General features: G+C 39.9%; 8 protein-coding genes and 1 long non-coding RNA gene across 11 annotated transcripts; 7 read left to right on the top strand and 2 right to left on the bottom strand.

Moving 5' to 3' along the window:
- Positions 1-27,051: 27,051 nt before the first annotated feature.
- On the bottom strand, positions 27,052-115,637 carry LOC136714377 (heparan sulfate 2-O-sulfotransferase 1). Of its 3 annotated transcripts, none has more exons than XM_066691849.1 (8): positions 115,203-115,637; positions 52,874-52,912; positions 36,727-36,962; positions 34,466-34,551; positions 33,551-33,689; positions 32,857-32,954; positions 30,369-30,526; positions 27,052-30,265 (listed from the first exon to the last, which is right to left on the bottom strand). In XM_066691849.1, exons 1-8 carry the CDS (start codon positions 115,324-115,326, stop codon positions 30,039-30,041), a joined length of 1,107 nt encoding a protein of 368 aa, XP_066547946.1. In that variant the 5' UTR covers positions 115,327-115,637; the 3' UTR covers positions 27,052-30,038. The 3 variants fall into 3 exon arrangements, with proteins under 3 accessions (XP_066547946.1, XP_066547948.1, XP_066547947.1); XM_066691851.1 differs by lacking the exon at positions 52,874-52,912 and adding an exon at positions 42,859-42,910 and having other exon boundaries at positions 115,203-115,316; XM_066691850.1 differs by lacking the exon at positions 52,874-52,912.
- A 507-nt stretch (positions 115,638-116,144) lies between these two features.
- selenof (selenoprotein F) lies at positions 116,145-139,106 on the top strand. Its single transcript, XM_066691937.1, has 5 exons — positions 116,145-116,252; positions 120,636-120,803; positions 132,324-132,387; positions 136,475-136,524; positions 138,295-139,106. The coding sequence occupies exons 1-5, from the start codon at positions 116,205-116,207 to the stop codon at positions 138,424-138,426; spliced, it is 462 nt and encodes a 153-aa protein (XP_066548034.1). The 5' UTR covers positions 116,145-116,204; the 3' UTR covers positions 138,427-139,106.
- A 9,012-nt stretch (positions 139,107-148,118) lies between these two features.
- On the bottom strand, positions 148,119-160,197 carry LOC136714382 (endophilin-B1). Its single transcript, XM_066691862.1, has 9 exons — positions 159,940-160,197; positions 158,958-159,099; positions 157,100-157,228; positions 156,399-156,532; positions 155,302-155,394; positions 151,249-151,338; positions 150,592-150,692; positions 149,322-149,547; positions 148,119-148,556 (listed from the first exon to the last, which is right to left on the bottom strand). Exons 1-9 carry the CDS (start codon positions 160,000-160,002, stop codon positions 148,449-148,451), a joined length of 1,086 nt encoding a protein of 361 aa, XP_066547959.1. The 5' UTR covers positions 160,003-160,197; the 3' UTR covers positions 148,119-148,448.
- Positions 160,198-172,967: 12,770 nt separating this feature from the next.
- On the top strand, positions 172,968-177,546 carry LOC136715018 (serine/threonine-protein kinase N2-like). Its single transcript, XM_066692682.1, has 11 exons — positions 172,968-173,192; positions 173,899-174,026; positions 174,358-174,433; positions 174,725-174,816; positions 175,056-175,232; positions 175,674-175,736; positions 176,051-176,127; positions 176,238-176,380; positions 176,575-176,682; positions 176,935-177,015; positions 177,113-177,546. Exons 1-11 carry the CDS (start codon positions 172,968-172,970, stop codon positions 177,317-177,319), a joined length of 1,377 nt encoding a protein of 458 aa, XP_066548779.1. The 3' UTR covers positions 177,320-177,546.
- A 12,204-nt stretch (positions 177,547-189,750) lies between these two features.
- Positions 189,751-194,340, top strand: LOC136714875 (uncharacterized). The gene is made up of 4 exons (XM_066692499.1): positions 189,751-190,000; positions 191,640-191,830; positions 192,699-192,737; positions 193,172-194,340. The coding sequence occupies exons 1-4, from the start codon at positions 189,998-190,000 to the stop codon at positions 193,746-193,748; spliced, it is 810 nt and encodes a 269-aa protein (XP_066548596.1). The 5' UTR covers positions 189,751-189,997; the 3' UTR covers positions 193,749-194,340.
- Positions 194,341-208,646: 14,306 nt separating this feature from the next.
- Positions 208,647-211,916, top strand: LOC136714897 (serine/threonine-protein kinase N2-like). Its single transcript, XM_066692524.1, has 9 exons — positions 208,647-208,925; positions 209,214-209,305; positions 209,519-209,695; positions 210,058-210,120; positions 210,387-210,463; positions 210,563-210,705; positions 211,144-211,251; positions 211,543-211,623; positions 211,719-211,916. Exons 1-9 carry the CDS (start codon positions 208,653-208,655, stop codon positions 211,914-211,916), a joined length of 1,212 nt encoding a protein of 403 aa, XP_066548621.1. The 5' UTR covers positions 208,647-208,652.
- A 13,978-nt stretch (positions 211,917-225,894) lies between these two features.
- On the top strand, positions 225,895-237,691 carry LOC136714832 (uncharacterized). Its single transcript, XR_010805055.1, has 4 exons — positions 225,895-226,009; positions 228,655-228,810; positions 234,658-234,806; positions 235,992-237,691. It is a non-coding gene; the product is annotated as an uncharacterized LOC136714832 (long non-coding RNA).
- Positions 237,692-242,482: 4,791 nt separating this feature from the next.
- On the top strand, positions 242,483-246,885 carry LOC136715017 (serine/threonine-protein kinase N2-like). The gene is made up of 11 exons (XM_066692681.1): positions 242,483-242,707; positions 243,412-243,539; positions 243,871-243,946; positions 244,238-244,329; positions 244,561-244,737; positions 245,171-245,233; positions 245,541-245,617; positions 245,727-245,869; positions 246,064-246,171; positions 246,425-246,505; positions 246,603-246,885. Exons 1-11 carry the CDS (start codon positions 242,483-242,485, stop codon positions 246,807-246,809), a joined length of 1,377 nt encoding a protein of 458 aa, XP_066548778.1. The 3' UTR covers positions 246,810-246,885.
- A 7,787-nt stretch (positions 246,886-254,672) lies between these two features.
- On the top strand, positions 254,673-259,267 carry LOC136714874 (uncharacterized). The gene is made up of 4 exons (XM_066692498.1): positions 254,673-254,927; positions 256,567-256,757; positions 257,626-257,664; positions 258,099-259,267. Exons 1-4 carry the CDS (start codon positions 254,925-254,927, stop codon positions 258,673-258,675), a joined length of 810 nt encoding a protein of 269 aa, XP_066548595.1. The 5' UTR covers positions 254,673-254,924; the 3' UTR covers positions 258,676-259,267.
- Positions 259,268-268,961: the final 9,694 nt, after the last annotated feature.

The raw sequence follows: 268,961 nt of genomic DNA, 5'->3' as shown, positions 1-268,961 counted from the left end.
AGAAGGTGACAACAGTTGGTGCGATTATTCGCAAATGGAAGAAACACAAAATAACTGTCAGTCTCCCTCGGTCTGGGGCTCCATGCAAGATCTCACCTCGTGGAGTTTCAATGATCATGAGAACGGTGAGGAATCAGCCCAGAACTACACGGGAGGATCTTGTTAATGATCTCAAGGCAGTTGGGACCATAGTCACCAAGAAAACAATTGGTAACACACTACACCGTGAAGGACTGAAATCCTGCAGCGCCCGCAGGTCCCCCTGCTCAAGAAAGCACATGTACAGGCCTGTCTGAAGTTTGCCAATGAACATCTGAATGATTCAGAGGAGAACTGGGTGAAAGTGTTGTGGTCAGATGAGACCAAAATCAAGCTCTTTGGCATCAACTCAACTCACCGTGTTTGGAGGAGGAGGAATGACCCCAAGAACACCATCCCCACCGTCAAACATGGAGGTGGAAACATTATGCTTTGGGGGTGTTTTTCTGCTAAGGGGACAGGACAACTGCACCGTATCAAAGGGACGATGGACGGGGCCATGTACCGACAAATCTTGGGTGAGAACCTCCTTCCCTCAGCCAGGGCATTGAAAATGGGACGTGGATGGATATTCCAGCATGACAATGACCCAAAACACACAGCCAAGGCAACAAAGGAGTGGCTCAAGAAGAAGCACATTAAGGTCCTGGAGTGGCCTAGCCAGTCTCCAGACCTTAATCCCTTAGAAAATCTGTGGAGGGAGCTGAAGGTTCGAGTTGCAAACGTCAGCCTCGAAACCTTAATGATTTGGAGAGGATCTGCAAAGAGGAGTGGGACAAAATCCCTCCTGAGATGAGTGCAAACCTGGTGGCCAACTACAAGAAACGTCTGACCTCTGTGATTGCCAACACGGGTTTTGCCACCAAGTACTAAGTTGAAGGGGTCAAATACTTATTTCCCTCATTAACATGCAAATCAATTTATAACTTTTTTGAAATGCGTTTTTCCGGATTTTTTGTTGTTATTCTGTCTCTCACTGTTAAAATACACCTACCATTAAAATTATAGACTGATCATTTCTTTGTCAGTGGGCAAACGAACAAAATCAGCAGGGGATCAAATACTTTTTTCTCTCACTGTATATCATTATGAATGTAATTTCACCTCGGACTTGTGAAACTGGACAACAACAACAACAACAACAGCAGAAGCAGCAGTGAGAACATGCTTTAGTTGTGTTTTTCATGGTGCCATTCTGAATTTGAGTGATTATCCTCTGAAGTCATGTACCATAGTTGGTTCCATCGCCTCCTTTCATTTCTATCAGCAAACAATAAAAGGAGACAATATGAGGCTGATAAAGAGAACACAAAAGGAAGGGGCCTTCCCTCAGACTTCGGGGAATTCAGTGAAATTGTAAGCAGGACCTGCTCAAACACGGGAGGCCAGGAGGCTGCCAGTTACTCATCTGAGCTTTACATGGCCTCAGAACTGTCTCCCGGTGTCAGGGATGGATTGTCAATTACAGCAGTTTACAATAGAGTGGGATCCAATATCCAGTGCACACAGGAGAGCTGGCACCGAGTAATCTTCTTTAATAATTGTATAGTTATGTAAATAAATATTAAACAGTTTGTATTGTTTTGTGGACATGACTTAAAAAAAGAAGAAGGTGTTGTGTGAGTGTGTGTGTGTGTGTGTGTGTGTGTGTGTGTGTGTAATGAGAAACGAAGGAAAAATATGAAGCGACTCTGATATATCAATACATCTGTACAAATACGTACTTAAAACTCTGAATGTATAAAATAAATGCACTATTCTTCAACTAAAGTGTCTTGCCTGCAGTGGCCAGCAAACAAAATTGGCAGGCGTCAGTTGTTTTGAGGATCTGTTTTCACTGGACATATTTGTCTGAGACTGTCTGTCCTCACCCTTAATATCTCAAGTTTCTGTTTTGGATCAAATGAAAGCAACCAATCAGTGTGATGTGTGTGTGTTTAATATCCTGCCTGCTCAGTGTGGATGGTCAGTAATGTAGAGTAGAAATTGGCAATTAGCAATTCCAAAATGGGGGCAGAATGGGCTGTTCACTGCCTTGAAGATCATTGCCAAGTTGGCGAGTGGCAGCAGTTAAAATACTTCACAGGGTTAGGCTAATCTCTATAAATTGTGCATATGGTCTTAGATCTGAAATTAATATTAGCAAGGAGAGTTAAGACAGCTTTTGGACTCTACAGTCGAAAACAACAACAACACAATAATCGAGGTGTTCTTCCTTAAAACACTTTTGTGGGTTCAGTAAAGGATATACAGGAGATACCGGGTACTACATTCTGAATAAAACACAAACATTCAGAGATGATCGATCAATGGGGCCTTTATAAAATCCCAATCACCTTGAGGGACTAGAGGCATATTCTAAGATAACTGAAGACAACCCGCAATTAGACCTATTAATTAAACTCTTGTTAAAACAGAGAGCCTTCTATCATAGCATTTAGAGATTAACCGTGACAATCCTTTGGGTGGGGTAGGTGTACCTGATCTTAACCCCTCACCTTGATCTGTAACTCCAATTTAGTTAAGGTTATCATACCATCTTTCATTTTCTTTTAAGTGGAGGTCACTTCAGTGAAGTAAGGGATAATTTCTAAGGGGAAAATCTGTTCCCCAGCGACCCAGACACTGAACCTTTTCCCAGGACTTTTCCAAAAATGTGTATCGCTGTAAGGTGGCCACAAAAAAGCCATCAGTACAGTGAGTGTGCGAACCGCTGCAACCATGCTATGCTATCATGACAATCACGGCAAGCACCCTAATCTGCACAACTCAGTGCATCCTTCAATCAGCCTCCTTATTTACCACCGTGCAGCTTCACTAGGTTCTCCGTTATCCACAGATGGTGTGTTGTAATAGATGAAAAGCAAAATATTTAGCGTTGTTATAATCATTCAGCCCCCATATGTGACTGAATGCTTTTGTGATAACACAAGTCATTTGAAAACTAATTGTTTGAAAAGCGATACTTCATCGTTGCTCATAATTAAGCAGCTTTGTTATTCTTTCAAACCGGTATATTTCATCACACCTTAATTACCCAGTAGTCATTACCACTAAATTAAAAAAGCGAAAAAAAAGCAAAGACAAATTGATTTATGCAGCTTCCACTTGCAAACCTACACTACATTTTTACAAGATTTTGGCTGTTGCTGAAGGGATATAGTTATTAAAAGGAACAAAAATATACTTAAAAAATAAAGAATGTAAAAAAAGGGTTACATATTGAGGGAGCTTAACTGCATTTACAAACATGCCAGTGGTGTCCATGATACAACGTCTCTGCCCACTTTGGAAACTCATACAGCATGAAACTTTGGTGGGGCGGTGTCTGTCAGTAGAAGTTAATTGTTACAGTTCCAGTTGGTCCCAAACTTAAGATAATAAAAAGCAACAGTAATTGGTGTTCTCAAGAATCAAGTCAGCACATGTCATGCTTATTAACACTGTTGCTGGACCAGGTTTCTGACAAACAAGGCTACATTTTTTTTTTCTCCCCCTCAGCTTGAAAAACAAAACACATTTGCTGGGCTCCGATGCCAAAAAGCTCTTTATTTCTCGTTTTCACTTGATGTGACATTTCGGCTTGATTACACGGAGACTGTTCGCTCTCCCCATCGTTAGCAGCACTCGTTTAATTGAGACTGGGGTTTTAATTTTATATATATATATATATAAACCGCTCTCAAACCTTTATTGGTCCTTCTAGAAAATGACTCCGCTATTGTAAATATTACTTACTAATCCCTATGTAATTGTTAATTTTACCATTTAATTTACTGTGTCCACAGTACTCTCATGCAATTTATAGTCTGTAGGACATTGAGGTCAGTATGTAGTGAAGTTACCCAGCTGGCCTCTTCAAGTTCCAAGCCTAATTACTGCTTTTAACATATCTAAAAACGATGCTGTGATGGCTCAGCGGATTATTGTTAGTCGCCTTCATACTCAGGCCTTTTCCATTAGTATTGTGTGACCAGGGTCAAATGTATACTAGTCTATCATTACATTCAACATTGTGTCACCCCTAGGATCACCTTTATGTGCGTCTCTGTGGCAGGGACTTTAAAAGGTATAACTGGCACTGCAAATAAAGAGTCATGTTCTTAGCGATCCGAAGAATACGTATTGATAATTATTGATCTCATTCATGCCTCCATAGACACAGACCATTCTGAATGACAGAGTGCAAAAGCAAAGACCAAGTCATGCTCTGGAAAAAATCTTCAGGGACATCGATTGTTTTGTTTTTTCCCCATATTGGAAATAAAAAACTACTCGTGAGGATGAATATCTTGTTCCTCATAAGTAATGCTGAAGTCTGAAGAAAGTTGTGTCACCATTTAAGTGATACTGGTAGCTAATTTAAATACTGGTACCTAATGAATCTGCATACATGCTCCCTAGGTGGCATAAAACTTGATACAAGATACAGAGGAGGTTGTATTTATAATGGATGGACAGTATGGCCTACACCTTGTCTATAAGCCAGAACAGTAGATAATATTCAATATCCTTTTTTCCATCCATTGCTATAATACTGAGTTTCAATAAGCATCCGTGTTATTTGTTTCTCTAACCGTCCTGTTAAAAAAAAAAAAAAAAACAGCTGATTGTACTCTTGACAATCAGCATCCAAGCTAGGATTTTGCTGGCCAAATCACATTTTATATGACGCTGTAAAAACATGGTTTGTAATAACAGAGGTGAAGGATTGTTGAAATCACTGTGGCTTTCGATGAGGCGGTGATATCATATAGATATCAGCGAGATCAGTCTCCAGTTTTCATCAGGGAGGAAACAATGAGAACATAATACTCAAATAACAGACCTCAGCCACCGAGTCATCGCCAGCAAGCTGAGAAGAAGGACATGAGAGGAAAAAACGAGAAAACAATCATTAAAATAATTACAATTTCGATTTAAGCAATATTCAGTGGAAACTCGTCGGCATGGGAAATAAAAGCAACATAGAAACCCTGTAACATTCTCTCTGGAGAACGTCTCGATGAATGCTTTTTTGTTACACATTTTTACTTTATTCTCTCCTTTAGAGCATGTAATTAGATCACCAAAAACAGTGCTGCTGTTTTAATTGTTTCTAATATTTCAGAACAGGAACATAAAATTATCTTACTATAATTGTTTTATGTATATATATATATATATATATATATATATATATAGACTCTCCTTTTTATGAGGTTTCACTCATCTTTACATGGTGTGATCTTTGGATGCTGTGTTAAACCACTCCTGGTGTCTCTCTTTTCTGCCCAGCACATTTGGATGCTGGTATATGTTCTCAAAGACTGTACTGTATAATACATGGACAAAAAGCCACATTGTGAACACTGCCCAGGTAAAAAGTCTCAGTCTAATTGGTCTCCATTTTGGGCTGTAATGTATGAACACAAGTGTTGTCTGGCAACGGTTGCACCATCATCAATATATCTCTGAGTGGATCAGCAGATTTCTTATTTAATTATTATTATTATTTTTTTTTTTAGAAAGTCCAGTTTGGTCACTTTCCTCAATGCAACATTATGCAGCTGTTTCAGTTTTGTCGATTTCATGTATGAAGTAGCTTGCTAATATCATGCCTGACTGACTTGATCAAATGAAATCAGTAATGCTGATTAGGGGATTTTTTTAATTTAAAAATCCCATTTATCCTTTTTTATTTAAGCGAATAAGAAAGGTTGCTTTGGGAAGAGGTTGCACACTAAAAAATGGCAAGAAATTAACCGAGTTTTAGAAAAAAATAACACTCATTGTATGAATGAGAGACTTTTGATTAAAAACATGTTTTGAAAATGTAGAATGAATAATATTATTCCTGGAAAAAAAATATTAACTTAATTGAGATGTAATTGCTTTTAAAGCCTGGCTTCTTTTATTCTTCTACTAGTGTCTATCTCCAGCACAGAGCTAGTGTAAAACGACTGCACATTTTCACATGTATGTTCACAAGGCGCCAACGAAGTCGGTGGTCATTGGCTTGACATGCCAAACCAGGTGGGCCATATATAATGTCAACTGTTTCAAAGATGGCTACAGTCAGAGGTGGATTTAATAGGCCTGGAAGGCTGGGGGGTAGTTTCACTGCTTTTCTCAAAAAAAAAAAATGTAAATTTCAGCGTGTAAATGAAACCATGGATCTGTTCTTAGCGCAGAACGAAGACCAATAGAGTGACGTATGAAAACCAGACAATTGACTATAGATGCTTTGAATGAGGGTCAATTGTTTGTTCGTCTGGGCTGGGGATTTGAGATTGGAGGAACACTGTCTTGATTTCATACAAGCCTTACTAAAAGCAGTGTGTCATAGTGTGACGAAGATCTGTTGGTCAAACCACCAGCCATAGACTTGAAACACATTGTAGACAACAATTTTACACTCTTAAGACAAGCAAACAACATCCCATAGATTTAAATGTAACCTATCCAATCAGCATTAGAGGTTACTCTGTTTTAGACTGAAAATACTGTAAGAGTGGTGTTATATTTCCATTAGATTTACCAGAGAAAACCTATAATTTGATTGATAAATTGATTGATTGTTTCTTTTCAAACTTACTCTTTAATCACATACCGTGGAATTTCATTGATATTTCATTAACATCTTTAATTTGTAAGTAGATGAGGCCATGACTATTTAATATGCAGCTCATTAGTGGCTGATGAAGAATGATAGTCAAACAGATGAAATGGACACCCTTTCCTCCATTGTACTGTACAATTGCCTCCTCTCTGATGAACTCTTAGTCTTGGCAGAATGGCACCTGCTACCCATAACACCTCACATCATGAACTATAGTGAACCCATTTGTTTGAGCACCTTCTTAATTAAAAAAAAAAAAAAATTAAAATAATAATAAAATAGTCTTACAAGATGCATATAATTCCATATCTCAAAATGTGTAGTACTAGGCAGTTATTCAACTGCTTGTTTTCGTAAATGTTAAGTGAATTTATACAATATTATGCTTTTTAAATATCTTATGAACACAAGCATTATATAATATATAAATAAATACATTTTTTGGGCTGGATTATTTCCTCTTAATAAAGTATTTCACTTTCCAAGATTATCACCGATAAATACGACTCACTTTTCACTCCAAATGCACAAGAAGCATGTTTAAAAAGCTAAGTATCGAGAAAGATTGGTTTCCCTGGCTATACAAATCGGAGCATTATTAGACGCTTTCCAGATTTGACCTAATGTCTTGTTTGTGCTAGGCCTTCCAAGATGGTACTTGCAGGACAAAAAGAGATACAATATGTGTGCTTTGCGTTTGAGAGAAATTGTAATACAATACACACACACACATATACACTTTAAAATGGAAACGATCCCAGGTCACGCTGACTCACAAATCGCAGATCCTATGCGCAATTAAGAACAAATGCGAGGGTTCTTTTGAGAACACAGGTACGCGGTGTGCCACACTAAGATTTAATGCTCAGCAAAACCCCATCCGCCTGTCCTTTTCAAATTCCTCACCAAGCTCCATTTTCCTGGATAGAATTGACTAATGGGAGCATTAATAGAACCTTTATGTCTAATAGAACCAGGGATATAAAATCAGACTTCTAATATGAATGCGTTTTTTTTTAATGGCCTATGTAAAAAACAGCTTTTATTGCAGTAAATGGAGCTCTTATCTTTGTCATAAGCACCAGCCTAGCAAAAAGCCGGCTGGGCTGGGGGACATAATCTGGATTATTACACAATAGTGCCCATGGCCCCACTCTGATACGCAGGGGATAAATCATTGCATATGTGGTTTATTTTATTTATAACCAATCTTTTTTTTTTTTTTTAAAGCACTGGCGATTAGCTCATTTTTGCAAGCACCATAGGACAGGGGGCCAATAGGAATAAACGTACACTACAGTTCACACTAGATATCTCAGAAAGTCACATACTGTATGAAGAGGCGCTGAATGGCAATGATGGTTGAAGGGTTAAGGTCCGGATCTCAGCTGCACATTTCAGGTGTGAGGCTGTTTGAGGTCCAGCAAACAATTAATCCCCCCCCCCAACACACACACACACACACACACACACACACAAACTGCTTCCTTTATCAACATGGGCCACCCACCACTTTCCGTCTTTTATTTGGGCAGCTTAAGCTTATTATTACGAGAAACCTCATCCCCACCAAATGTACAGGGTTTATTAGTCTTGCAATAGCTCTTAACAGTTTTATTACTTACGCTCCGAAAATAATGAAAAAAAAGGGGGGCATATGAGTCTACCTTTGCTGGCTTAGAAGCAGATTTATTCCTCTTTCAATTAAAAACACATTGCCGGGCTCCATGGTGTAATAAAGCCTCCACGTAAAACTCTAATAACTACAGGTGTTACTTAATTGCGGAACAACTAGATCTAATTTTCCTTAAACACAAACGTCATTTTACTGTTGGACAAATTTAGAATAGTAAGAGAACTGAAAAAACATTTGATCATGAGTTAAAAACTTTCATCTCTGTCTTATTGTGTGTGGGTTTTTCTTGCAGGTTGGGGTAATGCAACAGAGATTTTTTTTAATTAGATTTTTTTTTCTTTTTGACCAAAAATGCTGGATTAAGAGTTTCCCCTGACAGAGTTTCCGTTGGTGTAATCTGCAGGGGATTCGCTGTTTAACATCTGTGTGCCTGCGGCTCCTCTCACAGTTATTGCATTCAATTGTGAAAAGCCTCCCTTGTTTGGCTGTTTAAGGTTTTTTTTTCCCCCCTCATACTTTTCCTTTTTATAGAAATATGTTCAGCACCCAGTGGCAAATAGCAAAGTAATGGAGCAAGATTGGTCTGAATGCTGTTTGACTGTATTCAACACTGCCGAAAACCATACATAGAAAACTGTACAGATTACTGTGGCTGAAACATCACATGTTCTCCTCCGTTTCCCTCTAGGGCACTTTTCATCTTAGTGTCGTTTCTCTTTCACGTTGATGCACGCTGTGCCAACACTTATCATTTTGAAGACAAGGAGGTTTTTGTTTTTATTTATTTGGATTCTCTCGCTCTCTCTGGTCCACTTAAAAGTTTGGCAGCTCTCCAGTATCATTTCAAATTATTTTTACAGTTTTTGTTTCGATAACAGCCTTTAGCTCCAGATTATGTACTGCAAATAAAACAATATTATCGTTCGAAATGCTTTAGCCATGTAATTCTATTCCCGCAGTGCCTGCAGTTCCTATGTCGCCCCTCAAAGTGAACACAAATAACCTCCTCTAGAGAACTGAAAACACCGGCCTAGACACCCCTTTCCTGACTTCACATGTTTCCATTCATGTGAAAGAAACCTCTGGGATTATAGACAGCAAAACAACATATTAGAAGCTGAATACTTCTATAGATGTACGTTGTCTGATTCCTGCCTAGTATCCTGAAGGGAAGGAAGGCTTTTGTTGCAGCAGGAGTCACAGGAAGTGATTCTGCTGGACCAGTAGGGGGCACTCTCTGCTCCAGACGAGACTAATTAATCCAGCACTACAGCACGGCACAAGCATGGGGGGGAACTGATGTAAGAAAGTCTCTGTCTGACACCTAATCTGGTGACTAGGATCGGCAGGCAACGAGGAGAGGAGTGCGAATCCCAGACTCATCCACATCCAAGAGTACAAAAAAAAGAGGGGCACACACAGAACATCAGATATTCTTTATAGAGTCTAGTCTCGCTGGACAGCCGCCGTCAGCTAATGTTCAGGATTGACTTCGGAAGTTACTTGCGTGTTTAACAAGAATCCTGTCATTAAGATCGGCTGGAATACATTGGTAGCTGTCTTATATTGCCCGAGTTGGAGTTCCCTTGCTTGTTTTAACCATCACTTTGATTAATGGACTCTGTGATCCTCATTTAGGCAGGGCCTGAAGGGAGAGTAGTGGGCAAAATCTGAATGGAGAGGCTAAATTGATGTCCCTGTCAAGCTCTGACTGTTTCCAAAACGGAGGAATACCAGAATGAAACTGCTCGGCTCTGAAATCCAAGACGCTCGCGAACGCAACAAGGACACTGGTGTTTTATTGGGGAAAGATTAATTCAGAAATGCTGAGCCATATGAGAAATATTATATCGAAGCAGCATCCAGCTTTATATTGAATGTAACTCAAACCTCAAAGACTACAGCCCGCCGGTGTTTATAATGCAATTGTGGAACAAACTATTCACTGTACTCTATTTACAAATGTAGCCCAGCTGCCTATTAGTTGCAGATGTTGCAATGAAACAGTCTTGACCTAATTCATACCAAACTAATAAAGGATTTGTTAGTGTAAGATTTTTTTTTTCTTTAATAGTTTGGGCTAATTTTTATTGAAGGAGTGGCAGCTCAGAGAGGATATTGCACACTACATGAAGCACATGTGCAGGAATGTGGTCCGCCGGGTTCCTTTGGCTGCATGTGGCTCTCCAAATCAAATTACCAAAAGCCTTCCACATCTCATTAACTGCAATGAGGACATTGATTTTCTTTTTAGAACAAATCATAACGTGTCCATGCAAGCGCAGTGATTGATGTCTTATTTCACTTCTGCCCAAGGTGTGACAGCCAGAGAGTAAACATATGGACATGAAAAACAATCATACCCCTAAAAATGTTTGCACAAAACTATTCTGTTTATCTGTGTCTATGGCTTCTGTGAATGCTCCTTGTCTGTGGGCCGAATTGATTTTTCCTGCTAATTGCATTATGTATATTTGAACAATAAACAGGAAAAAAAAAAAAACAGACCAATGCATAATGATTCTCCAGTGATAACATGTTAATCCAGTCTAAAAATAAAAAATGCCTCACAACCATTCATCAGAGAATTAACTTAAAAAAAATAGTTTCTAGCTAACATCTGGATGAAAGAGGAGTTTTGTTTGGCTTTGGGCTAACAATATAAAAGGTTGCTTTGGAAAGTTTAGAAAATTCAAGGATGCATAAATTTGCTGCTTTTTGTGCTTCAAGGACTTCAAATATGGGATACAGTGACAGACAACAGCACTATCTGTTTTCAAAAAAGTCCAGCAGACTTTCTTGTGTTGCGTCTCCCATCGCTTCAGGTTGTTGTCTGCCTTTGTCTTATTGGAGCCAAAAGGGAAGGGAAGGAGAAAATAAAAAAGACAGATTTTTACGAGAAGTTCTTGTATTGAATCAGGGCCTGTGATCCGATAGATTTGCATCAGTGTTCAATACGGCAGGCCTTGTAGTTACGGAGGAAAATTTCATTTCCTTGTGAAGCTTGAATATTATAGATTATAGCATTCATTCTTGTTGTACAGCTGCAGACAGCCGTTCTACAATTAATATCAGTCCACAAAAACCACAGGACAAGACCCTGCTTGAATACCGCCTACAGACTGTGTTTCACTGGGCATGCTTTCACTTTACTAATTACCCGTTAATTAACGTGTTTTCGGATTTTACTACCCTGTAAATAAACACACTACTGTGCAATATGAGTTGTAAGTAAAGTGCAGACCGGTGTACAGGTGCTGGCCACACTAAATGAAACAGCCCTGTTATGTATCAACTAGGGGTGAATTGAAATGTCCCCCATAATGCATCGGTCCAGCACAAACTCCTGCAATGAGACAAGCAAGATAAACTTCGCTCCCTTCGCATATGCGTTTCATTTTTCTTAAACCTTTAGTCAACAAATAAACAATACAAAAACAACAACAAAAAGTGTCTTGAACCAGGACCCAAAAGTGATTTGGGTGAAGTAAGTGGTTAAATCTCAAGACAAAGGAGGAAAGCAGTGGGTGGAGATTTCACATATTCTGCAGAAATCAAAAGGAGAAATTTCCTAGATCATTAGAATAATAACCATCTTTAAATGAGTTTCCATTTCAACAAGTTCCTTCTAGTTCAAAAGCGAGTCTATACACTGTGGTAAGCATTTTGGGAAATTATATGAATGACCACAGCTCTTATTTATAGACAGCTTTAGAAAAGAAAAGAAACTTGCACCAGTACGTCCACACCGCAAACAATTTGGATAATTACCGCACACGATCACAAGGTATGCTCAAGGAATAAATCTAAATGTGAGATATAATTTCTGGTTATTCTCCAGAGTTCAGATTTATATACCTTTTAGATTTATGGAAACCACCCAGACAAATGCATTCAGGGCAATTGAGGGCTGTATGTTTGAGGGCAAGGGGAGGTTTAGGTTTTATAAAAAAATTCAAATGTGTGGCTAGTTTGGTAAGTCTTCAAATATTATTGTTCCAAAACAAACAACAAAAAATAAAACATTGTCCTAGAGGATAGAAAAAAAGGCTTTGTGAGAAAGAATTGGGTTTTTAAAACCTGTTCACTTCAAGTCACTACCCAAGCTCCCCATCAAAGAGACAACCAGATTGCTTTGCCTGTCTAATGGATCGAGACAGTGTTTCTCACATAAAAGGACCTCACTTTGACACAGATGCAGGCCTTGCTGTTCAGACCCATTGTCATGCACTCTAGTAGTGCATTAGCATCTTGCGCGCACTTACTTTACAAAGGGAAAGTACAGTGGACAGGTTTAAGTTAAAATAGGAAAGACAGGATGTCATTCTCATGCTCTCTCTTTGCTTTGTCATTACAATAAGGCAACAAAACAAGCTTGTAAAGAACTTCAAAAGCATTGCCCTTTTTAGTGAACTTTCTGGCCTCTCAAATGCAAATCTACAAGCATTTTAGCTGAATATTGAAGTATCCCACAAGACCTAGCAAACAGCTTCATAGAAAACTTAAGATATAATTCATTATGAATGTTGACGGAGTATTTCCTGTGACAAGGAAAACAAAGTAATATGTGATATACATCAACTTTTTTTTTTCCTCCCACTGACACAATATGACAGCATCCAGTCTGCTTCACAGAATAACATCAAATATATCTGTTCTTTAGCGATATATTATCATTATTGTAGGTGGCGTTCTTAATATACTCTGGTCACAGACACCTATTGGCAACACAGAGTCAACAAGCCAACGCAATAAAAATGATCTTCATTTGCCAAGAGAAATTAGCCAGAGGGGAAGCCAACATTTTCATATCCAGACTTGATTTTTTTTTTTTTAACTCCTAGATTAAATAAAGATTTATTGAAATATAGAATCAGTATATGACAATATATCATATTCCTGAGCCACGTTGTGTGTTCAGAATCTGTGTTGATACTTTGAACAAAGCTTGTTCTTGTGTTTGTCCGAGATGCTAGTTGTCCCATCTTAGGTTACACAATGTATTTTAAGGTGAAAGTCTAAGAAATCACAATTGAATTGGGAAGGCATTTTTAAGTGTTTGTGTTGTGAAACAGTCTCACTGAAGCACTGGCAAGCAAACGTTTGCACGTAAACAATCTCCCTGTGCAATACAGCAAACTGTACTCCTTGTGTTGGGTGTTAACTGAAGGAAGCAAAATATTGAAACGCCAATATGTCACTAGTCAAAATCAACTGTTGTTACAGAAAATCAGTCCGACAAGTATGCTTTCGATGTGGAGTTAAAATAAAGTGTGCAGGCATTTCAGATACTAACAGGATTTGAGTTTGATAAATGAGGAGTAAAAGAGCTGACAAGTCCTCACACATAGCCATGCACAGAGGCTGCTTTTGGAGAACCAGCAACAGATTAGTTTTCTGTGAACTCCAAGAGCAAGACAACTGGCTTTAGAGAGAGGAAGCCCAAGGGCTGCTGAGGGTCATGGACACAACTAACAATTATTTTAAACAGGCACATAATTAAGGAATATTTCCTGTTTCATTTGCTAACAATTTCCCATTTTAATACAAAGCAGAAACCGAAAAACAAAAAACCTTTAAGAATTGCCTTTTCAGGGGAAAAAAAAGACAAAACTAAAACAAATTAATATATCTATATATACAGTGGCTATAGAAAGTCTGCATTCTCTTATGTGTCAGTGCCTCTGAGTTGCATGTAATTAAATGAGGATTCCCCCCCCCTCCACTTTTCAGCGCACCATACTCCACACTGATAAGTGGAAAAAATATTTTTTTTAAATCTGAAAAGTTATATATTAAAAATCCAATTATGATATTTCAGTTTTGTATACGTCTCTACCAGAATCCACTAGATTTGGCAATATTTCACTACTCTGTCAAGGACAGCAATCTTCAAGTCAGGCCACAAAAATGTTTGATTGGTTTAAGATCGGGGCTCTGACTGGATCACTCAAGGACATTTACCTTTTATGTTCCTTAGCCACTCCAGTGTTGTTTTGGCTGTGTGCTTTGGGTTATTGTCATGCTGAAAAGTGAACATCGGTCCCACTTCCAACTTTCTTGCAGAGAGCAGCAGGTTTTCTTCAAGGACTTGTCTGTGCTTTGCTCTAGTAATTTCGCCTTCTATCCTGACCACTGATGCTGCCACCAACATGGTTCACAGTATGGATGATGTTCTTTGGGCGATGTGCTGTGTTGGGTTTGCGCCAAACATAATGCTTTGCATTTTGGCCAAAAATATCAAATTTTGTTTTTGCAACATGGCTGAAGTGTTTCTTTGCATACTTCAAATTGGATTCAAGGTGAGCTTTCTTGAGTACCACACATGTCAGGTTTGTTGAATTCTTGGGAAATTGTTGTCATATGCACATTTTGAATGGTCTTGGCTATAAACACCTGTAGCTCTTGCAAAGTTGCCATTGGGCTATTGGTAGCCTCTCTGATCAGTCGCCTTCTTTCTTGATCATCCAGTTTGGAGGGATGGCCTGATCTAGGCAGGGTCTTGGTGGTGCCATACACCTTCCACTTCATAATTATTGTCTTGGCGATGCTCCAAGGCCTTTGATATATTTTTTACCCCTCCCCTGAACTGCATCTTTCAATAACTTTGCTCCTTGTTGCTCATGGTTGATTCTTTGCCTTGAAATGCACTACCCAGCAGAGGGAACGGACAGGACTGAATTTATCCTGAAATCATGTGAATCACTACATATTAACACAGGTGGAGGCCACTTAACTGGGTGTGAGATTTTGAAGAAGATTGCTTACACCTGAGTTAATTTAGGATTGCTATTACAAGGGGGGTGGGCACTTATCCAACAAAGCTAATTTCAGTTATTTTTAAAAATGTTCTACACATTTCTAGAATATTTTAGCAAAAATGCGACACACATTAGAAGTGAACACACAGGACAGCAAGTCCACAAACAAAAGTCCCCTGAATAACTATTTACAGGCGATGCTAACCGCTGCCCTGGCCATTCCAATCCCAAGGGCCAGTCCCATAAGCCCTTATACTCCCCTGATGCTGGGCTACAGCCCTTACTGCTGGAACACACCAGCAGAGGGCAAATATAAACAGTAAGTACACTTAAAATGAACTTAAATTGCCTGCCAAAACTGCAGGGAAATAAGACTTCAGTGTAAAATGAGATCTCAAAACCATCTTTGTTTTCTTGCCATACTGCCTTAGGAATATGTATCATTCATACACCATGCAGAGACTCTGATCTTTCCTGAAGATCACCCCACACTACATTCACACTGTGACACCAAATAAAAAGAGAATAAGGTTTAATGAGGGCGTTCACTGTGACAATATCAAACATTCACTTTACACATCCACTTACTGGAAATGTAATAAACCCCCTGCTTGGACTGAGAGCAAGGACAGCTTCATATAAGGAGGTCAACCTAACCTCTTCTATAACATGTCTGTGATTTAAGGACTAGGGCTATACAGGCCCTTAGCACACTGGATTGTGGATTCATTGATTGGTTCAACATTATTTATGTTCCTGGTTCCAAATATTTTATTGAACATCATCTATTATCATATTTGGGAAGATTGTGGGAGCAGAATGTTATCCAGTTATGACATCTCTGATCTACCCAGTAATATGACACTAAAATATAGCGGTTTACTAATATGCCTGGGGGAAGAGGAAGGAGAATTTGAAGCACTGAATAGGGGCAAAATAAGAAAGCATTATATATCTGAATAGTTTGGGTGTTTGCCTGCATTGGGCTAAAGCATCATAGTTCTTCGAAGTGCAAATGTCTTACTGTTCCATCTGGAAATCTTAAACAGTGCGCCTCAATATATTTCTGAGCCATGACTGTCAGGAAAAATATGATTTCTAGGTCTTTACAGTTTTTGGAATAGTTCAAGGGGATTTCACATTCTCTTCCCCACCTCTGCAAATTATTTCTAATGAGAATCTCAGATAAGGGACTTTCCATCAAGCCTGAGGGACACTGTAAAGCAAGGAGAATGGGCGCAATATACATTTTGATTTAATTAAAAGTTCATCGATGACAATTCAATCCAAACAAATCTAAATGGAAAAGATAACTGACTTGGCCCCAAAGTCACTTGCATAAAGGTACATGCTGTGTAAGTGATTAATAAACAGTCTTATCTTTGAAAACGATTCATAATGGGTCATAATAGCAGCTGCGTTGGCTTTCCCAGGCGACATTTTCAGCTTTTGTAACATTTATAGAAACATTATTTCTGGAAAAGTTAATAAATGCGTGGTAGAAATACACACCATAATTTGTCAGAAAGCACTGCCTACTTTTATCTGAAAGGTTTATGAATCCAAAAGTCAGGGTTTTGATGGATCAGTGGAAAGATGGACAGATAGATAAAGCCAATAAAGGTGATACATCTATGAAAACAAGTGTGTTGGATTATATTCTGCCCTCTACTCCTACAGGTAATATCAGATGACCTCTATGGAGAGTTCATTCCAGTCTGGAATACTTCAGCTATTGGTTACATCACGTTATCCAATGGACACACTGGACAAGTTACACACCTACAGTGTCAAACTCTGCCCACAAGTAAACATTGCAGCTCCACTTTGGTGTATCATTGCTTTCAGAAGTTCAACTTATTTCCCCCTGCCTCTCACTGCTTTTTTTTTTTTTCCTCTCTCTCTCTCTCGAAACAATGCTTCTAATCTAAGAAAGGGGGTTTGGAGGTCAGTTTTCTAGAGGAACAGCCATAGAACATTTAGAAAAAAACAAGGATTCCTTCAAAGGTTGCAGAAAAAAAAAAAGAGGAGGAAAACAGCCGGGCTGAATCACAGCTCCCTGTAAAAGCCTGAAATGTAGCCCATGACTTTCATCCAGCGTTCCTGGGTTCATTTTAACTTGCACTTTTGAAGCCGAGAAAGAACTACTCTGTATTTTCTCGACATGTGCACATCATATCCTCTCACACTAAGGAATTTGGGGAGAAAAAAAAAAGGAGTGCTCTTGGGCGTTATAATTAGGAGCACCTGTTTCCTTTAACAGGATTCTGGTTCCTCTACAAACGCATGCAGATTTACCATCAAAGCAGCGCAGGCCGAGGCTATTGAAAGGGCCTTTTGTTGCCGGTCGTTGGAGGCAGCCTCCGAAGTGTACGATATCGACAGCTTGAGAGTAATGGAACTTTAATACCAACTTCCGGAAATGACACCAGCGCAAGGCCTCGCCGTCGTGTCCACATGCTGAAGGACACTGCGTAGAAAGCAAGGCCAAATTTCTTGTCCCAAAAAAAATAAAATAAAGTGTTTAGTAGAGATTTTATGATTTTGACATCATGGATTATGAATGTCATTAAAAGACATTCAATTGGCAAGTCATTAGCATATGCTACTCGATGATTAATTATTCGGCGTCTTTGTGAAAAGCAGACAGTCGGTACATTCCCCCGATTGAAAGGATTTTATGGTTTCATCACTTAAAATGAAGTTAATACGGGCATTAGTATTGCATCCAATTGAATTATTTTACTTTATTCCTACTTCTAAAAGTGGAGTAACTGTTGATGAGTCTAATATGACTCATTAGGGCTGATGCAATACCTCTTTGAAAGTCTTTACTGCTGTCAGCACTGGCAACAATGTTTTCAGTTTCCGCTTACATGCATGAGAACAGAAAGAGCCCCTTTGTTACCTGGCACTTAGGCTGCACAACAGCTAATATTGAGTAATTATAATATTCGACCGCGTTGGCATTGGTATTCAGTATTCATATTCTGTGCCATTAGTATAGGTAGCTTTGAAACACAATACCATTTGGTGTGTATTATTGCTGTTACAAGCACAAGAAATACTTTGTGCGAGAACCCGACGTGTCTCTCACTATTTTTTTCCCTCCCTAACAAAAGGCAACACAAAAATCAACTTTACAAGTCAGTCTGAAGAAAGGAAGCAGCATGACCTAGTGGCTATAAAGGAGAAATGTGAATGAGGGAGTAAAAGAGGTAGATGAACTGGGAAATATTTAATCCTCCAAAACTGCAGAGTCCTTTGGTTCCCTGTTAATGTTTTTTCTTCTCTCACCTGGGTTAATGAAGAAACTTTGCTATGGGGGGGTGTGGTGGTGTTATCATAGCATTTTGAAGATGTTCTGAACATCTCCTGTCAAGGGAGACCTTCAGGCAAAACGAACACATGAGAATTTGGGGTGAATTAAACCAAAACAAAATAAATGTGACCAGAAACTCTTGCTACGAACGGAAACGAGAAGCATGTCATGAGACGGGTCTTGGACAAGGAGGTGCACAAATATGAAACTGTAGATCATAGTCACCGTGGTCAATTAGCTGAATAAAGAGTGTTTATTACATATCTCTTGCACTCTGTAAATTGTTCAAGTGAGTCAGCTTGGAAAACACAGCCAAATAGTAAGAATAATGCTTTACAATAGGTCATTCATGTTGAAATATTTTGTGGTCCATTATGAGAATGAAGGCCGAGTTTCACCATTGCATCAGCAGCGGTTTACAATCCCCCTTCCCTTCTTTCCCATGATAACTTCGACCCCACTATCACACAATCACTCCAAATATCTGAATCCCAGATGGCTAGACTCTTAGGACGGGTTGATTGGCGTTAATGTAAACATGCTAATATGGAAAGTTTTAGACTCTCATCACAGCTGGCTCTGCTCACCCTTTCGCAGAACACGAGGCAGTGTTTCGAAAAAGCCGTCTCTCGTGATTATACTGACCAAAGTGCAATCCGGCCTCTTTAGTGTAATGAGGCCAGCAGTGTGATTGCATTGTTCGATGATGAATAGAAAGGTGTGCCCCCCAATAAAAGGCCTCAAGATAAATAACGGAAGCATGCAGCTGTCACTTTGGCTAGAGAGACTGGGAGGGCAGACAGATTTTGGGGCAAAGAAACGTCACGCGAGATTGTGAGCGTGCGACTTCCTTAGGGATGGCCAGGGATAGGTCGAACTCAGATGGATTTTTATGACTATTATAATTACTGATTGAAACCAGACTTGTGAGAGTATCTGCTATACGAGAGAGTTAAGACTTGGATGTTCTAGAGTTATTTAAAAAGAGCTATATTGAGAGCCGAGATGAACACAATTAAAGTAATGATGTAACCTGAGATCTCCCTCCTTTATAAATCATCTGTGTCCATTACACCTCCATTTTAAGCTCATATTATCTTCCATTTAATTGCGTTTTACTGAATAAACAGCCTTTTCCCCAAGCAGAAGGTGTTTTGTGGAGCATTCAGAGCAAATAAATTGGTTCTTGCTCACTTACACTTAGAAGTAAACACACCGGTAAATGAAATCTCATAATTACCATAAGCCCAAAGTAAAATCAATGTTACTGTAATATTCGCAGGGTTTCTTGAGGGAATATTTATGCAGAGGAGTACAAATTACAGATGATCTCCTTGTGGTCTCAGGGAAGTCATACTGTTCTCTCTCTTCTCAATAATCGCCGTCATTATGTTAAAGGTGAAAGACTTTGGGGGTCTTAAAGGAGGAATGCAATGCACATGAAGTGTTCATTTGCTTGAGAGCAACAAAGGTAGTTATTCTGGGAAAGGGAAAATGTGAATTTGCAGTTGGGAGCTCCTTGATTATCAAAGTCTTTACATCAAACTCCTTGTGCTATTAATAGCGTTGACACTAGCAACTTTACAGAATAACACTTGAAGTCAAGAGTCTTTTTTTCCACATTTAAAAATAAATAAATGATATCTGTGGGAACTTAATTTCTGCTTCGTGAAGGTCGATGGCTTGGGTAGGAATGTACACATCCAGTAAAGGCCCGCGATCAAATCCTGTCGAATGAAACCACAGAGAAAGAATAAATTGAGTGGTTTCTGTCAATCTCAGATCTATATGGAAGAAAAACTGATCAAATTCTAGCCTCTGTGAAACAAGATTGTGAAAATAGATATTGGGACCATACTTTCAATCTTATATGTTAGGCATTGGTAATAGTTCAGGCTGGATTTGTGTTTTGGTACCAGGATACATTATGTGCCTATAGTTTTTTGGCTTAATGGTGCGCTAATGTTTTGTGTGAAGAATGTACAGTCAACACCACTTCTGTGAAAGCAGTGAGGCTAGGCTGGAAACTCAGAGTAAAACCCCCTTGAAGATTTCTCTCGAAGTTTAATAAAATATAAATGGATTCTTTACAAAGTAATGATCCAAAACCTATTGACTGTAGCCATTTACAAACCCGCTCTCCCTCCTCACACTCATTACAGCCAGCATTAATAGGTGTGCTTAAAAGTTTAAGAAAGGAAATCGAATGGTACACGAGGGAGGTGTCCATCAAGGTGAGGAGCACATTCTTCGCTCAGCTTGTCTTCAATGTCATTGTACTAGAAGAGAACGAGATAATTACTGCAAACCCCACCCCCACCCCCAAAAAAAAAGCATTAATCTTGCAGTCCTGTGTGGTGCACTCTGCCGTCCCCCTCCCTTAATAAATACAGGGCAACACTTACATGAACTAAAGCCCTTGGATGGTATAAATACACTTTCCCCACTTTCTGTGGTTATCATCAATTTACGGCTATAGACCTTGACAAACATAATTTGTTCATTAAAAGTGAAAAGGAAACAATCGCCCGTACAGATAAAAGCCTCTGCGAAAGAAACATCATCGGCAGCGGCGGTCGCAGCGCCATCGTTTAGCGGACTTTGAAGAAGTGCCAGGTGCTCACCTCTCGGTATGTGCCGCACAAAGCGTGTCTGAAAGGGAGGGGGAGGGATCTGGATGATGCTTTATTCAGGCGCTAATTAGAAAAATTAGATCTATGAAAGGCACCAAATGATGCTGGCCTTGAACCGCGACTGTGTACCGCAGAAAGGGAGACGACAATGGGGCCGAGGAAATAAATAAATTACTGTATTATCTGGTCTCGTAACTCATCAGGGCGCCCCACAATGCCACGATTGAATCGGCAATTGCAATTCTCATCGGGATAAATGCCCACGCTCAACTCAGAGCACTTATCCCAGGCCATATTGTGCTAATGACGAGTACGCACCATCGTTTTTTTCTTGTATTTGCATGTGTATGTGTGTGTGTGCATGTTCTCCTTTCAGCTGGGGTCAACCTAGTAGACACGGATCTCAATGAGGGCTGGCTCTGACCCCTCCAGCCTGGGGCAAATTAAATGCCCACAGTCTATTAACTGCCTCTTTCCCACAAGCCACCTCTTCCCTGCACTCTGCAGTCTAAATGTCTCGCATACCATCGGCCTTCACCACTGGGCCTGCCTGACTCAGAGTTAGCGCCTTCCTCTTCTGTGTTCAGGACTACACTATCAGCGACACACAAAGGTACCTTAAACTAAGCTTGCAGAAATAATCCTGCTGTGTGGCCTGTTATTGTGGTTCAATTATATCCGTTTGGCTCCCAGTGTTTATGAAGAGAATCACTTTGGAAAGGAGTGATGAAAACACATGTTCAATAGTTCAACCCCTTGTAATATTGGCAAAAACAGAGTTGTTTATGAAAGAAAGTGTTTTGGAGATGCTGACAGTTTCAGCTGGGAAAGGTATGCGGCTCTTCACAAAATGCAGAAGCTAAATTTCATCATTCATATAGCTCCCTCAAGTGGCCACTTTATATAAAGTACAGCTCTTAGAAATCAAACACCAATAGATGTTAATAAAGCAAGTGGCAAAAGCAAAACTAATTTCTTCATTTGAAAGAAAATGGACTGCTGGATATCAGATTTATAATGCTCTTTGATCTAAGGGCTACAATGAAAATATTCAGTGTCAGGTTAGACAAACCACCCGCAATCTGAAAAATGCTTTGTAAAGTCAACACACCAGGTTTCCTTTCATGTAAAATATGTTGATAATCCTTCAATAATATGGTTTATCTGGCATTAATAACACAAATAAATTGACAATGCTTGAATTTCTTAATAAATAAACTAATATTATTACAAGCAGGCCTTTGGGAGACCGGGCCGGAAGCTGAAAAATTGTCTGTAATATTTTATAACCTCCCCCAGGCCTCATAAGCAGCTTTATCCCTAGACTACATATGAACAAATTAAAAATGTTCATAGTTTTGTAATACTCTGCTGAGAAACACTCTTTGTTAAAAAGAAAGGCTCTTTTTAAATTAATTTCTAATTGCAATATGCTTTTGGTTCCTGACATGAAGAAAAAAAAAAAAAAATCTTGAAATATATACTTAGAAAAGATTGTCTTTTTTTTGGCTGGTTGGTAATTTCTTAAAATGAGCTTGAAAACTAGTCTGTGTAACGTCTTGGTTTCATCTTTGTTAATATGCTATTTATACATGTATTTAAAAGAAGCAGCAGCAAACTACTCATAGGAATGACTCTCTGAGACCTACACGATAATCTTTATTTTCCCACTTTGGAAAAAATGAAAGAAGAAGAAAAGAAAAAAAGAATAGTGGAAATACAGCCTCTGGAGAACTGAGCTGTCAATGTGTGACAGCTGTTTTACCTCCAGGTTTTTCACATCTCTAATGCACTGAGAACTACATACACAATCAGGAGAAGACATACCTAAAAAGATGGTTATATATACATTTAAAAAAACCTGTGCTTTAGGTATTATCTGAAAAACACCTTTCCAGAGATTGGTGCTCACTCATGTCAATACGAAAATGTGAGACTGTGATTATATCAGATCACTCGAGGGACACAGTTCTTCATTCCAGCGGAAATCACAGTTGTTTAACTGCATCTAATATTACCTTAATTGGCAGAAATTATAATTGTTTCCAGGTCTTCAGCATTCAACAACTGAAATATACAATCCCCATCATCCATGCAGAGACTATGGCTCTCTAAGAGCAAAGGGAAATAGACAATTTGCCTTGTAGTAAACATAGACTCTTATGCTCCTTTTACAATGTCTATAGGTATGGTGTTCAGCGTTACTATTATGACTAGAGCTTGAGCACACCTAGCAAGGAGACACCAAATTAAATCTTCTGTTTTTTCTTTAACTTTAAATGTCTTAATGTTCTTATTCAACAGAAAAATTGTTCAAAAGTCAAGTAAAGGCATAATGCAACGTTAACAAAACCTCAAAATATCTCTCGCTAATGAGAAGTATGAAATTACTTCACATGCCAACAGCTCATCTGCAAAAAGGAAAAAGACGGGAGGGGTTTCCGTTGCCTTAAAACGTCTATGGTTACCTTTCAGTAGACAAATTGGTAACAATCACATCTTAAAATAAAGCTCCAGCATCAAACAAAAACACTCCTATTACTGAACATTTAACTCGGCACGAATAAACCTCTTGGTGGAGAATTCTTCTGGTCCCACTGGTTGATGTGATCATAACGTCAGGACATGTACGCGCCCCGTTCTGCAAACAGTTTCAACCAGCAAAGACCATCAGTAATCCAACACTGAGGCTAAAGATTGGCTGTCTGCATTTTTTCCACCCTGTCCCGCAAAGAGGACAGCGTTCTTAAGACTGAAGTTTTTCTTCTAAATTGACCAATGGGCAAAGGCTTATGAATTCCTAGGATGCCCACTGGCGCCATCTCCATTCCTGTGTCACGCAGAGATTATAGACGATTTGACAGACACAACTGTGGAAAAGAGGAAAAAAGAAATGAAAAGACCCCAGCAAAGAAAAAGTAAACAGACTGTAGCTATAGAGATGGCTACAACACACATACACACGGGGGAATATGATAAACCAACACTTCAGAACAAAAAGGGAACTAGGGTTGCCAAACTTTCTCCTCTTCACAATTAACTGTCAACTCCATCAATCAGGATCGATTTCTAGTGGATGGGTTTTTAATGAAACAAGATAATTATTACACTGCATTCAGCTTGTTAATGAAAGAACGCTGTTATACCCCTCAGGCTGTAAAGTTAATTGAGTTTCAAGAGAGGGACAAGCAGATTGTGTGTGTGTGTGTGTGTGTGTGTGTGTGTGTGTGTGTGTGTGTGTGTGTGTGTGTGTGGTCGCAACAATTGGACAATGAATCTGCTTTTGATCGTGGAAGTCTGCAGCCGTAGCTTTCACCAGCCTCCCATATTTCAGCACAGACATCTCAGAGGGCGAGAAGATGCTTGTGTCGCCCTTTCAAACACCCATTTCACACAGATTGTAACGTGAAGCCTTTTAGAAAGAACAAGAGGAAGGATCAAGCCACCCCCACTCTGTGCTCCTAAACAGTTGTACCACCTTCCAGATTAATACCTCAAATCTCTTGCTCGCTAGGACATGGTTTTGCAATCTTTTATTTACAGTCACCACCAGAGAAGAGAAGATTTGCCACCTTGGTGGATTTATAGGTCCCTGTTGCTCAAAAGAGGAGGGGAAAAAAAAAAGTATGACCCTGTTCTACTGAAGAGGCTTCTGTCATCTTTAAAGAAGCACAGACAATGGCCGAACTTAAATCGTTCAGGCCCAGCGCTCATTTGCCCTGCTGTAAATAGAGCTGCTGCCCTCATAAAGATTTATGGTGGGATACCTTTATAACTTAAGTAGCAGTCCTACCGGGGATATGGCCAGAATTAAAACAACACCTCTGAGAACCGGAGAAAACGGTACATAACGTTCAGGTCCTGCCGAGACACTAATAGTCTTGTCCTTTGCAGGCACAGATCTAAAATGCAGAATTTTGTAGAGTCCCACACAGCCAGGAGACACAAACTTGATCATGTTGCCTCTCCTCTCTCTGGCCATTAAAGCTCTCCTAGTTCCATACCAACAGCAGGGTTGTCAAAATGAATCCAGGCTGTAATTTTGCCAATTACCACGTTAAGCAGTCAGCTAGTATTGGCCAGCATGGGTTTGCAGAGGCCCAACATGCCACTGGAAGCCACTGGAAAATTGGCGACCAGCATTTATTTTAATGCTTGGGTATTTGTTGTGGCATTAGGCTGTGCTCACTACAGATCATAGAACCGGTTTTTATAGTAAATAAACAAATAAAAACTATTTGTAACATGTAACTGCTTCCCCCCCCCATTGAAAAGTGTCAGGGAAAGAAATCTAGAAATAAGAAAAACCTCCTTGTGGTGGTGACATGAAACTGATACATCAGGAGAGGTGAAGTCCTGAGAGATTAGAGCAAAGGTTTGTGGGTTAGAAATAAAATGATGCATGAGTGCAATCTCCTCACAATGAACTACAAAGTGTACAACAATATACATTGCTAGGCAAATGTAAGTCCCTTTGTATGGGTAAGGGGCATCTATTAAAGCTGTCAGTCTGCACTTTAACCCTGGCTATAGTCATTGTATAATTTCAAATCTCGTTATGTTTGTCAGTGAGTGTCCTGTTGAAAAATGGGACGATTTACTCCAATAATAACACTGTCTTCAGTGCAGCGAGTTCATACACATTGTGACAGATTAGTTTTTGAAAGGAAAGCAAATAAAACTGGGAGTACAGAACAAAAAGCTCCCTTATGGCGTTTTATTTTGGGTTTTCAGCAAATAACGCAATAACAGAGAAATAAAACAAAATATCCTCCTAAACTAAAACTAAAATACCGTGAGTCGCGGCACTTCCTGGTTACATCCTACATAGGTCTAGTATAACATGGGAAAAACAAACAAAACGCCAGTCAACCGATAATTTCCTATAGAAAAAAATCTGTGCTTTAATAAATAAAGTGCTTTACGAAAAACAAGTGTTTCCAGTGCTATAATTTAAATATTTATATAATTAAAAACGAACTTACTCTCACTCTCAAACTTTGTCTTTGTAAGTGGTGAAACACTAAATAAAATGGTAATGGTTAGGCATGTAAATAATAGTTATTTAACTGTAATAAACATGTATTTTGTGTATTTTTTCCCCCAGTGTTCAATATTTCTTATTTAATAAACGATGTTGTTACCAACTCAATTCGATATTTAAAAACTTATTTCCCCGTTTCCCTCAAGGATGAACAGAGATGCCGTCGCTGCAGGAATCCGATTTTAACGCGTTCAAACACAGGCCCCGAGTCACGGCAGAGCCCTTTAAACGTGCTGCTAAAAGGTTTAACATTTGAAAAAGATAACGTTAGCTAAAACTGAACAGCAATCAAAGCATCAAACACGTAACTGTAGAGTATATTATACAAGATACTTTGTTTATCTTGTTGTGTGTAGGGGGGGGGGGGGGTGTTTGTTACCGAAATTCAAAGCCGCCATGTCAGACTCAGAGCCGCTGCTTTGACCAAGACAAACTGGCCAATCAGAGCGCAGAGATCCGGCGCCTGCAGTGACTGGACAGGGCGTGTGCATTTCATTGGTGGACAACAGGGGGAATAACATTTATTACACTCATTCCAAGGGCACAACGGTCGCATTAAATTCATTTTGGAGGGGGGCATTAAGGCCACACAAAGGGAATTTCGATCCCTGCACTGAACCAATCAGAATGTTTACAAATCAGCTTTGGGTGACTATTTCTCAGGAAATCATTAAATTGATCAAAAGTACATATTAATAATGTCATATCTGACTGACCTCTTTATTTAAGGTTTAATTTTTGTTTTGTTCATAAAGTCTGTTTTTCACTGCATAAGCACCTACATCCTTGGGAATCATGGTATAGTGGTATAGTGGAATATATTAAACTTGACAGAACGACTTTTGAAACCATTTGAACTCCATTTTGACCCTTTACAAACTCACTGCACTCAAACATGCAGGAAAAACCTCTCGCAGCGGATAACTAGAAAACCACCCGTTTCAGACCATGCCATACAGCTGGGTGCATTTTAATCTGAAAAGAAAACAAGGACAAAAGCAGCTGACCACAGAAGTTTATGTCTGGAATTTATTTGAATCGTTTGATCAATTTAAAACAACAAAATCCAAAATAAACTAAACAAAACAACCAAAACAAAAAACAAACAAAAAAAACCCTACAAAACAAAGCTGGCAGTTTAGCAGATAAAACCACAATGAAAAAAGGAAAAAAAAATGAACCTGACATAGGAGGATAGCTAATGCATTGCATCAATATCAATACAGATGATGTGGTTCATGTTTCTCACCAATGATTGTGATGAAGGCACTATCGAGTTGCTCATGTTTTCTTTGAATCTCACAAAGCAAACCATCCCCGGATCACATTCAGAACGTAACGCCTCGTTTGGCCAGTCAGTACAGGAACTACGCAGATGAGGGACAACCCTGACTCGGGGGCTTTGATTTGTACACGTGTGCTTCTCTGGAGAAGGTTACTCCTCAGATTATTGCAGTTAAGCGACCTCATCATACGTCAGCTATCACAATGTTCAGTTTTCTTTTGTTTATTGGCTGGGAAAGATAACGGATAATTGATTCATCAAAGCTGGAGTAATTTCTCCCCTTCCGACTTGGGAGCTTCACACACAATTAAAAAAACTAAAGTCCAAAGCATTTTCACCTCTGGAGGACTATATTGTAAGGTTGAAAGACAGCAGATGTTTAAAAACTTCTCTGCCCTTCACCAAGGACAACTCAACTCTCTGACCCTAACCTCGGCATGAACTCTTAAAATTGTATCACTCTTGACTTCAATGTCCCTAAAATGCTTCGAATCCACACTGAACCCTATCCTGCGATCAACAGGTTCCTGAAACAGTGCTGTCCAAACAAGGACTGTCACAGATATCACAACTGACAGGAACACGGACTCATGTACCTCAACCACAGCCAAGCGGTTTCGCCTTGCTAAACAATATCAAGTAATCTTTCAACAAAGATCACAATGGCTCACACATTTCTGAGCCTTTATTTATTACAGAAAATCATTCGTTTTTATTTTGTTTAGGGGGTTTAATGCTTGTCTTCCCTCTTTTAATCATACTAGGCTCCTTAGATGATACTGTCAAGAGTCACACATAATTGAACGATTGAAGACTGGAGCAAGTCGTTTCACACACCGACTCCGCGAGTTCAAAAGCTACTGGTTAGAGAAACAGCCACAAATTGCCTTTCTGCTCCGAGAGGAAGCTCCTTTGAGTTGCACATTATTTGACCACAACCAGCTCAATAGTACCAGCCCTCCATTACCCTGACAAACTCTCAAAATCCTTTAGAAGAAGAGAAAAAATAAACAAGTACTCAATGACTGACTACGGAGAAAAATATAACAAAACACAAAAATAAAACACCTAACAGTTCCAAAAGCAAAACTGAAAATATTTCAAATAAGGCAGACCCAGTGTCTACACCAACCCTGTACTGTACATGAAGGAAAGGCTCACAAATCCATATACAATACCTTCCCATTCGAGTGTAATCCGTTTTAAACTCACAAATATCAAAACAAGATAAAAAAAACAAAAAAACTCAAGAGGTGTTTTCAGACAAACACACACAAGTAAAAAATAATAATAATGTCTTCTATTGCTAGCATGGTGTGTGTTGGTGTTAAAGTACCGATCAATAGTACACAAAAGACAAAGATTAATCAGAAATCAACAATAATAAAAACAAAGTTAAAGGACGTTTGATATCGTGATATGTTACACATTACAGGATGTGATGTTTCAATTTACACACCTCACAGAACCAAATGGGTGTCATGGAGATTTGAAAATGTGTCCTCCTTTTTCTTTTTTTTTTTTTTCTTTTTTTTTTATAACCTTTTGGTCCAAATACATAAAATAGGCAATATGTACAGCAACAGTTTGTCTTTTAATTACAACGCCTGTAAACACTTTACAAAGCACCCTAGCAAAAATACTTCTACAGGAAAAAGTAAACAAGATGCAGAAAACAAAAAATCCTATAAATGTACAATACCACAAGTGTTAGCAAAACGAAGGAAGTCCAATTCACACAATATACGCCTTGTGTAAACAGCTTTGCCCTGTCGACCGGGTAATACTTCCAAAATAGCCACAAAAACCCATTGACCAAGAAACACTACTAGTCAACGTTCCTGATTTGGCTGCGGTCTTCTTATGTTTGTTTTAGTATCATTACGGGAAAAATAACAAGACCTTGAAAATGCTGACATTTTTCCAGCACTCTGATATGGTGGTTAGTCAGGTCTAACCTGAGAGTTCACGTTAGTGTCTTTCTGACTGGGTTAGGCGTTCCTTAGGGTCCATCTGAAACAGGGGTGATAAAACTGCCCAATGACTCTGAGATTTGTGAAAATCAACAAATCAACCAACAAATTAAAAAAACAATAACACCTCCACCGAAAAACAAAATATATAATTATATCATTATAGTATAAGTATATAATTATATAAACATCTGATAATATAATGACCATGTGACCGTATGAGATTTAAAACTGGAAATCTACAGAAATGTATTTTGCAAGCTGTAGGATGTCAGTGACTTTACCGGCGTGGTCTCTGTGCCCCTCACACGGGTTGCGAGACAAAACACGTCTCTTCCGTGACCTGTCACTACAACACACGGAGGTGAAGAACAGAGGAGAGCAGGTCACAGTGGAAGTCCAGGATGAACAAACCCGATGGCATGTACTGCATTTCTGTCCACAAAGGCTTCATGGGCCTCTTCATTGTGTGAGCTGCTACAGAAATGAGTAAGAGTCAATGGTACAGGCAATGTTTGGCAAGGGCTCAAGGACTCTCTGGATATGGATTCACATCATGTCTTACACGCACAATCCTGACATCCTTCACAGTCTGCCCTAGTTCTGTGTCTTTTTCTTTTGAATGTTGATATCTTCTTCTTCTTCTTCTTCTTCTTTCCCAGTGCAAGTGACAATAGTATGAGGCCAAAGCTACTAGTCTCTTTCTTTCTGTGTTGGGTTCCCCTACATGACTGGCCAATACTCTTAGTTCATTTTAGGGTAGATCTTCTCATAGAAGAAGCTCTGGGCCAAGAGATAGAGCTCACCATCCTTTTCCCGCACGGCGTGTGCCCGGACGAACTGGAACTGCTCCAAGGCGAACTCGTAGAACTCGTTCTCCATCTTCCAGATTTCGGACTGCTGCAGTTTGGCGATAGACTCCTTGGTTGGTGGTTTCTTCTCGCTGGTCTTTCTCAGGTGAGATTTCTTTCCTAAAATGGGACCGGACAGGCTGGTTAGAAGGAAGCATGGTCCAAAGTGAAACAGGTAAATCAGAGCTTTTGTGTGCGTTTGTGTGTGCGTGTGTGCGAGTACCTGTGCGGTACAGCTCAGTGGCACCCCTGAAGAACCGAGGCAGAGCTGCTTCCAACATCATAATGAAGTCCTCCAGCTCCTCAGTCACGCCAACAAGCAGATATTCATTAACCAGGTTGTACTTGGCCTGCTCCAGAGCCCATCTGCTGCCCACATTCCTGGAACGAGACACCGCCATTCGACACCATTAAGTACAAATCAGGACATGATCATGACTGTAATTTAGATGTAGTCTCTGCCCAACTGCACTCTCCATCAACACAAATGAAATAAAATGCAGCATGGTAGCTCAGGGATTAATCACAGTGGGTTTTACCCCAGGTCGGGCTGGTGTTGAAATGAGTTTCCTCTTGAATCAGTTGATGAGTGTGTTTATAAATACTTCTCCTCCATAAAACTGTTAAACTGCAGAAATGTTCCTCACTGCCTTCCCCACCCCACAACAAAAATAATTAGTTAATCTCAACAGACGTGATGCCACTTCGTTAGAAAAGATAGAAATGTGAAAAACTCATGAAAGTTTATAAAAAATAAAATGCATGAAAAAACAATTAAAATATGAAGGGAGAAGACCAAGCAGAATAAATTACATACATATATATATACATACATACACACACACACACACACACACACACACACACACACACACATATATATATATATATATATATATATATATATATATATATATATATACACAGTGAGGGAAAAAAGTATTTGATCCCCTGCTGATTTTGTACGTTTGCCCACTGACAAAGAAATGATCAGTCTATAATTTTAATGGTAGGTGTATTTTAACAGTGAGAGACAGAATAACAACAAAAAAATACAGAAAAACGCATTTCAAAAAAGTTATAAATTGATTTTTTATGTTAATGAGTGAAATAAGTATTTGACCCCTTCGACTTAGTACTTGGTGGCAAGACCCTTGTTGGCAATCACAGAGGTCAGACGTTTCTTGTAGTTGGCCACCAGGTTTGCACACATCTCAGGTGGGATTTTGTCCCACTCCTCTTTGCAAATCCTCTCCAAGTCATTAAGGTTTCGAGGCTGACGTTTGGCAACTCGAACCTTCAGCTCCCTCCACAGATTTTCTATGGGATTAAGGTCTGGAGACTGGCTAGGCCACTCCAGGACCTTAATGTGCTTCTTCTTGAGCCACTCCTTTGTTGCCTTGGCTGTGTGTTTTGGGTCATTGTCATGCTGGAATACCCATCCACGACACATTTTCAATGCCTGGCTGAGGGAAGGAGGTTCTCACCCAAGATTTGACGGTACATGGCCCCGTCCATCGTCCCTTTGATGCGGTGCAGTTGTCCTGTCCCCTTAGCAGAAAAACACCCCCAAAGCATAATGTTTCCACCTCCATGTTTGACGGTGGGGATGGTGTTCTTGGGGTCATTCCTCCTCCTCCAAACACGGTGAGTTGAGTTGATGCCAAAGAGCTTGATTTTGGTCTCATCTGACCACAACACTTTCACCCAGTTCTCCTCTGAATCATTCAGATGTTCATTGGCAAACTTCAGACGGGCCTGTACATGTGCTTTCTTGAGCAGGGGGACCTGCGGGCGCTGCAGGATTTCAGTCCTTCACGGCGTAGTCTGTTACCAATTGTTTTCTTGGTGACTATGGTCCCAACTGCCTTGAGATCATTAACAAGATCCTCCCGTGTAGTTCTGGGCTGATTCCTCACCATTCTCATGATCATTGAAACTCCATGAGGTGAGATCTTGCATGGAGCCCCAGAACGAGGGAGACTGACAGTTATTTTGTGTTTCTTCCTTTTGCGAATAATCGCACCCACTGTTCACCAAGCTGCTGGCGATGGTCTTGTAGCCCATTCCAGCCTTGTGTAGGTCTACAATCTTGTCCCTGACATCCTTGGACAGCTCTTTGGTCTTGGCCATGGTGGAGAGTTTGGAATCTGATTGATTGATTGCTTCTGTGGACAGGTGTCTTTTATACAGGTAACGAGCTGAGATTAGGAGCACTCCCTTTAAGAGAGTGCTCCTAATTTCAGCTCGTTACCTGTATAAAAGATCCCCTTGATTTGATAGGGGATCGAATACTTATTTCCCTCATTAACATGCAAATCAATTTATAACTTTTTGAAATGAGTTTTCTGGATTTTTTTGTTGTTATTCTGTCTCTCACTGTTAAAATACACCTACCATTAAAATTATAGACTGATCATTTCTTTGTCAGTGGGCAAACGTACAAAATCAGCAGGGGATCAAATACTTTTTTCCCCTCACTGTATATACGTATATATATATATATATATATATATGTATGTATATATATATACACACACATGTATATATACACATATATATACACACACACACACACACACACATACATATATATATATATATATATATATATATATATATATATATATATATATATATATATATATATACACATATATACATATATATTTACATGTATATATAGAGAGAAAATTTGGCACTGTACTCACCAGCACTCTGAGTAGTGACCGCAGAAGAAGGGAATCTGGAGCCAAAGCTTCTCGGCAGCACAGTCCGAGCCGCCGGAAGACACGCACTCGTCAAAGGTCTTAAATGCAACACAACACAACACAACACCAACTTGGGCGTCAACATGTTGGCACACACAGGTGGAAGGGAGACATTTTTATTGGTGTTTTCCGATTATCTTGGTCATACAATTTCCTTTAAAATAACTTGCTTCACATTAGCATCTGGCTTTACACCTCAATATGGATGGAAACCACTGCGCTCTTTCACTCTACAATGTCATAAGCAACATTTTGAAGAATCAATAGGAATTCCGGAATTAAAATTCCTTTTGTAATACTATGTTGTACAGTTGCGTTAAAGCATTCAAGTTTTGCATTGTAATTTCCCCAAAATGGGACACCATAGAAAGGGTCTAAATACTCTATTTTACATCAAAGAATTGTACACAGTCTGGTACAGAGAGCGCCATAGGAAAATTATTCAAAAACTGAGAATAAATAAATACAATATGACACAAGACCCTTACGAAAACGTAGGCCAGCCAGTTTGATGGAGATTCACCTGATTTTGGTTGAAACCTTCAACAGTGACATGGTCCTAATTTGTTTTACACACACGCACGCTACACAGTCTATGGACAGGTCTGCTCTCGGAGTTGAGGGACAGGATTACCTTCTTATCTCCTTGCTTCCTCCTGCGCAGTCCTGGTCTGTAGTCATCACCGAAGCGCAGGAAGTAATAGTAGGACACCAGGCGCTCAATGGGATCCCGCACAACGTTAATGTAAATTGGCTTTTTCTTCACTCCAAACCTACAGCAGGGGAGATTAATAAGGCATGGTCAAAATAAATTAATAAATTAATACTTCGAGCAATTGACTTTGGTGGATGAAAAGTGTGTGTGTGTGTGTGTACTGCAAGATTTAAAAAATGTTTTTTGTATTGCTTTTTTTAGGTTTTATTCTAATGCCTAATAAAAAAATGATGATGATGAAAGAAACTCAGGGAAATCAGGCTTAATAGAGAGTTATACAAATGAGAAGAGCTATTTGCCCTGTGCGCCCATGCAAGGACAAAAATGGATGTTTGGATTCATTATAGGGGAATAGGCCAGACATTACAGCTATTTAGTAATCATTTGTAAGGCCAGTTAAATGCACAGGTCATTTTGATCTTTAAAATGCTTTGAATGATTTCTCATCTAAATCCAAATTGCACCTATGCCAGCTTAAAATAAGTGCATATATATATAAAAAAAAAAAAAATACAAAAATGGATCTTACCACTTTCCTTAATTGATTGTGGCAGTCTTACAAATTACCACATGGTGGCAGCAGCTACTTATTTATTCCAAAAACTCTCTACAAGAGTGCAAGCCCAGCTGATTTTTATAAAAGCAACCAAAGTGGCACCCAAACAACTGCATTAGAGTAACATATCGGTAAAAGATTTCAGTGATATGAAAGTATTTAATTCAATTTGAAAAGGGACCTACTCAGCAATAGATATCAATGCACAATAGATTTCACGGAGGATATCCATACTGGCCCAATAATAGACAGAAAGAGCATACATTTGCAGCACTCACTTTGTGAAATCGAGGAAGGCCACGTGTCCATGGTAGAAACCGGGCTTCATCTCCCTCCAAGATGTCACATTCTTCACAAACCGCACCTGTAAGAGCACAACTGGATGAGTAAACCGTAATCGTCACACCACAGGTTCACATACTGCTCAGTACACTGCACACAGAGAGAGGGGTTTTGGTGCAGTACGTGCATGAATCGCAAATCCTGTGACTTTTTACGTATTTTTATAAAATTTGTTTTTCCATTTAAACATACAGCTCTGGAAAAAATTAAGAGACCACTCCAAGTGGTCTTTTCCAGAGCTGTACATATATTCCAGTACAGTGGCACCAGGATTTGGGCTTGTGCTATTGTACAGACCTTGTTGGAACAAATGTATATCACTGAAACGACAGGGCTGAGAATCCGAAAGAGACATACGAGTGGAACCTGTGCAGGCACAGAGATAGCGGAAAAGAAAGACGACTTCCTGTAGCCTCGGGGCATACATTCCCTGAATTGTAGTGATTTGAATACAAATCAGGAAAGGCTTTCATTATAGGAGTTCACACCACAGAGATAGCTTAAGTGCAGGAGTGCCTATACTTATTTCAACAGCCCCAATGTTTTAGTCAGGAATAGCAGCTGATTGAGTCTCACAGCTGTGGAAAGCAGAAGTGAGTTCCCTGCCTCCGTGGTTCTGCCCCTCACTGTAGAGAAGGCACCTTTAGAAATAAACCAAGCAGGAAATTCAGATCTAAACTAGTTTCCAGTCTTGAGTTATCCTCTATATCCTTCTCGCCCTCAGAGAAACTAATCCCCCCCACCCCCCCATTGCAGTCGCTCTTATTATTTTAGCCTCGCTGCTTAATCAGGGGGTGCTGTGAAGTGGCACTAAGGAAGATTTAGACATGCAAAACCAAAGTGAAGCAAAAAAAAGGGAGGTGCGGTCTTTTTCAATGCGACTCTGCACACTGAAGCAGAGAGATCGCTCTGACGCTCACACAGAAATATAGAGGGGAGGTGACCACTTTGCGGTTTGTCACTCGGGTCATGTGTGTGTAAACCTTCAAAACGGAGCTCAGCATGTGTCCAGTGTGCCCGCTGCCACCTGCAACCCGCTGGGCAGGGGTCTAATTGTACGTGATTTAATTGTAGAAGAGTCTCCCTTTCTTGCCCATGCCCAACCTGAACCAAAATGAGTTTGAGTGTAAACCCCTGCTGTCCACACACACACACACACACACACACACACACACACACACACACACACACACACACAAAGCATGCATTCATTTGCCAAGCTGCAGGACCTACATATTCATGATTGTTGGTGCAATAATGCACACTGTAGAGTATAAATTCAGATATGCCAAATGTATATATACTAAAAATAATAATATAAAAATAAAACAATGAGCGGTGTACTCTCTATTGCTTTTGGTTCAGTTTTTAAAGCATTTGATTAAAACAGAGCCATAGAAACACTCACAGTAAAGTGTTTTAATAATCCAACAGGGAGAGTGCAAGTACATTAAGCTGATTCAGCAGCCACACACAAACACACACACACACGAATGCAAACACACAGTCTCTTTATTAAACATCCCTCTGCTCATAAAGGCAAACACTGACAAGTCACCCAAGAAAAATTGAATTAATTAAAGCAAACTGGACTGCATTATCAGTGTTCACTTGTGAAAGGTCACTAACATACTACTGGTAGAGAAAACTGAGTTCCTATATGTGAAACTTTCTTCCCAAGCCTTCTCGAATCGCCGAGTCCCAAAAGCAGCCTGCTCAGCCAGCCATCAGATATTTTTTCACTCATACTATCCCTTCTGCCACAATCACCTAGACTCCAGCAATGATGACCAAATATAAATTATGTATGACGCGCTAGAGAAAATTGCCAGGCAATCTCTGCGTGATTCGGGAAGACGTCTCAATAGGGAAGCAATTTTAGAGGCACAGGCACAGCGCTCACAGGCAGTGTTTACTTCTGTCCGAGGCGCAGAAGCGAGGGAAGAGACTTGATGCAGTGCTTTCTGTATTTAAGAGACAGTGGGTGATTTGCCTTAGCTATGAGCTTTTCACTTAGATTTTCACAGACCTTTTATAAACGGGCGCTATTATCAAGACCTGCTGGTGACTGCTTCACACCAGCATTTCAGGGCCTTTATTCTCAAAACTGAAGTCACTGTTTTACTATGAATAATCAACACATCTGTCCCTATAAAAAAAATAAACAACAAGAGGTGACCAGGGAGGGGAGTCTCACCTGATCTTGCAAAGACATGACGGGGTTGTTCTTGGTGGTGTTGATGTGCAGGACGTGGTACTTGTTCTTGCCACACAGGTCATATGCGATGTTGGTGAAGGAGGTGCTGGCAGTCTTGGGGACACGGTTGTAGATGATGACCACGTCGTCGGTCTCGTCCAAGGGCAGTTCTTTGATGCCGTCCATCGTGTGGCGCTGCTCGATCTCTCGGACCTCGTGCCTCGCGATCGCTCTCTCTGTGGAGGGGGCAGACGGAGAAGAAAACTTAATTCGGTTTAAATTTCTGTTAAGGAAACAGCAAGGAAACCAGCTCTGCCCCAAAGACCTGCTGGCACCTCAGTCACGGGAAGCTCTACTTCAGCACAGCGTGAATTTTTATTCTGCGGCAAAGCCTGTAACTGTGGAACAATGTGGAGTGTCAAAATATTTAAAATGCCCCGAGGGGAAGGAAGCTTGATAATGTAATGAAATCAGATTTTAATCCGTGTCCCAAAGCCCACACAATAAACTGGTTACCGGCTGGCAGCGCAGTCTAGCTGTCATGTGGTGTCAAACGCTTCTTACACATGTTCTGTGGAAATGATTTTCAGACATGTTTCCGACAACAGATTTTTGAAAACAATCCAGTAAACAGCTCAGAAATTAAAGAAATTATCGTCTATTACGGAAGGAGGGGGAGGAGGCAAAAAACTGAATCTGCAAATAGTGTTAGGGTCTGGAGACCCTTTTAACAAACGCTTCCTAGACCAGTCCCAAAAGCAAATGGTGTCAGCTAGGTACAGCAGCTATCTATGGCACTGACATTATTTACACTGGAATTGCACAAACACACACACACTCTCTCTACCCTCTAGAGTAAGTACTCAACCAATGGAATGCTGTCACAGGAATTGTTTTTTTACACTTGAATAGTCACACCTGATGGTTCCACATTGCTGGTGTTGGAAATAAAAGACTGATAGAAGTCAATCCCAGATGGACGCCAGGGTTATTAACACCAGCACAATGCTACAGAAGCAAGAAATAAGTACAATTTTAATAATGTAAAAACCGGGCTCACATTAAGCAAGGGAATTTATGAAATAATGAAAATGCATCCAGTAGCTAGAATACGCTTCGGTGTCAGTGTGTGTTAGAATATGAGATATGAAAGCAGCATGGCTAGGGGCCAGTTTGCTGGAAACATTGCCATTTGCTGCCTCGAGTAAGAGCTGACGCCACTTTCAAGGAATGCAATTTAAATGTTTGTTATGGAAAACAATAACAAGTCTTGCATATATATGTTTTTAAGGCATGTATAAGCCCATATGAGCAGGATTCAAATCAACACCCTTTGGCACTGTGAAGGTCAGAAGGTCATCTGCATAGCATCAGTGGTGGGAGAGTTAAAGCTTTAGAATAAGGAGGGAAAAAAGTAAAAAATATCTATGACATCACTGAAATCAGGAGCGCATATGTTGGCATTTTCCAGGTCCACTCCTCTAATGTATTTGTACTGCAGATATTTATTAGATTGCTATTGTATTTCAGTTTAACAGCCTACTAGATTAAAATAAGTAATATATAACCTAGTAACAGAACTGTGTAAGAGATAGATTGCTATTGCATTGTGTAGTGAAGATATTTCAGATAATTACAATTTAAGTTGATAGTAGAAGGAAACCAATTTTCTTTTAAAACTGTCATACTAGAGTGACTACAGTTTAAAAAGATATTTATTTTCTTGTAATTTGAAATTAAAATGTGAGCATTTGTGTTCCTTTACATTTTTTCCAACAATAAATACATGTAGACGTAGGAATGAGCTACAGCCTATCAAAATCAAAATAAATCAGAATGTAATGAAACCGCATCCAACTTAATTTAAGCCTTGCGCTATGGCTGGCATTGACAAAGCCGTTCTGCATTACAACAGCAACACACCGATCTGGAGAACACAATTAGAAAGCAGTAAACACAGAACTGGATATCCACTAGACAAAAGATAATTCAACTTGTCCCTTAGTCAAAAGCCCTCTCAGTCTAAATCAAAAATAATTACGTTCTTAAACGTAATTATTTTCAATATAAAGGAACGAACAAAAGGTTCCTCTTCACTCATCGCTTCTCATAGTAAAGAGCGCAGAAGTAACACACTTTGTTTAAACATACTAACCAACTGAAATGTTTTGATCATCTTCTTTAATAAAACTGGTGCAAAAACCAGGCGTTCTGTAGCATTAAAGAAGATGGTTCACGGCCAGATTTAAACTGACACAAGAAGGCCATGGTTATTCTTGCTGTTGTTCTTGATCTGCAGATTAAATCTCTTTCGGCAAAAACATACAGCAGATAATCACACTTCTATACTCTTTACACGCACACAACAGTATGGTGTTGTCTATCAGATACAGAGTGCATTTTTCCAAGGGTGTGTCAGTTTGCTAAGGAAGACACATTGCTGTTACAGACATTTGTGTAAGAAGTTAAACTATGAGCAACCTGGAGAACAAACCATGAGTGGATTTCCTTGTACCATTGTTAAAGTTGAATGGTTCCCTTTAAAAGTACTAGGAACTTCACCTTTTTTACCTTATCCAAAGGTCACAGAAAACGACATTTTGATGACATTTGAACAGCTTCCTGGCTGTTCACTGGCATTCAATGTCTTTTTACTCTTAATTCTTATGTCCTCAGTTATGTTGTTTGCATGTTATCTTATACCAGCCAGAGAGAGCTGCCAAAGGGCATGGCATAGCTGTCTCTTCTCCACCTCGATGTTCATTCTTACTATAGTAATCACCAAAGATAGGTCAATAAATAATGAATGGAGTTATGTGTGTAAACAAACGTGTGCAGTGACAGTACTCTGCAGAACGGCCTACACACGAAATCAGGGCCAAGTTATGGCGTGAACCTGATCAATACAAATTGATGTATTAGTCGACATCCTTAGCTAATACACTGGCAGTGCTGAACTCCTGCCACTTTTCTTTGTGCATACTGAAAAGACAAGCTAACCGAATAGTTGTTTTCTTCCCCACGGATAAAGTTATCAGGAATGTCTCCGGGGACGAATGAGGCCGTTCTCCTTCACAGCCTGATCTCTTGAAATGAGGAGGAAAACTGAGATCAATACTGCCAGTCCCCAAACTAGGTTTGAGCTCCTGTTTGGATGCCTCTTTGGAGATCTGATGACTTGCGAATATCTGCCTGAACGATTTGCTTGTTGAGGAATGGATGGGGGGATCAGACATCTCCCCGGCATGCTGTATGGCGGGACAGTACTGGTAGTTTACGGTTGTAATGTCATACAAAAATAATGAACAGGCATAGTAATGCACGTCTCAGACAACACCGTGTTTGAGGCTATCCAGGGAGAGTACAAGAGCTATAAAGGGAATGCTTGCTGCAATACATGGGTTTTAAAGTGAATACTAGCTGCAATTTACCTTTTTATTTTGCATACATGTACTACTGTTCATAGATGCATGAGAAGAATTGTTCTGCATGGGAAAAGAGCATTTAACAAATCAGGGTTACTCTAGCTTTCACTGCACACTTTCTCTCTGTGTATCAGGCAGTGCTGCTGGCGATGTCCACTTCCTCTATACATTTGCTTCACAATCTTCCATAGACTTCTTATTAATGCGTCTTAAGTATTTGTGTTTTACAACGTTTGCCGCAAGCTGTTGTTGAAAAAATGTTCACAGAAACATTCAATTGTGCGTTAAAAATATATATATATTTGGTTGCCTGGAGCAAATCGAACCCCCTCGAGCTACAGCTAGACATGTGGCTCCAGCAGAGTCCAAACACAGAGCGATTTCCCCAAGATTTTATGCAGAAGTTCAATGTGTGCACTACCACTGCTAAAGAGTAATGCCAATTGTCTTTTTGGAAACAGACTGGGATGCATAGTCCAGCTACTCACAGTACGCCGATTTAAAAATGGCTCGAGGTCTTTCAGATGCAAATCTTTTACAGATCACACATTAACTGAGTCTAGGTGATACGAGGTGAGGAATGTGTGTTCTGGTTGAGGTTGGTTAATTTAAACTTGTTTTGTAACTCATACGCAGTGAAGTGAAGTCCACTGAAGATATTGACACACAGAGTAACACGATGGCGAAGGAAAGCTGGAATGTATAAGAGCAAACTGTTTGAAAATAAAGTGATTCAAGGTGATGCCTTATGTATATAGCCTGGGGCCAACATTCAAATGAATTTCTAAGCTACAAATTATTCACAAAATGGCAGATTATACTATTCAACATCCCAATGCAGTGCCTCAATATACAATTCTGTCAAGTACCACAAGTTGTTGAAGTATGACAGTAAACGAAGGAGACCATACAAGGAAGTTAAGCTGTATTCAGCCATAATATTAGCCATTTCAGGAGATGTTTGTTGGGGGTATTAAGTTATTTAGTGGCATCTAGTGAAAGACAAACAGTTAATCATTTTTGTTTTTGTTTTTTAAAAAAGTTTCACGAGAGAAAATCTCATTGGAGTTGAGTTGCGTTAGAAATGAAGATGGATTTCATCCTTCTAGGCATGACAAAAATAAACTACTTCACCTTGCTGACAATAATCACATCTGAGAAAAAAGAAAGACAAAAAGTTGAGCAAAGTTTTCGCACATTTAATTGTGAAGACACAGGAATATATCCCTTCAAGAAACATGCTTCCCCAATTCTGCTTGCGTGAAAAAATACAGTAAATTTTGTACAAAAAGAAGGGAATGAGGAAAAATCCTTGACACCGATTCCATCTATCTATGGCGGTTCTCACAGTGTGCTGTAGAAATAAGTATTAAATCAAATAAACTAAATAAATAACTCAAACCTGTGAAATAGAAATTCTGGATGTATTGTGACTTTCTTTTAATATATATTTTGTTTGCAACATTTCTTTTCACCCTTCTGTAATGGAAAAGCAATATTTATTTTCTTTCTTTCCCTTTTTTGACCAACTGACACATAGCTGTTAGTTTCTTTAAGCTTAAATTCTAAAAACATGACAGTTCAGAAAGGAATAAAGAGCGATTATTTGAAGAAGAAGAAAAAAAAGCAATTCGCCATTCTTTTGTATTTGTCTGCTAACCTTTTAGTTTGGCAATTACTTGCTTTTTACAGATCAATACATTTTAAGCCCATTTCAGGGATGGGGATAAAAACGGTCAGGAATAAAGGCTGTGTTTCAAGGCTGAGAGCTGCAAACACATGACAGGATGGCTCCTCGGAAGACATCCAAACAGTCAGTTAATTGGTAACCATGGAGGAGAGGGAGTGAGACTGAGAGGGAAGGAGTCGAGGGAGAGAAAGACAGACAGAGAAAGAGAGACAGAAAGAGCATGTGTTGATGTGTTTACACTGCTCCGATCATGGCTGGCTTCCTCACACACTAATACTGTAATTACACAAAAGATCAGCCCTTTAATTGACCCATTCGTCTTCTATAGCTGATGCCCACTGGTGCATAAAATAACCATCTTTAAATATTGATCATAGCTTAATAAGCTGTTGTATATCAGTTTCTCACATCTGAGTATCGGCTCCCTTCCACTTTGTCCCACAGAGGTATTTATATCACTGTCTAGTACTACTTCCTTACTGAGCTGGTCTATTTATTTCTACAGATCTTTAGCAGAACTTGTAATACAAGTCTCCCTGTGCCTTTTATAGTATATACCCAAAAGCACAGGCTATTCTAGTGGCCCACAAGTCACATTGTGAAATAAACTGAGCAACCTCAAGGAAACCAACCCCCCCCCCCCCAAAAAAGTTTCACTTAGAAAGACTGATTCGGTCATAAGTTTGTGGCAAAAAAAATTGCACTGTTTATGAACAGACACTGGGACGGGACTTGCTGTAATTTCAGGCACGTTGCACAATTGCAGACATTTCTAGTCCCTTCCTAACGAATTTGACAGGCACCTGTAAAGATCTAACAAGTGGTGATCCCACAGATATTTGCACTGCAGCAGTGTAACTATACAGAAAAATGAATGAAGGGTAGTTAACAACCACCACAATTGTTTACGAAGAATAAAAATCCAAACATCCTCGAAAACAGAGCCAGTTTTACGCAACATTTTTCAGATTCATTTATTCACAATAAGTAAATACAAAATGTGTACTCTCTACTCACATTTAACGGCAGTGTTGACTGCGTAAGAACTGCGTCGCAGCTCTCGGCAAATCTGGAAAAGTGTACAGACAGCAGTTCAGACGTGTTCGTTCTCCTTTACTTATCTGCATATTCATTTTGACTTCCTCTCTGCCTGAGTTCCGACGAGCCTCGAAAAATTAAAGTGTTCTCCTCCAGAGTGAATCATAACCTTTTGTGGATGCATCCACAGGAATTAGCATAGTTTAATTAGCAAAACAACCTGCTACTTCACAATGCATAAACAAATTTCCAGGTGATTAAACCTTCAATGATGATATTGAGCTACAGAGCCATAATCACAAGTGACATTTCTGCTGGAGCCTGATGGGAGCTAATCATAGTCTCTAAGCACTGTAGGAGCCCAATGGGGCGCCTTCATCCATTTCTTATGAGAGCGCCGCAGTGACCAAATGACTCAGCCGTACAATCATTAAGTAACAGAACAATGGGACTCTCTCTTCGGTGCTTAATTCAAGTGTTGGCGAATGTAAAATCAAGTGGTTCAAATGCATCTAATGAATACTAACAACCCCCTCCCCCCCCAAAAACAAGTTTTTCCCTGCCTATAAGAATATATAAGTGGCAAGTTTGGTAGCACTCAGTGAAAGCCCACAGGCTAGCAAGAAGTCCTAATTCACTGACAAGCGAAGAAACAGATTCTCTGTGGGCGAGAATCAAGCAGGGCCTCTGGGAGATCTGGTTGAGATCTTCATAATCCTGTGAGGTATCAGCAACACAAGCCTTCACACAAGTGGAGATATCTCCAAAAACAGTAGTGCAAAGGGTGAGAGGAGAAGACTAACTAGCCACTGGTGTAGCAGTTGATTACGCGCTGTAAATGGATGCTTTTCTCATATCAGAATGGCGCCAGCTGGAGGGCGTTCATCGACGGGCAGGTCTCATTCATAACTTCACACAGGAATCCAATCTTGGCTTCCCGTCAATGGCCAACCGCACAACCCTGATTATTCAAGTGTCTACAGCCCAGAAATTGAAGTGTGCTTGAGAGAACAAAACTTAATAGTTGAAGGAAGGGATTTCGGAGCACACACCAAATCCAACTCAAACTGCTTCAGAGGAGCCAGGACTTTGACACCACTTGAGGAAAGCAGTGATTTATTTGCAGGTATTTTAGATCAGAATCTTTCCAGTACAAATTTACTTTACAATTTCCATACTGACATTGCCAATATTACCGTGCCAACTTTGTCAAACTCACTGACAACTTTCCCACCCCCCGCATCACCGGCCGACCTACTGTATCCAACAAGAGTAGATTAGGGTTATCGATCTTTCGCTAAACCTTTATTCCAAAAGGTGAAATTGCATAGTTCAGTAAGGTAGGACACTGGGGACGTTATTTAATCAATACCATCCCATTACGGAAGATTTAACAAAGATAGAGGGAAACTGGATGTTTAATAGAAAGAAAGTGCATCCCTTACAGTCTGTGATATTTACAATTCCAGTTTTCAAATTGATACCCCATTATCATCATTCAATACCGCATTAAGGGTTCGCCACCCATTGGATAGTTCAAGACATTTGTTATCTGTAAAGTGTACAGCCAGCATCTGAGGACAATGTCTGTGTCGGCTTTCAGCACCCCAGTCTGAAATTGGCTTCAAAAGCATTAACGCTGCATTTTTCATACTGAATATTAAATATTGTGAACATAAAATCTGTGAAAAGTAGAGCATTTTTGATACTTTTGTGTGTTTTAAGCCCCAGCAAATGGCAAATACAACTGAGTAGCTATTTCAAAATGCAAAGGAAACAAGGTCACTCGTGCCTTCACTCTCATTTCGCTGGGAAGTCATGAGCTGGCGAAGGGGGAGGGAAACCTACAGAAATCTCAGATAACTCCACTTTGCTTTTGAAACTCTATAGTGTTTATGCAAAAGAAAACTAAATATTACACTCGCGCGGTTTTCCCCGGATGCCTCCTTCGCTTCAGTCTCTTTCGCAACTTTGTTCCTTGAAACAGAATCCTAATGAGATTTTATGCTCTAAGCACTCACTTTAGCTACGAACAGAATGCAGCTGGAAAAGCGCTTAGTGCTCCTTGTGTATCAGCAGCCTCATTGTAGGTGGAAGTGTTAGATCGCTGTTCTTTGGAAACCTTTCCCTCCCCATTAGGACACATCAAATGGGTCTCTCGTTACACTAGTGAGGAAGGACGGCTCGGGAACGCACACTGCTGTGATGGGGAGACTGAGGAAGGAGAGTGGCACTCAGGAGTGGAATCGAGAGAGAGCTGGGTCTCCTTTCAGGTCGTGAACTTATCGGAGAGCAATGGAAGTGTTGAGAGTGGAAAACAAAAAGGGTACAATGGTATTGTATTTCTGTGGTGTTCAAACATTAACAGCCAAGGTTTGGGATACAGTCAGCTTAAAGGAGAATGTTTTTTCACACACTCTCGCTCACACACTCTCGCTCACACACTCTCGCTCACACACTCTCGCTCACAGGTTTATATCTTTATATCTAGGGTTCATCTTGAGGCACATGTAAGCAAAACAACACGTCTCTCTCAAATCAAGTTGCACAAAATCTAAAACTGACAAACAACTGCAGGAGCAACCATTACACCTCACAAAAGGTACAGCTGGGAGGTGTCATGAACTCTTCATATATAAGGAAAGTTATGGTTGATTATTTCAAACCCGGCAAGTTCGTCTTTCCGATTTCAACCTTGGCTGCCTATCAAGCGCTCTTGTTATTTTTCCACTTGCAAAAAATTCAACATGCTCCTCTACACTGACAACGAAATTGCAATTAACTAGCAGTTGGACTCAGATGATCATGTAACTCTCAACCACAGACTCTGAACTCCCCAGACTATTGTCTCCTACCTTTGTGCTCCTTATTCACTTATTCAATCGTAATTTACAATTTGTACCAAGATATGCAGGTTGCAACACTGCTTGTCCCATTATAGATCCAATGGTACTAATGAGATTCTGTCTCAGACATTTAATAACTTCATCTACACAGGAGGAGACTGGGATAACTAACAAGACATTCATTAAGATGGACATCAAGTGCACCATTATACGTTTTATGAAACTAATTAAATATTAGTTTTCTTTTGGCTTTTTAACAGATTTTAAGTTGGTGCAGGTTATTAATTTAACTAAAAAGAAAGCGATTAATTTGTGTAGTCAAGTTCAATTGCCTTCGACCTACAAAATGAATGAGATTATTACAGATGATAATGATATACTGAAAATCCAGTTCAGATATTAATTAGATAATTGGGTGCCTTCCACACAGAGCAGGAGCAATTCCCCCATCTTCCATGTCTACTTTTTTCAGTAGTTTAACACATTGGAATCTCTAAAATGTCCACAATGTTATTGAACATGGGTGTTCTCTATGAGGTAAAACTATATCACTACATCTTTTTGTTGGCAGTAGACAAAGAAAGCGGATTGAGGATTGTTGCATACAGTACCGATCAGATACATCAGCAAGAAATGAGCACATGAAATATGAAATACAAATGAAATACTGCAAGGTCTACAGTCTGATCGGCCACAATAACATTCTTTCCGCTCTCCGAAATACACCTCAAAATAAATTGATTCATTCCGTGTGGAGTACATGTATCATTCTTTTCTAAAGCCCCTAAAACATGGTATAATGTATAAGCTTTAATTAAGCCTTAATAGGGATGCCACAAAATGGCCTTTATTGATCTACCCTTCAGTGTCTTGAGAAGATGTAATTAGAGTCGTGACACTGAAGCATTCACAACTCCTCTCCACACTCGCATAATGATGTTTTTCATTACGTGGAAGGAACGCAATCTGGTCATTTTCAGACAACCTGTACACCTTCTTCAAAATCCATACTAATTAGGTAGGAACAGGACAAAAAGTATGTTCTAATATTTCAAAAATCTCTAAATAACCAGATTTCTTTCTCATGAGTATATTTTTGGCTGCTTTCCAACTGAACGTCCAACAAGGATATGTAAACAGCGAGATTATCGAGATATGAAACTTGTGATTGATTGGCTGCGCCCTGGTAACACAGTTCTCCTCCATCTTCGAATGCGTACCGTGGGGAGAGAGGACCGTGGATTGATTGGGTCTAATAACGTTTGTTTATTTAATTGGATACATGCAGATTTATCACCTATCAATAAGACCTCAGATGGGGCTGTGGGTGATGGATAGGAGGACACTGTTATCTCATAATACCTGGCAGCGTGGGCCTCCGAAGGCCTAAAAGACCATTATCACAGAAGAGCTGGGTTCGTTCCTTCCTGCTGATTAAAAGGAAAATAAATTGCAAACCAGGGCCCAAGCTGCCCCCCCATAATGAAATATTCATGGACAATTAGTTGGGTTTTATTTAACTGGCTTCAGAAACCTTTAGAGCACGCTCTGCTGAGTGAAAGCTCCAGGTTACAAACTTAACTTTGCACTCAGCCCTACATGGCACAGCACTTCACAATACTTCAAGTGTTCTTCGACACCCCCTTCACACTCAGTTTGATAAAATATGCCACCGTGCAGCTGTGGCAAACACAGAGGGTGGCTTTTCAACCTAGATAGTTTTGTCCCCAAAAATAAAGTAAAATAACATGAAATTAGACTTGTTTACTGCTCAACCTACTGCAAACTCCCGAAACAGGGATCTAATTTCTTCTCACCGTAGCGTCATATTCAAAGAGTTCTCAAAGATAACTTAATTTATGTAATCCGTTAAAATGCATCCAAATAGGAAAACAATCACAGGTTAATGCATTAATTGAAACCCCCTTGTAGTGAACATCTTAACTTAAAATATATTCCTTCTATTATTATTATTATTACTGCAGATTTCTCTGAATTACCACTGCAAAAGGAATACATGAGACAGGAGTGCATGAAGGTCGAATCCTAGCCTGCATGCACGATTTAATAATCTCCTGACCCCGCTGCTCTCCGTCTCATTATCAAGACAGCGCTGCCACAGTGCAAACACAGATAAGGGGCGCGCAGCTCTCCACAGCCCCGACTGAAGCCTTTCACGGCAAACAAGGAATAAAAGCCCGCTCTCCAAGGGGGAAAAAAGGCAGACGGAATAAATTAAGCTAATGCTGGCAATCTGAGTGACTCACTAACTTATAAATACTTTACCTCAGATGGCAAGTGTTTTATAGGGGGATGTAATCCTGCAGTGCAAAAGGATTTTTTTCTTTTTTAATTTCATTTCATTGTGCTTCAGAGAAAAAACGAAAACCTGATAACTTTGTTAATTCCAATGATGCATCCACCAGAAGTCCAGGTACCAAGATGACAAATAAGAGTGCAAGAGGAGTTACAAATACAAATTCACCTGCCTGTCATCGCATCACTGTCCAAGGACGGAGACATGGGAGGGGAAGTTGCTAATTCTGGTGGGAGCCCATAGAGAACCCTGTCCTGGCTATGCACAGTTAGTGCTGATTATCTTTACTGGCTCTCCATTGTCCTAGATTTAGCATTTTGACAGCATCTGCTTTTAAGTGAAAAGCTGGTAATGTGGTGAATTAGAGGGCACTACTCTGTCAGAAGGCCTCCATGTTCAGAGATGCTCTGGATTAAACGGGGAAAACCAATAACAACGAGGGCATGTGTGGTATATTAATCAAATAACACACAAAAAAGAATTTCTGATCACCACTGAAATGCTTATCAGTACAGGCAAGGCTGTATATCAGTTGAAAACTACAAAGAGAAGAGATTACAAATTAAAACTATTTTAGATAAACAACAACTATTATAAAATACAATGTTTCACCTCTGTTGGAGGGCTGTAACATTTACCTATGGTTAATGTACAGAATTGTAATGAATACAAAGAAACAGTGCAGCTAAAATACATAAAACCTAAACATGACTGTTTTCAAGTGTGCAGTGGATTGGATGGGATATTTTGATATGATATTGTTGTTGCTGGAAAGAAAACAAAAACATATTGAGTGTTTGTCAAGTGTAACACTATTACACCACTAAAGTGTATTTCAGTATGGGATTCAATACAGGCCATTCTGTGTAAGAAGCTTAAAATCCAGTGTAATTCCATGCCAAAGATAGCACATCTCCTATTGACAATTTCAATTTGCAAATCTTTAAACTGTAACCCATATTTTCTGTCAGAGAAAAAAAAAAAAAGCAGTTTGTTGTTTTAGGGAAGATCAAGGTTTCGAAACATTTTCTACAAAACAAATTATTTAAGTAGGAGTGCACAGGAACAAAAATCTCATATGTGAAAGTCACTACTCAGTAATGTTAAGCTCTCAAATGATCTATCACAACATACTTTTCTAAGAAACTGTATGCTACACATTGCACTTTAGTCTCTTAAAGCAAGCCTTGAATAAACAAGGATACAATAAATCGCCAATCTTTTAACAGAGCTAAACAGAGACCTTTAATGGACCACACACACAAAAAAAAGTATCTTATTATGTATGCATATGGGTGAAGACCTGTATACTTCATAAAATCAAAGCATGCTGCTGGTATTTGACTTCATTTCTTAAATCATAAATTATGTAATGAAGTGCATCTTTTGTGACACATTCCACTACACTAGAGACCACTTCATTAACACATGGCACGTCTCAGCTATATAAAAGACTGAGGAAAAATCCTGACCTGTACTGATTGAATAAATACTTAAAATAATTGCTGAACAAAGCCACCATGAGGTCTGCCAACACTGCCACCCAATACAGAGGTTAATCTTTTGAGGTGATGGTTAAGTGAAGAGTTTAAGGAGATATCTTAGCACAGGCTTTGAAATAAGGGTCTTCCCTTGCTTTTTATTAGAGACATTTGTGGAGAGTTCACACACGTCAATACCACTGCTTTTAAATTGGAAAAGCACTACGGAGAAATTATGTTTTATTTGAAATGACGTGCTTGCATTGCAAAATACACATGAAGCTGACTCTGGGACACCTTGGGAACAAAAGACTACCTTGCAAGCAACGGTTATCCTGGTGTATTCAATTTTAAATAAAAGGAGAACTTTTTTATTTTTTAATAATCCTACAAGGTCTCCTTTGGAGTGATATCAGTAAAGTCAATTCCTCCAGTGGCAGCTTGAAGGGTAGTCAGCTGTAGCAGTCATTATTGGCCCACAGAAACGGCACAGGCTTTAGCGGTGGGGATAACCTGTCCAGTTCAGGATATTGCTTTTCGAGATTTTGAAAGCCAAAAGACACAAAGCCAGGGCGGTGCATCTTTTACTTGGTTCCAACCAGCGGTCTTAATGAAAGGGGGACTTCAAGGAAATTGCTTAGAAAAGGAAATTGCTCATGTCTAAATACAAGGTAATGTGTTATAACAGTGTTGTTACATAAATATTACACACAAACAGACACACACACACACACACACACACACACACACACACACACACAGTGAAAGCCACTTAAAGTTACCAGGAATATTTAGTTTAGTGTTCAGTGTGGGGAATGTTATGAATTACACAAGAAAACTAGGATGTAAAAGCACATATACAAAATGTCAACGTCTTGTGAAAAAGCACACCTCTCCTCTACTCTTTTGGGGAGCATCAAAACCCTCGCCGCCCACGAGTGCACACCAACAGCCCAGGTGTCGAAATGATGTGGAGGAGCAGACAACGCACAGTGCCAAAGTGTTCACACTCCACACAACAGCGACGAAGAGAGAATCCATCACGGTGTCAGAATGAATATACAAATAAGAGGCTCCTCATCTTCATTATTGGTTAGAAATAAAACCGTTCTTTCAGTGTTGTAGTCATTTTGCAGACTAGAGCCAGTTAAAAGGGATAAATATATATATATATACATACACACACAATTAAACAAAGCCCGAGTTAATGATTGCACTAAAAAGAGATACTGCATCATGCTTGTTATCCTAGGTTGCCGTGACAAGCAGGATATGCCACCTTTCAGACAATGATGAAGATGAATCGAGAAGCATTGCTCGAGAAGCATTGCAAATTGCTCCCTCCAAAACTCTGGACCCTGCCTTTTAATTCTCCATCCACAAATCAAATCTGCGGGTCTGGATGTTAAATAAATAACTATTGACTGATTCCTGTATATTAGGGGAAGATTTATTAGATTGACTCACTTACCACGGAGAGTGTCTTGAAATTATAAGATCTTCTTAAAGTACTACTTAACTCATGAGTGAGTTGAAGATGTTGGCGTATTACTGTACAGAGATGCAGTAATGTATGCAATTTGATCTTAAATCGAGTATAATGTCCTTGAAGCATGACAGCTGGCATCACCACAGAGGTGGCTGGGAAAGATGGCGACTCACAGATCCTTGGGGTTCTTGCAAATGGTCGGAAAGGTTGCCCCAATATATCAATATATATACGTTTTCACATGGAGAAGTGGCTTTTGAGAGATGTGTAATGTGTTTTTCAGTTTTAAAGGTTACAACTTGAAATAAGGGAATAAAAGTATTGTATTGTAATTCACTACATTACTTGAATTGTGACGGATGTAAGGTTGTCTGCTAAGAAAACAATACTAAATAAGCAGCAGGGTTTTAAAGTCAAACCCTACTGCTTATTTTATGCTGTTACAAACTACACATATATGTTAATGTCTACATTCCTTTCAAACCTGGCATAAAAACATGACTGCTTATTACAAACGCTGTCAGTCAATATTATGACCATGAACCACCAAAGACTGAAAAAAATATTAAACGACACCATCCGAGTGAATGCACCCTCAAAAACTGAAGCATTCATATATATATATATTTTTTTTTTATACGCACAATTAATACGTCTGCAGGAATCAATTGCCAGTTCCACATGCGGGAACTTGCCAACTAAAGCCTCAGTACAGATGTCTCTTACGAGTCTACCATCTCTTGCCAAGAACAATAAAAGTGCCCAGCTTGGCTTTGAGGTTTCTTGATGTGAAAACTGAAGAGAACACTGTCGTATTAAAACCGCAACATCATCTGCAACCATCTACCAAACACATAAAGCTAAAATGTGGAAAATATTAAAATGGCTTTCTTACTATACCTGTCCATGCAATTTTTATGCTCCAAATAAATCCGTAACATGTGATTTGATTTAGGATTTTCACCTCATCAGTCTGTCCCACCTGGGATGAATATAATCCACCACAGACTCCATCTGCATTTCATCCTCTGGGGCTAAACTACCTAATGTCATAACTTGAAGACCAAAAAATAGGCTTCACAGCCCTCAGGTATGGACTCGATTCCTTTAGTATCCCCTATACACTGCGCAAATTTGAAGCTTTGGGATAGAACCATCACAATAATGGCTGGCTCCAGGCGCACGCGGATGACCCAAATTAAACAATCTTCTACTCCTTTTTACAACTTCCTTGCTTTCCTGTGTGCTAATAGTCTCCATTAACCTAGTAAGTGCCACCTTCCCCATGCAGCGCACAGCAAAAAGCACAAGAGGCAATTACAGCACTCGTGCCACTCAATTGTTTTCAGTGGGACTGCCGTCTCATTTTTGCTCTCCTGGAAAAGGTCAGCATACAGTGGGCATGTATAATGGAAGCAATCGCGGCAGCGAGTTTAGAAAAAGAAACAAACGCTTGAGCATATTAATAAATACACCAGATGCCCTTTCGTCTCCAGCACTCTTCTCTCTTCATCTCTCTCCAAATCCTCCCAGCGCTCTTGATCCAGCAGGCAGTCGGCACCTTGGCAACAAGTCAAGTGTGCTTCCAATGCAGGGGAATGAAATCGAATAAATGACTGCACATTAAAACCATGTTAAATGCAACTAATATGTGCATTCAAGAGCATCGTCATCATCATATTGAGGGTTCAGAGCAAAGGCACTAACGACTTTCTTACAAATGCTTTTTATTTTAATGTCTTGCATTATTAAACATATATTGAGAAACAGTAACAGAAAAATTAAGATCTGGATCTTATCCTCTTATAGGAAAATATGAGGTCAGTGCATCAAAACAAACAGCAGTGAGAGATGCCATTACCTGGTTCTGGCCTTTGCCCCTGGGAGGTCAACATGTTTCCTGCAATGAAACAGGAAGTTGTTGTTTTTTCCCTCTAAACGTTCAAGATCATTTTTATAAAATCCTGTTGCACAGGAACAGAAAGAAAAATACATTTTTTTAAGTAGACAGATAAAATAACCTTAGCAGTGCACAGAATATTTATAATTTTCTCTTTAAAAAGGAAAGAATGAGGCCATAATGGACGACTTCTTACAGCACAAAGCACTAGGGAGAAAGTGCTTTTTTTTTGGTTCTTCTTTTGGTTGTTTTTGTTAGTGAAAATCTCTTTAAAATAAATTATAATAATACCACCAAAATGGAAGTGTGAATCTTGCACATTTGTGAGAAGACTTCATTCTTTCAACTGGAACCAAAAGGATTTCTGGAGCAGAAAAGACAAGCCACTAAATCTTGCAGACATTTTTACAAAGGTCACTGTGGAGATGTACATGAATGGATTCGCGAAAAGTCATCTCATTTGATGCCTGGCTGGTATTGTAACAGATGTTGGAAAGTCTTTTCAAATGAGATGCATTAAAAATAGTACCTTACAATACAATTTAATTTAAATATTTATAAAGCCAAGGCTATTAAACATGGCTGTCACTGTGTATTTCTATATTGGTCAACAGTGTACTCACTTGACCTGTAACGACTGGCCGTGTTGTCAAATTTATCATGACCTTTAGTTTATTCAAAATTAACTTAATAAGTGTTAATAAAAGTTGATGCTATACGTTTCTCATAAAATAGTTAGCTAAGACATGGAGTGATTTTTTTGTCCTGCATTTAATGTCCTATTTATTTTGTTAGATATTATGTAATACATGCATTATTACTTATAAAAACATTTTGCTTGGGTATACCATCAGGGGAAAAAACAAAATCAATATTCCAGCATACAGGAAATCAGCAAACATACATAATTTAAGTGCATTGGCTTCCCTGCTTTAAAAAGATGAAGGTGTGTGTGTGTGTGTGTGTGTGTGTGTGAGTGTGTGTGTGTGTATGTGTGTCTCAGCGAGTGAATGAACACAGTTGCATGCATTTCCATTTACAACACTATCTTTTAATGCTGTTAATTTCACACCAGTATCAGTCAACTACACAGGAGCTAAAATGGAGGACAGAAGCCAAGGCTTCAGAAAGCACAGCTTGCTGCCCCCTTACTGTGCTGAGTTGGGAGCTGTGCGGAGTTGTGTACCTGCCCTGTCACCACTGTCAACTCGCAAGTGCAGCTGGCTGCCACCCTGTGTCCCTGAACAGGGGTAGACTTAAAAATCAATTAGCATCTGGTTGGACATTAATGAAACTTCCACGTTATCCTGGAGAAAGCATATTCATCACCTCCTCAGAGACCGGTCAAACAGAAGAGCAATTTTTACTGAATTAAATTAGTGCTATTCATCCTGATGGATGTCTGGAAATTAAATGGACAAAGCCTTTGAAAACTCCTATGATCTCCCAGTGCTTAAATTAATCCTGGGAAAAAAATGACAGGAACCCAATCTTAAGGGTATTCAAATCCTGAGCTCATTTTGTAAATGCAGATAAAGAACAATGAACAATGTTTGGTATGTTTGGTAAGTAACCTTGCAAATCTTAAGTTCTTGAGCAAGAGAACTATCAGGAGCACAGTCTAAAAATGTCCTTGCTTTCCTTATATTCCCTCATTGCTATGTCCCCTTTAACTCAATCTACATACTGTGTAAGGCCTGTAAATCACTCTACTGGCATTGCTTTACACACAAATTCTACGCTCTCTCTTAGAAAAAACATTTGATGCAGCTAAGCACAGACAGCTTTAACACAAACCTTTCAACTTAAAAGTTACCACTTCCAGAAAAGTGAATGCTGCCTAACTGAGAAAACTGGTCTCGTACTCCATGAGAGAGACAGGTGAACTAATGAGACCTGTACATACACTTCATGAATTGCTTTAAAGTTGAGACCAATGTAATTAAGTTTTGCATGATTCAAATGAAAAAGCCAATTCATGCAATATGCAGGGCTCTAATTGTCAGGTCAAACAGACCTGACCAAGTCCTACGTCAAACTTCATTTGAAAAGAAAACAGGAGAATAGAATCGGTCATGAGATTAAGGCCATACAAAGTGAACAGGTCCACAAAAAGTAGGGTAGACTTTCAGGTTGACGTTCATGGGATCTTTAAATGTAGTGATGGGACTGTGGGTAAGTCTGATATAGAGGAAGGATTTTAATTGTTGAACTGCTGTTGGTCCTAAAAGTGGAGTATTCTATTGATGAAATACAAATAAGTGTAAAACATACAAAATCCGTGTGATGTCTAACACGTCTATAGTTCCGGTTTGGCTGAGGTAATCACACCAAAAAAAAAAAAGCAGACTATGTCAAAGCTCTCAAAATAATGGACTTTGTCTGGAAATGTGAAGACAAATTGAGAGAAGAAAAAAATTAAATAATAAATTCTTAAATGAATTAGCACCGTAGCATGAGTAGCACTTCCTAGCCCTTAGAGATCCATGGTCTCATTCTGCTTATTTGTTTCTCTCTGAAGCCGCGGCACGCACCGACAGTAATGCAGTCCGAGGGCTTGTCAGAGGCACACGGGGTCGTCACAGAGCTTCACGAATAGACACGCAGCTAACAGAGACTCATAACCTTTTGGTCACTATCAAGCCGAGGCAGAATTTAATGATTTGACCTCGAGGTGAGGAGCTCCGTGTTGCACTGTCACTCTGCTGAACAGCAAGGACAACAACAACAGCAAAAGGAAAACACTGACAACCTGTTCTACATAAACAGCAAATGGACGTGAGAAAACAAAGGAAGCGGGTTATCAGAGTTGTGTGGGAGCCATATGGTGTTAAGGGGCAAAGAGGTGGTCTTCATTATACAACCCTGCATCACATAAACTCCTTAAATGACCTGAAACTGTGTTGGTAGAGAACTGCAACAAAAAAAAGCGTGCTTACAGATTAAACAAATTGCTCGTTGTGAGGACATCAGAATAGACTGCTAATTAGTTCAAGAAGCTCTGCTGACAGGTTCAATGCTGTACAGGCAGTCGGCTGATAAAACGAACAAAGACCTGAGTAAACTGCAATGGCTCATTCTACAGACACGGGAATGGAAGGCCTGTGGTCAGTAGTCTTCCGAGAAAGCAAGCAAGATACCTCGTTCCCTCAGAAACGGGATTTCTCCGGTCTTTGTTTTATGTCGGACAACAGACAACTGCCAAAGCAGCACATACAAATACAAATGATAATTGCCTGGCAGTGGCTAATTCTCCTCTGCACCACCGTTCAAGTAGGGTCTACCGTCTCACTGTTTTATCATTATTAAAACAATCAAAAGCTCATGACAGCTGAAAATATATCAAATGACCACCTTTGCAAAAGTTTTAATCATTCTCTGAGTTATACACTCACCTAAAGGATTATTAGGAACACCTGTTCAGTTTCTCATTAATGCAATTATCTAACCAACCAATCACATGGCAGTTGCTTCAATTCATTTAGGGGTGTGGTCCTGGTCAAGACAATCTCCTGAACTCCAAACTGAATGTCTGAATGGGAAAGAAAGGTGATTTAAGCAATTTTGAGCGTGGCATGGTTGTTGGTGCCAGACGGGCCGGTCTGAGTATTTCACAATCTGCTCAGTTACTGGGATTTTCACGCACAACCATTACAAAGAATGGTGTGAAAAGGGAAAAACATCCAGTATGCGGCAGTCCTGTGGTCGAAAATGCCTTGTTGATGCTAGAGGTCAGAGGAGAATGGGCCGACTGATTCAAGCTGATAGAAGAGCAACTTTGACTGAAATAACCACTCGTTACAACCGAGGTATGCAGCAAAGCATTTGTGAAGCCACAACACGTACAACCTTGAGGCGGATGGGCTACAACAGCAGAAGACCCCACCGGGTACCACTCATCTCCACTACAAATAGGAAAAAGAGGCTACAATTTGCACAAGCTCACCAAAATTGGACAGTTGAAGACTGGAAAAATGTTGCCTGGTCTGATGAGTCTCGATTTCTGTTGAGACATTAAGATGGTAGAGTCAGAATTTGGCGTAAACAGAATGAGAACATGGATCCATCATGCCTTGTTACCACTGTGCAGGCTGGTGGTGGTGGTGTAATGGTGTGGGGGATGTTTTCTTAGCACACTTTAGGCCCCTTAGTGCCAATTGGGCATCGTTTAAATGCCACGGCCTACCTGAGCATTGTTTCTGACCATGTCCATCCCTTTATGACCACCATGTACCCATCCTCTGATGGCTACTTCCAGCAGGATAATGCACCATGTCACAAAGGTCGAATCATTTCAAATTGGTTTCTTGAACATGACAATGAGTTCACTGTACTAAACTGGCCCCCACAGTCACCAGATCTCAACCCAATAGAGCATCTTTGGGATGTGGTGGAACGGGAGCTTCGTGCCCTGGATGTGCATCCCACAAATCTCCATCAACTGCAAGATGCTATCCTATCAATATGGGCCAACATTTCTAAAGAATGCTTTCAGCACCTTGTTGAATCAATGCCACGAAGAATTAAGGCAGTTCTGAAGGCAAAAGGGGGTCAAACACAGTATCAGTATGGTGTTCCTAATAATCCTTTAGGTGAGTGTATTTCTTTGCAGACACCCTTATCCAGGAAGGTTTACAGTTCATCAAATTATATTTTTACATACAAATGCAGCTGGGTTTTTACTGGAGCAATCTAGGTACAGTTCCCTGCTCAAGGCTACAACAGCAGTGTCCTCCAACTGAACCCATGACCTGCCGCTCCAGAGTCCAGAGCCCTGACTACTCCTCCACACTGCTGCCCCAGTTCACCCAGTCCTTCCACTTTTGAAGATCACCAATACAAAAGGCATGTATGATTTTTATTTTTCCCAAAATGCACTCCAGAGGAAGCATACTAGACCTGAAATAGTTCCACAGCTCCGAATCAGGCGTTCTGCTGCAAATTGAATTGCAAACAAGGAAGTCTCTCCAAGTCAATCAAAGCATTGATTCCTCACCATTTCAGTACATTTAAAGCACCTATGACAGTGAGGCTCCACTGCATAATTGAAATTCGCCACACTTCATTTGACATGACACTCTATAATAATGCTGCATCTCATTTATAATGGCCTCTTCAAGAGATGGCCATCATTTAGCGAGGGACGTTTTATCCCACACCACGGTAGTTTGCACCTGCAAAGTGCTAATCCATGACAGAGTGACCCGTCCATGTAAACTTCTCAAATTCAACTTATTAATTTCTTATTTGCATTGCTCCCTAGGCATCTGTTCACTCCAAATGACATCTAACTCCTAACAGATGCTCATGTCTACCACATGAGAGGATAAAGCAGAAAAAATACGAAGGAAAAAAAGCAATGTAATACTAACAGGATGAAATGCTGGTAATTCCAGGGAAAAGGAGCCAAGGACTATTGCTGTTAATATGCTGAATTGAAATTTGGAACAAACACCAGAGGAGATTGCTCCATCATTAGCCGGAGAGAAGTCTTGCAAAGGCCATGGCGTGGAAGAGTCCCCGTCTCATTAAGTATTAATTACAACGTGAACAACTGGATTGCATAAATAGTAGCCCACTGGACCAAGGTGCTAATCTTCAATGGATTAACTCGCCCAAGAACATCAAATGGGGAGACTGCTACTGTACAGAGATGAGTAGGATTACCAATAACAGCTGCTACACACAGGCGATACGGTATAAATCACAGGGGGGAAAAACTAGAAGAATGTCTGCAAACACTAAATAACACAAATCTATATTTATAAACAGAAGTCTAAAAACAAGAAAACACCTTTGCCCTTTTTTATTTTCTTCTTTTCGACATTTTAAGTATTCCGAGAATGACTTCACGAGAAAGCCTGTGGATTCGGAGACCTTGGTGATACAGGCATACAGTAATTATAGTTCCTTCACTGCAGCGCTCTGTGCTGCAGAAAATACTCTAACCTATCATTAATACGACACCCGATGTTACATTTATCTTCCTTTAGATAAATTGCAGTTGGATCTACTATTTAAGCATCGCGGTCTCAGTCCTGACATGCTTTTAAACTCATGTTGACAGTAATAATTTTAATTTCAAATACCTGAAAAGTCAAACTGTCGCTCAGACCGCAGTATTTAAATGCAAATTCAGACTTAAAAGTATTTAATTTCTGTTTTAAGTGGGTTGTGAACCTCAATACACTTCGTGTCTTGTGGTTCTTTTACCTCACTAATGTTTATAACCTAAAGTATCCATAGTATCTTTCCCTGCAGCTTTGTGTCTACAGAATTAAACTATGGGCAGAAAGTGGAAGAAACCTGGAAAAGTACTAGAACAAGAATGTATACCACATATGATCTTAAATAAATACTTAAAAATATCTAAATAACCAGTCCTGAAATGTTTCCTAAAAACCAGCTGTGTGTGCAATTCTTGTATTTGGGGCACAACACAATCTGACATCTGCACTGTTATGTCAAGTACTCCATACCTACACTTTCCCACTATATAAAATGCTGAGCTGAGGTTTCTCAGCGACTTTTGCAATGTTTGGGGTCACGCACCCCTCAGGGTGAAGCAAAATCTTTCCTTAATGATGCCTTCCCAAATGGAGATTGAAATGTCGGCCTCGGAGAACTAGAGTTTCAAAATCTATCCACAGCTGGCGGTGGTGTAATGAAGACGTCTTCGGGCGCTCTCTCGTTCTCGACACCACAAGTTTGTTGACCCCTTCTGGCTGCGGCTGTTTGCTGATCCAAACAAATGATTAATTCCTCATCCCCAAATGTCAGCCGAAGATGACTTTGACCCACGGTGTGTGTTCCTTCTTTCATGTTCACATGAATAATGCCGGCACACTTAGCATTTTCCATGTATATTACAATAGTTCAGGACAGAATAAAGCATGGACCAGTGGAATAATGCCAAGGCTGATTCCAAAGCAGCAGAAACACGTATAAGGGCACGAACAGAAAATAAGATTTCTACTGCACAGTGTTTCAATCTGTAACCCGTTTGATAATATGTCATCCGAGTTTGCAACAGTGATGGAAACATGGCAACATCGAGACACAAGCATCCTCTCTCTTGCGGTCTCCCCAGGGCTATGCTGCTTCAGGGGAGCTCTCCCTGATCAGTAAGTGCCTAGCAAAGCCTTTTACCTTGTGCCTGAAGACACTAGATGATGAGTCAGTATCCGTCCAGCAGTTTGAAAAGGAGGAAAAGCGCTGACGGAGGAACAGGCGCTTTTTTGATTATATACATACAAATGCACCGGCTAAGGAAAAAAAAACGATGTGCTACGAATACAAAGCCTGCAACATGGAGATCCAGCAGAGACGATATTCAGATGCTAAACAGGATGTCATTTCGTTGGCACTGCTGTATCGGGTGAAGACAACACGTTGCGTCTTGCTATCCTATATTTATTTGTTTTTTCTCCCTGTCAAGCATGTGCTGGAGCAGTTGGTTTTCAACGAGAGAAAATGGCTGACATTTTCAAGAGGCACAATATCAATTTCATGAAGATCAAATGGAGAGAGCATGTTTTTTAGGTGTAGTACAGCATTAGCCTGTGCTTCTAGGAATTTGTCAAAATGTTGGATGCTTCTCCTGTAATACCTTGCTAAGCTGCTTTTACACACCAAATCAAGAAGTCGCCCCCCTCACCCGAATCCTATCTTAGTGAGGCTTTCTGACACAATGCTTAGGAGTGTGTGACAAGCTGTTCAATCTTAACTCACATAATGAAGTAAGAAGACATTTCCACCTGGATAGGCAGGAATACACTCATCCAATCCCATCTGCTATGGCATAATCAAGCTTTCACCGTTCATACTCGCTGATCATAAAAAAAGCCCCCTTCGGTTACTCTTAAAGAAAAAATAAAACACGAACACAAGGAATACAATTTCTTGGGCAGCAGCTAACGCATCGAGAACTGCAAATACGCTGAGCTATGGCCTCTGCACACTATTTGGCTTGTTTTATTCAGTATCAAAAATGCTTTTTAAGAAGGTATTCATGCTTGCTCTGGTGACACTCATCTTTGGCGATATGCAGGTTGCACTGTCAAAAGATGCCCTTAAGCAGCCATTTGTTAATCAGGATGCCACTACATCATATTGCTTAAAAGGGCAGGAGAGGAAGAGCCATCGAGCTTCACCTCAGTGACAAGCCTGCCATTTCCCCAATACCGCTAATAGAATCCATGCCATCAGCTCATGAAAAACAAGCTTTGGATTTGAGGCCATCATATTAAAAGCTTATCTTGAAACGTTTCTTCTATCCAAGGATCAACTTAAAAAGCTTATGCTATTTAGCAGCATTGTACGGGGGCCGTGCTGCCGAGATTGGGACATCAGAGCAGATTGGCCTCTGCCGATGGTCCCTCCTGACACACTTTTAATTACAGGACAAAAGCGCAATCTCTGACAATTAATCACTTCAGCAAAGCAGACGAGTCCCATTCACCACATCCCCGCCGTAAACGGTAACATGCAGGCGAAGACGGCTTGTAATTACAACCCATTTGATTAGGACAACAGCCTTAACAAGGTTATTATCGAAACTCAAATTAAGAAACAGTTTGCAGACAGATAACTGCTCTGCTGCCTGTTTACCTTCGCAGCTCGCCCTGAATATGCATTCCAGATATTAAAAGAAAGTATCTGCATTTTGTTCCCATTCATCTCTGGATGTTTCAAAATGTTCTGCTCTTTATACGGATTATACGAAGGGCTTAGACGGATACTGGATGTTAACACTCGGACAAAGTATCGACAATCTTTACTGAAAGACCCTTAATACCAACCCAAAGTCACTCTGATCTGATAAGGACTTCACTGTTTTGAATGAGATTCAATCTTGAAACCATCCAGCTTTCTGATAATTCAAAATCTTTTATTCGGACAGAATATGATACCTGAAATCCCCAACTTCTTCCAGCAACAAGTGATAGGGTACAATTTGTATTCTTCAGATTTTGTGGGAAAACAAAGTAGGAATCTATAACTTGACAAATGAATCATATTAAGGAATTGAAATTCAATGCAAAATCTTTATCCTAGCGCTCCTATTTCTGCATTTTAATCTGAATATTTTGTTAATATGATAAAAGGAGGAGAACAGTTGGAGCCAAGATCTGAGACAGTTGTTTGTTACTCTGTTAATGTCCACGTCTGGAAGGATCATTCATAGTTTTTGATCCGTACATTCAATCGGAAAAAGGAAAACATGACTAGAAAAAGTACTGAAAAAATGTAACACTGTCTTTGCTTATTATAAGAGACCAATTCAACATTTGTAAAAGTACTGGAGCAGTGAATGATAAGGGAAAATGTTTTTTTTTTGTTTAATACTTTCTTCTGCACCATGGTAGAAGCCATATGTTCTACGCTTTCTTAAATAAGGGAGCTTAATGAACAAAAAAATAATTTTCTAGCTGAGCTCCTGAACAAAAAAAAAAAAGTGATTTCCATATATGCATTTAGTTTTAATTAAGTAATTGCCACATTTCTCAAAAAGAAGCAGGTCTAATCAGCCAGTATCCCGAAATGTCTTACAACATACAGCACATATTCACTGTAGTATGATAAAAGGAAATGCTAATGTTCTATAAAGTACATCAATAAAATGAAGCTTGAAACCTTTTTTTCTGCTCTGCTAAGAACAGATTATGAGTGAGACATACTCTTTTGCAGGGAATTAGATAGACATCATTGCTCATTTACATCAGATTATAATGTTCAGTCAAAAAAAACTAAAACGTAACTCCCTGGCATTGAAAGATGTATTGAATATACAGCGCGAGAATGAAACTTGTTTCCTTTGTATAAAACTATTATTTTCTGGTAGCCCCGCCATTTTTGTCACTTTTTGCGTCAATGATCAAGTTCTGTACATCCACAATATTACATTTATGAACCAGACAGCTGGCACATTTATCACTACCTTAGGAAGAACACAGGAAAAATACAGCCTGGAGCTTGAGGAAACCATTTAGCAAGGCAGAGACATTGACATACGATGAAATGTCCGGTTGAGAGAGGATCCATTGATCACGGAGCTCAATACAAACAAGGCAAAGGACTCCAAGCCAGGATAGTCCAAGTTAGCGATAGACCCAGGAGAAAAACAGAGCCTGAGAGATCTAATCATTAGCAAGTCCATTCAACCTCAGAGCGTTCGTCTGGAAGGGGAAGCTGAGCTATGGCTTAAATAAGACACGAAAAGGAGAACAAGCCAGGATTATCTCGGCACTGAAAACTACATCAGATGAAGGAATAAAAGACCAGAACATCTTCAGCACAGGAAAAAAAGATGACTGGGGTAAGACGCAAGGTCATCAAAAATGCTAACAAGCACCCACTGGCTAAAACTCATCCTCTTCAAAACAATTCTGACATCACATCAAAGGAGAGCTGGAAGGATAAGTAAAGCAGACTTAAGAAGAGCCAAAGAAGTCACTATTTTAAGTGGAAAGTCGTAGGTGGTTCTAAGCTATTATCTGTACAGTAAAGTTTTCATGAAAATCACAAATCAATGGAATCGCTGAGGAGCCTGGATTGTGGTCTTAGGTCAACTTCAAGCGGGGGAGAAAGCAGGACACTTTCCAACACCTGTCTGCTATTCCTGGGCTTCAAGGAGAATGGCAAATTAGACATCAGCTTCAAACACTGCTGTAAGTCAGTTTGACAGAGAATGACCTGGAAAATCTCTATTTGAAGAATACAATAACTCTGTTCGGGCAGCTTGTCCTCCTAACATTTAAATCATTTTGTCGCAGTTTTTCACTGCATTACCAATTCATATCTGTATTTTACCAAAAAAGAAAAGGCAACTGACTAACATAAAACATTCATAAATTAAGTTTATATTAAAGGCCCACTTACTTTGATGGAAAGTACAGGGAAGGACACTAGAATAGTTTTTCTGAACTGTAATAAAAACCCAAGCTATGTAAGTAAGCTGTCCTAAAGTCTGTAATTTGAAAAGAAGTCCTTAATTCTGGATTTGGCTCTGCTGATTTCCCTCAAATATTAGCCAGTTCCTTTAATGTATTCTTATTTTCGCAGGTCTTTATGTTCTGCAAATCTACAAATCCCATAAAAAGGTTTATGATGAAAGAAAATCCATCATTGTGCAGTTTCCTCATGTGTCCGTAGCCACGCTTCCTGGCAGTGATATCAAATAATTAAAACATTTAAAAAAGCAATGCACAAAGGCGTGTGGAAAAATAATAAATGGTGTTCTCGAAAATGTGACAAGTTGGTCTGTCTATTAGTGTCAGTTTTTATTGTGAATCTGAATTTAAAAAGAAAATTGCTTCCATATTTTCAGTATTGGCGGCCAATTTAAAAATAAAAATCACAGCTGGGTTATAACGAACACTTAAATTTCCACAGGCCGTATTACAGTCTACTTCATAATTCATAGCTAGTATACAGATGCTGACAAACACTTCAGCAACACTTCCAACAGTTCTATCTTTAGTGTGAGGGGAAATTTGATTCAGGGCTAGGAGGGGGTAACATGAAGGATTGAAAGATCAACCGAGTATGAAAAGGAGGAAACATTGCCAATAAATCTAACATCTAGCCTTTCCTAACTCTTTCAGAGGAAGGAGATTCCAAAGGGACTAATTAGAAGCTTGACACTGGATTTTCCTCTGAATAACTGAAGGCAGCTGGAGAGTTTGTTTATTGGACGTCCCCTTAAGAGTTGAAGATGGTTTCACCTCAAGCCCATGACTGACTAAAACTAAAAATACACAGCAAGCTGGTATTTAAAAATGTATAAAACTGACAAAGTAGATTGCGTCGCACACATGCAGCATAAGCCTTGCTTAAGTCTTAAGCTCAATTTCTTGGGTTTCGAACTCCGATAAAGCAAAAAGCCTTTGATTTGCTATTCATGAGGCATAACACATGATTTTCTCAGAGAATATGCTCTATGTTTTTTCACTTATACCGGTATATATTTTATTGCACAATGCCTATGCTTCCTTCGATTTGGCCTCAACATCCTGCTACATCGTTTCAAATCAATACAAGAAGAGAAGTCGGCACCTGCGTGAGTCCAAACCAGCACACTAGAGCTCTTTACTGAGGGTGCTGAGAAAGTCCCATGCATATATTGATCTCTGGACTATAAGACCCAACTCGCAACTACAACACAGAAATTTGCTTAAATGGACTACTTTGTAGTATTGCTTAGTTTGAACATGTACCTATGATGGGCTGCATACAGCTTTGAGATACTGTTTGGCACAAAACCTTCATTGTATCTGGCAAGTGACCTTAGGCCAGACTAGAAAGGTCAGCTTGGGTGGCCATGGCTTGCATATGGTCTGCCAGCTGCAATGACAATCAATCAAAGGATATTTTATTTCTTTAAATGGAGAGGACCACCACAAAGCACTCCGATACCTATTTATATAGATGTCTGTGTTGCTAAGGAGTATTTAAGTGTACATTACCAAACACTGATTTCAGTCTCCTCCACTTTTGGTTGACCTAACTACAGCTGTCCGCAACTTCACAGATCAGCCGTTACACAAACATTTTCTATTGCCCAATATTTTGTTTAGTAATATTAGAGCCTGGGGCCATTGTGTTCCCACGGTTCAAAACCCTGAGCACGAGCAATTTGCTCTGTTATAAGGGGATGGAAAGGTTTGCATTGAGCATCGTTTAGAAGCGTTCATTGGTAAGCATCTTTCTCGCTCTGCAGTCGTAAAAAGAGCCGCACAGACTGAGCTTATGGATGCAGTGCAAAGTTAGTTAAGTCTGGAGGGTGAGTGTTGGTGCAGTTCTCTCCACAATATGTCTCTTTCCCAGCAGGGAGAATGTGGCAATCGCGGTGGGGGGGCTCCTAAAACTGCTGCTTTAAATGAATTCTACAAGAGCACACTGGTACTCATTAACTGGTAAATGGGACAGAAATTGAGAGCAGAGACACAAATCTAGAATATCATTATCAATTACATGTCATAAACAGTGAGTTATCTGGCTGCAGCACAACATGTTTGTCACTGGTTATTGAGCTTAAACACTTCTACATACCCCTTTATGCACAGTTAGAGAAAGTCTACAGAGACTGGGAAGCTTTTACGGAGGAGAAACAAACAAACAACAAAAACAACGGGAATCATCCAAGGACTCCTAAGGGGGACCTCAGACCGCTTCTGTAAATGATTTCACAGTAAACATAATGGGGGGAAATGTACAATAAAACCATAGCGGGAGAGGCAGTCTTTAAGTGTTAGTATACATCAGAGAAAATTCCACCACCACCATCACCAAACTAAGATATGAAATGGCAGCTTTTCATATTAAATCATAGCTTAAGTATAACAACAAGCAACAATAATAATAATATAGGACACTTTTCCAAGAAAATAAATGTGATCACTGAATTTGCTATCTTTAAAGAGATTTACAATAGTATATTTTTTAAATTCCGATGCTCAATTTTGGATGATTTAAAAATAGGCAAATCTAACTTGGGTAGATGTAATACAAATATCCATGGATAAGCTATAAACACACAAAGACTATGGGTTTTAAAGCAGGCAAATATCAATACAGAAAAGTGCTTGGAACACACCGCACCTATTACTCAAAAATGACAGTCACATGCATTTCTGTACCGAAATACAACCTACAGTAGTGCAGAGCTCATCCAAAACACTAAACCTTAACCATAAGCTTTAAATTACTAAAAATAAATGCTGAGCGGACTTCGTAAGAGAAAAATCACAGACTTCGGGTGTTGTAAGGGTAGGAGACAGGTAAACAGCCGGGTCACAGATCTTAACTACATTATACTTGGTAAGGCAACCAAAAACGTGGACAGAAACTTAACAGGTTCCTTAACTTTTTCTATTTTTGGAAACAACCCATTCAGTGATAATTAGGAGAAGCGTTCGCAGCAGTAGTGTCACAAGGATGGTAGGCAGAATGTATTTCCCTCAAGTACGGGAGGGCAGATTCCTGACACCGACGTTGCTCTCCCCGGGCATGATCTTTTCACAGTGTCAGCTTGGTGAACTTCTCTCTCATCTCCCTCCACTGTAATTCAGACGCTCTCTGAAAAAATAATAGTGTTTCTGTTCAGAGTGTAAATATTAAGATAAAACTGAATCCTACTAAGCTCCAATTATTTATTTCATGCTGTACTGCCTTACTGTACAGAAACATCGGATGTGTTCAAGGTAGTTTAGACACTTCACTTAAACTCCATTACAGACGCCTGCTATCGTCGGCCTCTTTCTGGCACCCCCTCCATATGCTGCTAATTTCGCATAGATATCTCGCGTTTGTTTGCTTGTCTTTTTAATGCAATTGATCACAGGGACTCTGTCGGAAAAAGGGCTTGCCACCGGCTTTAATGGAAGTTTACCATCTGCCGTGCAGTAAAGCCATCAAACACAATGAAGCCTTCAAAACACTATACCGAGTAACACATCAGTGTACAAATAAATACACCCCGAAATAAATAATATAAAAATCTAAAATAATAAACGATCGCTCCCCTGGCTCGGCTGCCCCCTCCGGAAAACAAATACGACCCCTTCAGCTTGTATCAATCACCCTCCAAATCCGCACAATTACTGGGCTATTATCTCTAACAAATACATCCTCAAAGTAAATGGGCGCCATCAGTCATCAGATAGCCCTGTGTCTGTCTATGCTAATCAGCACCGTCTACGAGCGCATCAGACACATACATTATTTACAGCGTGGGCTCTCTTAACGCACAGAGCACTCGGCACTGCTGCTGAAGGCACTTCTGTGGGACGCACTCCGGCAAGACAGCACTGTTTGCACTTCATCTTCCTCCGGTGTTTGTCGTCAATTCAACCGAAAATGATAATGGACTGCAAGCGTAGGCTACGGCCCCCTGCTGGAACTGTTGCCCGCAGTGATAAATAGCAAGGCTGATGTAACCCAGTGCCAGGCTGTTGCCACCTCAGCGTACCTCGGCCGTTCCCACGAAGCACTCCGTCTGCATTTAAGCAGGAGTGCCGACATGTAAGGCGGCCTCTTTTACTTAAAAGGAAGAAACCGGCAAACAAACGCAGACTATGACCATGTTTTTTAGCTGATAGTGCTACAGATGTGTCTTAGCTACCCAGAAGGAAGCCATTTTGAGGTGGAATGTTTTACCTCATAAGCTTCAGTGTCGGACTTGAATGCATTTGTAATCACTTATTATATTCTTAGTTGTCCATTAGATGGAGTACGGCTGTAGAATCTGTTTTTCAGGTTATACTGGCATATGTATGTAGTTATAAAAAAAACACATCAAAGGATGGCTCTTTAAACTGACAGGGAGGACAATAAGGACAATTCAATCCCTGCTGGCATGATTGGACTGCCACAGCCTGAAAAGAAGTGAAGCTTTGAAGTGGAGTTTTCCGTGTGGGCCGATCGATAAGTGCTCCATCTGCCCGTGTCGTCTGTGAAACCGACATGAAGAGATGATCAAAGCGGCGAGTGATACAAATTGAATATTTCCATCTGAAGTTCACTGGTTGGGTTTAACTCGTGATCGTAATTTTAAGGGAGAGTAGGCATGTGACGAAAGAGAAACGGGGGGGAAAAAAAAAATGTTGATTGGAGTACAATTTGATGAAGCACAACCACAGCCTGAAAGCCACCTTGTCTGGTTCCAGTATAAAACGGAGACATTTCACGGATTCTCACAAGCCAAATTGAAAGCACTTTTGCCAATTTTCATCAAAGGTAAAGCTGAACATAACAGAACAAACACTCACTGCTTCCATATTCTGGTTAAACGCTCAACTGGGATAAATGCTGAGATTCAGCAAAACTGATAGCCACTGCCAAACCAGTCTCCAGAAAGCTCCTGACCACCTGCCTTATTATTACCACTATATTATACAAAAACAGGGTATGAAAAAGTGCCTTCATCCTGGAATTCATCACCCAGCAATAGCATGTGCCTTTTGCTAGTTACTTTGCATTAGTCATGCTTTGGTTTCTCAACTGGCTTGTATTGAGCATGACAAATGTCCTGCATTAAAATGGTGTATCAAAGGACTGTCCTAAAAGTACAGGTGGAAGCTGCAAAGAAGTTGCAATTTCAGTATTTTCTCTGTAGGATCCAAAGAAGTATGTATAGTTTGTATTTTGGATGGTTAGACAAGTTTCAGATTGATGTCTTCACAAGAATATACAGATCTGAACGAGAGGTGCCGTTTAAAATAATAATAATACATAAAATAAAACTAGGTCAGGCGCAGAGGAGTATTTACAGTTTGACAGACAAACTGTACAATGAAGCCATCAGACAAAAATGTCAAACCAGCCAAATGTCAGTCGGTATCTGACGCACAAATCTGTATGCAAGCTCCGAACACTCCAAACACTTCCTTCACAGCACATCAGTTACTTCAAAAGCCCTGAGACTTTAAAAGCACTTTAATTTAGAACGTGTGTTATTATTGTCACAGTATTATTATTTATTAATATTTAAGACACAAATCCTTATGAAAGGGATTAAAACAAACAAAAACAAAAAAATCCTGTGGGCTTTTTTCAGCTGGAGCAAAGCATTCAATCTTTTAGAAGGGAAGATTTTACAGTCAGGTTTTAGATGAAAAGCCAGTTTGCAGCTAAAGAAAACTCCCCAGAGGACAGCTTGCCAGACTGGGATTTGATCATTTATAAAGGCCTGCTGGTCCGTCTCTGGGGCGAGAGGAGAGAGGTGGGTGACAGAGGACACGATTCCTATCTGCACTCCACCAAAGACGCTTAAACTCTTCTGACATATCTACATTTTTCCTAGCTTGTTTTTTTCCCCTCTAGCCAGGGATTTAAAAGCGCCCATCAGCAAATGAGACTGTCGCAACAACACTAATTTATTGACAGGACATGAATTTGAAAGGACAAATCTCCAACCACTCAAATATAAAAAAAAAAAACGTTAATGTCCCAAGTGTTTCAGCATGATGCATACCATGGCAAACGCATCCGAGCTTAAGAGAGATGGACTGCAAACTCATCACTATTTTACAGCCATGGCCAATAAGTACATTTGACCATCGGTTACCCCTTTAATTCAATTTAAAACCAACTGCAATTAATCGCTTCTTAATTATAGCAACTTAACATGCCATGCAGTTAAGATACTGGTAGTAGAGTGTAGACCATAAAGATATTCTGCTTGACACCAGTAGTTATAATTAACACCATAACTACTGAAATATACCTAAATGGTGCCTCAAACCCATTCTTGGCCTTGACTTTCTGCCAATCTCATCCAGAAATGGAAGTAGGTGACGGCTGATTCGCAAACTTTGTAAAACATGGCAGTCAAAGCTGATTTAAACCTAGTTTACTATGGAGCAGGTGTGGCCACATACGGAGGTAATGAATGCCAGAGGCCGCTTCCTCGGTTTCTTAAATATTACACAACAGTCAGAATTTACTTTCCCCCATTTCACATGATGCACTGCACTTCGGGAAGGCGCCGCAGTAAAACAAAATATAATTCTCCTCAGCTGCCGTAAACTGATATCACTGCAAAAACTTACCAATAGAAAATGTCATTCCTCATCTACAGGTACTGACTTGACAACCCAGGGCATACATATAACGCAATTAAGCCACAATGTATTATTCTCTGGATTTTTTATTTATGGGGTTATTTGTTTTTCAGGCCTCCCCCTCAAAGTCAATTGGTGTGACTGAGTGAATTTAAATGTAATCACATTGAAGACAGCAGTTGCCAAGGTCTTGCTTACCGAAGGAAGTAAAGTAAATTATAACCAAATGTGCGGCAGCAGTTACTGTACCAGAGTTGGCAGATTTCAGACACTGGCAGGTTGTTTTTTTTTTTGGGGAGACTTGTGATCACTGCAAAATCAAAACTATGAGATAGGTGTCTAGTGCTGTGTTGGATTCTATCTTTAACACTACTGTGTTTTTGAAGCAAACAACTCAACCCTGCAATTTACCTCTCGTTACAGAGGGGGGGAGGGTGTGCCATCTGTGTCAGTTTTGACAAATTACCCAGTGATGACGATAATCACATCCACTGATTAAACCCTGATTAGCAGCAGGAATAAAACGCTTATATCTTCCATACTGAATCGAAAGCAATTGAAACGCCTCAGGTTTAACTAATAAAAGCTGATGGCGAAGTCCACTGTGCCTGACAACTAGGGTGCAAAAGCAGTTATTTCCATCAGCTGTCATCCAGGCAAAAAGCCCATTATAGAAGACAAGCTGCCTTCACACAGTATCTTGTAACTATTACCTCAAGTCAATAAGGGACATGTTACAAATGAGCGAAAGATTGCAAATCAGCCAAGATGGAGGGATGCCTCCTGTGTGCTTTCTCCTCGCTTAGGTCAGCTCCGGAGAGCTGTCAGTCATGTACAATTTGAGGAGAAAAGCATAATGTGCATCTTTAATGTAAGCTTGGAAGAGGCACCACACAACGTGGCTGTAGCATGACATTGCCCTGGAGAGATCTTGGATTGGGGCAGCAAGTTAATCCTCTCGAATGCGTTTGCAATATTCTTTTATAAAAAATAAACCATTAAATAAATAAAAAGGGAGAGGTTATTGCTTTCATTTTTCAATTGATTTAACGCTCCACTTTAAACTGAGCTGGAACACTAAACAGAAGACAGAGGGTAATAAAAAATAAAGAGATTTTCTGAGGGCTGCAGGCCATGATTTGGCACACAGAAAGGTTTCTATAGTGGACAGCCCTCAGCAGACCCAATAAAACAGAATAGATCGGATGTGCTAATAAACATACAGCACTCAGTTGCACACTTTTACAGGTCATTGAGTTTCCCTTTGCTCCATTATGAATAGGTTCTGTGGAAATCCCCCACTGGTACGCTTGTCTGAGCAGATCTGTCCGCCAAACGCAAGAAAATGGTCTGAGCTGAGAGCAAGGCTGCTCTCTCAAGCTGGAGCCAGCACCTCCAAGAAAAGATGGAGGGCAAGATATACGATGAGTTTTAACGATCAAGCGATAGGGAAGTCTGGTTTTCGAAATACAGAAATAAGCAGTCACAATTATTGTACGTGTCCATGAAGTTTTATTTTGAATAGTAAGAACAACAAGATGTATGAGGAGTGTTGTTCATCTTCATGTCAGTAAGTGTTATCTAGTAAGCATTTCAAAATTAAGGTTTAATTCTAAAAATGGCGGTTGGTTGGAACAAAGAACCAGTATCTACTTAGATTTTTCAGGTTTAAACTGAAGGATACTAAAAGAGGTTTTGAGTCTGGGAATTATTTTTAACCATTTTTCAAAGACCTTTTGCCAGCACTTAGTCACTTAGCCCTTAGTCCAATCACATGTTTTTGGTACAAGAGGCTGCGAAAGCAATGCAGAAAGGTCTGCCGCAGCGCTTCCTACACAATGACAACCTTTAAGAAGTGCTAAAAAGAAGAGAAAAATATATAAAAAACTTAAACACCTTTCTTATATATAACACCTGCTGTGTAGGCGTGCTTGCTTTTAGATTCTATAATCTGCTTTTGGGGGAGAAGACAAGAGAAATTATACCTACATTTAATTCCCTTTTGTCCCTTTTGTGTCGTTCTGATACAACCACTGCTGAACCAGAGACGTCATATTCAGGAGAAATAAAGAACACCATGTGTGTGTGCAAAGGTTTTCTATTCTATAGGCAATTTGAAAACTCACTAATTGGCTGAATAAGTACAGTCTGAGATTTATTTTATTTTATTTATTTATTTTAATAGACATTTGATTTTCCATTTTAAAAACAAACACACATTGAAGCATAACCAGCTTAATGGTTTTAATGTTAACAAACATTTGGTTCATTACATTGTCTTTAATCAAAGTGTCCTACTTTTAAAATAACACGTTGTGATCGCTTTTCTTGAGAATCAAATTGAAAGAAAAAATAACATCTTGCCTTCTGCTGGCAAATTATTTAAATTGGGCTATACTCACATAATGAATGCAATCTAGAATTCATTTCCATTAAAGCACACTAATTCTGGCCAGAGGTTTAACTAATCACATTTTTTACAACATTTAAATTTCAGGATTTGAAATCATAAAAAGGCCTGCACCTTTGTGGAATTAAAGGCACAGTATGGCAATGGAGTTGCATGCAATACACTGAGTAAACCTGGCAATTAAGAGCAGATGGTTGGGTTTGGGCAGCCGAATGTGAAATCTAAAAGGTTCTTTTCTTTGAAGGGAATACTTTGCAGTAAACCAGCTCACACCGTTTTCTCTCCTTGCACAGTTCAATGGAAAAGCAAAGTAAAAGGTCAATGAGTGAAATCATAGCTCTAGCCCCAGAAGACTACACAACGCATGAGAAAACAGATACAAGAGCCTAGGTCTATGAATGTTCCCTGGGTATTTATTAATTCATTTAAAATTAGTATTTTCACATGCAATTCATGTAGTTTTCTAAACATGATCGTCCTGCACTTACTGCATTGCAACATCTTGGTCTGGTTTTTAACATTAAACATACACACAATAAGCATTTTTTTTTGTTGTTAAATAAATGACAACTGCCAAGAGAGAGAACATCTGTCTATTTGTGTATTAAAGCAATGTAATGTCAAGAAGTCGAGAAGAATAAAAAACAAAAAGTTGACATGCCTAACTGGCTCACATTAAAGCCAAGATGCCCTGGCACTAGTTAATATCGCTGCTGTGCTGCACACACACCAACCACAAATCCTTCTGGTGCGCAATGGCAAACGAACTGCTGGAATTAGTTGGGATTGTCATTGTGTTACAGAGGATGGAGAAGGTGGGTGAAAACAACACTCTTTAGATAATACCGACTCGCACACTCATGTACCTTCTGCGGCAATTCTAAAACACAATAACAATGGGGGGGGGGAAATCATATACTTTGTCCATGCTTAAGTAAAAACAGATTTCAGTTTTTTCTTTACGCGTTCCATTTGGCTGGTCATAAAACGGTTCATTAGTTTAAATCTTCACCAATTGAACATTTAATTTCAATAGCATGGTTTGGAGCTACAGTACAGCCAGCAATTATCACAAATTGATGTGGTTGTTTGAAAGGAAGCACTATAAAAAATAAAATAAAATAAAATAAAATAAAATAAAATCAACGCCTTTGAATAAATGTGAAGAGGGAGAAACCACAAGAAAACCCACAACCAGACAATGCTGCTAATTAACTTGGCATGTGATCAATGCCATTAATCCTCTTCACTTCAGGCACTAGAGATCACATTGCTTCCCCCAGAACAAGTCCAATGATTTGCTTAAATGTTGATAGCATGATAGGATTGTCAATATTGTGTCGTTTCCTCTGCATTATTCCATTATACAATGTCTGTGATTGAACCTTCAAAAAGCTGGGAAAGGAAGGGGGGATGAAAATGTGCACTGCAAGCTAGCTTATCATGCTCAATATTACTACAATAAAAACATTTTTACAGGCACCACGGGAATAAGCACATGGATTATTTCAAAGTGCCAAAGATCTTTTATCTTTCACATAAGTGTTTATAAAAATGTTTCAAGCTTTTATATTGTTTTCCCAAACTCTCGGGAAAACCACTGTGGCAATCCAATAATACTGCTTCCTGTTTTAATGATCGTTTCTCTTCTTCTGTTCTTCAAAGTCTCAGTTTGCGACCATACCTTTTCCCTTCTGTTGTTGGCGTTCAGATGTGGAAGAAGTGAAGTACCAATGTTATTTTAAACTCCTGTAGGAGAGGAGGGGAAAGCGATTGAGAAGTGCCAACCATCTTTGGAATCCAGAAGCTTTAAGGCAATACAACAACCAGAAAAATAAGATTTTTCTGGCAAATTAAACCTGTCAGAACAATTCATGATGAGGTTAGGTCATGCTGTTTCCATTATTGTCACAACAGCGTAATGTGTCCAGTGGGCTCATGATGCTGTAAGTAATAGCAACCCAATGACCTTTTATGTCTTCTAATGGCTTTAAGGACACATTCCCTGCTGGACCATTTGTTCGCCTAACAACCCCACATTAACAGTGATTTAGCAAGGTCTACCCAGTGATTACTAGAATATTTTTAAACCCAGTGCCACAGGAAGTCAATTCATTATTTATTTTCCAGTCCAAGGCCCATTCTCTGAAATCCAGCTTGGGGACTCGGGTTATTTTGAAACCCAGAAAATCAAGGTTAGTAAAAAGGAACTGTTAAAAAAAAACAGATGAAAATGTAAAATGTGATCACATTTTCAATAAACTGATATTTGCAGCACCTAGTCTTATCCGGGGATTTCAAAATTACAGTCATCTTAAAACCTGGATCCTTGCTGAAACTCCGGGGGAATTCATGCATTTTTAAAAACAGCAGCCATAATATAAAATTGCCATCTTTGATCATTACGTCCACATTACATAATTCTGCTTGACTCAGAAAAAGCTTCATTTTAGCATTCTAAGTAAATTTGGTTTTAGTGTATGAATAATGTATGAAAAAAAGACTTCAGTTACCCATCCATATCTGTGTGTGCAGATTACTGGCCGTTCAACGGGAACGAAAAGTGAAACCCCCTGCATTTTTTGCAGAAAGTAAAACAGGCAGGCACTGCTAGGCTTTCACAAAGGGTGCAGGACATTTTTGAGCATCCAAAAGAAACTCCAGCAGTACAAGTTTCGATTGACATTTATATGGTTTCTAGCCACGATTAAGGTGCTGCAATATATAAGCATGCAAAAGGCAAGTAAGTTGGCCATTACTTAGCTAACTTATCAGTAAAAGCTGGACTTCACACCTGCAAGATCTGCGACTTACATAATGTAACTGGCCAGCTACCCCAATGTATGGACATAATCAGTTGCAAATACATCTGTCCGTACCCGGCAGCCATGCCTAGCTGTCAGTGTTGACATGCCAAAATTGAGTAATTAGAGAGCAGGGATAAAACTTCAGATATTCACACAGAAGAGTTAACAAGAAATTATTTTTCCACATTAAAAATACAATACCACAATTTCAAAAGCCAAAGAAAGGACACAAATAACATTGCCAATGGGTAATTTATTATTATTATTAGAAGTATATCCTTCATGCTTCCCCCTGCCGCTCGCTGATATCCTCACGATACGTCTCCAAATTTCAGGTCTTTATACACGGTGGGATCACATTAAGAGTGGGATGGCGTTAACAAGGACGTGGTATGAATGTCAAGTGTTCTGCCGAGTGAACGTCTCATTCTGTGATTTTGTGGTGGCTTCTGCCTGGTGACAGAATCCCAGGACTCTTTCCAGACCGGGAAAATATTTTTGCCACCACCTGAACCTCCCCCAGAGAGAACAGTGTCCTCTCTCCCTCCACTGGCAGTGATTCACAACACCAAACCGGACTGTGAGGGAATGCCACCTGATGATGCACCTCCCCTGTGAGTCGAACCTGCCTTGTGCACAGCCTGCAAATACTCATCATCTTCACTGGAGTGTTACAACCAACAGAGCCAGCTGCCTGCAGCCAAAGGTTTACTATGATTACTTGACATTATGTGCTGTAGGAGGTTACCGCCATCGTTATTTGATAATTACGGTACTTGAATTATAATATCACACTACACAGCTATGTTTGGAGCAGCAATAAAGAGAAAAAGAAAAGTGGAAAAGTGTTTGCCCTGGCTGGCCCAAAAATATATTTTTTAAAAGCACCCTGCGGTATATAACAAACAGCTCTTGTGCTACAGAATGACTGCCTTAATGCAAGGCGACACAGCCAGGTATTATACAGTAACATGCTAAAGTGGTGCTTCAAGGTTACACGTAGATTGAGCACATCATTGCCAACTGCCCTACCTACTTTAAAAATCCCTTCCGGATAAAGATATTGCTGTGGTTCTCTCGATGCGTTAGGTGCCAAGATGGATGGCATATTTGGTTGATGCAGCTCGGGCGATGGAAAATGTATTTTTTATTTTTTTTATTGGCAGCAAGTCTCTACTAGGAGGATGAATGTGATCTAGCCTATATGGTGCCACCCCCCTAAAAAAAGGTGGTGGAAATAATTGTTAAAGAAAGCTCCCAATTCAGCCGCACATCCCCTAGAGCCAGCCAGGTAGACCGTTCACTGACGGACACGGCTTGTTAAGTGCACAGAGGCAGAACGGAAACAATACTGTGGTTCTACAGCCATGCAGACAGGCTTGCGGGGAGAGGCTGATCAAACCTTTTCTTATCAAAAGGCCAGATCCCGCCATCAGCGCCGCTTTTAGGAGTTTACGAGGTGCTCCAGGGTCGGTGGTTCACGAAACGGAAGAAGAGCTAAACAGTTCCATGGGGCAAAATCTCACACCCCCACAATGCCATTTCACTCAAGGATTCGAGTGAAACGAATCACTGTTGAAGCATGTGCATGAGAATCCACATAACATGGGATTTCAGTCAACCCCTGAACGTAACATCTCATCAAAGCTGTGGATTCAATGATGGTGGAGTGGGAGCAGCCCATTGCAAGGAAAATCACAAAATCACAGTGTGTAGCTCATCTGTGTCTATTACAGCCTGCAGATGGCACATTGTCAGTTTGCAAATACATCCTGCATGACAATAGACAAATCAAACGCACGTTGGGCTAAGTAAGCCTATTCCTTCACAAGCTGAAGGCATGCGTAACATATACATCTCTGTTTATGAAAACAACCATCATTTGCTTCCGACAAATTCACTGCATTCCATAACATGCATTACATGACTAATTTATTAACCCAAACATGCCCCACACGGAAAAATAAGCACAGCCAGCTAATGACCTTTAGAAAGTCCTTGGGCAAAATTTGGCCATGCAAACAGATTTTAAACTGTAGAAATACAAACAAGTGAGGAGAAGAAAGGAAAAAGTCAATTTACGCAACCAATGAAGCGGCGCAGGTTCTACAGTTACCGTTTCATTCCGATAAGTAATAAACAATTACTGGGCCATCTTAAAGATTAACATTACTGCTTGATCTGTTCTGGGGACTCGGTGTGGCGTTTTCCCAAATGCTCCATAAATTGCACACAGTAACACGTACACAACTGAAAACAGTGTAAGAAAAAGAATTGCAGAAAATAAATAAATTCTCATTAACAGGGTTACCAAATTAAGTCCACATAATTAAATAGGTCAGATCAAATGCCGGAGTACTGTGGTCCACAGAAGACCAAAGGATAAAGTTGCTCTTAACCTCATAGGACCATTATAAAGCTGTGACCTTGTAGCAGACTTACTGCAGTAAGAAAAAAAAGACATCCATCACAGGAATATTTCAGTAATGCATAGGAAACAATAGTATTTGAGTAGCCTGGAGACAAATTGGTCACATTCTAAAGCTGCTTTCGGGAACAGAGCTGGAAAAATGTGCTGGAGCCGAATAATCTCATTTACATTTCTCCTGGAGAGAAACGAAGAGGGAAGCTGCAGAATTGTGCTGCCTGTAAAAATGGCACTGATTTTCTATGTATTTCATAGTTTTGTCCCTAAACAGCAAAATGAAGTCATTGCAGATCAATTCTGCCAATTGCTCTTTTCTTAAATGTTAGATCAATAAAAAATCAAACATCATGAATAAAGTAAACAAACTTAGATGCCACAATATATTCTGTAGGAATACTGCACTGCAAAGTCAAGCTATTGATGGATGTACTATGTTTAAACGCATTGTGAATATTGGTTGACTGTATTAAAAGACGACACAAAACACACAAACCCATTCAGACTTCATTTAAAAGGCACCAAATAGTTTATTGTACACAACTGGATTGATCTATGCAATTAAGTAGCTCTGAATTCCTTTCAGTGAAAACGAGAATGGCAGTGGGCAAAATCAAAGTAAATCAGCTCATATTGTTAATAATAAAAGCACAATGAGTCTTGATGGGGCAGAAGTTAGAGAAATAGGCTTGTTGACAAGAGGTCACGCTGAACAAGTTAGTGAACCTACCTGTGCAGTGCTTCAGAAAAAATGCAAAAAACTGAGGCCCTGCAGTAGTAGTCACTGATGGATAGGTTTACCCACTAGTCTCTTCAGATTTAAAGAGTATAGTAAGTATGTGCATCCCCTCGCTCACCTTGCACCCTGAGTCCATCATTGTCGTATGATGGTGGTTCATCAATTTTGGAATCTAAACTGGTTCGATTTGGTCCAATTGTATGTGCGTTGAAAATGACATTGACCAATGAAAGCTTGCGTGATGCACACCAGCGCAAGAAATGGGAAAGGCTGTGTAGCTAGTGCAGGTTATAACGGATACAAATGTACACATTTCTGACTGACAACTTTTCGGACGTCGGACTGCAATTGACGTGTCGGATCCAGTGTGCAACAGCCTTTAAGCCAAGTTTCTCAGTGTGTCATTTTCACAAAGCCGAGAGGGACCGGCTGCCTCTAGGTTGCAGTACGGAAAATGAGTATCACCTTGTAATGAGCCAAAAGACGTGCGTGACAGGGACTAGTCGAATTCTTTTGTGATTATTCACCCTCAGATTGGAAGCTATTTTTGTTGACGCACTATCGTTCGTTGGATTTAAGCTTCCTCCGGCCTAAACTGCACTTACCGCACTATTGTTATGAACCCAGCTAATTCAAGGAACTTGGCTAAGTACAGTCAGCAGTTTACATCCATGCGTGGTCTTTATCAGCTGCAATGAAGAAGACTTGAAGGAGTCCCAGCTTTTCAGGTACAATATTAAGACTTAAATGGGTGTCAGAGCGATAGTCATGCAGTAACATAACTCTTCCCAAAGCAATGCACCGTCTAAATTCAGATTATAGGAAGTGCCAGAGGCCAGGGTTCAGGTTCAGCTTCCACCAAGTATCAGTATACAACTCGTTCAACAGTTGTACAGATAATGTACTTTAAGATAAATATGGCATAGTCTTATTTATCTTATGGAAATATTGCCTTAACTCAATAAAAAATTGTATTTAGAGCAGAAAAATATGCTCAATACATTTAATTCAAATACAATATTTTAGTCATACATAGTTAAATGTATTCCTTACAAAGCTATGAACGGCCACTAAGGCTATGATGAAACACAATTCAATAACTCCAATTATATAGTATAACGTTTAATAATTTCAAATCCAGCCCTTAAAAAATTGATAAACCTCCAGTGGATTTGTGCATGGCTAGCTTTAACGAGAGGCATTCGTATCCGCACTCAGGGTGAAATGTGTGTCGAGCGCAGGATTTTACTTCCTTACAATAACCAATGCCCCCTGCTGACAAGCCGTTCATTCCCATCTCAGTGCCCAGCCTAATGCTGAAACCGCTGACAACAAAAACACAAGCCATTGCTGGGCAATCGTTATCGCTTGGTCAGCCCACAGGCATCACAACCGGCACTCTGTTGTTATAACTATGTTTAGCACAATAACTGTGGATGATACGATTGTGTTAAGTGTGTGTCGGTACGATGAAGCCCCCAGAGACTCCGTTCTTGCTAAACACAAAAGAAACTCCCGGCCAGAACAATACATTGAGATTTCAGTCAGTATTACAATGCGTTATTCCTTTTCTGTCATTTTTATTCCCACAATGATCTTTTTTTCCTGGATCGACCACATTTAATATACTGCCCTACATATGATTTGTAAGGGCAACAAAGAAAGGATTAGGGATTAAAATTTGGTAGCAAACCACAGTGCAATTGGCAAGTATTAGCAGGATTTTAAGAATTCCAGTTTTGCACCTACCCCCCACCGCCCTACTGAACTACTGAATCACACTATACAATCCCATGGCACTCAGGTTAGATATTTATATAGCAGAATCCTAATAAAAACACATCCTTCTCAAACCTCTTTGCTCTTATTTTATCTGTACATAAATCAGAACTAAAACTAAAAATGGAAGTCACTTGCATTTTCTTTGTAAAAGAAAGTTGGCAATTTATAACAAAACTATGGAGTCAAAAGAAAATAATCTAAACTTCAAAGTGAGATTTGTAGATCTACACAATGGTTACCCACAAAGGGTAGGGTCAAAATGTCCTCCCAGATCAAAGGAGGTGTAATGCAGATGAAAAGTGGGCTGTAGGCACCAGAGGATCGGAGATATCAATAGAAACAATGACATTTTCATAAGAACCGTCTTTGCCTTTGCTGCTGTTCGTTTTGATCCACAAATATAATACAGTCTCGCCATGCTTAGTAAACAAAGCAGCCCTATATAATCCTTAAAGAGTTCCTTGTGTTAAAGGCATGTGCAGATGCAATGAAAAGCGGTGGTGTCTGCCAAGTTCTGATCAGCAAAGCAATGTGTAACATGTCTAGCAATAAAGTACAAGTAATAGTCAATATCTGGGGGAATACCAGAACATGTCACTAGAGCTGCTGAAGCAAAAGGAGGAGAAAAGGGCATTTTCAGAGGGAACTGTAGATTGAGACTTAACACGCTGTTACAAATATTGCAAGTGATGCTGGATCTACTCCGCCACCAATGTTTAGGAAGGCTCACTCACCCCCTTCCACTAAGGCCTCTATCCACACGTATAGGGGAAGCTTCACAGCATCCCTTTCGCAGCTCACTGGGCGTTGTTGATGAAAAGGCCCACCGCAGTGTGGAGGCGGTAAAAACGGTAATCTCTCCAAAGGCGACGCTCAGCCACTAAAGCACAGTCCAATTATGGGTTATTTTCCAGGACAGTGATGCTGCCACCAGTGCGTGCTAACCTCAGTCTCCGTGAAGCCCACTGAAGGTTTTTGATAAATCTGCCACATCCCCGGTTTGGACTGGGAGCATAGCTCAGTAAGTCGGGATGTCTCTTCGCGGCGTCAGTGCTCCCACGTCTGCGGCGGAATGGCGTACTCTTCCTTAAGATTAAAGGAGCCACAAGCGTTCCCGTCAGCGGAGCACTGTGCCGTGTTACAGTACGACATTTGAAATCTGAATTGGAAATGAGAAAAACTCGAAAAGGAAGCCGCTGGAATGTGTGTCCAGGTGTTCAAGTAGTAGTAGCTTTCAGAAGTTTGTGTTGATGGTCGTTTTTTGTTTTGTTTGTTCCAGTAGATTCACTCCAAATATCAAGATGCTGTGGTTATTATTTTACACGCTTGGAATGAATATATAACATGGAGACATCAATCCAGTTATTGCCTTTGAAATTGACCCTCACCTCAAGCTGAAATTACAGGGAAGGGCTTTATGACACAGGCATTATTAATTGAAATTGCTAATAGTTCATTCTAGAATGGAAGAGCGTTTTTGTCATTAAATAAAACACATTCTGTAGAACCATTCTGGATCAAAGGCCACACAATTAGTCAGAGTTGTTTATAATATTTGATATTGCCTGCCACATTCTTGAGGTAATATCTAATATGTATGCAAAATTATTTAGCTCAAAAATAAATCCAGAATACATTGTGGGGGGGGAGCTATTTGGTTTGATTTCTATTGAAGAATATTACACATTATGTCAGTTATGGAAACCAAAGTCAAGACTAAGGAATTGCAAATTTACATTTTACTTATGTTTCATAAATATACATAGGAAGATTCTTTCATCCACATGAAACGTGCAACTTCAAATACACTTCACACTTTTTACAGAAAACAACAACCTGTGCAAAAGCAGAGAGATAACAGGCAACACATTCCTATAGGACCTCGACTACCGGTAAACACTGTTCCTGTGGACCCTAGGTTCAAACTATTTCTGCTGCGTCTCCAACCTATTTCTCATACTGCTGACAAGATACTGCAGTACAAACACTGATTTTTATTATATGTGACGTTCTTGCGGTGAACTCCATTGCCCCATAGTTTTCACGTTAAATGATTCATTGCAATATGGTGCTCTATTGGTCATCAGATTGTAGTTCAACCAGAGAAAGTGAAAGAATGGAAACTTCTAAATTTCATTAATGTAGGAAATGAATGAAAGAGGGTAACTGAGGGTAAGAAATATTGGAATAAACCAACAAAAAATTCAGTGTGTAGTAAAGCCTTTCAAATAAAAGCTGAGGCTTTTACCAGTTGAGGAAACTCAATCTTATCATGTATCTTTATAGCCTTGCTGTGTAGTATACAGATTTTCTTTAGAATGAACAGTCTTTATTCTTCAGATGGTATATTTTTATGCTTTCATTAAATGTTCTGTCAAAACCAAGTGTGGAATGTAGAAACTTAGATGAAAACCAGAATCTCTAAAATTAGTTTGGGGGACTAATTCGAATGATATGCAAATTAGGACTAATTAGTATCAGTTCTTTTTTAGCAAATTAGGTAAATGGTCTGGATTGACTGAGGATGTGGCCTACAGTTTATGTTCTAAACTGTAGAGAACTGTAAGGTTTTAATTGACCAAATCCACACACTCAAATGAGTTTTATTTTGCATAAATTGCTCGTGGTGCTTTACATAGTATATTGAACACATGGCACAGAAGTTCTAATAAGAAATCCATTACAACAGGAACACAGTAAAATGCAGCAGACTTTGATAGCAATTAAAATAAAAACCGAGAGAGAAGTCACATCTACTGCATAACATACATCTACAAGTGCAAACAGATATGAAGTACAAGTATTTCAATGTCAGCCGGCAATGCAATCTTCAAACATTTCACACCTACAGTTCATCCTGACGCACAGCACCCTATTTGACAGAAACACAGAAAGCGACACCAAATCGGCAAAAAAATGTTTTTCAGTCATGAAATGCATTATCACTCAAACAGTTGGACCCCCTTCCCCCTCACAGTTTGAGTTACATAATACGGAGCAATTAGAATTTGTCTATCTGCTCCCCAGAGCCAGGACTCTAAAGCGAAACCAAATCTTTTGAAAAGTCTGAAAGTAGATCGATCTGCGTGGGGTTAGAAGGCAGAACATGCCGGTGCCAATTCTCCAAGGGAATTACAACAATTAGCACTGTATATTTTCACTGTAATCATTTTTTTTATGCACGATAAATATCAATTTAGAACATCAAAGCCTCTAAACAGGTGCGCTCCACCTGTTGAGAAATTACCAGCAGTATAAAATCACTGACAGTATAAATTATAAGAAATAATTGGGAACACAGAGATGAAAAAAATAATTGTCATCAGAAACCGGAGAGAACGAATCCTCTAAGGATATGTAATCAAATGTCACAATGACATGCATGTACAAAAATAAAATAAAAAAAATAAAATACAACCAACTTGTTAACAAATGTTGCAACTATCTTGTACAGAACTGCAACACTGAGAATACTAATATGCCTCATCTATCTAAAGATTTCAGTGCTCTTGGGAGACTGTCAAATTACTCTGTTGTGCGAACCGGTGAATCATGCTTTCAGCAATAGTATTTACCAATTTAAATCGGATCCTTTTTCCAAGAGGTGCCAGGATTACACAAATAATCAGGGAAAAACATGACCACAGAATCAAGTTGGTGGTCTTCAATATAGGTGTGTTCATTTCATTTTAGTGTTTCTCCCCCAAAAATTTACATTTCTGATCAAAAACGCTCAAGAACGGGTTCTCGTTAAATGAATCTCGCTACTTCTTGTCATTTCTCAAACTCCGAAGCCAGACTACCTACTACTATGTGGAAACCCTAGATTAATGACTACATTACACCCAGTAGGGCATGAAAATACTAAAAAATATAATGAAGTGCCATGCTTGAACATAGTGCTGGACTAGCATTGGTCTGGAAGTAAGTAAGTGAGTAAGGTACTGTACTTAGATTGCTCCAGTAAAAACCCATCTGTATCAATGGGTAAATGTATGTAAAAATAATATGATATACGCCTACTGTAAGTAGTCACCGTGGATAAGGGCATCTGCTAAAAAATATATAATAATGTTTGGCACAAACCTAACACAGAGCACTCAAATCACCCTGAGCAGCAAACACACACAAATAAATATACATGCATACATACACACATATACATACATAGTAATTTGAATAGTCATAGTAACAGTCACTGGTAAAGTCAGTTTTTACATAAATTATGACTAAGTAAATATGTAATTAATTCTCATCAATGTTATTGTCTGCCTTCAGACAGAAGTGAACTTTAATTCTACACAAGGCCCTTAAACACACACAGATCTCAATGAGCTTTCTGCGCACAAAAAGACCGCCTAACCGCGCATTGTCTCCATTTGATCCTGGCTTTGACTTTGACGACTGATGCATTCTTATTATTCCTCTAAATTATGTATTAAGAATCCACAAGAAAGCACATCTTAAGTCGAGCATTAATTTTAGATAACGTCACATATTTTTAGATGTTGTACACAGACGGGGAAAGCAGGCAAAAGAGATATGGAGGGCAGGCCACCCCTGTCACAACCTCATAAATCATGAAACAGCTGTCACATGCGATTTGTACTACATCTCAATCCCATGACTTCCCTCACCCTGCGATGTTTCTCTGCTGCATTGGAGCTACGCAAACAGGAGTTAGAAACCCACCACGATTCAGTGGACAACTGTGGACAACTCTGATGTGCGTACAGCTCTCAGTGCATCTCTGGCAGCTTCACTGACAAGGATGCGGACTGACTGAAATGTGTTCACTGTTGTGGTACGAAGTCCTTTGGTTTAGCCCCTGTTGTTTATTAAATTAAATTGTATTCGCTGACTCAGATATTTTTTTTTATTTTGCAAATATACCAGTCATTCTTACTTCTTTATCAATGCAGTCTAATAATTGCAAGGACATCTTCTTACTAGATCATTAATGACTTACCAACCTGTTAATGTAGGTTTCTGAATAAAAAACAAAAAACAAAAAAAAACTGTCAAAGGATAATTTAAAATGTAAAGCCAATCCATTAAAAAACTGTTAAAGACTGTAATGGTCCACTTAATTGAAAAATGTTCCAGCACATTAATATGCATTATTGATCTAAGTAATTAACAGATTTGATGCAGAAGATAAATTCTGTATCAACTGTGCTACATGTTAACAACTTCTATTTAAAATGCAAAATTGTGTGGTACTTTCCGTTTTTACTATTCCGCTGCACTTTAAGAGATGGTTAACCACAATCTGTTGGTTTGTTTCTCGCGACTCATATCAGTTGTTTATTTCATCTGAGAAAGAACAAACTGGGCACAGAAGAAAACATTTTCAGATATGGAATTAAAATAACTGACGCAGGGTTTACATGACCATACAAGGCAGTGGAAAGAGAACCGTTTTTTTTTTTTCCCCAGAAGTGGTCAACTTGCAAATTTGGAAGAATCCCCCCCCTTTTTCTCTAATTAAATACGCTAGTGATTGTGGGGAGTGATTGTGCAAACCAGCCAAGGTCACCTTATAAATCACACACTGAAAAGGAATTCAAAAGAACTTTGCTTAAAAATAACATGCTATTTATTCTGTTGAAATGGTTAAATAAAACCAAATAAAGCAAAGGTGTTACTTTCACACGATTGTGTTTAAGGTCTACACTATGTGAAAGAGCAGATGCTTTGGTCAGGACAACATTTGGAAAGTGAATAAAGTTCAAAGCTGTATCTGGTGTCTGCATATGAAATACACTATTCCAGAGGAAGGCTGCTTCAGAAAGGCCTGTGAAATTCTTACTGCTTAAAATAAGGCCACTACCCTTTCGAAGAGCTGAATTTGACCGGAAGAAACATATTCTCTGCATCTTATCCTTCAGTTTTCTGCTTTTATTTTAAAGAACCTCTAGTGACAGTTTCCACAGAAGAGATCGGAGAGGGGTGGAAGCATCGCTGATTATACGGCAGCTATTAAACAGCTCGTACTGTGAATTTAGAACTTTCTACAATATGCAGCGAACAAATGCAAACCTTTAAACCACAAAAAACCCATGTACCCAACCGTCCAGAGGGGTACACTGAGCCATGCACCCCTGGCCAGTCTCAGCCCACCCAATGCAGCTGGCTCTTACTCCTGTGATGTTTCAGTGAGCAATAAAACAAAATACTGTTTCTCACAAAGAAGTCATCCGAGGTCTGCCTTCACAGAAATGAATGATAACACACAAGCCCTGGTAGATTGCTAACATTTTACAATAATCACTAAGTTCTACATAGATCATTTTCCATTTATTTATCTCCTCTTGCATAACCTATTATGATTTACATGGGGGAATATGCCCATGGTAAGCCAACTCCCGATTTAATGCTTCATGAGTGGGCTTCAGATCTTGGTGAAATGCTAATTTGCTTCTTTGCATGTTTGTGTAATTCTCTGTTTTTTTCTTATCTTTTTTTGCTTGCAATAAAATTAAGTATACACTTTGCGGAGAAGTGGGGAAATGAAGTAACAGACTTGAGATAAACTGCTTTTTCATGTGAATGAATTAAAAAAAAATTGAATTGCAAAAGCTTCATGCTTACAAATAAAGTAAACGTTTAATGTTGAAATATGGCATAGAATGATATGGGTGTTTTCATGGAATTTATTTGGAGATTTAAGTAGAGAAACTTTGGCGGATTCAAACTTTGAAATTCACCCCTGGGTGACTGTTTAGCTGATGTGATAATTTGTATGCCGTGATGATTAACTTTGCAATGAACTTCTACTCAATTTAATTACACTTAAGTAAACTAATCTTGGTAATTTTAATTAAACCTCTTTGGGTTTTAAAGCAGGAGTCTGGAAGCAGCCTCCCAAATATGCGCTGCTAGAGAAAATAAATCACAGGAGAGAGTGGGAAAATAAAATAAAAATAAAATAAAAAAAACTCTACTAAGCATACAAAACCTTTTCAATATTTTCCAACCTTGGCTACCTAACAAGCAATTTTACATTAAATAATTCCGGCAAACATCACTTAGGTAAATGAAAGCAGCATGTCATGGGAAGATAGCGATTATTTCAAGACACACTTCTGCTGATCCCAGCACTCAAAGTGGTTTGCAGGACGAAATCAGAGACCGCTTGTATCGCCTTCCCCCCCCCGGATGCAGGTCAGCTGAACAGTGAGGCTCTTTACTGCATCGCCCCTGCGTTGGCAGTGGCAGTGGGACTTCCTTTTCAGATAGGCAGCGCTTTATTATCATCCAGGGGACATTTAAAATAGAAACGATGACATACAGTAGTCATACAGACCCCTTCTGCATGCAGAAATCTACTGAAAATAAATAGACGCAGCTGAGTACTCCGTTCAGTCTGCCAGCTCCATGGGATATCATTGTGCTCTCTCTGTGTAGATATTGTTCAAAGCTACAAACAAACGTATGTGTTGATGAGGACTCAAATACACACTCAGCGCAACATGCTTCAGATACACCCGCTCGGCTTTCCAAGATGCACAATTAAAATGCGTTTTTTTGTTGTTTTTTTTAATGGGGTTTCTGCACAAATCACGAAGCAGCCCAGTGTTTTGTGTTTCCTGAGCCGAAGCTACAAGATTATCCAACAGTTGCCTTGAGAATAACGTTTGAAGGCAGGATGGAGAGACTGCGCTGACCTGGATGCCTGTGGCAGGAACACGTCAACAGATTCTCTCTCTCACTCCAGAAGAGGCGTTTGGTTCTTAACACCGAGTTCGGAAATTATTATGGATCACTCCAGTGGTCGGTTGCCATGGCACCTGGCTTAGCAATGACTAACTGGTGAATGTTCACTTGCCAAACTATTCTTTTAATAGGGTGATGCTAAAGGCTTCAAAAAGAACATAAACGGTGCTTCTAAAACTGGGCGTTCAGCTGCCCCAGCTACAGTACGAACATCTTCAGCTTGGTAGCCTTATCGATTGAGTTTGACTGGCTCTTCTTTCAAAGCCTTAAGCATGGACTCCTTCACTTTGGTGAAAGGGAAGAGGAGATTTTAGCTTCAATCCTGACCGTGGTGCAGTTCGTCTTTAATCTCCAGTCCTGCTAATTCGCAGGGCTTGTTCTCTGCAGCTGTTGGGGAGTTTTATTCCCTTCATTTCACCAGCTGTCAGTGCAAACTTGTGGGCTGCCAAATCAAAACACTTTTTTTTTTTTTTTTAAACCAGATAGATTTGATTAATACAGGATGTCCGTTTAAGAGAAAGGGAAAAAGCTTGTACTGCACGGACATGAAGAAAGGTAACTTCGATAGTCCGAGCATCATCATCATCAACCACGACAAATGGTTACAATGCCGAATCAATCCAAGCCGGAGTCTGAAATACCACTGATCAATTTCAAGGGGCCAGATACATTATTTATAGAATACGAATCTCGGAAATCAATGCGGAAAATTGTTGTCCGCTGTGCAGATGCTACAGATATGAAAAATAATGGCTTTTGTTAAGGAGAAAGTTTCCCGTCGAACTATACAGCAAAGTGGGGCTTCTCAGTGAACATCTGACAGCCATAGAGAATTCGCAATATTATGCTAATAATATTGCTCCAAAAAGCAGATTCCAGCAGATAAACTCCTTCACTTCAAACCCTTTATTACCGCTGACAGGTTTAGAAAACCGGTTTAGGAATATGTGAAAGAATACAAGAGTTACAATAAATCAAATATACATATACAGAGAAGGTGATAAAACAAAGTATAAAATAAATTTGGTTCTAAATGGAATAAATAGAGAGAATATAAAGAATTTGGATGTGACAATATTGTGTTGCTGCCCATTTTAAATTTGCCCTAGCACCATCAAACAACAACTTAAAACCTCCATTTGGGTGAAAAACAGTACCACTAAACAGGCCAATACTGACATCCCACTTTTAGGTTTTTCCATCCCATTTCCTTTTAGCGACGAACACAAAACCGTACGGACAGACAGAATGAATAAAACTCAGTCTGACTAAACAGGCCCGGCCTGTTCCTTCCATCCTTTAAATTACAGCACGCTACAGCAGCTCCATTCAAGTCTGGGAATTAAGTGAAAGACATCGGCGCTGTAATTGACTGTTGCTTTATTTCTTTCATTGTCTCAGAGTCTAAACCCGGGGGTAAATGAAAGGAATATTACCAAATTAACAGAAGAAGAAAGGGTGTGGGTGTGTAGGGATGTGTGTGTGTGTGTGTGTGTGTGTGTGTGTGTGTGTGTGGACAGATACATAAAATAATAAATAACAATTCCCGGGGTGCCAGCAGAGCAACTTGATAAAAGAGAAACTTTTCCCACCCATTATGCATTATGTGGCGTCAGTTTTTATTCAAGGAAGGGAAAACACCTTTCACAAGGAGCTTAGACTACTATGCAGCACCTAACCTACACACTCCCTTTAGCACCATCACATGCCAAGCTAACCAGCATCTCCATGCACAGCTTCTGCAGCTGGCCTGTTTTAAGGTAGCTGATCTACAGGACAGGCGACGAGAGAGAGAGCGAGCAGTTGCTTGCTGACTCAGCCAAAAACTTTTTCAATTGCTCATCTTGACAAGATAACTTGAGCCTTCCCCAAGCACTTTCCCGAGCTAATGATACAGGGGGTGGGTTGCAGGCCAGCATTTTACTTAGCAGTGAAAGCACACACATACCACACATATGATTCAATCAAATACGAATGCCTTTTCCTTCGGCCACTTAGGCATGATCTAAAACTGTGGACCGACAAGGCCCAAAATCACGACACTCTGATTCTTCAAAAAGGTTTACTCATCAAGAATTTAGTTTTAAGTCCAATCAGAAAGGTAAACGGTTAACTCTCAGATGCGGAAAGGCCAAGACATTGTAATGAAAATGGTGGCGAAGGGGACAACAACAAAAAACACCTACGAAAAGAGGAAAGATTACCGTTTTCCGTCACTCAAAAACGTGCCGATACTGTCAGGTGTAATCTTTGGCCTGGCAGGTTATTAACTCATGGGCATCCATTGCATTTCCTTAAATATTGCAGTTAACGATCTGCTGTGCACGGTTTTACAAGCAATTACCTCTTTCCCAAGCCTATCTCGGAGAGGCAGCTCCAGCAATAAGGGTATATCTGCATTTCTATTAAAATAAGCTCCCTGCAACCGGTAGATAGGGTCGCTCCAATCTGCTTCCAAATTGCATCTCCTCAGCCTAATCTGCAAGGCTAAGCATCTTCACGTGCAGGGGAAATGTCATTCGTCGACAGGTACTCAAGAGATACTCTATTCAAACACAGATAAGGGGTCTGACTGACTATCTTTGCCAGCTTGTCTTTCCAATCAACCTCTTACTTGCACAACAGATGGATCAACAAAGTCGTCCCAAAGCAATATGGCTCCCAAAGTTTCCAGCTTATGCACAGATTCTAACAGAGTGTAGAAGATTGCAAATAAATAAATAAATAAATAGAAGAAAAAGACTGCGGCAGAAATGAAACCCTGACAATTGATCAAACCACCATTGATCTCGGTGTCTGCAGTCGTCTTTCAGATTACTCGGGTTCTCCAAATCAGGGAATTAAGGAGTGGTCTATAAAACCTTTCCAGATATCGCACCCCTCTCCTGCAAATGTCCACCAAACACCCCACCACCCCACTGATGTTTCAATAACAGCTGGATAGACAAACGCTACCACCACGGGCTGATTCTGTTTCTGTGACACCAGCTCAGCATGGGCACTGGGCATCCTGTGAAAACTTGCTCAACGCTCCTTGAATTACTGTACTGTACCATGTTTGCTATTCATCACATTAATAATTCACTGGCCTTGTCTTTACATTCTGCAGAGCCATTTATTTTATTTTTTTCCGTCTCGCTTTTCCAAAAAACACTTCATTTCTCTCTCGCAGTGCCATGAGTGCAGTAGTGCCACTTTCTGACCTGGAATAAACCCGTCCATAAAGAAGTGATCGTGTAACTTGCACAGTGTGTTACAAGAGCCTCAGATGAATGACAAAGTGCTACATTATCATCTGCTGAAGAGACAAACAAAGCAGGAACAACATGGTAGGTTTTGGAAGCGCTGCAGATCTTGGGAGTAGAAATTAACAGACAGGTGGTGGACTTTCTCTCGTCACAAAAGGAAAAAAATGGTTCTACTGACCAGGCAACCATTAAGAGCGGTGAGGTGCAGAGGACTTTGTTCAATAAACCATTTTCCATCACGTTCTATGCATATGAAGATTAAATAGTTAAAAAAAAAAAAACTGGGTCTACGGTCAGATTAAGAGGCCTAATTTAATTGTGTTGTTGGTATTAGGCAATAAAATGGAACATGTTTACTAAGAAGCACTAAGCTGGAACACGTGCTGCTGTCCATGAAGTTTGTCCTTGTTGTCTGACGAGTTCTCGAGTGTGAAAAGTTAAGACGCCAGCGCAGGGTATAAGATTACAGAACCAAAGTGCCATTTCTTCCTCTCCAGCACACACGGATAATAAAGACGGGAGGAAATTGAAATCCCAATGCTAACATAAGGAAGAAAATAATAGTTCAAAAAAAGATTAACTAAAATCCTATTATATAATTTTATGAAGACGATTATTCTTAATCCCTTAACTGATAAGTGCAATGCAGCAAGTGGCACAAGTGTAACACACACAGACACACACTGCAGAACTGCAAACACAAAATCAAGGATCAAAAGGAAGGGGAACAAGAAAGGAAGTATTTTATCCTGCAAAAAAAACACAGTAGGCAATTATATAGGAAGTGTATATGATAAAGCATTAGTCGTACTGAAAAGCAGCCCATAAAAGAAGAAACCCATAGCTTATAACTCAAGGAGTATTTCAAATATGAGATACTTAATTAATAAATTATGCATTTTCATTTTATTATGATTATTTTATTAGTAGTAGTAGGAGAGGGATTTCTGAAGCTGGGTAATCTATATGCGAAATACCAACATCAGGTAGAATATAATGGAGCAGAAACATATTTCACAGCCATACCAGAGATATTTAATCAAAACCTAATTTACAAGAAAAATAAAAAGCCCTAACACGCTAAACCTTAATGAGCACAAAGTTACTGAATTAATGGCTTCTAAACCTTTTCCTAATAATCATTAACAGCCATGTTCTGCAGATTCTGAATTGTGGAAAATAGTCTATTTTAAGTACCAGAGAGGGCACTAGCCTTTTGCTTAGCAAGGCCAAATAGCTAAACACTTTAGTCTATATTCAGTGATTTAATGATTCAGTGACTACTGTGAGTGGAATAAAGAAAAATCTAATTGTACTTAGATTTGCAGGATATAATATATTGATGGCATACAGGTAATAAAAAATATAGCAGAAAAACTAAAGATCAAAAAGATTTTAGAGGAGCAATGTTTTAATGATTGGATATAAAACCCACCACCACAAAAAAAAAAAAAAAAAAATCTCAGAATTAGTATTAATGTTATTCATATTCACAACATTACACTCACAGTAATATAATATCCCTCTGTGAATTTAATATCTCATTCTGTACCGTATTTGGTGCTGAGTTCGTCCTTTTCATAAATTTGATCAGATTCGCTTGTGCAATGCATTACACTGCTCTACTGTGGAAAAACGTGAATGGTTTATCGATGTGTGTAGCCCCACTGAGTCGAGCAGGGAGAGCCTTAGGTTACAGACAGATATAATGATACATAAGGCAACTGGTTTCTTCCAATAAAAAGGCAGAATTTCACACAGTGGAACAATACAGAATGGCTTGCAATGGTGTGAATATGAAAGAGGGACGAGAGCTGTGTTATTAATTGAAAATACTCCTTGTCGTATTCTGACAATATTTACTTGCATTCATGTGGAGCACAGACTGCGCTCTTGTATTGTTGTTTAATAGGAAATATAAGGGCTTATGAGTTTTATTTACGTTCTCCCTCTCATGACAAATGTACATCTACACACACACACATACATCCAATTTAACCAGCTCCTTTTCCCCACATGAAAGTTGTTGGAAGAAAACAAAAACAGAAACACCTGTCAAAGCCTCTTTTTAGTTAGCCAGCAATGTAACGCTTTTAATACCGACACCTATACTTGTGTTTAATGTTTTTCTCCGCCTCTTTGCTTCAGGCTAAAACAGTGTCCATATGTTGCCATCTCGTCAGATGAACAAAGAAAAGACATCCAAGTGTCTGAACCATTAAAACAAAGTACCAGAGAACATGACACAATGACAAAAGGACGAGAGCTTGCCTGCTGAAAGACAAAACAGTCCCTATATTAAACCACCTGTGAGAGCAAATAACAGGTTTCTGTTTGCTCAGTTACATCAAATGTGTAAAATCTGAAGCTGCTCCATGTTAAGGTCACGTAGAGCTCAAGTAGATTTAAATATCCGAAAGCTGTTTCCACTGTAACAAAATGCTATGCCTTTGAAAATGGCACATTTACATTTTACATTTGTTTTGCTTTGTTTTGTTTTAAGGCCATGACATTTTCTTTTTCCGACTTCAAATTAAAACTACCGAAAGCTGATATGCTTCATGGTGTTAATGGAAATGTGACACAAACAAACAAAAATAACCCAGCCACACTGGCATCATTCTGCATCTTGGCGGAGACTGTTACAGACTATTGCCTCGGTTCCACTGGCTTAAGCGTCCGTGCCATGCCTTGCCGTGCCGGACGCATCCGTCCTCGGACGTGTCCCTGGGCTCTTTGTGAAACCAGGCCGTTGTGAAGTGCGTCCCTGTTGTGGGAGGAGCAGAGCGATTGCGAGTTTGGTTTGTGTTTCGTTTTAAAAACAAAGACAGGAAACAACATTATGAGCGATAGAGCCTGATGTGGAAAGGACTTTTGTGTCTAATTTATTCCTTCTGCTTTACATGATTGAGACAGCATAATAAATACACTTTTCTGTTAAGAGATATTAAGAAGAGCTAAACGTCTATAGACAACACTATATTCAGACAAGCATTACCAGAAGAAAACATATACATGTGCAACAATAAAAATAAATATTTGCTGTTGTTATTGCTATTATTGTAATTATCATCAAGATATGTGCTAGTAGATATGCATTTTAAAACAGCACAACTTGACTCCCTTATTACAGATTTGTAACTGCAAACAACAATTTTTGCCGTATTATTTTAATTTACGTAGCAGACGTCCTTAACCAGGGCAAGTTACAGTTGAAACAAAATACACACATTTCACGATTAATCATAAAGTAACAGCAGCTACAATATAGCAGGTTATAATTTAACTAAAGTGTGCACGTTTCAGTCATGGCGCATATGGACTGATGGACGCATTTATTAAACCTGTTCTTAATGTTTTAGAGGGAATCCCAGATCTGCTATATTTATTCAGTCATTCATTCATTCATTCAACTTGTAAATGGTCACACGTTAATTAAATCTTGTTTGTCTTCATACCGATTGTCTCTGCAAAAGACCTGCAAACCATTCAAAAAAACGACAGCGTCCGGACGTGTCCGCCAGTGGAAACGGGGCATATGGGAAACCAAGGCAGGGCAGCTTGTGCCAGACTTGGGGTCAGTTATACATCTGCATTTAAATGCAACCTTTTGAACTCCTTGCTTTGCAAATTGTATTTGAATATTTTAAAATACAAGTATTTGCATTTCAATTTCAAATGATGGAATAACTTGAAAAGAATTTTTCAAATACATTTAAATACTGTTCAGTAATTTGTCTACACCTGTTTGAAACCCCTATTCATCAAGAGGAGACCTCCAAATCTCCCCAGCTGCCATGCATTCAGTTCAGTCAGACTGTGCTGTTCATGGTCTTCTCAGCCTTTGTAGCATGAATAATATTTATATGCAAACTTGTTGCAAAGTTGTAGAATTTCTGCTATGGCTACCCATCATTTTAGCTGTAATTAATGTTGTTAATCCATGTCTGTATCTCAGTGAAATCACAGATCTGTGATTTAACAGGAAGTAATTTGCATTTAAATGTATTTGACCTCATGTCTGTCTTATCTTACGGTAGTGTGTCGGTAACTGAATATGTTTTCTTAATACTAAGTGCAATGTTGTTTCTTACATTTAATTTACCTGCTTATCAAATTCCTCTCCAAGACACTGACTAGCCAAAGACGTTTTTCATGCATGTAATATAATAATTATTGTTTTTCTTGAATTTATGTCTTTAGATTGTCCAATTTGTTATTTATGTATTTGTTGTTCCCCCCAAGTGCCAAAAGTCTCTCAATTGTAAATGCATTTAGGAATGTTCCAAAGCAACAGTAACTGAGCTAGCTAATTAATCAAATATCCACATTCATAAGGGTTGAATTCCTATAGGAGGTAACTAAAAAAGTATTAGGAAATTAGAATAAATTCAGTTATGGGGTCAAAGTAATGTCTCTGGTAACAGAGTAATGGGTTAGAACTGTTTTCTATTAATTATATCCTTGTAGACCTAAATATATGATCAAGCAGGGGAAATGAAGAAAGAAAAATCTGAAGTCAATGCCATTTCAGAAAACTCGAGAGCTCTTGTTTCAAGACCCTGAACAGAGTCGTGTTGTTTTGATGGATGGGCATCTTTATCAATGTAGGAAAATATAATGCATATTATATCTGGTTCTAGATAAAGAGACACTTGCACATTTTGTGCATGTGTGCTTTTTTATTACCATCTAATATACTGCAACAAAGGGCTACTTTCCAAATCCAAAGGATATTTTATTAAATTTAATTTCCAACAATCTGATGTCTAGCTCGCCTGTAGAATGGCTAAATGAAATCTTATTTGAAAAGTTTAATAACCACAGACTCGAGAAGGCTGAAGTCTTTTGAAAACGAAAATTAAACCGTTCAGTCCAAGTAATTCTCCACCACCAAATGTGAAGTGATGCTCACAGCTCAGCAATGCAAGCGCAGGGAACTTTTATTTTACCTCCACATTATATTAAACTTTTATGAAACAAAAATTTGAATCCCAACAGCACATACATCCCAACACATGATCCTGTAGGATTACTCCAAAACCCAGATGCATTCACTCTGAAGAGTGAGAGAGAGAGAGAGAGATAGAGAGGAAAAAAAAGATGCATCTCAATATATCCTTGTTCAAAAGACTCAGAAAAAGGAAATTCTTCTGAAACAAACTACAAAAAAGATGTCCAATATGAGAGAGATCTCTTGGCTGATATTCTCTGGCGTACTGAGAATTTACAGGAGCTATGAAGTTGTTTTTATGTTGGGAGGGAAGGGAAGGGGGGAGGGGAATTTATTTAGTACTCATTTGATAACATATTTTAGTTTTAGTAGGCTACTCGTTATCTCAATTACTATTTACTGTAGATAGTCCTAAACTGTACAACTGGGTCTCATTATACTCAGGTCATGGTTTGTCCACATCACCAAAACCATCCCACTTTCCCCATGGACACCAATAATGGTATATCATGAGCATTACAATTAGCTTTATAGCAGTAAACAACACAAGTCCCCCGACAGACATCAACATATGTAAATATTTTTACTTAATGTGATGTAACAAAGACTTGGGCTATGCCAACACTGGAAATTCGTGCACAGAGGAAAATGCTATCACTATCTATAAAGAGAGCAAAGTAGCAATTGTTATCACTGACGAGGGGTTTTTCATTAGTTAGCATCTGGCATTGCACTCAGGAGTTAGGGGAAATTAATTTCGTCTTTGACACCGAAACACTTTTCTCATCATTGTTTGCTTGTTCTTCCTTGAGATGCCTGCTTCCCACAGAAACCATCAGTTTAGTGCACTGTACTATTGTACACATGCATTCCTTATTAATTGAGCATTTAATGCCCTAAAAATGTACTTTATACTACAGCCAATACATAAACCAAATGGCAAGACATTTGCCTGTGTAGATCAATAAAATAAGTAACACAACAACCACTGGGAAGACAATCTGGAAGGCAAAAGATGTAACTGGATTGCTTTTTCATCAGCATAATGCATAATCTTGGCCTCAAAGGAAGGTTAAAATATTTGGGTTCTTCTAAAAAGATGTCATCACCTGCGCTGCAATCACATATTAAACCATTTTGGTGCATTTTCTGTAAACATATCGAGAGCAAGAACATACACAGACTATATGGAATCCTTAAGCAATTCTATCAAGCTATTGGTCTGGCAACTTTGCTTCTAAATTTGCAGTTAGACCAGACCATTCATCAAAGTGCAGCATGATTAATACAAAAGGTAGTCTTCTGGGAATGATTAATAGAGAAACACTAAAGGAGGACAATTTAGCAGGATCGCATAAATCACACCAAAAAGAAATATATTCATCATTCAGCTAATCAATATGATAAACAGTCATTGATAATCTTTCTTTAAAATAAAATAAAAAACACACACACACACCAGCTACAGAGTTCAGGCAAAATAAACCAATAAGCACTAATTTTAAGAAAATAGACTAATTTTCATTTGACTCTTTGGAAGACATTAAATAAATGCTTTTAAAGATATTTAATTTGTTTCTGAATAACTTAACAGAAGACTAATTTTAATAACAAAATGCTATGAAAGCTTCATTCATTAAGGTAATACGACGGCATAATGTAGGCCTAGGGCTTAAAAGAGGAGGTAGATGTAAGCTCCTTTCATTTTGTTAGCAGAAAAAAGAGGGGGTAGTATTTAGATCCCTCTGGCTGTGATGTTCATGCATTGACACCTGCAAATCACCTGACATTAACACTCCCATCATTATGTTGAGTATACCAGTTACAAGCTGTGTGGTGACTGTATCGGACAAAAGAGAAATCAAAATGGGGAAGGCTGATTGGAGGAACGGAGGAGTAGGTGAGGCAGGTTAATACCTCACTGTACAGCAATCCAATACACCAGCCCAGCTCCTCACAAAGCAATTAGAAGGCATTTAGTCTTGATTGCCACCTTGGTGACAATGGTGGCAGATCCTCCTCACAGCTGCCGTCTTTGTGATAACACGAAACATTCAAAAGGACAAAGGAAACAGCTGTGTGGGGCGCCTGTCAATTATTCCAGCACTTCACAAGGGACGGTGGCCTGTTGTATAGACAGCCGGCTTCAAAACATGTTGCGAGTTGCTTTCAAGTACAAGGGGGGAACACAAGCAAACAAAACTAATGCTGCAGCTCGGGAATGTGTTTTTTTTGTGTAACACTGTCCACTTCAAACACCTTAATTCTTTTTGAAGAGGGGGAAAGAAAAAGAACTTAAACTAAAATCTCAGATCTACTTGAAATGTTACCATCATTCTGTATAAGAATACTTAAACAAATCTAACATATGGTATTGATAACTGTAAATACAATTGTACTTTGTAGGGGAAAACTAAAAATCCACAATCTCAGTTTAAGAGCACAGACAGCCGTGTACACGGACTGTCAGTGTGGGTATCTGTGGAGTGTGTTTAAGTCCCCGTCCACAGTTACTGCTGCTGGTGAAAAACTGGCTTAATGAGTACACTGGGGCAGGCAGGAAAAAAACACACTCAGCCCAGATGACATCCACAAGAGATCGCAGTTCTTGTACAATAGTCACTGCAGATGGGACACCAGAAATTAATCTGACGTATGGAACATCAGATTCATTTTAAGACCTCAAATATTCCAAGTGGAGTATTAATATCTATTACTGAATCTGTAGAACAGTTTAACTATAAACAGTCAAGAACAATCTTTATACATTTGTTACCCTCTCTTTTTAAAATATATACACAAGATATTTCTCATTTTGACGGTGAAATACACGTCTATAATTAACCACAAATGCTTTTTTGAAAGAAATCTTTATGCTGGAAAGTGAAGTGTTAATAATTCATTAGCGAACGTCTGGTAAAAAAGGGAAAATATTACATTTATAAAGCCCAGAAATTCAACTACATGACTTTACAACTTCCCATCTAAAACAGACACCCGAGTACAAAGTCCCTTGTGCCGAAGTAACTGCAGAAAGCGAGAGATGAAAGTTCCCCCCCATCCCCCCTTGCTCACTGTGAGGAAACCAAAGGGATGCCTTCCTTCAGATCTTTATTCAGAGTCCATAAACAGAGAGATTATAAAATGCACTAAAAGGCTTGTTTTGATTGATTTCTTAGTCTTGTAGCAGCATGGGTTTTCTTTTTCTGAAGTTATTTACAATGATGATCTGTCCAAAAGCAAACTCTCAGATTAGTATGCGAGGAGTTCAGTCCATGCTCCCAAAAAGACCATCCATCCCTATTAAAGACTGCTCCATTAGTACACAAGACCAATCACCTTGTTCTCCACCTGCAAATGGCTCTGACAATTCATTAGTTTGAATATTTATTTATTTAATGTGCGATTTATTGGAAATTAAGTGAATCTGCAACCCTGCAAGAACAAGGCTGTGTTCACTGCACAGAGGAGTCATTACAGCTATACAATCACAGCTACACAATACAAGAGTTACTGCTTGAAATTAGTCAGGTTTTCTTCCAGCCCTTTTTTGCGATAAAAGTCCTGTCAAATAAAAACTGATTGAAACGGACAAAGTCCATTGAATTTCGGAAACATCGACCATAAGTTTTACATATTCCAGTGCAAACGGGTTTTACAGATTACTAATGCCTTGTCGAATAATTTTGCAGTCATGTGATATGCGACTAAGTGCTTTTGCAGGAAATCATGTAAAATCGAAAACATCAGTTGGATGGAAACGCACCTCGACTTGGAAAAAGCGCATACACTTTTAATGGGAATTCAAGAAGTTTCGTACAAAACATGTTTGATAAGTGGATGGAAACATAGCTAGTGTCATCACGGAAAATATTCACCATGCAGAGTTCATATGCAATATTCATGTACTTACACATACACACACCAAGCACAAAAAACATATATTTAGTGTATTCAGATTCAATGAGCAGTTATACTTCATTTCCATTTCCTCCAGACTGTTTTGTGGTGGATTCTTGATGCAGACATAAAACCATATAAATACATAACTACTACACTGTACTTATTATTGCACTACCTAGTTAACTGACCTTAAACAACCAGAGGGTTTCAATGGAGAGGTTTCAACGGAGAGCGAGTTCAGCCTCTACGTCTTACTCTTTCAAATCTTAAGTGGAGTACAGTAATTGAATCGTTATTTCCCAAAACAAACTCAGCACAGTCTACAATTTGACTCCCGAGTCTGTAACGAAACACTCTTCGGGAATATGGCAGCTGTAATAATTTGAGAACCGAACTGAGAATGAGCCTAATCTGGCAGGTGTCCAACGTGGGGGGCTAGACAGTGTGAGAGCGGGCACAGCTGACCACTAGAGTCCACAGGACGCTGAGGAACTGAAGCCAAATTCTCAGGCTGACTGGACCGGGCCTGCTTATTGTGAAGCGCACAGAAAGACAATGTGGCGCCCCTTCGAGGTCTATTCTGCAAGCTAAGATCTGTATCGGTCCCATTAATCATCTCAAATGTAAAGGGCATTGATCTGGGACTTTGACAATGTATTTACAATTGATAAAGAGCTTGGCTGGCTGAATAAAGGCAGGCTTTTAGTGCTGCGTTCAGCTCCCACATAGTTTAGCCCAAAGTACAAAAAGCAACCCGACCACAATAACTCAACTTTGACTGAATATTGACTGTTGTCTCAGCAGTCAGGATTACTGAAACGCAATTTATTTTTTTTAGGAGGAGGGGGGCGGCAACCGCATTCTCCACTGCATCGCCAAGGATTGTTGTAACTCCTCTAATCTTCCCGTCTCTACAGGATTGCATGCTCATTAAAATATTCTAAAGACGGGACAATCGTTGCTATATCCTAATTGAATTTCTTCGTTTGAAATTATTCTCCTTCCCACAGGCTTCGACCAAAGACAATGTTCTCTCTCATTTATTTTTTTAATCCAAATACGTTTTTCCTGGTAAAAACGATTTTATTCTTTAACCAGCATCAATGAAACGCCAGATGGTGACGTTCTGGGGCATTGCTGTCCTGCCAACCAACAGGAAGTGGTAGCCTAATCTTATGTTGATTGCAAGCTGACGTTCACATCAATTGTAAATTCTGCTTCAAATAATCGGAGGCAAGGAGCCTACAAGGAGTTTTACAAACAGAGCGAATGTTTTCCTAAGCTGATTTCGCTGCTGCCAACGTGTTGTTCGAAAGACTCTCTTCTTCCAGTACTGGCAAGATAATTTCAACCTCTGGTTAGGCTGCCAGATTTATACTGGTACTTTTTACTGCTCTCTGCCAAAAACACCTGGTAGGTATATTGCTGTCCTTCAGTTTTTATGTAAGCATTACTCATGGCCCTCAACCAGGTTAGGCCAGGAGCTCCGAGAGATAAAGCATGTACAGCTAAACAACAAGACAAGGATGCTAGGTGCCTCCCGCTGCAGTGTGAGGGATGCCCCACACAACACCACAGTTTGGGTCATCTTCAGTGCCAGGAAGAGGAAGGTACTGTATAGGAGTAATAAAAGGCAGCTCGGGTACTACCATCTAACAGCCTTACAATAATTCAGGTTCTTCGCAATAGGAATGAAACTGAACACAGTTTTTTTTCCATAGGCACTCCTAAACATGAAATAGGAGTCTAATTCTGCTTGAATTCTCAATTTCTGCCTTTGTTTCAGAGTATATTCCTCTACAAACTGTGCATTTACATCTTTACGTTGAAAGAGTTGTTCATTAGCCTGCACCACGACATTCGCAATTATTTTGAAAGGCGTGATAAGATTACAAAAAGGGCTCTTGGTAGTTTTGTTAAGTAAAGAAAACTGAATAAAACCTGATTCACAGCTGGAGTGAAGTGTTATCCCATTAGAGAAAGGAGTCTAAGAAATGTATAGGATTAACCTCTGAAATTGTGGCTTGGAGGGTAAATCATTTAGATCATATATTATATTTAATTTATTTTTTTATTTTAATGTTAGCCAGATGGTACCAACAGGGCCTTCAAACTGAAAAGATATCTGAGGAAAATCAATGTTTTCGAATTTGTATTCCAGACTAAATAAAGCACTCACACAATCGTACAATCATACAAGACTGTTTTTCAAATACAAACTATACCCAGGAGTATGCACTGTTAAGTCAGGGATGGCCAGGCAGGTCAAAGGGTTTATTTTTCAATTCAGTCCCAGCGTGTTTTTACATACATCAGCACAAGCTTATTCACCTTCCAATCTATTTCAAAAAATGATAAAAGGAATTTTTGCAGTATACATAATCGGCAAAGCTTAGTTGCTTATAAAAACCTATTCACAAACCTTTATTTATAGCCCCCTAAATGCTAAGCAGACAGAGTTTGTTGGGTTAACATGGGAATTATTAAAGCAGACTACGCGCCATTCTGTTTTATCTTTTTCTATACTTTTTTCCAAGGAAATTGTTTTGTAAAATGCTGTAGAAACATTTAATGCTGAAAGCTTTAGATTTAGAACTACTACTGTGACTATCAGCAGGGGATTTATATTTCTCTATAGAAGAATAAAATGTTTTTTTCCCCTCTCAAATAACTTGGCTCTCGAGCTTGATATCAACATCTCATCCACACAGAGAGGACCTCTGTCACACGGACCACATGCTGTAGAACAGGAATGTTTTCAAGGTTGTCAAACAGATTCCAAAGAAAGATCCGTTTTCAAATTGAGTTTGTCTACAATTTTGGCAGACAAGTAAATTATTAATATTAAGAGACGCTAACTCGCCAATAATAAAGACAAATTCTGCCATGTTTATTACCAGACTGATCTTATTTTCCATTATTGTTATTAGACACAATTCACTCGGCTGGTAATGAATGGATGGCAACATTAAACCGCTTCAAGCACACTTACCCACACTTAAAAGTGTAATTCTTTAAACACAGAGTGACACACAAAGATATACATTTTGGTAACTCAATTACAAACTGAACATTCAGATCTCAGACACAGAATATGAATTTGCCCCAATGGCAGTGGGTGTCATGGGTGACAAGAGTTTTTAAAAAAGCCGTCTGCCTAGGCCTAAGAGACTGTTATATGATACCTTCAAGACATTTCATAAACAAAGTGCACAGAAGCAATTCAGGTAGGGACATCTAACCTGCATGGTGTGTAATGTAAACCAAAATGGTTAAACACCTTTATTAGAACTCCAAGTCCATCCTTGAAAATGATTGTCGTTTGGATGTCTTCAATGGGTATTAATTAGAACACACAAGAAAGCTTGATATCTCCTTTGTGGGTTTTACAGGCTTCCTTTAAGTTTAACGTTTTTATCCATGCAAGTAATTTGGTATATGCTAAAACGATAAATAATTCCAGTATTAAAGAAACAGAACATGAATGCTGGAGACACACCAAAAGGTTTTGGCATCGTTCAATTCACCAAAGATCTGAGGTGATGGAGAAAAATCTCACCGGAAAATAAATATGCACAGGAAAAGTGTCTTGGAGATTCGATTAATGAAGGCCACTGATAAAGCAGGCATGTGCTTTAAGGGTTAATTCCTAATGACAAACCAAACACCGCAATGTTAAAGTCAAGTCAAGACCATCCACACAAGTCTCCAAAACAAGTCTCCTCGGTCATCAGTTACTGCGTTGTACTCGCAGGCCCTGTGAATTCCCTATGAGCTAAAATTGCACAAAACCCAGGGGTGGCAATGCACTGACATACTGAATGAATCACCCTATTTGGAACTTGTCAGAACAAGGTTTCCCCATTACAAACAGGTTGCGAAGCACACCGAATAAGCAATCCTCACCATTAGTCCTTGTGTCCTTTCTAGAGCTTCCCAGTGGGATGCTTATCTATGGGAAATGAACTGTAGTTACTTAAATTCCACCTCGCACATTGCAAGCTTTATCTGCATTTTGCAGGGCTTGGAAATCCACGCCACACTGTTGTTACTCGTGATTTTGTAATCCTTATCTGGGTATGAGACTAGCAGACTGGTAGTGCAGATTTGTACTTTATCTAATCAAATCAAAGTCAAATGACGGTATATTTTTAATTATTGCATTTTGAAATTATACACCGGTGGCTGTTATTCCCAGGTGGGAAAAGTTATATACGTGGTCACTGTCAGAAAAGTGCGGCTCCTTATCTCTGAGAAACTGAACTGCTTTTGTTTAGTTTTAATGCCGTACTCGGAGGCATCATGGGAAAAGTGTGAAACTTAGTTGAGGTTCAGTGCTGCTTGACATGCAGATTATTCAGTTCAGGAGTCCCTGGGAAATTTAAAGAAGGAGTAGTGAAGTTCAAAACACATACAGCTCGCTTTAAACTTCACAGCCTGTTGGCAGAACTGTTAAAGTAACATTTTTATCCATTTTGATAATGTATTAATTAGTAGTAAATGGCTCAAGTTTATTTCTCAGTTTTCAAGAGATCTTCTGTGAAGCACTGTGTGAAGGGTGTCTTTCACTCCTTCCATAGGAATTAAATTTGATTTTACTACCCGGCCACATCACAGTACTCCCAACAAAGAAATAACCATTGGAAATATAGGTTAAAGGACCCTGTGTTTTACATGACCTGCCTTCTTAGGCTGCACTTCATCCCTCCCAGCACAAGGTGGCCACGTAGTCTTTTTAATTAAACCATTGATTGATAAATAATATCATGATCCCTTAAATCAGCTCAATTAGCCTTTCTGTGAAGGTGCAATGGCAGCAGCAAATATGAACATTTATTAAAAGGGACAACCCTACCTTATTTCATATTTACTATTTTCTTAAACACCTACAGAATTGGTAACAAGTGACAAATATATGTTATCCTTTCTTGTTTAATTGGGAAATAATTATTGAGGTTTACATATATTCCACTTTGTAAGTTGGTTCGTTGCTCATTAAGTCTTGTGTCATTTGATTCACTTTAAAAACCTCCACATTAGTCAGGAATAAAGTCCTAATTTGAGGATTTTAAAAAGGCTTTATTGTGTCTTACATAATTAAATGTAAATCAGCGATGAGTCCTGAAATGGAATACAATCCAAAATGCATCCCACTGTTCTGCACTGGAGATGAGATTTCTAGTCATGTCACACTTTTTTTTGTGAAGAAAATGTCATTCCTAGAGCTCAATACATCGGTGTCTAGGCAAGACAAGCTGCAACACGGAATTGGACTACCTTTCATGTAGGAAATATTTTGGCCCACTTTCAGTTAAGAGACAGCTAATGCTTTTTGGGAAGTATTTGGGGATGCAATTTGGAACAAAGTTATATTTTTGCAAGACAATGATATTTTTAAGAGCATTTTCATTTTCCCTGTAGTATACCTAGTGGCTACCAATTAATTTTAATATAGTTTGTGCATTCTTTTTCTAACCTTACAGACACTCACAAACCTTGGTTCTTTTCCCCTATTAAAAAAAGATGGCAGATTATAATTTGTATAAAAATGTGTAAGCAGTGTTATTCTTAGCTGGTTCTCCAGAGTATAATGTATTCAGACACATCCCCTTGGTCTTCTAGGATGGTAAAGTAGCTCAACAGATGTCACTTCTTTCTGTCAGCAACCAGCACTGCTTTGCTGCAAACTGTTATTCAGTCGTGGGCCTCCACCGGGCAAGGTTTCCAAATCTTGCTGAAAATGTACCCATGTGAAAAAATCATTTTATGCAATAATTTGGAGACGAATTTTGATTACTCACATTTTCAGAGGATAAAAAGGTTATCCATAGGCAGAACTGTCTCAAATACTCAAACCTTTGAATACCCAGAGTGCTTTAAAATGGGTAGATTAAATGAAGTAAGGTGTTAATAAGTGTTCCAGTCTATTTCAAACCCTAGCAGATTTTTTATCAGCTGAGGTAGGGAATACTGAGTAATCATAGATTGGTCTGGAGTGATTTGCTGAGTTTGTAACACAAGGAGAGAGGAAATGAAGAAAACCAAAGTAATAAGGGAACCTTTTGTTTCACTTTTTTTTCACCCCAGGCAAAGATGTTTTTTGAGTTCCACTTGTGTTCTCAGTTCGGTCTATGTGCCTGAGCTGCACAGCCCAAAGGAGCAACAAACCCACCGAGTCAAAAACTAATATCCAGGCACAGGGGAATGATACACCCTTCAAAGCCCAGGGACATGATGTCAACATGTGATGGCTATTAATGATGTAACCAACTACATATGAATTTCAAGGAGGAAGGATATTTCATCTTTCCATGATTTGTCTTTAAAACTGGGAAAAAATAAACGACCAGTGTTATTCATCACCTTGTGGTTACAACCTTAATTGAAATTAAAGGTGCAATTTTCATTATAATCAATCTTTCTAGAGTTGAGATAAGATGACAACATAATTTTGGAAACAAACAAGTGTCAGTTGCTGCTGAAAGTCTCTAGCATGTACTTTCACCATTCTACAGTTTCTTACCGTTGTTCCCAACAGTGCCAGATGAAACTAACCTCAAGATATATTTGGGCAAGTCAAGATGCAATGTAATCAACTGCTTTTTATAATACTGGAAAGGATAAAAACGGCACTCTTAATGTCACACAAAGTTCAGCAGTAATCTGAATACTACGGTCACAAAATTAAACAATGACAACATGAGATTAGACTTTCGAATTTTCCTTCCACCTGCATATAAAGTCCAACTTGCCTGAGATTTTACAGCCCCTGTGCTCAGACGGATAGGCCAAGACATTTGCATTTAAACAAAATCACTCCTCAAACATTACATTAGCAAGTCTGCTGTATGACTATGTGCTATACTTCTTCGAAGTTCATAAACTCTTCACCTTTAAATGCCAGCTTTCAATCTTCAGCAATCCGAGCTTCAAGGGAAACGGCAACAAGGTTATCCATTAAGCCGCAATTGGCGAGGGACTGAGAGACATAATCTGCAACACTCTGGGCCCAAACTAAAATGTAGGCCTAAGTACGGTAAGCAACAGGCCTGACTGGCTTTCTTGGCTCTCACTGATATGTTTCCCCTTCACCTTTCATGAACACTGAATTCCCAAGTCCTAAAATTGTACATAAGCAAAAGGCAGCCCTGCCATTTGACATCAGTGAAACATAAACCGGCCTATTAATACTGCACAAGCTAACATACAAACACACACACAATCATTTTAATCTGAACACTAACCTTAGGTTTTATATGGGGGGGTGTTTGGACAATTCTTAGTACAGTTGATAGAAGACTGAGCACAGTTGCTCAAGTCATTAAATCATTGACACTTAAAGTTCCCTCCTACTGAAAGTGGACAATAACTGTTAAAACATATCAGAGAAGCTCAGTGGCAGTTCTCTGCCATGGTAATGATTAACCTAATATCATTTTTAGTATATGTGTTGTAAGGATTATGTATTTTAGTTTTATGGTAAAAAGGCATGTTTATAATTGAGACACAAGTGATGTATTCTGTCTCAGTGTGTATGAAAGGCAATGTCTATATGTTACTCCTGCTACAATAAGAGACACCTTTTAATCATCTGCAATAACCACGGTTTTGGGGAAAAAAATACACAGAAGCAGATTGGAGTAGTTCAAAACTGACATTTACTAGGCCAGAACGTGAAACAGAACCAAATAATGGTGGGGGCGGACAAATATATAAACAAGCTAACTAAAAAATAAAGCTTTGTCAAAACAAACAAAAAGTCTCTGCTCAAAGACATTTGGAGAAAGAGATATAAACTTTAATTAAAAGCAAAAATAAACTGACCTAAAAGACTCCACATTCGGACCTTACAAGAAGAAAGATAGCATACGTTCCGTTCAGTAAAGAACAAATTTATGAGAAGTCGGCTAATAAGCATACAGTGCAGACCGAATATAATTAAGACTCCTCTGCTTCGAGAGGGCAGATATTTCATATCCAATCGCATTTCATTCAATGTCTGCAGGGAGGCCACGGCGTCTGAATCATAAGCTGCACTGCTCTTATGGTCGTACATCATAGTGGGTCTCCTTTTAGAGATGACTTCATTTAATTAAATTTAATTTGTGCAATTCTTAATGGACAAAGGACTCATTTCTCATTTTCCATAATGCAAATGCATCACAAATTTTAAATGTAACAGGAAATGGGCATAGAAAGTTGAACCTAATAAAACTAAAGGAAAATCACTTGCTTCAATTCTGTAGGACTGTGGTTTAGTTCATTAGCGTTTTATCTTATTATAAAGAATATGCAACGTAGCATATTAACAGCATAACATTTGAGAGCTTCACAAATGACAAACCTAATGTACGACGTTTTATTTTATTAATCCAAACAGTATCTATAACAAGAAGTCTCAGAATGAATGCCTTCAGAGTGTTTTATTATCTTTGTTTGTATGGAGCAGCAATAAATATAGATAGTAAGAAGGAATAGTTTTTCACTTTTTGGAGGATGGAGTGGGGGGGTTTTTGAAATCATTGCCCTTAATCAATGCACAGAGTAAAGCAAGATAACTATGGATCTGTAAACTATCCTGAAGAGCTTTTTCAACCCCTTTGGCAAAAAAAAACAAATGCTGCTCTTTGGAGTAAACTGCTGTAAAATGTGCCCAAAGGCCCTACTTCTATAATGTTCTGAATGAGTAGGAAACAAAAGATCTGTTATTCAGAAACCATACACTCTCCCCCATGTTGCTAACATACAAGAGGCCTATTTCCAGCTTCATCGTGTCTCACATTCACAAACTATTTGCAATCCAACTCATCTTATACTGCAAGCTAGCGGCAACCATGTGAACACATCGTGGGACATACAGATGATATTAGCAACAGGACACCCGGAACTTATCACGTTAGTGGTATGACAGCCATCTGGGATGGTATTATTAAACCCAGGAGCGTAACACCGTCACATTAGATGAAAATAAGTGAAGCCCGAGGGGAACAAAATAATTTTTAAAAATCATTTAAAGATGAAGCTCCGAGCTCAGAGAAGCATGGTTTATCTCCCAGTTGCAGATAAATGTTCTTGTATTAACACTACCTTTGCTGAAGAAACAAATTGTTGGCTCATTTTGGGATTTTGTAAATTGACCAAATTGTTACTTTAATAATTGGGAACACCTGATATACAAACAGACACAGCCACAACGCCCAGCCAGCCCAGAAGTATTGTTTGACACTGCTAAAGGCTTGAGTGCTATGTGCGTAAAAATGGCAAGATTTACACTTCATTCTCACTTATGAAAAGTTTCAATTTGCTACAAATACACGCGTCTGGTTCTCACCATCACAGGTGTGTGATGAGGAATTTCAGAAATATTGACACCTCGTTGTAAACAGACAGCAATCCAGCAGTGCCACTGTTGCCGCCAAATCCCAGTAAAGGAGTTCACGGTTTGGAGAGCTACAGCAGCTGTGGGGAAACACACCTCCTTGCCAGCAGCAGTTGGAAAGCCCTGTCGCAGCAATGCCATTACCTTACGGTTGCAGAAGGAGCTGGCTATTCAGGCATAGAAACCTACCTTCAACGACTGGAGTCTGGAGTGGTGACCTGATGTTAATGAAACCTGCTTTCCCCGAGTGGGAGGGATAGGATACTTTCCCCACTTTTCAACACAACAAGAACAAACGTCACTACGAGCTGGTGGCATCTGGGCAGAATCTAGCCTTTCTAATCAAACCGGGGCTGTTTGCCAGCTGTCCCTCTGTATTAAGTGCCCAGTGGGCTCAAGCTGTGATTCCTGGACACTCTGTAATCTTATGACAAGACAGACGCTCTAGTTCCCGTAAAAGGAAGACTCCCTCCTTCAAACAAGTCGATTCAGTCTTGTGATTTGCTTTTATACTGTAGTCTTGGCCATGCTAATCCAATCAACTGTAGGATTTACCCACAGGCAACTTATTAAATGTTGGACTAATTGATAATTGAATTAAATTATTAAGCACCTGGTTGTTCCAAAAACCTGCACTGGATAATATATGATCACCTCCTGCTGTGATGACAAGCATTTAATTATAGATACAGACTGGGAAGAGTGGAGGAATGATTTGGTTATTCAATCCAAGACACAAATACTTTCCTACTTCCCTTTTCCCTCCCAAGTCAAATGTTAGAGTCGAGCTTTACTCTTGGAACGATTGCATAACTGTTTAGAAGCCAGGAACTCAGGGGAAGGTAAAATAAGTTAATGTGTGTGTTCTGTTTGCTTTAGAACATTATTGGAAATTATTTAAGAGAAACTAAATCTAACGTATCCGTATCCGGTTGCGTTACTTTCGCTCCTGTCTTTACTCCATTAATACATATTTAGGAGATCATGTTAAATTTTCATTAAGCAAGATCCGTTCACATTTTGCAGTAAGATTCACTCACTAAATCATGTTAATTTACCCTTTCAGGCTTGACATTTTTAGTACACAATTTCATTCTGACAATCTGTAATTTATTAACGCTCATCTCTAACTAACACTTAAATGTTCCAAAATGTAACCTTCATGAAAGCATTATTCCTGCCCCTGACATTGCAAGACTTTTGGAGGGTGTGCAGACCTTTTCTCATGTTATTCCCCGGTCTCCTTCAGCTTGGGAACAAAATGGAGATTTAGTCATATTATTTACCACAATAAATAGTTATAGTTATAGTTATAGTTTCTCTCCTGGTACGTTTGAACAGAGCGGTGAAGCTGCACCATATATGGTTCGTTACAGTGACAGTACATAGAGGAGGAAATAAAAATAAGCCACTCAGCTCCTACACACACGCACGTTGCCGTTTTTCTTCCCGTGTGATAGCCGTTCGGTTTTATTTGGCAGTTTTGGAGGACACAAACACAGGACAAAAATTAAGCCCCCCCACCCCCCCCAATCATTCTGAGTGGCCATGGTAATCCTTTAGCAGGCTTTTAGCTAAATACAGCCCTGCCGAGCAATGGTGATCTAAAAAATGGCTGTCCCAGAACAATGTGTGCAATGGGATAAAGTTTATACTCTAAAAGGCTACACAATACCTCTCACAAGTCTACTGTGATTCAGTACACTTTGTGCATCCAACTAAAGACTGCAACAGTCAAATAACAGAAAAATAGCTAAATACGGAACTAAAGCAGTCGTTTAGCAATGCACACATAACTTGTCTCATTAAATGACATTACATTTTTTCCAAGAACTTATCCTCCTCAACCTGGCCACCATGATTGGAGTTGACTGGCTTCAAGATGGGAAACTGTGATCTAACTTCTCAACAGCGCCTCCACTGGCTGGCCACAAGTCACAAGACAAAGACAGCTGGGGAAAGCCGAGAACCCCATCCGCCCTCGTTGAAATGATTCAACCCTGCTTCAAAAAGGATCTCCTGGCAGAAAGTGCTCGTCTTTACTTCTCCTACGTCTGAACAAGACTGCAGAGACGTGTCATATAACATTCGATTCAAAACCGGGAAGAATAAGTGACAAAATCAAACTCGACAGGGAGAGAGAGAGACGCCGAGGGAAGCTGGGAAGCAAAAGGCAATGTTTGAGCTCCTTTGATTTGGAGGGAAATCACAGCGAAGCATAAACGATGCCAACACAGTGGGAAAATGAACAAGACATTTATTTTTTCCCCTCCCCTCCTTTGTGTTGCCTGTGGACCTGTTTACCCTTCAAGCCTACACTGAATGTCAGATCAGAGACTTTCTTTCTCCCATCTGTCCAAAGCGCCCTTTCTGTGGGGAATACGGTGAGTGCTAGTGTCCCCAGTCTCCTTCTGGAGCTACACAACACTCGCCAGCAGGTTGGTCCCCACAGTCGGGAGTGTAAATCCCTGCCGAGAGACAACGCTGAGAGCCTGCCTTGGAATGACAGTGAGAACAGCAGGTGCAAACTGTCAAAATAAGGATTCAAACACCAACCAAGATCAGTGCTAGCATTCTTTATTTTTTCATCTCCTGTTGACCTCCCCCCACAACCATCCATGCACAACGTACACATAATTACTTCCCAATGTCAGCTAGACTTAAAAGTACCAGTATGCATGTCATACAGTGATCTCAATATTCCATTGAATGCTTTAATTTAGGAGTCGCCCATTTTACTTTGAGTTATGATGACAGGTTTTGATATAAAACAAGCCGAGAGCAAAAGAAGATTAAACTTTATTAGTCCAGGTGGTGTGTTTCAGTCTTTAGGGGCAAAGCAAATATGTTCAATTGACCTTGAATGGGCACCTCTTCGTGGCAAGAAATTACAAAGATAAGTGACATTTCAAAATGTGAATTAGTTCAACCTGCTCTGATGTGAGAGTAGTCTCTACGTCTACCATCCTTGGCAGATGAGAACCTTTGGCACTGGCATGTGGGTGCTTTAAGACAGCAATACAGGTTTGCAAAGTTAGCAACCTTCTCTTTCTAGGCTTGTTTTATGAAAACTCGCCAACATAACACCATTTACAAGAGAGATGCATCATTCAGAGAACCATTAACACAGATTTATTGTGATAGCCAGTCCTCCTGCGCAACCCAAATTAAGGTGCAGCTCTGAAAAATAGAAAAGGTTTCAATTTAACCCACACATTAGTTTCATTTCATCACACCTTAACTTATTGCATTGTTTTTAAATGCATTGTTTTAAAAGATCATGGCAAGCTAAGCAGACCAATAAAAGGCACAGGAGTTAACAATTCATCAGTGCACAGATTACATTTAAGTGCATGGGAATAAAAAGAAAGCTAACAAAAAACTGAATTTGAATGCAAACGTTGCTCTGGTTATCACGAACTCCACTGGATGTTCTAAGTCAGTGAACTACCTATAAATTAGAAAAAGGAATAAAAGACAACCTTATTAAAAGATTGTGACACCTCCTCGGCTATATTATGCAGCTGTGCACCGCGACTTTCCAAGAGACCCGTCGGGAAGTGGAAGAACACGGCACTAAGGAACCGAAGAGACCAAGAGTGAAATCTCTTCTGAGGCTCACAAAGGAGGTTGACCCACGTACAGTCAGTATAAGACACACTGTCAAATCTCATAGTCACAAAGTTTTAAAGACATGCAATTCAGAATTGCTTGAAGTGAACGTTGGAAAGATGCCAGGGGTGATACATAAATAGCAAAAGCCCTTCACATGATAACTTGCTGCACGACAACAGACAAACACGCTTTGCATTGCTTAGCTCCTGCAGGTAATCTGGTCTCCAGTAAGGTTTACGTTAATAAAATGAGAAAGACAGCTACAGAAAATGACATTCAATAGGCCTACATATATTTGTAAGTACACATGAACATTAGAGGAGTCATCACTTTCTAGATAAAAATATGCTCTTGAAAACGTGTGCCAAACATGAACATATATACCATCACAATGCTCAATGGCTTGCTATAAATGATACACTATATATGGCACGCATAGAATCCTACACTAGCTTGATCATTATTTTAAATAATTCATGAATTATTTAACTTTGTTATACCTATGTTATACACGTGATAAGAAAATAAACAACTGTGTTATTACAAATATCTTATGGTGCTGCTATTCACAGGAAAATAACTAAGCTTCACCGGTTGCTGATTGATGAGTCAAGGTCACCAAGGTTAGGATTTCATTATTTGGCAGATGCAAGAATAAATACATTGTTTTTAAAAATGTTATAAAATCTTTACAAATGCGGATTATACTTTTTCAATTTCCTTCACATAACCTCCAGCTGCTTTCAATACAACGTAGATAATAGAAACATACTAAAATAGCTGTATACTTGTGTCAATCACCACATATGCAAAAAAAAGAGTTTTCTTTGGAATAAACTGTAATTTCATTGAAACACAAATATTGTATCATTAGCATTGCGACTCTTAAGTCTTCTACATTTTGAATCGCAGTCCTGCATGCACAGTAATAAGTGGCACTCTGCAACATTTACAATCAACGTAGCACACCTACAGCATCAGCCGCTACTTTGTAATCTTAGGTCAATTACACTACAGACACTTGTTTCATCGCTTTACAAAAGATCATGACGACTGATCCAATTGTGCAATCGACTACATTGATCTCGAAACCAGCATATGCACACTGCTGTTTTGACGATCGTATCGACGCATTTACTTTTCTGTTTGTCTGATGGGGAACATGCATGTAAAAGTAAAAACAACACGTGATAGCATGCAGAGAAGAAACACGCGTCAGTTACAATATGTAAACACTATGCACTGCTCTTTGTAGGCATGCAATTAGATACGTCTTGTTTTAGTTGAACTTCGCACACTACGGGCATCCCCCCTACAGTAATATTGAGGAAATATGCCGTGCAGAAAATACCATATGCAAACTATATTTCGCATTCAGATATGGAGTTCTATTGAAGTGTTTATTGTAATCGGCACACAAAAAACTATTCCTGTGCATAAGCTTTACTAGTGCATGTTTATGATCTGCAAAGCATCCCCAATTCCCTGCATTTCTTCGCAAAGAAGCCATGTCTACGAGCACTAGCTAGCTGGCCTTTCCCAAATCAACCTTCTCTACTCAGTGGACTCCTGTTTGTATTATTACACGGAAGTCCCGGGATTGTGTTGCGTCCCTCTCCGATTTTGGATTTTATTTTCCTGCAACAACCCTGCTGAGCCCTCTCAATATCACAAGCAATCGGTACCCTGCCCGGCTGGAGCTGTGCAATGCAATGCACGTTGCCATAGATTATAAATAAGCTTACCTAGCTTTCCCCGGGACTCCTCCAGCTTCTGGATTTGGTTCTCCAGGAACAGCATCGCCACTCCAAACGCCAGGACCGCCAGGAGCTGAAACTTGGGCGGCATCATAATCCGTAGGAGCCCCATCAAACTATCAAATCACAACAAGTCATACCGCGGTCGTGGAATTGAAAATAAAAAGGTGGGCTACAAGAACAGAAAACAAGAAGGACTTATTCAAGCTGCTGTTACTTTGGTGGCCATGCACTTATCTATTACTGTGGCTAATCTTAATAGCAGACGTGCAAGTGTTGCTTTTTGGGGGATCGGAGTGTCATATGCAGATCAGGAGCTCGCATCCCAGCTCACTGGAGGAAGCGCCGACTCAATCTCAGTCTGCCTCACCGAGCCCTGATTCTCCCTGCGCGGATGCGGTGCCTCGATCTCCCCGTTTCCCAGCGAATAGGCGGAGAATTACCTGCGTCGCGTAGCAATCACACGGCCCTGACCCATGTGTGCACCCGCCCACCGCTCCTATTGGCTGTATCCGCAGCCCCAGGCCCAACTCGACATTCCCATTTGTCAATGTCGACGTCGATTATATTTTCCGCTCTGCGATTGGACAGTTGAGCTGTCACTCACCAAATCCCTACAGAAGAGGACCTTCAAAGAGAAAGAACTGAAGTCATGCCTGAATCAAATACCAAACAACATAAAGTTGTATCCATAACAAAACTGACATTTGTATTGAATCACAGCACACACTGTAGCAAATAATGACTTATATCTTTACAGCTTGTAAAATAAATACACTTCGTGGAATCGGGTTAAAAAAATAAAACGTGATCAAAGTGGATTGCAATAATATATATATATATGTGTGTGTGTGTGTGTGTGTGTGTGTACGTGTGTGTACGTGTGTACATTGAGGTACCTGGCACTAAGTACGAATAATCAGGCATTGCCGTAGTGTCCCTTCCAGTTGTTAAGGTCCTGAATTTGGGCCTATTGGAATTACATTCAAGATGGCGGGTGAGGTGTATCTGCTGTGGCTTCTGCCTATGTTGCAGGCGGTAAATATTGAATGTATTATTTTTTTGTGTGCTGTGGCAGTGCCCGTGTGTTTATTGAATAACGCCATTAAAACCGGTGCTTATAGTCGAAAATAAAACGCCTTTTCCTCATGTAGGCAGAAAGGGATGCTCAGCCTCCGATATGGAAGCGAAAGTGGCATGCCTGCTGTTCGCTCCACTGTACTGACGTGGACAAAATAATTGGACAAGCTAGTATTGCTCAGTCTGTGTCCTTGGTCAGATACCGAGCCGGTATTGCTTTTGTTAAGACAGTATTTCGATATTGTTTTAGAGACACGTCAGATTGTGTTTAGATTGTCCAGTTCTCGGAGCAAATCTGTGCATTCTTACGCCGCGTTCGTTTCGCCTGTACTTCCGCAAATCTGCGCTGCTCCACCAATGGGATCGCTGGGATTCTGCAGATCTGCGCAGATCGCGTCCTTAATGCTCATCACAAACGTATTCTAGCCGGGTGGTAGAAAAACGTATTCGTTTATTGATTTCGCCCATCGTTGTTGAGTTTTTTTCCAAATGTGTTAGTGTACGTTATCCGGAGATGTATGCATACATATACAGGACAGATTAGGTGTTTACTGAAATTAAGCCACCAGGTTACTGCATCTTGCTCTCAGGATCCGCTCTAAAACCGGATGTCTTCTGGTTTATTTGTCTTACCCGGTCTCTCCATTGTCCTTCTCCCTCCTCTACGTTTTGCATTGCTGACAGTTACATAACTGATGCTCCACCCTGCATATTTCAGGCCTACTCATTAGATCCACACTGTATTCTGTTTTTAGTAAAATAATTTAAATACAATATGCTGTTGAATTAGAAATGTGAGTTTTAAATCTTTTCTAGGATACTGCACATGATGTTCACCTATACTGTGCCCAACCTCTCTTGGTATTTTACATGGGCTACCTCTAGTACAGATTGACATAACGTTAGCAGTTGTAAGGTTTGGGTCTGTTATGTTTCATAATTCATGATCCTTTCTTATGATTTTAGTTACAATGCTTATGACTGGTTTTAAGCTTTGCAGATCAGACTCGATGGTTCGGTTTCCTTGAGAGTCTTGTTTTAATTTGGCAACCACCTACATTGGGAATTCCTACACCCTTTTTGTTTTCTATTTTATTTTATATTCATCAGTGTTTGAGATCACCAGTTATGTGCATCACAGATTGATATTTGCCCTGTGAACTAGATTATTGATTGGTTTTTAAACAATTCTAAAACAAGATATTGATACTGTATGCCATTATACTAATAGGCTTCTAATTACATATTTGGAAAAATATTAATCACTCTGTATTTTGGAATAAATGCAGTGAGATACAATCAGTGTAATTAACCACTATTTCAGGTTATTTAAGATAAAAATAAACTTTAGTTAAAGTAAACGCTATGGATGGATTTCTTGTCTCCAGTTTTAATCAATGTGATGAATAGATTTCTGTACAAAAAGATTTGCATTGCCACTCTTAATTTAGCATCCAACTAATTTTACTCCTGTGGTAATTCTTTGCGCTATTCTCTGTCTGCTATTTTTTTTTCTACTCAGTAACAGACTGACAGGGCTAATAAGCGAGCAAGACTGATATGATTACTTAATTGCCACAATTTCAAGAGCAAGGGCTGCTGGTCCCAAAATACATCACTAGATTGTATTTCCCTACATATTGACCACCTGTGATTAGTTAATTTCTCTAAAAGGTCCATTATCATTTTTCATAATTAAATAGTGTCCCTAAAATGCCAATGTGAGATTAATACTCTTGGTTCTTATTACTGCTTATACAGAATTATTTTCTTACAAGAGTATAAGACATGAATAACCCAAGAAATATAGGCACTGCAACAACATGCATGTTTTTATTCAAAAATATGTTTATGTATAATTATCTTAAGCTGGGGCAATTAAGAAATATCAGTCACACTCTCTTCCCACTCTTATCCATTTGACTTATGAATTTATCCATCCTCAAGCATTAGGTCTGATCCAGAGTGTAGTTGGCATGAAAACAAATACACACACACACACACTCTTTCACTCTCTAAACAACAGGCTGTATGATCTAGGAGTATCATAAACAGGCTTGTGTAGTTGTTATGACCTGTAGAATCTACTGTGCTAACAGGGTAGATTAAGATTTAACAATTGATTAACAGCTGGTTTCACAGATGTTGATTAGCAATAATCTTGGAGTACCTTACTTAAAATAACTGTGGGTAGTCCAAAACTAGTGTTAATCCATGTCTTTGAAACTTGCCCATAATATACCTCTGCATATATAATGATTTTGTTAAAAAAGCCATTACGGTTTCATTTATCTAAGCTGCCAGGGGTACTTTACAGAGGATTACGCTGCAGGTGTGCACAGACGGCTCCTCTGGCTCCAAATTCCTGGTCTTGCTCGTCAGATCATACCACAAGCTGAGATTCTAATATAAATTAGAAAAGAATGAGCACAACCCTGAAGTTAAAGTAGCTTATTTAATTAATCTGCGGATACAATACTTTTTGTGTGAAATGGATTACAGCATATACATACAAAATGTTTGGAAACTTTTTGTTTTGTGCGTTTGTCGATTAGAATGCATTGTAAGTTAGAGCTAGCATTCTTTAGATGTCTGTTGTAATTAGAGTATCATATTCAAAGTCAGTGGAGATGCAACTTGTTAGGTTTACATACTCAAAGGGAAATGTAATTTGAATGTTTCAGTTGTTACTTTGTTGCTCTATATGTATGGATCATTTGTGGTGAATTACAAGGACAGTGTTGTTCTTTCATGGTGGTATTTCACACTGTTTGACCCCTTACAATTATTTAAGCCTTTTAAAGATGTAAAGGCACAAATGCTGTGCATCTTGAGCAACTGAGTTTTGACCGGCTTTTGAGTTCACCATGAGATGTGTATTGTAACTTTCAGCGTTTGGATCTGTGCATTCTCACTATTGAGGCCTTTAAACTACTGTCCTTTGATATATACTTGCAATATAATAACATGTTTTTGTCTGGTAGAGCCTGAATTGGTGTTTCACTGAGAGAGTAAGAAAGCATTGGGGGATGTTTATTTCAAACCATCTGTGTATATGTCAGAGAAAAATGTACAAGATGCAGTTTTTGTGTTGTTTTTTTTTGTGTGTGTTCTAAATGCGATGCAGGGTTCAGCCCACCCTACAGCAGTGAGTTTGTAATAGAAGGTTAGCTGAGCACAGGTGTCTCAAATTGCTTCAATTTGCAAGTGTGGTTGACAGTCAGTCCGCATGTTCTGGGCATGTAACACCTTGAAAAAACTCATTACCCTTTTGGTAAAGCTACATATAACAGTGAAAACCTGGCACAAACCTGTCTCATTACTATAGTGGCTCCTTAAATAAATGGCTATGGATTTTCTTTCCCTCCCCAAATTGTTCCTGCTTGATTAATCACTTTACTCTTCTCATTTGAAGAATTGCCTGGAGTCTCAGGAAACAGATTTTTACTGTTTAGACTCAACTGTTTAGACTCAACTACTAATTCAAGATATTTGTAGATCCACATCTGTGGAAACGCAGTGTTTGCTTACTAAAACTTGGAAACATCTTTAAAATGAATGGCAATGGCTTATTTTTTGGTTGAATTTCAGGGATAAAGGAAAACTAATTAAAACATGTAGTGGCTGTCTTGGCATTTTAGTGATGAAATATATAAACCATATTTAATGCTATTCGGGTCTTGAAGAGCTAAGCCGATGAAGCCGATTTATATTTATGGTTTCTGTAAACCATTTTTATTTTGTTGTTGTGAATTTCAATTGTGATTCATATGTCATGGGTGACTAATACACAGTATGATCTACAATAGTCTCACACTTTCAAAGACATCTATATTTATCTACACTGTAGCCAAACCATCAATGGGTGTCTTTTCATTTTATAAGTTAAAAAAAATTGTCTTCTGCCAATCCCAAATTCCTAGCATGTTACTGCATGGTGGCTTTGTCTGCCAGAGGCTTTTTGTTTCTACCTCACGGAAAGCTGCCCTTGGCTTGCTTACATTCTGGTAAATAAGTCATGACAGTACCTCTACTGTCGTGACTAATTTAAGGTGGTAATGGCTTTATACCATTTTGAATACACACTAAGCAACAGTCGATCTCACAAAGCAGGGATTGTTAAATGAATACTGCATTAACTGAACCACCTTAAAAGAAGTCATGAAACTACCCCTACAGTCATGGCACATTTTTGTATGTAAGCCCATCCATAAAGTTCTGGCTTGGATTTTAGGATTGGCAATGTAGGGTGAAGTTTCCTTATTATAATAATAATAATATACAATCCTAATATGTAAATACTTCCCTGTTTGTTCTTCCTTCTTGTTTTGGTGTTGCTAGATTTCAGCCTATGGGGCAGAGCTGTCTTCAGAGGCCTGTCGAGAGGTGGGCTTCTCCAGTAACCTCCTGTGCAGCTCCTGTGATCTTTTGGGCCAATTCAGCCTAAACCAGCTGGACCCTTTCTGCAGACAATGCTGCCAGGAAGAGGCTCAGATGGAGACCAGAAAGGTGAGTGACTTTTATGACAGTGGTTTAATAGTGTTAGTGTCACCTGCCTGCATAGTTTTTTTCAATGAAGGATTCTAGGTTTTCTTTAAGCACGTGTGTGTGTTCTCTCCTTGGAGAAGCAGCAATTTGTCACGTGCAGTTCCTTTTTTGTTTGTTTGTTTCAAGTCATATTTGTGTGCGTTCTGCCTGCTCCTTTTGTTGCCTCTGCGTAGAATGTTTTTGACATTCGTGCTTCTTGCGTAGAAAATGTGTTGCTTCCCCAAGCTAATTCGGAAAAGGTATTGAAGGGTACCAAAAGAACATTGCGCTGCTCTGTGGAGCCCAGCGATGAAAGATTGTCCAATGCTATCCGTGCAACAGTAATAGGCATCCTCGCTGAATTTCATCACGTCTGGCTGAATGGAATCTATTCCAAAAGCAAGTCACAGTTGAAAAAGTTCAAAGCGGAAAATTACAAGCTTTACAAACACCTTATGCGATCAAAATCAAGTTATCCGTTGGCCCTCGAAAGGCTGAGGTTTGGCAGTGACTACGAGAAACGTGTCTTTTTGATCGGTGCTAAGGTGAGTAAATCTAATTTTAGTTTATCTTGCTGCAGATGCTTTTTGGAAGATCTGTGCATTAAGGGGTACCAGTCTTGTGAAAAAAGTAATTGTGTTTAAGTCTCTTTCAGTGATTTCAATTTACAGTCGCTGAGTTCTAAATTTTCAGCAGTTTTTTTTTTTTGCGGTTACGGCAGCGTTAAATCTAGTTCTTCATATGGATCCGTCCCCGACAGCTCAATGCACAAACCCTTGATGAGAACTCATCTATTGTTTATATATGGCTTTTGAAATCTAGGCTTGCCAATATACCTATGTTAGCGCAAAATCACAGTTGATAAAAATGTTGCTATCTGCCAGGGCACTTTCCTATCGCATGGCATTGCACCTGAAATGCGCAGAATAAGTTGTATTTGTATTCCTTTTGTACTGCTTGTCATGCACAGTCATGTCCTTGTCAGCAAGCATCTGAAGAGTGGCGTTGTTGAAAGCTATTTCGTTGGGGAAGAGCCATCACCAGCCTTTTGAAAATGTTTTTTTTATATATATATATATATATATATATATTATATATATAATGCAAAGACAGATAAACCTCTCCTTTACTTAAAGTAGTGCTGGATTATACGAGTAAGATCTGGAATAATGTAATTGCAAAAATGTCAGTCAGTTTACATTGTGCATTTGGAATGTTGTGCATTGTTCCAAAAGTGTTCAGATAGACTGTCTTTGTATTTTAACATGCCTTAAAGCATGTTCTGTTTTGTTCTTCATGCTATGCAATAGTTATTGTTTTATTTATAAGTGTAGCCTCTGGGTAGGGTTAGTTGAACGTCCAAGGATGTCGAGTCATTTTTGAATTAATTCCAGGTATGGTTCTAGTTTAATTTCTAAGTTCTTGTTTTTAATTCCCAGTCCTGTTCATCTAATCCTCTGCTGGAGAAAGCTATAGGAGAGAGAGACAAATACCTGCAGACTCCTGTTATTGATGCTTCATTGAGTAAATAGTCATAACTTTAATTTTCCTTGCAAAAAAGTGAAAACCTAATGGAAAAAGTGCATGGTTGAGTAGACTAAGGTTGTCAAGTATGGTATTCACGGGTATTGTGTAAAATTGCAGGTCAGCATCTACAGAACCCCTTTGCCCAAACAATTAAATAAATTAGACTTAGTGTAGACAGCGTTAATATCATGAGTTTGCTGCCCCCTTAGATAGTTGGACACTACATATGCTTACCATACACCACATGATGTTTGGGAGCCGTGTTGTACAGGTTATTGTACGAGAAAATGTTAACCAAATATAGTTTCGTAGATTGTATCAATGCAACAATATTCATTGGTGTTTTTTATTCCTAAAAAGAAGAGTTTTTGTCTGAATTGATCTTTAAACTGTGCACATTTAGTGTTTTCTGGCAAGTTCCCCCATGTCTTTTGAAACTGGTTTCTAGTTGTCAAAAATCTATATATGCCTTCATTTCTCCCTTCCTTTTTAGACTGGAAAGGAACTGTTTTGTTGAAGGCTGTTTTTTTTTTTCCCCAGCTTGCTCTGGTATCATAGCAACAGTTTATTGGAAAAGTGATGAAAGGAAGGCTAGCATAGTTCATTGCACATCTTGATTATACCCTAGTTCATTTCTATTTTTATTTTATTTTTCAGGGGTGGGGGGGGGGCTTTTCTTGAATCTTGTTAAGGTCTGCCTCATAGGAATCGTGACTGGGCTGTGAGGCAGGCTTGACGTTTTTATTTTATTATTTCCACCCAAAGCCAACAAGACAGGGTCAGAATAAGTCAACTAATGCATTTACCTAGAATTACAAAGAGAAGTAATTTACCAGTCAGTAGAGTAGAATTTGCCTCTTGCCGCTTGACATTTCACCATGTTATGTGGTTGAAGATCGCTGAGAGTTTCAGCTGCAAAGTATTGGTCTTAAGAGGCTTAATACATTTGGGAACTATGGGGATTTTACTACATTACAAACTGTTTTGAATTGTGATCCGCTGGCTGCGCTGCAGTATAACAATTATTATTATTATTATTAAGAATATTACGGTAATTATGATTATTTATCCTGTTCATGACCAGATTGCATTAATTAATTCACCAAATCTGTAAGACTTGTTTTTAAATTTTCACCTGTTTTTAAAGAGTATTGGCTCCTGAAAAAAAATGCATTTCCATGTAGTTTGTTTTGTGTTCATACAATTTGTTTGAATTGGAAGAAATTGAACTTTTATTCTTATATCTTGGTATTAGGTTAAATTCCTGATACATTCATTACAGAAGCAGTTATATTTTTCACACCTCTAAGTTGCATATGAGAGAGAGAGAGAAAGTAAGTAGTTCAAAAATAAAACAAATATCCTTAGTTGTTTTGGCATTTGTGATATGTTGCCATCACACCTAAGGATATTTGTTTTTCTGTTTTTAATCCACTTTGTGTTTTTAGTTTTTCAAAAGCCGTTATGAGTGTATCAGCTGCCAGAAATTGTTCTAAATTTCACCTGCTATAAAGACAAAAAAAAAAACTATGAAATCTTATTCAAATGTGGAAAGGAAAAAAATAAAATGTAGTTCAACACAGGATGCTTTCGAATCTTTAGTCATCTGTACTGTTTATCCACCTATTATCTTTACCCCAAAAAAGGCTTTTTCCGAGTGTATCTGCAATAAAAAGTTGAATTGTGGCACTTGGAACTGTCAAAGATGGGCAAACAGCTCTGAAGATAAAACCGGTTCAGTGCTTGATGATAAACACTTTCCAAGGTTTTGAATTATTCATTGACATTTAAAGGTAAGATGAAAAAATATCATTACGATGGGAAAAAAATGATTATATGAAGACGGCAACTGTATCTACTAGGCATAGTTCATGGTTGCCTATATCAGCACCAGCTTATATTCTGTAAATTGTTTATCCCAGTAGTGTTTCCCCCAATTTAACAATTATGATACACTTGCAAAAATGATTTAAGAGAAACCCACTAAAATGCTACATTTGCTTGGGTGACTGAGCAGCTTCAGTGTTGTGTGGTTGTACAATAACACTTCCAGTAAGTCAATTTTGTTTTCCTGAGGCCTGCTATTGGATGTGTTGTTCTTTTGCAATTATTTAAACACTGTTTTATTGATTGAGATTTGCACTCCAGAACATTAAAACTGTGGAATGCTCTACTGGTGGTTAGGAACATTCTTCTGTTGAGTGTATATCAATGTTTTGCATTCATTCATTCATTCATTCATTTATTTGGATCAATTTATCTCTATCTCTCTATATGTACATGTATATAATTGTATAGAGATTTAATTTCTCTTACTCTTAAGGGGTTGTAATGATCTATCCCTTGAGCTCCATACAACACAAATGAAAGCATCTGAAGTTGATTGTTTAGTTTTCTCAAATGGGGACAATTTCAGGTCCCCTTTAATGGAACATTATTACAATTCACTGATTCAGCAGTTGCACAAATAATTCCAATGGCAAATAGGTTGACATTATTTACCCTTAATGCATCTACAATCTTACAGTAGCGTGAACCTTAAAAAATAAATAAATGTCCTTTATATTTAAAGATTTGGTCTGTAATCACGTCGTGCAATATTTAATAAGTGTGATGAAATTCCAAAAGTCAAAATCATGTCTGTGCTTCTCATGACTTCTGCTGCATGTAGATGTATGCTTTTGGTGATTACGATTTGTGACAATTGGAACCATATACATTTGGTGACGCACCATGGGAAAACCTATTCAAAAAGTTTGTGTGCAGAATATCAATGTGAGGAGATTAGAGGTGTAGAGGTCACTGGAGGTTCTATAAAAAAGACACATGCAGGTCTTGTGTTCCTGGGCTCCTGGAACTGAACTCACTTTAACAAGTGGGTCACAGAAGATGTAAAAAAGTGTACTGGCTGTTGTGAATTTCTTGTAATGACTTCCCATACTCACCAGAGTGTTGTCCAGTTGTTATTCCAGTTGTTACCTGGAATGTCAGTGATTTAGTTTCATCCCAACTCTCTTGGCATTTCAGCCTTCGTATCCTGCAGGCTGTCAAAGTTTTAGCAAGGAAACGGCTCCCCCCTTGTGAAGAAACACCCAGAATTCCCTCTGAATAACTGAACGCCATTGAACTGGTGAGGTTTCATAGCTTCAAACAGGATTTCAGCTACGTGGTGATGTTGCAAGACACTGATTTGCCAATCGTTGGATTGGCCAATTATGCTCCAGTGAGCCATGCATTGGATTGTTGCGAGATGGGGAGGAAATTAAAGGGGTTCTCCTTGAGAAATCTCATGGAGACCTAGTGTGAAAGGTGTGGAAATTGGGAAATTTATAACTCTGGTTTGTAGCACTACCTTGCACAGACGGGAGTAATGTGCTGCTGGAGGTGTACAACAGATACCCTTTGTCCTTTGTGCTTATTTGGACCCATGAGTGAGCGTTCTTCTGCCAAGTTAAGTGCCTCAAACTCAAAAGTATGTGGAACTTAAACTGAATAGTTTGCCTGAATTACCATTGCCCCCCACCTTATGTTAACCACATTGTTCACGTTATACACATCTACCCTGTGCTGAAGCCCTTTTTCGCCACTCTGTGTGCCACCGCAGCTGTGTAAAACAAAGAAGGATGAGCTGGAGGTGAGGCTAACTGTGCGTGAAATTGCGGTAGCAGAAGAAATTGTCCACATTTTGCAGCTGCTTAAAATAGCTTCCTTTCTTCTAATATCAACCAGCTAATATCCACCGTCGCCGCCACCACCACCCCTCCCTGATCATTATAAGATCTCAAGTGAGAGCGAATGTTCCTGGCTAATGACAAGTAAATAACAGAGCTCGATTAGTAAAACACGTCGTTACTTTCTTTTGTCTGCAATAATAATACCTAATCTTTAAATACCTCCTTTCATCCCAGAACTCTCAACAGGTAGAAACTGCCTCCATGTGTCCCATCTCTGAAGGGCAGCATCCCCTGGCCATATATTAACTTGTCAAAACTCGCCCTTTATTCCCTTTATGCATTGATAGATACCACCAGCATTATTACGAATAATAGAATTTGGATTTGGATGCATTCTTAATTATTGCAGCAGCGCACCTCGAAACAGTCTGTAAGATCATGGCGTTAATTGTTTGGAATCCTTTTCGCATTTCGGTGGTTATATTCCAGACTAGTTTTATTTGACATTTGAGCTTTTATGGTTTATTTTTATTTTTGTAACTGCAGTTTAAGATTACACATTTTCCCTTGAATTATTTTATTATATCTAAATCTTGCGCCTTGCCAGAGTGCACCTTTTGAATCGGGATGGGGATAATCGATGCGGTTTTGGTTTCACCCCATAAATTTCATGGGCTGCAATTCCACGGATGTTTTAAAATCTTCAGTAGATTTTAAGCCGGCCTTGGAAATGACTTTCCTTCCAGGTTGACTTTAATTGAATCGCATAAAGTTGATTTATAAATAAATATTTTATTTGTAGCTACCGATGTTACAAATGACCCCGATGTGAATGGACAGTAACGCTGTTAAAAGAATGTCAGTCATGTAGAAAATTGACAATTGAACTGTGTCGCAGAGTAAGTATTTCTAAGGCAGAAGTTATATTTATCTATTTAAAGTTATTGAAGAAAAGGAAAGGTCTTGTATAGGGCTACAAATCCATTTTATCAGTCTGGGTTTAAGGCTGTGCTAAGCATTTGGCCAACAGCTCTTTTTATATTTGTCCAAACATTAACCATACCTTCCTGTCTTTAGCAGTAAGGGGCAGATATTTGCACTATATACTGTTTTTGAGCGATAACTTTTTTTCTCCTTGAAAGTTTTTTTTTACCCCTGGTAGGTTACATATTGCATATACCATTTTGTCTCTACAGCATTTTGGATTTAGGCCTTCTGTATGAGGTAGGTTGCACTCTGGTTCTTATACCCTGGAGCCATGTCTCTGTTGGCTGCTGTTATGGTGACAGCTGTGTGAGCAGGTACGCACGATCTGCTTCCTGGGAAGAAGGCAGGGTGTAGCTCACGGGAAGAAGGCAGTTACGGTGACACTGTATCAACAGCAAGTCTTATAACTGGACATTGTTACTGAACATTGCAAGTCAGGTCACAGTGTCAAAATGGTTTGAGACTGACTGACGGAAACAAACACTAATCTAGTCACTGAATTTTTGTTTTGTTTTATTGTACTGGTCAAAATAGTTTATTCTTAGTCACAAATGGGAACCTGAGGGTATCGTTGGAAGCAATTTAAAAAAAAATGCTATGTTAGTGCTATGAAAATCTATCCTGGGTATTTGGATTTCTTTTTTGTCATTCACATGTTTTCAAGGCTTTCAAGATTCATTAAACTTGCATTATTTCTTTTCATCCTTCCATATTCCTGCATTATGCAATTTTATAACTGATTAGATTGTGGCAGAATATTATTTTTTAATTATAAGGTCTGATATTTAATTACTGTATATGTATACATCCCTCATAATTGAAGAGGGTTTGGCACAAATATGTGGATGCCAGAAATGTAGCAAATCTTAAGTTTCATATGTTAGGATTTTGGTTTGGATACATTTCTGCATTGGGGTGCACAGAACATGAACATATGCACTGAAGTGAACATGCTCACTGCTCTGAGGGATTTGGAAGGCCTCCAAACAACAAACCAGTTTAGTGAAGCGAGGGATTTCAGGAAGACTTTTAAGAATCTCGATGATAAATAATAATAAGTGCAACTTTCAGGGATGCAGTTTTTGTTATTTTATGTGGTCTGAAAGTGAGCTGTAGAACCTAATTGTGTGCAATAACGATCACTTTATGAGCATAACTACAAATCACCCTGAAATTCATTTCCTCCTTCACAGCAACTAATTGGATCCCAAAGATAATTTTCTTAGATTTAGTTCTTTGCTGGAGGTTATTTATTTTTCCTTACCATAGTCAAGGCTAGTATTTTCTCCCTGGAGTCCAATCAGTTACTCGGCAAGAAAGGAAAGCATTTAATTTGCCCCATCCCCGGTGCTGAGCACATGGAGATTGAGGAATTCCAGTTTGTGTTGTCTAGTCACAAGCTGAGTGGCAGACTAATCTGTATGCATCATCAAAATAAAAAAATAAAAATTACAGCTACTTTGGAAGTGTTGCTGTAGAATACCAATTTCTATGGAAAGTTGGGGGGGAAGAATCTTTAATGCGGAGTTTGATTACTTGTGTGCCATAAAACAGTATCATCCGTCACTGCTCTATGATCACCTCCTTATGCGGTGTCACACCATTTAACGATCCTGAAATACAGCAGCCCTGGATGTATTAATTACTGAGCCAAAATGAAATCATCCTGGTTATCTGACATCACCGAGTGCCTCAATTACCCAAGCTCGTGACACAGTGGCATATTCTTTGCACAGTTTGGTCTTTGGTTATTGCGTTTTATTTCTCTTTAGCAAAATGTGCATAGAAGCATATAATGTGATCTATATGTGAAATTTGCATAGTTTTTCACACAGCCTGAACTCCTAATGTTTTTTTGTTTTCTGTTGCGTTTAAACGCTGAGATTAAATGTAGGATGTTGCAACTTCTCGCTTGCCTGTTTGTATTAGTGTAGCATATTTATCTTTTTTTTTCCACCCCATTTGAAACCCCAGCCATTACATTATAGTCCCTTTAGTCACTCCGTCTCCTGTCATGAGGAGCTTGACTTTGATTTAAAACGACGCTGACGGAACACAGGTATAATCACAAATCATCCGTTGCCCAGGGGAACGGGGAACGGCAGCACTGCTGCAACGCTGACTGAAACCGGGTTGTGAAGCCTGGGAAAGAAATGCAGAGAGAAACTGAAGAAAAAGTGAGGAAATGGCCTCCCCCCCAGGGCAATGTTTGTTTTGTGTTTTTAGTTTTTTTTATTCACATTGTATAACCCTTTTTTAAATTGCAAGGCTGAAGTTATGTCTCCACTGATCAAAAACTAAGAAATGTGCACTCCAGCCATTGCTGTCAATTTAAACCACCTTCTGTGTCTAGAACCCTCCTAGAAACACTCTTCTATAACATTGTGTCTTTGTGCCACTTTTATTCAAAACCAATCCTACAGGACCATGTAAAATTGTGCTTCTTGATATAGCACAGTCAGCTCAAAGGAGATGTTTAGAACAAGTAGGTTTCTTCTATAAGTAAACAAGTACAGGACTAGTGTGTTTTGGTGTGTTTCTTGAGCCAGTAATAACCTGAATTTAGACGTGTGCTTTTCAGCAGTGCTTTCTGTGTTACACTTTGTCACATCAAAGACGATGGAATATTAGTTTGCAGTCATGGTAAATCTCACCCATGGCACTTCTGAGCAATGTATTCTCTTAAGCAATTTGTTACAAGTTAAACTCATAATCAACCAAAATAAATCATATTAAAAAGATGTCTGCAACAAAGTTCTTGGTTATAATTGTATTTCCTGAGTGTGGGTGTTGATTGGCTGAAGGCAGGGATACCTTTGAGAACACTGTAGCACAAAACCAGTAAGTCACTTTGAATTAGTCTTGACGCCTTATGTGGGAGTCATGTATTGATAACGTAAAGCAAATCTGCACAATTGTTCAAAATCTGTGTCAGGTAGGCAATGACATTGAATTGAGTCTATTTCTGTCCTATCGGGATGCTTGCTCGAAAAACTTTATTTAAATCTAATTGATGTTCACAATTTTGAGAGTCCTTTGAAGGGCTGTTATTAAGGATTTAACGCATGCACAGCATGGAATAAAGTATATAACGTCTCTGAGTTAGTAAAACTGCCATTTGGACATGAAGGGATCGGTCTAATTTCACCTGTCATTGAAATGTAACTTTAAGTTGTAAAATGTATGTAAGTAGTTTGATTTCCTGAATATGAATGTAAACTTCATTCTGAATGTCCATCTGTGTTAAGTTTGTGCCCCTTTTCTCCCCCCACCCCATTCTTTAATTCTGTTGTACTATACGATTGCCCAGAAACAAACAGTTTTAGCTGTTAATTCCTGAGACCTTTTCCACTTTAAACAATTCAATAATCTGGCATTGAAAATACATTGATTTATTTATTTTGTCCACAAGAAAGCTTAACTTCCGCAATTGACAAGTCTCTGTATACGTTCCTGCTGCGTGATTGATAAAACAGGGTCACTTTGAACGCCAAGCTTCAGTTCAGACTGCCGGCACAGAGCAGGCTTTTTGTGCGGTTTCACAGATTGTGTAAATTAGTCGACACGTGTTCGAGACGCCATCTTTCAATTGGGATTTCTGCTGAGGCAGCTCTGACGGCACCCGTGAACAACAGGGCCTTTGTGCCAACTTTGGAAGCCAGAGAAGAAACAATATAGCGCACACAAGTAGTCTTTGTTTAGGTCTACAAATGCCCCTAACAAGAAGTGCAACAACTATATAGTTTATCTCCTTGATTTCTGGTGTCTGTAGCTGTATAATTGGGTATCACAGAGAAACCAAGATGGGCACAACGGCAACGTGCGTTCTTTTACAGTGTGCACAATAACAGTGTGTGCCATTGACGGCACAGTGCCAACAGCTTCTGCCCTATAAAAAGCATCCCCCTCACAGAGTATTAACCCTGTATTTACTTTCTTTGTTTGGTCTTTGTTTTTCGCTTTACTGTTGTGTACCATATAATAAGGCTCCCTAAAATGAACAGCACACAATAATGTCACTTTTCTGGTCTTTGTTTTAAAGCTATACTGCAATGCATAGTGATTCAGTTCAGCTGAAATCCAAGTAAAAGGTCACTTTTCCCTTTGAAGTTATTTTGAAGGGGGTTTTAGTTTTCCAGCAGTCATTAAATGTTTTTATTTTCGACTTATGTTCCAAACATAAACTGTTATGTAAACTGTATTGGTAAAGTTTTTATTAGAGTAAATCGTCAAATTAAAACCATTCAGGAAGTTTTGAATAGACCGTTCCACATCTGTGTCGGGATGAAACCCTGATTTACAGCCTCATAAGGCCGGCAGTGTGGCTGAAGACCCATTTCCCAGTCCGTGCTCCCTAGTACAGTGCTGCCTTTATCTAACCCTTCCCAGATGCTGCCATAAAATTGCTATTTTTTGCAAGCAGTCCTCATGGTTTAAAACTGTGTTGCGGGGATAATGGTTGCAAGACAGTGAATGCTTTATCTCAAGCCCCAGGATGCAGAACTGCCAATTGTATCTAGTCGTCTGTTGCCATCTGTTTCCTTTAGAGTTCGTGCGTCTTATTTGCATTGTTCAAAATTCCATTATTGGTACAGCGCAAAAATACTATTTTTCTCTTAAACCCTTATGGACTTCTATACTTGATATGAATAGGTAGAATATGTAAATGCACTGTTGATCGCAAAGTGGGGGAGGTGTGGATTTTTGGGGCGCTGACTATCATCATCTCCAGTCACGCTGTGTTGTTGCAGGATGTTATCAGACTAAACCTATAGAATATCCTGTGCCAAACAATAATTGCCATCAAAATCTTCATTCTTATAATGATGCTGTATCCGTTTATTTGCTGTAGTTCAGGGTCCATTATTTGCATCAGGAAGTGAAGACTGGCATATTGCACTTGGGCATACACAAGTATATACATTGAGCAAGCACTTCAGCAGATACTAATTGGGGTCTCTTGTATGGTTTTTTACTACTTTAAGCATCTTGGAGCCCGAGTGGAGTCTCTGTCAGAGCGATGGGGTGTGATTCTGAATTGGCAGTGGCCTGTGAGGGAAGCGGCCTCCAGTGTCTAATATGAGTGACGGGTAGACAGAGGCTGCTGAGCGAAGTGTCCTTCTTGGTTACATCATGGAGTCCGTCCAGGGAACTCCTCCTCAGGAAACTGTAATCCCCTGTTCTTCCTCAAGCACATTTTAATACTTCCTCATCCACTCGCATTGTGCAGCGATCGACTTAAGCCAATTATCCGGCTACTTGGTACTTGCGCAGTTTCAGCTAACCATGCTTTTTTTGGGTTTGTCTTTGGCAGCACTATGCAGGTGCCATTCTGGAAGTCTGTGGATGAAAATTGGGGAGGTTCCCTCAAGTCCAAGGTGAGTGAAATTGTGACTTCCTACAAACTGTAATGTTTATTTATTTTTGTATTTTGTAACCCATTGCCATGTTGTCTATGTAGGTTGGTGGGTTTTTTATAATCTTGCATAAAACATATGTTAAATTATTAAATAACAGATTAGTATGTGTGTGTTTGTGTATAGCCTTCCTAACCTTTTCCCTTCAAGTAAGAAACTGTAGCTCAGTCATTTGAACACGTTGACAGTAGTTCAGATTGTACCATTAGTGAATTAACTTAACCTGGTATTTAGACTATAAATGAACTTGACCTGACCCATCCATTTTTCTTCATTTTAGTTGTTAATGATCTCCATGAGGTAGTTTCTTCCTGTAAGGCAGTATGTGGCACTTTGACCGAGATCAATTAAGTGTCCTTTTGGCACCTCCCCCTCGAGCACTGGGGGGGCCACTGCAGAACAACATGCAGCCATAATGCACGCTGTCAGGGTCAAAAACAAATGGTTTAAATCCACAGTCCCCATTTCGCTGAACCTCCACGCTACAGTAACGACTCAAAAAGGTGTTCGAGAAATGGGTTTCTTTTTCAAAACTTTTTATTTTGTCCTCCTACCATGGGAATAAAAGGGGGGAGGGGGGTCTTATTCAGAAATGGATCGATCTCCCAGCAGCCGAGATCACTTGTTTGTCTTGACAGCTTTATGGCTTTTGAAATTTTTACAGTGTACAGCTTTTCTTCTCACCCTGTTGATGTATTATTTTTCTAAAGACTTCTTAATGAAAGCCTCTTTCATTTCTCAGCCGCAGCTGTTTTTTTCATTTTGCTGGAGGTTCAGCTACACCATAAAGAGTTGGGAGTCATTGGGTCCAATGGCCTTAAATGTATTGGAGCACGAGGCATAAAACATTTCCCTGAATGACACTGTTCTTAGTGGGCACTTCCTTTAAAAAAATAAATGCATTCCTTCGAAAGCCTGGGCTGGGAAAAGAGCAAATTCTGAGGGCTAATTTTCTTGTGTCTTTGGACCGAGCGACTGTCACATTAGTGCGGAGGGAAGAGGGACCACTTGAAGGTCAACTGCTCTTGCATGGCTGATATTTTTAGGCCGTATTGAACTGTGTAACCTGTCATTACTAATCCTCTTGGTACAAGCCATTGCTTCAGTCTCACTCCTGTGTCTGATGGCACCTATTAGGATATATTTTCTTGCTGACTTCACACAGCAAAGCAACAGTAGCTCCCCAGAGAGCGCTTGCATTGGTGTGCCGGCTTCGAGCGTCTCTGTGTGTGTAATACAACACGCGCTGTGCCGCTTCTCACTGTGATTTCGATCACAGCCAAGTTTGCTCCACTTTTCTTTTCCTTTTCCTAAAGGGGATTAAAACTTGCTTATTTATCAGATGTACAAAGGAGTGTTGTATTTTATGTTTATAAATAACTTTGAATTCCAGTACGTAATGCCTGTAGGATTTATTTTAATATATATTAGAACTTTATTTGTGAAAATTTTTAACTTTGTATTGAGTAGATGGGAATATAACATGACTTAGAATACATTTCACCTACCCATTTTGTGACTGAAAATATTGGTTACAAGATTATTCCTTGTATATTTAAATGTTATCCCGATACACACTTAATTTGACCATATTAAACAATAAACATTATTATATAACAATTTAAATAGTGTTCTTCTGAAGTGCTACAAGTCTGGTGCTTGATTTCTATCCCATAGTTTGACATGGGTCTTGAATTAATGGCTTGCATCTTAGGTATACTCAGTTCCCCTAGTTAACATGCAATTCAGATGTTAGAGATGACAGGAGAGCCATAAACCAGTTTTACAGTTTGATAACCTCTCTATTAAATCAGGTTATAGGTTTATTTCTTTTAGTATGGGACTCTCAAGGAGATTTATTTAGCTTTGAAATAATGATCTGCATACAATCTAGAACATTTATCTAATATTTAACTAGAGTATTTCAAAAGATTTGATTGGGAAATTTATATTAATCATCTTTATTTATCATGGGTTTGATACCTTGGAAAATGTAAGTTTCAGAGCATAATTTGCTTCTGAAACATCCTCAGCATCTTACATTTGGTGTTTTTTGTTTTTTTTGTTTTTTGACTTATATAAAAATGAGAAATAGTGCCGCATGTGTCGGCCTGTTTGGACAGCATCATTATATTTGAAATGGGAAAACAGAATCCTGACTTTATTTGAGGAGATAATGGATATTAATGCACCCAGACAGAAATAGAGTTTTCTGAAGATAAGGGATTTAGGTAAAATGTGAGAATCTTACATGTTACTGACCATTAGCCAGGAAGGCTTTTTTCCCCCTTTTCAAAGAATTCTGCACTATTTGAATACCAACTGTGATTTAAATTAACTGTGTCACCCAGTCATCAAAACATTGCTATGAGGCGCACCTTGAGTGGCAGCTCTTATTTGCTCTTGACAGCATGTCCGCTTGGCAGATAGTAGCCCTGGATTATTCATTCAGGATCCTAAGCCTCTGTAAATTCTTCGCCCAAATGTTTTGTTGCCGTAGCAAATTGCATATCTGCTGCCAACCTCGTTACTTAGAAATGCACCACATTGGCTGGATTCCGTCATTAACACAGAGGAAGGGGTGTGCTGTCTCAGAGCAGCGATCTTGGTTTCTTTGACAGCTTTTTCTTTTTTCCTTGTTTCTTTTTTAAGGTGCTATAAATAATTGTGAGAGTGAGCCGGCGGGTGGCGGGTTGGAAGGAGGTTCGGGACAGAATTACAAAGCCTGTCGCCTGCAGGTCATCTGCACCATGCTCAGGCGAGCCATTTGTGACCAAGGGTCGATTTAGTTTAATGACTCTTTGGGAATTTGTGAGCGATATAAAGTCCTTGCCTCTGAATGGCAGTATCCAGGTGATAAGACCTGCAACAACAGTAGGCTGTGATTGGCGTCTTTGATTAGCAAAGAGGGAATAAACCTTCCCCCAGAACCCCTTTACCCCTTCACCCCTTCACCCTTCTTTAAGAGCAGTCATTTCAGCCATGGTTAAACAAGGCATGGGTGTGGGATGGCTAGCAGCTTCCACAGCTATACTCGTTTTATCTGTGACTCGGAGGGCATCCTTTCCTGTGCTATCAATCTGTCTCTTGCAAGGAAGCGTTTGGATCTGCCACAGCTGCAATCCTCCGCGGACTGGCACCCGGAGCTGTATGGTCTTTCCTGAAATGGCTTCAAGGAACTTGGATCACCTGGCACTTTCAAATGTTGGGCAACATTAAATTGGCTCTGTACCTTTTAATACACATGGAATCTTTTCTCCTGAAATGTTTTGGCTCCAGGCATCACCAGTGTGTGCACAGTGTTTTTTTTTTTTTTTTTTTTTTTTTTTTTTAATCAAAATCCATTTTCCGAGTACTGTCCCACTTTTGCCTCCTGTGAGGAGCAGATTTAATTTACACCGGTTTCTGCCTAAACTCCTGCATATAATCATTTATTGATGTAGAACTTGCTTGCTCAACATGTTTGACTAAGTCAGTCAATTAATCTTGGATTTATGATTGACTTTGATAAGGGATGTCTCAGGTATAGTCTTTGTCGAGTACATGTTTAGTTAAGATTGACCGAAACCAAGATTTAAATAATGGTAACCAATACGGAAGGATTGGTTTATATAGTAACCTGTTTCTCTGAATTTCCGGATGATTTTACAGCAAGCTCCAAACTCGTAATACCATTTATTTTGGTATTTAAAATGTATTCTATTTAGTTTCATGCCAGATTAAATATGTTAATTCTCTTTCTACTTCCACACACTGGTGAGGATTATAAAGGTGAAATCCCATAGGTAATTAAGAGAACTGAAATGTGTCCCGAATTCTGATTAGATGCCCATTGTAGGTAATAGGGTAATCAAGGATAAACACAATATTGATTCTTTTCTTCATGAAGGCCTGCTGTGCATCAGTCATATTAGTGTATCCAGCAGGTTTTTTATTGATATCGTTCAGAAGAGACAGCACGTGTCATGATCACTGTCTGGAGTAGCACCAACCCGCCACGATGAGTTTAAACCCAGTTGTGCTAACCTTGTCGATTTTTCTTTAACAGCTTTTGTCAGGAGCGACAAGCCGAAGATGTTCAAGGGTCTTCAAGTCAAGGTAAGAGATGTAAATGAATGAGAAATATCTGCTCGCTTGTTTTTATAAATACAGTCAAATGTGCTGAAATGTAGTTTTGAGAGTTCTTAGGCGTTTAGGAATGGGGCCCGTGTCAGTCTGCCCTGACAGATCGCCTCCTTCGCCGACGCTGAAATGACAATCCTCGTCCGCTGTCACCGCATTGATGGGGCTGGTGCCTGCAGGCGGTTTCAATCCTGCGGACCTGCTTTATTCTGCGCTCCTCTCTATACCCGATTGTGAGGATGTGAATGCGGGGGTGCACTACAAGTTCAGATAATGTCTAGCATTGTCAGCAGACTCTAGATTGGTTAGGAGATCCAGTAACAGTGTTTCTGTCCCGTATAAATCATCGGTCTCCATCATGAATAGCTTGTTGGTTCATTTATATTGGTTGGTTGATCTAAAGTGTTCAGGTGAAATCTGTTTGCCGTTTTGTGTTTTTTCATAATCATGTTTGTATATGAAATGCTATTAAATGGATGGTAAAGTGCTTTTATAGCAGCCTTAACAGTGCATCCATCCATACAGACATTTCTAATACTGAATTTGGCAAATGGAGGTGAATCTTTTATTTGCCCTATAAAAATAAAATAAAGTAACGCTTATAAGGACTCAATCTAAAAGAGGAAGTAAATTGCAGTTGAGTTTTTGGTTGTATCAGATTTGTGTTTATATGAATATCGTGAACAGACAAATAAAATATATAAAAAAATAAACCTATGAATAAGACGCCTCTTCCTTTGAGCACGGCGGTGTAATTTCCCGATGCTGAATAGAGGGGCCAGCACTCTCGTATAATGTGGGGCGAGTTTGACGAATCTGACAAACTCATCGTGAAAAGCCCAGTCATGGGCTTCGTGCGAGAGACTGGCGCAGTATCAGACGGGGGTCTGGAGCAACCCGCAGTCACTGGAGCACCGCGCGCAGAGCTGGCGCTGCTCATTAAAGAGACAGTGAAGGATGGGCTTGCACTTGAGAACTCAAAAAGGCAGCCAGGCAGAGAGATGTGCACTGATAGATTTATTTAAATAGCTGCAAGTGAGGGGTTCGCAACGAGTCGGGTTTTTTACACTGAAGTCCTCGGTTTGATGCAAGTATTCCCGCATAAATTAATTGTCAATAAAAATGGCTTTGCAATGCAATTACCCAAGCTCTTAATTGAAGAAGGTGGGAAAGCATGATAACAATAATGACTTTGGTAAAAGCACTTGGCAGAGACTCAAACCATTGTAAGGATATTAATAGTGAATAACCGAACATGCAATTCCTCATCTCATTCTCTGGCATTTTATTTCCGTGACAGTATATTTCAGAGGCTTTTCCAATTTTGTCTGTACTATGGTTGAAATAGCATGATATGGAAAGCAGATTAGGCATTCTGTTCAATTTGCCTTGCTTAATTGAATAGACACATTGGCTTATAAATGGTGTGTGCGTCTACAGAGGCACTGCTTGTGCATTCAGTGAAGTAGCCACAATAAAAAAAAAAAATTAAAAATGACTGAACAGTTTCACTAGGAAAACATTGAAACCCCAGGATGTTGTGCAATATGTGTGTTTAGCCTAATGGGAATTCCCCTGTACTCTTTTGTATGTAAAAGACGTACCTGCTTTCCATTGATGCTGCACCCACGGATATCCGTGAATCGCCCTCCTAGTTCCACTGCCCTGCAACGATGTGAAGAGGAAGGCAATCGATATCGTATATAAATATTACTAATGCTAATTCCCTCCCTTCTTCTCTTTCAGTACGTGCGAGGCTCTGACCCTGTACTGAAGCTTTTGGACGAGAGCGGGGACATTGCTGAAGAACTCAGCATCTTGAAGTGGAACACAGACAGCGTGGAAGAATTCCTGAGTGAAAAATTAGACCGTATATAAACACCATAAACGCCAAAGTATAATATCCCAACCACCGCCCCCCCCCACCCTTTTACACGAGTCAAAAATACTGAGGGACAATGGAAGCTCAAGATAAATGGGGCTAAAATGCAGTGAATGGGTTGTTGTTCCCCTTCAGTTTTTGACTCGTGTACAATGGATTTCCTCAACACATCTTCTACAGGGGATTGTGGGAGATGAACACATCTGCTAGCCATTTAGGGAACAATTCAAAGAAAATAACTGATTGTCAGGATTCCTTTCTAATGACAAAATAATTGGCCTTGATTACCCCCTAAAAGGAAGCCTGTTTGCAGTACAAGAGATGCTGTGTACTGCTTATTATTTTTCTGTGTGTTTTGTAATTACCGTTTTTTTTTCTTTTACTTATTTTCTATAATTGTTCTGTACAGTTTTGTAATGAGCGTGGAGACGGCAGGGAGAAGCTGCTGAGAGGAGAGTGCGGGGCTCGTGACTTGCTCCGTCGGTGGGATATCTCGGGTCGGTGCACTTTAGTGAGGGCGACACAGTAAACCAGTTCTCTGGGATGTGTGGCCTGATGTGTGTGTGTTTTCCGAACCGGGATATTGCACTGCAGTGTATTTGTGAGCTCCTTGGAGAGGGAAAGGGAGAACAAACTGAGATTTCAATGAATAAAATAAAAAAACGATTGTTACCTGGCCCTTGTCTTGGTGTGGTTTGTCTTTAACCTGAATCAATCACTCTGGCAGACCATCTTGGCGATTTCTGGATTGGCAAATTCCCTTCCTGTCCTTCCTCTACTTCCTGTCCCCTGCAGGCGCATTGATTTCGGTGGCGTCGGCACTCCGTGACATCGCTCCGGCACCGGTGTCATTCTTTATAAGTTGTGAATGTGAATGCAGGGATTTTGTCAGTCGAGTACACTTTCACAGCCAGCCTGCCCAAAAAGGCTCTTAACGTTCCTTCGGATCAAACTCATCTGTGTTTTCGCTAAATCATGAATCGTGAGTCACTCTTGGCTCGTTGCTTACGATAATTGAGCCGAAGCCCCTCGCTTTAACCATCCAGTGTGTCTCCAGGTTAACGCTTTCACCGTTAAAGGCATTACAGAAGGAAATCTCTCCTGCTGCTGTTATTGACCATTGAGGGAAGAGGAAGTGGGGGGTGGTCAATACCTTTGATTTTGCCGGGAGAGTAGCTATCAACCCAGGACAGCGAGGAACCGCCCGCTGTGCACTGCTGAGGAGAGATAGCTTGGATCTCCCGCCAAAAAAAGACGCTCAATTTCCAAGAGATCTAATGTGTCACAAGAAACGTTTTTGGAATCATTTCAAATGCGCCGTGATTCACGCTTTGATGTGGCCGGGATGATTCACCTTTTAGAAAAAGATTAATTGAAGTTTTTTTTTATTTTTTTCTTCCTTTCAGAATCCATCTCCACAGAGAACAATTGGTTGATGCTTCAGCTGTCAGGTTTCCTTTTCATGATGGGAATGTATTACTGGTTCAAAAATGGACGGTCTTCTTTTTCACCACTGCGATCGATCTGTACTTCATAAACTGATATAAAAATACAAAGCACATACCTTAACCTTTTCTTAAATTGATATGGTTTAGGCCTACTGCATGGGGAAGAAAACGTAAACCAAACCACCACCGATCATTGGTAGCAGTTATAGACATGACGTTTAAACAATTGACCTAGATACCATGCTTGCTTTAAAGAGATTTAGCAACAGCAATTCTGCATGGCATGACAGCTCTACACTGGCTGTCATCTCCCTTTGTGACGCTATTTTATCAAGCTGTTGCTTTGTTTTCCCCTCATTATGGAATAGTGCAAATGCATTTAAAAGCAGTTATTTTCTATGTTCTTCGACGATCAACCATAAATGAAATAATCTTTACTTTAGAATAAACATTTGCTCAGATTTGTGCTGGGGGGAGTTTTTGTTTTCCTGCTTGTGCAATTAATGGTAGTTTATTTCTTGCTGTTTCTTGACCGAATCCCTAATCGGCCTGTGCAACGTGGTTTGACAAATCCGAGTCCTGTACCACTTTCAGTGCAGGGACTGTGTGAATCAATGGGTTTACACAGGGAGCTTCCAACGCTGGGGTCAGAGGTCTGATCTCTGTCTGCTCCCAGAGAGGAAGAGGTTTGGCACACTCCTTATTATCTGAGCAAGAGGAGAGGCTGTGTCAGCTCATTTTAGGGTGAGGAAGACGGGAATCTGCAGCTGCGTCCTCGCAGTCAACATACGCGTGCCTCCGAACATCCGAACTACATGAGCACTCGTGTTTGTGTGTGTACTGCGCGCTGTTCATTGTGTAATCCCATTTCATACACCCGAGTAGAACTGAAAAGCACAACTATCAGAATGGTCTAAACCTCGGGTAATCAGGAAACAAAATCTTCAAATTGCTTATCTTTCCCAATGATGGAAAAATGCAAATGAAGATTAAAGTAGAACCGCTAGAAAATCCACAAAATGATATGGATTTGTCTCGGCGTCAAAGACAGAAAGAGGATGTTGTGCAGGGAGAAGTATGATGTGTTTTTGTTTGTGTTAATGGTCCCAATTTTCTGTAATTTTAAAGATGCTGTTTTGGGTTAGCAATCTGATCAAACTGAAACAAACAAACATTCCCACCTTCCTATCCCTTCTTCTGACCTCTATTAACATAGATGGATAGTTGGAAAACAAGAGGATAGCATCTGATCTGGACATTTCTGATTGAACCATTCTTTTTTAATTAAAATAAGTCATTGGTGTGACACAGTGCACTAATAGGAAGCTGTGTTTGGTAGCATTCTGTGAGGATAATCAATGACTATTTAATATCCCCGTGTGTGATTTTTTTATTTTCTTTCTAGTCCATTAAAGTTTATACAAACACAATAGCCCAGTCTTCTCATTTACTTCCCCCAATCTTCATTAACCAAACTCCCACTGGTTCAGATGTTGTGCGAGGGACGGCACGCAGGGAATACGATTTTAAAAGCGTCTTCAGACGGAGAGAGGATTGTAGAGTTTACTTTTTGAGCGATTTCATTTAATTAATTGTGCCGGCTCATATTTCTGAAGCTAGATCACAGTGGTTGTCAGCATTTGTTCTTCTTACAAATTAATTAGCGGATACGAATACAAACACCGAGACGAGGAGAAATGGAATACACTTTTTGCTTCAAATCCCCTGCACGTTCGCTAGATATATCCCAATATTTTGCATTGTGTACTGGAGCAGTTCTTTGTGACCTTCCAGATCCCTAGTGTGTAGTTCAATGCCACTTTCCTTCGGTAAAAGTGCTTTGTGACAGAACTCGGGAGAATTGCTATGATGTCCATGTTGTCATCCGCCTCCTGTAACCCCCCCCGCCCTCTCTGATGAACCTGCCTCGCTGTACGCCGTGACGGCTGCCTGTGTGACATTGAAAACTCGCTGCCACACAACCGCCTCGAGGTTCGGAGGGTAACTTGTTCTCCCTATTCCTCCAGATGAGTCCTGTCCTCACTACTTTGTTAAATGCTTAAATGGTAAATGGCAAGAGCAGAGATAAAAATAAAAGTGAAGGGGATTTGAGGTGGATTAATAAGTCACAGTAAACATTCAGGAGGAATGACAAAGTAATTATCTTCAGCGTGTGGGTGTCTTGACTTGCCTTAGCAGTCGCATAAAGAAGAAAGGCTGGTGTGTTTGTTGAGGGCCCAACTCCCTCAGGCCAAACCGTGCATCCTAAACTTGTGTATCGATGGGTGGCTTTTGGTTCAAATCTTTGGAGACTGCAGTTCATATCACACGCTCTCACAGCAGGAAAATCGGGAAGAGGTGTTTGATATTAATCATGTAAGAAGTGCAAAGCCTGTCAGGGAGAAAAAAAAAAAAAAAGATCTAATTGTTATGAAAAAAAGGAAGAAAAAAACTAAAAGACAGGACGTAAAAATTAAAAGCCCATTACTGGCTTTGGATTAAAGCAATTACTGCCAGAAAAAGACTTCTGATTAGACAGTGGGAGGGTTAAAAACACAAACACAGAGGGAGGGGAGAGAGGAAGAAAATGTTAACAAACCCTAGATCCAACAGAACACTTAATAAGCTCGATGACATGCATGGTAATCAAAGATATTTATATATACAAAACAAATAAAAAGTCAGATAACAGAAAACATTTTTCTTCCGAAATCAAAGGCCTGCAATTTCAATATTACCACAGCGGGCGATGCATCTGGCAATTTGCGAGCGCCGCGCCACGAGGGCTGCACAGCGCGTTCCAGTAAGTACCCGCCGCGCCGAGTCATACGAGAGAGGAGACCTGGGGCCGTTAGAACGCGTGCCGCGGCCCACAAATACACAGATATGGGATCGTGTTCCCGCAGCTCCGTTTTCTGGAGGTGTGGAAATGAAAAAGTAGTCGTGCGCGAGATCCCAAACGGAAGACGGCCAATTTCATTTCAGACCTTCTCCCTGCAGTCTGCCATCTTCAAAAAATGTTAATGGATAGGAGCTTGCTAGCGGAGAACTCGCTGTTCACGTGGGCTGGAAGGAAATAAAGTTGATGTGGTGTGCAGTTTGTGTGTGAATAGATCTAATAATCACATCAAGATGCAACTGACTGAACCCCCACTCATTGTCAGCAATAAATGTACCAGTGAACCAGTGAAGAAGATGAATCTGTCTGTGTGTTGGTTTAATGGATTGACCAAATTCTGTTACTGTGGCCGTGTTAGTATTCTTGTTATTGTAATGATGATATAAGACTGCAAACCTTTTGGAGAAAGAAAAAGAAAAGGAGGAATGAGAACTTTTAAACAGGGACCAACCGAGACGCCTGCTCCCCAGCTGTCGCAGGCTGCTCATCTCCTAGGCGAGGACTGGGCAACTTCAATGCAGCGCTCTCTCTCCTCTCCAGCTCTCCTCGCCCCTCTCCGGATTTGTTTGTGTCTCTCCGGTTAGCAGAGCAACACAAACCCACGCTCTAAAAAGCGAGAAACACGCAGCAGGTGGCCGTGGGTAACCGGGTGCCAGAGCGCACACAACCATCGCAATACATTAATGTATCAACTTGTCATTTTTTTAGGTGGTTTGCCACACAGGACGTGGATGGAACCTGGCGGATATTTGTCAGATCTTCTGGACTATGTTTTAGACAGGAGCCGTTCTTTTGGAAGCTGTACTTAAATTACTTGTTTGTAAGGTATGTTGGTATTAATGTAGTGAGAAAGGGGTTTGTGTTAGTATTTCTTATCCCTTCATTATGGATAATTGAGATACAGGTCAGCTCAGTTAGCTCAACATATAATCTGTGACTGAGAACGGATGGAAATTACTTTTTTCAGATTCTGTTTCTTTCATCAGTTCATTACTGCAGTAGCAAGAACCACTCAGGCACCCTCTAGTGTTTATAAAGCCAAACTACACCAACTTCACAGGAGAAGGTAAACCATATTCTACACATAATCAAATCTACATTTCACCTACCTTAAAACCAGAAAATCTAAAAGACCAGTTGAATCACTTATTCAAATAGTACTGTACACTGAGCTCCTGTTTATGATTAATTAAAAGTGGTAAACTGGTTTTAGTAGGACTATTTTAAAATGTCCATATTAATTTCTGAATTCACTGAAATAAGCTTTTCAAATAAAAAATAAAAAATCTAATACAAAAACAGAGATATGATTGACTGTAAAATAAACCCACATCACACCACCATTCTTTCTTCTGCTTGGGATTACCAGGATTGGGTAGGTCAAAATTATGTTTTAAACTAGGCCAAAGTCTTACTTTTGTGTGGTTTTCAATAAAAGACAGAGAAAAGACAAAATATGGCAAATAAATAAGTCAGTAAATAAGATTTCTGTTGAAGAAAGCAAAACTGTCATTTAAAAAACAAAATAAAAAAAATGCAAGTTTGTTTCTCAAGAGCCTGTTTATCTTTCATGCTGTGTAGTACCGTCTCCTCTTCACTTGCATTCCCCAGCGGCCCTAATTGACAGCTCTCTCCCATCAACCCTGGCACATTCGGGGGAGGATATTTATAGCAACCAGAGCAGATTTACATTCGTGAAAAATTTACATAATATAAGAGATCAGACCCAAGGTTGATGTCAGCCTTTTCCAAAGTGCTGTAAAATAGACAGCAGTCCAAAATTGTGCACAACCCCTCCACGCAAAGGTCACAAACTCCAAAAGGAGGTGAGATTTTAACCAATAACTTCATTTTCCTTCGTTTTTTCAGTTGAAAGAGGAGGAAGAAGTGCGGCGCTGCCAGTGCCCTTTAGTAAGAAAAAACATCTACAAAAATGTTTCTTCAAGCACTATCTTCTCCGAAGCGCTGGATTGGGAGGCCTGGACAAAAGCCAAGGAGGCTGCTTCTCACATCAGAAGAGAAATCTCTGCAAGGAGCCACAGAGCTTCAGGCTTAGACAGCTTGTGGCAAAAGTCATCTCTCTTCCCAGCACGGGGGCGACAGAATGCCCTCCTCACATTAACCAATTACCTTGCGTTTCCTCTGACACAAGGCTGCTTTGTTGTGGATACCGATCTCAAGTGTGTTTTTCAGATTAGGACACATTTACCTGCAGGAAATCTTGCCTGGCTTTAACAGTACTGATCCAGGTGGTGAAATCGGCCTCCATTGGTCCCGCAACGATCCCGACGTTTCTCACGGATTGTACAGTTACGGTTTCGCAGCAATGTTCCCCTAGTGCGTCTAAAAAGAAAGTTTTAGGCTCTATTAATTGGGTTTGTTGCACCTATTCTCAGAAGCATCCTGGGTTCCTCTACATCTTAAATGAGATTTTCCATCTCGAGGGATTTTGTTCAGTCTTAAACCTTTTTCTATGAAAACCCGTTTAATATTTCAATACTTTAATTGATTAAACCTTCAGATGGTTGCCTTGAAATGTCAGCTGCTTTAAGGATTAGAGCTCGTAAAGGCTCCCATAATGTTACATCCCAATTATTTTTAAAACAGCAGGGGACAAGGTTGCTGAAAGCAGTTAATAACCTTAGTGTGTGTTTATGTATAAATATATTTTTTTTTATCTATTATTTTTTAGTTTTTTAGTGTCTTCCAAAATGCCAATTTTCATAAAATGTTTCCAAAACAACTATATACTTAGAGATTAGAGATTTTATTTTATTGAATGCTGAAATACTGCGCTGCATAAATCAGAGATATGAGAGGGAAAATGTGCATTTGATTTGGTTATTGTAATAAAAACTCTGCACAGAGAAAATGTGCATGGAATATAAAACAATATATTCATCAAATCAAATATTTGAGAGTTGTATAGATTGTCATACAAATAAAATGCATACATCTAAACAGATTTTATATCTATCTATATATATATCTATATATATATCTATATATATATATACACTCACCTAAAGGATTATTAGGAACACCATACTAATACTGTGTTTGACCCCCTTTCGCCTTCAGAACTGCCTTAATTCTTCGTGGCATTGACTCAACAAGGTGCTGAAAGCATTCTTTAGAAATGTTGGCCCATATTGATAGGATAGCATCTTGCAGTTGATGGAGATTTGTGGGATGCACATCCAGGGCACGAAGCTCCCGTTCCACCACATCCCAAAGATGCTCTATTGGGTTGAGATCTGGTGACTGTGGGGGCCAGTTTAGTACAGTGAACTCATTGTCATGTTCAAGAAACCAATTTGAAATGATTCGACCTTTGTGACATGGTGCATTATCCTGCTGGAAGTAGCCATCAGAGGATGGGTACATGGTGGTCATAAAGGGATGGACATGGTCAGAAACAATGCTCAGGTAGGCCGTGGCATTTAAACGATGCCCAATTGGCACTAAGGGGCCTAAAGTGTGCCAAGAAAACATCCCCCACACCATTACACCACCACCACCAGCCTGCACAGTGGTAACAAGGCATGATGGATCCATGTTCTCATTCTGTTTACGCCAAATTCTGACTCTGAAATCGAGACTCATCAGACCAGGCAACATTTTTCCAGTCTTCAACTGTCCAATTTTGGTGAGCTTGTGCAAATTGTAGCCTCTTTTTCCTATTTGTAGTGGAGATGAGTGGTACCCGGTGGGGTCTTCTGCTGTTGAAGCCCATCCGCCTCAAGGTTGTACGTGTTGTGGCTTCACAAATGCTTTGCTGCATACCTCGGTTGTAACGAGTGGTTATTTCAGTCAAAGTTGCTCTTCTATCAGCTTGAATCAGTCGGCCCATTCTCCTCTGACCTCTAGCATCAACAAGGCATTTTCGCCCACAGGACTGCCGCATACTGGATGTTTTTCCCTTTTCACACCATTCTTTGTAAACCCTAGAAATGGTTGTGCGTGAAAATCCCAGTAACTGAGCAGATTGTGAAATACTCAGACCGGCCCGTCTGGCACCAACAACCATGCCACGCTCAAAATTGCTTAAATCACCTTTCTTTCCCATTCAGACATTCAGTTTGGAGTTCAGGAGATTGTCTTGACCAGGACCACACCCCTAAATGCATTGAAGCAACTGCCATGTGATTGGTTGGTTAGATAATTGCATTAATGAGAAATTGAACAGGTGTTCCTAATAATCCTTTAGGTGAGTGTATATATATATATATATATATATATATATATATACATACACATACATACATACATACATATACACACAAATTCATGTCACTTCTTTACATTTTATCAAATGACAAAAATAAGTACAAGCCTGTATCCTAACTATATCCCTCTATTATATAAAAGGATACTGCACTCTAAATTACTCTAAGAGCTGCAGTAGGTTTAAGAATAAATTCATATTAATCTGGCATGAAGCCATGATTCTCCCTTAATACTGCCATTCTTCTTAAAAATTGCAAGTCAACTCTTTATGTACTTTTGGTTTCAGACATTACACAACTGACCTGTACATTTATATTTATTGCATAATGGGACCATAATGATTAAGCTTCATTAATGAAAGAGGCCTTTATTACCTGCAAGTTCAACCTGGGATAAAAAGCCCAAATCGTTTCAAATCATTCAGTCATTTTCAGTATGTGCGGTCTAGAGTTAAGACCACTATTGACCCAGCAAATATCCAAATTCACTTCACCTTCATGTTGTATAGTTGTACCTGAAATAGGATTTCGATCATATTTACAATGTATTGCATTAAAGAATATTTTTCAGGGTTCCCATCACATCTATCTCACTACAAAGTGCTCAGCATTAGACTGGAATTTAAAATATGATAGCAACACAAACTGAAAATGTCTTGACACTTGGGTGATCAAATAAAACATGGACCACATTGAAAGCACATCAATCCATCTCAGCCAGGTGTTCCTTGATGCAATGTACCTACATTTATTGGTATTTTGGGTTGGATTTACATCTAAATCTAATGAAGTTCCACTGTAGAGGTTTTTGAAGTAATTTTGTTATCCTCAAGGTTAATGTGTTGAGAAAGAGACTGGTAAATCAATAACTACCAAACAAAAAAAAAGTGAAATTCTGCAAAATAAACTTATTAACTGCCACATTTGAAAGGACAAAAGTAAAGATATTTCTGAAAAAGCTGAAGCTCAGCCCCTCAACATGGCGAAAGAAAACGTGGAAAGAAACAAAATAGTCTCCAACACTGTTGTTGGTTAGCAATTTTTTTTTTTTTTGGATTAAAAACAGTCTGTAAAATGTAATTCATGATTTTCAACCATATAAACAAAAGGAACACTTGGCAGTAAGAAATTTATTTTTTTAGCACTACAGCACACAAAGTCCGACATTGGGAGTTAGTGAAATATTCAGTAAAAAAACTCAACAAACAAACGAGTATGAAATGGTCATGTTGGCACACTTACATGGAAAGCTCTGAGGGGAAGTAATTGTGGTCTCTGATATTTAGCATGCAGCTCTTTGCCACATAACCATTGGTCATCTGTTGCCAGCTGCTAAGGTATCGATAAGACACAAAAGTGTGGAAGACATTTTAAATTGCTTCATATAAAGTTAGATGCATATAAATATGTAATAAGCGTCTGTAATAAGCACACACTGAAGCTCAGTTTAGCAGCTCAAGGTAGGTAATAGGCACTTTTCCTTTCTGGTTTCCCCGCTCTCCCATTAACCAGTCTGAGTCCATTCCTGGGACACTGCACACTGTGATCACCTGGAAGACAAAAACAGACCTTTCACTTGACTCCCTCACAAAAAAGGCACGGCACATTTACTTCATAGGATCAACAGACTACATTTCAATAAATAAACTCCTTAAATAAAGCTGACTGAGTACAGTAGGACACAGCTCCCTGGAACTGAAAATAATAAGAAAACAATCAATAGGCCTTTGATGTATTTTCCACAATTCGTGAAACACTAGGTTTTAAATAATACATTCCACCAAAAGTTATAATGCATTATCTCTTACCTGCCAAATTGTTAAACATTCATTGTTTGCATCTGTTGTAGTTTTAATATTCCATATTCACTCTTTTCTTAAACTTTAAATTGAGAATGCTTTTCATAATTTTTTTTTTTTAAATAGGACTGCAGAGCTCTAGAGCTGCAAAATATTTTTTATTAAATAAACCTGCTTTAGAGACTTACTGAAGCAGAAACGCAGTCAGATACAAACCTTTCTTAATGTGCGTATCAGGCACAGTGGTTCATTTCCACACAAAAACAATATTGCTAAGAGTTATGGGTGTGTGCACAGCACATGAAATGCAACAGATCTGAATTTCTTCCTTAAGCAAAAAAACTAAAGACAACAACTAAAAACTAAACAAAATGCTACAAAACACAATCATACATGTCTACTAGATGATGAATGAAGACTATTATCTTAAAGCCTGTGTAGCCCACTGCGAATATCCAGGCAGATGGTTGCTTGACTGCGGTGAACCCCCAAAGAGCGTTGCGACGATGACCCTACCTCATCGGCCAGTAAAGACAGCTCGCTACTGCCCGCCGCGTCGTAATCGTACAGCACCCGGGCCTTCCTGCTGCCGCTGGACGCCCGCAGCTCGTTGAAGCCCGGAGAGCTCATGGAGTTGGACGGGGCAGAGAGGGAGGCCGAGACGGGGATGGTGGGGACAGAGACGCTGGGCCCAGAACGCGAGGGAGACTGATTGTTGTTAGAAGAAAACGTGGATGGAAAGCTGTGGAGACGAGACCCAATAAACACACGTTAGGATTTTATTCCCCCCGGGAAAGATTGAAATCTGTCCAATAGAGAAATAAGTAATACCACGACATTTCCATTTCAACTGCCAAGATCTAGATCGAGAAAAATACTGATTGTGCAGAATTCTGTTAGGTCTTAGTTATTTTATTCCACAACCCTGCATTATTCTGAGGACAAACAGAGACACAAAAAGGCAAGAGAGTAATGTGATCCACGCGTGAGGAAAAAACCCACTGGCTTCTTGTTCTCAGCAGAGCATTAAAGTTCACTGCTTGAACAGGCCCATCTCCAAGCTGGGGGGACAGTGTGGCCGCAGGTCGGGTCAAGTGGGCAGTGACTGTGTCATGTGATCACAGTCAACAAGCAAACAGACAGAATACAGGGTTCATTGTGGAACTCCAGTTAAATTTAGGATGAACATAATTTGCCCTTTTAATATTACATGGCTGCGAGTGTTAAAAAGTGTTACCAGCAAAATACAAAATTATTATTATTAGTCTATAACAATTTTGGTCATTTAAATAGCTAGTTTATGATGTCAATTCCTTTCGTATTGCTTTAGGGAAGGAAAAAAAAAAAAAAAAAAAAGGAAAATAATTGTCCTCTTAGGGAAAAAAAAAAAAGCCTTTTTAAACGGCCTTTCCCTGGGAGTGCGAGAACTTAAGACTTCTATTTATACCGGCTGAAAAAGTAGAAGACGTTCAATGAAATGCTCATGCATACATAATATGCCAAGTGTAGTTCATTTTTCAGGTTCATACAGCCACTGATGGAGTGTGCACCATGGCCCCTTAACTTGTTTCATTAATATCTTCTGCCAATAAAAAGGAGAGCTAATTGGGCTTGCGTCCTTGAATTAAAGCGTGTTAAATGAAAATTGCTGTGGCCTGAAAGTAAATATAAATCTGGAAGCGGTTGTTCTTGAAAGACGATAAGCGCATTTCTTCCGAGCGCATTGCTGGCTTTTATGTGATGAAATAAAATGGGCCTTGGAAGTATTGTGTTGAATATGCCATACCTTCCCAGCTGTTTCTGCAGGTCCACCATGTACTGGTAACACTGTGCGTAGTACGTGGACTGGGCTTCTACAAAGTCATTCAGGCAGCGGAGATGATGCGCCTGCAACACATTCGACTTCAGTGAGATGGCAGCATAAAACACACGAAAAAGTACAAAACATGAAAGTTCATATTCTCCAATTCATATCCACGGACTCCAAATGATCCAGATGATCAATTTATATACATAAGAGGAAATCAATCTTATATTCTGCTTTATTCCCAGATTAAGCGCATAAACTCATGTGTCCATTGTTTCTTCCTCTATACAGTACAACGATCAATGCAATCACAATATGACTGATCAAAGTCACTCCTGACTACTGGAGTGCCGGCCACATGTTAAGAATGAAATTAAAGTAGGATCCTTAGTCCATCAACTGTTAAGATACCATGTGCTCTACGTATCAAGTTCAAAAGCAGGGAGAACCGGAGTCTTTGAAACACTTGTTCTGTGATCAGCTGTGCAGAAGGAATTTTGTTTTCTTGGGTGCCATTTTATCCTGTATATCCTGTATATTAATGCAATCTTCCCCAAAAGAAAGCTATGCAATATGTTCGGACAGTGGTATCCCACAGAACACGGCCTTCATTTTCCGTTTTGCTAAGAGACTTACATGAGTGCTACTGATTCCTTCCAACAGGAGTCTGGTGATCTCTGCCTGCCGATCGAACTCGCTCTGAGTTATTCTGAGCTCCTGCTCTGCCTGTCAGGCAATCAGACACAAAAAAAGCCTGACAACTTCTCTTAAGTCATACACTTATAAAAAGACTTTACAATGTGACAACGATCAGCGCAGACCCACCACTTAACACCTCCTTTTCACATTACTTTTTTAAGTTAGTGTGATAAACATGTCTATATCGGCATTTAAAATAAAATGCCATGCTGAAATGGGTGGAAACTTCAGTGCAGAAAAGGGGGGCGAAGGAAGAAAAACAAGAACTAGAAAAAACATGTAACAAAATATGTAACACAAATCAATTCAAATACACATGACAATAGAAAACAACATGGTGAATGACAGAACATTTCACATCTATAGCTCTTTGGCTGACTGGTTGACAACTGTTTTCATGAAATCTGTCACAAGCAATACATTTAAGAAGCCAGTGCAAAAAACAACCCGTGCATTGGCAAACATTGAACTTACCTTTGTCACTTCCTCTGCCCACATCTAGTAAGCATTTAACACAATGACACAGTATTTAGAATGAAAAATTGATGCAGCAGCAAAAAATAAATGTATTACCCTATACAAGATACACTAGAGAGCTATCAACTGTGTTTATTCATCACAAAGAAGGACGCCTGTCAAATTATTATGGCCTAGCTACTTGGGACTCAAGGCTAAGACCAAATGTAAAATGATCCACTTAAAGTAACAAATATACACAGGCACATTGCGGTGAAGGTTGCGGCTTTACACTGCATGTTTCAGTGACCTTTCAATCTGTTGGTGACTTTATATAAATTGATTATTTGTCCTTTAGAGATGATGGGTGCTGTGCAAACCTGTACTCTGGTTGTGTGGCCATGCAAAACAGAAAGTGACATCACAACAAGATGCTCCCATGGCTGATTTTTGGAATGACGAAGCCAAGTGACAGACCTGGTGTTCAGACAACATCCCACATCAAAGTCAACATAAACTCAGCTGAGTTGATAGGAAATTCATTTTCTTATTTTAAATCAACTCAAATGTGATTTTTTTTTTAAGCTTAAGAGTCACCCTTTATTTAACAATTTAAATTATCTCTAGGGGGAACAAAATATTTGACTTGTCTTCAGTGTACCAACACTAAATAAATCAGTAATTTTTTAAAATGGGCTGGTATCCAAATTGCATGAATCATATGCACAAAATCATTAACATGTAAAAACCATCTGTAAAACTAAATACTTTCACAACAGCTCTCCTACAACTTTTTTTTTACACTACCTCTCAACAACGTATGTGGCATCTCACTTCATTCACAGTTCTTCCACACACAGACAACAAAATGTTAAAATATACACTCAATATCACATAAAACAATCTCAAAATGCCTTCTCTTGCTGCTGTCCTTAAAACACAGAATTGTTTGTAATTATTACAGCTCAACTAATCTTAATAATGTAACTTCATTCAAATTTTTATTTGAAAATACTTATATAATAAAAATCATTAAAATGCTTTTTTGGCAGACAGCCTGAAGCTGGAACAACAGAGCATGCTGTATACAGATCAAATCACATTACAGCAACTTCCTGACAAAGGACTGCTGCCTGACTTGAGTTTATTAACTTTTTGTATTATTGTTATTCCGTTTAAAAAAAAAAAACATTGTTAGAACTAAAATAGCGAATCTAAACGGATCGCCCACTGACAATATGGTATTCAAGGGGCAGGGCCATCTGTCTGACAGCAGCTAAGGAATATGTGCTTTGTTTGATTTTTGACTCCCTTTGTGGATTTGAATAATTTAGTTTTTTCATTACATAACATACACCTGCACATTTTTCAAACAGCTATGTCGTAGTTCCGTAAAAAGCTAACTTAACCAGTCGCCCCTGCATTCAAATTAAAATCAAACGTAAAATGGTCAAACATAAAACTAAGTATTAAAGAAAAAGTTGGAGCACCGAGTAGGCAACATTTTATTTTCTCCAGCTCTGGGCAAAAACCTACTGTTCCACTACTCCGCTCCAAAGGCCTGTTATTAAGGATTATAAAATACCGTCACAGATATGATAGTTATTATCATGCAGGCACAGGACTACTCCATAATAGCAATTAGAAAACACCTATCTATTAGGCTTGTTAATTGTGATGTGGCCAGGCAGTGCTCCGACTCATTTTGTGGAATAATCCTAATGAAAGGCTATCGTGTTTCAATGGCACTAAAATCCAAACCTCCAGATGCCTAGGTAACCAGGTCATGAATCAGGTGGGCCAGCCAAGTCCCAAAATATGGACTGACAAAGAATAGTGAACACACTCTGTGTTTCCAAATTTAAGCACATCTGCAACAGCAAGAGAAAGCACAAAATCCAAAGAGTAAGGAAACTCTGAACAGAGGCAACAAACCTTCAGCCATTTGACATGCAGGAAGTTGAGCATGTAAGTGAAATTTACCATTGGGTTATCGGCCACAGGAGGAGACGAGTTAAGTTGCTAAAGCACACGGAGGCACACAGAGATAAAAACAAGACAGGTATGAAACTCGGCAGGCACACAAGCCAAGATTGACTAATGCTTTCAAGGTAAGAAAGCTCCCACATTTCACCCGACCCTCAGCAGTTTGCTTTCTTATTAAGAGAGGGAAAGGAAGGGGCATCTTGGCCTCTGCCTCTTATATCACAGCAGAGGACTTTGTGTGTCCCTAGTTTCTACTGACTGCTAGAACTTCCAGTCTTGGAAAAAGTTTTACTGTATGATTACAAATGCAGTCATAACAAATAACATACAATTGGGGGAGGTAAACCATCTGAATGTTTCCCTACACATCCAGATTTTTTGGAAAGACTCGCATTTAAACCCATGACCACAGTAAATGATACATGGAAGAACTGCAGAAGCCCATATCATGTACTGTAACAATTTCCTTATGGAAACTATGTACAAAACACACAGATGAAACATTTCTCCCTTTCCTTACCACAACCCTGCTGAAAGTGTCCCAGTAGCACAACCCATGATGGGATCAAACACTGCACCAACGCTCACCCCCCATTTCCAAGAAATTCACATCTTGCACCGCCCACAAGCATAAGCAGTTCATTCCAGTTCTGGACACTGGGTCCTATACTGCCACCTTTCAGTACAGAAGCAAATACATTTTTTTTCTGAGGGTAATGAAATGCTTCCAATATAAAACTAGAATCAAATTCATTGCAGACAAGGAATACATTCCATAGATCCTTAATATCCTTAATATGGGCCTCATTTCAAATTATGCTGCTACAACACATATCATGGTTTCTTTAGAGCAGGGGGTCCCCAGAGGACCCCCTACCCTGCTGGTTTCTAAGGGTTAAATTAAGTAATTGAGAGCTTGGTAGGGTAGAGGGTCCTCGGGAACTATGGCTTAAATGTCTTTTAAGTGGGGTAAAAGTTATGTATAGTCAATTTACACTAATGACTGTACCACCTAAATAGTATTTTGCACTTTACTTGCTTTATATTAACAAGGATAGACTCAGCACTAACTGACAATCACAGTTCAGACATCACGCTGATGCAAACAAGCACTGTGATTTTTTTTTTTTTTTTTTTTTTTTAGGGACTAATAATTATTTAACAACAAGGTACCTTCCCTAAGGTGTGACTGCACTATGCGTGTCATTACACCTGAGGGAAAGGTGTTTTGTCAGTGCAGTGTTAAAGTGGATGGAACGCTGTGAACAGGACTGGTAAATGAGTCAGCAAGGCAAGCAGGAACACAGTCTAGCAACTCAATTAACTTGGGATTTGAAAATTGGAACTGAAAACTGTGACACTTTCAAAGTGTTCCTACTAGAAGCAGAATTATCTAGCTGTACTTGTATTTGGCTGTGGGTGGTTATTTTGGAGCCACAGTAGATGTAGAACTGAACTTCTGAAAGAACAGCTAGGGGACAAAAAAAGGCAAACCTAAGAGATGTGGCTGCTGTTGGATTGAATAACACCAGAATTAGACACACTTACTGCTGCCCTGGCCTCAGCTACCCGGGCTTTCTTCAGTCTGGTTTTCGCAGCATCCAGGTCCAAACGCTTATTCTGCAATAGCTTGCGTTCTTTCTGAGAAAAAAAAGAAAAAAAAAATCTGTATGTATATATTATTAATTTATTTCAAAGAACAGTTTTTGTTTGTGCTGATTTTCCATTATGATGAAAATCAGAGACAATTCCCAGAATTCAAAAACTGCTGAAAATCACGTTTGACATTTTTAACAGTGCATCGACGGCAAGGGTCTGTTAATCTTGCACTGCAAAGCCCGTCATTCCCACTCATGCACTTCAGCTTGCCGCACATCTTTTTAGGACCTAGAGAGGCAATGGTGTTATTCCACCAATTAAACCTAGAGTGAAACGCAGGGGCATCGAGTTTAAACGTGTCCATGCTTCAAACTGGATAACTACTTACTTCACAGTAGTCAGCCACTTAACATTTCAACCTAACAGAGAACATTATTCAACAGATTATGCATCTGCTTGGCTTCATCTTACGGTTTCAATAACACGGAGGAAATGTCATGTTTTACTTCACTGTGAACTGGTTCCACTTCTGTGAATTGGTGTCAGTATCGAGTTTAACTAGGTGAGTATAGGTGACTGCACTGTGGTGTGTGTTGCCAAGTACAGTGTACCGGTTAAAGGGTGAACCCCAAACACACTGACACTCTGTGCACAGAATGGGATAGCCCTGATGACTGAGCACTGTACCCACCCTGAGATTTCACAATTGAAATTAAATGTTTTAAAGTGTTCTGTGGGATTTGCAAAAGGTGCGTTTCTAGTCTATTAACAGAAATATCACACAGATCACAGAGAAGTGATTAACCTAGATGTTAATCACCATCGGGAAATCTTTATTACACAAAAATAAGAAGTGGAAACCAAATACCTGCACATTGCAATTCCTTTCAATTCAATAGAGTATTTAGCATGAGCGTCACAGAAAATTATTTAACTTATTCTTTTTTTAATTAGTTACACTTGTTCAACACTTCAGCTTTCAAAGATATGTGGGGAGCGAAGATTTCTCTGTGCATTAAAGAGAGCGAGTGCATGATTTAACTCACTGAAATGGTTTTGAAATCCCCCTCCAGGAAGTTTCTGAAAGGTGTAAGGAAGTTAATGGCTGAGCTCTGTATGAACTCCCTCTCCGCGCTCCCAATCTCCTTCTGGGTCTCTCCGCACTTGATGAGAGCGTTTCCTACACAAGGATTTGCAAGACAGTTTTAGAGCTGCAGGAGTGTCCCCAACTGAATGGATAATGAAGTTATTTTCCACCGTAGGCGATACAGAGCTAATCTCTGTAGCGTTATTTCCCGGTGCACACAAACACCCAGCAGAAACTTAATTAGAGTGGTCAGTCTAAATCAATATGCGTCTCATATGGTCATTACATCACTGGGATATGTTAATGGAAAAAGCACACACAAAAAGTACACAACATAAATTAGACAATTACAGATATCGGAGTTTAAGCATGTCAGATAACTTAAAATCTACACAATATGAATTAGTGTATTATCTAATCTTTTTGCAGATATATAAAAGTAATTAATGGTCAGAGTGCATTAAAAATGGGTGATGCCTATCCTCACTTACCACATAGCTAAATCCAACATGGCTTTTAAATGAGCTACATTTACAATTCAACATTTTAATGGAATGATTCGTGCTGCAGTGAAACTCTTAAAAGGACAGGGCAATAAAACATTCAATTACAGTGCATTATTGACTTTTCTAAATGACTGTTGACTAACAAAGCCCTTACCGTAGGCAGTTCCTGGTCCACACTCATTCCCAGATTCAATCATATACTGTCCCAGCTGTTCGTGGTTGTTCATCCGGGTGGGGACTTTTTTTTCCAGTTTCTCATACAGAAATTCTTCTATTCTAACATCTGCAAATTAAAGCAGGCAAACTCAATTAAGACAGAAGAGTCATAAGACTTCACGAGGATCTCTGCACCTTGGACAGAACAAAGAAAAATAAATAACTGTGTAATACATGGTATACCGAGAGTTGTTTAGGGCCAAGTTACACACCGAGGGAAATTAATCTTTCTAGTTTAGATTTGTAATAGAAACATATATTAGAAAGAACAGGGGGGGGGGGACAGGAATGGACTAAACATTTCCAGACTTGTCACACACACAGGCTTATTGCTGCAGTGCAAGCAGATGACAGCTTTTAACTGTGTGATTGAGCTGAACAGATCAACCTGTCACTGTGTATTCTGATAAACAGCTTCCCAGTAAAATGACATGCTACAGTGAACCCCCATATAAAGGCAATGATGTCATGAACTTCCTTCACTTTATATTGTATAGCACTATTCCAAGACTTTGTGGTAAACTGACAAATAGCCTGTGGAATTACAATTAAAAATGATATCTTATGTAATCCGTCTCTAAAACCACTGCAGGCAAGATTCAGAAAAAAAGGCCTGGAGGAATTCAGAACAAACAGCGGCACAATCTATTACTTTCACTTGCTCTTATATTAGGAATGGTCATTTACTGCAACCAATAATTAGCCATCACAATCTAATTAGTTTTAGTTTTTTACTCTGAAAACAGTAAAGGCGATTTTCTTGAAGAGTCAGTGAAGGCTTTACCATAAGAAGGCAATTGGCCAATCAGAAACTAAAGCCACTGTTTTGGGGGTTAAGTGCTACTTTAAAATTTCTGCTGCTAAATCAAAGCGTTGCACACTTGGACAGGTTGCATTGTGACCAGTTTTGTAATTAAACACTGCAGCCAAAATGAGCCTGGAGGGGTTTAAAATGGCAGTGACTAGAGTTGACAGGAAAACCTTTATTAAACATTTAGTGAAATGGACCTATGGCTCTATACATGCGTGTGCCCACATTGACACAGCCAGTCTGTCAGAGGATAATCCCAGTCGTTTTCTATTGAAGACTGCACGTGGCATTTCTGGACACTATCTAGGTACACCAATTCTGCACCATCTGTATATAAAATAAATACATACACAAATATGGACAATTGTCCAGGCTGTGATGATTATAGAGAAATGCATAAACTGCAACATACAATTTAAATCAAGCTGCAGCTGTCAGCTCTGAGATTAAGCAGCAGCTGAAGAATTGGGTCCCCCCCTTCAGCTCTGTCACGTTGGCAGCCATTTGGCCCTCGACAGAAAACAACCAGGTGACAGACAATTTAATCTCCTATCCTTAGCTTTAACAACTGGGTAAAAACCTGGCTTTGGAGAAACTAAACAACAGACATCCGTAAACATAATTTCAGCTCTCCGTCGACGTGCGGTATGAAATTGCTGGAGGAAACCTGAAACCGCAAGGAGGAAAGCCAGGCAGATAAAAGCAGAACTCATCCTGCCTTTATGGCATAACAGTGATGGAGTAGCCTGATATCCTGTATTTCCTCACAGAGATGTTTTGTCCCAGCATTACCCTCGTACACAAAACCTCCCTCTACTCGATGTTTCACAAGCATCTTGTTCTTCCGTTTACCTTGTGTTGAACCAATTTCTTCAGTTTTTAAAAGCAGACTGTAAGTGACACATATGGGATACAAGATTTTAATGACGATAATAATCTGAACAAAATCAAAGCCTTATTAAGAAAGTGAAATACGGGATCTTACTTGGGTTTGGCTGGAGCAGAACCTCAGTCTGCTTCAGGATGCGCTCGGTCCACTGCTTGGTGCATTCTGCTCTGCCTAAAAGCTTCTCCAGGTGGGCATCCAACTCGGTCTTCTCTGCCTGGCCAAGCTTTTCTTCTGTAAACTATAATAACAACAACAATAATGGAACAAATTTCAAACAAAAATGCCTTTTATTGTTAAATTATTGGAAAATGAGGGTATTTAAAGGGTAAAACTACATCTGTGGTGCAGCCCTTGAATTATAAAGTTTTTGCACTTGTTGAATCACCCCCTAGAATCACTGTCTAGCTCAATAATCGGTATAACACACACATATATATTAATTTCCAATTATGTATATATACACACATATTTATGAGAAATAGAGGGTGCTTCTACACTAGACTATATAATAACAAAACCAAATGTAACTGTAACCATTGAACGAAAAGGAACATCTGCAGTCAATAAAGAAATGACACATCAGTGATTGTTTTTTCTCGTTTATTCGCTGATCTTATTACATCTAACTTAAACATGAACTAATTCGGATTAATCATTACCTTGCCCTGTTTACATTTATTTTGCCAAATGGGTTTGACGGGTGATTTTCATCAGCCTATAACTTATCCTTGGCAGCATTGCAATTTCAATAGAAAGTGAAACTGCATTTTCTAGGTTTGCGCTTGTTTACTTTTTTTTTTAAGTTAAAATAGTCATACAAAATCTAATGTCACCCTGTTACAGAAACATCTTTTTTTTATTAATTGTATACAAACCCGTTAAACCAACGCCCAAAGGCCCGCTTCCTCTAAACTCGTGACACTAGCATCTCGGCAGGCCCCACGCTGAGCACCGGGTTTTCCTGTGCGTGGACACCGTCTCCGGGCGCGCCAAGCTCGGCCGAGGGGATCCAGAAAGAGCCCAAAGAGACTAATTTAAAAGTAAAATCCTACGTAAGTGTATTACATGGTATATTTACCTGAACTGCTCGACTAAGGAAAGTGCCGGCGTCAGCTGCTAATCTTTTGACGTTGAAGTCCATGATGTTGAGTTACTATTTAAAACCTCTCCATACAGTTTAATTAAAATTATTTGACCGCTGAGAAGACATATATTATTTTCTTTCGATTTCCCCTACAAAGAAGATTCCCCGACTGCAGACAAGTCTTCTTCCAAGGCTGGGAATGCGTGTCCCTCCCACAGTCCACGGGATGTCTGGCAGCAAACACAGATCGCGTTCGTGTAGCGCAGATTTCCACGGTTCTGCGCGGATCTGCGCCTCTCCACCAATGGGATCGCCGGAATTGTGCAGATCGGCGCAGAATTGTGGAACTCTGCCCGTTGGTCGCGATCTGCACAGAGCTGCAGGATTGCGCCGATCCCATTGGTGGAGCCGCGCAGATCGTCGCAGTACAGCTGGAATCTGCGCAACATTAACGTGACACCAGCAATTGCATCGGTAAACACAAGAGGAAGAGGAGGACCCATCTGCCTCACTCCCTGCACAGAGTTAACTCGCAGTTTTTATTTGTTCCCAGTAGGTGTCGCTGTCCGACAAATCTTACATGTGATGGTCGAGTCTCCTGTATTGATTCCAATCGGTCAGTGTGAAGCCTGCGGGAACTGTAGTTACACGTATATATAAATTATATGGTAATAAATCGATAGATCAACGCGCTCTCTGTGGTTTTCAAAAGTATTTATTATTTTTCCTTAGAATAGGTAGTTTGAGTAATTGTTCAAAAAAACATAAATACAAATGTAGCCACTTTATTTGAGAAGTTTTGTCATGTATATCTTGATTAAAATATAAAAAACCCATCAGAGGGTAGTAGGATAATAATCAAAACCCCATGCAACCATGTAACTTAATACCCAAGTTTAGGGCTCCCTGTTTGAACTCCCTGGATTCACACTGCACAAATGACAGGGCAACAATTGGTTTATAATTCAATAATTCAGTTTAATAATCTGGATATTCTGGTATTTGATGGACCAGGCACTATATATTCCAGTCCTCCATGATTAAATATATCATTGTTTTATAAATTAAGTAAAAGGTGGGTTTAAGTACTTTTGCATTTGTAGCGTTATGTTGGGTGTATTTTGATAAGAGCATTTTGGCTCTGAGCTGAAGCACTGATCTAAAGAAGACCTCTCCCCCCCCAAAGTTATCAGATTTCCTTAGCTCATCAGCTTGGAACTGGTTTGCATCAGAGTGACAGTTTTGGGGAGGATGGCACCGAGAATGGGCCGAATGGTTTGGAGTCCTGCTGTGAAATGTCTGGAGAAAGGGGCCTGTAGGTGATAAAAACTCTTTGAAGTGGACGAGAGCCGAAATCCCGACATAGAGCTACGAACACGGGCCAACCGGCATTTCCAAAAGATGGCATGGATTGACATCAGTCATAAATCAAGCCCCCCTCCAATAGGACACTGGGGGCTGAAACCAAAATCCAATCTCAAAAATTCAAGAACCAATCACCTATTGATCTGACAGACTATAAGGAACAGCGCACGGCCTTTTTATCTCTCTCTCTCACCTGAACCAGAAACTCGCTGCCACAGCTCAACCTGTAGCTCTGTTGCCAGAACCGGAACCAGAAACCAACCAAGTCTTTGCCGGCAACAGAAGAGTTAAACTGGGAGAAGGAGATTGAGCCGTACGAAGAATTATTTTAAAGGACTTTATTAAATAAAGAACTTTACAGACTGCGCTGCCCGCCTGTGCCCACCTGATCAGTGGAGTTTTACAGCTGGACAATATACGAAAGTGTCAGTCATTTAAATAGCTATTTGAGTCTTAAGAAACTTGACCCTTGGAACAAACAGGGCCCTGCTTTCCTCAAAGACTTTGTCTTCAAGTAACTACGGTGGAAACCCTGCTTACAAAGAAGATTTTGTGCACAACCTTGGAGCCTTCAAACCAGTGGAAAATCTGTTTGGAAACGACTCTACTTTTGCGAAACCCCGACTTCCAGGTGCATCGACTGAGTGGAAGTTCTTGGACGAAGCCGAACCGGACTGCCTTTGTTCCAAAACACACGGACCTCGTGCCGTGTGCTGTTATCTGAGCCCGAAGCCAGAGAGGCCTCTCTGCGACGAAGTTCAGATAAGTTTAACAGTTTGGAGTTCATGATTCATGACATTTGAGAAATCAATTAGAAATGTTAATCTGTGATTCATAACTCTAGAATGTGTAATATCATTTAGTTTTCTTAAATATAAATGTGTGTTGCATTAAACTGTTTTGTTGATAATTTTAGAAATAAAATCTGTCAACGCTGAGAAATATCTTCTCATTCCTGTTTAACTGTTTAGTCTGAAATTGACACACGTTAATAGACATTAGATTATTGGTGGCACTGCCTATCCTTAATCATTGAATAATAATCAGTTAATTGTGGTAACAAGTAATGATAGGATCTTTCTCGGCACCTAAACGTAAATGAGACTGATATGTATATAACGAGAAGTTACCTGACATAAATACTAACCTGCGTAGTATTTAATGTCTGACTAATAATACTAATGAGAGACTCACCTTCGTCTTACTAGCCGGTATTGTAGTCAATGTGTTCATAACCTTTTTTGTTTAACGATTTGTGTGTTATCATATGTGATCCCATGGTCTTTGATTTGGTCACGGAAGGATTCGTGATAAGGTGATACTATAAATTCACATCTTTAATTGAATTTTATAAGTGTACCTTACGCTACACATTCATTGAAGTAACTGAAGGCTCAGTTTGAACATGAACCAAAAAATAGTTATTTTCCCTACATAATGGGGACCACTGACTTGATTACCACTGATATATAATACTATGTATCTTTGTAAACAATCCTAATCCTTTCATTGAATAAATTATAAAGAGGTGTGGTGAATTAGATCTCTTGGTAACTCTTGGTAATTTCTGATTGTGATTGTTACAATGTTTCACTGTCATTAACTCCTGGATACTTGGGGAAGTTAACTTATATTATTTTCCTTTCCAGTGGTTCACTTGTTCTCTTTAAGAAACATGCACACAAATAATGCCTAACGACACACATATTTTCTTGCCCTGTATAAGGACGTCTGCCAATAAATAAATACTAATCATTTATAATAAGAAAAGCAGATTTCCCTTGCATAGAAAACACAGAGGTGGCACTGTGTGACCCTGGGGAAGAACTACTGCCGATAAGTATCTTGCCTATCAATTTTTATCTGATTGATGTCCATCTAAAGTGCTCCTGTTAGAAGGCTAAAAGATGACAGATTATAATCAGTTTTCTCGATTTATTCTTGTCTTCTTCCTGAGATTCCTGTTGATTTACACTCCCACAAAGTGCATTTCTTCATTGTAATAAATATATATATATATATATATATATATACACATACTTTATTGTGATTGATGTGCAATACAACCAATAAAATACTAAACTCATACAATGTAGGCTAACAATTTTGCAATAAGTATATGTCTGCGTCTCTTGCTTTTTGCAGATAAACAGGCTTCAATATCATATACCTCTGACAGATATGGACCAATCAAAATGCATGGCTGTTATGCAGTTCCATCACAAAAACTAGGCAGCAGCGGTATAATTATGGTTGTTATTATTATGGTAAGTGTCCATAATAGCATGTAATAATAAGTAGTCATACTACATTATGTTACCCCCGATCATATAATTCATGTTAGTAGCCCAAATATGTCAATCCATTGCAACAATGACCAAAGTAAAACAGAGCAGGTTTTTCCTTTTGGATGAGGAGGGTGAAAGTAGAACAAAACTGGAAAGCCAGAGGTGATGGAAAAAGGGGTCTCCTCTGATCATCCCTTACAACACACTGCCAGTTTCATTTTGGCATTTTGTCTTATGCGTAGTTAGGTGTTAATGATAATCCTGACAATATAAAAGTGGTCAGGGATGGCACTATGATTCAGTTTGTTGTGAAGAGGAAAACTTTTCTGGCTGTCCTGTCTAAGAGTCTCCATTTCCTGAAATTTAAGAAAACATTCAGATAAAGATCTTGCAAGAGAACGGATCCCTGCATGATTTCACATAGTTGAATGAATCCAGTCGTGGACAAAGCTGGTCTCCTCCAGCTGTGACACAGCAACATCATCTTACCCTACAGAGCTAAATGCCCATCTTGGCAGACTGACAGAGTTGTGTTAGGTTATACATTATAGGTCTGGTTTTAAAATGTATATATATACACTCACCTAAAGGATTATTAGGAACACCTGTTCAATTTCTCATTAATGCAATTATCTAACCAACCAATCACATGGCAGTTGCTTCAATGCATTTAGGGGTGTGGTCCTGGTCAAGACAATCTCCTGAACTCCAAACTGAATGTCTGAATGGGAAAGAAAGGTGCGGAAATTTTGAGCGTGGCATGGTTGTTGGTGCCAGACGGGCCGGTCTGAGTATTTCACAATCTGCTCAGTTACTGGGATTTTCACGCACAACCATTTCTAGGGTTTACAAAGAATGGTGTGAAAAGGGAAAAACATCCAGTATGCGGCAGTCCTGTGGGCGAAAATGCCTTGTTGATGCTAGAGGTCAGAGGAGAATGGGCCGACTGATTCAAGCTGATAGAAGAGCAACTTTGACTGAAATAACCACTCGTTACAACCGAGGTATGCAGCAAAGCATTTGTGAAGCCACAACACGTACAACCTTGAGGCGGATGGGCTACAACAGCAGAAGACCCCACCGGTTACCACTCATCTCCACTACAAATAGGAAAAAGAGGCTACAATTTGCACAAGCTCACCAAAATTGGACAGTCTAACTGTGTCCTTTTAGACTTGAGCAAAGATGCACATGACACACAAACTGGGATTTAATAAGTGGTCTACCTTGCCTGTCACTTTCCCTGGACACTGCACAGCACACATTAAAACAGAGACACGATGGCCTTGACTCACAAATCCTAAGAGATCTCTTAGTCATGTGAGGATTGGAGTTCCTCTCAGACCACTGTCACACTATTTATTATTTTAGAAACGAAAGAAAACTGGGTTTCCAACCCTTAAACAAAAATGCTTGAAAGAAACCAAACATTCATCACACAGCAGACACTTTCACCCAGAGTGACTGGTTGCAACTAGGTGGTGAACTGTACATTAACAGCTAATGCTGCAAAGTCAGTTTTCAATCAATGGGAGGGATGAGGGACAAGGAGGAGAGAAAACGAACTCAAGACGACACGCAGGGAGCACCTGGTAGAGTCGAGAGAGAACCTGTTCTGTGAGCCTCCTATTAAAGTCTTCTCCTGAATCACAGGACAATACAATCAGCTGGTAGGATCCAGCACAGAGAAGCAGGTGTGCGGTTCAAGGAATACACATATTGTGTCGACTGCAGACTGCCACACAGTCCCTGCTTCTCACTCCTAGGAGGGTTTTTGATCGATGGTTACAATTATTGGCACAAATTCCTAGATTAACTAAGGCAAATTAAATGCATAATAACCCACATTTTCACAGAATAAATCAACCATTCTTGTTTTTTTTATATATAACTTTATTGTTGAATTAATACATTGGTACAGCCAGGAATCAAACCATCCATGAATCCAAACAACAACAAACAACAAACCCACAACCTGATTTCATTTGATGGAAAAACAGACATGGCAGGGAGAGCAGGAGACAGAAACAAGGATGTAGTTTTAACCAACAAGTTTTCAAACAGTCTGAAGAGAAGATGCAGAAGCTGTGATGAACTGAAAGAGGTTAACATGGACAGAAAAGCGAAGCTAGAAGATGAAGCTTGAGCTGAGCAGCAACAAGGGAACTCAGATGTCCACAACACACATGGAGGCTGTTGTAAACGCATGATGTGCTGGAAATGGCCATTTGACAGTAGCAGCACACAACGATACAGCAGCTGAAACGGGACAACCTACTTCTCCCCAAAATTAATCTCCACTGCTGAACCCAAGATGCAAATTGTTCTACATTTTAAAAGAAATAAAGATTGATGGGATTTTCAGAGGGTTTTCCCTTTCAAAACAATTTTTCCATTAAATGCTAGAAGTCAAGCCTTCTTTTAAATGCAGGATTGAAAACCAAAGGCTGAGGGAAAAAACAGAGTAACTGAATAAGCAGACCTTCATATCATGTTTTGTTTGGTGGAACTGCTAAGACCAAGTCCTTGCAGCTTGAGTCAGATAACAAGTGCGATGGGACTTAAATCCCGACAAATCCAGACACTGACTGAGTGTATAGATAAGAAGTGGTTGCTACACAGCTTTCCTAAACTGACACCTGAACAAAACAAAACAATAAAAGAATTGCAGATGCCAGCTTTTATCAGTGACTGTGTACCAGGCAGGGAGGCGATGTTGTCCAATAATACTTCTGCTCCTTGATTTGATCTGCAAGACGACGAGAAATAATTCAGAGATGCCTTTTGCGAGACACCAATCCAACACGCCTTTCTCCCACCCTCAGCAGCTCGCTAGTCTAAACCAACTTCAGCGCAGTGAATCATGTGACCACAAGAGGGCACTTTCACAATGAGTGAAGGAAAAGCTTTTACAATGAGAACCAGAAACCTGCTGCAAACTGGAAATTACTGCCACCTCTAGAACCTGAGGTTCATATTTCATAAACCCACTCTACAGTACAGCGCATGAAGTTACAGGGGTATTAGTCTAGAGTTGATGGTTATCAGGAAAAATGCATTAAAATATCCACATTTAAGCAAGAGGAGTTTGTTTTTTCACATTTCTGCTGACTGGACTAAGGGCACCTCACCTAATTTGCCGAAGGAGGTCTCTTTTGACTCTGTTGTACCCCCATAGGTCACGTATCAGATCTCCACTTCACTGGAGTCTTTATAAAAGGCGATGACCTGAGCGAGCCTCCAATCCCTCTAATGCTGGGGCAGCACAGATCAGTCCCATCAGGAGATCAGGGCATCAGGAGAGCAACAGGGCTACCCCCACTGGCCTGGCTATACTGCCCTGTAGCCCCTACAAGAAGGCATACCTATAGTGGGGCCTGAAAGTACTTGCAGCACAATGATACTTGGCAATTCTCTACAGAGTTTGTAAAACACAATGATTCGGCCTCAGGAAAAACCAACAAATCAGTGTCCAACAAAGTCTGAAGCTATACAAACAAGTATAAATATAAGGAGACATTTTAATTAAAAACAAATTACAACTGCAGAGTGCGAGTACTTTAGGTACTTTCTGGCTGTGGGGGTTTCATTAGAGAAGGATGCATTTGGTGGGAAGGGTCAGTGATGCGTCTGAAAGCAGACAGACAACATAGTGACAGTTAGATGTAAGAGCTGGAGTCTTGATGAGGTCCTTCTACCAGAAACTGATGACCAGAAATTTAACCCCTTAAGCTGACAAACCCCTCTGGTACCAAATCCATGTGCTTCTATTTAATCCCATGTGTACTCTTCACTGTTGTGTTGTTTGCCAAGTGTGTGGTATCCCCTGAAAGTGGAGACTCTCAAGTTTCTAAAGATGTGAAGCATTCTCTGATGTGAAAATTTTGTTTTTTATACCCCCCCGTATTTAGGCCACCCCCCCTCCACATTCTGAAATGTTGGGGGGGCGGGGGATTCATGGTTTGAGTAGCAATACAAAATCTAAGAAAACATTGACAATTATGACATTCTGGAACCAAACAGTCTACTGATCAAAAAAAAGACCATCCACATTTTGGAAGAAGCAACTCTACGGATGTGTGAGCTCAAAATTTCAAGATGGAAAACTCAGTTTACAGTGTACTAATACACAACAATGTTACATAATTGGATCTAACATCAAATCATTGTTAGGTTGTTCTGAACAAAACAAGCCTATTTGCAAAGAAATACGATCGAAACTGAGTGATCTGTGACCATCTGAATGAGGACCGCCTGATCAGACTGCACGTTTACTGCCCGGGCTCTGAATGACAGCGGGCGACACAGAAAGTGTAAATCGGATGTGTTTGAGAATGAAACACGCTGGTAGCCAAGAGAATAAGCTTTCAAACGATGTGTGCATTATAGGAATACGGTGCATCTTCTATGCACAGGAGCTGTGTGTAACACTGCCAGATAATGCTTAGAAGAGTGTAGTAACATTATAAAACTCTGAACCAGGGTCCTGCATGGCACAAGCCCAGAGACACAGGGCGACATGGCTTTGACAGAGGAGTGCAGACCACCCCTAGCCACATCACACTATATTGTGCTGTTTTACAACATGACATGTCAACAGCTGTCCATTGTATCGGACCACTATTCAATCTTCAATATTTACTCTTTATTAATGTATCATTAAATGATACACACATTATATGATGGCTGCTGATGGACACACACATACACAGGGCAGTGGGACCTGTAGGGTACGAAGAGAGAGTTTCCTCAGTCAGTCAGTGATGTGTTTCATTGTGTTTCTCCCAGGAGACCGAGATCGAGTGCAGCTGCCAGAGCTGCCCAGGAGAGCGGGCCTCTGTCACCTGCAGTCCAGTGCCCTGCCCAGGAATGCAAGAGTAACTGTACATCAGTTCATTCAACCTGCCAGCTCCTCATACAGCAGCATGCACACTAACCTCCCACATGTACCATAATCCTGCAGCGTTGAACATTACATTTCCCCCCTCCTATGCAATCATCGTTAAGTCAATATGTTGGGTTTCTGGCAAGAACCTCCACACACAATATAAGTGAAAGCACACGTTTGTAACACACAAAAAACATTTGCAGCTGAGTCATTTACATTTGAATTTAAAAAATGTATTTTAAGTCGGCATTACTTTATAACACTTAAAAAAAAATACGATTGTAATTTGCACATCATTTTTTAAATGTATATCTTTATTGTGTTCTGTTTTGTGTGTATTTGTTATTAGGCTTACTTTGTATTTGTGTTGTTCTAAGAGTGTAACTGAACAATAAAGCATAATTGGAAAATTCACACCATCACGTCTTGTTTCTTATTTAAGGACATCCACACAGACAACAGTTGTATTAAAACAACAGAAATAATGTTATAAATATGTTATTGTGTTATTTAAACAACATGACAATGTAAATGTGATGCCTACATGCTTAAAAATACTCCTAAATACATTTTTTAGATGTATATCTTTATTGTGTTCTGTTTTGTGTGTATTTGTTATTAGGCTTACTTTGTATTTGTGTTGTTCTAAGAGTGTAACTGAACAATAAAGCATAATTGGAAAATTCACACCATCACGTGTGTTTTTATTAATTTATTTCTCACTATAACTATATACACGTCGTCAGTGACGAAAAAGGATTTAAAAATGGTAAACAAAATAGTTTAAAATACAAATTAAAGCTCTTTCTACTTCCATTAGAATGTTATGCATATATTTCAAAAAGTTGTATTTCTGAAAATAATAATGTATACTTTTGTATTATAAATCATATGATTTCTAGTATCAAAAATGTCATACCGGATAACATAGATAGATTTGCAAATTATTTGACTTTAGTTTTTTGTCAGCATAGAGTGAGTTATGAGTATTCATATGTATCTCAACAAACATATTCAGCCCAGAAAAAAACAAAAAACACAATTAATCTCACAAATGTGGGCTTTTCTATTGACAGCGGCACATTTTGTGAAGTTAGTCACTCAAAACATAACGCTGAATAGTGGAAAATGCTGGGAAATGTCTAAAAATGCTTTCTAGTAAAAAGTATATCATTATTGTTACTGACTTCTGTATTTTTACAAGAATATTCAGTGTTGTCCTACCTGACTGATATTGTTACTCAGAATGACATACTGTGAGATTTCATACGGGATGATATCTCAAGATAGTCTCAGCAACAAAGATGTAGTTAAAAAATAATTCTATATTTAACTGAGAGTGAGAGTTACTAAATGTATAATTTATTTAAATTAACAGCAAATAATCAGAGGTGAGCAATACATTTCCACTCAAGGCATATTTGATAAAACCATAGCAGTAAAACATAAGATTTCAAAACATTAACTTAATAATTTTCAGCACATTAAGTATTTTTAGGTTATACAACAAACATGTAAACATTTGTGATGTAAAAACAAATTGCGACAACAATGTTCTAAGTCATTAATGACATGAAGTCAATTCAGTAATATTTCAACAGATTAAAAAGTATATTGAACATTTTGATATCATACCATATTAAATATATAGGAATTATGCTATTTTTGATCTTGGATTTTTATATTCTCTTAAAACTTGCAAATGACTTCATGGCATAAACATAAATTAAAACAAAACAATAATGACCATGTTGCCATCTTGTTTCTTATTTAAGGACATCCACACAAAATATGTACATTAAAACTACAGAAATAATGTTATAAATATTTCATTGTGTTATTTAAACAACATGACAATGTAAATGTGATGCCTACATGCTTAATAATACTCCTAAAAACAATACAAGTATAAGCAAGTCACTCCAGATAATGAGTGATATTGTTAGATAACAGAAAGTGATCATTTCCTGCTATGACAAAATACAAGTTTTAACTTATGAATCAGGCAATTACTTGACAATTTATATAAATGTATTACTATGACCTACAACTATTCAATGCCATCTTTCACAAATAAATATACATATCAAAAAACTATATTATAAATGATTTTTAAGTGTTGCCCTGTATGACACAGAATTTTGTACCCTAGTGCACCAGTGATCGAAAAGGTCAAATTATCAACATTTTAGGAGAGACTTACTAAACTTTCTGCACAGCCTGGGGGTCCTTCATCATCTTCTAAATGATAATGTCCATCACATGGCCAGCAAAATGCAATGATGTAAAAATGCTCCTGAGTGTCTGTTGTCCGGAATGACAAATCCCAATATGGGGACAAAAGTATCTTTCATGTAAAAATTAAATGAAATTAAGAGTCTTTGCAATATTTTTATACAACAATGCAAACACTCACACAATTATGTCCAACTGTTAGATCTAAGGTTTTATAGTTTTCTTAATTCGTTTTTGTAATTTGTAATTGTAGTTTTTGAATTTTCATTTTAGGTGTGGACAGTATGACATTTTGGATGATTGGAGATTAATAGATCCTAACATTTTAAATACTCGTGAAAAATACTCCAATCAGTGAATAAAGATAGGAGTGTTGAGACATATTATTTAATAACAAATAAATACATCTAATATTTGTAATATGCTTGGGACTCCAGAATGCATGTGTCACGTCATTGACCCATATATTGCTGTATGTTTGTATTGCTGTACATTGTGTCCATTGCCACATAAACAATGCATTGATGAAGTATAATGTTGATGGCTGGGTTTAAAGCGTATTTCCACAGTCGTGTTGAGGTGCTTTGTGTGTATTTAGCGACAGTTCACAGTATATGGACTCTTACACTGCTAACACAATCACCGGTATCTGGTGTCCAATCCAGTGTGTACTTCACCATACACTGAATGTGATTTGTTTGCATCTTTGGAAAGCAAATGATTAATGGATCATAATAACTCAATCAATAAAAGCCTGGTCTATTATCTTTCCAGGCTCTTCTTACCCTGCGTGTGTCCGCGGTGTCTCTTTACTGATGATTATTAATACAAACGCTGGTCTAATTGACGCCGCGGCTCCTCGCAGTTATTTGGATTAAACGCCAGGCGTGTTAATTGACGTTTTACGGCACGGGTAGTCAATTACTTTTTGCCAGGGTGCAAATGTCTTGGTCAAGGTATAGTCAAGGTCCAGACACCAGGGATACACCTCCAACACACACACACACACACATATTTATTACTTTCATTTGACAAAGTGCAAAATAAAACGTTTACATAGATGTGCATATAAGTATTACAGCGCTTTCAGACCACTTGTATTGTTTTAATGTGTTAAAGATTACTGTAGGCAGATAGATCAACTTTCAAGCATTTCGTGTCTTATTACATTCAAGTCTTAACACTTCCCTTGATCACTGTCTGTTCAAAATTAATGCTGCAAAATGAGGATTGAGGAATTCATTTCGAAGTCAATAAACTCGCCTCAAAATCTCCATGCGATCCATGAAATCAGGCGGATTTGGACTCAAACACATCTTTGCTTCACAACCACATACAGCAGCGAAATATCCCATTTGAACCGCCATTATACTGCAGACGAGGCGCGCTTTCTCGTCAACCAGCTGTTTCGGTGCAGCTGTGATTGTATCGGCTGAGGCGCCGTTTTCTATTCGTGCGCCGCTACAAATATGCGACCTCATTGAAAGCAGCCGCTTCCAGCCCTGATGGAGGAGTTTCTGGTGAACAAGCTGTGGCACCGTGAGCCCCCAGCCCCCCTGCCTGCTCGTGTGCGCACTTTTATATTTTGGACGCGAGGTTGAAATATGTCCACAGGTCAGACGATCCGCAGTTTAGCTGTTTAATTATAGAAATCAGGAAAACAAACCCAGTACCTGTGCTTGACGAGTACAAAGTGCCGCTCTTGCCCCAGTCCGGACCGGGAACCTGCGAGCAATCAGCCATGGGACATCCCATAATACTAACGTCCTACTGGCTAATAACCAGGAAGGGCTGCTACTGGGTTCCACACAATAACAAGCACTGAGTGCAACAAACCTCCATAACAATACATTTCAAATAATAATAATAATAATCATCATCATCATAATAATGATCATTTTATATATATATATATATATATATATGTATATACATTTTCCCCATTGCCTGCAATTAATTAACATGAATGACAAATATGCGTACATTAATATTTGTATATAAAGCAGGGTCTGCGCAGTCAACCGTAACCATGGAGACGTTAAACAGACATACTTTGCTGGCTTGCACGGCACGCGCGTCATCCCATTGTGACGTCACAGGGACTCCAGAACCTTGAACGGCTCTGCTTGTGCCAAAGCCTTCATTATCGAGAAGAGCTCACAGACAGTGCACATCCCTTGACATTGTGGAAGCCACCTGGCAAGAGTGAATCTCTTGGCCAACAGGTGCAACTGCTTGCAGACAAGATGGGATTGAAGGCGATCTTGAGGAAGTCCTACGTGTATCCTGTGGTGCTGGCACTCATGCTATGGAGGCGCTTCACGTCTCGCCCGGAAAAGCCCGATGCTGGTGGGCAGGTAGAGGAAGGCGCTGGAGAGGGTCTGCCTGAGGCACAGGGCCTCACTGCCGCCTCCAGGCACGACATCTCACCGGCGACCAGCACGACGGCCGTGGAAAGACCGAGTCAGAAGGTAAAGCAAATGAACCAGGTGGAAAAGCAAATTTATAGCAGAAATTCATGTGCCGGCGCCAGAGTTGGGGGAGGCGTCAGTAATAACAATGTAATAACACTGCATTTCTTAATAACAAGTTCATGTAATGCGTTAGAGTTTTAATTTGAGTGATAATATTACAGTTTCTCTAGCAAACGCATGGGTGTTTTGATGCTATATTATATGTTCTCCATGTGAATGATGAGGTGTTTAAATCGGAAGTAGCTGTAAAGCCAACAAGACTCATTTACTCATGTGCGCCATATCAAAATCAGCATGTAATGTAATATATGACTTTTTATCAGTAACGAGCCCTACACAGCGGTGGCTGCGCCGATGGCAGAGGTGCCGGGCCAAGCATGTTTCAAAGCAAATGGATATTCTAACTTACTTTTATGCAGACATTTTACAATCAGGAGTCATTTGCTTTACTGCTGTTTCACTATTCAAAGCCCTACACAGGCTTCTAATTAGTTTCAAGTGTGTTTGAAGTGATTATAGAGATCAGGCAATATAAATGACCCTGTGAATTGACCATTACATTGGCCAATAACTATATATATATATCTATGTATGTATTTTATTTTGAAATAATATTCGTCAGTAATATCCCTAGGGAACAGAACTTTTCTAGGGCCACAGTTTTGTTGTTCCTCCTCTCAACATGAAAGTGCTCAATTTGCAGGATGTAGTGGTGACTGACATCCCGACTGACAGAAGTAGTGATGTGGCAAAACCAGACGCCCACCGTCGAGAGGAGATTGACGTTCCAGAGCCGGGGAGCTTAGCTGTTCCATCATCTACAGATATGAGGTACTTTTTAACATTTTACTCCATTGTGAAACTTCCTAAAATACAAGAATGACAGGATATTATATATTAAATTAAATTAGCACTTCGATCTCTTAAACGTTGCATAAGATAGTGACTGGAGTGCAGTACAACTCATGGATTTGGTAAGAGCTCTTGGAGAATGCAAAATACATTGAAGACGTTCCTGTGATTTTAAAATAAATTCTGAATGTCCATCTATGATAATGCAATATGTCAGGAGTTACGACACAGTAACTCTTTGGATTATTGAATTAAGTGAATTGTCCTTTATTTTTGCAACTGACTATTCTCCCCCCTCTCTCTTCTGCAGGGGGCAGCGGCTTCTGGGTTCTGGTGTCAAGAACTACAAATCTGTTGCCGTGCTGGGGCATGGCACTTTTGGGAAGGTAAATCCCAGTAATCAGAGTTATCATGGATATAATGTGGGGCAGAACCAACGATCAGTAATTTAATAGGAAATGTGGAGAATAGATATTTGCACGACACTAGATTCCTAAGAAATCTGTGTGGACAATTTTGAAATTATTTGCACTTTTTAACCTTTAACACAAGCATTGCGTGTGACTTATTAAAGTGCAGCATTAGGAAGGATGTGTTACTAAATGCTTGTGTTGTGAATGTAGATCTTGGGGTTGAGAGTGGAGTTTGACCATCTTGATTCTGTGTTGCTCTCATAGGTGCTGCTTGCTGAGGACAAAGATAGATCCGAAATGGTGGCCATTAAGGCACTGAAAAAAGGAGATATTGTAATCCTTGGTAATGTTGAGAGGTAAGGCTTCATTTTGACTCTAGTGAAGCTGCTGGATTTGAAAGCAGACCAATGATGGATAAATCTAGTCAAGTGTTTTTATGGAATACACCAATGCACTGCATTAGCAAGGTCTTATTTGACTTTTTTACTTTCTTACTATGCAGGAAAGTCGGCATTTTGTTGCAGCTGCAGGATTATTCACCAATGCTGTTTATAAATGTATATTCACATGCTGTCTGTCTTTTGTCTCGCCTCAGTGTCATGTGTGAAAGGAGGATTTTGGAGACCGTCAGCAGTGTCCGGCACCCCTTTTTGGTGAACCTCCTGTCCTGCTTCCAGACGCAAGTTCACATCTGTTTCGTTATGGAGTTTGCGGCAGGGGGAAACCTCTCAACACACATGCAGGCAGCCAGGTTTAAGGAGCCCAGGGCCATGTAAGTGAAACTTTGAGTCGTGTGACGTGTGCAGAATCGTCCATCTCAGTAGATAAGCTCGCTCTGCCCGCAGTAGTGATGTCATGCCTGAGGTGTGTTTCAGGACTGTGTACCTGTATGGTCAGACATTATTGCAGGTTATGATTCCTAAACATCAGCACACAACCTCCAAATAACAAAACTACAACAAAAAGTACAACAAAATAATATGATCATTATCACAAAAGGAATGCAGATGCACTTTTAAAAAATGACCAAAATGGCAGTTTGTGGTGTTTGTATTTTGTGTTTAAATCGGATAACATGGATTGCTGGAGTTCCTGCATTGACAGGAAATTGGCTGGTTTGGCTCATTGACATTTTAGTGCAATCCGAGCTTAAGAACCAAAGAGGAAAACTATTTTAACTCCTTTCTTTGTTGTTGATCTTTTTCTTGAACAGATTTTATGCGGCTTGCGTGGTGCTGGGCTTGGAATTCCTGCACGAGCGCAGAATAGTGTACAGGTAAGTTATCACACATCAGCAATTTCTACAATATGCAAAGAAGCAAAAAATCTACAGTCTCACTGAGATCAAGCCTAAACTATTCACACATTTAATGTAATTTCTATTAGATTGTGTACATGATTTATTGTGATGCTCACAAATCCTCATAATAGACGTCATGTCCTAAAATCAGTGTACACATGTACCTGAATACAAAAAGTTTGAGAAATGTATGTGTCCTTTAATGGTTGACAGTGAAATAGTTATTGTGTTTCTGGCAAGTTCTCTCTATATCCGGCAGTCCAAGTGATTATACTGTGTTTTTATTTCAGGGATTTGAAGCCAGATAACTTGGTGCTGGACTCAGAGGGCTTTCTGAAAATTGCAGACTTTGGGCTCTGCAAGGAAGGTACAAAAAAAAAATGTGTATTTGTTTCCTAGTTTAGCAGTTTATGTATAATTTACATTGGTACTACAATGTGTTTTTTTTCCCTGACTCCTCTTCATTATTCTTGCTAGGCATCGGTTTCGGAGATCACACCAGTTCACCTTGCGGCACTCCCTCGTATTTCGCTCCAGAAGTCCTGACCCAAGCATCTTACACCCGGGCAGTGGACTGGTGGGGCCTGGGTGTGCTCATCTTTCATATGCTGGTTGGCAGGGTGGGTATTCTTAACAGTTATTGCAGCGATGAATAAGACATGTCTAAGGTGTGAATTTACCATTTTTTTGTGTAGTATACAATTTTTGTGTCTGTGTGGTTTTTGCATCCCTGGGCTCAGAATGTGAATATTCAAAGGTCTGGTCTGGAGTATCCCTTTAATGTGCTCTCATCCCTCTCTCCTTGTGCCCGTAGCCTCCTTTCCGCGGTGACGATGGAGAGCAGTTGTTTCGGAATATTGTTGAGGCTGAAGTGCGATATCCTTGGTTCGTCTCTTCAAAGGCCACCTCCATAATGAAAGAGGTCTGTATGCCAGGGTTGTTCTTTAAGTTCTTGCCTCCAGTTTGTCTCTCTGTATCCTAAATGTTAATGTCAATGTTATGGAATTGGAGCAATACCCAGTGACTGTGTAGCAGTGGAGTGAGGTTCCAAACCACAACGCAAACTCACTCAACTTTACTTTCAACTACGGGAACTTATTTTTAACATCGTTTCAACTTGAAGTACATTAATGGAAAATAACGTGGTCTCCTTCTTGTTTTAAATCCTCTGCAGCTTCTGCATAAAACTCCAGCCGAGCGCCTTGGGTCAGGTGAAGGGGATGCTGCAGAGGTGAAGAAGCATCCCTACTTCTCGGTACGTTGGCGCACCCATCCGTTTTATAACCACTCTTTCACATGAAGGTGGCACCACCTTATCATGACCGTCCTTTCATTCTTCTGTCTCGTTTCAGAGAGTGGATTGGAATGGGCTGCTGGAAAGGAAGGTGAAGCCTCCTTTCATCCCTACCATCAGAGGGCACAAGGATGTCAGGAATTTCAGCAGCGCATACCTGTCAGAAAATATACCAGTCCTGACTCCACCTCAGCAGCCCATCATACTCACCGAGGAGGAGGAGGAGAACTTCTGTGACTTTGGATACACAGCAACATGGTGTTAGCCTTCATGTAGCTGATGCGGGTCAGAGCTCCACGCCCTGGGATTCGAGCCACACACCACCGGCGCTCCTCCGAGCGCTCCGCACCGCAGCGGCTCCAGCGCAGTATAGCGTTAAGCCCTCTATGCCAAAAGGCCGGGCCCCCTACCGTGGGAGGCTTAACACTGTACTACTTTTACCGAGGGGTTACGTCACTTTGTAACGGGCTCATTATAGTATAGTATAGCAGAAAAAAACTAGAAACAGGAAATTAGATACCATGTGAGCAGTAAACATCTTTAGCAGGAACTAATTACTTCACAAGACATTCCACATGCTTTACTTTTCATAAATTCATTACACTATGTAATACAATTTTTGTTCCTGGGTATTAAGTGTTATTTCCTAATTTCTTATGCCTCAAAGGAATAGAAAATGACTATTATTCCCCACAAACTTTGCTTTTGTGACCAGGACAGTGATATTTTGAAATGTAACTATTTCCAATGAGAAAACGGGCAAATTTGTGTCTTTTCGTTCACATAAAGTCAGAAAATAACAACATATGAATCCAAACTAACATGTATTTATACTAAAGCAATACAAAAATGAGTACAAAAGATTTAGAAGTCAGTCGTTTTTTGAGTTTTAGGATTATACTGCAAAGACACAAATTTGCCCGTTTTGTCAAAGTTTCATATTTTGAAATGTAACTATTTCCAATGACAAAACGGGCAAATTTGCGTCTTTTCGTTCACATAAAGTCAGGAAAAAACAATGTATGAATCCAAACTAACATGTATTTATACTAAAGCAATACAAAAATAACTACAATAAATTTAGAAGTCAGTCGTTTTTCGAGATTTACGATTATACTGTAAAGACATAAATTCGCCCATTTTCTCAAAGTTTCATATTTTTAAATGTAACAATTTCCAGTGAAAAAACGGGCGAACAGGGTCTTTACAGTATAATCCTAAATCTCGAAAAATGACTGACTTCTAAATCTTTTGGAGTAATTTATTTCTGACTTTATGTGAACGAAATGCCCGTTTTCTCATTGGAAAGAATTACATTTCAAAATATCACTGTCCTGGTCACAATAGCAAAGTTTGTGGGGAATAATAGCCATTTTCTATTCTTTTGAGGCATAAGCAATTAGGAAATAGCACTTACTACCCAGGACCAAACAAACAATCAAACAAACAAACAGACAAACAAACAAACAAATAAATAAAAAAATAAAATAATAAAATAAAATAATGGTGCAGTCAATACAAGAGATGGTTTTATTCCTGGCTCAACATATGTATTAAAGTGAAATAAAGTTAATAAACAAGAATGGTTGATTTGCTCTGTGAAAATGTGGTTTACTATGCGTTTCATTTGCTAGACTAGAAATTAGTGCCAATAATTGAAACCACCAATCAAAAACCCTCCTAGGAGTGAGAAGCAGGGACTGTGTGGCAGTCTGCAGTCGACACAATATTTGTATTCCTTGAACCGCACACCTGCTTCTATGTGCTGGATCCTACCAGCTGATTGTATTGTCCTGTGATTCAGGAGAAGACTTTAATAGGAAACAAATATTGTGTTAATTTTCTCATGAAGACAACTAACCATACACCAGCAGAGAGAAATACAACATTTGATTTTATTTAAAATATATTTTTTGATCTGCTAGGAAAGTGCATCAGATAGTAATTCTATCTAAGTGACTCTTCAGTGGCAGAATTTCATTCACTAGTTGCTTGAAGAGTCTTATAAAGAAAATCACCAGATAGTGCTATTGGTACAGATGCCAGTCCTGCTCATTTTTTCATAATTGATAATACTGAATACTCTTGGAAAACCCAGAGGCATATTTATTTGTGTGCATGACAGGAAGGCTATGACACATCATGTCAGGTAGTCAGCATAAAGTTAGCACAACAGTCTGGTTGAGGCAAGTTGTCACATGACATTTGGGACTGGTTGTCACATGTCGAGATTGCAGATGTAGAGGACATACAGGGAAGAACGGCATAATTTGGATACATTAAGAATAGACAGATCTTTCCTTTTGAGATGGAGAGGCAAATAGTGGAATACATATCCAAGGTGTCTGATATTTATTTTGGTATTTTTCCAAATGAAGTACAGAAACTTGCCTTCCAGTTATCTGCGCCTCACACCCAGTCAAATAATAAAACCTCGTTTGCTCAATTGTGCACCATGTTGTATTCCATGTTTTCTTGGTGAAACCACACTACAACATGTAACCTAACCTCCTCACTATACATCTGTATAGTTCCTTCTTCAATGTGCTTTGCCTTAGGAGGCACCAGAGAAGCTTCAGTAAAGGAACTTTCATATTGACTTGCAATGCTATCAACACAAATATTGTAGATCATTGTCTGTAAAACTCACAAGCGCTTGTTGTTTTGTATGATGATCAGTGAGGCCGAATGATTAAACTAAGTGAACATGTTCAGTAAATTATTGTGTCTGTTGATGACTTATGCCATTTCAGTGTTGAAATTTACATAAAACACAAGCATTTAAAACAAATAGGCTACCGTTCTTATTATTGAAGTGCAATGTCAGATCCCCAAAAGATAAGTATACATGTGATCAGATCAAGCAGGAATTGACTAGCTCCCAATGTGGTATTATTACCAGGGAACAGTGCATCTCTTCAAAATCGTTTAAAAATACTGTACACTTCCAGGGGAATGGCATTTAATTACATTGCTTTATTTTAATCACAATGCAACTACATTCAGGTTATCTTTTATTACCATGGAACTGTGCATCACTTTAAAATACAGTACACTTCCAAAGGAACTACATTGAATTACAAAATTGATAATTATCAAGATACTCATTGTAATTACATTTGCAAATGTTTTTCCGTACCAGGTACTGCTGGTGTGTATTGTTCATAGAGGAATAAGCTTCTTATTAGTGCGTTACACATTCCCACAGGCAGAAGTGTGGAGTAGCGGTTAGGGCTCTGGACTCCAGTATGCAGTGTGGTGGGCTCAATCCCAGGTGGGGGACATTGCTGTAGTACCCTAGAGCAAGGGACTTTACCTAGATTGCTGCAGTAAAAACCCAGCTGTATAAATGGTTAATTGTAGATATAAAACATTGTGATATAGCATAATTTGTGGATGTCATGTTGTTATACATAGTAATAGTGCAGTGTAATTACTGGCCAGCTTAAATGATTTAAACATGAATTGAATTCACCATGTAATACAGTGTAAGTACAGTATATTTAATGTACCTGTAACTGTGGTGTCTTTAAAACAACTCAGTCACAGTGTGCATGTCTCGCAGTACAGCAGTACAGTAAAGTAAGCAGTTAGTCCTGTGCTGTTCATTGGGGAATTCATCTCCTCTTTCATTTTCGCTCCTCTGTCTCGGTCACCGTCTCTTCTTGTTGTTTACCTCCCTCTAGCCCCTCTTCCATTTCTATCACTTTCTCCTCACACTGACCTTCTCCTTCATCAGACTCTCCCGCTTCTGTCTCCACCAACTGTGGAGGTTTGCATTGACAGTAGGAGATGGCAGTATAATTTCCAGCAGTCAAAATCTTTCTGAGACATATTGTTCTCTCATTTGCAAAACAGCTCTTGGATGATGAAGATAATCTGGGCCAACACTAAGACTTTGTTCACAGCCCTGTCCATTGAGACACCTTAAAGCAATTGCATTGAGCCCCATACATTGATTACTGCTGAACATCAGCATGGCTCTGAACAGTGAATTTGCATGGCTGTTTAACTGCAGATTAAGTCCACAAGCAGGCAAATTATCCATAAATAATAAAATGCCACGTTTACAGATTCTTTCTTGCCCCGTGTCAGCTGTGGTAGTAGTGGCATTCAGTGTTGCTTAAGCCTAATGTGATGCTAATGCTAGTACAGCTACAGCTTTGTGTTGACTTTTGAGTTTCATTATATTATCAGTATAATTACAATATCCTAAAAAAATAATTTCAAACATACGGGTCTCAATTAAGTAATACATTACGTTATCATTAAGAAAATGTTATTACGTTATCTGTATTTTTGTTACAACCGCTACCCATGATCACCGCCAGAGGCTACCCTTGCCACAGTGTTTTCCCATCATCATCACTTCACTCACCTCATTATTGATTTATGAGACCTCGTCTCTCGTTTCTCAACTTACCTGCTCCTAGTTTCCTGCTAATTACCCCTTGTGTATATATAGCCCTTTGTTCCCAGCCTTCATCGCGAAGTCTTGTCATCTCTATAGTCACATTTCTGAGCCTTATCTCTGGTATTGTTTTCTCGTGTACCAGTCCTCTGCTTTTGTCCTTCGATCCCTGATTCTTGGATTCTCCGGACCAGCCTGTTCTCCCGCTCTCTTGACCACCCGCTAGTGCCCTTGACCTGGAGTTTAGCTTTGCCCTTGTTGTTCCCATTTGCCGGCATTCGACCCCTCGCCCAAATTGACTTGTTCATTGTGCTCTGCATCTGGGATCACCACACCCAGCGATCCCCATCCTTACAGACGACTTCCCCGTAATAAACTATGGACCCAGCAGAGTTGTTACAAGTACACACAACCTACAACAGTGCGTCTGTCTGTACTGTGGCCATGCAGGTCATTTTTGTGAGGCTTGTCCAGTCCATCAATGTGTCTCCCCAGACCCCACAGTGAACACTGAATTATGCCCACTTCTGACTCTTTCTCAAAGTTTAATACGAGTTAGGGTCATGTGGGATTCTAAGAGCATCTTTGCTTCTGCTTTGTTGGATTCGGTTCGGCAGGGAACTTTATCCACCGTGCTACAGTCAGACGACTTGGACTCCCTCTTCTCCCCTGCGAGCCTCCACTCCAGGTCAAAGCTGTCAACAACCAGCCTATAAGTCCTGCTCTTCCTTACCCCATACATATTCCCTCAAGTCTGCCATTAACTGGGTCTCAAAGTTGGCTCCGCGATCACTAAGGAACTTTTCTGGGCACCCAAGCAACTGAATTACAGCATTCCTTAGGGCTATTACCGTAGCTGTTGTTGTTGAATTACGAACTGGGATGGCCCAGGCGTAGCATGTTTGCCAAGGAGCACTGGGTGCACTTCCACAAGATGGATAGAGTCCGGAGGCTACTTACATGACTAGCCCACTCATGGTATCTTATCCACAGCTCCTTCCTGAGGCTCCATGGAATGATGATGTGGGCTGTTCCTTTGCGGAGAGATGACTTTCCCCATACCAGGAGGCCCTGGTAGACTCAGCTCTGGCCACTACTGCAGGATCTGTTTGGTCTCGGTGGCCAATGACTGCTGGACAGCAGGGGAGGGTCGCCACCTAGCGACTACCCACTCCCTTACCTGCTATATTGCCCAGTCCTCTTGTTGCCACTGGACCCAGGGGAAATCCTTTCCCTCCTCTGCCCTTGTTAGCACTGTCCTATTCACTGCTGCCACAGCCTGCACTTGGTCAAAGCCCTCATACAGCACTTCTCCCGGCAACCTAGACAAAATGTTGGTGTTCTGGTTGTTCCGGCCCGGACAATATTTGATTTCAAAATCATGGTTGGATAATTGAGTCATCCACCTCTGCTCAACTGCCCCCAGCCAGGCTGTACTTAGATGGACTAGGGGATTGTTGTCTGTGTACACCACGAAGGAAGCTCCGCAGAGAAAGTCCTTAGTCTTTAAGCCATTTTAGGACCAACAGTTGGAGCTGTCATTTTTATCATTCCTTTCGGGAGGGTGCAGGCTGCAGCTTGTGTAGGCAATAACGTGCTCCATTCCTTCCTGAACTTGTGACAAGACTGCTCCTAGACCATCCAGGCTGGCATCTGTATATAAGACAAAAGGCTGAGAAAAGTCTGCATAGCATAAAATGGGTGCACTAACTAGCCTACCCTCAAAAGCCTCCAGACATTGGGGAGTCCAAGCTAGTGAGGCATTCTTCTTCATGTGCGCAGCTCCCACCAAGAATATGTATAAAGGAGCAGCTTTCTTGTCAATGGCAGGAGTAAAATGATAGAAGGAATGAGTGTCACAGACGGTGTGACAGCTCATTATCAGAATGATGTTGTTTTTTAAAATTTCTTTCTATTTATTTACTGGTTTATTTTCTAAATTCATTATTCCTTTTTATGCACTTCATGTATTATTGTTTATATATTTATCAATTTTCACTATATAGTTTGTGTTTCACAAATTGCTTTATTATTTCATTATTATTGCCACATGTTTGGTTTATTCAGTTTACAATTAGCCAATCACCTGTTTCCCCTGGGACTACCTGTACGCTTCTTACTGAAATCAGTGCAGCTGTAATTAATTCAGCTAATTTGCAAAGAAACGCCATATTTAAATGAGGCATATGCGCTCGGGTTTGCAGTGGATGGAAGTCAAGACGTAACACCGCCCGATAAACGTGTATGTTTTGTTGTAGTCCATTAATCCCATGACCTTTGGAATTCCAGACATATTGTACAACTCATGTTGGGTCTTTACGTGATCTCTGTCTGAAATGGGAAAGTGAATGTATTGAGTCATGTTGAACCGAATTTCAGAATCGGTTCATCAAAGCATCCGTGACTTCAGTGATACATTTTGATAAGTTTATACTGCACTTCGACTAAGGAGAGGACAGCAACAGCACAAATAGAGTGAGGAAGCTGAGTGAGCTGGAGACTCAGGTGGACAGTGCGGAAGAGATCTTTGGAAAAGACAGGACTGAGAGCTGCGAGGTCCACAAGTGTTGGGTTGCTGAGCATTGCTGTGAGGAAGGCCAGCGAACGAAGCTATGTTTACTTTGGAATAAGAATTTAGAGTAACCCTTGAGATAGCCAGCCGACCCTTAGTGCCCTTGTATCTAGCTCCCTCCACCCCGCGTCCACCGAAGGGAGAATCCCTTGTCTTGGCTTTCATCCACTGAGCACCCAGAACAAAGAAAAGAGAATTTAAATGACACATCAGACAAAACACACTTTTCTTTCTCTTACCTTGCAGTGCTACTGATATGGGGTCGCTCTGCAGTGGAAGGCACTCTGGAGACTGGACTCAGGCAGCTGGGAGGGAGAGATAGGAACGTGCACAAGGGTACTCTGTTGGAGCGTGAGAGAAGTACTTATCTGTGGTTCTCCAGCTGCCTCTTCCCTGACCTCACTCCATGCGCCACGTGGCCCAGGGAGAGCCGCCACCTTAGTTTCCCCTATCTGTGCATTTTGCAAAGGATTGGTCATTTTGACCAAACGTATTTCAGTTTTTTGGCGCGTTAATTGTTTTGAAAGTTAATTCTGTTTTGAGATGTATTCAAACAATCGAGAACTGTAAGCAATAAAGTGATTAAGTGAGCCTTGTAACCCCTGTGATAGGTACTGTTCATTGCTCAATGTCATACATTAACCTGAAAATGCTGCACTCACAAAGTCCTCTCTGTTTGTCTCTATCTCTCCACTCCTCTCTCTCTCTGGAGCTCTTTGTTTTTCTGTATCACACTCCTCTCTATTTTTTCAGCTGTGTATCACATCCAAAGCAATTCTGCACATTTTGTACAAGGATGCAAAGTGAACTTGTATTGTCTGATCAAATGGGATCTCGCTGCATATTAGGTTACTTTATGTTCCAATATTGTTGAGCTTCTCATTAATATTTCTGTAAGATGGCATGGAAATCCTCTGCATTGTTTAAGGAAGCCCCTTGATACACAGGGGTCTGCTACTTAATTATAAATGCAAAAAATACATGCAGCAGTCTCTATGTCTTGGTCTCATTCTGGTTCTCTATGCATCTCTATCTGTATCTGTGTACCTACATGTGTCCTCTTGTTCTTGTTTATCGCTCTTTGTCTCTGGCCGAATCTGACTGTGTCTTGCCTTTCTGTCCGTATGTCTGTGTACGTTTGTGTGTCTGCATGTCTGTGTCCTATCCTGGTCTGTCCCAGTCTTGTCTGTGCGTAATTGTGCCTCAGCTGAGCTCAATGCTCTGACCCAGTCCCTTAAAAATAAGACTGATTAACAGATACACTGACTGCTTGTGTCTTTTCCTATACCTGGACTGGACCAGCCTAAAGCCTTCGATGATATACCCGACAGAAGGTGGATGTAGACTTCAATCACACTCTCCAGGCCCTCTTCCACTTGGTAATAACCATGAGCTATAGGTCCACTGTCTTTAGCCCAAGTATCCCATCCTGACACAGCCTCCTCCTCGGCTGCAGCGTGTCATAGATTCCCTCTCAAGTGGGATTTAGATTTCGCTGCTGCTCCCAAATCCTGGTCTCCCTTTCCGTCTCTCTCCTTCTGTCGGGTGAAAATGTATCCGGGGGGGCTTACTCAGGCGAGGGGATCACGGGGGCCTGGAGGCAGGAGCATGGTGCCTGGGGTAGAAATAATAACTAAATGATCTAGTAAAAGCTATTAATATAAAAACTATTTTCCCCCTTACTGTAAACAAATACACTGTATTTGCTCCGCATGCACACAGCCACTGACACACTACAGGTTACTTTCAAGACAATACAGTTTATGGTAAATCGATCATTTAAATACTCTTGCTATCCTGAATTTTATTCCTGCTATAACACTGACAATTTACTCAATGGTGATAGTTAAACTACACTATCTTTGGGTTACCATATAGCCAGTATTTAACAGACTTTTCAGTCCTTTAATCTCCGTCCAGCTGGATCTAAAAATGTCTGAGATTTGCCTTGATCTTTTTCCAACACTTCAGTTCCCGGGTGCCTGTTTAACCCTTCAACTCCTGCAACGCTACCATTCCATCATGTATGAATGATGATGTTTAAGGTGATAGTGTTCACTGATGTCATGGATTTATGAACAACTATTGGTTATTAATAAATGACTTACGTCTGTAAAGACTTCAACAACCAATAAGGAACGTTTTATTTAGCTGGGGTGTTAACAGTTTACAAAAGGAAAAGATAGGTTGAGATGAGATGAGATTTTTTGAGGTCATAACACTTAGCTCCAGCCCCCCCACTGCCACTCCCACCTTTTGAAGTGTCCTCTTTATTGGAAGTTCAGGTTTGGTAACCCTAGCAAGCTCTGGTTTTCTCAACTAATTGTCAGTGTAGCAGAAACTTTAGCTAATGGGTTAAAATGGGCTTCTTAAAGATGCATTCCAGTGATTTTGGGGGGGTTGTGTACCCATTCTGTCCAATGAGGCATATTCTTTATTTTTGCACATTAAGGGGACCCTATTTTGTTCACTAATACCATTCCCTCTTCCACTGAACAAATGCTCAGGGATGGACTCATTTCCCCCTTATGGCCCCCGCAATTTTCAAAATTCTCGAATTGCCCCTGGTGAGATGCCTGCTGCAGAACGTGCTTAATCTATAGACCCTCCAAGGACGGTAGCTGTTTGGGCCAGGCAAAACCCGGACTGGCACCACGCTGACTGACCAGGAATCACAAGGAAATCGAAGTAGGTAATGTCCCTTGACAGAAGTAGTTATTATTGTGCAAATTGAAATAATAATGTCTCATCCTATATTATTATTATTATTATTATTATTATTATTATTATTATTATTATTATTTCTTGGCAGACGCCTTTATCCAGGGCGACTTACAACATTTATCTTTTCAGGTTGCGTATCTGGGAGTGGCCACCAGAAGGAAAACCCCAACAATCAATAATTAAATAATCAAGTGATTAAGGCCAGTCATGCCCTGCTCGTGACACTACCTCCCGTGGCACATATTCACAGACTATTTTAATTGTAAAGCACAACCATCTGTGTACCTCCTGTCTCACTCACTCACTTACATGCCGTGTCTTGCAAACGTGTTTAGACCGTTCCTATGCTGTCCCATTTTGTGAAGTTACAAAATTCATAAACATTATTGTATCCAACACTTTAATGCTCAAACTGAAGACATAAGAGTAAGATAAGGCCTACAATACAGGCTAGTTTTTGTGAAGTGTTCTGGATATTGTTGACTGATTCACATTTTTTTCATTTATCTCAGCCATTGAACTCTGTAGTTCTTTCAAAGCTGTCTTTACCCTCAAAGTTACATCCCTCACCAGTTTCCTCCTTGCCCAGCTGCTCAGTTTAAAGGGATGGTCTGATCTAGACAGTGGCTAGGTGGTACAATGCACCTTCCATTTCTTGATGATTTAAAATTATTTTATCCCTGACTTGCCTTGCCTTTATGGTTGAGACTTAAAATTTACTTCCTGACTGAGGAACCTCACAGAGACAGGGGTTTGTATTCTGACATCATGAGAACTACAATTTGAACACAGACAGAGGCCAATAACTAATTATGTGGCTTCTTATGGCCATCTAAATTAATTTAGAATACTTAGAATAATTAGAATACTTGTGCAATCCTGATTTATTTTTATATGAAGTCTCTACTTATTTCTGTTTTTGCTTTGAATGTGTGGAGAAGACTGTGTATATAACACACATTAATGCCTACTTCATAGTGTTCTGACTGCAAGCTTTAAAGCCACAAAATGTGAATACTGTGAGAGGGTCAGAATACTTTTGTAAGGCAGAGCATAAACTATTAACTAAGTGTTTCAAATGAAAGATCTGAGTACGTTTATTTCTCTCTCACCCACTCCCTCTCCCTGAAACACACCCCTCTGCACCTCACTTAGACCTCCCCCACTTTCTCTCTCCCTTCTCCTGTCCGTTGTGGTTTGTGCCATACCATTTTGTATGATAAAGGTATGTCACCGGGTCTACAGCTGGAGATGGCACCGGTGCACTAATGAGCCGACTACGGCACGCCTAGTACTTAATGAGGAGGGACCTCAAACACCATCTAAATGTACGCTCTCCACATGCAGCTTCGACACACTTTACACTTTACCCTGTTGTCTGTGTGCCGGGCATGTGAACAGAATTTATTGATGACAGTATTCACTTTCAGAGGCAAGGCAAGGATACTCTATGAATGGTATAGATATATCCAGGGAGAACCAAATTATGATTCTATTCTAAACAGCCTTAAATTCACTGGGCTCTAAAATGAAATATAAAAACTGTTCCTAAAAGATAAAAGTTATGTCTGCTCTAACTAATCCTAAAAACTACAAAAGCATCCCCCTAATCCTAATACAAACTCCCCCTCCTAAATTCTCAAAAGAACAGAAAAATAAAATAATAGCACTGTCCTGAACAGAATTTGCTTATCTCCCAGCAGCTGCGCTCCGTGGTCTTCCTCCTCTTTACCAGCATGGCCTCCAGGGCCGGTCGCTGGATACAGCCAGGCACAGGCAAGGCAGTGTCCTTCACTTGTGCTGTCTGCGCCCCTTGCCTTGACTGACTGTATTCTCCTCAGGGGAGCCACTGCACCACTGGACCCACACCACCACGTAAGGGAAGGCTGGAAGACAAACCACACCAGGTAGGTGTATAGAATGTGCCTTTGTTGGAATATAGTATAATATTATAATGTCTTTATAAGAGGAGAGATGGGGTTGCTATGCTGGGGAGAAGATACCAGAGACCTCAGCAACAGACTGGAAATGTATAAAAAGTTATGTTTTGCTACATTTCACATCATCTCAGTTCTCATTTCTTGTTTTTATCACAGGTCTATGTAAACAAGAGTGATTGCCAAATAAGCCAGTATAATCAACTTTCCACAGTCTTCTGTTCTAGGGATCCTTCCAATGCAATTATGCCATTTCAGTCCTTCAAAGAACTCCCGTGCTCAGGTCCAGCGTCCCCTCTCTGGAGCTAGTGCTTGTGCTCGTGCTCGGGCTTGTGCTTGCAATCAGAGGTCAAATCTCCTTTGTCCTGCTCCAGCCCTCTTTTTATAGGGCTAAACCTCTCTCGGAGTGTCGGGGAGCAGGTGCGTTAACAGGCAGAGCGTGGGGAGCAGGTGATGTTCAAAGGAAAATATACAAGTGAACAATTAAATAATTATTGAAACACAGAGTAAAATAAAATGCACACCTTAATGATAATTAATACTGATAATAATAATGATACAAATGAAAATAACACAAGTGAATGAGCCAAAAAGAATAGCAATGAATAGTCAATACAAGCAATTAAGTAAAAAAGTGATTAAGTGAGCCTCACTGTTCATTGTTTCATAAATTAGCCTGATAAGACAGAACTCAAATAAAGTCCTCTCTGTAGGTCTTTCACTCTATCTCTCTGTATGTTTATCTGTTCACTCCTCTCTCTGGAGCTCTATTTGTTTTTCTCTCTATCGCACTCCTTTCTATCTATTCAGCTCCATCTCTCTGTCTGGCACATGCAAAGCAATTTTACTTATTTAATGCAAGGGTCCAAAGAGATCAAGTATTGTCTGGTCAAATGGGATCTTTCTGCATATTAAGCTACTTTATTAATGTATGTAAATAATGTGATATATGGTTGCCCTGGATAAGAAATATAATAATATTAATAATAAAAGAGAGTGAGACAGAGAGAGGGAGTGAGAGAGACCATAAAAGGGAGAGAGTGAGATTTGGAGTGGAGTGGGAATAACTAAGGACAGGAACATGCACAGGAGGCAATATTAATACCCTCGCCCGTGAGTGAGACCCACAGAGAGAGACAGATGGAAGGAGGGAGGGGCTGTCAAACAGAGAGAGAGGCAGGACAAGTCTTTTCTTCCCTCTGACTCCACTATAATAACCCTGTGTTGGTTCCCACTCTACAGAATACTGACACCAGATACAGCCGTACGGCAAGATACAGACCCGAAGACAACACAGCAATGGTGAGTATTGACAGAGCCACTGAATCAACAAGCCATCTGGTTATAACACTATTAGTAGTCTTGATATTATTATTGTTATCATCATTAGTATTGGTAGTATTGTAATAGTATTAGTAATGATAATATTGTATCATTAATATTAAGAAAATACAAATATACACACATACATGTGTAATATCAAAATAACTATTAAAACTATTCTGGGGCTACATGCAAGACTTTATCAAGATTTTATTATTGTTGGATTATGTGGTTGGCTACAAACCAATTAAACAATTATGTAAACTTAAATAAAGCTCAGTTTATTACACACATATACAGTACATAATAATAAGCAGATGAATTCTATTAGAAACTTAAAGCTACAGCTATACCGTTTTCTTGCATATCAGATACACTAATTAAAATTGAAATCTGTAAAAATAATGTTAAAGTGTATGAATGTGTGAATGTTTCATTTTATCAACACTTAATAAAATACATACACCGATCAGCCATAACATTATGACCACTGACAGGTGAAGTGAATAACACTGATAATCTCGTTATCATGGCACCTGTCAGTTGGTGGGATATATTAGGCAGCAAGTGAACATTTTGTCCTCAAAGTTGATGTGTTAGTAGCAGGAAAAATGGGCAATCGTAAGGATCTGAGCAACTTTGACGAGGTCCAAATTGTGTTGGCTACACGACTGGGTCAGAGCATCTCCAAAACTGCAGCTCTTTTGGGGTATTCCCCAAATCCAATCGAGCATCTGTGAGATGTGCTGGACAAACAAGTCCGATCCATGGAGGCCCCACCTCGCAGCTTACAGGATCTGCTGCTAACGTCTTGGTGCCAGATACCACAGCACACCTTCAGAGGTCTAGTGGAGTCCATGCCTCGATGGGTCAGGGCTCTTTTGGCAGCAAAAGGGGGACCTACACAATATTAGGCAGGTGGTCATAATGTTATGGCTGATTGGTGTAAATATAAACGAATCACTTCGCTTAGAAGGCAAGAATCCTTTACCAATATTTATTGTCTTGAATGTTTTACATTGAGCGCAATGGTAGTGACTGAATTAAGCTTGTACAGTTTAACGTGTGATTAGTATTTCATTATGACGCAACAAATCGGCTAAATCCTGTAATGCAATACCCAAGTATTTTGGGAATTTTAATGTATGTAATGGTTTGTATTAATTAATTAAAGCTTTTTGCACTCTCATTGTGTCTGCTTTTTATCAATTACTAAAAATATTCATATCGATTTCAAGATCAATATAGTGCTGGAGTCCAATCCATATGATTAAAAAAACAGAATAGATTCCAGAATTGATTATTCTGAGATGAATTACTGGCATGAATTTCAATGTATATATGACCCCATTCAGCACAGAGTTGTCAGGGGTTCTCTCTCATACAAAGGGGGGTCCCCGGGTCTATGAAAGAGAACCATTGTTCTAAGGTAAATATTAACACATTTCAGAGAGGTTTATTTGCATTTGTCAGCAATTACTTTCACTTAAAACATACTTTTTCTTCTGTAATATATATAAAAAGCAAATATTTTTACCATATATTACATTAATTTTTTGGTTGCATATTGGTGTAATTGTATTATTTTTTCTATAATTGTCCATTCTCTCACCTCCAGAGATTTGCTTTGTGTGTTGTTTTGCTGTGCCTGGGGGGGCGGAGCTTTGCGCAGGATGATCAGGCGCCAGAGGATGTGGCTGAGAAAGAGGAGGATCAGGACAAGGCAGATGGAGGAGAGGTTACTGAAGCAGGGGCGGGGGATGGAGTGGACCCCACTGCCCTTTCTAAAATTGTTGCTCAGTTGAGAAGGTGAGTGGGGGATGGAGAGGGAGAGAGAAACTAAAAGCGAGGGAGGGATAGAAAGAGACAGTGTGTGACAGGAGTGGCAATGTGAGGAACGTAAGAGGAAGGGAGGGGGAGAGAGGAGAAGAGAAGCAGAGGGAGAAATGGAGGGAGTGGGGGAGAGAGGGCAAAATAGAAAGATAAAAGAATAGGTCACCATCCCTGATCCCATCTCCCCATGGATTGTTGTTCACCTTCACCTTAATCATCCCATTTCAGCCATCTTTCTACACACCCAGTTACACCTGCCCTTGCCATCATTATATATTCCTATCCTTTCCCAGACATCCTTGCAAAGTCTTGATTACTCCTTTGTATCAAATCCAAGCTTCATCAACTCGTGGCTGCGCTCTGTCTGACATCACTTGCACCTCATTGAAAAATGTCTTCCTAAAACCCTGCAAAGATTTCTGTGGGTGGGGCTTTGTGATGTCACGGAGCAGCACTCGAAGAACGAACATCTCTGAATTTCTGTGCAGAACTGTGCTGCGGAAATCTGTGCTACACAAACGCGACCGTTGTGTATTATGGAAGCAAGAGATTCCTTATTTTTGTCGTGATTTTTTCTGCACTCTGTGTGCTGAGGTGTGCTCATATGACTTATGTTTATTCCATGTTGCGAACGGGTCTACTGATTATAATCCTCAGACTTGGATTGTTTTGTGTATAGTAGGCTAATCTGGTAAATTGTTGTGGGGACGAATTGCTGCGGGAACGAATTGTTGCAGTAGTGAATTGTCATGGGGACCAAATGTCGGCGGGTCAAATTGATGGGGATGTATTGATGTAACTTGAAATGGTTTTATGTTCTGTCTCCCGCTCCCATGTATCACAGCAAGCTGCCAAAAACTGCCAAGAGCAAGAACATTGCAAAGTGAGTATTTTATGTTTATTTTCTCGAAAGCAAAGGGGAAATTGCAGTAGCACAGCTAATTTGATTTTGTCTTGAACGAACGAGGGAGTGAAATGGAGTGAGAAGGAAAACAAAAAATAGAAAAGGGAAAGGAGAGAAAAACAGAAGCTCAGAGATTACTAGAGTGAAAGACACAGGGTTTGAGAGAAAGCATGAGAGAGAGAGGAAGGGAGAGACAAATGGGAACAAATAAGGAGAGACAAAAAGAAAGGAGGGAGAGAGAGAAGGAGGGTGTGGGAGACAGAGAGAGAGATAGAGAGAGAGATGCAAATAGAGAGAGGCGACGAGAGAGCCAGACCCTAACTCAGTTTATGAATGTCAAGGTGCGCTTCAGACACTCACAGACATGGCTGACGTTCACACCCCAATTCTCATCTCTGTTTCCATGATGCCAGGCCCAAAGATCAGCTGTTCGCCATTGCTGTGGTGGTTTCGGTGGGCGTGTGCAAGGGATCTGAGGAGCTCCAGAATCAGACTCCCCTGATGACCGCACTCTCTGCAATGACCCAGGTGCTGAAGAAGAAGTCCCTGTATGAGAGCAAGGAGCTGGTGGCGGCTGTGCCCGAGAGATCAAAGTACTTCAAGAAGACTTTGGAGTCCCCTGAGCATCAGCTGCTCCACAGCCGAGTACTGGAGAAGCTCATGATGGCTCAAGCGGACAAGAGCCAGTGTCTTGTCTTCTTGACCCTCAGTCCATTCTGTGACAAGGACTGTCTTGAAAACTCCAATCAGAGCCTCCTGTCTGACTTGGACGTGTTCCAGCAGTGGACCGGACCCAAAGCCTTTGTGTTCGACAAGCTGTATAGTGGGAATTCCCTGAAGATCTTCAGGAAGAAAGACAATGAGAAAATTGCCAAGAAACGACGCAAGGCCTTCCAGCACTTCAAGCACAAGGTGGAGCTCTTCCGCTGTCAGACGGACGTGTGTCATCAGTGTGGGGCAGGGGCGATTCAAGAAGTGTGTGTGTATTGATGCAGGGTGGGGGGTGGAGGCAGGAAAGGGGGCAAAGAGGTAGAAGTTTCACATATCCCCATTTCCCCATATAGAAGAAACCACAATTTTTAATGTATGTTACAAATTGTGACCCTTCTGTATTCCCTCTGCCTAAACAGGAGTCTTTCAATGTCTCTTTATTACATGGAGTGTTTTTGAGTAGCTTTGTATTTCCGTTTATGACATTCATTTGCTGATATTTGCTAAAACTCCAGGATGTTGCAAAATACATTGTGTATGACTATGAAATGTACACAGAAGGGTCACTTTGGGGCATATCTAAGGGTCACATTTCTACCAGATATTAAAAATGTGTGTTTGAACTGTTTGGGCAATTTCAGCAAAAGTGTGATTTAGACTGAGTGAGGTAAAGCCAGCTAGAGTGGGATGTCACTCGTGAGGATGACGACTGAAAGTCAGGCAATGATGATAAAGAAGGTGACAAAGATGTTGACATGGAAGGTGTGTTAGTTTTGCATCACTGAACTCTCTTGGCCATTACCATGCCTCTCACTGCAAAAATAATCATAAAATTAGCAATAATAATAATAATAATAATAATAATAATAATAATAATAATAATAATAATATATATCCCAAATATCCCAAACTTAGAACATCCCCCTGGAGCAGAGTTAAATCCATTACAATGAAAGAATATGGCACATCCACAAGCCTGTCAAGAGCAGACTGTCTGCTGAAACTAATTGACTGGGTACAGAGGTCAGTCATCAGAGATGCCAGCAAGAGGCCCATGTTAAATCTGTGGAGCTGCAGAGTTTCACTGACAGAATGGGGTAAACTGACAAATATTACCCTGGTGCTCAACAATGCTGGGCTATATGGAAGAGTTTGCCATATTTGCCATATGGCATGTGGAAGACACAGCAAAGATGTGGCAAAGAGTTCTCTGGTCAAATGAGACCAAAATTGAATTTTTTGACCTAAATGCAAAACGCTATGTGTGGCACGAAGACAACACTACTCATCTCCTTGAGCTTTTTATCGGCAGGGACTGAAACTTGTCAGGATTGAGGGCATGATGGATGGACCCAAATATAGAAAAATCCTTGAGGAAAACCTGCTTCAGTCTGCAAGAGACCTTGGATTTGGGTGAAGGTTCACTTTTCAGCCATACAATTGTGGAAAACACACAACCTAGGCTACACTGGAGTGGTTTAAAAAGAAGAAGCTGAGTGTCCTAGAACGGCCCAGTCAAAGCCAAGACGTCAATCCAGTTGAGAATATGTAGCAAGACTTGAAAGTTGCTCTTAACCAACAGTGCCCATCCAACTTGAGAGAGCTTGAGCAATTTTGCCAAGAAGAATGAGCAACAATTGCAGAGCTGTTAGAGACAAAAAGACCAAAAATGGAAATGGCTGCCTTAATCTGGTGGTCTACCCCTGCAAAACTTGCTTGAATAAATCCATGCAGGAGCTCTTCACAGTTGGGGCTGCTTTCCCACAACTCAGACAGCTGTATAGTATACTCCAAGTGAAGTATAGAATATAGGACAAGAGAAAGACTGCAGAGTACAATTATAGTATATAAGGATATAGAAGGGATATGAATGGATATGGAAAATAACTTGGTAAAGGTAGAAAAACACATGGAATACAACAGCAGAAAAAGAAGGAAGAAATAAAGTGTTGGGCTGAAGCATTCAGACCATCCACATACAAACAACCCAACAAACACACTGTTACGTTCCTGGTCTCTTGTGAATCTGTGTGTTGCCGTTTGTCTTTGATTTTGTCTGTAGTTCTCTTTTAGGTGCGATTTGCTGATGAAGAGCTCTCTTTTGGTTGTGGGCATTTGTTGCTGAAGAGGGGGTGCTTTACCTGTCCTCATTGGTTCCCCCATCTATTGTTGCCGGCCAATCACAGCAGGACCCATCACCTATATATACCTGTGCTGTTTAGTGTGTGGAGAGAGAGCGGTATGGCGGTGTTTTAGTTTTGTGTTGCCCGGCTCCGGCTCCTGTCAGTATGGAGAAGGGCTAGGTAAGAAACCCATGGGTAAACTCTGCATCACATAGCTGTTTGTTATATACACTAGGTTAGGAACGAATGGATGTCACCATCTTTCTGTAGCAGGTAGGTTAGATTCAGGGCTTAGTATTGTTATAAGTAGAGATAGAGGTGTAGGGAAGTCAGGGCCTTTTTGTTACTTTGTTGATTTCACAGACCATTCGCACGGTCCTTCTCCTACCCTTTGTCAGTTAACCACCACCCCTTTATTTACCTTATCTGTCTATTGTTATTTGTAAAACCTGACTATTGTTATATTGTGTAACCCTGTTCCATGTTCTATATATTTAAACCTGTTTGTTATTAACTTTCATTAACTTGGTTAACAAGTAGTTCTTTGCTTGTTAAAAAGGAAATAAAATCCCTCTTTTGGGAGACTTGTTTTGTTTCCGGGTACATTTGGTAGTGCACTTGCCTTTACATTTGTTCTTCCTACCCCAGTGTGTGTGTGCATGGGCGGTTATGTTCCCCTTCACTGAGGAGCGTAACACACCCTATAGAAAAGAATTAGGACACTTGGAATGGGGTAAATGAGATTGAAATGGATGCACAATTGAAAACAGGCTGAAGAAAAGTAACAAAGTAAAGGCAAAATGAACTGTTCTGCAAAGTAACAAAAGAATAAACAATGTGTTGACGAGAATGATCATGAAAAACAAGCCAATGTCAAAAGAATGGAGTGAGCTCACCTAGCAGAAGTCCAGTGTAAACAGCAATGAATGTGGAGGAGATTGATTGGAAAAAATTGAGAGCATTGCAATGGTCTTGGTGAATAATCCAGGTGGGGGAGGAGTGGAGTTGAATGCAGCAGTTGTGAGGAAAGTCTAAAACAGGCCAAGACACGGACTATAAAACAACACTTCCACACTAGACAAAACAATAAACAACTGATAGAATCATAAAATACTGATAAAATAGTGAAAATACTGTTTATTTGGTTTAGTTTTTTACATTACAAATTAAAACAATACAAATTTTAATGCTCATGATTAAAATTCTTAAAATTCAGTTCAACAATAATGGCAAACAAAACAGCTTGACTATTGCATTGCTGGTCCATGAGAAGGTAGACCCGACTCTATCCGCGTACGACTGGGGGCAGTTCTTATAAACATGGCCCTCACAGCCCCAGAGGTTTCAGAGTATCTTTTCTCTGCAGGCATGTGTCAGATGACTTCCCTTACACTTGCCACAGACCACCGCTGTGCACTGGGCAACACCGAGGTCTTGACCCTGACACCGCCTGCAGAGTTTTGGCATCCCATCATAGTAGACCAGCCCCCTAGCTTCTCCTATCTATATGATATTGTGGAGGTGGCAGACCTTCTCTGGGTTCTTCACACTCCGCCTCAACGGGAACTGGCACTACCACAGTCCCCACCACACACCGTCCCCATCCAACACCTTAACTATTTTGTAGAGAGTTCACTAAACTAAAGTTCACGTTCTTGTCAGAGACCGTCTCGCAGAAAAACTACACAGTAACTATTCTATAGCGAATGTCGGACAGGATTAAAATGTAAAAAAATACATATTTTAGCATGGGGAGATTGGGGTGGCAAGTCTTTCTTACTGGGGTGGAAGCTGTTACCCCTTACCAACCCTTGGATCCGCCAGTGCTTACAATTCAATTGCAATTAAAACTACCAACACAAACAGAGACACATACACCCACGGATACACAGACACAGACAGATAGAGAGATAGACAGACACACACACACACACACACACACAGACAAACCAACACATATATATGATAGATCTTCGGTGGGGCTTTCCCAGGTGGTCATTGTTGTGCAGTGCAGCAAACACATCAAACTACCTTCTGGCCCGACCCTTGGCATCACCTCATCCTTCTTAAGTACACTTCTAGTAAGACTTAACACACACCAATGTATACCTTTATTTACACAATACATATACACATCCAAATTTATTCTTGTCCTCGTCGCTCCACACAGGCCGAGGCTCCTTCTTCAAGACGGACGGGGAGGGAGAGCGGGGATTTGGCTTCCAGGGGGACTGCAAACGTCTGCTCAAATCTTATTCAAGGTTCACTCATTCCTTGCTTTCAATACATTGCTAATATAGCTCTGCATTTGTCCACTGCTAGCTGCTGTGAACTAATGACATGCATTTTGTTGTGTTTTCAACTAAAGAGTGAAGAGGACACATGGAGCCAGACCACAGACACAGTGAAGAGGACACAGACACTGTGAAGAGGACACACTCAGCCAGGCCACAGACACAGTGAAAAGGACACACTGTGAAGAGGACACATGGAGCCAGGCCACAGACACAGTGAAGAGGACACACAGTGAAGAGGACACACAGAGCCAGGCCACAGACACAGTGAAGGGTACACACGGAGCCAGGCCACAGACATAGTGAAGAGGACACACGGAGCCAGGCCACAGACACAGTGAAGAGGACACACGGAGCCAGGCCACAGACACCAGTGTGGTGGACAGGCTGGAGAGGGCAGTAGCTGTGCAGAGTGGTGGCGCTGCAGCCTGAGCAGGGAGGCACACTAACACTGACACACAGAGAACACTACTGGTGACACCCCCCAGTGTCCAGTGTCCCAGTTTCCACACCAGGCGGGAACGGGCTCCAGTCAGTCAGGTGGGTGAGCAACACAATCGAGAGACCCAGAGCAGCTGTCAGACTGTCTTAGATTGATGTGACGCTGTGTCATGAATCTGTATCAGATGAGTGTCTTTCAATTTGATGAATCACACTGATTCAACCTCAGAGAGAAATAAACAACTGATTCCACTTTGTGATAATGCACTCATTGGACCGGGGGGAAGGATGTGTCAATCAATATTATACTTTTCAACCCCAGGGTCAGTTTAAAACGTCGTAAATGAGTTCATATGGAAATATTGCCCCATTAAATGAGGTGGATTGTATTTTAATGAGGAGATCTATGATTTTCAGAATTGGGCTTCATACCTAATTTCAAGGCTTGCTATGAAATATAGCTGTAGGTGTTTAATCCTATGACACAAATAATGTAGTTCTTATGACAAATTAATAAAAAAAAGTTTGTTCCATACAATACAAATATTAAAATTAATCCAGAGACAATATGTGTATATATATATATATATATTCCTTTTTTTATTTTTTTATTTGACATTGAGTAACTTACAACCAGGGGCGGATCTAGACATTTTCACCTGGGGTGGCAAGCGGGTGGCAGGAGATAGTTGTAGGGTGGCATGGAGGCGTGGAAGAATCCCCACACAATCCAAATCAAATTGACGTTAGTGTCTTCTGATGGGAGATGAACCAAAAACAGATCAGCCAGCCTCAATGTTAATCACTATATATACTTGAAAATAGATTTGCCACATATAGTTAGACTGGATCGATGCCTCGTGCAGCTACAATATCTGCTGGAGAACGGACGATGTGCACTAAAGGACACACAAGTATGACAATGACGGTGATTAAGTAAGATTAAAACAATGACTGCCTGGATGTTGCTCATTTCCCTATTTACATTTTTTGGGGAGACAAGAAAGCACAGTATAATAAAGTTCATCTGAAATAGACCGGTATGTAGAATGCATGGAAGAGTAGCATACGTTACCTCTTTAATCTCATTAAATCACAGAGATTTTGTAGACATGAAAATATTTACATACAGGAGCCTGTTTTCTTCAAACATAAGATAGCCTTTTTTGATGACGTAAGTCAAGGAAGGTCTAATTACTAGTAAAGCAACACTTTGCTGTAAATAATTCAGTCAACTAAGGCAGATATCTCAGCCTAATTGTTATCTAGACCACAAACAACAAACATAGCATGTGGTTCAGCTGCACTTGGGGCAGGCATGTCAATCTGTCTCTGTCTCCCTTCACTTTCCACCTGTGGGTTCCTGTCTCTCTCTTTATCGCTCTCACTTTCTTTATCCATCTCTGTCTTGATCGTTGCCTGTCTCTGAATCTCTTTCTTCTCTGGCGCTGCTCATTCCATCTCCATGTCTCTTGTCTTTATTTCTGTAGCTCAGTTCACCATCTCTCTCCTGTCTCTCGCTCTGCTCTCCTTCTTTCTCCAACTCTCCCTCCTTGTGCCCCCTACACTGTTTTAGGGGAAGGAAGAAGCGGGAAATGTCCCCACTTTTAAATTTCCTTTTCATTTTTTCCCTACACTATTCAAGATGCAAGAAATAGATTTAGGTTCATCTCCGTCATACATGTTTACAGCATGATTCATCATTCATATGTTGCTGTATTGTGAAATAATCATACAAGAAAAATGTAGCTAGCAGTGTGAAAACACCTTGACGAACACTACACACAAATGTATGAAATAAAAACAAATGACAATTACCCCTAAAAACGTTATTGTCAAAATAATGGATTTAGTCATTGGGGACTCCGGTCCTGGCTGAGTGCCAGAAGGTAGAGAGCAGCCTTGAGTATGCCTGGGGGGGTGCGGTCTCCCTGCTCCTGCACTGAGCACAGCAGTGACACCACTGCCTGGAACAGAGCCGCCCCGGGACCAGCCTGCAGAGAGAGAGAGCGAGAGGGACATTTATTAATGTACTGAATTATATTATAATACAATGAGAGAAATGCCCTACTGTGTGTGTTCAGTGTGCACTGTATAATGTACAGTGTGCAGTATTCGGTGTGGTGTGCACTGTTTGTGTAGCGTGTGGTGTATGATGTGTAGCGTAAGTATTCAGTGTACAGTGCGCAGTGTGTGTGCAGTATTCAGTGTACAGTGCGCAGTGTGTGTGCAGTATTCAGTGTACAGTGCGCAGTGTGTGTGCAGTATTCAGTGTACAGTGTGCAGTGTGTGTGCAGTATTCAGTGTATAGTGTGCAGTGTGTGCAGTATTCAGTGTACAGTTTGTATGCAGTATTCAGTGTACAGTGCGTAGTGTGTGTGCAGCATTCAGTGTACAGTGTGTGTGCAGCATTCAGTGTAATTCACTGCAATATTGGCTGATCACATGTTCACATATGCATTTAAAATCTGGTTGTGTGCCTTTAAGGCAAATACCATTGAATTTATGAATGTACATTATATTGCTAATGATTAACTATGATATTGTGGTATATGTTGTGTTGGACTTACAATTATTACAGTATATCACATTATTTTACATGTTTTACACATTTAAACAGCTGGGCTGTACTTGCATATAATTTGGTACCCAAACAGGGACTTGAACCCTGGAACCTCAGATCTTACACTTGTATTGTATTATTGCATTGTCTTTGTATTTGTATGTCTTTGTAGTGTATCAGTGTATCAGGGCATGTGGTTTTGAGGAGGATGTGTATTATCCACAGGCCATGGATGAGTCTGGAGTTAAAGAGGAGGGTGACCTCCATCTCCAGTGACTCCTACATTGGGTAATATGGATGAGCAATGCATTTGCAACATTTCTGGGAAACAACCTGATTGCTGCCTTGTAACGTTGGCCGTGCACCAGCTCTGGAGCCCGGAGCCATCTCCAGGACCTGGAGCTGGATCGGAGCTGGACAGATTTTGTAAGTTGTGCTCTGGAGCCGGAGCGGAGCTGGAGCTGGACTCAGGCTCTTCAGAGCGCTCCAGAGCCTGGAGCCAGAGCTGAGGCCATGGAGCTGCTTCACTCTCTCCCCTCCATTAAATCTCCCACATATTAAGTCATGTTTTCTTGAATTAGCAAAATATGTAATGTCATAGGTATTGTTGTGAGCTGGGGGTTATAAAATAAGATCAGTTCTCACTCCAGCTATTATATCATATATGTAATACATTTTTAATTACCTGTGACTCTATGATACGTTACTTTCTCAGTTGAAGCAGTGATTCTATCATCTCAGGGCACATCTCTTGTAAACTACTTGCAAGTTACAGTTTGAATTATCTCCAAATGATTTCATTATAACCAAATTCTCCATCAAGATGAGAAGACAAAATGAAACCTCCCTAATACTTGGCACACAAGTAGCAGAGAGCCTGACCTTTCCATTACATTTGTGTGAGGTTTTGGATGTCCTCCTAATACATGTTTAGCCAGTTTTGGGATTTGCCATAATAACACAGACCAACTTTTGGAAGATTTGTGATCAAACAAATGTACAGTCATTGTTAATATCCTGAGTTTAACCTGAATCTTACTATAGCTCCCAACCCTCCCTGCACAACTAAAATATAGTCTTAAAAATGACTGTGTCTGTGTTTCTCTCAGCTCTAGGCTGTTCATGACCACTGCTGCCCTCCCCTCAGAGGTCACACTGATGCTGGTGCATAGGATGATGCAATGCATGCTGGGACAGAGGCTGTGAAAAGGTGAGACTGCACACATGAGCCCCTGTAAGACAGGACTAGGACACAGTGTGATGATGACTGGCAATTTGTGGACAGACTAATCGTTGCAGGTGTAGGAACAACTGTCTTATCTTAAGTCAAATATTGCTCCTTCTAAAGCTGCCTAGGAATCTGCAGTTACAACTTGACAAGCTGTCTGCTTATTGCAAGGATTGTTGATCCTTCTGCCAGTGAGTGACTTTAGTCCCAGGGTGAGTCTGGTGTACAGCCCCTCCTGGTGGTAGCAGTGTGTAACGGCACAGTGTATTTGTGGAGGTATGGCGGAGCAGAGCCAGGGGACAGGACCATGGTAAGAGCTTCAAAACAGCAGATGTACGGTGTGTCTGACCCCACTCCCTGGGCAGCTCTGGAGCTGTGGGTGCTGGACCTGTACACAAAGAGCTCTGCTGAGGTTTCCTTGGCTACACGTGTCCTGAGTCTGTCTGCACACTGATATTGTTCAGTGTGGCCCCCTGTTCTTACCCTCACACTCTCCTCAGAATGCCCTGCTCCTCTTGCTGCCTCTTGCAGGCCTGCTGTGAGAAGTGGAGCACTGCTTTCTCTCTCTGTAACCAGCACTGTGGCTCAGTGTAGTTGCTGTACTCTGTGTGTATCAGTGTTAAAGCCCTTATCCCTGTGTGTAAGTATATGAACCCCTTCTCTGTATCGGTGTATTCACCCCTCTATTCTTTCTTCACTTGTCTGCACAGCTGGGTGCCCTGGGCTCTGCAGTGGAGGAGTTGAGCAAACTGTCTTCAGTGCCGAACGATGGAGAGATTGCAGTGCTGCAATGTGCTGTGGATGTACATGGGTAGCACCATCTCAAGGCACTTGAGAAAATGAGGCTGTGAAAGGGCCATTAAAGATCCAATAAAGCAAAACCAAGTGACACATTTGCTTAGTGTCTCAACACAATGCAATTCAAATCAATGTGATAGTGTTACTCAGTGTAACAAGGATTATCAGCCATTTATATACTTTGTTCAGACCAGCAAGGGGTGCTGTTTGGAAATCCACACTACAGCTCCGTCAACTTCCACACTGCACACTCACAAGGGAATGAATCCATGTAAGCCAATCACTGTCCTCAATCAGCGGGGGCTGTGCTGGGGAAATGCGTCTGGCCTGTAGCTTGTGCCCTTTTGAACAGCGAGTTTATTCCTGGTTCAAAATGAAAGCATTCCTGACTCACTCTGGAGTGATCATTACTGTGCCGCTGTGTGTGTCTCTGTACTTGCATGTGCACGATTGTGAGTGTGAGTGGCCTTATTCAGTCGTGCTGCTCTCGTACTGATTTTACAAACCCTTCAACACTGGACTTGCACATAAAGCCAAATGATGACAGTGAAACATACATAGTGATGACATTATTATTACTCTTTTTCATTTTCATCAGATTTCTTGGATTAAATGGAAAGCAACTATGAATAAATGCATGATAGTCAGCTGAACTCTATGATTTGACTAAGCAGTGGGCACTGAAGAACAATGCTAATTACTGCTTTAAACAATGATGAACAGTGCTTACTACAGCAAGACATGTTAGCAGACCTATCTGTTTATTGTGTTATGTCACCACAAATCAATAGTAAACCATATAAAATCAGATAAGCTGGAATTTGTGGAAAAGCTGGGCACAAGCTCTGAGACTATTAGCAAATTTGTCCAATGTTTATTGTGTCTCTTTAGAATGGTATAGTGTTCTCATTGCATTGACCCCCACCTGGGACCCCCAAGTGGCACTGCATTACACAAGAGCCATTCAGTGGGATTTAAGTAGGGGCAATGCAGACTGTCAAGAGTACAATCTATAAACCAATGTCAAACACACGCTATGACAGTCTGATAAATCAATAGGAAGGGTGCTGCTGTGCAAAATGGGTCACTGGACTGTTGTGAAATGACATTATGCAATTTGTGAAGTTTCAACTAATTAGAGAAGTCAACACCCCAGTCAGATATCTTTTTAAACCCCTACTGAGTGTGAATCGACGTGCCAGTCCACAGCACGAGAGACACCTCTTCCATGACTCGATACGTCAACATCCGTCCACAGACGACTGTGAGTGGACCCCACTCCTGACAGCGTCTCAGCAGCCCATGTCCAGCTCCTTATCATCTCATTCACTTTAAGCACATCTCTTTCATCTTATCTGCACTAACTAGCGTTGTTTGGGCTCTATGAGCTATACATGCATAGCTATATACATGCATGCATATACATGCATATACCTGCTAATTCACATCAGGTCTAGGTGGTCTGATCGAATCAGGCCTCACTCTGGTGGTCACACTACGAGCTGCAGATGGCGGTCTCGGTCTAGGACCTAGCAGGACACCATGGTCCTCAGACGTGAGTCGTGGGCGTCCACGCTTGTTCTGGGTGGCTGGTGGTGCCCACTGCCCCAGCTGCATCTCTGGCCATTAAGGTTGCTAATGCGCTCTCGAAACAGACAGGGATTGTTTTCCGGGCCACGGCTCACTGGGGTCAACAATGGTGTTGTTGCAGTCACTGGCCCACGGGCCAAACTGTTTACATATATATGGTGAGCGCTGCTCATTGTGATTGGATGCATTGAGTGCATCTGTCTTTGGTACTACTGATTCAAACCTAGAAACTCATGCGTATTCAAGGAGCGCTGCTTATCTGTCAGAACAAATAAAAACCACGAGCAACAAGAGTGTCACCATTGGGCTCCAACCCTTCTCCAGCCGTAGAATATTTGCATGCTGGTTCACAGTTTCCGCTTGCAAATACATGATTCAATCTCTGAAGGGTGCCATGCAGGCGTTCATACGAGGGCTTCAGGGAAGACGTGGACTTGGGCATTCAAATATCCCAAGACTTTGGAAGGGCATAAACACATTCCCTTGCTCGCCTTACCTGTAGTCAAACTTCTATATGTTCAAGGCCTTTGTCACTGGACTCATGATGGTAAGACAAACTGATGTACAGCAAAAACACAACTTTCAAAAACGGTTGAAGCTCTGTTGTTGTTGCTGGCTTTCAGGGACACTATTTTTCTACTGTAGTAATCAATGCCACCTTGAATTTTTATCCTCCAACTATAGGCCATACAATGCAATATTAACACAGTACAAATATTAGCTTTTTTGTACAGTTCCTACTGTGCCTGTGTATCCTGGATTTAAGATGTGTTATAATAATTATTTTATTGTCATTATTATATCTTGACACTCTTTTATACTATTAGGTCATCAGTACAATTGGATCCAGGGAAGTGGCTATTGGTATTGGAATTTAGCCAGGAGACTGGCTTGATACCGCTACTCTTTTTTTACACGTGCCTTGGGATCTATTAAATCCAGGCATAAGGTTTAACATCTCAGCTAAAAGACTGCATGGAACATAGTTTGGAAATTTACCACAAACTATAAAAATACATTTTACAAATAGTAATATTTCCATACTTGGACAGTATGCTTTTAACAGTATCCACTGGGTTGAAAAAGACCTGTATGTCTGTGTACACATACACATGCCTAATGGAAAATCAGACTGGGAAAAAATGACAATGAAGGTCAGCCATCATTCAATATATCCAAGGAACAGGTTGAATATCTCTTAGAACAGGACTTCACCATTCCTGAAATATCATGTGTGTTGTCTGCAAGTGTGAGACCCATCCGGAGGGAAATGATACGCGATGGACAGTTTGTAAGGGAAACATAACAGAGACAGCTCCGATGATGGACTTCGACGTCTGGTCATGGACATCAGTGCAGAATATGCAGATTCGAGATATAACAAGGTGAATGGAGTGTGGCAGACAGGTAGGGTATTTCTTACACATACACATGCCTCATGGAAAGTCAGATTGGGAAAAATAAAGGCATTTAGGTCCTGAATCATTTGCGCTAGTGGTTATAAAAATAAATAATGAAATATTTGCTATCCATACTATAGTTACAGTCGGTTACAATGCAACTTGAGTATTGTTTGTCTGGTGTCCACTATAAAGAAGATTTACATGTCAATGAAAGTCTGAAATGCCAACGTGAATCAGAAAGCAAAACCTGATATAATAATAATAACAAACCCACTATATATGTATCCCCACTGATCAATTATGGAAATTCCACTATCAGCAATGTGTTGTAACAGGAGAGACGCACACTTTTGAAGCACCACATAGGCTATCCATGCTCATAACTCATGCAATCCACTTCACTCATATTAACTTTGAATGATTTGGGATTTGACATGTCAAAAGCGCTCTGTGGCTCCCTGCGAAGGGCGCTAAACAAATACAAATGTATTGATTGATAGATTTCTGATAGTCTAGTAAATTAAGTTTAAAGTAAAGGTATATTTTTGACCAAGCAAAAATAAATATTGCTCGTTTCCACAGCAGTATGTATGGACTGGTTATTTCATGACTTGGGAACACTGATACAAGTGCAAACATCACCTTAAAATCTAGTAGGATTTCACTGTATTTTTATTGCCTTCAGAGTGAGTTTGAGCTCACAATCTGAGTGCACTACAGGTTTCCATTCTTCATTTCGGTAATGTATCAATGTATTTTAAACGTCATGTTTTTACCACTGGATAGAAATAGACTTACCATGGCAATACACATCATTCCCACTAGATGGAGAAGAAGTATGAGTTTCATTTTAAACCTGTAAGACTTACACTTCTGCACCATCAGGCGGATATTATGTGAACTGCACTGGAATGTTTTTGATTTTGTATTCATCTTGGAAAGGCTTACAGTTGATGAAAAACAAAAGTAATCGGATCTTTATAGGTTATAATGCCAGTGCACTTTATGATTCATACTGCTACTTAATTCCGTACTATCACCGTGGGATACGTGCATTGTGTCATCACGCAGTTGTGACGTCACAATGGTTCAAGAGTTCTAGATCGCTCTACTTATGCCATCGTATTCAGTTCCAGAGCAAACCCACAAGAGAGCGGACATCCCTTGAGTTTGTGGAAACGTCATAGCGAAAGCGGTGTTGTCAGTGTTTTTAGAGTTTGACATCGCTTGACTACAGCATAACGACAGTTGTGTTGTGTCTGTTTTTATTGGTTCGTGTGGAGGAGTGAGCCGGAGACAGACAGACAGACAGACAGACAGACGGACGGGTGTGCGTTGTTTCTGCATCGGCCCCTCTACTATTGACAAGACTACTGCGAAGCGTGAGTATGACAACTCCTATCGGGATGATAACTAACTGCACAGGGGAGTTTTCTAACGGAGACCAACACGACTTTTGCGTCCTGTATCAGGAACTGAAAACGTGTGCTTGTATGTTGTTGTCGGTCGTTGGTGCACATCTGAAACCCAAAGCTGGCCGCTGTGCCCCGGTGGGTTTGGGTGCTGTGGGATGTCACAGGAGTAAGATGTGTGGATGTGAAAGTGTCGCCGCTGACACTGCAACTCATTGGCTCATTTTAGAGGTTATTATTGTAAATGCAGCAGCTGTGTGTGCTGCTGTATGACATGGTGGGCAACTTGATCAGCAAATATACACGGACCCCTCCGTTATCATTACCGAAGGTCCGTTTGGCGCAGATGTCCGCAGTTCGGTGCTGGTCTGCAGAATCCCAGCGCTCCCATTGGTGGAGCCGCGCAGATCCGCGCAGAGCAGCGGAAATCTGCGCTACACGGACGCGTCCTTTGAACATATGAAACGCGCTGTACTGTGCGTTGATGGGTTGTAACTTTAGAAATGTCAGTCTTGTGCATTGTGTTACTCTTTTATTAAATACAAATGTCTAATTGTTAAATGTTTATCATCCAATCAATGCCCCATGTGTCTCTACACTTTTTGACACCTGTTTTACAAAGGATGTAACTGTAGCATCAAATTGCTCAGACTTCTGCATCCTTTGCTTGGCTATATAAGTTCTAAAGACTGCAGCAACACTGGCAGAACTTAGTTTCTGATTTGATCTACATCAGAATAAAACCAGTTACTTTCCATGATTGGAATCATAAATGTCAAAATGCAAACTATCCCCATTGCCCTGAGCCATGAGGTTCTGAAAGGTCAGTCCCTTTAAACTGTTCACGGGAGCTTTATTTGAAACTGTGTAAGTCATTTTATATACAATTTAAGTGATGCTCTATCACGTGTCATGATGAATTGAATACAAAGTCGGGCTGTGCATTGAGCAGAATGACACCTTTTCTGTTGAATCATTGATCGTTTCCTTACCTAGCCTTAGAGAGCCGAACAGGTGGTAATATGTTGAGTGTTTGATTAGGATGCCAACTTGCCATTGCCATGCAGTATGTAGTGACATGTATATTAGGTTTGGTGGCATTAAATGCTATGCTTTAAAATGCTATTGATTGGCTTTGCACAAATGCTGGCTGCCCACAGGGTGAGCTGTAGGAAGAGGGTTCCAGACACTGTGCTTAAATCTTTTGAGGAGGAAACAGAGATGGAGAACTGAAGTGTGTTTGACAGTTTGATGGAGCCCATTAGAGCAGGATGTCTGTTTGATGTATCTAATCTCCTCTTGCTTTTGCTAACTGCTAGGGTCCAGAGAAGATGGGGTTCAAGTCATTCTTGAGGCTGTCCTACACATTGCCTACAGTGCTGGGGCTCATTTGCTGGCGGTGGTGCACGTCTTGCTGGAAAGAGCGCGGCACCAGTCACCAGGCAGAGGAAGGTGCTGGAGTGGGGCTGCCTGAGGCACACAGCCTCGCTCCCTCTTCCAGCCACGGCATCGAGGAGAAGAGCAGCAGGGGGAAAATGCAAGTGCATTCTGGTCTCGAGGACTTTGAATGTCTTGCTGTTCTGGGCAGAGGGGCGTTTGGAAAGGTAAATCCCAGTAATCAAAGTCATCATGGTTATTATGTGGGGCAGTTCCAACAATCAGTAGTTCAATAGAACATGTGGAGAAGAGATATCTGCTGGACACCAGTTTTCCTAAAAAATATATTTGTGGACAATTAAGAAATTCATTTTTAACCTTTAACAAAACCTTTGTGTGTGACTTATTAAAGTACAGCATTAGTGAGGATGTGTTACTAAATGCTTGTGTTGTGAATGTAGATCCTGGGGTTGGGAGTGGAGTTTGACCATCTTGATTCTGTGTTGCTTTGATAGGTGCTGCTGGCTGAACACAAGAAGAGCAGAGAAATGGTGGCCATCAAAGCGCTAAAAAAAGTAGACATTGTGGCCCGTGATAAGGTTGACAGGTGAGGCTTCATTTTTATTTTATTTTGTAAGCAGAGCAAATATCAATAAACCTAGTCATGTTTTAATGCTACACACTAATACACTGCATTAGCAAAGTCTTCATTGATTTTGTATTTTCTTACTCTGCAGGAAAGCTGCCATTTTGTTGCTTCTGCACCTGAGCTCTTTCTAAATGTATACTCACATGCTGTCTGTCTTTTGTCTCACCTCAGGCTCAGGTGTGAAAAGAGGATTTTGGAGACTGTCAGCAGTGTGCGGCACCCCTTTCTGGTGAACCTCCTGTCTTGCTTTCAGACGCCACAGCATGTCTGCTTTGTGATGGAGTATGCGGCGGGAGGAGAACTCTTTGTGCACATTCAGACAGCCAGGTTTTCGGAGCCCCGGGCCGTGTAAGTGCAGAATTGTCCATCTCGGTAGAAAAGCTCGCTCTGCGAACAGTGATGATGTCACCTGAGGGGCATTTCAGCACCGTGCAAATTATTATTCCTAACCATTGGCCTCACCTCCACATAACAAAGCAAAGTACAACTAAATAGGCTAATATGATCATGATCACAAAAGGAATGCAGATGTCGTTTTTGGTGTCTGTTTGTAGTGTCTTTCAGATCCGATGACATGGATTGCTGGAGTTCCTGCATGGACAGGAAATTGGCTGGTTTGGCTCATTTACGTTTGAGTGCAATCAGCTTAAAAACCAGTGAGGACAAATATTTGAACTGTGCTTTTGTCGTTGGTCTCTTTTCTTGAACAGATTTTATGCGGCTTGCGTGGTGCTCGGCTTACAGTTCCTGCATGAGCGCAAAATAGTGTACAGGTAAGTCATCAGACATCAGCAATTCTTACAATATATGAAGATGAGAAAATCTACAGTCTCACAGAGATCAAGCACAGCCTAAACTATTCACTGATATCATTTAATTCCTCTTATGTTTTGTAAATGATTTATTGTGACGCTCACAATAGAATGTCCTAAAATCAGTGTGGACATGTACGTGATTGCAAAACGTTTGAGAATTGTGTTTCTGACAAGTTCTCTCTATATTCTGCAATCCAAGTGATTATACTGTGTTTTTATTGCAGGGATTTAAAGCCTGAAAATTTGGTGCTGGACTCAGAGGGCTATCTGAAAATCACAGACTTTGGTCTGTGCAAGGAAGGTACGTTATAAATCAATTGTATTGTTTTCCTAGTTTGACACTTTTTGTATAATTTCCTTTTGTACTACTAAGTGTTTTTTCCCAACTTTTTCTTGCTAGGCATGGGTTTCGGAGCTCGAACTCATTCAACTTGCGGCACTGCAGAGTACATTGCTCCAGAAGTCGTGGCAGAGAGGCCTTACACCCGGGCAGTGGATTGGTGGGCATTGGGTGTGCTCATTTTTCAGATGCTGGTTGGTGAGGTGGGTATTCTAAATAGAACTTCATTTTTTACCAGTTGATTTAGAAAATTACAAATATCCAACTTGACTCACCTAGGAATTTCAGAATACTATACATATCCTCTAAAATACTAATGCCACCTAGGCAAAGTTAAATCTATACCATGAGAGCCAGTTGGGTTATAATTCAAGCTTCGATTACGTAATTAGAGTATTTGAAAATTGAGTCAGGTTAGCTTCTTGGTGGGATTTCACTTATTGCAGCGATGAACTGTGTGTTCGATCATTTATCTGCTTTAATAAGTCATGTCTAAGGTGTGCATTGACCATTGTGTTGTGCAGTAGACAATATTTGTGTCTGTGTGGCTCTTGCATTCCCATGCTCTGAATGTGAATAATCAAAGGTTTGGCCTGAAGTAAGCCTTTAATGTGCTGTCCTCTCTCTCATTGTGCCTGTAGCGTCCTTTCCAAGGTGTCTTCAGAAGAGAGGTGTTTCACAGAATTGCTAAGGCTAAAGTGAAATATCCTCGGTTCCTCTCCTCAACAGCCACCTCCATCATGAAAAAGGTCTGTATGCCAGGGTTATTCTTTCTTGTGACAAATTTTTGCCTCCAGCTTGTCCCTCTGTATCCTGCTTATAACCGTAATGAATGGATGTCACTGTTATTGAAATGTTGTGGAATTGGAAAAAGACCCAGTGATTGTAGCAGTGGAGTGAGATTCACAATAACAACGCAATTCCAACATATGCTCATCTGTACTTCCAACTACGGGAACTTATTTTTAACATCGTGTTTCAACTTTAAGTACATTGATGGAAAATAACGTGCTCTCCTTCTTGTTCTGAATCATCTGCAGCTTCTGAATAAAAGTCCCGGAAAGCGCCTTGGGGCAGGGAAGGGAGATGCCGAGGAGGTGAAGAAGCATCCCTTCTTCAGAGTACGTTGGCGCACACATCCGCTCTACAGCCACTCTTTCACATGAAGGTGGCACCGCCTTACCCTGACCATCTTTTCATTCGTCTCTCATTGCAGAGTGTGGATTGGCCAGGGCTTCTGGAAAAGAAGGTGAAGCCTCCTTTCATTCCTAACATCCAAGGCCGGGAGGATGTCAGCAATTTCAACAAGCACTTCACCTCAAAAGACCCAGTCCTGACTCCATCTCACCAGCACCGGGTCCTCACCGAGCAGGAGGAGGAGAAGTTCCAGGACTTTGGCTTCACAGCAGATTGACTGCTTGCAAATTACGTTTTTTTTTTAATATGAAACGGCGGCAGTTAACCCGCAACCCGGATGCTGCTCACCCCAGCTGCTCACCAGTCTGCCCTGGAGGTCTCACCCGCGTGGGGGGCTTCTCTGCCAGCTTCCTCTGCACTACAGCCCACACAAGTGTCTCAAGTTTGGAGTTCTGACCAGTGCCCACACCAGCTGGCGCTGACCACGTGTGCGCCTCAATTCATCCCCAACAATTAATCCTGTTACAATTTGTTGTCTTAACATCAATTCATGTTTTTAATTGATACATTAATTTGAGACTATAACCCCAATAATTAAGTTTTATGGAATTAGTCAGAACAGCCGGCAGCGAGGCTGCAGACTACTTAAAGCAGGTTTCATGTTAAAGTTAAATTTCCTTGAGTTAAACGGTATCAGAGTAAAACGAACAATTACAAGGCGATTAATACAGATTTTAAATTCTCCTAATTAGAATTTTGTTTCAATAACATGGTTCAGGTAACATGAACTAGTAGCAAATCAGACAGCGAGGCAAATTCACTCATTAATATCCAGTTAGACTGGATCATTATTCGAATTTAACCAAGCAATGTAAGAAATCAATATTAATAATAATAATAATAATAATAATAATAATAATAAGGAATCCACATATGCACTGAATTTAACGTGTAAGTGAAAAAATAAACAAATTTATAAATTATATTTGTCAGAAGGACTGACCCTCCATATGTAGCACTGTATTTTCAAAAGCCTTGTATTTGTTCGTTCTACTCTGATAACATATAACTCCAGGAAATTAACAAGTACTGATCAGGAATCAAACCCAGATCACCAAGTTCACAATGCTGTTCTCCAACCACTGTAGCAACTGCTGTACAACTTTAATGTGAAACCTGCTTTAAGTAGCCTGCAGCCTTTGCTGCCAGCTGTTCTGACTAATTCTATAAAACGTAATTATTGGGGTTATAGTCTCAAATTAATGTATCAATTAAAAACACATTATAATAAATAATACAAAATAGTTGTGTGTCTGTGTGTATATTTTTACATATATATATTGTGACAAAGAGGCTCCCTCAGGTGCTTCTTGCACACTCTTGAGCAGGAAAGATACTGTAGAAGCCTCTAGAAGCATCTCAAAGATTAAATGAGAAACAACTAAAATAGAACTAAGACCACCCTTAACCCCCTTCTCTCTCTCTCTGCCTGAGTCCGCTTTCTTCCCGTTTAAGGGGGGGCTCTGCAAAGCTGTGAAGACAAGATGTACTAGATATATGTTTGTGCCATAGATTATTTGCCTTGATATCATTCTCTTATTCGTTGGGCTGGCACCCAAAATATACGGGTGTAGTCCCCTAGCATTGGTATGAGACACAGGACTGTGTGTGTATAAAACTGTATGCTCTCTGAACTCTTTAAGGAAGTTGAGACAAATACCTGCGTGTCACCAGTCGATCTTCCTTCCGAGCGCTCGTTAATAAAGACTCTATTTAATTCAAACATCTTGAATCTGATTTCTGAAAATAACTTAGGGGATTCTTCAGAAACTGTCTGTTCAAAGCGGTTTCTGGGTTACCTGGGTCAATGTCTATAATTTCTGCCTTATAAAGCACAAGTCTCATATTCCAATAGCCAGTCCAAAGTTCAGTACAGTTCCTCCTCCAAACAATATATATCACGCCAGAAAGAAAGTCCCAACAAGCAAGGGTCATATGCAGTAAGGTCTATCCTTTTGTCTTCCAAACAACACACAAACAACACACAAACAACACACAAACAACACACAAACAACACACAAACAACACACAAACAACACACAAACAACACACAAACAACACACAAACAACACACAAACAACACACAAACAACACACAAACAACACACAAACAACACACAAACAACACACAAACAACACACAAACTCTCACACACAGTGTCCTCCTACTACCACACCTTTCCAGGAGCAGAGATCACTTTATATAGGCATTGCATTAGCCCTTAATGCCTGACAGGTGAGTCTGCTGCCCTTTGGAAACAAAGGACCTGGATGCTTCTTGGGGAATGTAGTTTTTTTAGCAGCAGTGATTTTGTAGTTTGTAGTTCCTATAATAGCGCCCATCCACTACATGGCCATGCACTTTGCTACAATATATATATATATATATATATATATATATATATATATATATATATATATATATATATATATATTTATATAGCCTGCCTAGTATATATACACATATATGTGTTCTATGGCTCTACAATAATTTGGTTACAAATGATCAAGTGGAGAACATGTAATGATGGGGGCGAATTGACAGGGACAAATTGTCACGGGATGAATTGTCATGGACCCGCTGTCCACCCTCAGGCAACTGGGCTCCTGCCTGCGTCCCAAGGTGCACACACAGTAGACCCCAGTCAGGGAGAGGGCACACTCTTGCGGCACATGGTTCCACATGCGGCCACCGCACCCTGCCCCCGGAGGATGGCCACGCCTCCTGCACCACACGCCTGGGGCCAGACCACCTGTGCAGGGCACTGGAGGACCCCTCCTGTGTGAACAGACACCACTGCTTGGAGTGCATCTCTGGGCGGCCCTCCTCAGCACATTTTCTTAATGCCAGATTGTGCCAAATAAAGACTTGATGCTTTTAAAACAAACACTGAAGTGTGATATCAAGTTAAAAGTCAACAACTTTCTTGACTACTTTTGAATCTCTAAATTAACCAGAAAGGTGCATTTTATTCAATGACTGATTTTTTCCCCCCTGTTCTTGTATTAAGAACACTAGTAGGGGACCTCAGGAAATAGATACAGGAACAGGGAGTCAAGTCTATTACCAATTGCTGCAGCTTGCGCCATTCCCCCTGCAGCGCTCTTCTGCGTCTCGACTGGCTCTTGCGCTCAGCTTCTCACAGACTGCGGACCCAGTGTGTCTCCTTTCCGTCTGACTCCATTCCCCTTTTCACTGGTCAGCTCCCTCTCACAGGGCCAGAGAACAGGTAAGAGCAGTCCAGCTTTGGGGCGCACCTGTGATCAGGGACAGGTGCTTGGCGAAGGGCAGAGGACCATGGTTAGTGATAAAACACACAGCACTCAATAATTCGATTACATCAAGAAACACACGTAAATAATAAACAGTGGTAAAGGAAAGGAACAGTCAATAAAACAGCCAGACTTATTCCAGGTCTGAAGGGAATGTCCTACTGAGAGACTGAGGGAACTGAACCTTTTCACCATCAAACCAGAGGAGCTTTTCCACATCAGCAGGGACACACGGACAGAAAACAGGAGACACTTCTTCACACAGACAGGCGTCACAATCTGAAAAAAACTCCCCAGCGATGTGATTGATCCTGGCCATAATCCTGTCCAGAATATTTTTTTTGCCTAATAACAAACTACAATTCAGTCACATTGAATATGTTATGTAAGTATTTAGTATTTAGGAAGTACTTATGTACTGATGCCTTGTTTGTAAAGCCACATTCAGACAACCCTCCTACAACACCCTGCTTCCTTGGATTCACAGATAAAAATCTTGACAGAATCTTGTCGGATCCTTTACAATCCTTTAGGATCCTCACTTGATGTATTGTCTGTACTGTTACCTATAAGTGGGTTAATGGAAGAAAGTCAAATACATACAGTATAATATTAATATGGTTTAATGTAACATTTATTTTAATACAAATATACTGTAATAATACCTAATAAGTTTAATTGAATTCTCAAATCATGAATAATTCATATTTTACATGACAATGATCAAGCCATTTCGTCGGTTCACCGCTTTTCCTTCCTTGGACCACTTTTGATAGGTACTGACCACCGCAGACCGGGAACACCCCACATGAGCTGCAGTTTTGTAGATGCTCTGAGCCATACCATTTGACAATGTATGTGTAGTTCACACAAATCGATACAAATGCATCAACTATCCCATCCAAATGTTAGACAAGAGTCTTGTGCTATGATAAATGTGGTCGTTATTTATACGTTTACTTTTAGTACATTTTAAAACTTCTTTTTAATTAATAATTAAAGAAAATCCAAGATGGCGAATTTGTTAAAGAATTACATGTTTTTGGTGCATAAAAAGTCAACGTTTAGTTTTTTTGGTATTGCACATATCTAAGTTAAGGCATAATCTAACCATTTAACTGTATAACAGCTTTAATAATTATTTTTCATACTTGTCCTCATCGCTCCACAGAGGCCGAGGCTCCTTCTTCAAGTCGGACGGGGAGGCAGAGCAGGGATTGCGCTTCCAGGGTGACTGCAAACGTCTGCTCAAATCTTATTCAAGGTTCACTCATTCCTTGCTTTCAATACATTCTGCATTTGTCCACTGCTAGCTGCTGTGGATTAATGACATGCATTTCTTTGTGTTTTGAACTAAAGAGTGAAGAGGACACACTGAGCTAGGCCACAGACACTGTGAATAGGACACACTGTGAAGAGGACACACTGAGCCAGGCCACAGACACTGTGAAGAGGACACACTGTGAAGAGGACACACTGAGCCAGGCCACAGACACTGTGAAGAGGACACACAGAGCCAGGCCACAGACACTGTGAAGAGGACACACGGAGCCAGGCCACAGACACTGTGAAGAGGACACACAGAGCCAGGCCACAGACACTGTGAAGAGGACACACGGAGCCAGGCGACAGACACAGTGAAGAGGATACACGGAGCCAGACCACAGACACTGTGAAGAGGACACACTGAGCCAGGCCACAGACACTGTGAAGAGGACACACGAAGCCAGGCCATTATGCTGATGGGATTGTGTGCCAGCTTATCAAAGGGGGAAATTGCTCTCTGTGAGTTTACTACTTCACACCCTGGGCGTGTTGGTCCTCTGACCACTCACAGTATATAAAGCTCTGCCCTGACCCTTCCTGCCCCAGTTCTGTGATTTTTTTTATTCAGTTTTTACTGGGCTGCTTTTGCTTTTTACTTTGGAGAGAGTCTCCACTCAGACCACATCACGAAAACAGAGTCGGACAATTTGATGCCCCGACGATGCACTAAAACGCAGCTCAAATTGTACAGTTTACTGAAATACCGCCCTCACTGCTGTGAGAGGCTGACCTGCACCAGATGGGCAGGACTGTATGTGCATGCTAGCTATATATTTATTTTGCTAAAAAAATTATCAAATGATAAATATATATTCTTAAAAAATTGAGATTTAGCATTTATTTAAGTTTTTATTTAAAAAAAATGCTTAAACTACCGATTCTCTGAAACAATGTGTTTAATTGGAGAGTAATAGTTCATGACCTCTTCCTGTTTCTAAATTCCATCCTTTTCAGCCTGCCAGCGAAATATCATTAAAGAAAAATAACAACCTGCTTATTAATGTAAATGTTTATTTGAGTGCTATAAAACAATGTTTACCATATTAACATGACATTGTAAGATAGGTGAAGTGTGTATACAGTGTCTTCATGTCTTTATACATGAATGGGCTCATTTGAGATGGGGGTCTATGATGAATACAACCAGCAAATGCCATTTTACATATCAAAAGAGAAACGGATTGAGGCAACAAGGTAATTTTAAACTATTTTAGTTAAAGCTTCAATACATTATAGTTTAATGTACTGTATGTATACATAATAATGATTGTGTTTATATAGATTAATGAAACATACACATTTGTATTACAGTATTACACTTTAATTACACTACATTCCTATTCATCATAATATTGCAATAGTTATATAAGTCTATAGCTGTCATGGTCCCCTAGCGCTCCCCCTCTATCCCCACTAGGGGCCGCCATTTCCCTGCCTTCTCCCTGCTCTCGTCACTCTGTCTATTAACATTCCGGTCACCCATGTGCACTCCTGTTCTATCCCGCTGTTCCCATTCGCCCTGCACATCCCAAGCCTGGTTCCTGCTTCCCTTATAATCCCCTCACTTCCCTCCGTCGGGGCGAAGTGTTGTCAGTTCCAACTGCAATCCCTAGCCTTGTCCCAGTGCCTGTTCCAGTCTTGGTCACGTATCCCTGTCCTCTTTGTGCCTTGGATTTCCCATGTTCCCTTGACTTCCTGCCTGTCTTCCCGACCACGAATCCATCTTGCCTTTGCCTGTTGATCCCACGACCAACACCTGTTACCACGACCTTGTCTTCGTTCAGCCCTTGTTTGCCTTGCTTTGCTGGTACCCAACCCACACCTGTCCGACCATCCCGCGATCCAGCACTGCACTGGGATCCCCTGTTCCTGTGCCCCCGAAGGTAATCATGACAATAACCAATATAGTAAGTAATTTGATACTCAAAACATGACTAATTTATAATTTATTTGCTTTCGATATGGTTTTGCTCTTAATTATTATGGTATTCATATAAATTACCATTTAAAATATGAAATTCATATTTAAAAATTGCACATTTTTTCAGGTGTTTCAAAGATCTCAAAAGCACCATAGGTGTCCCCTGTGGCAATTCTGTGCGGCAGTGCTCCATTGACCCAGCTACTGGTTACCCAATACAACCTGCCAGTTTATCCCAGAAAATAATCAAGAGCCTGCCTGCTGTAAGTAGTAAAACTAAGTTTTAAATGTTCTCATACCAATCTACATGTGTGATATTTGACAAGTCCTCAAGAAACAAAATATCTGTCCAATATCATTCCTTGTTTTCAATTAACATTTATTACTTCCTCTTTGGTTAGTATAGCTCAGTGTTCTCTATCCTTCCCAGTCAGTCCAGTAGAGATGCCCAACAACTAACGAACTGGACAAACTTTCAAAGCTGTTTGCTCCAGTGTACAATTTGAAATTTTAGCACAGACGTGAATAGAAATTGCAGGTACACTAATGCTTGTATTTTATAGATAACTGGATTCTGTAATGACAAAAGACATAACACGGAAGCCCAGAACATGCAGAACAGAATGTGCAACTACAGAAGTGTATGGAGTGTGATTGGCAGCTCTGAGGACTTCAGGAACTCTGGTGTTTTGGTCACCCCTCCTCCTGCACCCCAGTTCACAGTGTTACAGAAGGGACAGAGAGAAATGTGCTTGGTGCTGGATGTGTCAGGAAGCATGATTGTAAGTCCTTAAAGCATTATTGTAATATTGAAATCAATTAACACTGAGACGGATGTATCTATATCTAAATCATAAGTGGAGGATACAAAGATGTACCTAGGAGATTACAAAACACCCTACATAGAATATATAACTCCTGCAAGGGCAATGGACAAAGTCTTAAACAGAACATAGTAAACACTAGCCATAAGATTAGCATATATATCCAACATACTACTAAGATACTACCATGTTTTTTTGTTTGTTTTTTTCACAGACATTATCACACTTACGTATTTCTCCGATAAAGCTACAGAGATGCTTAAACAGCCCTGATCCTGATCCAGCTAATTGTACAGGTCACTCTAAATCACGAATGTCTAAACACTAGAATAAATGTAGTTTGTAATAAGTTAGTTATTAATCAATTTAGCAAGTGATATGACAGTGGAAGCTCTGGTCCCTGGGAGCTGAAAAGTGTTTAGATGTTTATACCAAATTACCTTTAAATTACATAATTCACCAACACAACTGCTAAATAAATCTTTACAAATTGATAATTTTAAGGTGACAAATAAAATCCTTTGGAAAGAGGGGACTAGTGTTGAAAACAATTGCACTTAAATCCTGGCCAGCTGGGTAAACAAATGTCCTGTAAATTAAATCATTGCCAATTTGAATGTATTAATATATGGGTAATCATCTCTAGCACATTAATATTCAAAAGCTACACTTGTTGTTATGTGTATGAAACTACATCCAGTAATCTATTTCACATACATGTTGCCTGTGCATGTTTCCCCATGTTAATCAATTTTTTTAAATAAATTATAACAATTAAAAAAAGAACATACATTTATTAACACATTTTCTGTTTTATTTATGTATTTTGTGTGTGTGCATGTGTACTGATCTGCAAGGTTGTATGAGTCATGTAACGCTGTATTATTATTTCCATGTTTTCCATTGAGCTACAGTATAACAGAATAACTCGGCTGAGACAGGCTGCTTCACTCTTCCTGAGAGAGGTTGTTGAAGAGCAGTCCATGGATGGGATAGTTCAATTCCATAGTGTTGGTAGCATAATCAAACATTTAACTCTGGTTCATGATGATGCATCTTGGGAAGAACTGGTCAAAGCCCTGCCCACAAGAGCTAGTGGAGGTACAAGAATATTAAATCTGGTTTTGAAGTAAGATGATTATCTAATCAACCTACCACTTAATAGCTGTTGGGGTAAAATTGCCCCCTATGTACTGTATATACCCACTGTATAACTGTTAGAAAATATAAGAAACTTTCCAGAAAGGTACTAGTTAAAACTTATTTTTATTAGGATTTATCTGCTCACATTATGATTTCTCTGCTCAGACTTATCTGTGTGGCAGACAGAAACAATTTCTGCTGACGTGGAAATTCCTTGGGTAACGAACCAAAATTATGTATTAATACGTTCTTATTAGTACAGTGTGTCCTTGGTACCAGCGCTTCCATAACTGAACTAATTACAAAGAAAACCTTACGAAATTTTGTTACCTGTGTCTTTGATATCAACGCCTCCCTGCTTAAACTAATTATAAAGAATACCTTATTAATTATCGCTTCCCATGTCTCGGAACTGCACCGGACATATGCCAAGAAGATATCCAGTTTCGGGAGTGCCCCCAAACTCCTTTGAAATACTGCTTGTAAATGTATAAAAGGCTGTGTGAAACTTTCAATAAACGAAGATAAACAAACAGACTTCAGTGTCTGTGAAGTTTTCCTTCCCGAGCGCTCGTCTCCTGCAGAAAGGTCTCATCCGTTACTGGAAGCATTCACTGGTGTGCCTGATACACTGTACCTTAACAATAGCAATCATGAGTTTAAAACAATGAATGGTTATTTTAAATTATATATATATATATAAAGTGAGGGAGAAAAGTATTTGAGCCCCTGCTGATTTTGTATGTTTGCCCACTGACAAAGAAATGATCAGTCTATAATTTTAATGGTAGGTGTATTTTAACAGTGAGAGACAGAATAACAACAAAAAAATCCACAAAAACGCATTTCAAAAAAGTTATAAATTGATTTGTATGTTAATGAGGGAAATAAGTATTTGATCCCCTATCAATCAGCAAGATTTCTGTCTCCCAGATGTCTTTTATACAGGTAACGAGCTGAGATTAGGAGCACTCCCTTTAAGAGAGTGCTCCTAATCTCAGCTCGTTACCTGTATAAAAGACACCTGTCCACAGAAGCAATCAATCAATCAGATTCCAAACTCTCCCCCATGGCCAAGAACAAAGAGCTGTCCAAGGATGTCAGGGACAAGATTGTAGACCTACACAAGGCTGGAATGGGCTACAAGACCATCGCCAAGCAGCTTGGTGAGAAGGTGACAACAGTTGGTGCGATTATTCGCAAATGGAAGAAACACAAAATAACTGTCAGTCTCCCTCGGTCTGGGGCTCCATGCAAGATCTCACCTCGTGGAGTTTCAATGATCATGAGAATGGTGAGGAATCAGCCCAGAACTACACGGGAGGATCTTGTTAATGATCTCAAGGCAGCTGGGACCATAGTCACCAAGAAAACAATTGGTAACACACTACACCGTGAAGGACTGAAATCCTACAGCGCCCGCAAGGTCCCCCCGCTCAAGAAAGCACATGTACAGGCCCGTCTGAAGTTTGCCAATGAACATCTGAATGATTCAGAGGAGAACTGGGTGAAAGTGTTGTGGTCAGATGAGACCAAAAACGAGCTCTTTGGCATCAACTCAACTCACCGTGTTTGGAGGAGGAGGAATGACCCCAAGAACACCATCCCCACCATCAAACATGGAGGTGGAAACATTATGCTTTGGGGGTGTTTTTCTGCTAAGGGGACAGGACAACTGCACCGTATCAAAGGGACGATGGACGGGCCATGTACCGTCAAATCTTGGATGAGACATTCATTTTTGCAACTGACTATTCTCCCCCCTCTCTCTTCTGCAGGGGGCAGCGGCTTCTGGGTTCTGGTGTCAAGGACTATAAATCTGTTGCCGTGCTGGGGAATGGCACTTTTGGGAAGGTAAATCCCAGTAATCAGAGTCATCATGGATATAATGTGGGGCAGAACCAACGATCAGTAATTTAATAGGAAATGTGGAGAATAGATATTTGCATGACACTAGATTCCTAAGAAATCTGTGTGGACAATTTTGAAATTATTTGCACTTTTTAACCTTTAACACAAGCATTGCGTGTGACTTATTAAAGTGCAGCATTAGGAAGGATGTGTTACTAAATGCTTGTGTTGTGAATGTAGATGCTAAGGTTGAGAGTGGAGTTTGACCATCTTGATTCTGTGTTGCTCTAATAGGTGCTGCTGGCTGAGGACAAAGACAGATCCGAAAATGTGGCCAACAAGGCGCTGAAAAAAGGAGATATCGTAATCCTTGGTGATGTAGAGAGATTTGTAAGCAGAGCAAAGATGGATAAATCTAGTCATGTGTTTTTATGGAATACACCAATGCACTGCATTAGCAAGGTCTTCTTTGACTTTTTTACTTTCTTACTCTGCAGTAAAGTCGGCACTTTGTTGCAGCTGCAGAATTATTGACCAGTGCTGTTTCTAAATGTATATTCACACGCTGTCTGTCTTTTGTCTCGCCTCAGCGTCATGTATGAAAAGAGGATTGCCAATTAATTCCTACAAGTGCCTCGAAAAATACAAGGTAATGCAGTATTAAAGTGAGAGCAGAGGGCCACTGTAATCCTCTCGTGGATCCATTACGGTTAAAACCATTTCATTGAATGTCACCAAAGCAAAGTTAAATCTATACCACCGAGGGCCAGTTAGGATTCATAAGCCTTGATGACTTAATTAGACTATTTGAAATCCGATCTTATAGTTCCAAAAATAGATCTCTCCTGCATACAGAACCGGAAGCACATGCCTTTATTGCCAGGTTACGATGGCAACCCCTTCAGGACATTTTGTTAACCAGGTTAGGTTCTCGGTAGGATTCCGGTTATTGCAGCGATGAATAAGACATGTCTAAGGTGTGAATTTACCATTTTGTTGCGCAGTATACAATATTTGTGTCTGTATGGTTTTTGCATTCCTGGGCTCAGAATGTGAATATTCAAAGGTCTGGTCTGGAGTATCCCTTTAATGTGCTCTCATCCCTCTCTCCTTGTGCCCGTAGCCTCCTTTCCGCGGTGACGATGGAGAGCAGTTGTTTCGCAATATTGTTGAGGCTGAAGTGCGATATCCTTGGTTCGTCTCTTCAAAGGCCGCCTCCATAATGAAAGAGGTCTGTATGCCAGGGTTGTTCTTTAAGTTCTTGCCTCCAGTTTGTCTCTCTGTATCTTAAATGTTAATGTCAATGTTATGGAATTGGAGCAATACCCAGTGACTGTGTAGCAGTGGAGTGAGGTTCCAAACCACAACGCAAACTCACTCAACTTTACTTCCAACTACGGGAACTTATTTTTAACATCGTTTCAACTTGAAGTACATTAATGGAAAATAACGTTCTCTCTCCTTCTTGTTCTGGATCATGTGCAGCTTCTGAATAAAACTCCAGCCGAGCGCCTTGGGTCAGGTGAAGGGGATGCTGCAGAAGTGAAGAAGCATCCCTACTTCTCGGTAAGTTGGGGCACAACATCCGTTTACATGAAGGTGGCACCACCTTATCATGACCGTCCTTTCATTCTTCTGTCTTGTTTCAGAGAGTGGATTGGAATGGGCTGCTGGAAAGGAAGGTGAAGCCTCCTTTCATCCCTACCATCAGAGGGCACAAGGATGTCAGGAATTTCAGCAGCGCATACGTGTCAGAAAATATACCAGTCCTGACTCACCGAGGAGGAGGAGGAGAACTTCTGTTAACCTTCAGACACTCGTAAAAACAGAAAACAGACACACACCTGGATTAGTGAGGTGCAGGCCAGCGAGACACACGTAGGGAAGAAAAAACCAGCAACACACTCAGTAGCTCCGATTTAGAATCATTTAATAAACCAACGATCGTCAGGGTTTTGAGGAAATGCAGAGAAAAACTAGTAACAGGAAATTAGATACTATGTGAGCAGTAAACATCTTTAGGAGGAACTAATTACATCACAAGACATTTGACATGCATTTACTTTTCATAATCAAATCATCATTTACATTATGAATAAACAATCATAACAGCAAGAACAAGACATTACTATAATGGTGCAGTCAATACAAGAGATGGATTGATTTCTGGCTCTACACATGTATAAAAGAAAAAATAAGTTATTAACACAAAACAAGAATAGTTGATTTCTTCTGAGAAAATGCAGGTTATTATGCATTTCATTTGCTGCAGTTCAACTAGAAATTAGTGCCAATAATTGTAACCATCGATCAAAAACCCTCCTAGGAGTGAGAAGCAGGGACTGTGTGGCAGTCTGCAGTCGACACAATATTTGTATTCCTTGAACCGCACACCTGCTTCTCTGTGCTGGATCCTACCAGCTGATTGTATTGTCCTGTGATTCAGGACAAGACTTTAATAGGAGGCTCACAGAACAGGTTCTCTCTCGACTCTACCAGGTGCTCCCTGCGTGTCGTCTTGAGTTCGTTTTCTCTCCTCCTTGTCCCTCATCCCTCCCATTGATTGAAAACTGACTTTGCAGCATTAGCTGTTAATGTACAGTTCACCACCTAGTTGCAACCAGTCACTCTGGGTGAAAGTGTCTGCTGTGTGGTTTCTTATAAGCATTTTGGTTTCAGGGTTGGAAAATCTCGGTTTCCTTTAGTTTCTAAAAACAAAATAGTGTGACAGTGGTCTGAGAGGAACTCCAATCCTCACTCACTAAGAGATCTCTTATGATTTGTGAGTCGAGGCCATCGTGTCTCTGGTATAGTGTGTAGTGTGGAGTGCCCAGTATTTGTGGGGCATATGCTAGTCATATTAACTATAACGTATGTTTTAAGTCTTAAATATTCTGAAATGTTGTGAAATGATGTCCATCTACACTGTAAAAAAATAAAAATAAAACTCTAAAAATATGTAATTAACTATATTGTTCCAATGTTAATATATATACGCATTTTAACATATGGTTAAAATCCACTGAATAACCTGGACATTTACTATTAAAAAACAAAATGTATGTAGTTTTACAAATATTATCCATAATTGTTTTTAATGTACAGAACCATTTTGTAGAACTGCCATTCCCCTGAATTGAATTGAAACCTTTAAAAATGTAATCTGACTGCAAAAATACTGTTCTGTTGTAAAGTTATGGTAACAACTTAAACATTTTTTTTTTTAAATTGTATTTTACCTTTGCTTTACGGTAAAGCTATACTTAAACATTACTTTTTATTTTCCTTTGAAGAGTAACTTAACTACTGCCCTTACTATGGAGGGTAACCCGTGCCAAAATTAAAACAGGATGTAAATACATAAATCACGAAATGAATAAAATAATAAAATACGATATTAAATATATAAATATTCGATTTAATTTTTAACTGCATTTATTTATTCATTTCGTATTTATTGATGTATTTCCTATTACATTTATTTATAGTTTAATGTTGGCACGGATTACCCTCCTTAGCCAACTCTCTTTTGTTAACAATAGGTCCGGAGCATACTTTCAGATGTGATATCCATGCGCTACAAGCGAGATCAATAGTAGATGGTTGCTCTGGTATTCTCACAGCACACACACTATTATATATATAAATATATATATATATATTACACACACGCGTATGTGTGCCAGCTATTATATAAGCGAACATTTAAAAAAATTGAATTAAGTAGAAAAAGTAGAATTAACAAAGGAACTACTTTGTGCTTCTGACGCACCACACTCTCAAGCTGCCTACGCCGCTGCTGCCACCCGCTCCTGGACGCCATTTTGTGTCGCTGCGCTTAGGGAGCGCGTGTGTGCAGTCACGTGATTCTGATGACGCGCGAAATTCAGAAGGAGGCCGGGAGTGAAAAGCAAAATGGACGAGATGAAGGACAGTCCGTCCTGTACTAGTTTAGACGCTATTGCGAGAGAAAGGTATGAACAGAAAATCACAACAAATGTTGGGCGTGATCCTTAGGTTATGAAGAGGAGCGATTTTCCACTTGAATTGAAAGACTTGCCTGCTATCGAGGCGGTAGATACAAGCGACTGCCCTGTACTCCAGACATCCGTCTACTCAAGGAAACAAACACACGCATGCACACACATGGAGAGATACAACTTGTGCGTTAGTGGTTGGGTCCACGGTACCAAGGGGCTCCACAATGACTGTCGTTTGGTTTTCGCCGGGTGAGTGGCATTGATTTTTCTGTCCTGTGGATGAACCCAGCAAGACATTCAACGCTGCTGCGCCTCTCGGGGTTGGCGACCCGGTTGTTCACTAGCGTTCAGGTTAGACTTCTGCTCCCCAGTAAGTCCGGTCTGGGAACACTGTTCGGGACCCATTTCTGTTCAGTTTCTTTAGCATATATTTGGTTAAGAATGCATGGTTGTTCTTATTATTATCACAGACTAAATAGAAAAAACTCAACCGGTTTTCTTAGTCAGTCACAATGTTGGCTCCGTCCTCAGAACCGGTGTAGTACCGCGGGGCAGCGGATCAAGGGCCAGGCAAAGACGGGCCGTGGCCACAGGCAAGGAATCCAGGGAACACGGCACTAATCAAGGCCCAGTCAGTAAAGCTCAGCAATGTAGTACAAAACTTCACAGTGGCTGGGAGTGAGTGGAGGGTTTATATGTGGAGCTGAGAACCGGGATGGGAGGTGCAGAGGGTGACTGAACAAGTGCAAGGGTTGCAGGAATGATAATTGAATGATTGAAGAGCTGGCAGAAGTGACTGCTAAGGCAGCGTGATGGCGACATCTAGTGGGGAAAGTGGAAGCGCTGGATGGTAGCCGTGACTGATGCTCTGAATGCGGAAGACACTCCAGGTGAAAGCATGTTGGAAAGCCAGTTAGGTGTGTTGCCACAAAATGTGCCAGAATTGTACTTAAAAACCTGTCTGTTTACAACAGACATTGTAATTTGCACTGAAAAATGACAAGTCAGTTTCAGATATTGAGGTTTCTAGGATTGTGAGTTACAAATGGTAACTATACCATGCATGTTAATTTCCTTAGTGGCTTTTATCCATTACCAGCTTTCACAACTTGTGGGTTTCAAGTAATTTCTTTAAAAAACACTCCAGTTTCAGTTTAAGCCCCCCCCCCTGTTAAGAGCCTGGTTAAGTGATTAGCCATTGCTTAAATTGACTAGATTAAGTGATAGTTTCATAATTAGCTGTGAACAATTGACTAAATCTAGGTGTATTCTTTCTTCTATGAAAAGGCATGGAAAATGTCAGGGAAGAAACTCATACATTGCTGAGTTGTATCCAGTCAGTGTTGCCAAACCTGAGAAATTAAGAATTCAATTCAGTAAACACCGTTATGACCTTGGGTGTAGATACTGCTGAAGATTTGAAATTCATAGAAGAGGAGGATCTGCTCACGGTTCTTAAACCAGTTCAGGCAAGAAAACTGATATCCAGCTGTACTGTGACATGTCAGTATGTCCCCTTTTGTTTTATGTAATTTGACATTTTTGATTGTTGCATTCTAAGTGGAATTGTATATTTCAGCATTCATCCTACAAATTATTTTACCTGCACTGAAAGGAAAGAATAAGTACAGTATGCTTTTAAGACAACAAATGTGTTATCTGCCCTTGCCTAAACCTTTCCTTGTCTGTTTTGCATTTTGTTTTGTGTAATGTCTAAATTAAGCTACTCATCAGTTAGTTGTCCCTCCCCCCCTGATATCAGTGTTTTCTGTTGTGGTTTATAGCCAACATGATTATTCTTGTTGTAATGTTTTAGTATATAACAATGAATTGTTCAAAGACCAATCTGTAAATGCACTTTAGGTTTATTTAAAAGTTTTGAAGTGACTACATGTATCTCCCTGTGTAAATTGTAGTAATCCTACATACGTACAAACATGTATATTTTGTTTATTAATATTTGGCCTATTTCTTAAATTGTAACGGTGACTCTTTGACTCCCTTGTTCATTCAGCTCCACTGACGAAGAGAGATTTATAAAGCTCCTCTTCTTCAAGCAGTACACCACAGAAGTGCAACTATGAAGGACTGTTACACCTATTATTCCCAGGGAAGGGATTTCTTGTGATGCATGCCAGTTGAAACCCAGTTGAGAGATTGACCCTTTCTATTTGAGATGACAGGCATGCTTATTCATTTCAAGGAACTTATGGGGAAACATTTTGAAGACACTCTGACAGAGACATTGTCATCTAAAGGGAAGAGACTTATTGCCTACATTAGAATAATTGGTAATGGAAAAAATAAAAAGGTAACTGAAGTAAACGCACTACTGGAAAATGCTGAAAAAGCAGTGAAAATCAAGTTCCAGAAGTTCCAGGGACAATATTACTTATCCTTGCATACTTTCACAAAGATGACGGGCTGATGTTTCATGAGGCCAGTGACACTTGTTTAGGAGATGAAATACCTTCACCAAGTCTTCCAGTCTCACCTTGCATAATGTTTTGTGTTGAGTTATTTAACATACTGTATCATCTGAGGTGTCATATACTTATTCTGCTGTTCAAAATGTTCCTTAAGAAATGAACATGACCGTTCATGCAGAATATTAATTATTTTTATTCTTATCATCTCAGGAGTCTCTCTGTTGACAGCGACATGCTTCATGCTAAGCATTGACAGGATTGTTGTGAAGGAAAACAGTTTTCACTGTGATGATGGCATCCTACTACATCAATCTTCAACATCAAGTGCCCTGCAGAACTGGCATCAACGCTGGAATTCATACAGAGGTAACTTTGCAAAACAACTATGAAAGATGTAGTTTGTAATTTGTTGGCATTTTAATCAGGGGTGTAGGTTTGAATTCAAATGTGAGGGGGACAAATATTTTTCTGCAGGTAATACCTTTAGGTCAGGAATTTATTTCTAGATATAAAAGGTAATAGTACTATAGGCCTACATTATTATAACATGTATAAAATAGCCCAAAAGTAAATGTAAGATATCAATATGTTTGTGTATATTTAAAAACCAGGTTCATATGCTACATTCAGTAATTTTGATACATTACTAAATCAAAGTACAATAACTTACTTTTGATGACCTTTATTCAAATACTTTCTTTAAAATAATTATAAAAATGAATATACAACTTTATCAACTTTATCAACTTTTCTTTCCTTCTCTTCATTTTCTTACATCCTAACATTTTTCTTTATTAATTGAAAGCTCCAAACGCCAGTTTTCTTCGTTCATTTGTAGAGACAAACTGCTGGCAAATAGTTTTTCTGTCCAATCCATCCAACTTGTCCTGATGGACATGACAGACTGCTGCATGGTTTAAGTGGCTTTGCTTCACTGTACTTCGGAGCCAGGACTTAAGCCTTCTTAAAGCACTGAAACTCCTCTCTGCTTCAGAGGAAGCAGGGACAACCAAAAGAAGTCTAACAAGTGCTTCTACTGGGCTGAAAAGACCACGGACCTCAGGCAGCTGGTCTCTGAGGATAGTTGCAGCTTCAGTACTTGTGCTATACTGGTGGTGAATTTGTAACATGGACAACTGCACATCAATCAATCTCTTGTTCAGCTCTGGGTACTGGTCCACCACAGTATTAACCTCTCCTGAGAGGAGAATCCTTGCAAGTTTGTCAAGCTCTTATAGGCAGGCCTGATTGAAGCGCTCATTCAGCTGCACATCCACAGTATCAAGCATCTTATAAAACTCAGCCTGGTAGTATTCCTGAGAAGATGTGGGAGAATAAGAAGCAGCATTTCCAGTGAAGTGCTTAGATGGATTCCAGATGTGAGGCATCTGAATTGATTGTAAATTGAACTTTCCAATCATCTCTGTTGCTCTGTCATATATCTGTTTAAATGTATCCTCTGACCTCTTTGCCTGTAATGTGTTCTTCACACACTCAACTGCAGCACGCATTCCAGCCACTGCAGCTGTTCTCTTCTGTAAGCTGCTATTCAGGCACTCCAACTCCTCTGTGACCATAGAGGCTAAAAGGAGTCCCAGGACTGTGGTCCCTTTCTCAAAGTTCTCAAGAAGCCCTCTTGCTGTTGCTGTGTCTGAGCCATCAGATGTAGCGATCTGCTCCAAGCTGAACTCTACAGACTAAGGCTTATTACTGAGTGGATTGCTAATTTCCCCAATTGCCTATACAGACTTGTGTATTCACTCTGGGCAATACATGTCAGAGGTGATGATGTGCAGGCAGCCTGTGTGACAAGATTTATACAGTGAAGGCCACAATGGACATGCAGAGCAAGTGGCTGCTTTTCTCTTAGTATGGTTGGTGTTCCATCATATGTTTGTCCACGCAGACTTGAGATGGGCAAGTTAAGGTGCAGCAGGACATCCATAGCAACTTTTGCCAGGTTGTCTCCAGATATAATCCAACAAATGCTTTATGGGGGATCAGGTCATGATCCACACAACGGACACAGAATAACTCCTGTTGAGTTCCATCTGTTATAATCGAGTATTGCTACAGTGGTAGATTGAGGACTGTACTGGCAATATCTTTGACAATGCAGTTGGCCAATAAACACAGGATTTCATTCTGAACTTTTGTGCTTGAATAATCATGGCACTGTGTTGTCAACCATGTAGCAAGAACTGGGTCATCCTCAGATCTCATTTTCAGTGTTTGGTATAGATTTCCATCCTTGTCCTCATGGCCCCTGAGAGCTAAACTCTGTCTAATTAAAAGTTGCACAGTACCCACTATTTTTGAGAGGCATGATCTTGCTCTCTCTTGCTGGAGAGCTCTAACTGTGGACAGTTGGGTATCAACTGGACTTGTTTGATGACTGTGTATTCATGGCAACCTTGTGTGACTGGTGCTTGAATGTAAAGCAAATGTTTCTATTGCTCTTTTCCAGTTTCTGAATCAAGAGTTTACAAATGCAGCATCAGAGTTTTTTGCAAGTGGTGATTTCTGGCTTTTGAAAGCTTTTGTGGAATAGAAGCATAACACTCCATTCACACTAGGACTGTAGTGGAGCCACTGGAATTCTTTGAACCACCTCTCTTGAAAACAAAGAAGCAATCACCGGTGATCATCCATGGCGAGGAGGTGGACATTGTAGACCAGTACAAATATCTTGGCACCATCTTCAATAGTACTCCGCTACCAGAAAAACTCCGCTACTGGAGAAAACACCATCAGCACCCCCCCTCCGCTCTCACAGGAGAAAACACATCGGCATCCCCCCCACACACACCCCGGAAATATTCTGCCTAGGGCCCCTACAGACTCTAGAATCTCTCTGTCCATGCTTCCCAATTCTAAATATTTAAAAGTATGAATAAATGTGTTTTAAACATTTCCTTGCGCTGTGTATTTGTATGAAATAATATGACCAGAATAAGTAATAATGCCCACTTATTAACGTAACAATTAATATAATAACTGCATGCAGCACCCGCTCCTACCCCACTGAGGTTGAAGACATTTTGGTGTAACTATAATGAAACGAAAGAAAAGCCTGTTGTTGTGGTGGAAAATGAACCAGTATCGACTACCTGTCCTTGCAAGATTGGCTGAAGTGCGTCTTTCTGTACCACCCTACAAAGTGAATGTATTTTCAGTGTTGATGGCGTCTATGGCAGAGTTGACTTGTGTGTTTTAACCACTAACTTGCTCACAAATCAGCTCTAGTACAGTTTTTGCAGTGGTCTAGTGTTTTTTGCAGGAAAGTGCCAGAAAGGCTGGTTTACACGCGTGAGAATAACACTTAAAACACTTCCATCCCGGAATCCATGGCTGTCATGTGACAACGTGTTCAAATTAAACCAGTAGATGTGCCTTGCAGCTTTAAAACTTTGTATTAGTGTTTTAATGGTAGGATTACAACACGATGTAAAGTATCTTAACGGTACACAGCAGACCCACAGGATAGAAAACAATGATCATAGAAAAAAAAAAAGCTTTGCCATTATTAACATAAAATACAACATTGCTAACAATGAAATGTCCATCAGCATCTTACTTTACCTTGAAATCTTACACTTTTATAATGCGGTCATTTAAGGATATATAAGATTAATACTGTTTATATTTGGAATGGGCATGGTTTGTAATTTTTCCTAATTTTTACATCAGTTACTCGAGTGTTTGGGTGTGATCCTTCCTTCTGCTGGTTTTTGTTCCAAACGAGGTCTTAATTACTTAATTGAATGGTATATTGCTTTTTTAGGTCAATTAAGGATTCAATTAAGCAATTAAAACCTCGGTTGGAACAAAAACCAGTAGGGCAGGGGGTACTCCAGGACCGGTTTGAAAACCACTGGACTACAGTGACCTCATTCATGAAGACAGCTTAATTTTGTTTGTGGATTTGTATAAAGCCTTTGTCACAGAAGCATGAGTTTGTTTAAAACACTGCAAGTTTTGGGGTTTTAAGTATTTAGGAGGCTTTTGATAGTATCAAAATAGATTTCTTCTGTATGTGGATTATTGTTAAATGTTAAAGAATTTGAATGATTTGCCTTAGAAGATTGTGAGTTAAGCAACATCTGTGACTGAAGAGCCAGTATGCTTTATATAAACTGTATAATGTTTTATATGAATAATAGTATGCAGACTGAGCAAATTTCAATAAGGTACATTTGTTATAATTTCCTGTCAATGATATAATGATCACATAGTGGAGAGAGAGTCCACAGCTGTTTGTTAAAAGTCTGTTAATTGGTTCCCCAGATTGGCAGGAAGTGTTTTAGTTAATGATTGGTTGACAGTTGCTAATGATGACCGTGGGATCGGACCTCTCCCAGTACATCAAGGGAAGCCATCTGGTTTCTGCATCCCTCAACTTCCACCAGGAAGACAACCTCTTTGCAAAGGTCCACGACCTGACCTTGGGGCAACGCTTCTTGGAAGCATGTGACTGACCCTGCCCACAGAACCATGCGTCATGCATTGTATAAAAGGCTGTTAAATTGTGTTGTTCAGAGAGACTCTGCTGAGGTGGAGAGCTTCCAGGCCGGGCATGTTAAATAAATACTGTATCCTCTGTGCTTCAAGACATAAATTCTTTACTGGGCTTTTCAGTGACATTCCTATTAAAAGGTGATTACACATTTTAATTCCAAGATATGTTAAGATCTGGAAGAAAGAAGTAGTCTGAACTTCATGCCCATTATAGAAAAAAATAATAATTGTAATTCTTGGTTTGTGATATATATAGCATGAGGGGGGTTCCTGTCATGTCTACATTTCACCACCAGAGGTCTTAGTTTTCCCCAGTGTTATGTCTCCCCTGTCTCTTTCATTCCTCTTCACCTCATTATTGAATTATTGCCCCTTGTTCCCCAATCCATTAGCACACCTGTTCCTCATTTCCTTGCTTCACCTGCTTCCTGTATATATACCCCTTTGTTCTCTGTGAAGTCTTGCCTTCTCTAGGAGTTTGCTTTTCTGAATGTTTAGTTCTGTAGAGCGCTCTGTGTTTTGATCATCGCTCTTTGGATTACCTAGTTAGTGTTGTTTGTCTGATCCCATGACCTACACTGTACTGTTCACTGGCCCTTGACCTCCTGCTAGCCTGATCTGCCTTGTCGCTGCGCACCTGGGTTCACTAACCCATCACGAACAAGGGATTTATCTGTATCAGACCGTGTTCTATTATGGAAGAATGAAGGAATATCTAGATCAGTTATGTATTCACTAGATTTATCTTTCGGAAGGTTGGTGATATTGAATTCTTATGTAATTTTGATGTGAATAAAATCCCTGTTAAACTTGCTACTGTTCATAAACGGGTACAATTGACTTGGAAATGAATATATAAACATAATTATTAAATTAAAATATAATTATTTAATTACTCAGAATTCTTCAATGCATTTAAAAATCCAGTTAATTTGCAATAGTTTTTGTTGCAATTCCCAGAGGGACTTTATTACTGTTAAGATTATATAAGGAGGTTTGCCAGCTAGAGACTGTTGTTCAGACATCATCCTTATTGCTGGAGGACGTGGATATTTTAAATAGGAAATGTGACATTAAACAAACTAGGAAATGATGTATTTCTATTCCCCCTGCAACATTTTACTGGAATGCAATTTTTAAAAATATAAACTGATTTAGTTTTTTTAAGATTTCTGTTAGGTATCATCTCGCCAATGAAGTTAAAGAAGTTTCTTCCAAAACAATTCATAGGATTTATCCTGTTATAAGATGTTTTAGCAAAATTTCAAGTAGAAATGGTTGAAAAGACCTGAAGTGGCCCACAATGCTGTTACCGGTGTTTGTGGACGGACAGGATAGAGGGGTGTGCTGTAAATGTTGGGCTCAGGTCAAACAATATAATGGCAAATGTAATTAATTAACTCAGTCTCTTCCAATCAAGACTATTCCTAGAATGGATGCTCTAACTATAGTATGAGTATTTCTTTCTTTTACATGTCCTGGACCCACAACAAGGGAGCAGGAACAGACTACTCTTGCTTATTATGCGATCAATGGGTACAAGCCATTTCTGGACGCCTTTTGTCTGATTTGTATGTGTTGTCTGTTGTCTGTCCTAGGAACTGTCCTATATTAGAGATTACACAATCAACACTAAATATGCATAATGTTTCTTTGTAACTTCTGTTTTGAATGTTTATTGTTTTTGCGTATCAGATTCTGTGCAATGGTTGCAATCACGATTGTCAAACCTGAACTGATACCATCGAGTGCAGCCCATGCAGACTGTCAGGAGCCACAAGCAAGACGTGTGTACGGACGGGGATATGCAGAACGGATAGCATGACCTTCAGCTTCGGGACTCTGTGAGTTAGCAAAGGCAACAAGCAGCACAATAGTGGCAATTTAAACATACTGACAAAACAAGCAGGTCAGCCAATAATGGGGAGCAAGCATGTAAGAATGCCTATGAGGATTTAAAAACTTGCAACTAACAGAGATCCTTAAAAGCTTTTTAAAATAGGTGAATTTTAAGACATTTCTGGAAGCTTCAGCTGCGAGGCATGTCTACAGAAAGCTCTGTCACCTGACATGTTTTGAGGTTACAACGGGGCTGCTGAAGAAATCAGGAGCTTTTACATCATTTAGAAATATGTAAAAAATTAAATAATAAAGATTTCACTCAGACTACCCTCACCATAAAGACACAAATGCAGAGAGCATGTTTCAGTGTGTTTATTTGAAGTTGCAAATCTTTGTAAGTAATGTAAGTCTCCTTTTTGTTGTTTATCTGTGCTTACCCATTTCCTAGGAGAATTCTAGCTACATCAGTAGGCACCATTCATCCCCAGCTCCTCCGCGATAGCTTGTTATATATTGTCTGTCTATATTTATTTGGTTTGTTGTACAGTTATTTGCGGTTAGACACGCAGATAAGCTTTTCCACCAATCCAGGTCTTCCTCTCGTGTTTCATTGGTCATGTCACTTTTAGTGCACGTAAAATATAAGAAAGTTTACAAATGAGAGGAGGCCATTCAACCCATCTAATCAATCAATCGATAGAATCAAACTAATTTCACCGTCGTATGACAATCATGGACTGACTGTGCAAGGTGGAATAGGGAATATGCACACGCTCTTTTCAGCCTGCCAGCCAGCCCCCAGGGTAAATAAGTGCCACACTCCCTCAGGGAAGGAGATGGGCTCCCCACTGCAGTCTCACACCCCAGCAGTAGAGATCAGAGGACAGCACTCACAGCCAGGCTGCTCCCGATGTCAGAGCATAAGTTTGAGGCACTTTTGCTTTTTTGCAGTCAATGGCAGGGCTGTGGTCAGAGATAATGACCTGCAGGAAGAGCACTGATCTGAAAAATGAAATTGGTGTGAAGGACAGAACTTAAGAACAAACCCCCCATTTGTGTCTGATCTTTTTCAAATGAAACAAATCAGTGGCTGATGGAAGACCAGTGGGGTCAATGTGTTTGACTCCTCACGGGCTGTGTTTAATAACTGTGGCCCCTGTGTCTCCCCATCTGTGTCTCTCCTGCAGCAGCGGAGCTGCACTTGTCTCCTCAGAGGCCTCCCCCCACCGGGCTCTGGACCTCCTCCTTCAGAGCTCCGTCCAGGACTGCCTGCACCGTTATTTCAAGGTCAGTCTCAGGGATGGCTGCTGCTGCTGGAGGAGGCTGTATTTTTAAGATTTTTTTCATGATAAAAATTTCTCACCTCAACAGTGCGGAGTGTGTTGTGTAGATGAGTGGAAAAAATGAATTAATGAAACTCTGAGGCTCTGACACACCAAAATGTGAATAAAGCTCAAGGGGGTGTGGACTGTCTATAGGCCCTGAATGTATTCACTAGAAAGGCTTTTTCCAATGTTAAAATAGATTTTGCATTTATTTTTGAAGATCTGTCTCTTGCAGCTTTCAACCTGTATTTATCATAAAATGTCCTCTTTTAAATGCCATTCCCTGGAAACCCACAAACCACATGACCTCAGAATTATTCCTAAATCTACATGGCCACAAAGCCTGATATGACAGTCACTCATACAGTCCTTACAAACTGCTTACTGGACATTAAGACATGGATGCAACACAACTCTTATCTTTTTCTAGACTTGTAGCACCCTGGGTGTGAGAAGAGCACATTATCAATAAAATGCATTAAAATATCCACCGACAATTAGTGATGTGACACTCGAAGCAGGCTTCACGAAGCAGTATCGACACTTCTGGTTTAAACAAGCATGTCTCTCTGTACTTCCCAATATAGTCTTTGCCCTCTGTTATATAAACCATCACTTTCCCAGGTGCACAATATCTGTCATAAACAAAATGTAGGCGATACTCTATATCAGCATCACTTGGATCATCACACAACCACATCCCTAAATATATGAACAGGAAATACATGTAACTGTTGACTATATCTAGGCTATATGAAATGTAGACTATGCTTATAGTTAATTGCATTTATTTGGCGTGGCTACTTAACATACGACATTAATCAGGTAAATGTGACTGCCTACTCTAAATTCATCATCTAGTCTTGAGTCTTTATATTGATCACAGAGAAACTATTACATAATGTTACTTATACCTTGCTGACAAAGCAGGTTTAATGACCGAATATTTGTGGACATGATGACGATGGGTTCATTTGTATATTGCCTGGCTGATGTCCGAGGACTATTGTCTTTCCAGTCACTCGATACAGTCGCAATACCATGTATTGAGCAGCTGATGTCACTATGGAGAGCATGTGTCCAGTGCTTCGAAGCAGTGCACGCATGGTAACGCTTTATTTGAACACCCCTCTATGTAGCCTACATAAAGGCTACATAACACAGCCATAATACATTCATAACCAGCCATAACCATTTTCCAACTGACATAACAGGCACATAAGTATTCACAACACTGATTGTAGCATTCCCTATGAAATGTTTGACATAACCATGCATGCCACATGTCATAAAATGATTCGTCCTGATTTTGGGGGTAAAGCGTCATAATGCAGGTATAAATACATACAAGACATAATGTTATAACACTCTGCTATGAAACATGGGACATAACATCTTGCCATAGGACACCAAAGAAAATTGTAGATTTCAATTGAAGAAAATGTATGCACAGCTTGGTACATATTGTTCTCATCATATTTAATATTGTGTTCTGTTCATTGTGGACCTAAATGGATTATTGATGTACATCTGTATCTTATTGTTTGATCATGTCACTGTTTTCTTATTTTAAAATAAATATATACCTTTGTAGCTCAAATGAAGGACCATGTCAATCTTTTACTTGCTGCTCTTTTTTGTGCTGCTTAAATGGAAGTAAGCTACTCATTTCAGTATGTAGATTAAGTATATTCAATAAACCAGGACATTAACATGTATTATAACACTGGTATAAGGTGCTGCAAGAGTTATAACACTCACATTACATTGCTATGAAGGATTTTGTGCAATTCAAATAAAGTGACATAAATATTATAGGTCGTATCACTTTCATAAACCCTTCTTCCTGTGTTATTTGCTTGAATACAGAGTAATAACACACTCAACACAAATGACAGTAAACAGCTTTATTACAAAATAAAAAGGCTAGTTTGCCATAGGGAAATGTACAGCTTGGCCTTTTCTGTCAATGTAAAAAATACAACCAAAAATATGCATATATAGATTTACATGTTGCTGTATTTCTTAGATACATTCAGTTTTGTGTGTAGGTGTGTCCTCATATTTAAAACAAACAAACAGAAAAGATTCTGTAGGTCAGAGTCACTGCACTTTTAATCAAACCTCACAAATGTTTGATCAATGTTTTTCTTTTCTTCTTTTAAAGTAAGATAAGTTAAACACTCAGAATTTGAACCTTTTCACATCATGGAAAAGTCTGCCTAGAACACCATTTGATGTCTTCTGCCTAACCAATGACTCCACTCAATTATTTTTAAATGTCGTCGAGGTTCTTTGTGAGGTTCCCTCGATGGCGCCATACCTCCAACTTAAAGGTTTGTGTATACATATATATATACACAGTGAGGGGAAAAAAGTATTTGATCCCCTGCTGATTTTGTACGTTTGCCCACTGACAAAGAAATGATCAGTCTATAATTTTAATGGTAGTTGTATTTTAACAGTGAGAGACAGAATAACAACAAAAAAATCCAGAAAAATGCATTTCAAAAAAGTTATAAATGGATTTGCATGTTAATGAGGGAAATTCGCAAGGCATTATAAGTCTCTCACTGTTAAAATACACCTACCATTAAAATTATAGACATTTACTCATATATATATATATATATATATATATGGGTCAGTGATGAATAAGGATTTTAAAATGGTAAAAAAAAAAAAACAGTTTAAAATACAAATTAAAGCTCTTCATTATAATGTTATGCATATATTTCAAAGGTTTATTTCTGAAAATAATGTATACTTTTGTATTATAAATCATTATTTCTAGTATCAAAAATGTCATACCGGATAACATAGATAGATTTGCAAATTATTTGACTTTAGTTTTTTGTCAGCATAGAGTGAGTTATGAGTATTCATATGTATCTCAACAAACATATTCAGCCCAGAAAAAAACAAAAAACACAATTAATCTCACAAATGTGGGCTTTTCTATTGACAGCGGCACATTTTGTGAAGTTAGTCACTCAAAACATAACGCTGAATAGTGGAAAATGCTGGGAAATGTCTAAAAATGCTTTCTAGTAAAAAGTATATCATTATTGTTACTGACTTCTGTATTTTTACAAGAATATTCAGTGTTGTCCTACCTGACTGATATTGTTACTCAGAATGACATACTGTGAGATTTCATACGGGATGATATCTCAAGATAGTCTCAGCAACAAAGATGTAGTTAAAAAATAATTCTATATTTAACTGAGAGTGAGAGTTACTAAATGTATAATTTATTTAAATTAACAGCAAATAATCAGAGGTGAGCAATACATTTCCACTCAAGGCATATTTGATAAAGCCATAGCAGTAAAACATAAGATTTCAAAACATTAACTTAATAATTTTCAGCACATTAAGTATTTTTAGGTTATACAACAAACATGTAAACATTTGTGATGTAAAAACAAATTGGGACAACAATGTTCTAAGTCATTAATGACATGAAGTCAATTCAGTAATATTTCAACAGATTAAAAAGTATATTGAACATTTTGATATCATACCATATTAAATATATAGGAATTATGCTATTTTTGATCTTGGATTTTTATATTCTCTTAAAACTTGCAAATGACTTCATGACATAAACATAAATTAAAACAAAACAATAATGACCATGTTGCCATCTTGTTTCTTATTTAAGGACATCCACACAAAATATGTACATTAAAACTACAGAAATAATGTTATAAATATTTCATTGTGTTATTTAAACAACATGACAATGTAAATGTGATGCCTACATGCTTAATAATACTCCTAAAAACAATACAAGTATAAGCAAGTCACTCCAGATAATGAGTGATATTGTTAGATAACAGAAAGTGATCATTTCCTGCTATGACAAAATACAAGTTTTAACTTATGAATCAGGCAATTACTTGACAATTTATATAAATGTATTACTATGACCTACAACTATTCAATGCCATCTTTCACAAATAAATATACATATCAAAAAACTATATTATAAATGATTTTTAAGTGTTGCCCTGTATGACACAGAATTTTGTACCCTAGTGCACCAGTGATCGAAAAGGTCAAATTATCAACATTTTAGGAGAGACTTACTAAACTTTCTGCACAGCCTGGGGGTCCTTCATCATCTTCTAAATGATAATGTCCATCACATGGCCAGCAAAATGCAATGATGTAAAAATGCTCCTGAGTGTCTGTTGTCCGGAATGACAAATCCCAATATGGGGACAAAAGTATCTTTCATGTAAAAATTAAATGAAATTAAGAGTCTTTGCAATATTTTTATACAACAATGCAAACACTCACACAATTATGTCCAACTGTTAGATCTAAGGTTTTATAGTTTTCTTAATTCGTTTTTGTAATTTGTAATTGTAGTTTTTGAATTTTCATTTTAGGTGTGGACAGTATGACATTTTGGATGATCCTAACATTTTAAATACTCGTGAAAAATACTCCAATCAGTGAATAAAGATAGGAGTGTTGAGACATATTATTTAATAACAAATAAATACATCTAATATTTGTAATATGCTTGGGACTCCAGAATGCATGTGTCACGTCATTGACCCATATATTGCTGTATGTTTGTATTGCTGTACATTGTGTCCATTGCCACATAAACAATGCATTGATGAAGTATAATGTTGATGGCTGGGTTTAAAGCGTATTTCCACAGTCGTGTTGAGGTGCTTTGTGTGTATTTAGCGACAGTTCACAGTATATGGACTCTTACACTGCTAACACAATCACCGGTATCTGGTGTCCAATCCAGTGTGTACTTCACCATACACTGAATGTGATTTGTTTGCATCTTTGGAAAGCAAATGATTAATGGATCATAATAACTCAATCAATAAAAGCCTGGTCTATTATCTTTCCAGGCTCTTCTTACCCTGCGTGTGTCCGCGGTGTCTCTTTACTGATGATTATTAATACAAACGCTGGTCTAATTGACGCCGCGGCTCCTCGCAGTTATTTGGATTAAACGCCAGGCGTGTTAATTGACGTTTTACGGCACGGGTAGTCAATTACTTTTTGCCAGGGTGCAAATGTCTTGGTCAAGGTATAGTCAAGGTCCAGACACCAGGGATACACCTCCAACACACACACACACACACATATTTATTACTTTCATTTGACAAAGTGCAAAATAAAACGTTTACATAGATGTGCATATAAGTATTACAGCGCTTTCAGACCACTTGTATTGTTTTAATGTGTTAAAGATTACTGTAGGCAGATAGATCAACTTTCAAGCATTTCGTGTCTTATTACATTCAAGTCTTAACACTTCCCTTGATCACTGTCTGTTCAAAATTAATGCTGCAAAATGAGGATTGAGGAATTCATTTCGAAGTCAATAAACTCGCCTCAAAATCTCCATGCGATCCATGAAATCAGGCGGATTTGGACTCAAACACATCTTTGCTTCACAACCACATACAGCAGCGAAATATCCCATTTGAACCGCCATTATACTGCAGACGAGGCGCGCTTTCTCGTCAACCAGCTGTTTCGGTGCAGCTGTGATTGTATCGGCTGAGGCGCCGTTTTCTATTCGTGCGCCGCTACAAATATGCGACCTCATTGAAAGCAGCCGCTTCCAGCCCTGATGGAGGAGTTTCTGGTGAACAAGCTGTGGCACCGTGAGCCCCCAGCCCCCCTGCCTGCTCGTGTGCGCACTTTTATATTTTGGACGCGAGGTTGAAATATGTCCACAGGTCAGACGATCCGCAGTTTAGCTGTTTAATTATAGAAATCAGGAAAACAAACCCAGTACCTGTGCTTGACGAGTACAAAGTGCCGCTCTTGCCCCAGTCCGGACCGGGAACCTGCGAGCAATCAGCCATGGGACATCCCATAATACTAACGTCCTACTGGCTAATAACCAGGAAGGGCTGCTACTGGGTTCCACACAATAACAAGCACTGAGTGCAACAAACCTCCATAACAATACATTTCAAATAATAATAATAATAATCATCATCATCATCATAATAATGATCATTTTATATATATATATATATGTATATGCATTTTCTCCATTGCCTGCAATTAATTAACATGAATGACAAATATGCGTACATTAATATTTGTATATAAAGCAGGGTCTGCGCAATCAACCGTAACCATGGAGACATTAAACAGACATACTTTGCTGGCTTGCACGGCACGCGCGTCATCCCATTGTGACGTCACAGGGACTCCAGAACCTTGAACGGCTCTGCTTGTGCCAAAGCCTTCATTATCGAGAAGAGCTCACAGACAGTGCACATCCCTTGACATTGTGGAAGCCACCTGGCAAGAGTGAATCTCTTGGCCAACAGGTGCAACTGCTTGCAGACAAGATGGGATTGAAGGCGATCTTGAGGAAGTCCTACGTGTATCCTGTGGTGCTGGCACTCATGCTATGGAGGCGCTTCACGTCTCGCCCGGAAAAGCCCGATGCTGGTGGGCAGGTAGAGGAAGGCGCTGGAGAGGGTCTGCCTGAGGCACAGGGCCTCACTGCCGCCTCCAGGCACGACATCTCACCGGCGACCAGCACGACGGCCGTGGAAAGACCGAGTCAGAAGGTAAAGCAAATGAACCAGGTGGAAAAGCAAATTTATAGCAGAAATTCATGTGCCGGCGCCAGAGTTGGGGGAGGCGTCAGTAATAACAATGTAACAACACTGCATTTCTTAATAACAAGTTCATGTAATGCGTTAGAGTTTTAATTTGAGTGATAATATTACAGTTTCTCTAGCAAACGCATGGGTGTTTTGATGCTATATTATATGTTCTCCATGTGAATGATGAGGTGTTTAAATCGGAAGTAGCTGTAAAGCCAACAAGACTCATTTACTCATGTGCGCCATATCAAAATCAGCATGTAATGTAATATATGACTTTTTATCAGTAACGAGCCCTACACAGCGGTGGCTGCGCCGATGGCAGAGGTGCCGGGCCAAGCATGTTTCAAAGCAAATGGATATTCTAACTTACTTTTATGCAGACATTTTACAATCAGGAGTCATTTGCTTTACTGCTGTTTCACTATTCAAAGCCCTACACAGGCTTCTAATTAGTTTCAAGTGTGTTTGAAGTGATTATAGAGATCAGGCAATATAAATGACCCTGTGAATTGACCATTACATTGGCCAATAACTATATATGTATCTATGTATGTATTTTATTTTGAAATAATATTCGTCAGTAATATCCCTAGGGAACAGAACTTTTCTAGGGCCACAGTTTTGTTGTTCCTCCTCTCAACATGAAAGTGCTCAATTTGCAGGATGTAGTGGTGACTGACATCCCGACTGACAGAAGTAGTGATGTGGCAAAACCAGACGCCCACCGTCGAGAGGAGATTGACGTTCCAGAGCCGGGGAGCTTAGCTGTTCCATCATCTACAGATATGAGGTACTTTTTAACATTTTACTCCATTGTGAAACTTCCTAAAATACAAGAATGACAGGATATTATATATTAAATTAAATTAGCACTTCGATCTCTTAAACGTTGCATAAGATAGTGACTGGAGTGCAGTACAACTCATGGATTTGGTAAGAGCTCTTGGAGAATGCAAAATACATTGAAGACGTTCCTGTGATTTTAAAATAAATTCTGAATGTCCATCTATGATAATGCAATATGTCAGGAGTTACGACACAGTAACTCTTTGGATTATTGAATTAAGTGAATTGTCCTTTATTTTTGCAACTGACTATTCTCCCCCCTCTCTCTTCTGCAGGGGGCAGCGGCTTCTGGGTTCTGGTGTCAAGAACTACAAATCTGTTGCCGTGCTGGGGCATGGCACTTTTGGGAAGGTAAATCCCAGTAATCAGAGTTATCATGGTTATAATGTGGGGCAGAACCAACGATCAGTAATTTAATAGGAAATGTGGAGAATAGATATTTGCACGACACTAGATTCCTAAGAAATCTGTGTGGACAATTTTGAAATTATTTGCACTTTTTAACCTTTAACACAAGCATTGCGTGTGACTTATTAAAGTGCAGCATTAGGAAGGATGTGTTACTAAATGCTTGTGTTGTGAATGTAGATCTAGGGGTTGAGAGTGGAGTTTGACCATCTTGATTCTGTGTTGCTCTCATAGGTGCTGCTTGCTGAGGACAAAGATAGATCTGAAATGGTGGCCATTAAGGCACTGAAAAAAGGAGATATTGTAATCCTTGGTAATGTTGAGAGGTAAGGCTTCATTTTGACTCTAGTGAAGCTGCTGGATTTGAAAGCAGACCAATGATGGATAAATCTAGTCAAGTGTTTTTATGGAATACACCAATGCACTGCATTAGCAAGGTCTTATTTGACTTTTTTACTTTCTTACTATGCAGGAAAGTCGGCATTTTGTTGCAGCTGCAGGATTATTCACCAATGCTGTTTATAAATGTATATTCACATGCTTTTGTCTCGCCTCAGCGTCATGTGTGAAAGGAGGATTTTGGAGACCGTCAGCAGTGTCCGGCACCCCTTTTTGGTGAACCTCCTGTCCTGCTTCCAGACGCAAGTTCACATCTGTTTCGTTATGGAGTTTGCGGCAGGGGGAAACCTCTCAACACACATGCAGGCAGCCAGGTTTAAGGAGCCCAGGGCCATGTAAGTGAAACTTTGAGTCGTGTGACGTGTGCAGAATCGTCCATCTCAGTAGATAAGCTCGCTCTGCCCGCAGTAGTGATGTCATGCCTGAGGTGTGTTTCAGGACTGTGTACCTATATGGTCAGACATTATTGCAGGTTATGATTCCTAAACATCAGCACACAACCTCCAAATAACAAAACTAAGTACAACAAAATAATATGATCATTATCACAAAAGGAATGCAGATGCACTTTTAAAAAATGACCAAAATGGCAGTTTGTGGTGTTTGTATTTTGTGTTTAAATCGGATAACATGGATTGCTGGAGTTCCTGCATTGACAGGAAATTGGCTGGTTTGGCTCATTGACATTTGAGTGCAATCCGAGCTTAAGAACCAAAGAGGAAAACTATTTTAACTCCTTTCTTTGTTGTTGATCTTTTTCTTGAACAGATTTTATGCGGCTTGCGTGGTGCTGGGCTTGGAATTCCTGCACGAGCGCAGAATAGTGTACAGGTAAGTTATCACACATCAGCAATTTCTAGAAGCAAAAAATCTACAGTCTCACTGAGATCAAGGCTAAACTATTCACACATTTAATGTAATTTCTATTATAATGATTGTGTACATGATTTATTGTGATGCTCACAAATCCTCATAATAGACGTCATGTCCTAAAATCAGTGTACACATGTACCTGAATACAAAAAGTTTGAGAAATGTATGTGTCCTTTAATGGTTGACAGTGAAATAGTTCTTGTGTTTCTGGCAAGTTCTCTCTATATTCGGCAGTCCAAGTGATTATACTGTGTTTTTATTTCAGGGATTTGAAGCCAGATAACTTGGTGCTGGACTCAGAGGGCTTTCTGAAAATTGCAGACTTTGGGCTCTGCAAGGAAGGTACAAAAAAAAATGTGTATTTGTTTCCTAGTTTAGCAGTTTATGTATAATTTACATTGGTACTACAATGTGTTTTTTTTCCCTGACTCCTCTTCATTATTCTTGCTAGGCATCGGTTTCGGAGATCACACCAGTTCACCTTGCGGCACTCCCTCGTATTTCGCTCCAGAAGTCCTGACCCAAGCATCTTACACCCGGGCAGTGGACTGGTGGGGCCTGGGTGTGCTCATCTTTCATATGCTGGTTGGCAGGGTGGGTATTCTTAACAGTTATTGCAGCGATGAATAAGACATGTCTAAGGTGTGAATTTACCATTTTGTTGCGCAGTATACAATATTTGTGTCTGTGTGGTTTTTGCATCCCTGGGCTCAGAATGTGAATATTCAAAGGTCTGGTCTGGAGTATCCCTTTAATGTGCTCTCATCCCTCTCTCCTTGTGCCCGTAGCCTCCTTTCCGCGGTGACGATGGAGAGCAGTTGTTTCGGAATATTGTTGAGGCTGAAGTGCGATATCCTTGGTTCGTCTCTTCAAAGGCCGCCTCCATAATGAAAGAGGTCTGTATGCCAGGGTTGTTCTTTAAGTTCTTGCCTCCAGTTTGTCTCTCTGTATCCTAAATGTTAATGTCAATGTTATGGAATTGGAGCAATACCCAGTGACTGTGTAGCAGTGGAGTGAGGTTCCAAACCACAACGCAAACTCACTCACTGTACTTCCAACTATGGGAACTTATTTTTAACATCATGTTTCAACTTGAAGTACATTAATGGAAAATAACGTGGTCTCCTTCTTGTTTTGAATCCTCTGCAGCTTCTGCATAAAACTCCAGTCGAGCGCCTTGGGTCAGGTGAAGGGGATGCTGCAGAGGTGAAGAAGCATCCCTACTTCTCGGTACGTTGGCGCACCCATCCGTTTTATAACCACTCTTTCACATGAAGGTGGCACCACCTTATCATGACCGTCCTTTCATTCTTCTGTCTCGTTTCAGAGAGTGGATTGGAATGGGCTGCTGGAAAGGAAGGTGAAGCCTCCTTTCATCCCTACCATCAGAGGGCACAAGGATGTCAGGAATTTCAGCAGCGCATACGTGTCAGAAAATATACCAGTCCTGACTCCACCTCAGCAGCCCATCATACTCACCGAGGAGGAGGAGGAGAACTTCTGTGACTTTGGATACACAGCAACATGGTGTTAGCCTTCATGTAGCTGATGCGGGTCAGAGCTCCACGCCCTGGGATTCGAGCCACACACCACCGGCGCTCCTCCGAGCGCTCCGCACTGCAGCGGCTCCAGCGCAGTACAGCGTTAAGCCCTCTATGCCAAAAGGCCGGGCCCCCTACCGTGGGAGGCTTAACACTGTACTACTTTTACCGAGGGGTTACGTCACTTTGTAACGGGCTCATTATAGTACGAATGAGCCCCGGTTACATTCAGACACTCGTAAAAACTGAAAACAGACACACACCTGGATTAGTGAGGTGCAGGCCAGCGAGATACAAGTAGAGAAGAAGATACCAGCAACACACTCAGTATCTCCGATTTAGTATCATTTAATAAACCGACAATCATCAGGGTTTTGAGGAAATGCAGAAAAAAACTAGTAACAGGAAATTAGATACCATGTGAGCAGTAAACATCTTTAGCAGGAACTAATTACTTCACAAGACATTCCACATGCATTTACTTTTCATAAATTCATTACACTATGTAATACAATTTTTGTTCCTGGGTAGTAAGTGTTATTTCCTAATTTCTTATGCCTCAAAAGAATAGAAAATTACTATTATTCCCCACAAACTTTGCTTTTGTGACCAGGACAGTGATATTTTGAAATGTAACTATTTCCAATGAGAAAACGGGCAAATTTGTGTCTTTTCGTTCACATAAAGTCAGAAAATAACAACATATGAATCCAAACTAACATGTATTTATACTAAAGCAATACAAAAATGACTACAAAAGATTTAGAAGTCATTCATTTTTTGAGTTTTAGGATTATACTGCAAAGACACAAATTTGCCCGTTTTGTCAAAGTTTCATATTTTGAAATGTAACTATTTCCAATGACAAAACGGGCAAATTTGCGTCTTTTCGTTCACATAAAGTCAGGAAAAAACAATGTATGAATCCAAACTAACATGTATTTATACTAAAGCAATACAAAAATAACTTCAATAAATTTAGAATTCAGTCGTTTTTCGAGATTTACGATTATACTGTAAAGACATAAATTCGCCCATTTTCTCAAAGTTTCATATTTTTAAATGTAACAATTTCCAGTGAGAAAACGGGCGAACAGGGTCTTTACAGTATAATCCTAAATCTCAAAAAATGACTGACTTCTAAATCTTTTGGAGTCATTTATTTCTGACTTTATGTGAACGAAACACCCGTTTTCTCATTGGAAATAATTACATTTCAAAATATCACTGTCCTGGTCACAATAGCAAAGTTTGTGGGGAATAATAGCCATTTTCTATTCTTTTGAGGCATAAGCAATTAGGAAATAGCACTTACTACCCAGGACCAAACAAACAAACAAACAAACAAACAAACAAACAAACAAATAAATAAATAAATAAATAAATAAAATAAAATAATGGTGCAGTCAATACAAGAGATGGTTTTATTCCTGGCTCAACATATGTATTAAAGTGAAATAAAGTTAATAAACAAGAATGGTTGATTTGCTCTGTGAAAATGTGGGTTATTATGCGTTTCATTTGCTAGACTAGAAATTAGTGCCAATAATTGAAACCACCAATCAAAAACCCTCCTAGGAGTGAGAAGCAGGGACTGTGTGGCAGTCTGCAGTCGACACAATATGTGTATTCCTTGAACCGCACACCTGCTTCTATGTGCTGGATCCTACCAGCTGATTGTATTGTCCTGTGATTCAGGAGAAGACTTTAAAAAGAAACCAATATTGTGTTAATTTTCTCATGAAGACAACTAACCATACACCAGCAGAGAGAAATACAACATTTGATTTTATTTAAAATATATTTTTTGATCTGCTAGGACAGTGCATCAGATAGTAATTCTATCTAAGTGACTCTTCAGTGGCAGAATTTCATTCACTAATTGCTTGAAGAGTCTTATAAAGAAAAATAAACAAAATCACCAGATGGTGCTATTGGTACAGTTTTATTCACCAGAGACAGATGCCAGTCCTGCTCATTTTTTCATAATGGATAATACTGAATACTTTTGGAAAACCCAGAGGCATATTTATTTGTGTCCATGACAGGAAGGCTATGACACATCATGTCAGGTAGTCAGCATAAAGTTAGCACAACAGTCTGGTTGAGGCAAGTTGTCACATGACATTTGGGACTGGTTGTCACATGTCGAGATTGCAAAAAGATGTAGAGGACATACAGGGAAGAACGGCATAATTTGGATACATTAAGAATAGACAGATCTTTCCTTTTGAGATGGAGAGGCAAATAGTGGAATACATATCCAAGGTGTCTGATATTTATTTTGGTATTTTTCCAAATGAAGTACAGAAACTTGCCTTCCAGTTATCTGGAACTTGGTCAAAGCCCTCATACAGCACTTCTCCCGGCAACCTAGACAAAATGTTGGTGTTCTGGTTGTTCCGGCCCGGACAATATTTGATTTCAAAATCATGGTTGGATAATTGAGTCATCCACCTCTGCTCAACTGCCCCCAGCCAGGCTGTACTTAGATGGACTAGGGGATTGTTGTCTGTGTACACCACGAAGGAAGCTCCGCAGAGAAAGTCCTTAGTCTTTAAGCCATTTTAGGACCAACAGTTGGAGCTGTCATTTTTATCATTCCTTTCGGGAGGGTGCAGGCTGCAGCTTGTGTAGGCAATAACGTGCTCCATTCCTTCCTGAACTTGTGACAAGACTGCTCCTAGACCATCCAGGCTGGCATCTGTATATAAGACTTTATGTTCCAATATTGTTGAGCTTCTCATTAATATTTCTGTAAGATGGCATGGAAATCCTCTGCATTGTTTAAGGAAGCCCCTTGATGCACAGGGGTCTGCTACTTAATTATAAATGCAAAAAATACATGCAGCAGTCTCTATGTCTTGGTCTCATTCTGGTTCTCTATGCATCTCTATCTGTATCTGTGTACCTACATGTGTCCTCTTGTTCTTGTTTATCGCTCTTTGTCTCTGGCCGAATCTGACTGTGTCTTGCCTTTCTGTCCGTATGTCTGTGTACGTTTGTGTGTCTGCATGTCTGTGTCCTATCCTGGTCTGTCCCAGTCTTGTCTGTGCGTAATTGTGCCTCAGCTGAGCTCAATGCTCTGACCCAGTCCCTTAAAAATAAGACTGATTAACAGATACACTGACTGCTTGTGTCTTTTCCTATACCTGGACCGGACCAGCCTAAAGCCTTCGATGATATACCCGACTGAAGGTGGATGTAGACTTCAATCACACTCTCCAGGCCCTCTTCCACCTGGTAATAACCATATATAGATTTCGCTGCTGCTCCCAAATCCTGGTCTCCCTTTCCGTCTCTCTCCTTCTGTCGGGTGAAAATGTATCCGGGGGGGCTTACTCAGGCGAGGGGATCACGGGGGCCTGGAGGCAGGAGCATGGTGCCTGGGGTAGAAATAATAACTAAATGATCTAGTAAAAGCTATTAATATAAAAACTATTTTCCCCCTTACTGTAAACAAATACACTGTAGACTTCAATGACCTATGCCCACAATAAATGACAATACTAAATTTCAAGGACACAATAATGCAGCAGCAGTTGATAAATTCTGGACTTCTGTCTTGACAGGTAGTGGCAACACCACAAACCACTTATGGTTAAGTGAGATGCAGGGGCGGGGCCAGGGGGTGGGCCACACGGGCACTGGCCCCTGCTGAAATCTGATTGGCCCCATGAGTGCCCGCACTAACTTCACATTTTTCATTTAATTCATAGTCAGTTTCCAGAGTCCATATTCGAGTACATTAGTTTATATTACCAAAGTTGTCGTTTTTGTGTGTATACTGCCTGGCAAGAATTCAGGCGAGACAGAGGAGTTTAACACAGTTGCTGTTGCGCTCTGCTCTCTGCTCCGCATGCACACAGCCACTGACACACTACAGGTTACTTTCAAGACAATACAGTTTATGGTAAATCGATCATTTAAATACTCTTGCTATCCTGAATTTTATTCCTGCTATAACACTGACAATTTACTCAATGGTGATAGTTAAACTACACTATCTTTGGGTTACCAGTATTTAACAGACTTTTCAGTCCTTTAATCTCCGTCCAGCTGGATCTAAAAATGTCTGAGATTTCCTTGATCTTTTTCCAACACTTCAGTTCCCGGGTGCCTGTTTAACCCTTCCACTCCTGCAATGCTACCATTCCATCATGTATGAATGATGATGTTTAAGGTGATAGTGTTCACTGATGTCATGGTTTTATGAACAACTATTGGTTATTAATAAATGACTTACGTCTGTAAAGACTTCAACAACCAATAAGGAACGTTTTATTTAGCTGGGGTGTTAACAGTTTACAAAAGGAAAAGATAGGTTGAGATGAGATGAGATTTTTTGAGGTCATAACACTTAGCTCCAGCCCCCCCACTGCCACTCCCACCTTTTGAAGTGTCCTCTTTATTGGAAGTTCAGGTTTGGTAACCCTAGCAAGCTCTGGTTTTCTCAACTAATTGTCAGTGAAGCAGAAACTTTAGCTAATGGGTTAAAAGGGGCTTCTTAAAGATGCATTCCAGTGATTTTGGGGGGGTTGTGTACCCATTCTGTCCAATGAGGCATATTCTTTATTTTTGCACATTAAGGGGACCCTATTTTGTTCACTAATACCATTCCCTCTTGCACTGAACAAATGCTCAGGGATGGACTCATTTCCCCCTTATGGCCCCCGCAATTTTCAAAATTCTCGAATTGCCCCTGGTGAGATGCCTGCTGCAGAACGTGCTTAATCTATAGACCCTCCAAGGACGGTAGCTGTTTGGGCCAGGCAAAACCCGGACTGGCACCACGCTGACTGACCAGGAATCACAAGGAAATCGAAGTAGGTAATGTCCCTTGACAGAAGTAGTTATTATTGTGCAAATTGAAATAATAATGTCTCATCTTTTATTATTATTATTATTATTATTATTATTATTATTATTATTATTATTATTATTATTTCTTGGAAGACGCCCTTATCCAGGGCGATTTACAAGATTTATTTTTTCAGGTTGCGTATCTGGGAGTGGCCACAAGAAGGAAAACCCCAACAATCAATAATTAAATAATCAAGTGATTAAGGCCAGTCATGCCCTGCTCGTGACACTACCTCCCACGGCACATATTCACAGACTATTTTAATTGTAAAGCACAACCATCTTGTGTACCTCCTGTCTCACTCACTCACTTATATGCAGTGTCTTGCAAACGTGTTTAGACCGTTCCTATGCTGTCCCATTTTGTGAAGTTACAAAATGATTCATAAACATTATTGTATCCAACACTTTAATGCTCAAACTGAAGACATAAGAGTAAGATAAGGCCTACAATACAGGCTAGTTTTTGTGAAGTGTTCTGGATATTGTTGACTGATTCACATTTTTTTCATTTATCTCAGCCATTGAACTCTGTAGTTCTTTCAAAACTGTCTTTACCCTCAAAGTTACATCCCTCACCAGTTTCCTCCTTGCCCAGCTGCTCAGTTTAAAGGGATGGTCTGATCTAGACAGTGGCTAGGTGGTACAATGCACCTTCCATTTCTTGATGATTTAAAATTATTTTATCCCTGACTTGCCTTGCCTTTATGGTTGAGACTTAAAATTTATTTCCTGACTGAGGAACCTCACAGAGACAGGGGTTTGTATTCTGACATCATGAGAACTACAATTTGCACACAGACAGATGCCAATAACTAATTATGTGGCTTCTTATGGCCATCTAAATTAATTTAGAATACTTAGAATAATTAGAATACTTGTGCAATCCTGATTTATTTTTATATGAAGTCTCTACTTATTTCTATTTTTGCTTTGAATGTGTGGAGAAGACTGTGTATATAACACACATTAATGCCTACTTCAAAGTGTTCTGACTGCAAGCTTTAAAGCCACAAAATGTGAATACTGTGAGAGGGTCTGAATACTTTTGTAAGGCAGAGCATAAACTATTAACTAAATGTTTCAAATGAAAGATCTGAGTACGTTTATTTCTCTCTCACCCACTCCCTCTCCCTGAAACACACCCCTCTGCACCTCACTTAGACCTCCCCCACTTTCTCTCTCCCTTCTCCTGTCCGTTGTGATTTGTGCCATACCATTTTGTATGATAAAGGTATGTCACCGGGTCTACAGCTGGAGATGGCACCCGTGCACTAATGAGCCGACTACGGCACGCCTAGTACTTAATGAGAAGGGACCTCAAACACCATCTAAATGTACGCTCTCCACATGCAGCTTCGACACACTTTACACTTTACCCTGTTGTCTGTGTGCCGGGCATGTGAACAGAATTTATTGATGACAGTATTCACTTTCAGAGACAAGGCAAGGATACTCTATGAATGGTATAGATATATCCAGGGAGAACCAAATTATGATTCTATTCTAAACAGCCTTAAATTCACTGGGCTCTAAAATGAAATATAAAAACTGTTCCTAAAAGATAAAAGTTATGTCTGCTCTAACTAATCCTAAAAACTACAAAAGCATCCCCCTAATCCTAATACAAACTCGCCCTCCTAAATTCTCAAAAGAAGAGAAAAATAAAATAATAGCACTGTCCTGAACAGAATTTGCTTATCTCCCAGCAGCTGCGCTCCGTGGTCTTCCTCCTCTTTACCAGCATGGCCTCCAGGGCCGGTCGCTGGATACAGCCAGGCACAGGCAAGGCAGTGTCCTTCACTTGTGCTGTCTGCGCCCCTTGCCTTGACTGACTGTATTCTCCTCAGGGGAGCCACTGCACCACTGGACCCACACCACCACGTAAGGGAAGGCTGGAAGACAAACCACACCAGGTAGGTGTATAGAATGTGCCTTTGTTGGAATATAGTATAATATTATAATGTCTTTATAAGAGGAGAGATGGGGTTGCTATGCTGGGGAGAAGATACCAGAGACCTCAGCAACAGACTGGAAATGTATAAAAAGTTATGTTTTGCTACATTTCACATCATCTCAGTTCTCATTTCTTGTTTTTATCACAGGTCTATGTAAACAAGAGTGATTGCCAAATAAGCCAGTATAATCAACTTTCCACAGTCTTCTGTTCTAGGGATCCTTCCAATGCAATTATGCCATTTCAGTCCTTCAAAGAACTCCCGTGCTCAGGTCCAGCGTCCCCTCTCTGGAGCTAGTGCTTGTGCTCGTGCTCGGGCTTGTGCTTGCAATCAGAGGTCAAATCTCCTTTGTCCTGCTCCAGCCCTCTTTTTATAGGGCTAAACCTCTCTCGGAGTGTCGGGGAGCAGGTGCGTTAACAGGCAGAGCGTGGGGAGCAGGTGATGTTCAAAGGAAAATATACAAGTGAACAATTAAATAATTATTGAAACACAGAGTAAAATAAAATGCACACCTTAATGATAATTAATACTGATAATAATAATGATACAAATGAAAATAACACAAGTGAATGAGCCAAAAAGAATAGCAATGAATAGTCAATACAAGCAATTAAGTAAAAAAGTGATTAAGTGAGCCTCACTGTTCATTGTTTCATAAATTAGCCTGATAAGACAGAACTCAAATAAAGTCCTCTCTGTAGGTCTTTCACTCTATCTCTCTGTATGTTTATCTGTTCACTCCTCTCTCTGGAGCTCTATTTGTTTTTCTCTCTATCGCACTCCTTTCTATCTATTCAGCTCCATCTCTCTGTCTGGCACATGCAAAGCAATTTTACTTATTTAATGCAAGGGTCCAAAGAGATCAAGTATTGTCTGGTCAAATGGGATCTTTCTGCATATTAAGCTACTTTATTAATGTATGTAAATAATGTGATATATGGTTGCCCTGGATAAGAAATATAATAATATTAATAATAAAAGAGAGTGAGACAGAGAGAGGGAGTGAGAGAGACCATAAAAGGGAGAGAGTGAGATTTGGAGTGGAGTGGGAATAACTAAGGACAGGAACATGCACAGGAGGCAATATTAATACCCTCGCCCGTGAGTGAGACCCACAGAGAGAGACAGATGGAAGGAGGGAGGGGCTGTCAAACAGAGAGAGAGGCAGGACAAGTCTTTTCTTCCCTCTGACTCCACTATAATAACCCTGTGTTGGTTCCCACTCTACAGAATACTGACACCAGATACAGCCGTACGGCAAGATACAGACCCGAAGACAACACAGCAATGGTGAGTATTGACAGAGCCACTGAATCAACAAGCCATCTGGTTATAACACTATTAGTAGTCTTGATATTATTATTGTTATCATCATTAGTATTGGTAGTATTGTAATAGTATTAGTAATGATAATATTGTATCATTAATATTAAGAAAATACAAATATACACACATACATGTGTAATATCAAAATAACTATTAAAACTATTCTGGGGCTACATGCAAGACTTTATCAAGATTTTATTATTGTTGGATTATGTGGTTGGCTACAAACCAATTAAACAATTATGTAAACTTAAATAAAGCTCAGTTTATTACACACATATACAGTACATAATAATAAGCAGATGAATTCTATTAGAAACTTAAAGCTACAGCTATACCGTTTTCTTGCATATCAGATACACTAATTAAAATTGAAATCTGTAAAAATAATGTTAAAGTGTATGAATGTGTGAATGTTTCATTTTATCAACACTTAATAAAATACATACACCGATCAGCCATAACATTATGACCACTGACAGGTGAAGTGAATAACACTGATAATCTCGTTATCATGGCACCTGTCAGTTGGTGGGATATATTAGGCAGCAAGTGAACATTTTGTCCTCAAAGTTGATGTGTTAGTAGCAGGAAAAATGGGCAATCGTAAGGATCTGAGCAACTTTGACGAGGTCCAAATTGTGTTGGCTACACGACTGGGTCAGAGCATCTCCAAAACTGCAGCTCTTTTGGGGTATTCCCCAAATCCAATCGAGCATCTGTGAGATGTGCTGGACAAACAAGTCCGATCCATGGAGGCCCCACCTCGCAGCTTACAGGATCTGCTGCTAACGTCTTGGTGCCAGATACCACAGCACACCTTCAGAGGTCTAGTGGAGTCCATGCCTCGATGGGTCAGGGCTCTTTTGGCAGCAAAAGGGGGACCTACACAATATTAGGCAGGTGGTCATAATGTTATGGCTGATTGGTGTAAATATAAACGAATCACTTCGCTTAGAAGGCAAGAATCCTTTACCAATATTTATTGTCTTGAATGTTTTACATTGAGCGCAATGGTAGTGACTGAATTAAGCTTGTACAGTTTAACGTGTGATTAGTATTTCATTATGACGCAACAAATCGGCTAAATCCTGTAATGCAATACCCAAGTATTTTGGGAATTTTAATGTATGTAATGGTTTGTATTAATTAATTAAAGCTTTTTGCACTCTCATTGTGTCTGCTTTTTATCAATTACTAAAAATATTCATATCGATTTCAAGATCAATATAGTGCTGGAGTCCAATCCATATGATTAAAAAAACAGAATAGATTCCAGAATTGATTATTCTGAGATGAATTACTGGCATGAATTTCAATGTATATATGACCCCATTCAGCACAGAGTTGTCAGGGGTTCTCTCTCATACAAAGGGGGGTCCCCGGGTCTATGAAAGAGAACCATTGTTCTAAGGTAAATATTAACACATTTCAGAGAGGTTTATTTGCATTTGTCAGCAATTACTTTCACTTAAAACATACTTTTTCTTCTGTAATATATATAAAAAGCAAATATTTTTACCATATATTACATTAATTTTTTGGTTGCATATTGGTGTAATTGTATTATTTTTTCTATAATTGTCCATTCTCTCACCTCCAGAGATTTGCTTTGTGTGTTGTTTTGCTGTGCCTGGGGGGGCGGAGCTTTGCGCAGGATGATCAGGCGCCAGAGGATGTGGCTGAGAAAGAGGAGGATCAGGACAAGGCAGATGGAGGAGAGGTTACTGAAGCAGGGGCGGGGGATGGAGTGGACCCCACTGCCCTTTCTAAAATTGTTGCTCAGTTGAGAAGGTGAGTGGGGGATGGAGAGGGAGAGAGAAACTAAAAGCGAGGGAGGGATAGAAAGAGACAGTGTGTGACAGGAGTGGCAATGTGAGGAACGTAAGAGGAAGGGAGGGGGAGAGAGGAGAAGAGAAGCAGAGGGAGAAATGGAGGGAGTGGGGGAGAGAGGGCAAAATAGAAAGATAAAAGAATAGGTCACCATCCCTGATCCCATCTCCCCATGGATTGTTGTTCACCTTCACCTTAATCATCCCATTTCAGCCATCTTTCTACACACCCAGTTACACCTGCCCTTGCCATCATTATATATTCCTATCCTTTCCCAGACATCCTTGCAAAGTCTTGATTACTCCTTTGTATCAAATCCAAGCTTCATCAACTCGTGGCTGCGCTCTGTCTGACATCACTTGCACCTCATTGAAAAATGTCTTCCTAAAACCCTGCAAAGATTTCTGTGGGTGGGGCTTTGTGATGTCACGGAGCAGCACTCGAAGAACGAACATCTCTGAATTTCTGTGCAGAACTGTGCTGCGGAAATCTGTGCTACACAAACGCGACCGTTGTGTATTATGGAAGCAAGAGATTCCTTATTTTTGTCGTGATTTTTTCTGCACTCTGTGTGCTGAGGTGTGCTCATATGACTTATGTTTATTCCATGTTGCGAACGGGTCTACTGATTATAATCCTCAGACTTGGATTGTTTTGTGTATAGTAGGCTAATCTGGTAAATTGTTGTGGGGACGAATTGCTGCGGGAACGAATTGTTGCAGTAGTGAATTGTCATGGGGACCAAATGTCGGCGGGTCAAATTGATGGGGATGTATTGATGTAACTTGAAATGGTTTTATGTTCTGTCTCCCGCTCCCATGTATCACAGCAAGCTGCCAAAAACTGCCAAGAGCAAGAACATTGCAAAGTGAGTATTTTATGTTTATTTTCTCGAAAGCAAAGGGGAAATTGCAGTAGCACAGCTAATTTGATTTTGTCTTGAACGAACGAGGGAGTGAAATGGAGTGAGAAGGAAAACAAAAAATAGAAAAGGGAAAGGAGAGAAAAACAGAAGCTCAGAGATTACTAGAGTGAAAGACACAGGGTTTGAGAGAAAGCATGAGAGAGAGAGGAAGGGAGAGACAAATGGGAACAAATAAGGAGAGACAAAAAGAAAGGAGGGAGAGAGAGAAGGAGGGTGTGGGAGACAGAGAGAGAGATAGAGAGAGAGATGCAAATAGAGAGAGGCGACGAGAGAGCCAGACCCTAACTCAGTTTATGAATGTCAAGGTGCGCTTCAGACACTCACAGACATGGCTGACGTTCACACCCCAATTCTCATCTCTGTTTCCATGATGCCAGGCCCAAAGATCAGCTGTTCGCCATTGCTGTGGTGGTTTCGGTGGGCGTGTGCAAGGGATCTGAGGAGCTCCAGAATCAGACTCCCCTGATGACCGCACTCTCTGCAATGACCCAGGTGCTGAAGAAGAAGTCCCTGTATGAGAGCAAGGAGCTGGTGGCGGCTGTGCCCGAGAGATCAAAGTACTTCAAGAAGACTTTGGAGTCCCCTGAGCATCAGCTGCTCCACAGCCGAGTACTGGAGAAGCTCATGATGGCTCAAGCGGACAAGAGCCAGTGTCTTGTCTTCTTGACCCTCAGTCCATTCTGTGACAAGGACTGTCTTGAAAACTCCAATCAGAGCCTCCTGTCTGACTTGGACGTGTTCCAGCAGTGGACCGGACCCAAAGCCTTTGTGTTCGACAAGCTGTATAGTGGGAATTCCCTGAAGATCTTCAGGAAGAAAGACAATGAGAAAATTGCCAAGAAACGACGCAAGGCCTTCCAGCACTTCAAGCACAAGGTGGAGCTCTTCCGCTGTCAGACGGACGTGTGTCATCAGTGTGGGGCAGGGGCGATTCAAGAAGTGTGTGTGTATTGATGCAGGGTGGGGGGTGGAGGCAGGAAAGGGGGCAAAGAGGTAGAAGTTTCACATATCCCCATTTCCCCATATAGAAGAAACCACAATTTTTAATGTATGTTACAAATTGTGACCCTTCTGTATTCCCTCTGCCTAAACAGGAGTCTTTCAATGTCTCTTTATTACATGGAGTGTTTTTGAGTAGCTTTGTATTTCCGTTTATGACATTCATTTGCTGATATTTGCTAAAACTCCAGGATGTTGCAAAATACATTGTGTATGACTATGAAATGTACACAGAAGGGTCACTTTGGGGCATATCTAAGGGTCACATTTCTACCAGATATTAAAAATGTGTGTTTGAACTGTTTGGGCAATTTCAGCAAAAGTGTGATTTAGACTGAGTGAGGTAAAGCCAGCTAGAGTGGGATGTCACTCGTGAGGATGACGACTGAAAGTCAGGCAATGATGATAAAGAAGGTGACAAAGATGTTGACATGGAAGGTGTGTTAGTTTTGCATCACTGAACTCTCTTGGCCATTACCATGCCTCTCACTGCAAAAATAATCATAAAATTAGCAATAATAATAATAATAATAATAATAATAATAATAATAATAATAATAATAATAATAATAGTCATTCTGCAAAACTCTGTGAATGTGTGTTGTGGACTTCTGTGTGTGTGATGTGTGAGATCCCCCCCAATATTGAGAGAGTGGCAATCATTTACACATAGGCATAATTTAGGGTGGTGCATATCCCTACACTTAACTTCAAAAATACATTAATTCATTGTCATTATTCACGACTGAATTAACGCCTCCACTCTATGACATCCCTCACCCCCCCACCCCATCCCTCAACGGAATGAAAATGCATTTCCCCTTCATTTCTGAAACGAAACCTACGCCACTGGTTGCATAGCCTGTGCTATTAATACTGAAAAAACATATAATTAACACATTTAAGTGCAAACATTTTGCAGACATGAAACTTTGTTGGTCCAACGTTGGTTTATGGTTGGCTTGATTAGCAAGTGGACGGTAGGCACATATTAACCAGTCACTTATTTACATATAAATGTAAAGTCTCTGAAAGGTGGGGCTCAGCAAAACAGCATGTATTTTTGTGAATTTGTTTCAATTTATTATTCCCGGTGTTCAAAATAAACAGACAGTCAAAAAACATACAACAAACCCTTACTCCTCGTTGAGCCTAATTACACATATAGCACAGGTCCCTCTCTAAACACATCACTAATCATAAGCACAAACACAAAGCAACCAAGTAAGTCCCTAATCTGCTTCCATTATCCAAAGTTCAAGGCCATATAGTTATCATTCTTTAAATCCTGCTCTTCTTAGTAATTGCTCTGTTCTCGCACCTCTGTGGGGAGTTGTAAGGCAGTTTGCCGTCACAGTCTAAAATATAAAATAAAAGATTAATTCCACATTTTTATTTTTGGCAAGTCCAATTTGATGCAGTCAAATATATATTCAAAAACAGTGAGTTTAGGTTTGTTGGATGAGTATAAGATATAATTTAAATATTACTCATATATAAATATTAGTATCTCACCCAGATCCATGACTGGATAGGTGCTGTCCCACAACACAAAACAAAAGGTACAATGGATTGGATAAGAATTCAAGCCCTTTTGGACATTTTGTAGTGTTACAATCTGGAACTAAAATATATTTAAATGGGATTTTCTGTCAGTGATCAAAACAAAGTATTACATAATGTTGATGTTGGAATTATATTTTTTAATTAACTACAGATAAAAAAATGAAATGTCTTCCTTGCATAAGTATTCACACCCTTTGCTATGACACACTTAAATAAGCTGTGGAGCAGCCAATTACCTCCAGAAGTCATATCATTATTTGAATAGATTCCAACTGTATGCAATTAGTGTCACATGATCTCAGATTGAATACACCAGTTTCTAGAAGGCCCCAGCTTATGTCAGTGAGCATATACAAGCAACCACCATAACATGAAGACCAAGGACCTTTCAAAACTAGCCAGAGAGAAAGTTTTGTGATAGCAGCAGTCAGGGTTGGGCTATACAAACATATCCCAAACTTAGAACATCCCCCTGGAGCAGAGTTAAATCCATTACAATGAAAGAATATGGCACATCCACAAGCCTGTCAAGAGCAGACTGTCTGCTGAAACTAATTGACTGGGTACAGAGGTCAGTCATCAGAGATGCCAGCAAGAGGCCCATGTTAAATCTGTGGAGCTGCAGAGTTTCACTGACAGAATGGGGTAAACTGACAAATATTACCCTGGTGCTCAACAATGCTGGGCTATATGGAAGAGTGGCACGGAGAAAGCCATTGCTGAAGATCAGTCACATCAAATTTGCCATATGGCATGTGGAAGACACAGCAAAGATGTGGCAAAGAGTTCTCTGGTCAAATGAGACCAAAATTGAATTTTTTGACCTAAATGCAAAACGCTATGTGTGGCACGAAGACAACACTACTCATCTCCTTGAGCTTTTTATCGGCAGGGACTGAAACTTGTCAGGATTGAGGGCATGATGGATGGACCCAAATATAGAAAAATCCTTGAGGAAAACCTGCTTCAGTCTGCAAGAGACCTTGGATTTGGGTGAAGGTTCACTTTTCAGCCATACAATTGTGGAAAACACACAACCTAGGCTACACTGGAGTGGTTTAAAAAGAAGAAGCTGAGTGTCCTAGAACGGCCCAGTCAAAGCCAAGACGTCAATCCAGTTGAGAATATGTAGCAAGACTTGAAAGTTGCTCTTAACCAACAGTGCCCATCCAACTTGAGAGAGCTTGAGCAATTTTGCCAAGAAGAATGAGCAACAATTGCAGAGCTGTTAGAGACAAAAAGACCAAAAATGGAAATGGCTGCCTTAATCTGGTGGTCTACCCCTGCAAAACTTGCTTGAATAAATCCATGCAGGAGCTCTTCACAGTTGGGGCTGCTTTCCCACAACTCAGACAGCTGTATAGTATACTCCAAGTGAAGTATAGAATATAGGACAAGAGAAAGACTGCAGAGTACAATTATAGTATATAAGGATATAGAAGGGATATGAATGGATATGGAAAATAACTTGGTAAAGGTAGAAAAGCACATGGAATACAACAGCAGAAAAAGAAGGAAGAAATAAAGTGTTGGGCTGAAGCATTCAGACCATCCACATACAAACAACCCAACAAACACACTGTTACGTTCCTGGTCTCTTGTGAATCTGTGTGTTGCCGTTTGTCTTTGATTTTGTCTGTAGTTCTCTTTTAGGTGCGATTTGCTGATGAAGAGCTCTCTTTTGGTTGTGGGCATTTGTTGCTGAAGAGGGGGTGCTTTACCTGTCCTCATTGGTTCCCCCATCTATTGTTGCCGGCCAATCACAGCAGGACCCATCACCTATATATACCTGTGCTGTTTAGTGTGTGGAGAGAGAGCGGTATGGCGGTGTTTTAGTTTTGTGTTGCCCGGCTCCGGCTCCTGTCAGTATGGAGAAGGGCTAGGTAAGAAACCCATGGGTAAACTCTGCATCACATAGCTGTTTGTTATATACACTAGGTTAGGAACGAATGGATGTCACCATCTTTCTGTAGCAGGTAGGTTAGATTCAGGGCTTAGTATTGTTATAAGTAGAGATAGAGGTGTAGGGAAGTCAGGGCCTTTTTGTTACTTTGTTGATTTCACAGACCATTCGCACGGTCCTTCTCCTACCCTTTGTCAGTTAACCACCACCCCTTTATTTACCTTATCTGTCTATTGTTATTTGTAAAACCTGACTATTGTTATATTGTGTAACCCTGTTCCATGTTCTATATATTTAAACCTGTTTGTTATTAACTTTCATTAACTTGGTTAACAAGTAGTTCTTTGCTTGTTAAAAAGGAAATAAAATCCCTCTTTTGGGAGACTTGTTTTGTTTCCGGGTACATTTGGTAGTGCACTTGCCTTTACATTTGTTCTTCCTACCCCAGTGTGTGTGTGCATGGGCGGTTATGTTCCCCTTCACTGAGGAGCGTAACACACCCTATAGAAAAGAATTAGGACACTTGGAATGGGGTAAATGAGATTGAAATGGATGCACAATTGAAAACAGGCTGAAGAAAAGTAACAAAGTAAAGGCAAAATGAACTGTTCTGCAAAGTAACAAAAGAATAAACAATGTGTTGACGAGAATGATCATGAAAAACAAGCCAATGTCAAAAGAATGGAGTGAGCTCACCTAGCAGAAGTCCAGTGTAAACAGCAATGAATGTGGAGGAGATTGATTGGAAAAAATTGAGAGCATTGCAATGGTCTTGGTGAATAATCCAGGTGGGGGAGGAGTGGAGTTGAATGCAGCAGTTGTGAGGAAAGTCTAAAACAGGCCAAGACACGGACTATAAAACAACACTTCCACACTAGACAAAACAATAAACAACTGATAGAATCATAAAATACTGATAAAATAGTGAAAATACTGTTTATTTGGTTTAGTTTTTTACATTACAAATTAAAACAATACAAATTTTAATGCTCATGATTAAAATTCTTAAAATTCAGTTCAACAATAATGGCAAACAAAACAGCTTGACTATTGCATTGCTGGTCCGTGAGAAGGTAGACCCGACTCTATCCGCGTACGACTGGGGGCAGTTCTTATAAACATGGCCCTCACAGCCCCAGAGGTTTCAGAGTATCTTTTCTCTGCAGGCATGTGTCAGATGACTTCCCTTACACTTGCCACAGACCACCGCTGTGCACTGGGCAACACCGAGGTCTTGACCCTGACACCGCCTGCAGAGTTTTGGCATCCCATCATAGTAGACCAGCCCCCTAGCTTCTCCTATCTATATGATATTGTGGAGGTGGCAGACCTTCTCTGGGTTCTTCACACTCCGCCTCAACGGGAACTGGCACTACCACAGTCCCCACCACACACCGTCCCCATCCAACACCTTAACTATTTTGTAGAGAGTTCACTAAACTAAAGTTCACGTTCTTGTCAGAGACCGTCTCGCAGAAAAACTACACAGTAACTATTCTATAGCGAATGTCGGACAGGATTAAAATGTAAAAAAATACATATTTTAGCATGGGGAGATTGGGGTGGCAAGTCTTTCTTACTGGGGTGGAAGCTGTTACCCCTTACCAACCCTTGGATCCGCCAGTGCTTACAATTCAATTGCAATTAAAACTACCAACACAAACAGAGACACATACACCCACGGATACACAGACACAGACAGATAGAGAGATAGACAGACACACACACACACACACACACACAGACAAACCAACACATATATATGATAGATCTTCGGTGGGGCTTTCCCAGGTGGTCATTGTTGTGCAGTGCAGCAAACACATCAAACTACCTTCTGGCCCGACCCTTGGCATCACCTCATCCTTCTTAAGTACACTTCTAGTAAGACTTAACACACACCAATGTATACCTTTATTTACACAATACATATACACATCCAAATTTATTCTTGTCCTCGTCGCTCCACACAGGCCGAGGCTCCTTCTTCAAGACGGACGGGGAGGGAGAGCGGGGATTTGGCTTCCAGGGGGACTGCAAACGTCTGCTCAAATCTTATTCAAGGTTCACTCATTCCTTGCTTTCAATACATTGCTAATATAGCTCTGCATTTGTCCACTGCTAGCTGCTGTGAACTAATGACATGCATTTTGTTGTGTTTTCAACTAAAGAGTGAAGAGGACACATGGAGCCAGACCACAGACACAGTGAAGAGGACACAGACACTGTGAAGAGGACACACTCAGCCAGGCCACAGACACAGTGAAAAGGACACACTGTGAAGAGGACACATGGAGCCAGGCCACAGACACAGTGAAGAGGACACACAGTGAAGAGGACACACAGAGCCAGGCCACAGACACAGTGAAGAGGACACACAGAGCCAGGCCACAGACACAGTGAAGGGTACACACGGAGCCAGGCCACAGACATAGTGAAGAGGACACACGGAGCCAGGCCACAGACACAGTGAAGAGGACACACGGAGCCAGGCCACAGACACCAGTGTGGTGGACAGGCTGGAGAGGGCAGTAGCTGTGCAGAGTGGTGGCGCTGCAGCCTGAGCAGGGAGGCACACTAACACTGACACACAGAGAACACTACTGGTGACACCCCCCAGTGTCCAGTGTCCCAGTTTCCACACCAGGCGGGAACGGGCTCCAGTCAGTCAGGTGGGTGAGCAACACAATCGAGAGACCCAGAGCAGCTGTCAGACTGTCTTAGATTGATGTGACGCTGTGTCATGAATCTGTATCAGATGAGTGTCTTTCAATTTGATGAATCACACTGATTCAACCTCAGAGAGAAATAAACAACTGATTCCACTTTGTGATAATGCACTCATTGGACCGGGGGGAAGGATGTGTCAATCAATATTATACTTTTCAACCCCAGGGTCAGTTTAAAACGTCGTAAATGAGTTCATATGGAAATATTGCCCCATTAAATGAGGTGGATTGTATTTTAATGAGGAGATCTATGATTTTCAGAATTGGGCTTCATACCTAATTTCAAGGCTTGCTATGAAATATAGCTGTAGGTGTTTAATCCTATGACACAAATAATGTAGTTCTTATGACAAATTAATAAAAAAAAGTTTGTTCCATACAATACAAATATTAAAATTAATCCAGAGACAATATGTGTATATATATATATATATATTCCTTTTTTTATTTTTTTATTTGACATTGAGTAACTTACAACCAGGGGCGGATCTAGACATTTTCACCTGGGGTGGCAAGCGGGTGGCAGGAGATAGTTGTAGGGTGGCATGGAGGCGTGGAAGAATCCCCACACAATCCAAATCAAATTGACGTTAGTGTCTTCTGATGGGAGATGAACCAAAAACAGATCAGCCAGCCTCAATGTTAATCACTATATATACTTGAAAATAGATTTGCCACATATAGTTAGACTGGATCGATGCCTCGTGCAGCTACAATATCTGCTGGAGAACGGACGATGTGCACTAAAGGACACACAAGTATGACAATGACGGTGATTAAGTAAGATTAAAACAATGACTGCCTGGATGTTGCTCATTTCCCTATTTACATTTTTTGGGGAGACAAGAAAGCACAGTATAATAAAGTTCATCTGAAATAGACCGGTATGTAGAATGCATGGAAGAGTAGCATACGTTACCTCTTTAATCTCATTAAATCACAGAGATTTTGTAGACATGAAAATATTTACATACAGGAGCCTGTTTTCTTCAAACATAAGATAGCCTTTTTTGATGACGTAAGTCAAGGAAGGTCTAATTACTAGTAAAGCAACACTTTGCTGTAAATAATTCAGTCAACTAAGGCAGATATCTCAGCCTAATTGTTATCTAGACCACAAACAACAAACATAGCATGTGGTTCAGCTGCACTTGGGGCAGGCATGTCAATCTGTCTCTGTCTCCCTTCACTTTCCACCTGTGGGTTCCTGTCTCTCTCTTTATCGCTCTCACTTTCTTTATCCATCTCTGTCTTGATCGTTGCCTGTCTCTGAATCTCTTTCTTCTCTGGCGCTGCTCATTCCATCTCCATGTCTCTTGTCTTTATTTCTGTAGCTCAGTTCACCATCTCTCTCCTGTCTCTCGCTCTGCTCTCCTTCTTTCTCCAACTCTCCCTCCTTGTGCCCCCTACACTGTTTTAGGGGAAGGAAGAAGCGGGAAATGTCCCCACTTTTAAATTTCCTTTTCATTTTTTCCCTACACTATTCAAGATGCAAGAAATAGATTTAGGTTCATCTCCGTCATACATGTTTACAGCATGATTCATCATTCATATGTTGCTGTATTGTGAAATAATCATACAAGAAAAATGTAGCTAGCAGTGTGAAAACACCTTGACGAACACTACACACAAATGTATGAAATAAAAACAAATGACAATTACCCCTAAAAACGTTATTGTCAAAATAATGGATTTAGTCATTGGGGACTCCGGTCCTGGCTGAGTGCCAGAAGGTAGAGAGCAGCCTTGAGTATGCCTGGGGGGGTGCGGTCTCCCTGCTCCTGCACTGAGCACAGCAGTGACATCACTGCCTGGAACAGAGCCGCCCCGGGACCAGCCTGCAGAGAGAGAGAGCGAGAGGGACATTTATTAATGTACTGAATTATATTATAATACAATGAGAGAAATGCCCTACTGTGTGTGTTCAGTGTGCACTGTATAATGTACAGTGTGCAGTATTCGGTGTGGTGTGCACTGTTTGTGTAGCGTGTGGTGTATGATGTGTAGCGTAAGTATTCAGTGTACAGTGCGCAGTGTGTGTGCAGTATTCAGTGTACAGTGCGCAGTGTGTGTGCAGTATTCAGTGTACAGTGCGCAGTGTGTGTGCAGTATTCAGTGTACAGTGTGCAGTGTGTGTGCAGTATTCAGTGTATAGTGTGCAGTGTGTGCAGTATTCAGTGTACAGTTTGTATGCAGTATTCAGTGTACAGTGCGTAGTGTGTGTGCAGCATTCAGTGTACAGTGTGTGTGCAGCATTCAGTGTAATTCACTGCAATATTGGCTGATCACATGTTCACATATGCATTTAAAATCTGGTTGTGTGCCTTTAAGGCAAATACCATTGAATTTATGAATGTACATTATATTGCTAATGATTAACTATGATATTGTGGTATATGTTGTGTTGGACTTACAATTATTACAGTATATCACATTATTTTACATGTTTTACACATTTAAACAGCTGGGCTGTACTTGCATATAATTTGGTACCCAAACAGGGACTTGAACCCTGGAACCTCAGATCTTACACTTGTATTGTATTATTGCATTGTCTTTGTATTTGTATGTCTTTGTAGTGTATCAGTGTATCAGGGCATGTGGTTTTGAGGAGGATGTGTATTATCCACAGGCCATGGATGAGTCTGGAGTTAAAGAGGAGGGTGACCTCCATCTCCAGTGACTCCTACATTGGGTAATATGGATGAGCAATGCATTTGCAACATTTCTGGGAAACAACCTGATTGCTGCCTTGTAACGTTGGCCGTGCACCAGCTCTGGAGCCCGGAGCCATCTCCAGGACCTGGAGCTGGATCGGAGCTGGACAGATTTTGTAAGTTGTGCTCTGGAGCCGGAGCGGAGCTGGAGCTGGACTCAGGCTCTTCAGAGCGCTCCAGAGCCTGGAGCCAGAGCTGAGGCCATGGAGCTGCTTCACTCTCTCCCCTCCATTAAATCTCCCACATATTAAGTCATGTTTTCTTGAATTAGCAAAATATGTAATGTCATAGGTATTGTTGTGAGCTGGGGGTTATAAAATAAGATCAGTTCTCACTCCAGCTATTATATCATATATGTAATACATTTTTAATTACCTGTGACTCTATGATACGTTACTTTCTCAGTTGAAGCAGTGATTCTATCATCTCAGGGCACATCTCTTGTAAACTACTTGCAAGTTACAGTTTGAATTATCTCCAAATGATTTCATTATAACCAAATTCTCCATCAAGATGAGAAGACAAAATGAAACCTCCCTAATACTTGGCACACAAGTAGCAGAGAGCCTGACCTTTCCATTACATTTGTGTGAGGTTTTGGATGTCCTCCTAATACATGTTTAGCCAGTTTTGGGATTTGCCATAATAACACAGACCAACTTTTGGAAGATTTGTGATCAAACAAATGTACAGTCATTGTTAATATCCTGAGTTTAACCTGAATCTTACTATAGCTCCCAACCCTCCCTGCACAACTAAAATATAGTCTTAAAAATGACTGTGTCTGTGTTTCTCTCAGCTCTAGGCTGTTCATGACCACTGCTGCCCTCCCCTCAGAGGTCACACTGATGCTGGTGCATAGGATGATGCAATGCATGCTGGGACAGAGGCTGTGAAAAGGTGAGACTGCACACATGAGCCCCTGTAAGACAGGACTAGGACACAGTGTGATGATGACTGGCAATTTGTGGACAGACTAATCGTTGCAGGTGTAGGAACAACTGTCTTATCTTAAGTCAAATATTGCTCCTTCTAAAGCTGCCTAGGAATCTGCAGTTACAACTTGACAAGCTGTCTGCTTATTGCAAGGATTGTTGATCCTTCTGCCAGTGAGTGACTTTAGTCCCAGGGTGAGTCTGGTGTACAGCCCCTCCTGGTGGTAGCAGTGTGTAACGGCACAGTGTATTTGTGGAGGTATGGCGGAGCAGAGCCAGGGGACAGGACCATGGTAAGAGCTTCAAAACAGCAGATGTACGGTGTGTCTGACCCCACTCCCTGGGCAGCTCTGGAGCTGTGGGTGCTGGACCTGTACACAAAGAGCTCTGCTGA

The sequence above is a fragment of the Amia ocellicauda genome, chromosome 19 (genome assembly GCF_036373705.1).
Source record: "Amia ocellicauda isolate fAmiCal2 chromosome 19, fAmiCal2.hap1, whole genome shotgun sequence".
Classification (NCBI taxonomy): Eukaryota; Metazoa; Chordata; class Actinopteri; order Amiiformes; family Amiidae; genus Amia; species Amia ocellicauda.
Note: the sequence above shows the minus strand (reverse complement) of the source record. Positions and strands in the feature narration are given on the sequence as shown.

What these genes read in the sequence shown, in the direction of transcription:
- LOC136715018 (XM_066692682.1), top strand. Translation starts at nt 172,968, where the DNA reads ATGGGATTGAAGGCGATCTTGAGGAAGTCCTACGTGTATCCTGTGGTG. An exon ending in TTTAAGGAGCCCAGGGCCAT is followed by an intron (nt 175,233 to 175,673) that starts GTAAGTGAAACT and finishes TTTCTTGAACAG; the next exon opens with ATTTTATGCGGCTTGCGTGG. An exon ending in CCACCTCCATAATGAAAGAG is followed by an intron (nt 176,683 to 176,934) that starts GTCTGTATGCCA and finishes AATCCTCTGCAG; the next exon opens with CTTCTGCATAAAACTCCAGC.
- LOC136714382 (XM_066691862.1), bottom strand. Translation starts at nt 160,002, where the DNA reads ATGGACTTCAACGTCAAAAGATTAGCAGCTGACGCCGGCACTTTCCTT. An exon ending in TCCTTAGTCGAGCAGTTCAG is followed by an intron (nt 159,100 to 159,939) that starts GTAAATATACCA and finishes TTGTTATTATAG; the next exon opens with TTTACAGAAGAAAAGCTTGG. An exon ending in CTGCAGAAACAGCTGGGAAG is followed by an intron (nt 149,548 to 150,591) that starts GTATGGCATATT and finishes TCGTCTCCACAG; the next exon opens with CTTTCCATCCACGTTTTCTT.
- LOC136715017 (XM_066692681.1), top strand. Translation starts at nt 242,483, where the DNA reads ATGGGATTGAAGGCGATCTTGAGGAAGTCCTACGTGTATCCTGTGGTG. An exon ending in ATCCTTGGTAATGTTGAGAG is followed by an intron (nt 244,330 to 244,560) that starts GTAAGGCTTCAT and finishes GTCTCGCCTCAG; the next exon opens with CGTCATGTGTGAAAGGAGGA. An exon ending in TTTAAGGAGCCCAGGGCCAT is followed by an intron (nt 244,738 to 245,170) that starts GTAAGTGAAACT and finishes TTTCTTGAACAG; the next exon opens with ATTTTATGCGGCTTGCGTGG.
- LOC136714377 (XM_066691849.1), bottom strand. Translation starts at nt 115,326, where the DNA reads ATGGGGCTCCTACGGATTATGATGCCGCCCAAGTTTCAGCTCCTGGCG. An exon ending in GCCTTCCTCGATTTCACAAA is followed by an intron (nt 33,690 to 34,465) that starts GTGAGTGCTGCA and finishes CCCCTGCTGTAG; the next exon opens with GTTTGGAGTGAAGAAAAAGC. An exon ending in GGAAGCAAGGAGATAAGAAG is followed by an intron (nt 32,955 to 33,550) that starts GTAATCCTGTCC and finishes GTTGCATTTAAG; the next exon opens with ACCTTTGACGAGTGCGTGTC.
- LOC136714874 (XM_066692498.1), top strand. An exon ending in ATTGTTGCTCAGTTGAGAAG is followed by an intron (nt 256,758 to 257,625) that starts GTGAGTGGGGGA and finishes CATGTATCACAG; the next exon opens with CAAGCTGCCAAAAACTGCCA. An exon ending in AAGAGCAAGAACATTGCAAA is followed by an intron (nt 257,665 to 258,098) that starts GTGAGTATTTTA and finishes CCATGATGCCAG; the next exon opens with GCCCAAAGATCAGCTGTTCG.
- LOC136714875 (XM_066692499.1), top strand. An exon ending in ATTGTTGCTCAGTTGAGAAG is followed by an intron (nt 191,831 to 192,698) that starts GTGAGTGGGGGA and finishes CATGTATCACAG; the next exon opens with CAAGCTGCCAAAAACTGCCA. An exon ending in AAGAGCAAGAACATTGCAAA is followed by an intron (nt 192,738 to 193,171) that starts GTGAGTATTTTA and finishes CCATGATGCCAG; the next exon opens with GCCCAAAGATCAGCTGTTCG.
- LOC136714897 (XM_066692524.1), top strand. Translation starts at nt 208,653, where the DNA reads ATGGGGTTCAAGTCATTCTTGAGGCTGTCCTACACATTGCCTACAGTG. An exon ending in GCCCGTGATAAGGTTGACAG is followed by an intron (nt 209,306 to 209,518) that starts GTGAGGCTTCAT and finishes GTCTCACCTCAG; the next exon opens with GCTCAGGTGTGAAAAGAGGA. An exon ending in AGAAGCATCCCTTCTTCAGA is followed by an intron (nt 211,624 to 211,718) that starts GTACGTTGGCGC and finishes CTCTCATTGCAG; the next exon opens with AGTGTGGATTGGCCAGGGCT.